Below are 288,358 nucleotides of genomic sequence, written 5' to 3' on the forward strand. Positions count from 1 at the left end.
TCAAGTTGCATTGTATTTATGCCGAAGTCTAGCTCCACTTCTCCAGTATCTTTCCATCCCAAATACATTTTAGAATAACATTATCAACACATTCAAAAGGGTATAAAAACTGAGGAAACACCAGTTCTCTTTGTAAAAGAGCTCAGCTTCCCAAAATAACTTTGGAGCTGCTCATGGTGTAATTGCCTTCACTCAACCCGACTGCCACAATATCATAGTTAGGGATAGAGAGCTTTTCAGCAAGTCTATCTGCACATGACACAGAGTTAGACTAGGAAAAGAGATGTCTGCATAGGAGTTTTAAAAACAGTGTGTTCTTCAAGAGGGTGCCGTGTGTTATTGTAGTTCCTACCCTCTACAGGCCAAACATCAACACTTCATAGACATTAGAAAGACAGAAGATTCAAGTTCACATTGACATTATTCAAATGCCATAGAGTAAATCTCCAACAGACTGTTTCTAAAGACTCTTATCTGAGTAGAAAAAGCAAGAGAGCGCTATCAAAACAGGAAAATAAAGAAAAAAAAACCCCAACCCCAAACCAAAAAACCCCGCATAAAAGGCACTGGCAGCTCCTGACAGGAGACGACGAGAACACAGTTAAGGGCACTGAGTACCAAATACTGTGCTGTAGGTATTGACACTGCCATATTGTCACAACAAATTCACAGAGATCATGTTCACCAAACATGGGTTAACTCACCTAGCTAAAAGAGTCAGACTATTCCTATTCCATATTTTTCAGTTATGAGAGAAAACAGAACAGGCATTTTGTGGAGAAACAGGGTATCACTAGTGGTCACCGCACATCCTTTGACTTGTAAGGGAGTAACATCTTTATTCTGGAACATGCCTATATTTTGAAGGTCTTTGCAGCCTGGTAAACTAAAGGGTCAATTAGGATGAGTTTCTACCTTGTTCTGTGCTAGCATGAAGCAGGGCCCCTAGCAATTGCAGAAGGGACAGAAACCTCACCAGCACCAGCAGAATATGTGAAAAATACTCTTCAAGAACTGGGCATTTTACAGTATTAATGCTGAACAAGAGGCAGCATTTCTCTATAAATACAACTTTATTTCAGATTATATAGCTTCCTATTTACTTAATGTTCTTCTCCATTTCTACAGCACAGTAGCTGCCAGCATCAACGCTTTAGCAACTGTTACCTTTGAAGACTTGGTCAAGAAAGGTTTCCCAAACCTCTCCGAGAAGATGAGCACATGGATCAGCAAAGGCTTATGTAGGTACCTCAGACGGGATGATTTATTTAACAGCAAAGTTGTCCATCCCCCCAGCTGCTATTACTACAGGAGAAAATAGGGCAGGATTTTATATACTCAGATCCTTGAGAATCTCAGACTCTCAATTGACTCCAAGAGCAATTCTGTGAGTAGTGAAGAGCACTGTCTAGGGACACTACTTCAGAAACACACTTGTGCTTCGGAAACCTCCACAGGAGCATAACCCTCTATAAACTCCCAGGATGAATGTCAGCATGATGCTTCAGTAAAATTAAGCATGTGCACTATATGGTGCATGACTCAAAATCCTTTGAAAAGTTTTGTCTACTGAAAATACTGGGGAACACTCTGAGATCTTCTTTACAACACAGAAAGAATATCAATGTAGTTATTACCACATTACTCTATAGTAGTATTGCTAAGTATTGTTCTTTTATAGTAGTACAAGAAGACATTTCTATTCAAACTTAGAGTATTGCATAAGCAGGCTGTTCAGTTTTTTTAAAGAAAAATAAAATTGTAAAAGAGACAAATGAAAAACAGACAGTCAAAATATCAAGCGTCCAAAATGCTTTGAATTTTTAAGATACTTTTTACAAGTATTGCAGTAATAGCATAACCCTTTTATAAGTATTGTAATAATATCATAACCATTTGTTGATGTTGGCAACGATCACAGAAGAGCCAAACCAAGACTGTCTCTGTAACTGTCTCCAACCTTCTCTGTTCCTGCTTTTCCACTTACTACTTAATTTTTGCACTCACGACCCAGAAAGATCAATTTTACCTCTGAAACCAAGGTGTGCTAGCACAGAAGATGAGTTTTGGTTGGCTTTCCTCAAGTCTACTACATACAGAGTTTTGTCTTCCACAAAGTTAAAACTGGTGTCAAAGGAAGAAAGCCATGTTGCTTATCATTGTTCAATTCATTCACTAGATTATTTTTAAAATGTCATTTAAATGCAGCAGAAACGGAAACATTTCTACATGAGGCATAACTTCAAAATTAATTTCATTGCTAAGTTCTGCTTCATAAGAAAAACCAACCAACCAAAAACCCAACAAGACTTCCCGCAAAACGCTGCTGGGTGCTTAATGGTCCGCTTTAAACATCAAAGCCCAAAGTGCAAATTCCTCCGTGCTGCCTGGTCACTTGGGACACTAGATGAATTAGAAATTGTCCACGCTATTAACCAGCACTGACAACCTCCCTGCCTGATCTTTTCCAGGTATATTATATGGCGTCCTGTGCACTTCAATGGCTGCAGCAGCATCGCTGCTGGGAGGAGTTGTGCAGGTATCTCGTGCTTCAGAAATGCAGTGAACCGAACGTGAAGGAACAGAAATGTAATGAACTGAATAATTCTGACATCCTTGGGGACTGCTAGATTACCTGAACAATTTCTGTGGACACTCTGCTGAGAGGAATAACTAGGAAAAAAACCCCCCAAAACAACAAAACCATAAATCCCTCAACTCCTTCACTGTTTACTCACTGCGGGGAAACAATACTGAGTGTGATTCTTCCTCTAATTGTGCACTGAAATCACTGTTGGTCCCTCCTACCCCACCATTTCCCACTGAAAATTATAGACCGAAACCAGCACTGCGCGTGCTCCCTCCAGCTGCTGCACTAAGTCCTGTCTCTTCTCTGCATCCACAGGCTTCCCTCTCCATCCACGGCATGTGTGGGGGGCCCATGCTGGGATTATTTACCCTGGGAATTGTGTTTCCTTGTGCTAACTGGAAGGTAAGGGGAAAAAAAAGTCCTTATCTAAAAGAAAATCTCTTGGCGGTGTATGGTTAAAACTCCATCTTGAAAATTGCTTGGGTTGTTTAGATTTAGTCTCTGGGCTGATTTTCAGATTTAGAGCCTGAGGAGTCCAAGATCTGTTTAGAGGTCCCTTTTCACTGTCTGAATTTATCCCATTTGAATTTAACTCTACCCAGCTGTGGAATAATTGGTGATTAGATTCACATGAAGGTTTTTTTAAAAAATTATTTTTATTTCTGAGTTTCTTCCCTTTCATTAAAAAGAAAAAAAAATATTCAATATTTGCCCCAGCCTATATTCACCTTGGGATGCACAGAATGATTTCAATTGCTCTGCCTTTGCTAACTCAGGGAAAACACAGTATGAGCTCATTTCATATTGCCCCATGAGCAGTCCCATCATGTTTACCCAGAAGTAAGACTAAACTCTCTATTGCAGTTTTGATCATCACAGTTTTGCTTCAACTCTTACTCCTAGAGGGCAATAAATCACCGTGTTTTATACCTTGGTCGAGAGAGAACAGAATTGATTCACACTGACAGAGACTGTAACCAGTCATCCCTGACTCCTGCCTAATTCACGCTCGCAGAGAAGCACTTCCCATGCATCACCTTTAACAGTATCTTTCTATGCCTGCCAAGGGTGCTATCGGAGGCCTCTTAACTGGGATCACCTTAGCTTTCTGGGCTGGTACTGGCTCTTTCATTTACCCTGCACCACCGATAAAGTCCATTCCTCTGCAACTGTCGACTTTCAACTGCACGCTGGCTAACAGCACTGAGGCGCTGACAACGGCGGCTCCCACGGCGGCTCCAGAAAGGTATTTTCCCTGTCGTTACCACTTAAGCCTGCGTTTTGGCGCAGCGTGCAGCCCGAGCCTGCAGCCTGCCTCTGGGGTGCAGCCGGTAACCGCCAAGCGGGCTGGGAGCACGGAGCACCGCCGGGTCATACAGTGACTGCAGCGGGAGCTGTATTTTGCTGGCACAGTCAAGAGACAATATAAACATACCTCGTGGTCATCACTAGCTGCTTCTTTCCCTTTTGTCACCTCTTCACAGGCCTTTGCTGGCAGATACCTGGTACTCCCTGTCCTACCTGTACTTCAGTGCTGTTGGCTGTCTAGGCTGTGCCATCACAGGGCTGTTGATAAGCTTTATAACAGGTTGGTGTTGTATACATATATATATATATATATAAATGCTTTTGCATAAGAATCTGACTCAGCTGTTAAAAGAGCTTTCAAAAAATCCACCAAGTGGCTTGTGAGACACAGACTCAGGACAGGGCAGTGAGCTCTGATCCTGCTCCCCCCCACCTCATGCTCTGAGGCTACCAAGACTCACACCTGGCTTTTCATAGACCCGGGTATCATTACTTTCTCCTTTCAGGACCCAGTAAAGGAGAGAATATCCCACCGGTGTTAATTAAACCAGTCTGCAACCTGTTTTGCTTTTGGTCCGAAAGACTCAAAACTTCCCTCTGGTGCGGCGTGCGGCACGACAGCCAGGAGGTGAGTACCCGAACCCATCAGCTCAGCCCCGCCGCGGCCCGGGAGCGACGGGTGTACGTACACATATGTACGCGAAGGCATGTGCTACGCAGAGAGCAGACTAGCTTTCAGCAATCACTTTTTGCAGTTATGCAAGGGATGCTGCGTAGGCACTGCAGACTGGAAATGAGATCAGCCAAACCCTTCTACTCAGCGTTAGTCAGTTATAAGTTACCTATTCTCCCTGTTTATGCAGCACACGGGGACTCGGGGTCTCTGGAGACAAACAGCCCTCGGGACGGCCAGCAGCCCATGACATGGGGGCTGACCTCCCTCTCCCTGCCCTCCCCACTCCAACAGCTGAGCGGGGCCAAAACCGCACTTTACACCCCAGAGAGGAGTTCACCGAGCTACTGCCTCCTCCCACCAAGCAGAGACAGAAAGACTTTAGCACTCACACGTCCACGAAGCTCTCCTGCTGCTGCCATCCTCACCTTCAGACCCTCCAGGGCTTCTCTCCTCCAGGGCAGCGCTGCCGGCCCATCAGGCAGAGCTGCAACCACCAGCACCTGGGCTGCTCCTGCCCACCACCTCCTCCATGGAAACAGGACCAGCTTTTCCCCAGGTGTCTCAGGGCTTCATAGCTCGTTAAGAAGCCATAAAGAATGAGCACCTCCTTTTCTTGCACTATTGTAACAGTTTGCAGAGAAACAACATTGCTCCATCTGAGGAGAATCTGCGAGGTTTACAAAAGGGACATAAAGCAATATATATGTTTTCAGCTCCTTTAGAGTACTCTACAGGTACCTTTAAATCTTGAAAGTAATCTTTCAGCTGCAAGGCTCAGTATTCAGCGATAACGTAGAAGCTGTCCTTCCACCCAGCTTGCATTAAACTTGACATTAAAGTTAATGATCTAATTTGGAGAGCAGCTGTGGCTCTAGATTTGCTTCAGCTGTTTCATTTGGCTTTTAGGTGCTCAACACAGCCTTCAGCTAGAACTTCTCAGGAGAAAAAAAAATCATCTCAATGAAAGCAGTAAAAAAGAAATCACATATTCATTTATCCCCTTGTATTTGCCTAAAATGTAGAATAACACCATCAATCACGTAGTTGCAGTGTGAAACCACCGAGGCAAGCGTAGGCCAGACAAAAACCCAATCCACTAAAATGTAGATAAATATGCAAATGAAAAACTAAATCTAAGTGATGGGGAACGCACTGAGGGCACATTTCAAGACTTTTACGTGAAGAAAGGAGTTTGAGAAGTTGCTTTTGTTGCTTTTGCCAAAGGCTTTCCATGGGGGAATGAGAAAATCAGTGGTTGTGTATGGAGGAGACACACACTGAACTGTGCCTGTGGGTCTGAGTCACTGCACGCAGCAAAGGAACTCCTCAGATTTATAAGAAAGGATGTCAAAATTTCAAAATGCAACAAGATAGTCTTTAAGCAAAGGAAAAAAGCAGTGAATACAGGCTTCAAGCTACTAGGGTATTTTCTTTCTTTTTTCAGGTGGACTTTGAAAAAAATCTGCCTAAAGTTGTTGCAAATAAAACTGGAACAGATGACACCTTCAAGAATAATACCAACAAAGAAAACAAATGCCAGTTCCCTGGTTACAATCCTGAGGAAAATTCCTACACTAACATGAGCAGAGAATCTCGCCTCTAGAAGCTGAGGGACAAGGGACATTTAATCAAACTTTATTTCTCCAGCTTCAGAAATGAAGAGCTCTTTTTATCGCATTTACCAGCTTGTAGATGACCAAGATGGAACAGTTGCCCTCTATAGCAATAAAGGCCAGATTTTTATTTATTAATTTCATGACAGACCTGGGAAATCGTCAGACAAGGGGGTTTTGGAAGCACTGCTATTTCAGAAGAAATGTTTCATGAATCTTGTCATGGAAGCTCCTGCTCGGAAGTAGCTGCAACACGTCTCTTATCACATACTCTGTTCAGTAACTAGTCATTGAAGGCCAACGTGCAAAGGTGAACTTGAGATAAAGCAAGACTTCGGAGAAGTTTCTGAGGTCTCTCACTAAGGTGAGACTGTGAACTGCCCTCTGATGGAGGGAGCCCCGGGGAGAGGAGGGAGGTCAGGCTGAGCTAGTCTCTGCCTATTTTTAGGTACGGCAAAAAGCCTCCTCACAGGAACGTTGTATAGACCAGACTGGTCTTTTAGTGACTGAGTTAATCGTGTTTGCTTCCTCTGTGGAACTAAGGTTTCTTTATAATGTCTTATTGTAAAAGCTATAGGAGAGCGTAACAAATTTTACTTCGAATTCAGGATAGTTCTTTATCCGTTAGTCTTGGAAAGACATCCTTTCAGCTCGAAAAGATCCACCTACTACCTTTATGCAATAAAGAAAATAAAATGACATTTGGTGATGATGCCTCCTAATAGATAATCCATGCTGAATTTTGGAAAAAGGCATGTGATTAGGCAAAATAATCTGTCTGGTAGAAGGTACCTAGTCCACTAAGTGCTCTGTTTCAGTGAAACATATTTCCTCTAAAATTTGCCTAATGTAAATGAAACTCAATAGACCACACCTCACCTTCATAAACTTCTAGATGTAGTTTTTTAGATGAATGTATTTGTTTTTAAACAAAACTCACGACCAAATGAAACCAACTGAATGAAAATACCAAAGATGACTCGGACAGTTATGGACCCAGCTGATATTTAGCTCATGTTGCTCCAAAGAACCCAGCTGTTGCTTTTGCTTTAACAGGACCGTCTTTATGATGTGGATCTAGGTCAGCCTGGTCCTTGAGGTTACCTCCTATGTCTGTGTTCACGCCCAACCTCTGGGAATGGTCCCAGGATATTCAGAGAACAGAAAGAGCAGTCTGTAAATGACACTGCCTTGCTTGCACAGGACAGTTTGTCAACAAACTGAGAGCTAAGTCAATATTTGTGTTAATCCCTTTTACACCACTTTTATAATCTCATAAAAGCTTACAGCTGAGTCTGGCTGGCAGCCTGTTGTCTCACATGGTATGCTTTCTGTCATGCTTCCATACTCGATACGGATATCAAGGCAGAGACAGAAACTCAGTAAATGCTACTATTGTATAATTTATATCTCATGGCCACACATATTATCACTTAGGTTATACTAAGAGAGCCGAACTATCCTGCTTATGGATGTAAAATAATTCTGGAGTGAAAATGGTTCAAAACACATAGCTACATGAAGCTATGTAGCTACGTGAAGCTACAGTTAGACATTGGATGAAAAACCTCTCTACTGGTAGTTAGAGGATATCTGATTCAAAGACATCTAACAGTGAAAACAACCAAGTCTGCTCTGAGTATTTCCTGAGACGCTTACTCATTGCAATATTCTTATGCTCTGCATGCTGGAAGATGCGTAGTTTGCATTTTTCAGTATTTTTTCACAAGTTTAGCAACACCTTTACATTGGATTTGCTACAGGCTTAGTATCTTTCAAAGTCCTTTGCCACAAAAGAGAATCTTAATTTGTCCATTTAATGTCAAAAAAAGTGAGTTAGGTTGGCTAGAACTGCATTCTCTCAAAATGTCTTTGAAGAAATATCCTGAAGAATGTCTCTTTAACTTCTTATTTCTGGACTAGTTTTGTTTCAACTAAAGCTGCTCATTGAGCCCAAGTGTTTTCTGTATTTGTAAAGGAGCCAGGCATTCCACAAGGTTTTACCAAATCCAACATGTGGACTTACATACAATCGCTAAAATCATTAACCGGTAGTTCATTATTCAGTCTTCTACCAAGATTTAAGGATGTGGCCTAGCAAACCTGGAATTCAGAGGAATCACGGTTCTGATTAAATATTGAGGTCAGTGTCGTTTACAGTTATCATCTTATCTTCTCGTTCACTTTACATCCCAAGCCATTGATCCTTCCAGAGAAGAGCTAGCCTGTGCATTTGAGTTGAGAAAATGAGATTAAGAAACTAGGAAAATATAAATTCTAAAACAAGAGCTTAAATTTAAGAAATTGTTAGTCTCTAGTGAAAACAGTAGACCATAAATGATTGAAAATTTGAAAAGTGAGTCTATATGAGCCTTGGGACCACAGTAAGTTGAGTATTTAATTGTTGAAAGTTAAACAAGTATCTGAGACAAGTTTAACCCTTAAATCACTTTCTTACAATACTATGGTTTGAAGGCACATGAGCACTCACTTTTCAAGTGTACAATTTTTTTTTAAATTAACTTTGAATATTTGGAATAATGAAGCTCAAAGTCTCTTTCAAAGATATCCAAGTTTATTACTGAAAAAATGCAATATTCAAATGTGTATGATACAGTAAGTAGTTGCATTTGTACATGTAAACCTTGATAAAGTAAACAGCATCTCAAAGACAAATTTATGCCAAAAGTGTCTTACAATAGTTAATCGGATCAACAGCTTTTTCCTCAGTGAATTTTTTTAGTTCTGGGGTACATATCGGCTTGTAAAAGTAATCTTAAAACACAAAAGAAACCTAAAGCTGACAGGCCAGAGGAACTTCTAGCTTGTAGTGCATAAAGTCAATTTCTCTGAAACGCTCTGTGGTACTGTAATCTATATTTTAAATATTACTTACAAAGTGTGGATTTATGAATAGAAAAAATAGTTGAAATTTTATTCTCATTCCTTACTTAGAAACCAAGTTGTATTTAAATATTACATAAATTTCAAATATATACACATTTTAAGAAATCTCTTACGATCATGATATTGCAAGTTAGCCAGGACTATCAGAGTAAAAAATGACTGAACTATGTTATTCAGTTAGATTTTACACGAGATTATTTCAAAGAACTGAAATTTCAGTGATACTACTCTAGGTAAAAAGTAGAGCCAACAGTTTGGAAGATTTTTCAATACAAAACTCCGAGTCATCTAAATAGAACACAAAATAAAAAGGTGATCTGAATTTTTTTTTCACTATGAACAGAAAAACCGTCGTGTTCTCAGTGTTTAGAATCTCATTAGCTTTAGGCTGCATTGAGTTTAATCCTAATTTCTCACCCAGTAGCATCCTAACAACTAGCTCACGGCAATAAGAATGCAAACTACAGAGAACATATAACATCATCGAGGTTATGGCAAAAAATTAGAACGAGGCAACAGTACTAACACAAGGTAATTTCCAGTGCAGTAAGGAGGGAATATACCATTAACATTTCAAGACTAAATCCCAGTCCTGGATTAAAAAGGTTCCTGTATAACATGGAATAGCAAAGTGATTTCTCGACAGTTCCTTGTTGTGCCGTTAGAACTTTGTGCTGTTGTGGTAACATTGTGCTATCATGACTATGCCAAAATCATGCCAATACAAATTTCTGGTAAATGTGGTTGCAATGTCAGTATTAGACAAAAATTGTCAATATGAGTCTATTATATGAATTTAAAAATGCTAGGATTGCGTAGGGTATTTAGGACACCTGTGTGCATGTAGGGAGGGACATAAAGGAGTGCGAAATGTAGTGCTCGGGAAAGTAGCTGAAGGGAGAGATCCAGAAAGGGATGGCCTAATGGCACACGCAGATGCACCCCGTGCTTCCTCGCACCGCTCCGTCCAATGCATACCAACTTGTAAAAAGCACCAGACAAACTAGTATTTGTGCACCTTCTGCTTTGGCTTCTCAGTTACAGACATGCAAAAAGAGCCTGCAAAAATTCCTGCAGTTACAGAATTGCCCTCGAAATTGGACTATCGGCAAGAAGGCATCATTTAATAAAACACTGAGGATAAGTAAAGAATGAGCCAGAGGAGAAAAGGAAAAGGATCAGGAGGGCTGTCACCATGCTCCAGCTTCAATCCCTTGATTTGCAGAACCTTTCAGGGTTCTGGAGAAAAACTTGCTGAACTGAAGAGGAGCCCTTTGCTTCCTCTGCTCTTCCCCAGCCTCAACATGCCAGCTTGCTGCATTTTACCCCAGTAAAACATGGGCTTTGCAAGCATGACGTTGAGTACAAAAAGACTTAGGGATCTTTTAAAGCTGCTAAATTTTCCACCACAGGAATTTATATTTGCAAGTCACTTAAACGCTTTCAAAAAGTGTCACTGCATGCATTTTAGTCAAACAAAGTATGCATTGGAACTCACAAAATAACAAGTCTGTCTAAATGTGGAATTCTGTTTCAATTCCAGTGTCAGCCTTAACACCAAATAAACATTATTACGAAAGGCTGGCTGTATATTTGTTTCAACCTTTACCCCCAAATAAGCAACATTAGTAGTTTATGAGGACTGAAAAAAATAAAATGCTTCTGGAAGTACTACTGCACTGTAAGTGATTGTTGATAGCACTATTTTTATCTCTGTCCCTTTTCTCCTATGTAACACCTAATAGAAAATGTGATTGCTTGATTTCCCATTAATTTTATTGCCTTCAAATTTAGCTGTTTGTATAAAAATGAGTTTTATTGATATGGCCATTGCCCAGTGTACATAAAAAAGTCTAGTTTATAAGAGTTTTAATGAAGATTTGTGACACTTTTAAGTTAACTATGTAAGAGCTGTTCCTTTTTGTTTTATGGACAAGGATAATTTTCAGTTAATCAAAATGATATGATGCTTCTAAATATGTCTGTACTAATTTGTCCCCGAACGAACTGTGACATAATGCAAAAGATTAAAAAATCCCATGATGCCACATGGGCCTTTGCAGGTAATGCCATTGGATCCCACGGCTCCAGAACTGGCAGCACTCCCATTTGGAGTCTGCAGTGGAAAAAGCCACAGCAAGGAAACTGCAGATGTGCATTACTTATGTTAAACTGATCATCTTAATGGCACATTAAGAATAAAATATCACCGAAGTTCTTGCCTTTCCCCATATTAACACTCACCCTAAAGCTGTGTTTCCCAAGATATTTTTCCTTCTGCAGAACTTTTCATGAAGGAAACCTCAGGAGATTTATGGATTTATGCATTAAGGTATGTACCTATTAACCTATTTTCACTAGGCCCTCCAGACATTTTTCTTTTGGGCTTTCAACAGGACACAATTGAGCCTAACTGATCCTCAGAACACAATTTAAGACAAGTTACTGTTGGAAAAGGGCATAGCAACTGTGTTTTGTAAAAATGTGTTTTGTAGTAATGAAGATATGTACTTCTAAAGAAGCATCTAACAAAAACCACTTATTGTCCATCGTCACTATGGAAATTTTAGCCTTGTCATCATCAATATTAACTTCGATGTTCATCTCAATTTTCCCTATAAATCCTTTAACAAAAAAAAAAAAAGTATGAAAAAAATAGTCATCGTGTGGTTTGCCTGGTTTCCAAATGCCCGCTCACTATGTTGTCTGTCTGGTAAGGAAACTGAATTACAGCATAACAGAGAGCCTGTGCTCAATCTTCAGGGATTTGGGGGGATGGACTAAATGACCTTTAAAGGTCCCTTCCATCCCAAAGCATTCTATGATTCCGTGAACTCTAAGTGCTCAGCTGTGAATACTGAGCTCTTAATACACCCCTCTACATGGAGGCAGACTTTGAGCTCTAAGGAGGAACCTCTCATTAGGATGGTTAATGAAGCAGAACTCCTTTTTCCTCTTTTAGTCACCAGAATTCAGATCTCACACATTAGGCACAAATTTAGAATGATAAGTCATTAGAAATGTGTATAATGCACGTGGAGTTTCTGCTATTTCTGAAATGGAAATTTCTTTTGTCTGAATCAAGACACGGAATTTGGCTAGGAATAATTAAGACATTTTGGACTAATCCTTTGTATTTAAAAATACCTAGTTGCTCATGCAGTCTCTCTAAGGGCGCATGCATAGAGCAAAGTTGTCATAGATTAGATCTGCAATGATCTAAAGCATTTTTGCACAAATTGAAGTTCTAAAGCTTTGTCAGATTTCACAAACGCAGCTTGCATGCACAGTCTATTCATACTGGTCATTTGTTTGGAAAGACAATATTTAGAATATGAAAAGATCATTCACCATTCATAAAATACATTATTCCTGAGGACAGTGTGTGCCTTATACTTTAGTAAAATAACGTGCAGTCAATGCAAACAGCACACTAAACGAAGTCTAGCAAAAAGTTTTCTCAGCTTAAGCAAATGGCTAGATAGTGGCAAAACCTTTAGACATTGTTGATGTCCTCCAAAAACAAAGGAACACACACAGTGTTTTTCCAAAACTTCTTGTGCTTTTCCAGTGCATAAAATGCACCACGTCAGATCTACATACTTGCCTTTGATATACTCCTATACACCAGTGCTGAAAATCATTAATAATATATATATCTAAATCTCAAATACAAAAAGGTTTTCTATGTGTTTTTTAAGTCCAATTGGAATTTGCCTAAGTATGTATTGACATGTGCTAATATCCACAGCAGAAACAGGAAAGTATAAAACAATCAATCAATATTTCTGATTTTTGCCTAATTTTATCCTGTATCTTTATACCTTGGGCCAGCCAAGGCATTTTGTTTTTAGAGAAAACATTAAAAAGAGAGCTCATCTGTGACCTTCTGAAGAACTGAAGTACTATCACTACGTGACAGGAGTACTATCACTACTACAGAAGCTGTGACACACGGTTAATGCTGTCAAATGGTGCTTGATATTCCACAGAATAAAATAGAGAGACAATAAATTAAATCAAACGGTGTGATTTTATAAGCACTGAGGAGAGTGCTTTAATTATTTCTGATAAGGACTCCTTGAGGAACTTAACGCACAACCTAGGATATGAAGGAACAAAACAGCCTTTCCGAAATACGGGAAGCTGAGTTCCACCAGCCCTTTATGACAGAACTAGTGGGTAATATCTCTGATTAGACCATACCTTCCAATTTCCTTCCTCCTTTGTGCAATACTGTAGATACTCCTATAGTTGCCTTGTCTGGTCACAGAGAGCTGGAATTAACCAAGAAATCTCATGAATATGGTGAAACAACTAAAGAACTTACAGTCTGATGCTAGGCCCCCCGGATACAATAGATCATATTCATCCACTTTGATGGGCTCTTGACTCTTAAAATTAATTTTATATGGCATAATAAAATAAAACAATTATGCTAATACCTGCAAGTCAATACTGGAATCACACTTTTTAGTTCAATAGGGTATTGTAAGTAGTAAAAATGCAGGTCTTTTCATACCTGTCAGCAGTGATTTCACTGCAGCTTTATCCCTAAAAATAATGCTAAAATTTGCAGCCTTTATAGTTACTGTGCTTTGTTGACTCTTTGTTTTTTAAATTTTTCTCATCCAATATAGAGAAGCGTTATTTAAAATTGTACAAGAGAAACAGAATGATTGTAACTCTTTCTCCACTCCCTTCTCTGCAAGTGAACCCTGCACACTTGTTTAAATTAAGCGCTTATCTTTTCCCACATTATGAAATGTTAGTAATAGACAAATTTCATCACCAAAATGTGACTATAACCATAAGTAACACTGCTGTATGCACATAAAACCTGAAATTTGATTCTTTACATGAACATCTACCTTTTATAGTGATTTTATCCAAAAAGCCCCCCAAAACTGTACGAAGGCATACAAATAATAATAAAAAAATCTAAAAGTAACCACTGTGTGTGTGTGCATTTATATACAATCTGTATACATATCTGCCTGTATCTAAATCCCATGCTTTGACTTATTTAGGCCAATAAAAGAAGTGCACATTACTGGAACATTTACTATTACAATAAGAAGAGCATTGTTATAAAGTGCTCTGCTTCTCCTTCCCTGAACAAGCAAGTCACGATGTTATATTGTATGTCTGATATATATCTGCATAAGCTTGCATACTATAAAGAGTTACTTGTATATTCAGGATGAAGTCACTGTATGAGAATATTTCAAGTTAGCATTCTGTGAAGTCATGGAATCATCGCCCAGACAGGTCAAAGGGAACAGTAACACAGTTAGACATCTGCATGCTACATCAGAGCATGAAAATGACAGTTCTTTCATCCTGGAAGTGTGTGGAGGCGGCCTTTCCGCACGCGGAAGTGGAAAGACAACTCAACAGCCATGTCTTTTTCAAATATAGCTGCAATGTGGGCAATGAGATGTGTTCTCATAGTGCTGCTGTTTTCTCTTTGAATTTAGAATTTTTGGTTTTCAACTAGAAGGATAATTTAATGACACTGATGTGCAAATCTTAAACTGCATAGTATATATTAAGCAGCCATAGACCCCTTTTTTAGGGTAGGACCACATCCACAATCTCAACAAGAGACTAGGACAAACCTGACAAAACAGTAAGCCTGAAAGATCATTTATATCAAGTTATGGCCACAAAGGCAACAATTGCTCTTTTCTTCAGAGGCATTACAGATGGAGCTGAGCAATCAGAAGCTGTAGAAGTAGTGGATATCATGTAAGTTGGTTTTAGTCATGCCCTTACTGTATAAGTTCACAGGTAATTTTTTGTTTTCATTACGCTGTTAGTATCTTCATGAACAGCAGGAAAATTCATTGCCTTTTTTAAAACTGTGTCCAAATTTTTGATCTGTCTGCACATTCCTGAGTGCCAATTCTCCTTGGTGCTCACCACAGACCAGTGACAGGTAAGGCTTTTCATTTTCTTCATTGGAAGCATCTATTTCCCAGTTCCCACCAAAGCCTGCAACTGTACTGCCCAGCAAGAATATATATACACCACGGATCTCACGCACTGATGCCAGACTCTGACTTCACTTTGTAACTGCACTCTTCAATTTCCAAACAGTGTTTTTGTTGCAGCATGGTAGTGACTAAGGCCATTCATGGTGATACTGTTTCCCATTCTTTTTCCTTTCTCTCTGCAAATGCTCCAGTTCAGCCTCATACATCATTTCCTGGACTAAGTATTTCTCTCTCCTCATTCTGTCACACAAGTCTTTGGGCATGTCTGGAATCAGGTACGCAATGAAAGACTTTATTCCAAAAACAAGGTGCTGAAAAGAAGAACAAAATTAATTGATTCAAAGATGCATAAATATTCATTTCTAGGATGACATTTTAGGGCCTAAAAGTCTGTTGCAAAACTGGAACTGAGATTCAGTTCATGACTGAGAAGCAACTCCTTTGTTTTTTTAATATATACACACACATATATGGGAGGAAATGAGCGGTCTATCAGAAATGTGAAAATGCTGAAGTCTTCTGAAAAGTAAAACTAAGGGTATAGCTAGTGACCTAAATGAAGATGTGACTGCAGGATACGCTAGTTTGAATAACAACAGCAAACTACCTACAAGCAGGCTTTGTTAAGAGCTTGCAACCAAAGTAAGTAACCAGGTTTCTGGGCAATATATAATACGTTCTTCAAAGTTAGTACACACATTTCTACTTTTATATTAGGCTACGATCATGTATCATTTTCCTGACACAGATTTTAACTTGTAATAACTGTGCTTAATGTACACATAAGTTGCATTTCTTTTTTTTTCAATAAAACATGAAAGATTTGGTTGGGAACCAACATGATGTATATGATGACTTGTTAAGAAAATACGATTTTGGAGGGACTCTCAAATCTGTGCATGCTCTGTCAATTCAGCTTGAAGCGGCTGATTGACAACAGTTTGGGGAAGGCAATTATTTTTTTTTCTCTCTCTTGACTGTATGAACAAGCAGTTGATGATACTGACAATTTATTTATGGGACTACAGTAAAAAATCAACTCAGACTTTAAAGAAGTAGAAAGGAATTGTTCTTTTCCATGACTAACCTCAAATACTATGATGAAGGCCAGCCGCGCTGCCAGGACATGCCAGAACTGCAAAGTGAATTCATATGGAGTTGAACTCCATGGTGGGGCTCTGTAATCTCTATACCTGTAAAGCAAAGAAAAACCCAGTAAGTTAGCCTGTGCTCAAAATCCTGAACATGGTGAAGAGCTTTCTAGTTTATCCCAGACCTGGCTAAATGGAGAGAAACTGAAGTGAAAGCATACTTTAAGAGAAATGAAACAGAAAAGGAGAGTAGTCCACAATGCAGGCAATTAAATAAGGTGGCTTATAAGATGGCATCTTTTGCTTCCAAAAATCCAGGGCAAACAATTCCTTTTGTTGTTACAAAGCTGACACCTTGGAGTGTTAAGTTCAAGCGTGTTGACTCTAAATTGGTTCTTGTCTTTGCTTATGAGCTTTTGAGATTCTCCAGACAAAGTCTGCATAAATGTAACACGATTCTGTAACTTCTTAGTCAATTAAAGCTAACTGTCACTGTAAAACTAAATCTAAAACCAGAATGACTGCTCTCATGCAATGTCATATTTAATTTTTATACTGAATTTCTTGTATTTATCTTGCATAACTGGAATCTCGACCTGGGTTAGAGCCACAACAAAAATTTGAATTGTATGTTTTAATGAATAGACCTCAGAATGCTTAACAAAACTGAAATGAGAATTTTTACCCTTCTTGGCAGCTGGGGAAACTTCAAAATGAAATAAATTCATAGAGGCATGAAAGACACGGCTTGCAAGAGCCCTAGAAAAACTCAGAACACAGGTTTCCAGGGTGTCAGTATTGCATCCTACCACACAGTGTTTGCACCTGAGGCTTCCATGTTGAACAAACTTGAACTCCAATGCTTTTACAAGCAAAAAAGAAACTATTCTGCCAGTAATTTAAGCACTGACTTTCAATTTAATGTCTATATTAACATCTAGGCCTGTATTACAAGAAGGGAGAACATCGAAACATACCGGCAGTATCCTGAGTATCCCATCCCAAGTTCACTCAAATCAAATACTGATAAACTGCTGTTGACATATCCTTTTAAGCATCTGAAAGGAAAAGACATAGGGTCAGGACTTTCTTCATAAGGTGGTTATATAGCATAGATCCTCTATGTAAACATATTCTGCTATCACATCTTGTGAGCATACTATTTTATTTGCTTATCAGGACAAAAGCAATTCTAAAATTTTAAGCAGAGAAGCAAAGTTTTACTGGAAAGAAACAAATAACATCTGTTTCAGGGATAAGACTGTTTAAAAATCTATTTTCAGCACTTTTAATGGTTTTGCTTCTTATCTACCAGCAGGTATAAACCAAAAATTGTTGCTACAGTGTTCTTCACTGTCTCCTAAAATTACTGAACTTAGAAGGATGGGTAGAGAGGCAGAGAGGAGAATAATTTAACATCCTTGCAGAATCTGCCACTAATCATGCAGCATATGCCAAAAAATGACAGGTTTTATGAGTTGAATCAAAGAAGAATTTTCACCAGCAGTAAAATGAACAGTGCATATATATCAAACAGCCATATTACAGGCAACAATTTATTAGTATTAATGACAGAAATCACATAAATACACTGAATTATGACTCTAGGAGTGAAATTTTTCTCTGTTCCTGAAAAACCACAGACACGTAAGACATCCCATCTTCTTGCAAATCTGTCCTGTAATTTAACAAAGGGCCTTCTGAAAAGCAACGAACATTTAAACAGAGACGCATCAGGGATCCTATTATACCTCCTGAACCTTCAGGTTTGCTGTGACACCTCAAATCATTACTGGCAAAAGAAGAAATAGAATTACATATTTCTCCATTAAATGGGGAGTGCACATTAAGCACTAACGCTTTTCAGCTATTGTCTCTTGTCATCCTATCCTGCCTCATTCTTTTTGTCCTTAAATTCTCTCTTCCTGTGACAGCACGGTAAGAGTAAATCTCTATTTTGAATCACTAGAGATGGAGCAACAAGGGAAGGAAGGACAGACCCCTGCGATTTGAGCTGAGGCACAGTCTGTGAATGCAGCGGTACTGGCTTGCTGGACAAGCCTTGATGCTTTGACTCTTATCCTTCCTCCTATGCAATAAAGAAGATAAGTTGTGCCTGTGAGATGTGCTATAGTATTAGCAAAGTGATGCTTCCTTTTCTTGAGGTAACCCTGATTCCCGTATTAAAAAGAAAAACCAAAAAATCCCTCCAAAACCAACCCCCAAAAACACCTGTAAGGCACTGCTCTCCAAACAAAAGAGAGGATGCGCTTGACTACTGTGATCTGTTTAGATCATCTAAAAGGTCATGATAGACAGTGGGAAATGCAGAGAGAGCATGGTGGGCCCACAGTTCAGAGACATTGGTAAGTGTCTGGAGAGAAGTGCAAGAAACCGGCCTGGTGGTGCAAAGATAGGCAAGATACCTTGCTTGAACCTAAGATACACTATATATGGAGTTAGGCTAAATAGTGCCAAGGCCAATCTTGCTGGAGCTTGGCTGCAAGCATTTCTGAAGTGAAACAGGCAGGGAAGTTTGAGGGTGAACGAAGTTTAGGATAAAAGAGGGTTTAGGAACATATATATGTGTGTGTGGGAGTGTAGTGGGAGAAGACTGTCCAGAACTATTGCAGAAAAGAAGAAAAGCTTATCTAGAGAAAGCCTGAAAACTGCTACGATGTATACTGAACTCTGTTGTTTGCATTCAGAAGGGAAGGCATGATTTTCCACTTATATAACTGTGGAGTTAGCTTGCAAACTCTCTGGAATGGCTGAGTTACTTGCACTTAACATCTGTGAAAGTTTGCACAGATGTAAAAGGTAAAATGTTACTGATATATGTTAAGTATGTTAACACAGAAAGACAGCAGCAAAAGTGTGCTTCCACTGAAATATACATGTATATATAAAGAATATCTTAATTACTTTTCTTGTCTGTACCCTTGATCTGTACAGGGACCATATTTGTATGCATAGACAAAACGTGGAATGTAATCGGAAGTAATGGCAATAACAAAGGCATTGGTGATGACAGCCAGAACTCCAATTCCTTCCAGAATCCCATACCAGATACCTAGAAACAAGCGAAATGACAATGAAGTCATTAGTTTTTTATAGTCATATTAAGTCATATAAAGTCATACTAGTGATATTGAAGTCATTATTAGTCATACAGTTTTCCTTTCTTATTGAGAAAGAATTATTCGCTCGTTAAGATTAAACCATGTCCCCACATTCCTGCCACCACTGGCTCTACCTGAATGAAGTCTTACAGTAGGGCACACCCTGCTGAGTAGAAATAGCTAAGCAACAAAGGTATAACCATAATCTTTGGTTATAAAGGCCAAATAGAAGATTTTTGAAAGACTTTTCTTATTTTTATTTAATTCAGTTTTAAACCAAAAGTGAATTTAGTTCTTATATTTAATTTTTAAATAATTAATTTTGGATAGCATTTTAGACCTAGAGTTCCACAAATCAGAAGGCTAAAATACTATTTAGCCTGTTTTCAAAATTCCAACTATTATGATACCTTATTGGAAATGGAAAATAAATTTGAGGAGACCTCTTAGCTAATCAGCTGAGTATCCCTTTCTTGCTTAACAGGAGAGTTGTCACTGAGATCTGTAGGTTACATTATCAATTTCACTCTTGATACACGAAATATTTCAAGGGTTAAGCTGCATTAAAGAAGAAAACACAAAGAGATGGTACCTGACAGTGACCGTCATTAGGTTCTCACCTATATCTGTTGCTCTTGCAGGCATAGGTCTTCGCCACTGAGTGACAAACTTGTACGCATCTAACCTTATTTCTATGATATTGTTAAGCAATGCCAGGAGAGGTGCCAGTGGGAAGGCAGCAACGAAGATGGTGGTAAAGCCAAACTGTAAAACTAGACAGGCATTTCTATGGTTAGAAGTTAGAAATGCAAAAGACCTTTTACCGTGCAACATAGTTCCAGTTTCCTAAGAAAACTGACGCCTCCCTAAATTTGCTCACCCATCTCTAAATATTCGTCCATTAAACCATGGAGATTCATAGGCTGCAGATTCCAATCTTTTTCCCACTGAGGTAGAGAAATTTTATGCTCCATTAATTGTCCTCCTCTCTTCATTTTGCGCCGTGACCACCAATTCTGTAATAAACTTTATCACATAAACACAGCATTACTGACTGTACTTGCTCAATAATTTACAATACTTGCTGGTATTGTTTTGAAGTAAGTGGGCCTATTTCAAATAGCACCTGAATGTCTACTTAAGTATTTTCTGGAAGTATTTACAATATCATATAAGATACAATTCAAAGAACTTCCAAAAGTTTTCAAAATTCTGCATTAAAATTTTAATTATGTCTTTAATGTAGCACGTTAGGCATTGTACAAATAAGCTTTTCAGAATATGAAATTTACTTGCATAGACTTTTTTGGTAGGATTTACCTGCATGCCTAACTAAAAAAAGAACAGGAAAAAAAATGCATAGTGAGAGCATTAAAAAAGTAAACAATGCTTTATTTTTAATCCTGTGAAAGACAAACCAAATAAGTGGACCTCAGTAAGAACTCCGTGATACTAGAATATATTGAATAGTAAAATATATCTAACTATTTTTGAACAAACGTAAAGATCTAGATGTTCTAAAGAATATTTTTTTCTTGAAGCAGGAGAAAGTGTTTAAAAAAGTGTTGCTGTTCTAAAGGGTTATAAAGCTGCGCAGAGGTCTTTTCACAAAGTAGTTATTAAGTAGGTAATAGTCTCACAAATTAAAGTGTTATAAAAATGAAATATATCATCCAGTACTGACACGTGGCAGTTAAATGTTTGTTTCTAGATATTACTGAAAAGAGACTGAAGATGGGAAATAATTTTCTTATAAGTATTTTTATTAAGAGGCTGCTATTTTTTCTCAATCTAATTCAGTGCTTAGCTCTTGATCTCTTGTTACTGAAAAAGCAACTGTTGCCTCAGTTACAAACAATGGTTTTGTCAAAACAAAACACTGCTTTCCATAAAGGAATATAAGCATGTTCTAAAATAAATTCTAGACAGTTAAGATGCTGCTGGGCTGAGAAGACAGGAAGCCTGACACTTCAAGTAGGTTTCTTCTTTTCAGAAATCCACATCACATAACAATACAGTACACGGCCCCTCATTTGCAGAATGATTGCACATTGTGAGCATAACCCTTTCTGATGTATTTTCAAGGTTGAGACTTTGGTTAAAGTGATATTTGATGAGCAACCTTTTACTGAAAACATATTCTTCCAGTTTCAGGAGAACTGTAAGACTCTTAGCCCATTACTCTCTTCAGTAGCTGAACAGCTGTTTGTATTATGGAAAATGAAATCACAATAAACAATTTAGATAGTTAACATATTCCCAGAAGCTTTATCTTAGAGCAGCAGTTAATGCTTTCCTTGGAAGTAAAGTTACAGTATGTGAGATGCAAAAAGCGAAAATATTCTCCGAACATAAAAATATTTTTCCCCATCACTGAATCACACTAATGTGTAATCACTATTTGTAAAACAAATTTTAACATCTGAACTTACGGATAGCCTAGTTCCATGAAGTTGTTCCACATTTGTTTTAAAACCATAATAACTCCCATTTGCAAACACAGATCTATCAAGCAGCCACTCGGATGACACTGAAATGAAATGGAAAAAGATCAATAGCTAAAATCAGAGAATTCTTTTCATTTTATTTGTACAGAGGGTGAATGAAAAATATTCTGTTTGGTGAAAAACATTAACCTCCAGCAACAGAAATATTAAAAGAAATATTAATAACAGAAATATTAAGACAGACTTTAGTTGAATAACCTTTAGATATATTATTTCTTGGAGAACTAGATCGTATTACCTAAGCTATGAGTATGCATGCTAGATATATGATAAATGATATAGTCCATTTCTTTTAGACCAATACATACGTATTCATTTCAAAAGAATAGAGCAATGTTTCTTTTGTGATATCCTAAGTCCAAACAGAGACTTAGAAGCTGAATCTCTGGTATCAGTATCTTAACTATATAAATTGCCATATTAAAATGTTTAGTAATTACAGAAACTTTTTTTAAACCACGGACTACAAAGTTATGGTATTTTACTCTGTGGCTACCAAGGTTCAATATAAGAATCCTGTTTTTCAGAGAGAGGAGATAACTTCAGCATGCTAGTGATATCCAGGGAGGTGCAATTCTAACACATTTTCAAGCTAAAATTTGAAAATACTATTTTTCTTCTTTTAAATCACAGAATCATAGAATGGTTTGGGTTGGAAGGGACCTCCAAAGATCATCTAGTCCAACCCCTCTGCAATAAGCAGGGACATCTTTAACTAGACCAGGTTGCTCAGAGCCCCGTCCAACCTGACCTCGAATGTTTCCAGGGATGGGCCATCTACCACCTCTCTGGGCAACCTGTTCCAGTGTTTCACCACCCTCATCGTACAAAATTTCTTCCTTACATCTAGTCTAAATCTACCCTCTTTTAGTTTAAAACCATCAGCCCTTGTCCTATTGCAACAGGCCCTGCTAAACAGTTTGCCCCCATCTTTCTTATAAGCCCCCTTTAAGTATTGAAAGGCCACAATAAGGTCTCCCCTGGAGCCTTCTCTTCTCCAGGCTGAACAACCCCAGCTCTTTCAGCCAGTCCTCATAGGAGAGGTGTTCCAGCCCTCTGATCATTTTTGTGGCCCTCCTCTGGACCTGCTGCGACGGGTCCATGTCTTTCCTGTGTCGGCAGAAACTTAAGCTGATAAAAAAGCTGATGGCGTTATATTTATGTCCTCCATCGAAAAATTCCACATACCCAGGAGATTCCAATCGTATAGGACTTAGTAGTGCCTGTGAGGTATGGGAAAACCACACAGTGATAGTCCCTAAGACACAGACAGAAAGAACTACGTGTCTTGGGCAGAGTCACTCAGCACAGTGGAGAACGCAGAAAGAAAAACACATCTCCTGTTTCCTATCCTTTGCTATAAATAAGAGTTTACTCTTCACTGCACTTACATGGAATAATAAATCTTTCAAACTGGACATATTTCATGTCCTTCAGCTATTTCCTTTTTACTCATGGAAATTTCACAGGAACACAAAATAGGATTGCTTACCTCTTCCAGTCTCCATCTGTTAAAAAGCTTGTTGTACTTTCCTGGGCGGCCTGCGAATCTGAAAAATAAGATTTCTGTTTCTCAGTGGACATTCCAAGAACACCCTGTATCAGTAGTTATTTCACAACATCCACTGAGCAAACTCATGAAATATAAACAGATTAAATCACACAGGCTTAAATCTGGTATCTGTAGGATATGGAAGTTTCAGAACACAAATAAGGACCTTGTTTCTGCAAGCGATCCTAAGCTTTTACTATGTCCAGAACAAAAATCGTAGCTTCAGATGTTTTAGATGTTCAATAGTCAGACTCTCTAATCTACTTCTCAGAAGATAAGTCATTGCAATACATAGGAATTTACTGCAGCGCAGGGATCTGTTTGCCCACGTGAAGTGTGCACTGGATTGCACTCTCAGACATACAAGCATAAAATCACTTCCAAACCCATCATAACTAAATGCTTTTTACAGATCTAACAGATTCTTGTATAACGAATTGAATCAAAATTCTTAATGACGTCAGTGAAAGTCATAAATGAGAGAGAAAAAAAACCATGCCTGGTCCTACTAGACACAGGAGATAGCAAGATACAAAGTAGTTTAGAAACTGTATGGGAAATGCACCACTGCACGTAACAAGCAGATATTGCCAACAGTCTTTGATATTACCAACAGAGGTTTTGTTTTTGGCTTTGGTTTTGGTTTTTTTTTTTCCAAACAATCTTGAACTGAAATTATATTATAAAACTTTATAGAAGGTACTCTGAAATACTCTGTAGGTTCTGCAAGAATGATAAGTCTGATCATAACAAAATGGAAGTGAAGATGAAGCACGGTTAGACCCGACAAGTATCTCATGCTCTGAACTAAAGATACACACAAAAATTGGAGCCAGAATTTCTGCCTCCTACTCTTGTATAAGACCTGCCAGACAATATTTACTATTTATAGAAATGGATCCTGGGAAATGTAACCAAAAGGGAATAAACAAGAGAAAAAATGAATAAAGCCTATTAGCGCAGAACTAAACACAGACCCACATTTAGGAAGTGGCTGTATTTTCAAAGGTTCTGAATTCTCATTTAGTAGGAAAGTCACGTACGTAGATCCACTTACTGTCTAGTAAGTGAGTAAAGATTTTACTCGCTAGTAAAACCTGTCTAGCTTCATGAGTAAACATTTCAAGGGTCCAATCTTCACATACAGTTAAAAACATTAATTTAGCGTTATTAATTATCCTTAGACACTGACTCACATCTAAATCTTACAGTTCGAACTATCAGCGTTTTTTCTTCAAAGCTATAAAATGACCAAGGATTATGACTTCTGTGCAAGTTTTCCTTTAAGAGCAGTCAGCAAAGATAACTTACCTGCCAAGAAAAAAAGCAATGTAAAAGATGGAGCTGTTCAAGTTGACAAACTGGAAGAGGAACATTTTCAAGGCAAAGCTGTTTTCCCATTCAGATTCTGTTCTAGGGTGCTCTGCAGAAAGACACATTATATATTTATACACATTTATAATTATATAAACAGAAATAAAATCGAGTTATGCCTAACTGTGCTTACAGATCAATCAATGCTAACAAAACAAGTCATGATTTCAAGTCATGGCGCCCCATCAGGTTGCAATCAATTTTTTTCTTCTCAGAGTGTTCAGTCTGCAGGTCATAAAACCATTGCCCCAGCTCAGACTATGCTGGTTCTATGCGGAAACAGGAGATACAAGCCCCTCAGTACAGAATAGGTCACAACTCTATGGGAAGATACCTGTTCCATTTCCATGAAAAAGTTCTGAATTCAGTGTGAATCTTTAAGACTACAGGTATCTTGATTAAAAAAACAAACACAACAACAACAAAAAAAGGCCAAACCAAAAGCAAAAGCACTCGGCATCAGCGGAGCACTAGACAGGGGCTGCCAAGGAAAGCAGAGGGGAAAGAGACAACCAAGAGCCAGTTGGTTTCTCACCCAAGCATCTCGCCTTCTAAATACTTCGGTAAGACCACTGCTTCATCCTCAAGACTTCCCTCTCATAATGCTTGTGAAGTGCTAAACAGTTTATAATTCAATGAGGAAAGGATGGAGGTCCTTCTTTGTTTTCCTTTTTTTGAAGGAAATGTAGAAATGTGTAGTAAGGCTACAAGTATTCTGTGTGGGTCTGCGCTGCCTTGGATGTTCTTCCTTGTGGTTTGTAGAACATTATTTATGTCTGAATTAGAACTTGGTGATCATAATTAAAATTAAATTTTTTTGGGTAAAATTTTCCCATTTCTTTGATGGATGTATCAAAACTTGGAATATAGTATTTTGATAAAAGTTTTAACGCACACACATGAGCTGGAAGTCTAAACTGCCTGGATTTTTCAGTTAAAATTTGTACTACTTAATTACTTCGGTCCAACGATGACTAAATTAGGATACAAATGTACAGGATACTAACTTTACATATGGACACTTGTTCCCAGAAGTTAAGATGTCCTCCTTTTCTTTGACGTAAAACACCTTAGGAAGTGAAGTGAACTATCTAGCTCAAACACCTGATGCTCTATCATGCTTAATTCAAGAAGCCTTGTTTTATCTTTTTTTTTTTTTAAATTCTTTCATATATTTTGGGAAAAATCAGCTGTATACTTCAATGAAATCATTATTTTCTTTCCCGTTCCCTAGTCTGTACACAATATAATATATTTAAAAAGTTAAGTAGGAATACAAGTTCGTGTGATCTGAAAAAATATTTTAAAATATTTTAATAATTTGAATAAGTTGACTATACATTCTGAATCTTTCTAACCTGTTCAACTGCCTGTTATCTGAAACACTATGAAGTTTTGAGCATCTTGTTTAATGCTTGCTCTTCAATATTTTAACCAGAAGAGGGAGATGTTAAATTTAAGCAGCGAGCTTGCTTTTAAACTATGACAAGATCAACTGCATATTTCGACACGGGCTAAAAGAGAGCATGTAAGAACAAACACTAAAAGGTAACATTCACATAGCAGGAGATCTTAAATGCTGTCTTTGCTTTCTTGTTTCCTATAAGCTAGAAACCTTTACCTCTATGACTGAATCACAACTAGAGGCTTCAGTATAAATTTTTAATATGACAGAATTAGAGCTACTTTAAAATTTATGACTTAACATTTTTATCTTGGACAATGTAATTTTATCTTAACCCATTTTTTCCATACAAAAGTTCAAATTAAAAAAAATGTAACAAAAAATAACCAAGCATTTGGGAAAAATGGAAAAAAATCTGTTTTAGCATTCTAAGAAAGAATGTGTTTTGACTTTTGTTCTGTTTTAAGATGACAGTTTTTCAAATTTATACTATAAAACATAAAAAAGTAGAAGTATAAGAATAAATTCCTTTCTTGTCTATTATTTCCTCAGTGAAATAATCATATAATTTCTTTCTCTGATATTTCTCACTGGCTTGGGGAAACGCCAGAATTGTACTATGCATAGATGAAGTTTTCAAAACCTTATTTTATGGAAATACACAGGTATATGCCACAGCTAGCAAGAACCATATCACTAGTAAAGACCTACATACCTAAGTCTGTCAGGAGATAGGCAACCTTTTCATATACCTAAAACAGAAATAAGAGATGCTATAAGTATAAAAGCATAGGTGTTTTGTTGCCCTACAGCATCAAGGTATCTGGACAGAGAAGGGAGGGCGATGTCGTAGCTACATGTGGATGTATAGTTTCCTATAAAGACTTCATTGAACTATGTTAGTCCTGTTCTCTTTATCTGTGTAAACACATGTATGTAAGTATATACATTAAATAAAGAATTAAGATAAATCAAGAGCCAATAGATCAAGAGAAGCGTTCAGACACCAACGGTTCTCTTAATGAACAGTTAGATGCTTATCCTCTAACTTCAGGAACAAACCTGTGTGATCTGAAAGTAGGCAAAAGCCTTCACACAATATAATTCTGCTTTGCATGACTATGCATACGGGTGAGGATATCAGCCTCCTACTGATATCTATACCTCCAGCCTTTATTTTATGTAACGCTTAGCCCAAGGTAGTTACCAACTCTGAAAAATATTTCCTTGAGTATCTACTAGTAATAGCAAGTTATTTTCAATAGCTTTGGTATGCCTGTTCACTTGAAATGTACTTTTTATGACTTAGAATTATCATATATAATAACAGAAATAAATACATCAGTCTGTTTTGAAGAATGCTTTTTTATTGCAGTGAGTGCACAATCTCCTTAGTAGAATCAAAAGCCATTGTTTGCTGTGCTATTATTCCTTTTTACCTGTTTGTGTCTGCACAATGATAAATTATATTGCAGTTGAAGGAATAGCGTTTATATCACTGTACATTGTGCTACCACAGCAAATGATTAAACCTGTGCTGTTACACGCCAGGGAAAGCTTAAAGCGAAATCATGTATCACAGTGATTCTAGGACTGTGCAACACTGATATCACAGCTGCATTTTAAATAAGAAAGGGAAGAATTCAAAGTTAGCAATTAAAAAAAGAGAAAGAAAATTGTCAGCCAAGAAAATAATTTGGTTCCATTTAGAGATGTATTGTAAAAGGTAATGTAAAAACCAAAAATGCAAACGTAGAAAGCAGTAGTCTGTACCACTGTGACTTGGTGACATAAGCAAAGATGTGTAGTGACAAATTAAGTAGGCATTAGAGAAAAACATTGACAAACCTAGTATTAGAAAAGGAAAGACCCCTGAAAGCTTCAGGCACTGCTATATGAATAAGCAAGAACATGTATATATCTGATATACAGTAAACTCAGGTAGCTTGTAAAAATTACTCTTTTAAATTAATCCCTCCTTTAAAAGAACAGAAGACTTACAACATTGAGTGACATGATGATCATAAAATTGATGCAGACTCCAGTGCCAGATGTTGCAAACTGCCAATACTTCTTGATGAAATACCACTTGAAAGAAGCAAACTGTTCCATGGCTACCAGACGATACACCACAACTGCAAACACTGCAGTCAGGACCAGTGAAATCTACAGATAAGTATTTATGAAGAGATATTAAAACAAAATAAACCATATCTGAAATAATTTCCACTGAATTAATAAATCAACAAGTGTTTTAAAGATTGCCATTTGTTTTGGTGAGCAGATTTTGAGAGAACAAAAATACTAGATTGATGACTTAAAACATTTCTTTACCGTTCTTTTACAATATAACTATATTACATCTTTTAAAAGATCGATAAACAAGCAGTAAGACTGAGACAATCAGTTTTGCCTATATTATGTAAATCCACTAATCTTAATGAATGCACTCATGACTTGCATTACTATTTACATCAGAGTAAGATTAAAGGCTACAATAATTCCAATATTATTAAACATTACCATGAAGAATATTCCTGAGACAGACACCATCAGTCGACTGAGCTTATCAGGGAAAGGCTGAAAAGGTTCAGGTTTTCCTGTAATGGGATTTACTCTTTCCACTTGGGAATATTTAGCTTCAAACTGGGGGCGCAGCTCTTCCTAGAATGACAGGGTAGATTCCATTTGTTGTACTACTGATTTCACTGAAGTATCAAAAATCAGACATATATGTGCTATAAAGTAGGAAACTTATACTGATATAAATTCTTTTTTATAATGCTCTGACTCAAATATCCAAATAATTTGCTCTTTTGAAAATCCTTGGAAGCAGTGCCAGAGACCAACAAAGAACAGAAACCGTAAGAGCCTTCCCCACTATGTGAGGGTATTAAAAGGATTGTGGGTCATAATACTGACCTAAACACTAGTTTCCTCTGCAGAAATTGATAAGAAAATTATAAATTAATGCCACTTATGATGGCGCTTTTTATGATATGAAACCATTTATTAAAAGCCATCAGCTTGTATCTACACATCTATGGAAAGCTATAAAACAAGTAATGGTAAAGTCTCTACTGACTTAGACTGCAGTTAAATCACCAATATAGTTAAATTACAGCTATGTTCACTAGTGATTTATGAAGTAAAGTAATAAAATCATTTTATTATTGCTGATGCTGATAGCAGAATGTTAAAGGATAAGTTATGCCTCTCAGAAGGATATAAAATCTAGTTTCTGTCCCTTTGCTTGTCTTGGTCCCATTTTTAGGCAGGATTAGGAATTTCCAGTACAAGAAACCATAGAATTGAAAGGCATCTGTGCTGACATCAGCAGTAGCTCCTGTCCTCTGCACGAGCAGTATTTCCACTCAATTTTTCAAAGGATAGTTTTAATAAATGTAGAATTATATTTGGAATTATAATGCTAGTTGCAGAAGGCAAAATATCCTTGTATAGTCTCAAGTATACTTGTTTATTCTGCAACCAGTGTTATAAATACAAATATAATCTGAATGACAAATCCAAATTACTGGCATACAATATATATTGATATTTACACTTAAATCATGCTGACAGCAAGATTTACAGGTTTACTTCTGTTTAGTCTTACCTCTTCATCTTCCCAGTCTATGAGGTCCCAGTCATAGGTTAATACAGCTCTCCGTCTTTTCCAAAACTCTAGGAAGACTGTAGCTGTGGAAATCATCAACTGCATTTTAATTATGGAAAAGAAAGAGAAAAGGCCATGCAGATCTCAAGGAAAATCAGCAATACATAACATGATAACTGTCATTAGCCACTTTCTGGCTGTTTTCCCCATAGAATTTGAAAACTGTAACTTCAGGACAATCACTGTTAAAATTGGAACACTATTTTACAATGTTCATCTCAGAATCATTTTTTTTTTGCTGTCTACTATATCTGTACAGAGATAGGTACCTGTCAATATGAGACACTGCCATCCCTTTTAGATCACCATTTTGCTTTTAATTTTATTCAAAACATACATGGTTTAAAATCTTGCCTTGAAGAAACAAGGACATGCATACACAATGGTATCTACTGATAAAGAGCTAAATTATGACCTCATTTTATTCAGTTCAAGTCAAGACACCTCATCTCTTTCCCAGCTATACCGGCTTTATACTAGAGTAGCTTTACTACTAAAATATTTCTTTAAACTATTATTTCTAATCTATGTGTGAGATCATAATCAGATTCTCCATGTATTTAGTGTTTTTGGTAGGTCCTATAAAAATAATTATAACCAATAAATAACTCCAAGTTTCCCAAACACTGTAGTTTGCCACTGAGGGTAAGACACCTCATTTTGGTGGGATTCCTGACAAAATGTGGGATTGTCCAATTGTTCCCTGGAAAACAGCGATTTCAAATAGTGAGAAAATTTGCTTCCTTCTGGCAAGCCAGCTGCTCAGAAGGAGGATTTCCAACTCAAACTGAATAGGATGGTCTCATATTCCTACTTTTTTCTATATTTCTGTGTTATGTTTAACATCTCATTGGGTTTATATATACATATATATTATATCTAGCTATCATCAATTTAAAAATATATATATATATATATGTTTTATCCATATATTATATTAAAGCACAATGACTAGAAGCTAGCAGAAGTTCACCATACAACTACCCATAAATAACGGACGGCTGAATGAAAGGGACTTGTCCTTGAATATTATTTTTGGGTAGTACATTCTTTTATACTTCCAAGCAAGGATCTCTTCTTCACCACAGATTTCATTTGAGTTTCAGATGCTCCTGACAAGAACAGCACACAGCTCTCCTATTTAAGCAGCTGTGGGGTTTGCACTTGAGCAATCTGAGGGTGAAACAACCTTTTTTCACTGTCACTGGAAGTGCTATCGCGACCAGTGCAGCGCAAGACTCAGAAATATTACACCTTGCAAAAGAAATCCCTTCCCAACATGCGAGGACTCAGGAGCAACGTAAGCCCGTCCTATACACAAAACAAAAAATACTTTTCCTATGTGACCAAAGAGGTAGGAGAAATACAACACATTCTGCAAAACACGGTGTTGGGTGTTCCTCTGCATGTCAGGCTGTGCTAGGAAGCACGCCCAAGATATCCACTAGCCCTGTGCCAAAGGTGGTACGTCTGTAATGGCACAAACGAAATAATTTACTTAGTTACACTCAAAGGTAACAGAAATTAAGGAAGTGGCCCAGTTATCAGGAATAAAATAATGAATTTTAAATCCCACTGACTTAAAATACCTGAGTCAGAGAAACTGAAACCAAGCAATTGAATTAGTGGCTTTTTTTCCCCCCGGTGCCATTACTGAAGAAAAGAATGAGGAAGGGTGGACTATTGAAGTAGATGCAACTTTTTTAGACTGGGAAGTATTTTAGCTTGTGTAAATATCCGTTGAAGGTTTGGAAATAAAATGAGGCAGTTGTGGTCTAGAAGTAATGCTAGACTGTGGACAAACGGTGTCCTCAGTTGAATATACACTAATCTTACAATGCGATTTATTTCATTCTGTCTGTCCCCTAAGACTTGGGATAACTTGCTTATTCTTTAAATCAAGATCTGTCTCCAAGTTAGAGTTTTCAGGCTCTGGTACAGCATGAATAATAGGTTCTAATATTATAATAATAACAATAACAATAAATTTGTCTTTTATGCTACTTATGCACACGAAGCATTTGCTAATGCAATGATCAAGAAAATTACCCATCTAGATGAAGCAGGTGAGGCCCAATCACTAACTATACCTGCCAACTAAAGCACCTTTTCCAGACTCACCCGAGCTCTTAAAAAATGCTGCAATACTCTCTTTCACACAGTAGAATAGAATTCATGGTAATTTTGCTGTGCTATCAGGCTACTGAGAAAATAGTGCCAAAAGCTTTAAGTATATTAAAAAAAAAAAAAAAAAAAAGCACATTGGAAAGAAAGAATTCACAAAACTTCTCTTGTGGTGTAAACATCTAGTTTAAATGACAGCGAAAAAACATCAGAATTTTGAAATTCAAGAATTTGTCCAGTTCTACAGAAAGCCTGGATCCTCCCTGGCCTGCCTTTATTTTACTCTCTCACGCTGCTAACACCACCCCTCTCTTGATTGCTCTCCGTGCAAGCAAGCCCCTCCAGTCCCAGTTGCTAGGCACTTCTTACTGACTCATCTCTTAGCCTGATCTCCCAGCTCTGAAAATGCTAAGCCTTGACTTTTATCAATTACTTGTGTAGAAAAACAAGACACACAATAGATGACTAATCCAACCGTTTGAACACCAAGATGAGAACATTCATGTTCTAACATTGCTTTGACCTGGCAGAGTTTCTTTCTGCCTAATCCTGCTGCTCAAGAGTTCTGGATAATGTACAGTTTAGAGGGTCACACACAAGCCTCTGGCTTCCTACAGAAAACACTCTTTGGTGCCTCCCTTGCTTTTTCCAGGGCATGTTGCTTCCCAATTTATAGCTCCAATTGCCGTTCTGAATTTTAAATCCCACAATATATGGTGTACTTCCTTTTTTTGCCCAGCGTTTTGGTACAGACCCACTCATTTAGGGGTTTGCTAGTCAGTGCTCTGCCATACAGTCTGCAGTTCTGCCCACTGTACACCTCCAAAAGTTTCTTTCAATTCTTATTTAAGTTACCTTATGTTTACTGCCCTTACACTGCCAGTACTCATACTGATGAAGAACTAAAATCTCTAGGCATGTGCTTCACACAGTTCTTAACCTTTCATAAGACAAGTAGGGTGATGTTTGATGGTTAAGACAGACAGGAAAGATTAGTTGTGTGTTGATACAATTTTAAGTATGACAAAAGTTTGACATTGTCAAGAAGAAGAAATGATGAATGGTTGCTGTTAAATGCTATGGAAGGAAAGAAGAGAGCAGAGAAAGAAAGAAACCCGAACAAAACCAAGAACCCAGAGAACCCAAGACTATTACGTGAGCACATCTTCTGATGTTTCATAAGAGTCACTGTGTCAAAATGAACGGTGAGTTTATTTCCCTAAAAAAATATTGCAAAGTAGATTTTCAGTAAGGAGCTAGGGGACTGTCTCCACTGCCTCTCTGCGGAGTTTGGTCATGGCCAGCCGGGCTCCTTTTGAATATGCTGCTCAATTACTTCTTCACTTTTATTCAGTCAGACTCCTTTACAGCACACCTATGCAATAAAACCGGTCCTACAGATCTGGCACCACACCTACTAGTGAGACACACACTTCAGAATTGAAACTGCTGCTTCATAAATACAGGGTATACCTGAATGACAGCTCAGTCTCATCTCCCACTCCTGGAGTACTCTGAACCACCTTACCTCCATGTGGCCACAGCTCCGAATCTGTTCACGCTCGGGCTCACTGCTGGAGGTTTTGCCTCCCAGGAACAGCGAGCTGGCGCTCAGCGCCAGCATCCTGGCACCACGCCGCGGGTGCGCGACACTTGGCTAAGAACTGAGCCGCAAACAGAGCATCTTCCATTAGGCATTAAGTCACTCAGGTAAACAGTTTTTACTTTTCCTAACAGATGAATGAAACTCCGAATAAATAAAAGAGAGAGAGCATGCACCTTCCCAAGCCCCACGCTGAGGCCGAGGGCAGCACTAGAGTGGTATGACTTTCATACCACTGTAATAGATACACTTTAACAGAATCGCAGCCTATATATTTAAGGTCTTGCTATTTTCAAATATTATGTATCTATTCAAATAACCTTTCTTCATCAAAAAAAACTATCAGAAAGGCTGCTCAGCACCATAATGTGTGCATGCTGGTGTGAAGTATACTGTTGACCCTAGTATATCGCTTATCATTTGGTTAATGCTGCATAAGATCCAACTTTGGACACAAATTAGCAGTGCTTGTTTTCAGCTCTCGTGGTCGATCTGTTAGATGCATGTCCACCCAGACACAGCAATAAATACGAGCTGGAAGCTTGTTGATACACACTGCAGCAAATGCTAGATTGCAAAGAAAACCAAGCCCATAGCATCAGACTCTCCTCCCTCCTCTCACAGAACGCCCCACCTCACACCACACAAATAATTTTCTTTCCTAAAAGCGATATTAGAACGGGTAGAACTTGATCCATTTCACAGAAAACCTTCCACTTGTCCACTGCAGTATTTTCAAGAAAACACCACTAATTGCTCCCATAGAAACACCTCCTGTATATGCCATATCCTCAACACTTATCTGGAGGATAAGTTATGAAATAATATTTGCACCTGATTCCATAAAAATTTAAAGTGGGAACAGGTAACATCATCATAGCATTCCACTCAAACAATCACGCAATACTGAAACATTTCTGAATCGCTCTTCACCACATACCAGCCTAGAATAAACATACATACAGAATTAAAGAATAAAAAAAAAAAAACAAACCACCGGTTGACTATATCAGCATATTAAAAGTTATCTATGATATGCCTGACTTCCTCATTCTTACTTTAAGCCAGTATTGTTTACATAAAACCTAAAGTGAGGAGTAAGAGCTGTAACATTCAGATCCCTAGCTGGTTATGTATTCCAAAGTAAAAAATAGTGACAACTGATAAATCCCGAAAATTTTGATTTAGATTGTTATATTAAATTATTGCAATTGCGAACATATTTGGAGATAGGATCAGACCCATTTCTAGCAGCATGTTTTTCCTAACTCATTTTGCTGCTTTATTTCCTAGAAGACACGCCTTTTCCAGTTTTCATCTCACAAAGTGTACCGTAGGAAACCCCGCGATAATAAAAAGCTATCTTTTGTTAAATTAATAGTTGCACAGTACACGGAACAATAGTTTCTATAGTTTACAGAAAACAGTCGCCCTTCTGAAATACCGGTTCAAAGCCTTCCAAAGGATTAGGCAATAAGCACTACCTACCCACTTTACCATAAATACTGCAATTTCTGCAGACTCTGTAATGACAGAGCTCGACCACGACAGCAGTGAGTCGGTCCGGCGGGTTCCCAGACGCGCGGCTGCGCCCCGCGAAGGGCTGCCCCACCTCACCTCGCCTGTACAGCACGTTCCTGGCCGGTGTCACGCTGCCCCATGTATTTTACCTGCGCTCCCCTCTTCCCGCCAGACTAATTGCAGTCTGGGCCAGAGCAGTATTTCAACAGGTTCTTGCATATCTTGTAGAGCTCAAAGGTAAGTCTGAGGTGTTTTTAATGCTTATTAGTGGATCTGATTAATAACTGCTGTACTGTTTTATATAGTGGTCAGGAAGGCAATCAGTGCTGTTGTAGCCAAATTCGACTTAGAGTGTATTTCTGAGAAAATAATTGGAAAAAAAAAAAAAATCCACCGCATCCTGTGATTCAAACATTAAAGCAGACAAGTATGCTTCCATAAACAATGACAGTATTTCACTCAAATTCATACTTTTCTTTAATGGTTATTTATGGTCCTTATTTATATTCCTCTTTATAATTCACTGAAAATTTACAAATTATTTTCTCAGTACAAAAAATAAAATACACTTAAGCTTGAAAATTTAATGTTCATTGCTCATTAAATTTAGAAGTATCACGTCCTTGGAGAGCAATCTGAATTTCAAAGCAAAGACCCACAGGAGCAAAAAGCCAATACATTTGTGGGACCATAATTTGCTATTATTTCTTTCTGAATTCTGGAAGATAAACTCTCTATATCTTGCTTTATATTTGTTCCATCTATTTTTGGATCACTGATGTAAAGGTAAAAATAATCTGCTTTATGAGGCTTAAAAAGCATAGTAAGTATGAAAGCTCGGCAAATATGAACATGTTACTCCAGACCACAAGAAGTGAAGAAGTACCATTAATAATTTGCTCGTCATGCCACTGTTACCACATAAATTACTTTCTAACCACTACTGTAAGGCAGGGAAATGGTGTAAGGTTCAATTTATTGACATGCAAAAGAATGTCCTTTGAATTTATAGTTCTGCAGATTGTATTATCTACCCATAAGAAGCTGAAATGATTATTTTCTGGACAGTTGCAGAGGTTTTGCAGACATTACACCTACCGCTGGCAGGTGCTAGGTTGTGTTCAGGAAATACATGTTGTAATTACTTTATCATGCCAAAAATCTATTTTTAAATACTTAATATACCTCTGGATATACATTTATATGAAAATTGCCATATAAGAATTTATTATGAAATTTTTTTCTCTGTGTTGCACCAATATTCAGCACAAATCTGAGCAGTTTGAGTAAAACACAAAGCTAGATGCAATATCAATGCAACCTTCACGGTGAAGTCCACAGACCCAGGGGAGGTTGACTTGAATGGGACAAGGGCTTCACCCAGAGTGCAGGTGTGCAGATGTATGTGTATGTACACTAGTAGCTTCATATTGAATACTGTCTGCTGTAAAGCAACTTTAATCTTTATTCATAACAGAACGACAAGGATTTTTGTAGCCTTTTTTTAATATACTTCCATTAAAATAGAGAAGTCTGTATGATATAGAACCACAGCCTCCTCAACATGGCCGTGCCTACATTAGCATTTTAGTCCACATCAAGAGCGTGCTTTTAAAGTCTCCTGATCATCCCCGCTTGTTGCCCTTTTCCTTACACCCCTGGGCACTCCTGTCAGTAAGCTAAGTGATGCGCACCAGGAGTAGCCTAACATAGGCCAGCTCTTAACAGCTGCTCAGGCAAAGGGAAGAGATTGTGGCAAGTTCAGAACAAAACCCTTCCAGAAATGTGTGAAGAGTGGGTATCAAGTCCTCAGCACCTCCACAGATCTCTTGCAACTGGGCTATACATTTTCCAGTATAGATACAATCAGCGTATACTCAGGTTCACACTGGAAGGCCATTTTTAAGGGAAACTGCATTCACAACTTGGTGAATTCCTCGAATGGGGGCCGCTACATCTCTTCATAAAGCCATACACTGAAGGAGAAATTTTAGCTTTCTCCTTTTTGGAGTTTTCTACCCAGCTGTGATAGGTCTCAGATGAAATTTGACTCCAGCAGCGCAGAAACAAATGCAGAGTGCAAAATCCACTGAAAAAATGTCGTGGTGACCATCCTATGTAAAAACCTCATTCTTCATGCTAAAAAAAGGTAGAGCTAATCTAGGTAACTGAACTGCAGCCTAATCCCATACCAATGTTGTTTCTACTCACTTCAGGCTATGCCTACTGCACTGATTTCCACTAAGCTGGTACTGAGTAACGTGAATACCAGCAAATCAAAAAGCGAGACTTTTTTTTTCATTCATAATCTGTTCACAGCTTCCTTGAACACTTACTTGACCAGCTAATTTGAGGTTTGGGCTCTTCTGCAAGTTTTGGCTAATCTACAGCACTGCTGGTTTACTGCAATAGCACTATTTGCATATTAAGCTCTAGAGGCAACGAGTATCTTTGAAGATCTTCAATGTTTTTCTAAACTGTATGACCATTAATGTTGCACTAGAAAAAGAAGAGTTAATTATTACACACAAAAGGATTTCCAGGAAGCAGTTCATCACAGCCTGAGAAGGACAGTACACAACCTTCAAAGCAAGGCAGTTTCTTCTCTATGGTCCCCCATGAAGGAGATTACAGAAGTAAGCCCATGAGAAAAAACGACAAGGAATTTGTTCAGCAAGGATATTGACTCCTTTGTTGCAAAGGAAAATTACAGTTCAAGGGAATTGAGCATAATTTTCCTACGTAGTTCAGTTACAGTGAAGGGATAATAAGCGATATGACCAAATCCACTTTTTTCACTAATACGACTACTAATACAAGGAAGGAAAGACCATGCCACTGAATTAAAACAATAATACCGTTAAAATGAAAGCATGTGTTTGAAAAGTTCTTAAAATAAAAGTTTTTTTATCTTCACCTTTTTGCAGCTATTATTAGTACTACCAAATCAAACTCTAATATTCAGATTGCACAGCATTTCACAGTCATCTGAAGGCCTATAATTAAAATTGTAAACATAACTGGAGCTGATAATTGAATTCCAAAGGGGTTTTCTTTGGCTTGCTTGTTTGGGGTCAGAGTGGTTATCCTTGGTTTGACTGATCCTCAAGCAGAAGTTTCAGCTTTTCTTTTTTGCTAAGTATGTTACAATTTTTTTCAGAGCATAGCTCCTTCCTGCTGTATAACTGACCTTAACTTGGGAAATAAGCACTGCGAAGTGGAACGTATGTTAATAAGCAGATTAAATGGCATTTTATAAATACACATGTGCTTCAAGTAACGGTACCACCTTCTAGCCACTAAACACAGAAAACACTAAGAACAGACCATAAAAGAAATAAGAATAAAGCCAAAATGCGATACAATGTCATGATATTTAATTATCACCTACCCATTGATAAAACGTTACCCATAGCTGACTGCTATCTACTGTTACTGTACGTGCACTTTCCATTGCTCTGATGGTGTTACATACAAAGAAGCTAACCTGGGGAAAATGCACAATTAGATGATAAAAAAAAATAACAAAAGAACAAAACCAAGCCAAAACAAAACCAACCCCCAAAAAACCCACCCGTAGGAAAAAGCACAAGACAATAGGAGGCGAGGCTGAATATGAAAGAAATAGTTACTTTTTTTCAGTTGTACATCTCCTTCAGATGGTAAAGTACCCATGTACATGGACACCTAGTTAACTAACAATGCTGAAGATGTAGCTTACCTATACTTTTTGTTGTGCTGTCACATGAGAGGTTATGGGTGGGAGTTGAAAACTGCATGATCTCAGCCTGTCTCATACTTAGAAAAACACACGCCCCCGTCAAAACCCGATGGATATACTGAACAGCATACCTGCTACGATCAAGTGACTTCAAGATGAGTTTTTCTCATCTTTCTCCATCTAACATTTGAAAAATTAATGCATAATATACAGCTTCCAGTTTCCTATCGGAAAAGAAGCTTCCACAAAAATTCAGCATCATCCATAATGCCTACACTGATTTAGTTTTCAATTTGCTCCTGGCAGCATTCATATGACACTCATTGCTCAGGGTCACAAAACATTATCCATCAACTTTCAGGGCTAATTGTAACAATTCTATTTCTTCATAATGGAGCATAACTCTTTAGTATGCTCTTGGAGCTGCTCCCTGCCCAGAAAACATTGCCTTCAGCGTGCCATCCAAGTAGGTATCATTACCTCATTCTATAGCAAAGTGGTTTTGAATTATTCCCTTCTGAGTATGAGGCCTGTTCATAGAAACATGGAATTTTCTTGTGCAAAAACCTTTTGTTGATCATCAGTATTGTATTAGGTCGTTCTCTAAGTCATTAACACTCAGGAATGTAAAGTTTTCAGCACCAGCATGTGGTAAACTACTGAGACTTCTAGAGCACAATACCAGCTTTTTTTACCAGCTTATTCAGTCTTAACTGAGTAGCTTTGTTTTGCAAAAAGGAATAATAGACAAAAGTGAATTTCTTGCAGGTTCTCTATGTAACAAAACAAACTTTGAAGTCAACACCATGCAACCCTCCTGTGGAATGATTTTCATTTTTCTGCTTGTAAGGCTGCAATGGAACAAAAGCAATACTGAGGGCAAAAAAGTAAATGAAACAATTAAAGGAAATAGCTCAATTAGAGATAACCATCAGTCTACAGTGCAACCAACTTCACACAGATCCGTTCTGCCTGTGACTGCTGCCATAAATCCTACCGTCAGCCATGCTGCACCAACAACTGCCAATGCCAAACAAAATGTAACGAAAGGAACAGAGATGAGCACTTGGCCAAACAGCACGCTCCCGAGGCCCACTGATGGCACCACTTTATCTTCAAATGCCACTATGGTATCAAAAGGTGGAATAAATAACTCTCCCACAAACTTCACCAGAATCCCAGTGTCTTTAGCAACACCTACAACAACGGGTGACTTTTCTGGAGTGACCAAAAGTGCTGCAGCTACTTCTACTTCCACAGTGACACCAGGTAACTCCACAGTCACTTACAGTGCCCCTCCGGCTGCAGTGCTCCCCTGTGATAACTCTTCAATCAACCCCATCGCGTTGTTCCCCACCGGCATCGCTCTGACATCACCCATGGCGAAGCATGACAGTCCTACGCCAAACTTCAACCCCATGCAGCAGACAACAGAGCAGAATCATAATGTTAGCAACCCTTCTACTGCATCATCTAATGCAAAAGATGCCAATGAAGGTAAGTATCTAACTAAAGTCCAACTGGATTTAATAAAATTATAATGCTGAAATCAAACTTTTTTTCATTGAACAGGAGGCTTCATAAGATGTGTGAATTAATAGGTGACCTAGTGCAGACTAAAACTAAAACTCACCCAAAATAAAAAATATTTTAAAAAAATTATTTGCTGTTTGCTTAACACTTTCAAGCCTGGGGGAACCCAATGACAGGTACCTCCCATTCACAGTGCAGGGCACCTATAAAGCAGATGTGTAGAAATAACATTTAAAGTGTGTAACACATCAACTTATTTAAGTTCAGAAACTTTTGTGACCAAAGATGACTTCTTAGAAATACTTCCAAAGGAATTACTCATTGTGCATTTAATTAGCAAGTTGAATATGCGTGGGGAAACAATGGAGCATAAAACTGTCATGGTACTTTTCTATCCTGCTGCTCTGAATCAGGTCTTCAGGAAAAGAAAAGATTAGAAGACAGTAATTTTTTGCCATTACTTAGCTTTCAAGCTTTTAAGACAGGACTGAAAGGCTTATCCCTCATATGCAGCAGAGTACAGTTTGTACTAAGAACTGAAGGAGCATCAGACCTTCATGTTTCCCATCCTAGTTCTAATAATTACAATGTACCCGATTTTTAGATAACACGACTGAAAAGGAAAGGGGGTGGGAGAGCAAGTTCAGTTCCAAGAAAAACAGCCTGCAAAGTGTTTCAGATCCTTGCTGAAGTCTCACTCCCCAAAGCCCTCAGCTGCTACAAAGCGAGAGTGAAGTATCTGATCTTACAGATTTATTATTATCGTTCAGCTGTCTCTTCCTTCTTTCTTTCTCTCCTAGAGAAAACCAACAAAGGAGGAGTAATAGTTGGTGTCACTGTAGGAGCCATTCTGGGATCTATATTAATTGGTCTGATTGGATATTTTATATGTGGTAAGAAAAGGTCTGAGTCATTTTCCCACAGACGGCTTTATGACGATACAAGGAGTGACCCCGGTAAGGAATAGCACAAGTGTTTTGCATAAGAACATTTTTTATTTCTGCACAGAGCCATTTAAATAGTCTGGTCTTATTGAATTATTAGGAATTATATCATCAACTCCAGCCAAACTAGTTTTCAATTGACAGTACTTCATTATTTTTAAATTTTAGCTTAATCAATACTCCCCTTAACTCTATGTCTCCTCCTTACAAGTTATTTTTTAATCTCTGAAATATCAGGAACTATTGTATCTAGTATGAGTGAATCTGTTCACAGAATTGCGAGCATGTTCAAAACTATAGTTCAAAAACTCTCCCAAACTTTGATTAACTGAAAAAGGCTAGACTCCTTACTCATCCAACTTCAATTACACAATGAGGGATGAAGCTATATCTCTTTTTAGGAGTAAAAATATTTTTAAAAGGTTTAAAAAAAGATTGCTTTTGTCTTTTCCATGAATATGTATAAACTTGTATAAGTGTAATCACAGTGTCTCCAAACATTTATATCGCATTCCTGGACTTTATTTTGAAATGTTTAAATAAAGACTGAGAGGCTAAACACACTTTTTTCTCATATAAAATCAAATCAAAATAAAACTCTGGCAATACGCCTTTTCTGGCTTAAATGCAAGAGCCGAAAGCTGCCAGAACATCAGATTAGGGACTAGCTTTGAAAGTTGACCACCCATGTAGTCCTGAACAGGCATTACCAGGAGGACCCATGTTATCCTCATAAGATTGTAAATCAGGGCCGTTATCGTTTGCTCCCCAATATGTAAGAAGGACATTAACTGGATTTAGCTGCGATGGATTGCCTAACTAAACTGTGAGGTACCCGTCATATGGAGATAAGAATCTTTTAAATAATATATAAGAAATAATTACATTATCCTTTCAGTTCTCCACTTAGACAACTCACTTGGACCATATGATACGAGTTTTGGACGTGCGTCAGATGACAAAGCAGCAGACAAGGCAGAGAAAGACAACGCAGGGTGCCCATCCGATGGCATTCCTATGGCTGACATGACACCATCCCACCCTTCACCGTAATGTTGGCTTCAGATTATACTCCCGCTTGTTATCTACACATTTTCATTTTTTCCAAAATGACCTGGCAGCTGTTATCTTACAGCCATTACCATGTAAACAACGTTTTGGAAAGCAAGGGGAAAATCACAAGGTACGTTGATACGCAACAGGCAGGGCCCAGTAGCAGACCATCACTTTTCTACTTTATAATTTAATTATCAATTTACGGTTTTCCTGGAAGGATATTATACTTGCTTTCTTGGGAATAACAGACAAATAGCACCCAGATAAAATTATGCCTTGTGTAACTTTGGTCAAGAATGCAGACATTATAACAGAGTAAAATTTGACCAGGGTTGCGCTGATATGTTAGCATCAATGCAAAAAAATCTGAAGTTTAACTACCTTGAGGTGAAACTCTTCTGTCCAAATATAATTTCTATCTGATAAATGACTCGGGGCAGTTTTTTCCCCACTGTACATTTGTAGTTTCCTCAGTGAATATGACAAAAAGTATTAGATCTACTTGGATTACTCAGAGGTTGAAGTTTGCTGGGGAGAATGGAACTACTGAGTAATGCAGACTACATTTAACCTTTGACTATGATGACAGAGGTAAAATTACTATCGAAGGGAAAAAAAAGATGACAAGCTTCTGTTCCTCTGTCAAACCGATCTGTTGTTTGCATCGCAGGCTAGATCCATAGAAATTATGTAAAAGGTTTTGGTACAGGTTAGATAGAAGAAATACTTATCTTAACTTGAAATGACAAGGAAAGGTCTCTGCCTTGTATACAGATATCCTAAAAAGCATGCTCCTGTTTTGTCCAGCTAAAGAGTAAAATTATGGCAGTATAATGCAAACAATTGCATAGTTTATCTGTTTGCAATTACCAGAAATGTCTAAATAGAAAGAAAGAACATGAAAAAGACATAGCTGTAAAGGCACAGAATAAACAAAATAAAGTGCAGAGAAAATAACTACTCACATGGGACACATGCTTGTTACTATGACCCTGTTAAAATGCTTTATTTAGTGCGGAGACTGTGGATCACGTGGATGTAGTTATCTCCCTAACTGGCTGTGAATATTGCAATGAGTATATATGCGAGTAAATGACACGCATGCACACACCAGAGACAGAAACAATGGCAGTCACACTGCAGATGAGTAAAACAGGTATTTGTTTCAAAGTTAAAGAATTGAGTGCCTATGGGCAGCGTTGTCATTCCTACAGGGGTCAGTCATGAAAGCAGCACACTTCCCATCAAAACCAGAACCTGATTTCTAACACCGTATCCAGCATGTTGGATAGCAGACTGAAAACCTGAGACATGTTCGCCTGTGCTAGGTGACAGTATCACTTTGCTGCTTGAAATTAAGAAAAATGTAATGTTTAGCTTTCATCTTCCGTAGCACATATTACGCCATCTTTCCTGATAATGGTAAACCAGTATCACACAGGCAAAATTCCTTCTTACACTTGAACCTTGGTTTCAGCTGCAAATTGAAAGAGCTCTCTCTAAGGAGAACTGGAAGATAGAGAGGAAGAGATGATAAGAAACTGCCAGCACTGCCTAAACTGATAACCATATAACCAAGTGCAATGTATTTTAGGAATTTATGAAACTAATTATTAGCAATTGCAAGGCTGTAACAGCAAGATTAGGAGCCAATGAAGAAATATTACTGAGGCAAGCAATCAAAGCATGCCGTTAGGTTATATCGTCTTAATTTTTAACAATCTAATTATGATTTTTGTACATATGTGCATGTGCTTATGTTGCCTATGTATCTCTTTGGTGTTTTCCTGTAGTTTGTGTATGGTTTTTGGTTTACCAGGCCAGCCTCCAAAATTTGTGACATTTGTTCATCCTTCACTTTAAGTTAGAATCATTAATGCTTATTCATACATATTATGTAAATAAAGCTGTTGTGTGCCATTTGACTCTGTTTAAAATTATAAAACTCTGGCTTGCATTCAGACAGTTGTATGCATGTGAACTGGTGTTGTTTTCTCAGGGTTTACACAGACAAACATTTACATTGGTAAAATTAATTATCTCTTGTCCTAATACCAGTCTTTCCCTACTTTCCAGCAGCAAAATACTATGAGCTTCAGTGAAAGCTAATTCCATTAAGCATTTCATGCTGGAGCCATGACATCTGTCTTGTATGGCATTATTACACTGACCTTCAAAGAGAGGGAAGACTGTTCTAGGTAACTTCTGTTCTACAGTGGCCCCTGTGGATATCACCCTGCTTGGCTTTGTACCCCATGACATGATGCGTGTTATGTCAGAGTGAACATGATTAGATATTCAGACTGAGAATTTGAATATAAATACTTAAATTGCTGTAAGCACTTAACATCAAATCTTTCCTATACTTCCCTCTAAATAGCTCCCACAAAAACATTCTCATTTATTCTATAAGAATTCTCTGTAAGACGTGATTTTTATATTGACCCCAGATCAGTAAATTAACCTACATGTTTGCCTCTGAAAACACTTCTGCCTGCATGATATAAAATTCAGGCTTAAAGACAGTTAAGACGCTAAAGACAGTCATTACATTAATGATAAAAGATATTATTTTCACCCACTACTAGCACAGAAATTGAAGTTGATGAAAACAGGAAAAAAAAAACCGTTTGTGTGACAAAATCATAATCCTTCTTTAAATTTTATCAAGAGCTATAATCTCCCTTTACCCACTAATCATATAAAAGGGTCAGGTGAACTTAAAGTACAAAACAAATAAAAATGTACTTACCCCAAATTGCCATGAAAATAGCAAAGAAGACAGTCCCCCCGTTATCAAACAAATGTGTAACCTGAATAGAGAATAAATACATCAGGAACAAATAATATTGCCACCTCATCTTTTGCCCCAAAGAATCCCAGAGTACAGAACTGGTGGCAGAAACTAAAAGCTAAGCATTCTAATAAGAAGTCCTACTTGCATGTTTCTCCTACCAAGGTTTGTCCCGTTCTGTCTTTCTGTATAACCCGAACTCTGGTTTTGCAGGGTGTCACTTCATGTATCTCCAGTCAATTTGTTTCACAGACACTAAGAGCTGCTCTGTCAGGCTAAAAATTCCTCCAGACTTCTCATATGCTGGGTCAAATTTAACCTCAACATTTTCTATTTTAAGGTTTTTATAAGCTTAAATAACTTCTTCCTTTTCACTTTTCTTCCTCTGTATATTACTTAGTTAATGTCTCTTTTGATTCCATTTTCTCCCAAGCTATCTTGCAATTCTTCTGCAGGTAAGAATAGTATATATTCCTTGTTATCCAGACATCTCAGCCTCTCAAATTGTTGACATATTCTCCTTCTTAAAAGGCTAGCGCCCCTAAACTCCAACAAGCATTAAATAAATTCTAAATACGACCCCCACAAAACATAATTCTAAATTGTGCACTTAATTTTTCCTCATGAATGCTCTCCTTTTTGTTGGATTTATCCCTTGTCTTACTTTTTGTCATAAGATTTTTTGGGCAGAACAGATATTCTGCTGCAAAGTCCAAGGCTCACCAATAGAAAATAAGTAAGAATTAGTGTTTGCATGCCTGTGGATCACTCTAAGCATCTGAGTGAGTGAATTTGATATCTCACTTATTATGAAAACATCACAATTTACATTACAAATATCCAGAATTTCCAATAGTCAAGCCATAATATGAAACAGTATTTAGGAAGTTGAAATTAAGATCAATGTACTTTCAAATAGATTTAAGGTTGCCAATTTATAGCAATGTAATTTATCCAGGGATAATGGGCCTACATTTCTTCTAATGAGAGGCGATTTAAGATGTTGCTGAGCATTAGCAAGCAAAGCACAGGCTTCAAATTCCTATTCTAAAAAAAAAAGCAGAAATCATTATAAAATAATAGAGCAAACCAACCTATCATCAACAGGCATATAATAGAAAGAGAATCTGAAGAGAGAAGAAAAAGAAATGAAAAAGTGCTGCAAACGACTTTGACATGTATCGTCCTAAACCATGCAGAAAATTCATGGTGATTTCCCACTCTTTCAAATAAAAAGAGAATGTCTTGAAATAGAATATTCTTGAAAAGTCTTTACTTTCATTGGTGTTGATGCTGTCGCTGACTTAAGGACCGATTTTTAAGCTTTTGTCATGAAAAGAAACCCATCCTTATGCCAATGGAAGGGTGCAGGTAACCAGATTCAGTTGAACAAAAGCAGTACAATGAACCTGATGAACATATTCAGTTTTGAATGTAGATCTGTGTGAGGATGTGGTTTTGGATATTCTGCTCAGTAAAGAGTGCATCTTTCCAAAGAAATACAAAATGAACCAAGCAACCAACCAAACCTAACCCAAGCAGAATGAATGTTGCTAAAAGCAGAAAATACGTATCTGGCTCTTGATCTAGCTTTGTCTTTATAAAAAGTGTTTGGGCTAAAGTCTTTCAGCACCACACTCGGAATTCAGATTTGACTGTCTCAAAGGCTAAATGCGCAGTCTGAGAGTCCGTGTTGACCAGAGGCCTCTAGGCAGAACTGAAATACTGTAGGACTGGGTGCTAGTCCATCAGCATACCTGACTGATGTTGTCATCATCGTACAAGACTTCAGGCACTTCAAATCCACCCTGAATCAACACCCTGCCCTGGGGCCAAGGGCAAGGTACGCTGGGCACAGAACCAGCCCAGAGAGCCCTAGCGCACCACACTAATCACCCACGGATCAAAGGGTCCATTTAATGCGGATGAGAACGACAGCCTGGGCATTCAGCAATTCAGATTACAACTCAGGTACTACATGCCTTTCCCTTAAATTATAAACTTCACTTCAGTGTGGCATTTTTAAATGGAAAAGAGGGAGGGGATGAAAAAAAAGAGCAGTAACAAGAAGGAAAAAGGCATCTATTGTATTTTGTCTCCAGCTTTACAAAAAACTTGGCAGAAAAAAATATTTGAAGTATATGATTTTTCCGGCATTAGTTTGTTCTGTCTGAAGAGCCCCTCTAAAGGGAAACTTGGCAGATATTTAATGAAAGAAACCTTGACCGAAGTTTTAATAATGTGAAATGTGAGCACAAGGCCTTATATAAATGAGGCAGGTCCCACGACATAAGCAGGTCTGGGGACATAAACTTCACTTAAAGGAATTCACTTTTGCTAATTAACTCAATGCTTGTGTACTCGTATACAATGAGCTATTTGAAGGAATAACGATTAAAACACTTATTCCAGAATAAGGGTGCCGGTGCCCAGAACGAATCAGGAACAGCTTCCCTTGTAGATCAGCTCTTTGGCTGTGTGCAAGGAAGACAGAGAAATGGGTTATGTTCCCACAACAACAAAACCAGAGGGCAATGCTGACCAGCTCCATCTCAGGAACAAGAAAGCAAGGAGGAAATGGCATTCTTTTCCCAGAGAGCAGATCTGATGCTTTTTTACATAGATTAGTTCCACTTACTTATATTACTAACAGTGCTTCAGAAAGTACAAAGGAACATTTGATTTGAAATCAGACTGTAGTTTTCTAACATTACAGATTGTTTTCATTCACTGATTTCAGTGCAGACACAGTGGAAGTGCTGGCACATGTTTGGGTACGTGCTGCTCAACTGAAGCAACACGATGGCACCCAGCAGGATCACAACCCCTGCTGGAAACCAGACGTCTCCTAGCAAGAGGGTAACAAGTGAAGCTGCAGTGAACTCTTCTTTAAAGACAACATGGTGAGTGAAGGCATTACAGTTATAACCTCAGAGTTATAAAAAGCCTCATTGAGGTTTTTTTTTTCCCCCCTCCTTTTTCATTGCCATTTGAACAGCCAGATGGTAATCCTATTCCTTCCCAAAGAGACGTCTCTCTCTTCCCCCACTTGGGGGAGATCCAGAACAGACAAATCCTGAAAGGAGAGAATTTTTGGTCGTTTTCTGTGTGGCAATCTAAGGTTGATCAGTTTTTCAGAGCAAAAGCATTGGGAGGAAAAGTTGGGAGCTTACATGAATTTCCGTAATATTTGCAGACATCAGAAAAGGGTGCCTGCGAAGATGGGATACGAGCGGTTACTGCATGTCTTCCCCGGTTGTCACCTGATTTTGTTTCAAGGGGACTGGTTTAAAAAATATGTGAAAGTATGGATGGACTGCCACATTTTTTCTGCCGCAACAAATTATTCACAATGTGACATTAGATGTGAAATTTGCATGATTTAAGCAAAGGATGTCAGTGTAAATATCAGTGAGAGACAAAACCTGCTTCTTATTAACTGGGACTGTTAAAGTAACAGGACCTAAAGTTGAAGGGATGCCACAATGCTAAATGTATTAATTTCCTGTTAAACTGCAGTGGACTACTGAAGGGGTACTTCTCATCTTCTAAAGAGAGGCATTTCTCGGATGGGTTGTATAGTTTGCATAATGTTATTTCAGTTAAGAACGCTCTTATCTTCAGTACACATTTTAAAAACATAAGAAATTAGTAAAAAAAAAGTTATTAAAAAAATCTCATGGAGCCATTTTATGCTATAAAGTTATAGCATCGCATTTAAAAACAAAAACCGGTTTTGCCTTAAGCATGACATTTTCAACAGTATTTATTGCTGTTGTTACAGAACAACTTTTTCATTTCTTATTTTGGCATTACAAAATAGAAAATTCAATTTGTAAAATCAAAATATAAACCACCTTTATAAATGTCAAATATTTTTAGAATTTTCCTTCACAGATAGATTTGAAATGTTGAATTTTACGCAAAAAAGGTTGAGTTTTACTTAACATTGGTCCTATCTATACCAAATTTCAAAATCTAACACAAAATTGACTTTCGCTTTCACATTGCTGCAGTGTTGTTGTAATGCCATGGCCCAGAGACAATCACAACCAGATTTTATAAATATAGGCTTCTGAGCAGGATTTATCTTATGGGCTAAAGAATTCCAAGGAAAACACCAAGGCTGCTTTTCCAGTATTATGAACATACCACACATCAAAATATATCGTTCACTTGAAAACACTGCACATATACAGAAGTGCTTGTGATTATTTAAGTTTAAAGGACAGTTTCTTGTAGCAAAATACTTAGTTGTGTAAAATCTTTGCCTTTGACAAAAAAGCACATCACAGGCACATTATACTAGAGCATTCCTTTAGGAGGAGCAGAAATTCAATTACAAAGTAAGCAAGGGAAACAGAGTAAGAAGTCAATAATAGGGGAAAGTAGGAAAAACCTTCCAAGGAAAGTTTTGTTACTCAGGGGACATTATAAATTGATGAAAAAAATAAGAATTTAGGAAGGAAATGCTCACAGAAAGTAAATCAAATTTTAGAACGATCTCTGATCGTTTCAGAGCATTCCCTTATCAGAAACATGAATTACAAAGGCTGGAAAAAACCTGCGTAGAGAAACAACATGTTTTGCAGGAATCTTTGCTGAAACAAGGGCAGCCATTACACAATGAGAGTGGATCTTTAGACAAAAATTATCTTGATAGCAATAAGACAATAATTACCTTGGCGTATATGCAGCTTTCATTGAGTTTTTGTAGCGTGCAATTGCGTTCACACATAGGGCACATGATGGTTTCATTTGCCTCGCAGATCTCTTTGCTTTAGTATAAGACAGGAAAATAAAGGTTATAAAAAGCCTTTTAGCATTCTTAAGATTTTCTGAGATTATGCCATTTGTGGTCTCTATTTGTTAACAGTATGCCTACACCACAAAACTGGCTCAATAAAACAAATTAAAAGTGAATGTTTGGCATGAAAAGCCTAATCCCAAATCAGTAACCCTAAAACTATGGGCCCTAGAATTGTATGCAATATTTTCAGGCATCATGCCACACTTCTTACACTTGTGAATATCCCATTCTCTCCCAAATATCACAAACAGAAGAACAAAACATTGTTCACTACCTGCCAACCCATTTACTGAACATTTATCTAAGCAACGTAGAAGATACCAAACGTTAAGAGTACGGACATCACTGGTATAACCACATTGATTTCAGTCAACTTATCCCAGTTTACATCAGCTGAAGGTTTGTTCCACAGGATGATCGAATGTACACTTAGATCAGTTGCTCACTGGGTAAAAACCCACTGACAGGGCTTTATGGCGGTAGTATTTCAAGTTTTTCCATTTTTATTTCCTACAGAAGAACTTATGTATAGGGCTAATAAAAAAAACACTTTAATATCCTAACTTTGGGGAAAAATATCTTCAAATCACATTCTACTGCTTACGGATCCTAAGATTCAGGAAGATGAAGTCACGGCCTTCGTTGGGACCATTCATGTTCCAAATGTACATAAGTGTCTTGACAAAGGCACAACAGAATTAACAGAAGTGCAAAAATTAATTTTAAGGCAAATTTTAACTGCATTGCCTAAGCTTCCCAAAGAACCTCACCAATCGCATTTCCCTATCCTTTAGCAATGTTGACATGCCTGAAATGATCCTAGGAAAGCAGCAATATAAACAAATGCCAGGAAATCTCTACTGATTTGTTTTAACAAACATTGCACTTTCACTCTCCTCAAAGCTGAATTTACAGTTCTAATGCTGTATGGACGATTATGCTTATTTCCAAACGAGTGCATCCATTAAATCCTGTCTGACATAACAGTAAACAGAAATAAAAGATTCTGGTTGCCTAGATGTCACTTTTATAATCTTTGGTCATACTTCACATAACATCAGAATCACTAATTCACTGAAATCCTACAACATAATGTCGACCTGATAAAGAAGTTGTCCTAAGTAATCCTTAAGCCAGAATGAGCACAGCCAGTCATTTCAGAGTTGCAGAGTAACAGATATCTTATAGCGTGTCACATCAGAGAACTTTCTTGCTTGCATTTGCATTTAAATGATCAAGCACAGAAAATGATATTTCAACAATTTGTTAAAATGGTTTGGCAATAATACAAACTGTTGTCAAATATAAGGCCAAATTGTACTGTGCTTTGAATTTAAATTCAACATTATAAATGTTAGATTTTCTGTATTCTATACCTTGAGTTAAAATCTTGGTTTGTTTTTAATAACGTATGAAGTTTCACAAAATTATCCTGACAGTGATAGGTCACATGCTTTAGCACTACTCTGCAAATGCAATAACATTTGTTACACAAGCGTTCGTGACAGGTGCTATGTTAACTGTTACTGCAATTCAAATCTTCAGCATAACAGAGCAAAATAAGCTTCTTTGTACTGTCCTCACTTATTTATCTGAAATTTGACTACAGCACATGGTGCAAAGACACCTCAAACTATGCTGTGTTCGTGCTTGGCCTTTCTGTTTGACTGACAGGAAAGGGACAACTTACAACAGTGATAATTAATGATATGCATAAACCCATCAAAACCAAACTCTTTAAAACCATCAGATGTATTTTTATATGGACTAATCGACATGTAATAGCTTAACATCTAACTTGAGAATAAAGATAGGTAGTAGATATGGCATGCAATTTGTTGAAAGAAAAGAATCCAGATGAAGGCACTTCTAAAGGACTATTTAAGCCCTCCCATATGACACCACTTCACGTTTCCCCCAGTTTAGCTCAGGAAGGGCAAATGGATCAAAATATATTTAAAAGTGTACGAAAACAAGAAATACAAAGTCATGTTCTCCATTTTTGTTTCTGCATGTCTGAGCCCTACGAATATAATCCAAGTACTCTGGACACTACTATGGAGTTTCTTCAACAGAGATTCTCTGGATTTTTCTCTTGGTTACCTTCACCTCACAACTGAATCCTGCAACGAGCTGCCGACACCATAATCTCAGTGCCCCGGGGGACCTCAGTGCCGGCTCCTGACAACCACAGTATTACCAAGCTTTATTGGAAGCCCATGCAAGAAAAAGAACATCCTCCATTCCAACGTCTTTCAGTAACACTGCCCATCTTATGCGCTTGTTTTGTGGTAGGAAAGAAAAATGTCCCTAACCGTGTAGAATGGAGAAACTTCTGTTTCTAAACATGGGACATATATGCATATTTGCTTATAATAGTCTCTAGTCCCTGATACCACAGTGTGTATGCAGGGTTTTTGTCTTCCCATCTTATTTCACCTTCTTCCTCCCTGTACAATACACTTTAATCATCAAATGATTCAATCAGACCTGAAAGTTTATTGTTTCCCTAAAACTGTAACTGAGGAAAGGAGAGAGAGAGACTATGACAAGGAGCAAAACGCAGCGTGAGGGACGCTTGCCCTGGGAAAGAAGAAAGGGTACCACCAAAAGGGAGCAAATGTGCACCATTTCCAACTTGCCTGTGGCAGCCACGGGTGAACTACGCAGAGCATCTTTCCTTTACACAGGGGGCAGGGACTGACAGCCCCATGCCGGGCTGAGATGGGGTCCTGGCACAGGCTGAGATATATACGTAATATTTTATATGTATATAAAAAGAGCCACTTGGTATCTTGACAGACCCCGAGCACGGAGCAGAGGCAGGCACTTGCACAGGTTGTAAACAAGACAAACTAGTTCTTAGGTGTGACATCGTTCTGCATAACCCTCAAATTATTGCTGCGCAAAACCTATGGCTGGCATCACAAGCAACGTTTGGTTCTATGGGAATGCATGCTTGTGTATTTGCTTATTCCTTCTCCGCTGAAACTGCACTGGACCTCGGTGGAAAAAGAAGAAAACGATCGTTTTCTGCCTGCAGCCACTAGAGGGGGGCTCACGGCAGCTCCTGCGCCGGAGAGGTGAAGGGACATCACCGAGGAAAGCACGCTTCTGCAAAAAATAACTTGATCAGTCGGTTAAGTTCAAATTTTGTGGTACACAAGATAGATGAAAAATAGGGGGTTTTGACAGAATTTATTACACTGTAAATCAACACTTCCTAACACCCACCGATTCCTAATAACAGGCGTAAATAGGGTGAAACCTGTTTCACGTGAAGTAGTATTACACTGAATAACACTGAATCTGGGGCAACGTGGCAGTTATGACATTGCCATAATGCCCTGGCACAAGATTTAAATTCCTAATTGCCACTGGGTTTCCTGAGTCTAGGTTTTGTCAGAATAACGTATCCAACTCTGCTTCTTCCTGACGACTGCTGAACGTTGCATTTGCATACTGCGGTAGCTGCAGCACTCAAAATCAAATGACATATTTTAAAACTGTTATGGATGTTTATCTAGCAGTTTTCTTTAAATGACTGCAGAAACACTAGATAAATAATCTCACAGTCTCAGAATATGGCAAGAAGAACATCATTCAGGTTGTACAGTCTGTCCTGTTGTACAGGACTCCTATCTGCTCTAGGAGGTTTCTGTCTAACCCTCGCTAACCCCTTCCAGGCTAAGTAAGCAAATATGGCAAGGAGCAGCACCTGTTATCACTGGCCTTTAGAATTTCCTAAGTGCACAAGGTGATAGAGAAAACATCTACATGCATTTTATCAGGCCAGTCACAATCAGCTTGAGTTAATTAAGTTCTGTTCCTGAATCCGCATGTCACAGCAGGTCTTGCTAACTTGGTCATAGCAAGCATGGGTAACCAGAGGGACTCCACAGATTCACACCATCAAAGGCAGAGAGGACCTTCTGCCCAGAATGAACACATCCAGATTACAGATGTGGGGCTGCCACGGAGCACACTGCTAGGGCTTCCGCATTAACCCACCCTCTGTCAGTATTTTGAAATGAACGCTGGCTAATGTTAGCTGTAATAAATATATAAATACTCCCCTCTCCTTGCAGGCATCTAGGGCTTATATGGTGGATCACCTGGCTTTCAGGTTCTTGCTTCTGCAACAGAGCCCGGATCCCCTGAAGGGCACCCTGGCGCTCTGTGCAGCACAGCGTGGCACTGAGGCACCTCAGGATGGGACCCAACACAACCAGCCTCCACGGGGAGCAAACTAAAATCTCTATGTTCTGTCTGCAGCTGCTCAACAGCAGCCAAGGGGGAAAACTTAGGACATGAAAACATGAAAGCTAGCCTACCTCTGCGCTCCTGCAATTTCCACTCTGCAGCCTTCAGCAAGCAAGATAACTGTCTCTCTCTACTAAAAGAGCTAAGCAGGAGTCGTATCTCCAAGTCTTCTCCGGAGAAGTGTATGATACATATACAAGCACAAAATAGCTTACAGTTTGAAAAAATTAAATTATTAGAAATTCTGTTCTTTCTCTTGGGAAGTGTCCATGCCAAATCTTCCTCGTCCACAAGGAGTGCCTAAAATGTTAAGCTATACCCTGATAACAGTAGATTATGGCCTTTTGTTCCCCCCTTGCTGAAACTGTGCATTGTACATGTGAAGAATACAAGCTTCCCAGTTCAACAGTCCTAGTCCCTGTGCTCTAAGAAGAGGCTGATCCTCTACTTTACATTACATCCATTGTATTTTATGGACATTTATTGTGCAAAAGAATCCTAATACAGACAACAATATCCTAAAGACAGCATAGTTTCCTGGCTGATAGATTTATTGTATTTAATGCAGTTTGAAGTTGTAAAGTCTCTCAGGAGTTTGTTGTACAAAAGCAAGCCTAAAAAAGCCTTAATTACAGCACTGTAGACTATAATAACTCCCTGTGAAACAGAAGATAAAGGCAATTCCATAAAGAAAACGTTTAATAGTCCTGCTCAAAGCCCAAGAATCAACACTTCCTATGAAATCTGACTCCAAGTATACTTACAGCCTAAGCATCCAAACTGCTTGGAGCAACACTTGCAATTGTAAGGGCACCGATACTGTTGTGTCTGATGACACCTAATGGAAAACTTTGTAATAAGGGTGCATCCTCTGAAACAGTTCCTAAAAATACAGTCAGCACTTAACTCGAGCACCCTCATCGCTATTTCTAAATGACATAAACCCTCTCAGAGAAAGATCACAACAGTGGTAAACTTGAAAACTAGTTTCATTTCGTGTGCTTGTTATCTCCCTGAAGCTGGGTTTCCTGGCTGCAGTTTACATTGACATAGTTAAGAATTTTGTTACACTCAAAGTTTGCCACTATTACCACTGGGAGAAAAAAAAAAAGGCATAGACAAAATTAAGTTGACGTTTAGCAACTGTACTACACTCTGAAAGTTATAGACAAGGTGGAGGTAAAGAGGGAGTATGTTTGACTGTTTTTTTATCCATTAGCCTTGACTAGAATGACAACCATTGCAGTACCTACGGCATTAGAATTGGTACTTGCTGTTTTTCATTACAGACAGAATGGGAATCACTGCAGTGTAGTGGTAAGGGCACTTGCCGTGAATGGTACGCACGCAGCTTGATGCAAAACAGATACACAAAGTGGATACGCTTGACTGAAGAACCCAGTGTTCTATTTGGTTATTTTTACATGATTACCGTATCTGGAAAGCATTTATAAGTATAATAATGATCTAAGTTGTGCCAGGCTGTTCTTAATTTTCAACAGGCTATTATGTTTTTAAATGGGATTTTACCTTACTTGGCTGGAATCCATTGTAAATAATCCATAGAGGAAAACAAAGAGCCCAACCAGGGCAGCAGGAATAAGCATTCCAGTATACCACCCCAACCAGGCAAAATACAGTCCAATTTTTTCACCAAAATATCGCCTACATGAAAAGGAAACACATACATTGTTTAAAGTTAAAATTTATGGTGACCTCTATCTATCTTCACAGTAGCAGAATAATTCTAATGAGAAACTACCATTACAAGTTTACGCTAAAACTACTGTCAGTTTACCAAAATGTTTTATTTCAGGCTAGCGTAACAGTCTACTGACATTAATTGCAGACTTACCAGAACGTATATTTTCTAAGGATATCACTGAAGTACTCTATAATTTTCATGTCCTTGCAATGACTAAGTAGATGTACTACTTTCAACATTACTAAATGTAGGACATTTTATTTGCACACAGATATATATATCTCTATATTTATACACACACAAAAAAAATTTCTGGAAAGGGATAAAGTAAGTTGGTATGACCTAAGTATTCCATTATAAAAAGCATTTATGATAGATAATCATGTAATATGACATATTTCAAACTATAATTAGAGAAAAAAAATGAATTGAAACCACAAGTTGAAGATTGACCTTTAATTCTTCAAAACTTGGGTATCAGTTCCTAGAAGAGATGAAATAGTGGTGATCAGAAAGTCAGTGATGCGTGATACTATTTGATCAGCACAGAATTGTCCCATGGCGCATGCTTAGCTTCACAGCCTTCAGTGGAACAATACTGGGCACAATGATTGGATGTGACTGTCAGATCAGGAATAAAAACTGACAGCAAGGAAGAATGAATTATTGGTATTCAATGTCACAGATGAGGGAAGTATGAAACCTGAACACCACAATTACTTAACTTCAATTACATATATTTCCCTGTGTTACATTTGGTAATCTATGATATTAATTATAAGATATATAAACAGAAGTTTATTTAAACCCATGCAGAAATGTAACAATTAGGGTGCATTTTCCCTCCACTGAATCTAGTAATTCTTGACTGTCCATGTGGGTAACAGTGTTCGCTTTCAAAGGTGCTCTCATGAGGGAGAGTGTCTCTGATCAGCAGACCACTTCACGGGTTTGTATTTTAAGTTTCATGATGCAAATTGTCAAGCAGCTGGATCTACGTGTCTTTTGTGCAGCCTCATTTGAAATTAACAGCCCTGCACAAAGACCACCCAAAAGAAGCAACTTAAAGAATTTCAGTCTTACCTAATAATACCGAATAGCTAGATTTTACAGGAAAGCATACGGACAAGGAATTTACCAGTGTGGTTAATGTACTGTTACCAGGTTGGTTGTATCACAGAAACAAGCTACTCTTCAAAGTACTAATACCTGATTAAATCGAGAGGCTGGTATTTGTACCACATTCCCCACCGTGCCCACCGCTCATATAAGAGGTGTCTGTGATTCTGAGCTCCGTGTGTTTTGATGGGATGTCTGCTCTTGTGGCTTCCCTGAAATACAGCAAAATAAAAGTATATTACTAGGTGCTATGGAAAATATATAATTTTTTTAGGTATTTGAATATAATTTTAAATGAGGTGTTCACTATTTTTAATAAATAGGTCTCATATTATGGGCACCTCTAGGACATCACTTGGAGCAAACACGTAAGCCTGACAGAGGAGATATGGCTACATATGCTTCTAAAATGGCCAGTTTCTCTAATGATAGAACCATACTAGTCCAAGACTATAAAGAACTACTCAACTCTTTACATGACTTCAAGTACAGTGTTTCTATTTCACTAATATATACTTATTTGTATGGTTTCACCCATTTCAATTTTTCAAAGTTTTTCATGAGATGTTTGCAGTATCTTTTTTTCCTCTTCTATAAAATTTTAGAAATTTCTGGTATGTCAGCTCGGTTCTCCTCTTCTAGACATTTTCTATGACTTTAACTCCTGTTTAAAAATATAGAAAACCACAGTCTTTCTGTGGTACATATTTTCTAAGATGACGGAAACAACAGAACTGGCATTATTTTGAAGCTACACAGGACTCTCAGAGGCATTAGAAGCAAAACAGAGAGTCAGTCTGACCCAAAAGGAGTCCTTCCAGGCCATGCCTGACATATACGGACGCCTGACAGCCTGAAAGAATAGCCTCATGCTCAGCAGTTGAAAGGTAACACACAGATGCACTAGAGCCATCCTAAGTAGAATCTATTGCATTTGTAACTTTACTCCAATTCTGAAGCAAGACATCTCTTTTAGTTGAACTTTTCCCCCAAAAAGACCCCACCACTCGGTTATGGTGAAGAAAATCTTTCATCCAATAACTGCAAGTGAGCCAAATAATTTCTTGGGAGGAGAGCAGAATTCCCCAGAACAGTACTTCAGAGTTAGCAATCAGACAGATTCTTGACCCTGGTAGATGCATGTAATTTAGCCATTTAGTTTTTTATGATTTATTTGAAATCTTGAGCATTCCCTGCAATTGAAAGAGCCCTATTGACTTGTTGCAATCTGCTGACCCTCTGGTTTTAGAATGAGTTAAAACCAAAGCTAAACATAGCAAAGAGTCCAATTTTACTCATTTCTCATTAGAGTCAGCAAAGAAGCATACAAAAAATGTCAACACAGAGTGTGACCTTTGCAATGTCTAGGAACACCTGAGAACAGAACATCAACTTATTCTCACAGTCACCTGGATGAACGACTGCAATGCATAAAGCATTACCCAGTATTGCACATTTTTAAATCTTCTCCCCCTCCCCGCTTCTTTCTGCGCTGTTTATCCATAACAGAGTTCAAGTCTCAGCATTCCCACTGTGACTGAATTTTCATTCTCATTTCCTCGCATGATGAAGAAAAAATAAAAATTAAAAAAAAAAATAAAAAATTGAGTGTTCAACCACCAACCCTTAGCACCAGTCAAGCAGCAATTAAGGTAAGAGTGGCTTAAAAATATGACTTCATTAAACTTAACTGAAACTTTGAAACAGTAGCTTATGCCATAGCAAAGGAACATACACATAAAATGGATATGACAGCATGGTTTTGACAGCCAGAGAAAGCTTCACAGGTTTTTCTGGTAGTATGGCCAGCTTTTCCCTGAAGTCAGTAATGCACAGCTGAAGCGTTAACAATGATGTTTAATTATTTATCTGAAATACTCCTTCTGTATATTCCCAGTATTTAATTATTAATACCATATAAAAAATTACTTTCAGCAATTTGTAAAGCACAGGTCAGTCCTTTGAAACACAAGATCAAGTCAGAATATTCAGCCCGAGCAACCACAGAGTTCACAGCTGCAATTACCAAGCTACTGATTGGCATTTAAAATGACTGAAGATGTGTGGCTTGCTTCTTTCTTTTCAATACACAGACTGTCTGAAAACTCTCTGAAGGCAAACACAAGTTTTTCATTTACTTCACAGGTTTACAGTCTTCAGTAGACTTTAACCTACTGAAGAAGATATCGTCAAGTAGAAGTTATCCAGAACTATTCAGAAAAGACTAAATGGGAAATAATTAACCAGCCTCCCTAACCGTGATCAAGCGCACAAGCTTTAGAAAAGCAGAGCATTTTGTAGTAGGTGGCAGGCAAAAATAATTTATCACAACTAATTGGAACAATTTGGAAAAATTGACGTTCCCATTAAGAACTCCACAGGCAATGTTCAGTTCATAAAAATAAAAAAAAACAAACCAGATTAGAATATTCTAGTTCAGTAAGAAAATGCTCCAGGAAGTTATTATTATAACACATTATATAAGAAAAATTTAAGAAGCCAATATTAAAGTAAGAGCTATAAATAAAAAAAAGTCTCAACAGATTACATAGTGAAACTAAAAGTTTGCAGGACAAAATTAAAAATAAAGTAGGATCTCAAAACATTAATGCAAGCTTTACTCTAAAGATAAAGACAAATACAAAATTAACCAGGTTACCTCATGTGGTGGAAATGCTGCTTCATATGTTCCATTATTTAGTAACCTATTAATACCTAAAAAGAAAAAAAGCATTAGTTCTGATATCAGTTTTTTATACACATTTAATTTCAAGCAGTGCCAATTTTCAAGTTACATATTGAGAATGTAACTTAATATTAGATGCTCAGGATGCTGCTAAACATGACAATAATCAATACTCCCACCAACTCTTTGTGCAGGTTGTGCTGATCCCTCGAGATTTCTGTCTCTGTCAAACTACAGCAACTTTCTGAGGGGCAACGCCTGCAACTTTTCTCTCAGGGTCGGCTGCTCGTGCCAGATCAAGTGTGAGAAGATTGTTACATTCATGTCGTATTCATCAGAGCATATGATACAGATTTTATGGGTGACCAGATGATCTGACATACACAGAGAGTGGTATGGACAGACAATCCTCAAGGTAGCAAAACTCCTGCAGGGCCAAAAGCTAACCTGTTGTTATTTTTAAATATAAGTCAGCTGAAGGCATTTGTATCAGAGCAGTGCTCTGCACCATACTGGCTACAGCGTTTTGGATCAGTTCCTGGAGTCTTCCTAAAAACAGATTTGTTGTACTATCAAAGCACATTATAAAAAATAAATAACAAATAACCATTAATAGTTATCATAAAAAGATTCAGTAGCCTGTAAGAGCACACCCATAGCCAACAGCTTCCCCAAGAAATAAGTACTTGTGATGGATTTCAGATTTGTCCACTCAAATATACAAATTATGCTAAACTAATCTCGTAATGAAATTTGCCATCATCAACTTCAAAGTCATTAGATTTGAACTCTTGTTTTCTATGTTTTTCTTACTACTGCTTTTCTTCAGAAATTCAAGCAACAACTTTCTGTAATTTCTATCATCTTCATAAGTATAAGGTTTTAAGTGTGTCTATATATATTTAATTCCTAATTTAATTCCTTCAAAGAAAATAGGAAATAATACATACATCCCCTGTTCATTACAAATGAAAATGAATAGTTACACCTTCTAAAAAATAATACTGTAATAGGAGAGGTGATATAAACTGAATTTAGTCTTCAGGTCAACTGTCTCCGAGATGCATGGAGACCTCAAATAAGTTAAGTGTAGCTCACCTTGCTTCTGCTGGACTGGAACTGCTGGGTAGTAGCAGAACTACTAGGGCCACTCCTAGAAAACACTCCACAGTTTTCTGAGGTGTATGTTATCTTTATTGTGGCTCTTGATCACATAAAGTTATCATAATCTCTCCAATTTATTTTAAAGAATGATTAATTAGGTGAAAAATATTGCCAATTTAGACTGCGTTATATAAGAAAATAATTGATGTGACATTCCTTCAACTCTGTTACTGAGCAAATAAAAAGATTTCAAGGAATGGCAAAATTACTGAGTTTACTCAAATGATACTTTTCCAGGCAAGTAATGATATAAATTTTTTATGGCTTTGGGTTAGGAAAAAAATACAGCATTCTCACCCATTTTGGATTTTCCATCTTCATACTTAGTTCTCTGTAGCATGTGATGTACAATTCTACTTCTTGTGGAATTGCTGAAGAAGCTGTCTTTGTTGTTTATCGTAAAACTATTAAAATAATGAATGTCTTTTAATATTCAAACAATGCACAGGTGTTGAAACATAGCTGCTCAAGTGTTTTCTTCTTACAGTGATTTATTGGATCTTTACCCTCCTTGGTTACTGCACAAGATACAAGATTTTACATCCCTAGAGCATCTTCTCAGGTCCAATAAATTTATCATCATCACAGATTATTGTTTGGAAAACAGAGCAACTAAAACTAAATTCTAAAATATCCTACTATCTGGTAATGTCTGTTCTGGATATAATTATTTAAAAAAGACCTTCAGAAGCAGTGGTTGTTCTCAAATTCAAGTTACTTACGAGTTGGCAGATGTCTGTGGCATGGAACTACCAGAACTACTATTTAGGAAAAAAAAAAAAAAAAAAAAAAAAAATTATCTCCATGCACTGGACACTGAAGCAGCAGCTCCACAACCACTTTCCCTTAGAGAACCCTAGGATGGAGCCAAATAAAGCATCCTTTCCCAGATGGCTCTGGTTTCTGGATGCCAGAAATCTGACATGCAGGAGCTTTTGCCTACTCAGGCGTGCCAAAAGGGATGCTATTACGGTTGATAATGTCAGCTGAGCTGATTGAGAAATAACCACAAAAACAGGTGATTGATCCAATGCAATAGAGTGAACTACTGAAAAAAAAAAAAAGTTGAGATTGTAATGCAATTACTCTTATCTTTCCAGGGTAAAGTCAGTCCACTAGCATGTAGCTTCTTTACTGAGAAGAAAAAATTCCTATTTAGCCTAATTTATACTTCTACTTTAAATGAACTTTTCTCTCCTAAAAGAATTATCACAAAACACTTTTAAAATGAAGAAACAGCCAGAACTTTCAAGTCATACTTTTTGGGTTCTGAGAAAAACTATAGCACAGTTAAACTACATCCTCACCAACATGCTGATTTGAACACATACAGTTTTTATTTGGTGTATATATATTTATACTTTCAGACACAAAAGCATTTTTGAAATGCAAATCTGATAAGAGAGAAAATCATCACTGGTTGTAGCTTGCCTCCAGGTGTTCCCAACTTCAACAGCTGTCTCAGGTTTTGCCTAAGTAAAATACGTAATTAAGCAAAGTAAACTTGAGCAAGTATTTGCATTTTGTAATGTAATGGAAAGAAAAACTCCTAAATCAAAAATGCAGTGTTCATTTTTCGGTCAAATTTTTGCCTATACTACTGAGTGACTGTCAAATAGCAAGTAATAGAGAGTAGATTTTGGCTTTAAGAGAAAACCCATAGAAAATATCAAATATGATACTGGGTATTTGCCAGTGACCATCTGTTAATGGCTGCCTCTATGGCACTTGCTTAGAAGAAGTGAGAAAATAAAAAATCCTTGTGGTCTCTGGTGTTCCAGCACTTACTGGTGTATGCGTGCACGGCTAAAGGGTGCTGTGTAGCAATCTGTTTCTTCCAGATCAGGTAGGGCCTCCTTATCAAGCTTCATTGGATTTCTGGGCAACCAACTTTTCAGCTCTCTCATATTCCTCTGCAAACTGAGATAATAAGAAATCAGATTTACATGCTCTCACCTGCTTGTTATTTCTAGCTCCAGCATTGCCTATTTAGTGACATCATACTAGAAATGAAATGAAAGCAGGACATTTCTGCATTAAGTAACTAAAAGAAAATAAGGAGTTAAGAGTAAAATTAGCAGTATTTATTTGTGACCTGTCTTGCACACTTTACTCAAGTACAACTCATTCTGAAATTTGTGGGATTATGGTTTGAGATGGGACTGCAGTATTGAGTCTGGGGAAAATGATTTTCCGAGGTAGTTCATCTGGCAGAACTGTGGATGCTTATGCCTCACTCAAGAATATATCTAATTACTTTCTCTAGCCCCACCGGACAGGGCAAGTGTAACTCCTCCTCCCTCCCTTGCCTGGCAACTCGGACACTAAAATTCGTAAAATTTTAAAGTAAATACAAGGTTGCTCAGGATCAAATGTTTATGGTTTTATGATTTCAATAAAGCCTTCCCCCTGCAAAATTTTCATCAAAATCCAAGGGCTGATATTGTCTTACAAAACAGTACCAAATAAAGTAAAGGATACATTATACAGAAATGCTTATACAGTCTTTATACAAAAAACCTAGGTATTGCTTCACGCGGTTTCCTAAAAATTGGCATTATGTAACACAAACAGAACACAATTTTTGTATCCTTCATTAGATTATATCCTGGTAACAAAAAGGGCTTTCTTCCGCTGGCAACTTGCATAAATAGTATCTCAGGACATGGTTTATACAGAGGAAAATCTAGTGAAGTGCAGTTAATTTTCAAGCAAATGCTAGAAGTTACCTCCTTATTACTTCCATTTTGCACTCCTTGCTGACCTGTATTTTTTTCATATTCAACTGCACTGAAATATGGGTATTTAAGGAGTAGGTCTCATATTACACGAGTGCTACATTATGACACCATGAGCATATCAGAGATCCAGAAAAATTCTGAATTTTAGAAACACATAACCCTAAAAAATATTTTTTTCAGCGGGATTTGGGCCTTACTCAATGAATATGTATGCATGATATATAAGGCACATATATCTCATATCCACAAAAAGTTTAAAACTAAGCATCAGGCTTTTTTAATCTGAGATGAATACTTAATTGCCTGTGCTAAGCAGAAGCACAGCTACCCATTTCATAATTAAGAGCAATAAGTGATGACACAGTAAGTTGCTCTCAGGCAGCAAAGCCACCTTTGTGAAAACGTACATCTTATTATCAACATCAGCAAAAAAAAGTTCTACCCCATTTGACACAGTGTCAGACAGAAATCTGAGCCAAATGTGGGATCAGAATTTTACACTGACATTTAAAATTCTCAGAATTTTCTTCTTGCTATATATTGCCAAGGCACTGGTGCACACCCTGTATGTAACTGGTACTGCACTTGAGGGACACCGCTCTGTTTGACACTAAGCAGTACGGGCCAAACAACATAATTATGTTCATAAAGCTGAAACACAGAATACAGTTCCCAGGCAGGTGCATCCCTTCAGTGTCTCCTTTACTCAAATAATACCTTACTGTGAGAGTTGATTATCTTATTGGTTCCAGTGGAAGTTCTCTCGGTACAAAGTAATACATAGTGTATATAAGTACAGTTTTCCCTCTATTTTCTTCATCCTTTTTTCTGCTGTACACATGCTGATTTTTTTAAGAGTCAAACCCCAGGCTTTTCTTTAATGAGGAAAACATGCAGATGCATCAGGAAGAACAGAAAAACAATGCATCTGATTTCAGATTTTTCATTATGAAAAGCTTTTAGAACTGGTTACATAAAAAGCCTTGATCATTTTCCCCCTTCAAAAATCAAAAACACTAGTAGATAATTTTTATCTTAAAGAAATGAGCTCTTTTTTAAAATTCATGTCTGCTCCTTTTAACATGCAAAGTAATGAAGAACAGCATTGGAATAAATTAAGAATTATGTCCACATTACATTTCCAATTTCTCTTCTGAAGCAAAAAGTTTTTTCATCTAAGGTGTGATTGCTTTTTCATTACATCGCTTATGGTTGATCACTCCAAAGCTTAGTGCCTTCAGATGGCATAGAATATTTCAACTGAAAAGCACATCTCCCCTGTACAAAAATAATCCAGGAAGACCTCTTTTCTTGGCTTACGTTATTTTACAATTAAAGAAGAAACTGAAGTTTTATGGAGCTTTCATTCAAAGAGAGAATAAATTTCAGACAAATTTTGGCTAAAACATAGGACTGAGTATTAGCATTCTTACTCAGAGTGGCTTTCTAGGTCAAAAGTAGCAATTCAAATGGATTCTTGACTTAATCTATTCAGTGTAGCCTAGTTAATAAGAGTAAAAGCAGACAGAGCTGGTCTGGTGAAGTCACTCATGAAGGCAGGAGTTCATGCAATGAGATCAGAAATGCCCCAGTGGAACAGTGCTCCACAGATGTGGGCAGCACTTCAGGTACGCTCTTATTGAAACTGCTCCAGCTGGTGCTACTGTAAATTTATGCACCTTGGACTATGGGATATTATTCTTAAACACATATATTCTCATATATAAAAATTAATATTCTATGAAGATGCCTGTAATTTCAGCTTTGCTCTACTTTCATGCTCAACTGTACTGTTACATTTTATTTGGTTGGTTGTTCTATTTTGCAGAACTAGTTTAGTCCAAAAGTCCTTGCAGATTACGTTTACTCAGCAGACTGCAATGCAAAGAAACAAAGTATAGGTGAATTTGGAATCATCTGATCAGACCCATGGAACGAGATGACCAGTGGCAGTTGCTTAATTCAGGTATGTTAGGTATTTTTGACAGCAATCACCACCCAGTATTTTGCTTGGTGTTTGCGCCTCTCATATACTGACAAAAATACACAAGACTGGTCAGAATTGTCAACTGTACGCCACCGCATTACTGAGCATGGTACTACGTTTTGTAATGGGAAACATGTTATGGTTGACAGATTCAATACATGGACACAATCGTCACCAAAAAAGGAAAAAAATACTGTATTTGTTTGATGGAAGGATATTAACAATTTCACTTCAGTGTGCAGACTGAAATCCAAAAGGTTTTAAAAAGCCTTTTGCAAAGCAGGCTTATTGCAGCTCAGTTGCTAAACAAAGTCATTTTTGGTTCTCTATCCTTAGAAGTATAAATTTGTTTCAACATTTCAGTGGACAGAGTGAAGCTGCATACGAAGGCAACTGTCTTTTAATTTTCTTTTCCTCAATGTCATTCTTAACCAGCATGAAATCGGTGTGTCTGATATGGCAGATACAAGACTGATTCATTATTCAGTCTTAAATCTGAGAGTTCAGACAATTTTTGATACCTACATTATTTACTTGCATGTCCCACTTCTAGCAACTTCCTTCCCTTTGAAAAGATTTCTTGAAGGCTTTTCAAATATTGCTCTTAAGGACTATGATAAAATTATTTCTGTAGTGTGGCCCTATGAATAGAATTCAAGTTTCATAGAATTAAGTACAATGTTAATGTGTTTTGGTTTTTTTTTTAAGGTACATAAATAAAGGAATAGAGAGATACCACACAGCTATCACATATAAGAAGATAGTATACTAGTAAGCATTACATTTATGTTCTGTTCATTCATTCATGCTCCTAATAATCTTTTGCAGCCTTTTTAAAAGCTGGGTCTAATATACTAGTGTTAACCTCATATTCGTAAATTATAGAAACTCTATAGCCTTAAAATTTTACCTTTGATATACAAAGATTATAATATAGTTCTTTATATTATAGCTCTTGTAAACTCCACTTAATAACTTATAAATATTAATAAGAGATTTGATAAATTACAGAGAAGCAGTTAAGTTTGAAAAGTAAGATGCAAAGAAACAATGACAGTAGCAGAAGTTAAAATGGTGAGATGCGTATGACAGCGATTTTAGAGTTAGCTTTCATTTTTAAGGATAGCTTCTTTTTTTTCTTCACACTATTCCCTTGTGCACTGGATTGTATAAAGTGGCAGAGAAATATTCATAAAAGTATTCACCCCCAAATTCTCACAAGTAGAAACATTTGTCTCAAATGAAACATCAATCTAGCATGAAAATTGTTTATTACTTGGTTCACAGGTATTGTGCAACTTCAGTTGCGTATTTCAGACATCTGTCCTTCTAAATAAAGAAAATAAATTTATTTAATATCTAGGACTCGCCAGACAGATTACAGATGAAATGAGACAATTTTGCAGTAAAGCTTGTTGATTTTGCCTTTGCGTTACAAAGTACATCACTTACATTTTTCATAATGCACACTAAAATGGAGCAAGCATGTGAATGACTGGGAAGAGGAAAATCGCAGTTGTAAATTTATGTTATAGATTGTTTTATTTCAATATATTTTATCTGCTTATGTATTTAAAGTTTTCTCACTTTACCATTCAACAGTGCTTTGTCTATTTTTGTTAGCTGATCATCTTGCAAACTGATATCATGAGACTACTTAAGTTGTTCCTGAGAAATAATGAGAGCTCTTCATCATCTAAAGTAACAACAGGAGAACCTAAATCAAATGTAATCTCATCTCAAAAATCCATCTTGAGAAAACCCACGATAGAAAACTGCTTCAGGAGATTTCCCTCATGTAAAAATTTTCATATCTTTTCCGTAGGTCATTAGGATTTACAAGACATCATTACGTCCCACTAGAGCAATGGGGACGCAGCTCACGGTGTCCCCTGTTCTCGCTCCCCAGCTCCCCCAGGCTCCTTTCGCCCACTGCGATGTCCTCTGGTACCCTTCTCCTGGCTGACAGAAGCAGCAACAACAGCAGCAGCCGCAGGGAAGGCCTGCATGTGTCTGCCTCCCAGAAAGTTAAACAGCTTTTACTGCAGTGCACGAGTTATTCTGTCAGCTATCAAATAAAGATTCAAAACAGCCTTTGGTCTGTGGTGTTGATTTAGTCCTGATCACCAGGACACACAAGGGAGAAGTTGTGTTTGCATGTCTAAGGAACTGGCTGACTACCATAATCTGAGACATACACTCGAAAATATCTTCCATGCTAAAGAAACACACGCCTCGGTAACAGCAGACATAACTGTAGAGATGGCTCCAGTATTAAATCTTTGCTGCCAGGATAAGGCCTTTTTTTTTCCCTGGCATAAACACTTTTGCATTTCTAAAATGAGAACTGGCAAAGCTTTAAAGTACTGCATCTTGTTACAGAAGAATATTTTAACACTTTGAGCTAACATATTTTGAGTTTTCAGGAAAATAATCTAATTTTCCAAGTTTCCTGGATAAATTTACAACTGCGAATGGATTTTCTTTAGCAGGGTGACTATCTGACAAAATTAGAAGCTACACATCACCCACCAACCTGCCCATGGTTTTGCTCCTCCAGTCAGTGTAATAACATTTTTTCCTGAAAGAACAGCAAAAATCAGCTGAGAATAATCAAGTAGGAGACAGTGGAAAAGGACATATACATTTTAAAAGAACACTGGACATTTTAGAACATGCATTTTCATAGGTAGAAAGGTGAACAACACTTAAAAAAGGTAACCGAAATAGAATAAATCATTAAAATGCTATCATTTCATATATTTTCAAGGTCAAAATTTGTTCCCAAGTCAAAATTAAATATTAGATTTGTAGCCAATAATAATAGCTAATCAGTAATTAATTCATAAGATACCCATCAGACAGGGTTCAATGGTGTCATGCTAGTATTCATTTAATGTGGTCTTTCTTAGCTTTTATTTTATGAAACTCATTTTATAAGAATTAACAGGCTATTAAATTCCTTATGTACTCTATGCATTGAATACCATAAGCACTTAATGCCATTAGATACTATCTTCATTCTCTGAAGTGGTATACCATCATCTTCCCTTGACATTTTGCATCCAACTGAAGAACAATACACGGCCCTAAAAAAATCTAAGGGTACTAACTGCAACAAACAACTTCTATGTTAACCTTCTTTTCTCTCCACCCTTCACCTGTCACAGCAACTTAGAGAAAGAAGACCAGAAATTCCCAGTAAAGGCTTCTGAGAACAGCAATTTCAAAACTATGTAGAAATATATTTGCTGAAAAGTAGTATTTTACACACCTAGTTTTTTCATTTTTTTCACTTTTTTTTCTGGTCTTCTCCTATCATTTCATGTCACATTTCAACAACACAAAGGCCTCGATCTTGCAGATTCCTCGGGGTATCTGTATCTTTACTATGGCACTCATCTGGGGACACTGAAGTTCAGCACCAGGGGCTTTGCTCCTCACTTAGTTCATCTTCTACTTAAAATTTGCCTAAATCCTTTCTACTACAAGGTTTATTTTTAGGAGGAATTAGCACAAGCTTATTTGGACACATTAATATAAAAGTTTAACATTATTTTCAGTTGATATTTTACCCCCTCCCCATTCCAACACACACAAAAGTGGTACTTTCACTCGGGATACTTCTGCATCACTTCTTAGCCTAGAACCATACATAGTTAACAAGATCTGCAACTGCCCACCTGCGCAGTATTTGACATTGATTAAAGAATATTACCTACATTAAAGTAACAATGAAATGAATACATTAAAAGGATTGGGAAGGAAATGTTGCCTAGAAAATATGTGGCCATTGGAAAACTATGTATCTACCAATCCGCAGGCTGTTGGCAGCCTGACACTTGGTACTACTATGCAGAATTGTAAACAAAGCAATGAAGAGTTATTAAAACATGTAATGTCTGAAAATCCTTTAACAACACCTTTCCTTCATTCCCTTTAATTGCCGTTAGCTGTTTTGCACAGATGGAGTCCAGGCGAGTTACAGATACAAATAATTTATTCATTACACACAATAATAATTATGTGTCACAAGAGATACTTGTAGACACAGGTAAAATAAACCTTTTGTCTGAGTTTCAGAAATATATAACAAAGCTTCATTTCTACTGACAGACCACACACTTAACAAAAATATCCTTCAATTGTTAAAAAAGGTATAATTCAGTCATGATCTAACCTTGGTACTAACATAAATCCTGTTTCAAACCATACACAAGACAACAGTGATTACTACAGAGTCTTTCGAAATGCTAGAAAAATTTCCTTTTGTAACTGAAACACTGAGATAACATCTATACGACATATATGATATATACTACATATCTGCCAACACATTTAGGTATAATGCCATGCTGAAACAGTTCTAGGATGCTGGGTGGTCCCTTGGGTCAGAAAAAGGCATTTTTACTTTTCAGCAACAGAGAGAAACACTTTTTAACCTATCTAATAAGTCTATTGATTTTGTTTAGATACCTGGATTGAGCAAAATGAACCTAAAAAGTGTGAGTTTAATTCTTCCTGTATTATTCATATATAATACCTACATATGGTACATTTTAGTGACCATAACTGAAAGCCAAAATTTTGCAAGACTGCAAGAGAACAAGGGTGTACTGCATCAAAGTACTGCAGGGAAGGTTAGCTCTCTTCTTCAATTAGGTATTACAAATGGACAGTCAGAAGCCACTGATAAATCGGATAAATGCTAAGAGAAATAATGTGTTCTTAGAATCACAGAATATCTCAAGTTGGAAGATACTCATAAGGATCATCAAGTCCCACTCCATGCTCCTTGCAGGACTACCTAAATCTGCCTAAGGACTACCAAAAACTTCTTGGGAGAGATGACTTTGGCTCATTGTAGTTGTGGGAGAATTGTATGATTTGAGCTTTCTCTGTCCATTGAATGGAGAAAATAGTTACCTCAAGAAAACAACATACGCCATCCAGTTAAGAAAAGTTTGATTTAAATAAGCAAGCTCAAGACTTGAAACAAACAAAAGTGCCTTTGACAGAACATGTAATTAAATTACAAAATGTGTGGTCACAGGATGTTGTTACGGAAGCGTAGATGGCTATTTTTGCATCCATGAAAAGCCATCGGGGCTAATATAAATAAGCAAAGATGAAGACATGAACTCTGCCTCAGAAAGTCTCTAAACCACAGCCTTCTGGAAAGACAGAAGGCTTCTTGAAACACTGTTCTAGATTTGCTCAGCCTCTGTATTGGACACTTTTGACTGGCTACCGGCAGAGCAAAACAGACCTTGTTCTATTCTGCTATGTCCACTTGTGTTCACAATAAAACTGTGTTCACTTTTATTTTTTAAAAAGTACAGAAATTAAAGAAATAGCCTATTTGAAATATTCACACAAGTCTTAGATTGCAATTTCATTTAAATTCCTATTAAAATCTTTTTTAAGGAGAAATGAAATGGTGATCAATTTACTATTTCTCACAATTCTATTATGGAGGTAGAGGTGGACAGTGGGCTTTTTTCTTACCAAATAAATGTGTTTCATTCTACAGCAAAACTGCCAACAAGGTGAAGTGCCAAAATTTAGCATTTTATGTACTTTTGGTGTACTGAACTGAGCGGGATAAAAGGAAGCTAAAGCAACAGCCCAAAACCAAAGAAACATGGATCTTTTTTCCCCCACTTCAGGGACGCGGGGGGGAACAAAACAAAAAACAGCAAAGAAGAGAATATATTTACATGTCAGTTCATAATATAAACAACGAACATGACTTTGAACGCCTTCCAAGTACAGTAGTATTGGAAAAGTCAGTGCTTTTTTTTTTTTCCAAAGAGCGCTACTGATCTGTAAAGTTACTAAAATGATGAAGAATTCAAACCATTCCTAAATCCTAACTTAATTTTGTGACTTCAAGTATCAAAGGCAAGAAAGAACTATTTTAGAATTGGAATTTAGATTGTTTATGTGTGTGTACACATATGCAAACACTTCTATATTTAAAATGTTGACAAGTATTCAAACTAGAGAAGCTCAGATGGCACTAGAATAATATTCTCAAACAGAATAATATTCTCAAACAGAAGATGACTGTTACAGAAAATGTGTTTTTTTGGTTTTTTTTGGTTTGTTTTTTTTTTTTATGGAAAGGACTTTGAAGGCTTGATGGGATGATGTGGAAACTCAGTATAGAACTGGCTATTTGAAGAGAGTTTTGAGCAAAGGATGCTTCACGATGACTGTTTCTGGCTTAGGACCAGTGCAAGAGAGCCACATTGTGATAGCTGAAATCAGCAGGGACATGAAAGATAGAGCACTTGGCCATTCAAGTGAGAAAGGAGTGCTATAAGGCTATTTTTCCGTGAGTCACACAGCTTTGGTATCTGATTACCATTTTAACTCCTGATGAGGTTTACAGCACACTACATGCTCTTCTCTCTCTGGAAGAACATTATTAATCGATTTGCAAAGGGACATTTTTTCCTTTAAAAAATTCTTTATTATTGCAGAAGATATCAACTTGTTCTACAAATAAATAACAAATATTTATTGCAAAAATGTATGATAAAATTTGTTTAGCACATAGAGAAGGAACTCAGTTCAGTTCATTATTCTGCCAAAGGAAAGCTAGAGGACCAAGAAACAAAAGGTATCTCATTTTATTCAAAGTATGCCAATATGCGTTATATTGGAGGCACGGAAGACACCAGCTACTTCTGTCATTTCACTTGCCTTTGCCTAAGACTTCAGAAATACCCTAAAAGCATGGAGGCTACTTGAGCTCAGACAGAGAATATCTGAAACTCCGCCAAGGACATCCAAAACAATGTGTGAACTACTAACAGGATTTTCTAAAGATATACGTTCAATTTGACTTGGAAGTTAAGTTTGAAAACAAGTGCCACAGGTAAATTTGAAAAGAATGGTGGCTACTATTTGTTTCTCCTCTCCTCCCTCCCTATCACCTCACTGAATTAAATATAACCACGCCTAGCCACAATGCAGCAAAGACTGCATTTTAGCCTTAAGGTAAGTAATGAACTTTTAATATTAAGCAGTTTACTAAATTACAGGTTTCTTAAAATAGTTTCCACAATACCTGAAAGGCATCCTGATGTTCATTCTTTCCGCGTATTTGCACAACGTCTCCCACGGACAGTGAATTTTAACAAACATGATATCACTGTTTGTCACAGCTGGCTGTAAAGAGTGGTAACAAACAAATACATATTAATAATTCAAACCTCTATGGCATTCACCTTTCTAAAAACATTCTTCAGGGTCAAATTCTGCTTTCAGGCCTGAAGTGGCCATGCAAGTCTGAAGACACTGTAAGAACTCTGAGCTAGACAAAGGAGAATTAATAACTTCTTTTTTCTCCCAAACGCTGTAATATGAGTAAACTAGTAACTGTCAAATGGAATCTGTAGGACAGATCTTTGCTCATGAACACAGCAGAAGTAGAGAAAAGCTTTATGCAGCATTTTTTGACATGGAATAAATGAATTAATTTTAAATCCCCTCAAAAATCATCTTAGATGAGCAGCTTGAAGACCATTCTGTGTGTTTCCCATTTAAGGAGAATAGTGCTCAGCTGCTAGAGACATAAGAACAGCTGAGACAAGGCTGCAGGTCCCACTCTGCCAAGATGGCAACTCCAGGGAATGGTTTAAGTAATTGCAGTATCTGCTATGAACTTATAAATGTGATCTCTGTATGAACTGAGATTTTTTGTAAAATTATAAGGAATATTCTACACAAATATTTTTCATCACTAATTAATTTGTACATAGAACAAGAGTTTCAGCATTATAGCTTCCTATATTTATCTTTTCTTATGAACACTTCAGTTCCACACCCTTCTCCCAGATGTATTTGCTTTAGGTTTTATAAGTCAATATTTTGACAGAGTTGAGTCTGATTAAAGCCTCCCAAAAACTCAAGTAATGCAAGATTTGCTAAGTAAAGGTAAAAGAAAATTTAGTTAAAGGGTTAACAAAATTTAAAATGTTCACAATTCTACCTACCTGATCCATAAAGTCATATCACAGTTCAATAATACTACTTCTAGGATTTTCTTTTTCTCTCAAAAGATGTGGATAAAAGAATACTACTAGAAGACAATTTAAAACACTTGATATCTAGAATTATGATCTTATAAAAACACATTTTTTCTGAAGTGTCGATACTTCCGCATTGACTCCAGCTGAGCTTGTTCTGATTTCAATAAATATCCCCAAATCCGATAATTTTCTCTACTAGGCTCCAAACAATTTTTAAAAGCCTTAAAAACAAATTTTAAACTACTGTCGGGATGGTTATTTATGAATATCCCACATGCTACACTGTCAGCTAGAACTTGCAAGGACTTCAAAACAGTTAAAAGCTCATTGCTTTAACACAGAACACGTAAGCTACTTCTCTTAAATTGAAAAGTATAGATCAGGATGAAAGACACATGAAGTATAGGAGCTTACTTTAGCATAGACTAAATATATGCCTGTTTTATAAGTAATTAATGAAAACAGCAAAAATCCGAGGCAGGATTTCCTGGCTTTGTTTTCCTTCCTTTTTATATTAATACTGTCATTACTGATATTCCAATCACAATAACAACAATTTAACATGTTTGTGAAATCGTTCTAGATGGACAAATAAAGGCATTTGCCCATCATTTCACAGAAGGAAACTGAAAATTCCTGAATATCCGCCACACTCCACTACCACACAGCAGGGAAGGAAAAAATAAAATGCAAGCAAAACCACAATTCTCTATAATTTATTTTTTGATAATGCAAAGAACACCTTGTTTTTACTATTTATTTAGAAGATTAATTATGAGCACCTATATACAAACACTAATTAATCTCTATGGTACCAGTAACTGTATGAGAAACCTTGAAGAGATATTAACTTGGAATTTTGGGAAAACGAACTATAACAGATTGGAGTCAAGATGACAAAATTACACTGATGTAACTAAAAAAAAAATAAATCAAATCCCTTCTAATACTCAAAGTTTTTAAAAGTTTCAATATTTAAAAAAAAGGGAAGAGGGATTTGACAGTGAAATGTTGCACTCTGCATAAAATATGAATTTCCTTTTTAATACTATTAGAATAGCAGAATGTATTCAAGAAAATTCATAAGCCTGAACAGTAGCACTTAAATTGTAAACTAGTCTAGCTTAAAGAACCCAATGCAGATTAAGCTATGTAAACTAGAGATGGATTACCTTGACACTGAAAATCTTTACCTCTTTAAAAAGAGAGAGATTTACTATCATGCATTCTGCTGAAAGACACAGAGGTTATATATTAAAGCAACAAGAGTTACTGAAGCTTCTTCTGTTTTGCAAGCATAAGGAGCTGAAAGTTTTCCCTCTATACTGCACTACACCTGCTCCAGTTTAGAAGTGATTATACTTTGGGGGGTACATGTGTGTGTGGATATCCGTAGAAGCATGCATCCCCAAAACATGTTAAACACACACTATCAAACAATTTTTATTATTAATTTAATAGCATTAAACAAAGCCTGACTGGAAAAGCATGTAAGATTGTCAGGAATCATGCATAAATCCAATAAAGTATGACAGTATTAGAAAGGGTTTTTTTATACCACATAAGCTACAAGACTCACCTCTCGTTCTAACATCAACCCTTCTGCTCTCAAATTCTTCTCGAACGTGCTTCTTTTTTCCACCTGTGGACTTGACTTTTTGTAGACCAAGATGTAATCAATGCGTTTTTTGCCATCTTTGAAGAAGAGGCCTGATGATGCCATGGCATCAGTCTGGAGAAGATAAAATAAAAATACACTAAATGTGGCACTCAAAGATGAAGAGCCCCATCATGAGTTCCATGTAATACAGCATTTCCTAAAGCATGGAAATGTCCACATATCCACAGGATGAATACATAAAGAACAAGTCTCAAGAACGGGCAGCTCATATGCATCAGTTGCTCAGGAGTTCAAATTAATTAGAACAAAACAAAATAAAATAGCTCCACAAACCCCATATTCTAGCTACTTCTTTCAGCTGTGGAAAAACCTTAGAATTATTGTATGGTATATATATAGATATAAACTTCTGCTAATCCTTACTTTCCAGTAGGAATTGATAAAATTTAAAGACAAGTAAATTAAACCAAGTTTCCCAGCTTTGTACCTGGGCAAATTTTATAGAACCAACATGCTTGTATTTTGTCCAAAAGAGAAATAAATCTAAAAAATTGAAAAAGAAGTACTATTGATTGGAATGTTTTCCTGGATATTCCCGTTGAAGGGCTTTTTCAACGTCATGTTTGCAGTGTTTAAATCTTGTCTAGTTCCTTCCCACCATGCTTGCAAACACCAGGGATTCTCTGACCTTGATATGGAAAACCCTGCTTTACATGCCGCTGCTGAGAGCTATTTTTGCATTCTGTGTTTTGCATGATTCAGAATAGACAGTGACTGTATCAACTGGTGTCAGACTATGAAGACTCTGCAATCTGAAAAGGTAAACTGAGAAACTATCATCATCTTCTGGAGAATGCAGCACTCATTTTAACACAAACTGTCCAGAAGAAGTACGTTACTTTGAAGTAAGATACATTACACCCATATATTTGGGACCAGAAGTCTATGACTACTGCAGCTTTTAGCCCATAGGATGCTAGTCTTAGAAATTCATCCTATTTGGATTGTCTAATATGAAATTTATAATACTCAAGAGTTATATCCAGTAGTTACACTCTCTATTGATAAACAGAACCATCTGTTAGTGAGCAATATCAGCAGTATAAATACTGGATACCGGCTCACTTGTTTCTACATGAAAGGTTTTTCTTACTCCCACATACCTTACTGCCAACTTTCTACATATTTAGTGCTTCTGAGAACTTTTCAGTCTGCAAAAACTAAAGTTTTCTAATGAGATGCTTTCTCTGCTTTTTTAACTCCCAAAGCAAAAACCAAGGAACGGTCATTCTCAGCCTACCTAGTGTTACAAAAAAAAGCACATCATCACGCATCTGGGAACATTATTTAAGTACATTAAGCTTCAATTTAAGTACAAATAAGCTTCTTTTTCCCCTCAGCAGCTGGTGATGGCATCAATTGTCTGTCTTTTCCAGATGACACTTTTCAAAACTAATCATAAAAGCATTGTTACCTGCTCCAAGGTACACACCTGCTTATTTATTTTATTAAAAAGTCTGTAAATGCAAAGTGAGTGTCAGAAATCTCAGCTTCGTCACCCTTGGCTAGAGTTATGCTGTCACTTCTACTCTGCTTCAGGTGCAACCATGCAGATGTGGAAGCAATTTCAGCCTTTGGAACATAGGAGAGGTGAATTCAAATCCCTCCAGGCTAAGCTGAAACTAACCTGAGTCTTCTGCTACCTGGGTAAAGCTCTTCATTTCTAAGCATAAAAGGTGGTATCCTTTACTTTCCTCTTTGAACTGGCATTTGTCTTCTTCAGAAGTTTCTATTTGCTTCATGTGCAAGTAGCTGTGAGATGTGTAACTTAACTCAGGGCTACAGGGAGCAGTGCAGAGATCAGGCGCTGGGGCTTTTGCTGTACGAGCGCTGGTTGACCCCCACCACGCTCGTCTCCTCCTGTACGCCCAGGCCACTGCTGCCTTTCCTCCATCGCAAAATAACGGATAGCATAGAATTCAGAAACCTTTGAATACCTGCCCTTAGCCTAACTGAGGGGAAATGCTAATTTAAGATAGGTGAAGAAACAGGCCAAATCACAGAAAAAGTAACACGAACCAAAGTAACTAATACATTATAGAATGAGATTAACCTGAATGTAAGAATCTATCTAGAGTCAATTATACAGATCACCTACGTGCAAAAAAACCCTAAAAACTAAAAAAACAACCTCAAACAAACCCAAACTACTAAATCTAGAGAAAAGAGGAACAAAGGCAGAGAAGACAAGATGTCCAATGTAACCAAGAGAAACAATATGGAAACTGGAAAATAATTAGGAGAAATGGCTAGACATAGCAAGAACGATTTTCCAATCCTAAATTATTTTGGAAGTTTGTTAAGAACAGGAAATATCCTTTCCTTCTGCTTGGCTTTTGACTTCAGATTTTCCTTTTTTATTCCCATGAGAAATTAAGTTAAATATACCAGAAAAAATAAGGAAAATAATTTATCAATATATTGATCAAATATTTGTGGAAGAATAGCATACCCTGTACTGTGTTTTTTTTTTATATACTTTCTCTTATTTCTATTTATCTCAAGATATTCAGATAAATAGTATCTGAAGTCCAAAGTAAAGTAGTCAAGAGTGTTAACCAAGATTATTAGTGCACTGAATTTATATTCAGAGGTCTGTCACCTCTTCTAAGAATTCTGAATGGGGATAGTAGCAAAAACATTAATTCTAATTCTTTTTTTAAATGTCATAGATGTAATGATCTAAAGATATGAGACACAGTGGTTTGAAGGCGAGGCAATAGACGACAGATTTGAAAGTGCGAGTTTCAATATGCAAGTTTTTGAATAACCAAACTTTTTTCAGGTTCAAGACACAAGCAATGCACCTGCTCTTCAACAATAAAGAATTCCAGCATAAATATTTCACAAAACCAGGCGAGAGCAGGCTTTTGTGGTCCACAAAGCAGGCAAAATCACATATAAAAAGCCTGGCCAAAATTCACCCAAAGGGGAGATCTGGAACTTCTCTTATACAATTTCTGCTCATGCCACTACTGTACAGACATTATGCAACTTCAATCTACCCTTTTGTAATCTACTTCCACCTTCTTGGGATTATTATTTCTAGCCTTTCTTTCCTCATTTCTAAACATCTGTTTTTCTTCAGTCTTGGAAAAACATGTTTTCTTTCTCAGATTAACAACAGTATGCAAATATGCCCTCAGATTCATCTGCACCAATTTGGGGGTGATGTTCAATAAATAATGAGCTGCGCGGACAGTAAAGAGAAATTTTCCATCTTCTCATCTCAGACCACTTTCAGAGGAGTACAGCCACGGGTTAAGATGTGCGATACTGAAGCCACTTAGCACAATCGTGCATTGAACCCAGCCTATACTCCATTGATTTCAGGACTGATTCACTTTAATGCTACTTGCACCTTGCTAGTTTCACTTCAGCGTAGTTCTCAAGCAACACTGTCCACCTATATTAGCAGGAATACCTGTGCCAGTAAAAAGAATTTATCTGGTGATTGAGGTGTTTTTTCAGTTGATCTGAAGGAGCTCCATAATGTCTAAGCAGAAGAGGGAGCAGTAATTTCAATTAAACATATGAGTCAAGGCATATTGGCCACCATCTACACCTAGCACAGTGAATCAGTCTTTTAAGACAATGGGCATTCAAGGAAAAGCATATTTATTATTTATATGCTGTTTTGGACCAATAAATCTCTGATTCTTTCTTTTACCTTTTTCTTGATGCAGTGGAGGAGCAAAGCATCAGCAGAAATATTGTGCAATTTTGGAAAACGTGTATAAAAAGGACTGATCAATGTTTGGTTTTCTCTCTAATCCTCCTCATCCTCCCTACCCTCTTAGTTTTCCAGATTTTCTGAAACAGTATCCACCTGATCAGCTTTCCTACATTTACCCACATATGAAAACTTATTTAAGTTTGATTAGAGAAATTCCTTTTAGAGTATTGCTATATAGTTCAGCTGGCAAACCCAAGTTTTAACTTCACCTTGTTCTTCCCAAGTCTTTAAATACAAGAACTTTAAATCTTATCTATTTGTGTACTGAGGCTGTGAAGCGCTTCCTCACTCAACAGTAAACTTGTTCATAATGCAGATTCGTAATACCCTGGTTTGCATCAGAGTAAAATTTTAGCTAAGGCTTTGCCACAACATCAGTTCCTTGGCTTTCTTTACTATTTGCCATCATTTTTGGTCGATTCATAGCTTGTGATTATTGTAACAAATAACATGACACAGTGCATCGAAGTCTGAAACAGTGTAAATTTCAAAATGCTGACATTATTCTTCAACTGAAGTTTCCAGTTTACACAAGACAAAACAAACTGAATAATTTAATCTAGAAAAAGAAGCTTTCACTCAAACAAAAAAAAAGAGAAACAAAAGTATAATGCAAATATTTAGCAAAGTTATAAAATAAGAAGAGTTTAAATTTCTATTCAAATCTGGCACAAGAATTTCCTTGGATTTAGCCAACATGGAGGGATTTTTCAAGAAACTATTTTTCAGATTCTAATTAGTAAGCAATGCCCTTTTTACAAAGCGGGAACAGCTGTTGCACAGGCTCTTTCTCTCCCCAATTAGTTTAAATAGCACAATTCACAGAAATTATAACTATTTCAACTCCACTGAATTCAGTCTCCTGTTCTGTAGATTAAACTTTTGCCAATTTTTCACCCCATATATAGAAACAAATATTCTAGAAGAGTGAGTTGGAACCATTCCCAAAACAGTAAGGAAATTTTAGATTCATGTAAGAGTAAATGACATGGTACGGTGAGCTTCGGGTTTGCAGTATTTTATTAATAGTAAAACCATTAGCAAATTTTGAAACTTACTGAAAATTAGTGAAAAATACACTGTAACATAATATATCAGTATACTTTTTTTTTCCACTTTATACCAGTGAAAAGTTTAAGTTAATGAATAATATGTACTACCTAGGTAAATTCAGAAGTTAACCAGAACCAAATGTAGATACAACATATCTGTTGTTCCTTTCACCTTCACTCAACCACTGACAAGCCTCAACAAGGCTAACATAACAGCAAGTGCTTAAAGGCTGACAAAATCTCTATAGGTCACAAACAGGTGTGATCATGAGGTGTCTAAGTGCAGAGAGAGCCTGGTGGGGCTGTGGATACTCCCTCTATTCCTCGCTTACAATTCCCCGTCCTCTGGTTCACATGGGGATGGTGCTCCAAAATTCTTCCTCTCTATCCCTTTCCAAAGCTCTTTTATTCTGTGTTGCAGCTTTATCTGCTAATTGCAATTCCATTTCCATAAATACATCGCTGAACTTTGTTATGCTGGGCATAACAGTGACAAAACCCTGCTTTTTTTATCAGCAAATTCCCATTGACTCGTCCAAATATTTACACCTTATGTTGTGCAACAGCAAAACTTCAAGTACATTCAAACCACTATGAAAGGTTCTCTCAGAAACAGGTTCTCAGGTTCTCCCAGAAACCTGTCTGGGAGAAAGCATGTACTGGGAAGCACACGTGATATCTCCCTCTACCACTAGCCCAGTGTTCAGCCAATTTCAGCTCAGGTTTCTATGTATTTGGTAACTTTCCATGGAATTCCTCTTCCATAACTTTTTCCAACTGCCCCCAAATCCATGTAATCTTTCAGATTCCACAATACCTTTTATAAGGATTTCCACAGCTCATTTTTGGGAGAGCCATCTCCTTTTCTTGGTCTGAACTTGGGTCAAGTTAGCTTTATTTGATGCTTCACGGCTATAATTCTACAAATAAATATATGTGGTTTCTTAAGCTATGTATGACCTTATCATTACTTTAATACAATTAACAAAACTATTTGATTTAAATATCCCCTCAAAATTAACTATACCCCTAACGTACACTAAATAAATGAAAAATCACTTTTTTTTAAAGCAATCACTATTCTTCTTTGGCCAAACATGTACAGTCCTCCTCTTATAACAGACTTTCTTACTAAACTTCACAATTGTCTACAGTCAGACATGACCTATTAATAGAAAATATTAATGTAGAGGAAATATTAACATGTTAATGATAAATATATTAACATCTTATTATGCATATGCTATATATTGCAATAGTATATTATAGTATTTGTGTTATATTAATAATATAAAATATTGACTATTTTGTAGACTAAAGTTAGATTTTAATATTCAGCCACACTTAACATTAACACTTAACTTAACAGCATTCAAGCCAAGGCAAGAAGCTAACCCCTTATAACATTCACCTTCACAATACAAAGGGACCCCTTCAGTGGAGTTCCATGTTCTCATCTTAAGCTTGCAACTTCAACCACTACTCATCTGACCACTGACCAATTTTGGCAAATACCCTTTAGCAGTGTGTTAATTATTCAAGCATTTTAATTAAAAAGACACCTGAGGACTCTTAAATTATGTTGGCATTGTTTTATGCAACAATATAGTACAGACAACTGAGATCCCAAACTGTGAAGCCTAACTTCAACCTATTTGATTCATCAACTTGATGTCTACTTAAATGCATGTCATTATTGACTTTGGTTGGAATAATGACAAACAATTTTTATTCAGGAAAAAATTCAAAGTACTTCAGTCTGAATTTAGCCTAGGAAAAGCTGCATTATTAGATTCTGCATGTGTTAATTTTAATAAATGAATTTATTCTAGCTTACTATTAACATCCAGTAAATCAAGTCTGATAGGAAAGAAATTGTCTTACTCGTTGGTTTCATGTAGAAGATTTTCATTACATATAAATGTTAAATGAAAATCAGGGAACAAGACCTTTAATATTTTATGATTTGCTTCACAGTTTCCTGAAATTCGCCAGCAACGTCAATGAAAATGAGTACGATTTCTACCTATTTTATACATATATACACATAAACACAGAGGCTGACAACTCGTTATTTTAACATCATCTAGTAGTAGTTTGCTGCTGATGTACTTCATAAGTTGCTTTAGAATATATCTAAAAAATAGTTTCATCTACTACCCTCACAATCAATAGTTATAAATAAAACGTCAATAAAAGCATGTAAGCGCTAGTCTGGCAGCGTGCGCAGAGCACATTGGACTCAGCCCAGAGCAGGTTCTCCTGACCCAGGGTACCCATACAGGGAGAAACAACTTTTAAATTGGGGTATAGCTCAGGCAGTGAACAGCCTGTGTTTCAACTTCTGACTTCAAGGACTGTCATTTACTTAATAAAAAGAATATAAGGAAGTTTCATATTTATATGAACATATAGAGAACATCAATTCTCAGCCATAATCAACAACAGGAGCATTCACTTATGTAAGCACCGACTGATACAGTACCCAAGAATCAAGCCCCCACAGCGTGATATGTTTATTTTGCCTCTACAGTAGACAGGATGAAGTTCAACTTTCATCCATGTGGGTGGTGTAATTTTACAAATCTAAATCCAAATTATGTAAAGGAAAGTAAATATACCAACAGACTAGTATCTGGGATCCAAAAGACAGATGGATGTGCACAGCTGGGCCTCAGGATTCTTCTTTTACAATTTGGACCCCAAATTTACTAAATTTCTTTCCCCAAAATCTTTTTATTTTAAGGTGATGATGTTTAGAATAAAATTCGTTTCCCCCCTAAGACAGCTTGTGAATTCTGGGAGCTAAAAGTGCTAGAGAAAAATAATTTTAATAAACTCTTACCAATAATGAAGCAACATATTAAAGAGAGACTTACTCAAATGTCTTGGGTTTTTTTCCCAGGGAAACTATAAGAGAAGGGAAGAATCCACCGGTAGAAAGTGATGCTACTACTGGAAATGGAAGCACTGAGCCCCAGCATCACCGCTCCATAATAGCACCACCTCCCTAGTAGCATTCTTTTTTGAGACAAAGATGTAGGGAAAAATTGTAGAACCAGAAAACATTTGAGGAAGAATGAAAGACAAGTAAACAGACTTTGAAATGTATTTGCTTCCTCATGGAAACAACATGTTCACTGACCTACTGCTGCCACATAAAACTTCTGTAAACACCACCATAAAGTTTGTTAGCACAGAGTCTTACAGCCCGAACAAGACTGTAGAGAATGTCCCACAATATATAACATCACTTTGTACACTTGCAAAGAAAATCAGCTTGGAATGGAGGAGTAAGAGGAGGAGAATGAAGCTCACAATGCAAAACACACTGGTTAGTAAAGGTAGGGCAAGGAAAAGCGGTTTTCTGTACCTCTTCATGTCTTGGTTTTTAAGAGATATTTCAGAGATAGTAATGGATGAGTTCAGGGTTATTAAATCATGTATAAGACAGAAGTAGCCATGGAAACAATTTGAGGAACGAGGGCAGGAATTTTGACAGGCGTAAAGTCTGAAGTGTGAAATTCTTGGGCATGGTAACTACTTAAATCTGCAAAATCTACATGAAGAGCTTTCCTGTTCTGACTCCGAGTAGAATGGTTATTTCTCATACAGGAAAACTTTCTTCCAATATAATTTATTATTGTTCTTAGAACTTCATAAGATGCTATTAAGTAGAGTGATTACTGATTGATTCATGAAAACCACCTTGTTTATTTTGATTACTAATTCTCCCTAATACTGTTACCATGAACTTTGATTAACATCTTCAGTAATACTCACACTGAAGGATGTCACAATTTCAGTGGTCAGTGCCTACATTCAGAGCTTATGACTCACCTCTTACCTTTAAGTATTTTCTGGAAATTAATACATTTCTGGTGCTAACTGCTATGGGCTTATTTCCATGAACAGAAGTGAGATTCCTAATTAATGCTTGCTTTGTTTCAGGACGTTTTGAAAATCCAAGCTGGGACCCCAATAAGGTTACAAACTTCTTAAATTACATGGAAGTAGCTGTGAAAATATTTTAAAAGATTTTAAAATAGTACTAGACTCAATTTTTACATTTTTAAAAATCATACTCTGATTAAGAATACTCTAAGGTGTGCTTTGTGAAAAATTTTCTAAGCACACGACTAAGTTGGCAATCATCTTTTTGTGTTTGAAGGGTTTTGGAATGGATAAGCCAGAAATGGATTTATTCTATTCATCCTTTCAATTACGTAATTCCAAAAATATAGATTGATTGATTTTAAGTGGATACTGGTTTTTTTATTTTGCAAATAACCGTAAGCATAATAAGCGAAGAAAGAAAATTGGGGACATATTTGCATATGCAAAGATATCCAAACTATCTTGGGCATCAGAGACAACACAGCCTGGTTAACATGACAGGCTGCCATAATTACCCATGCTAATGTATTTCTGTGTATACTACACTGTACTGTGCAGAACCTGGCTGTTTGCTGAACAGAGAGGATGACTTCCAGAAATATCTTACCTTCCTAATAAAACTGCAGTTCAGCTTTTTAGGTGTAAACTAAAGAATCAGTAATTATTTTAGCTTCTTCACAGAGGACGCTTTTTTCCATTTTCGTTCTATTCAGACTTACAGAGTAAGCATGAAAAATACACTTGTATATAATATGAAAAATACATTTTGCTTCAGGAAAGGAGCAGGTTTAGGTGATCTTATGCAAAATTTTGAAAGGAAGTCTGTTCAATGTCACTGTATCAGGAAGCAGCAATGGAGGATGTTTGGAGACAGGAGGAGGTTTCCCATTTTTAATACTTAACCACTTCTATTTTCTCTCTAAGTCTAATAGGAAGGCCTTAATAAGAAGCATACTGACATGACCACTGAAAATTTTTCTTTACATGTTTATTTTTTAAAACTTTCAACTTTATGAAAAAATTACTACTTTCCCTGCATTTCCTGAAATATTTTGAGTTTTTTGTTTTTTAAACAAAACCTCACAGCAGATGAGAGCCAGGCACTAGAAGCATAAACATGAAGTTAACTTTTGTTGCACTTTACCATGTCATTCTATTCTGGGATAATGATTTTATCTGTTAGCATTCCTTTTAAACTGTATTTACTTTTGTGTTATTAGACTGCATTTGTGGTCTACTTCTTATCTACCAGGCCCCCTTTGCTATTCTCCTTTCCAGTACACCCTTTTCAGCTGACAACATCTTGTTCTTTATACACTAAAACATTTTTATTGCCAAACCTTCTCTTTCAGCACACATGCCTGACTTCCACTGAACACAGAAGCAGGATTATGAGTGAAATAATATATGTGAAACTAGTGATAAATTGACAGCATTAGAACATACAGCACAAATCTGTGCGACTCTGAGTCATGGACTTAAAACGGGAAAAAATGAAAACAGAAAATAATTCCTGCAAAAGTGTGGAAAATAAAATATAAAGATTGAAGAACATTTTTATTCTGCAGATATTACATTTAATTTATTCCATTTTTCAAAACAACCTACACAAAATTCTGTAAGCAAAAATATTTGTTTTGCAGGACAGAGAGGAATAGATACGTTCAAAATCACAAAGGATCCAATAAAATGCCTAAACAATGTATTTCAGGTTTTCACGGGTAGATTTATCCTTTAATAATCACTGTAATAATCTACACTGAACATAATGAGTTTTGCTAAACATATAATGAATTTTCAGCAGTATGTCCAGCTGATTAGATATAATTCTCCATATGTTTTGGCCAATTGCTTATTTAAGATCTTACTTAAAATTCCTTAGAAGTAATGTAACATTTCTGAAGACTGAAAGAGAAATCGTTTCAGATCCTATCCAACACAAGGCTAGTCTGGACATGTAGTATTATAGTGGATACCAGTGGATACCAGAAAAAGGCAGTAAACTAGGCTACTGTATAGGCAGCATTTCTTTATAGTTCCTGAACCCATAGTGATAATACGTGAACTTTGTTCTAAATATCCTTTCTTTACCTTGCCAGATAGCAAAATACACTACCTAGATAAAAAAAATCCCTCTGATATACATATCATCAGATCAAAGAGATAACAGTAATGTAGTGAATGAAAGGAAATGGAAGTGTAATTTCTGAAATATTCCTATCTTGCCACTATACACATGATAGTAATCAGTACAGAAGAGAATTCACTGCTACTGACTTCGCTGCTACTCTGGACAAATGTTGCCTTCCATTCAAGCGATAAAGACTGTCTAGCATGCTTTCCTTTCTTAGTGAAACTAGAACATTTCAAATATCAATTTCCAGTCAGGGACCTTCTCATTTCCTACATTTCCCTTGCAATAGCAGATACTACTCATTCCACACTTTGCTCAGCAGCCACTTGTTGGCATCATTCCTCTGCATGACATACCTTGGCAGAATCACATACCTGAAGTTATACTTTCTACACAATCTCAATAGCAGTTGGTGATGAAAAGATGGCAGAGATGGATAATGAAGATAGCTTTTAATGGGTCTGAATGACTCACAATTTTTCGTTACGAAATCTGTGGATTCTGAAATGATATCAACCTACACTGAAGGAGATTATAAGTTATAATCAAGGAAACGAGAAAAGTAGATGACTATCAACATGAATGTTGGCATCCAGATGCTGTATCAAAATTATCTGATGTTTCTAAAGATTTAAAACTGCAGCAATACAAATCAGATCTACGGAAAGTGCTGCATCATCTATGTGATCTGAAACACTAAACAATTCCTGAAAAAAATGTGTATTGGCTTTCATCATGTCAGCAAGACAAGTTCATTATTGCTGAAGTATTCAAGCAGCTCATCACTGAGACAGATAATAGTACCAAGCATTAAGTGCAAATAACTTTTTAGCAATTTTTCCCTGAGTCTCTCAGGTGTAAAACAACCCTTCGAAAACAAGCCTAAATTAGAATCATTAACAAGCAGAGAATAAGTATAAGCTTTTATCCTTGTACGCTTTGCCAATGCAGTGTTTCTCATTTTCATTCTCCAGTCAGACTGAGGAGACGTTTTTAATCATGATAGACCAGTTTATTTTCCAAATATATGAGAGTACTTACCAGCTGTAAAGCTGTCTTCTTTTCTTTCAACAGTCTCAAAAAGAATTAGAAGCCTCCTTTTGCTAGTTTTATATCCGTTTTGGGAAGAAGTTTCCCTTAGACATCTTCCACTAATTGCCACAAAGACTTGTACAATAATCCAAAGCCAAAATAGTAACCTTCTTTTCTAATATAAGAACAGTCTAAATCCCCTCTGCCTTTTTCCTGTGGAGGGAGGCAAACAGTAAACAGGAGGAGAATCCTGCTTGGTTGCCTCATTTGCAAAACCAGTATAAATGCAGAAGGAAGTTTCCAAAGTAATTGCTGTGACAAAAGGGGTTGTCAAGGCTAAAAGCCAGATGTAGCTTCAGAAGACTGTTTTTAAACTCCGAAGCACTTTGTTCAGTAGGTCAGGACATAAAAAGTGCATTTTTGTTTAAACTTAATACAAATATAAGGCTCCTCTTTGAACTTTGAAAGAAAGTTAGCTTACTGGCTGCCTATAAACTTTATATCAGTCCTGAATACAGGACTTGCAGAAAACACAGCTAGCGGTCATTTTATATTTCACATGAAAATACAAAAAATATTTTGGTTTAGCACAATGAAATGCCTGTTACTAGATAGACATTATCTGTTACTAGATTTTTTTGGTAGTGGCCTCACCTGTTATTAAAAATACTTAGTTCTCTATAACATAGTCTAAATTCTGCAGATTCTGCATTATTTTTTCTGCCTTTTAGGACGCATTAAACATAAAAGGCTTTGTCTACCTAATCAACAAATTCAAACAAGAACATCCATTATTATTTCTGTCTTAATTCAGCTAGCCTTGCAGAAATAGATAAAAAAAAAAAAATCTGTGAACACAAAAAGTTCTCATTGCAATGTTTTGGATTAAAATATAACCCTTCTCTGTCATTACCAAAGTTTCATTTTCACGTCAGAGATTTCCGATCTGTAAATACGATTACCTGTAAACCTATCTCAAAGTTATTAGATAGTTATTATTATAAAAGCTTTTTTTCTAAAAGCATCCCATGAAATTAAGTCTCAGAGATCACATCAGCCTGCTACCTGCGTTCCAGAATCCTATAGTAACGATGATCAGTGTGACTGAGAGAACAAGACTTACAACAGTTACACGACTCTTGTGAAACATGCATTCAATCCTAAAATCACAAAGTTGTGATTATAGAACCTTAAAGCAATTTAAGCATTTCTAGATTTGTGGCACGGGATTATTCATGTTTTATACAGCAAAAATCAGAGAATTGCTGGTAAAAACTGTTCCACAGAAAACACTACGTCTAGCTCTTGAAGAAGAAAATAATTCAGAACTTATTGAGGTTAGGTCATTTGTCATACATTTAAAAGCAATTATGCTAATGGACAGGAGAATTAAGGGTCTCCCAGTCCAGAGTGAGAACAACAACAACAACAAAAAAGGCATGTTTTGAACTAAAAAATGAGTCATAATTCTTTGGCATTATAGTGGATGAACTGTTGTAGAAAATGCATTGAGATGAATACTGTGATTAGGTAATTACTAAGCAAGATAATATGTCAATTTTATCTGGTGAGATGGCTTTCCCAGTGCTTTAGTTGAGGACCCTGAAAATACACCTACACTCTCCTATACATAAGTGAATTTTATTTTTCAATGTGTCTAGCTATCATTTGGATTTTGCTTAGAAGGAGAATCCTACACCTTAGGTCACTCTCAACTGATCATTTGCTACATGAACTTAGTTCTTCTAAACTCTCCTTATTTCTTGAGGCCTCCCAGCTGACAGGAATTTCACTCCATGCTGGGAACCCTATGTCCTAAATTCTGTGCAATATAGTTTTTTTGAAAGAAAGCTACTGCTTCTTAGATGAGTCAATAGGAATCATTAGAATCCTTGATTTTATATAATTTTGGTCACTTTTGGTACAGAGACTTCCATTCATTGATTCTGTAGGTCAAATTATAATATGAGAGCCACCTAAATTTCTTACCATGAGATGCCTATTTATTTAAGCGGCAATTTATCTAATCCCTTAAAAATCATATTTTAAAAGTACTTAAGCACGTTCTGACAATTGATACAATTTAATAAAAGAGTTTTGTGTCCATTACCTTTAAAGATGATTTAGTCCGAGGTTCTGTTTTCTGTCTGGTAAGCTTGTTTTGAATAAGCAATGACTGATCTGTACGAGCATCATAATTTCCATGTTCTGAATCATCTGTGTATGTGTCTTTGTCCTTTCCTATGTCTGAAGGAAAAACAGAAGAAAACACTGGGCTCATTTTAGGTTGTAGTGGAGAGAAACTAACAGTATTGTTACAGCCACAGATGAATATTCTTTTTAAGTATCCACTTTCCAATAACTTATATTCTATCCTTTCCTGCAAGTTTTTTACTTGAAACGTTATCATGTTTGTCTTAAACTAGAAGTGACTTCTATTTTTAATAGAAGGCCTATAGAAACTTTTTTATATTACCATTCAAATCAAAAAAAGCCCACAACATTCTTCGCAGTAGTTTAAAAAACCCACAAAGCGATATAAAGCAAATACTCAAATGCTTTTGTGCTTGACTCACAATTGTCGAGACTCAAAGTGTGTTATTAAATAGGCAGGTGCATCCTGGAAACCAGAGTAACATCTCATGTTTTAAATTTAAACAAGCAATCGAAATGCCCGATTCCCCTACACACGTGCTGCTCATCATTAGATATAGTATTTGAAAATTTGCATATTAAGATATTGCAGTGGCCACTTCAGAACACATTTTAAGAGGTGTACCTGATGGTGGTAGAAGATAGTTGACACCATGAAGAAAGTGCTTTCCTTTTTCATTGGATTTGTTTTTAGTTGCTCAACAAAAGTTTTTATAAAAACTTAGATGAGTACCCTAAGATAGCTGCAGGTGACTGAAGAACTTAAAGCTTGCTAAGAGTCACTCTCACAGATTAAATTTACTCCTGCATCATCACTGCAGGCAAGTTAGAAGGACTTAAGTCTCCGAGTCACGCTACATCCTCTATCAGAAGGAAGACTTTTTTCCAGACATTTAATTTCCTTGCACATTCTCCATCAAAAAATCATGACAATACTTACCATATATACCCAGCAGGAGTAAAATGAGGGGCAATGCCTGTACAACATTGGACCATGTAAGTTTTAATGAATGTTGGAAAATGGTTAGTCTTGAACAAAATATTTTAAGGATGAAAACGATGGAATAATTATTCCCATACAACTATATCTTGGACAAATTGGAAATAGAAACATATTCAGATAAAAAAGTTACCCACAAATTCTGAGCCAAGTTCTCATCTCAGCTTTCACATCAACATGGGAAAAGTCAGGGGAACTGGGAACAGCATTTAGCCCAGTAATTCTAAACCCTAAATAGAAGCCAAAAAACAAGTCATGGTTGCTGTGGGAACCACAATCTTGAATTTCCTGAACTTTATATTCATAAAAGCTCATCTGCAACAACAAGGTATTTTTCATTAAGTTGTTCAGTTAAATTCTCCGCAGTAAGTCGTACGGAAAAAAAATAACCACAATTATCTCATGTAGCCTACATATTTCTGAGATGGAATATTAAACTAGAACATTTACCAAGAGCTGTTTTTCCTGCAATTTAGCTGCTTACATAATGATTACAGAAAATGAGCCCTCGGTAATTTCCGATACTGATATTAACCTCAGTAAATCTGTGAAGGGATTTCTTCATGTATGAAATAGCCCCTTTTAATTGTCAGAGCACCACTCAGATTTTATTTATTTTAAACAATGTTTTAACCTAATATACAGGTTACTCTGTGTAAGGTAGTGAATGTAGTAAAAAGACTGTGAAGAAGGTTTCAAGTAGCAGGTATACGAAGTAGGAAACAGGATACTTAAGCAACTTTGCAGATTTGACTCACGCCCAGATGTGATGAGCTTTACTAAAGATTGAGGTCCTCTAATAGAAGCCAGTAAAATGAAAAGAAGAGACAGGCCTATGACGCCTAAATTTTTGCATCTAGATAGGCCATTTAAGCTGAAAGAAAGACTCTACTTATATTAAAACATCTATTTTTATGAGGGAAGCTTTAGAGTATTAGACATTATGAGTACACCTAATACTCCCAAAAAACCTTTGCAAAAGTACATAATGTTTTATTTAAACAATTTAAAGTTATGAAATGAGTTTTCCCTTAGTGCTTAAAATACTTTTTTTTCCCCTTAAACATTTTTGTGTTTTCAAGGACACAGCTTTTAAATTGTAGCATGTATTTTCTGCTAAAAACAAACAAACAAACAAAAAACCTTCCATTTAGAAATGCCTGCTATTTGTCTGAAATGTAGTCAAAAAAGGTTTTAGCAACCAAAAAACCCCATAAAAATAAAGAAATTTAGAATTAAAAAGGTACATTTCTTAAATTAAATTTAACGATACTTGCTATTGTACCTTTCAGCAGTTGACTTATTTTATGCACCTAAAGCACTGTCCTACAAAGTAATGGTATCAATACAATGAAAAGGGGAGGAATGAAGATTAAAACATAACATTTATACATTGCACTTGAATAAGCATTTGTTACATCTGTCTGAAAAAATGTCAGACTGAGAGACGTAGCATACAATCCATATTTTAAAGGTATATTCAAAAGTGTGCATTTTTCTTAACATTCATGTAGTTTTAGACATTGTCAACAAAACACCTAAAGTATGCTTTGCAGATACTTTGAATAGACCAGGAGTCCCATGTACCTCTTCTGAAGCACATAATAAAACAAAATCTTTAAGATAAATAATTACACTCAAAGAAAAAGTTCAATCGATTGCATCGTATTTCTATACCAGAACAGGTTAGAAAGAACAGCTGCAATGTGTGTGTGTTTTGGGAGGCGCATTTTGTTTCTTAAGTTGAACTTTTTGTAAATTTCTTTTGATTAGTTTTAAAATTTTTAAAGAATAGAGAATGAAATATGTTGGGTTTAGAAAAAGATCTTCAGAGAAGATGACAGAAATTAATCTTTGCCACTAATAGCATTGACTATGTTTTTGTATTCTTCTATGACGAGGTGCTTTTTCTGCAATAACATACCCACCGCTTTTATGAAAAGAGAAAGTCTCTCTTCTGTAATTTTCCCACCCACCAAGCCAAAATTACATTCCCTTCAAGATAAACTTACAAGACCTAAATTAAGTTGAGCTTGATCATTCCTCGTGTCACCAATGCGTAGTACGATACACAGTGATTTAACTCCTTAAGTCTTTCTTCAATAACTGCAGCTTCTAAACTTCCATGACATTTTTATATAATGTTTGTCTATAAATTAACGCTATTTTCTGCCATCCTTTCCTCCACATTCTCTATTATTTGGGTTTACATTTTGACTACTATTTGGGATTGCCACAAGCCAAACCAAGATAGCATCCCAGAATGTCGTGGCTGGGGTTGTGCTGCCCAAGGATGTTTTTAATGTAACGTACCCCCAAAGCAATGATACGGACTAACAGTCTTTCTATTTGACTTGCATTATAAGTATCCATCTTTAAATTTAAACACAGACTCTTTATTTGGCTGCAGCTCCACAAAACGTCACGAGAAAAGCTTGGCTGCCTCAAGCTCTTTCCCTCTGCACTATGCGAAAGCTACTGTTTACTTCATTTTTCATTTCCTATCATGCCTTCCCTGGCCTACGACAATGCATTTGGTTATTATTGTCAAGAACAACTGCCAGCTCTCCCTGCTCTTGTAGTTCTTGGATGGGCTCTAATGGACTCTAACCACCACAACCAGCCTGCTTGACTTTGGGAGGGGGAGGGTGGAGGCAAGAAGCCACAGGAGATTAAAAAAAAGAAATCCAGAAAATCAGGCTTTTACACCAATTCACAGACAGATGGCTCCTTAACTTGCCTCAGATCACTGCTCGCCTCCCCAAGCGTATGTTGTCTTCTCCACTGTTAGGAAGTGCTGTCCCACCTTTGCTTTACTGGGCACATCTAAAAGACATGAGCCAGGAGTCCCATTCCTATATGCCAGGGGCCTTCCAAGTGCTTGTGATTATTTTATTAAACATGTTTTGGTTTTTGTTTTTTATTTTTTCCTTTTTTCTGAGCTAAAAAAGATTGATCAGATTCTCATCTGTGTAGAATATTTTCACTAAAATACTGCTCTGCAATGGCCAATGATCAATGTTTATATGTTGAAATATATCAGATGAGCATATATAGTGTATTTAGCTTTCAGTTCATCTACACTGCAGGTATTAATTCAGTAAGGTACCAGAGTGAACAGTAATTTCCAGAAATGTCTAAAAAAACTTTCGTTAATGTAAAAAGATGGCAAGGATGGCAAAGAGCATAATAATTGTTTATGAAACATTTTTCCATTTCTCCTTTACTGCAGGATCAAATTAAAAAAAAAAACAAAACAAAACATAAAAAAATTTCTGTCCTGCTGGGGAGACACTTGGCTAAAAGTAGCGCTCCTACATTCATGTTAAAGTAAATGGTAGATCTAGAGTTACCTGAAAAACTTTGAAACTCTGCAAAACCTTAAGAGATGTAAAGAAAAGAGAAAAAAAGGATGGGGGGAAAAAAGCATGATTGGTGTAAAAAAGAAAAAGGTCTCCTGCAGTGGGAGGACTGCAAATGGGAGGATGGGAATGGTGTATGCTCATGTCCATGTCCTCAAAGTGACAAGGACATCTAAAGGACATCTGCTTTCATTCTTAAGCCCTCTCTTTTTTTGTTTTTGAGCTCCTGGTAGGATTATTTTTTTTCCAGGGTTTTTCAGGTCAAATATTATTGCTAATACAAACAGAATGTGCATGACCCTTTACATGACCTCCTTATACGAGTCTTCAGAGTACCTACTAAAAGGAGGAGAAAGATTTAAATATTAATCCTACAAAATCTTAAATTTAAAAGACTATGTGCTTGCAGAACTGAGTAAACAATTACACAAAGTAACCATAATGCATTTTTAAGCAATTAGTATAGCCAATAACAATATCTTGCTGATGTATTTCACTTATTAAATTATGTTAATTAAAACATGTGTGGTAGTTAAGAGCTTTTTGAACTGTTGTCACATAAAAAGCTTTATTTAAAAAATCATTAAAGTTATATATACAATTTACAAGCCCAAAGTGACGTGTTACAAAAAGGAAAATTAATACGCTATTATGACTTCAAGTCAGGAAAAGGAAAGTTTCTGAATTAAACTGTTTAGCTTTCCCTAACACCGCAAAAATAAGACAGAAAAAAAAAGGCTGAATTATAAATAAATATGAGAATATTAAATCAGAGAAAAGGGCGACAGCTTGTAATTCTAGACACAGAAACCAAATCATATTGCAATGAAGTCAATGGGAATTTCACTATTCAATTCAGTAACTCAAGGACTTCTCCTTAATTAGGTACATACTTAAATTTAATTAGGTATATACTTATAATTGTTAGCATACCTGAACATATAACTAAGTAATGTGTACTGTCAGCTTGGATCCACACTCAAGTATAAAGTGATTTTAAAAAGATTCAACCATTAATCAAGCGGATAACAGATATCTTCATCTTAGTAGTTGCTTTGTTTTGCTGTGTTGAAATACAGAGCCATGATAAGTAACTTCAGTCTTCATACATCACAAAAACCTATCTACACTTCCTGACATATAGTTTTGCTATGCTTGATGCATGACAGTAAGGGCACTTACAGGATAAAATGTTGGAGGGACTTTCATTTCTGGGAGTCTTTTACCTAACAACGCAGACGCATTTAGTTTACAAATTGATTTCTAGGTCCATGCTTTTCATCTTCATTTTTGGGCCTTGTTAACTGCTTGGCTACCTTTCTTTCTATCATATTTTTCTGAAGGGCCAAGAGCGCACTTTAATTTTATGACCGTCAGAGGATAAAAAGCACTTGTCTCGATTTCTCTGTAACACGCAATCCACTAATATATTTTAGATAACCGTAGTGTAGGACAGCAAACGTTTTTCAATTGAAGTGTGGCATAGTTATGGAAAGGAAAATTAATATAAAAATTACTCCTAAAGAGTTTCGGTTTCGCAGGCATTGATATGATGACTCTTGACTCAGTCCTTTGAGCCTTTACACATTTAGGGATAGGCCTTGTAAAGCTTTAGTAAGAATGAGATTATTGGTCAAGAAATTAATCCCCTTTTGTCCTAATTTTAGTCCTAGAAAAAACAAATAACCTGGAGAAGGATATCACTAGACACCTGGATAAGTGGCATTGCGATAGATTTAGGTGGTCTTATTTTATTCTGCTGTGTACCTGGAATACTATATTGTATACGTAACATAGAAGGTTTTTCAGCTACCTGTGTATGTGTATTTATATACCAAAAACTACCATAACAGACAAAGCGCAGGCTTTTCTTAATGCACAGCTTCTCATGAGCATTCAGACAGTGGTAACCATTACACAGAATATTTCTCATTTTTAAATAGGGAGTAAGGCAGGTATTACTGCTGTTTGGAGGAGTTCAAGATGGTGTACAGAATTGGTACTGGCACATTAAATGCCTAAAGCATTTCGATATTTTGAACCTCAATATTAAGCTCTCCGAAGACTAATCCTTATTACATTTCAGCGAGTGCTATGCTCACAACGGACCACACAGCTTCATCCACGCTGCCAGCTCTCCAGGCGTGAACCAGCTCCAATATGGGAGCCGGACAATTCCCTCACACACCAGGTATAAGGAGAACTGTCCTAATGCAGCTTTTCAGCCATCTCACAACACAGAATAGATGTGACAGCCCTTACCTATGCAGGCATTGCCTAAGGGCCACAAGTATCTGAAAAAATTATTCTTAAAGTCACAATGGAAACATCACATTTCTGTTGAAGCAGAAACTGAAACCGGTTTTCTTGAGTCATATCCTCCATGACCTTTCAAACCCTCCTTTCATGTAAACATTGTATGCATTGCACATGTTATTCTGTCCATTTTGGTTTATCATAACATCAGTTAATCAAAATTTACTTACAAGCACTTCTGTAATCGAGCACTGAAAAAAGTTTTTATCATGCAGTTATTACGATACTTTGTTGGACTGTTAATTTTGGTTCAGGTCTTCATTTCTCAGTTCACTACACTGCAGCACGGCACATAAATAAGGCAGGTTCTTATAGACAAGCTTTGTAGTAATTGGATTCAGGATATATTCAGAATACAAGGTAACTGTTACGGCAAAATTATGAACTACCTCATTCATGACCAAGGTCCTATCTAGGAACGATGTCATGTCATGCTAAGGAAGATGAGTTACTATGCATAAATCCCTCATAATTAACCTAATTTAGAAAGAAAAAACAGAATTGAAAAGAGAATAAATAGATTAGTGTTGTTTTACTTGCTAACGAGTATTGGCTTTATTTGCCAAATAACTTAAAATTTGATACTCATTATATCTAAATCCTGAATACCAATTTCTATTGATTATATTATCCATTACTCATTTTTTTACATCTTATTTGAAATGAAATATTTCAGGCTGACAGCGGAGGGCAGATTCTCTCATGATCCTCTGCCATTTCTGACTGTAGGATCTGCAGAAAGCTAGCCATATGATTATTTGTGCTAGAATGAGCAAATTGGATTTTTAAGTTAACAAGCAGACTATCAGATTCACAAGTCTTTCCCCTAGTCTAACTGGATTTCCAATACGGCCTGACTACTGAAAATCTTGATGCCTCAGATATATATGTGATAAAATGGATTTTTAAAGGCATTAATCTGTAGCGTAATAAGAAATCCCTTTTGTAAATCTGGCTCACAGTGTTTGGAAGTGAATGTAAAAAAAAAAAGGAAGTGAAACCTGGCAACACTGATGACAGTAATTTTAACAAAGGAAAGGGGATCTAGCAAATGGAAGAACAAGTCACCTATCAGTCCCAATACTGCCACTGTCCTTCTATTCCTTTTGCTAAACCCACAGAACGATTTGAGAAAAGATCAGACCATTCAGTGGAATATTATTTCCTGGTTTTGTGAGCCTTTGCACCTTACACAGTTCTTTTCCACCTGTACCATGCATTAGAAGAGAGCGTTTACCTCAGTTACGTCAAGAAAAAAATTATGCTTCTCAGAAAAAGGGAGTTATTACTGAAATAAAGTAAAATGAATTCTCCTGCAAATCATGTACATTCCCTTCATCTTAACTCAAGAGTACTTTTCAGTTTAACAATAAAGAACTGCTAACTTCTCTTAAATTCAGTCAATTAATTACTAAAGCACACTCAAAACTCCAAAAGGTATGTAGTAACCACCTCCTATAATTTTAACAGAGATTCCTGAAGAGGATTTTTCAACTGTTCATGGAGATAGAATTCTAGTGCAAATAACCTTAATCAAAATTGTTTACATTCAGATTTCTTTTAGAAAAGACGGCCAGCCAAATCTGTGATCGTTCAAAGATAAGGTTCATTCCTGTTATGCATATGATGCCCTTTAAGGAAAAAGAAAAGTATTATTTTAAAAATTTACCAATTACCGTTTCTTTATACGTGCATGTGCACACAGACACCCCCACACCAGTGGAGAAGCTCCTGGATTAACTACCTCATTAGATAACCTTTATGTGGCTGCAATTCTGTCATGTTTCTAGAACTTAAAAAAAAAGTTCTAGAGGAAAACAAATTTTTATTAATGTGACTTTCTGTATGTAGTTACTATATAGCTACTAGGAACTAACTATTCCCCACTTATTTCTTCCAGCTCCAACTAAAGCCACAAGCTATTATTAGTAGATGCGGTAAAGCCAGAAATTCAGTAATTGAAGGTAAAGCTATGTCATTTAAATCCAGCTGGCACAATCAAAGTAATTACTGAACATGTCTTTCAGAAGAAAAACAAAGCACAGTAAAACAGAATTGAATATGAATATAAATATACACTACATTTTTAAGCAAGTATCCACAGACAGAAGACTTTGGAAAAAAAAGTATAATGTGGAATTCCCTTTGAGAGAATTAATATCATATGTCTGAGTATCACTGGTGTGACTTTCAAATGTATTAAAAAACGAATGACACCGGAATTATATTGTTACAGCAATGAGTTGACTTTAACATCCAAGTTCTTGTGTAACACAAATTGACATGTATCTACAAATACAATACCAATATTTTCATTTTTTCTTGTATTTACCTCTTATAAGATCCTGACACTTAATTCTAAAAAAGTATGAAAAAGATTTTTCCTGTTTTGCTAAATCTATACCTTTTAGGTATTTGTGACTACTGCATCAACATGAGAGAGCAGTCCAGGTAAGTCCTGTATCACAGGTATACTGTTCTTGTTACCTGAAATACCACACTGAGACTTAGCCTGACTGTCTCTGTCATCTCACATAAGCATCTCTCCTGTGTCTGGCATCAACGATTATATATCTAGGCAGTAAATACTTCTACTGCCTCTGTAAAAGCTGCTCCAAAGTCTTCCCATTTCGTACTAGAATGAAGACTTGAGGCATCTTTCAGGAAAAATTTCAACTATTACCTCAAGACAGTTGTAACAATGTTACGAAGTTGGTCCTTCCTGTACTATTCAGTACCTGGAACCTCAGTCTTCCACTTCCCTGACACACAGCTTTGGCAGCAGGGTACCAGTTGCTCTGTGGTGGTCTCCCCCATGGTGACAAATCCTACCCTCTAACCTTGCATAAATATTTCTGAAGTAGTCTTGACAAATTGGAATGTTCTCATCAAAGAGCTTATTCAGAAAATTCCCCCATGTGTGTGGTTATAGGATTTGGTTAGCTACTTGCAGCTAAATAGAGTTGACAAAACCAAATATGTCTTGTTGTTGAGAATAAATCCACTGTAATTAGTTTTTCGCTAACTACATTATATTGGTTAGCCAGCAAAAAGCAGGAATCTTTTACTCATTTGATGAGTAAAAATCTTAAAAGAAGCTGCAATGGAGCGGTGAACTGTGAACTCAAGTCCTAAGTGACAAAAGTCACTTAAATCAGAACTTTATATTCTTCTATAATGCAAACATATAGGAAAAGAAAATGCTTTCTCAAGGAAGTAGGAGCAATAACATGATTTTGCTCTGGACTGAACACCAAATTCTACAACAATGCTTTGAGAAATGCAAGGCGTAACGTTTTACTTAATGTCCAGATCCAAGCAATAGGTGATTTCCACCTATGTAAGATCCAAAAACCCTGATCATAAACTTCACTGGGTGGGAATTTCCACGAAGCTTTGGCTAAGCACTGAGCATTCCAGCACGTCTGAAACCTCATAGTTCATGACATATGTTACAGAAGCTCAATGTCTATTACTTTGCTTGAATCTATGGATTCCTTAAATTAAAAACACTACTCACCACCTAAAACTGACAGAGGAAAAAGAACGTAAATCCATAATGTCCTTGATGCTGTTTGTCTGTGTTAGCAGTAACAAAGGTGTAATACCTTATCTTTTTGCTTTATACATCCAGCGATGTCACTAACTAAACAAGTCCAACAGATCTATGGCTTCATCCATAGCCAACCGAAATAAAAGAGAACCTTTCCACTGAAGTCTTTTATCTGACGCCTGTTAATTCCCTTCTTACAAGAATGATAGTTTGTCTATGGACACAATTCTGGAAGGAGAAAGCCATTTGGCCTATTTTATGTACAGTTCCATGATGCTGCCTAATTAAAAATTCACCACATTCACTTAATTCAGCATTCTTTCATGTTCTCAGGAGAGCAATCTGAAAAGGTTCACTAAGAAGATGATACCCATTAATCAGCCTATTTTGCAAACTCCATCAACGTGCCAGAGTACCGACTAAAGCATGCAGCAGTGCTGCATTGTTTTCACCTATTGTTTTCACCTATTTGGTGATCAAAGTTCAAGCAGCAATATTCCTTCCCCCCCCAATTCAGGATAAAATCAAAAATTTTAGTCTTGGAGCCATCAAGCGCAAAGAAACTGTATTTTGAAGGCTTACAGAAAGGCCATTTTTTTAAATGCACTTTTAACTGTCCCCGATTTCTCTTTGTGAGCCTAACTGATAATGCTGATTTTTATCTAAGACAATTCTTACTACTGACTCCTGGGATTTATTTAGAGATACTGTTTCCTTTCTTGCTTGCAGCTGAACATCCTAACCAATTACTCTTCTGTAAATAAAGAATAACTTCATAGATTTCAGTGATCTGATTTGGGATTGACTCAATTAACACAGGCAAATTAATGAATCAAGTTAGCAAAGGGCTACTATCTAAATATTTCTTCTGTCCCTTCAAAGAGCATAGTTGTAGTCAGAAAAGGAGAAACATCCATACCAAAGTTTAATACAATTTTGAGCTGATGCGACTCAATCTATCTTTTCCTCAATCACTGAGCCCTCCATGTTTCTTTTCAGGTTAAAACTAGGTGGTGTGAATGAAAAACAGCACATCACTTACTATGAGAAAGAATTGCTGCTGCCATACATAAATATGCAATAATATCAGCATGTGTATGTGTAAGCAAATAGTAAAAAATATAACAGGATATTTAAAAAAAAAAAAAATGACGCTAATTGTAACAGTACCCATATCTTATAGTACCCGTGCTTGCCTTGCTTCAACTGGAATCTTACAGAGACACGTGATTTTCTTATACAATCTTCATGCCAAATTTTTGGTCTGTGTCATGACTTTGGAACATTTTGATTTTGTTTTGGAGGAAGTATCAATTTCACTCACATTTCCAGTAGCTACCTCTTTAGAAGACCTTGAAGAGCCTCTTATCTATCATATATTTTGGGCATCAAGAAAAATCAATGCTAAAACATATGAGAGGTGAGCAGAAATAGCTTTCTGAAAGCAGCGCTCTCTCCTTCAGCATGAAGATACGATTTCTAGTTTGATGCTACATTGACTGTGAGCAAAAAGATCTTTCACAGCAGTTGTGCAAGGTGCAGCAATATCTGTGTGTACTTCAGATGGGTAATATACGGCCAGGGAATTTAAAATTTAATTAATTTTGGAACTTGCAAATTACTACTTGTGTGTGTATATACAGACTCATTTTGCAGTTGCAAGGATGGGATTATTCTAAGAATAACTCCTTTCCTACTTTCTTTGACTTTAATTAAAGTATCCAAATGACATTAATGCAAGTACCAATATGCCCCAATTACAGCTATTTTTCTGCGTTACTTTTTTTTTTCCCCCAGATTGGAACACTTTTTATACGTGAATATCTAAAGCAAAAACAACAACGTAACAACTGCAGCTGTGACAATACTGAATAACATGACTACACAGGAATAATAATAACTATTTCAAAGGAATTTCAAATACATCCATCCAAGTGATTGTATTATGAAGGATTGTTATGGGAAAAGGTTACACTGAATGTATGAAGAAGTTACTTCTCTGTCTTTAGTCTCTATTTACTGTTAGTCTAAAAGGTGAGAAAGTGTCAGGAAATTTATGACAGCACGTATTTCTTAAGTCACATTTAGTCTCCTCTTTCAAAAAACCTGGCAGTTCTGCCTTTCCGCACTTAAATACTGCAAGTGTAATTGAAGAATCATTAATTTATTATTATTTCAGTTGGGACACAAACTTACCTAAAAATGGATCACTGTATTCTGTATTAGACAGCTTAAGCAAGTTGTTTTCCAAAGTCTCCATCACTTTAGCTGGAATAAATGCAATATTCATATCAGCATTCGCATGTATTTTGTAAATAAAAGATACACTTTTTAAAGCTGTCAGTGACTCAAATGAAAAATTTTAGGCTGAAATTGCAAAGAGCTCTTTCCATTGGTGGAAAAAACAATAAGATTGCTTTAATAAAGACTTTCACTCTATTCCTGAGAGAAGTTTAACTTGGTGAAAGAACTTACTAGAGTAATAATTACTGCCTATCAACATTAAGGAAGGACTTATCAAAATTTAGTAGCAGAAGCCAGCGAGTTAATTTATTCTATAAAGGTTCACACACAGTTGGCAATAGTGTACGGCAACAGCTGGCAACAGGTGACACACACAGTGACTGGGATCTCCAACTGGACTAGTCTCTCTGTTAAGGCATGTTTATCTGTTAAAATAGAAATCCTAAAATAAAAGTAGCTCCTTTTTCCAACACAAGCTAAAATTCATAGGGATTTTCTCCCTTTTCTCTTATTCTCTCCATACCACTCTTCCCTGATCCTGCTATTCATGAATGAATGCATCTGTTCCTACACGTTCATACTTAAAGACATTTCTTGCAAAAAGCCTAATATTAATTTTTTTCTCTCTCTCTCCTAAGAGAGACTACAGAAACCTTCATGTTCTTCCCCAGCATACAGGAGCACTTTCTTGTCTTGTTTTCTGTGAGAAGGAAATAATCTTGTAATTCAGAAAAATAAAATAAGAATTAGTTTAAGCCTCACTTCAAACATTATAGAGATTCACTCAAGAACTCGGTACCATGGTTCTTCTAGCCGTTCTGTGCAAAAACATCTCTCCAACAAACCGTAGATATCTAAACAAATCAAAGCTTATCAGATGTCCCTATAATTTAATGAAAGATGCTAAAAAATTATATCTAAGACACCACAGAACTTCAAATGATATTCCCACAGATCCCTTCCATTCCCAGTGGTGGAACAAGCTCCTGAAAGAGAAAAACCTCCTACCTCGTTCTGACACTGCATCCACTGTAGCTGTAGATGTCCCTGCACTTAGAGGCTGAGGCCGGGGCTGTGGCTGCACACGATTTGGCTGCAGAAATGACGAATGCTTGCTCAGACTCTGAGGATGGGTTTGGCTCTGGGCTAGGCATGGCATAGATCTTCTAGAGGGCTTTAATGGATGCTCTTTCACTGTCTCACTCTTGCTTGTATTCATACCTGAAAAAGCCAAAAGAAAAAGAACATAAGCTCTGCCATATTAGGCAATGACAAAGAAAGACGGCCAATTATGAAAACTCAAGGTGATTCATCCACTTAATAAGCAACTCTCCAACTAAACAAAAATGTTTAAAATATTTAAAGTTCAAAGAATTATATGAATTTGGGAACAAAATCCAGGAATTGTTCACCTACCCTTCCATCAACATCTCACAATTCGAATTCACAATATTCTAAACCTGATGATTCTGTGGTACGTATGCCATACGGTCATTTGGAAGCAAACGACAGCACCTAGTGTCATCTACATCACGACTGCTAAACAAAATTTTAATTCAGTGGTAGAAATGAATAAAACCCTTCACACAAGTAAACAAACAAAAAAATGAAATACAAGCAAAAGATGTTCACAAGCTTCCTGAAGGATTCACGAACACCTTCTCCTTTGAAATGCAGTGGTTTGTGAATTCTGATGAATCTATTAGCTGTTTCTAGTTTTCCTTCTGGGACACATGCCAGTCTTGAGTTTTCACGTGTGTTGCTTGGCTTTAGGTTCAGTTGCCTACATACAGACAGGCACCAGTCAACTGTGTGGTATCAGTGAAAACGTTTGAAAAATCAGACTGTTAATTTAAGTGACAAATGTGATTTGGGGATCCCTGTTTTCAGTGCACCATTTTAAAAATGACACAAAATTCTTTCTCTGTTCTGAGTTTCTCCCATCTTAACATTACAACTCCGTGTTTCCAAAATATATCTCACAATTTTTTTATAATTAGCATGGTCTCTATTGTATCTCCTTGTTGGTGACGGAACAAACTTAATGTAATAACTGCTTATATTGCCTGTCCACAAACAAGAGATTGGCTACATTTCCTAAACTTGTGCTTACAGTATCAGGCATTAAGAATTAAGACTGCTCTATTAATATACTGAGCAGCTATCCCAGCTGCGTCCCCTCCCAGCCTCCTGCCCACCCCAGCCCGCTCGCTGCAGGGCAGAGCGGGAAAAAGAGGCAGCCGTGATGCTGCGCAAGCCCTGCTCAGCAATAATCAAAACACTGGGGTGTTTTCAACGCTGTTTTAGTCACAGAACCAAAACACAGCACCATACAGGCAGCTACGAAGAAAACTAACTCTATCCCAGCCAGACCCAGTAGACACATTCAGAAGTTAATGCCAGAAATTTTTGCTACTGTCTTGTTCAAACGCCTCAGGTTGTTCCGCAAAGAACGTGACCTCTGCAAGCCTGCTGCCTTTCCTGCCCAAGTGAACTCTATGCAAACGCGCCACAGAAGAAAAATACAGTCCCCAAAATATCTGGGAAATCTTTATGTCCAAGGATGGTCACATAAATGAAGATTACAAATATACGTTAATATTCACCTCTAGCAAGAATATAAGGCAGAGGAAAAAAAACCTCAAAATATCTATAGTTTCAATGCCAAGGAAAATTAAATACATGGGTTCTGCTACGAAGAGCGCTAAAGCCTCCTGTCTCTACAGGATCAGCAGCTCTGTGATTGCTGTACACAGTGTCAAATATCCTGCGAAGATTAGCGTAGAGAGTCTGTTTTACTACTCTATTTCTCTGCTTGACAGCACAATTTACTCTGCAGCACGTTCTTATAAATCGTAGTCTTTTAGCGATGTATATTACCTCTCTCCAACTGTGCTAGAAAGAAATACGTAACCTAAACATTTCTGCTGCTTGGAGCACCACGAACTTCCAAGGAATTTTCCTCATCAAAATGTGTGCCACTTGGAGAAGGATGTCACACTCAGCAAGTCTCTCTCAGCTAGGTCTCAGCATAGGAGTCCACAAAGATGGTCCTTTCATTAGCAGGAAACTCCCCATATGGAAATCTAACAGCTAAGGTTTAAAAGGGTCCTTCATTTAAAAACTTCCCCGAGCTCACAGAACATGCTTTGCTTCAATGTAAGCGTTGCTCTATCAAGAAATGCAGACCTTCATTAGTCCACCGAGGACAGTTCTTCCAGATCTGCAGCACAGCATAACTGCTCTTGGTCAGACAGATTAAGTATTGATGTAATATGAGGCTAAGGTAGACAGAAGTAAGCTTCTGCTGCCTCAGAAGGTGCCGCAGGTCTTTAAATAGGTATGAGCAGAAAAGGCTCTGCTTCTCAATGATTCTGAAATGGATCCCCTGTGCCAGCCGAGTACGCAGAGGCACTGGGCTGTGGCACCAACAATACCGTATTCAGAACACAGCAATGCTACATAATATGTCTACCATGCTACTTGCAAGTAGTATTCTTTGTAGCTCTTCCTAAATGGAGCGTTTATTAGACCAAAGTCTACAGCAGTTAGAGATGGCAATGGGTTATATAGAATAATATATAAGAAGATGTATTTTATAATTGTTCTGGATGGCTTTAGCGATCGATTTCTTAAGCAGTGATATGCTGTCAGTAATTATGGACCCACCACATTATTATTACTGTTGTCAAAAAAGACTGTTTCTTGCATCTGTATTGGAGTCACTGTGCGTAGCATGATGAATCACTTTATTACCAAAGAAATTTACGGTAATGCAAATAACACACACTGTCATTCAATTTTAACAACAATTTAAGTGATACATATAAAAAAAGAGTATAATTCTTTTATGAGGCAGTGCCTCAATTTAAAAGAAAATGACTCCCTTTTGCTCTCTCTCACTATATATTCCTCTGTGACATTTCAAACAGATTCCTTAATACCACGCTGCTTCTGCTTGGAGAGAAAGAATCGCAGCAAAGCAACCTCAGAGCACATTTGCTGTTACGCTAGTAGCATGATCTACTTTCATGATTCAAATTTAAGAAGTTAATTCATTCTCTGCTAGTATGTCAGAGTCCAGTACTACAATGTCCTAGTTTTGGTGGCATTTGCTGTTGCATGCCGATGCTTACCCAGCTCTGGCACACAAACAACGGCTGGCTGACATCACCAACAGAGTCACTAAACTGATTTACTGAAATTATTTTTATTCCTTCTTCTCTTCTCCATAGGGGTGTTTTCTGTACCTTTCCAACTAGAACTTTGCTACACAGACCTTGCTTGTTCAGGGATATTTGGATCTGCAATAAAAGACATGTATACACTTGGCAAAAAAAGAATACCCTTGTTTTTCTATTCAAACTGCATTTATTGGTTCTTTCCCTACAAAATATTCCTGTCGGTTAGCACGCGTATGGACATGAGTATAGAAATTTCTCACATTGGAGAAAAAGGTGGTTAAAGTTTATGGTTTAATCAGATCCTGCCTTTTATTTTAGCAGTTCTGCCTTGGAGAGTGTTCTTTCCGAGGGAAAGCTGGGGATTCCTGTTATGTAGGCAAATCCCTACGTGGCTCAAAGCCAGAATAGCCAGCTGTACTACATCTTCTCATAGCTTCCTGGCAGAGCAGGCAGGAAAGATGGAGCTAGAGTAGGATGAGCTTTTCTGATCGTTAAATCAGTCTGCACAATTTAATGCATGTTCAACATTATGCCAATCTAGAAAGACTCTAAATGAAGCCAGCTCTCAGATGCCTCCAGATTTTGGGCATTAGAAACACAAAGTAAAAATTCTCCTCATTCTGTGAAACACAGAAACAGTCGATCATTTCTTTACTATTAAGAGGGGAAAAAAAATTGCATTTCATTTTCTCCTAATTTTAGATGAGGAAAGTTTGACAGCTAGTCCGTATGTATTGTTAACCCAATGCTCAAAGCGCCCTTAGTAAGGCTGGACCTGTGCTAATTTCAAGAAGAACAGGACAGTAACTATTGCCCATTTAATCCAGCATAAACCTTAGCATAAAACAGGAGTAGCTACTATACAAGTCAAATCAATAGCATCAGCTTTATAGAGATATGCTATATAATAATGTCCACGATCAATATCAACAACATGCAGGTCTTACCAACTACTCATGTCATCATAAGTTGTCATCATAAGTTTCCTTGATAAAAATACCGTCTTAATTGTAAAAAAACTTCTGTAAAGCCTTTGGCTTCACATACCATACATCACTAATTAAAACGAAACGTCATTCATAAAACACATTACACGGACCAAAAACCTGATAAATCTAAAATGTTTCTGTCAACGGCATCAACATAATTAGAATCTTTAATCACATAAAATATGAAGAAAAGCTTGCAATGGTATTCATGACATTTAAGTTTAATGTGAAAACATATTTCTACAGTATGAAGTATAAAACAGCTTACTTTTGAAAAGCATTTAGTTTTCAGTACTCAATGGATGTAACAGGTACTTACTGCTAAATAAGCAGCTTACTCTGGCAGCTGCAATCTACAAAAGAAGACTTAATGTAGGATAATTACTCTATTGAATTCTGAGAAACCATAACCAAAAGATATTTAATAATGGAGAAATCATAAATTATTTCAGTAACAGCAGTTTTCTTATCTATCCGTAATACCTCAACAAACACAAAGGGTGTTCAGTTTCACATATTAGACCTGTATTTGAGTAAGTCAGAAACGTACCCATACTTTCTTTTTTTATATAAAAGGTAGAATCAAACTGGGTAACATCTGACTTCATTTTATATTGTTACAGAAAAAAAAATACCCAGCATCAAGTATTCTTATTATATTAACAAACACACTTAAAAAGCCTCATAAAAACTGGAGAAAACTAACCAATTAAAAAGCCTCATAAAAACTGGAGAAAACTAACCAATCCTTTCCTTGAGAAGGAAAAAAAACACCAAACCCAAGACACACTAAACATGGGAGAAAACAGCCTTCAAGGATGAACCCTGTTTCTCTTCAATAGTATCAGTATATCCTGAAAGCTTATGAATCCCAGTTTTCTAAAGGCATTCTGTCAGATCACCTTAACTGCCTTTTCCATTATGAAGTGAACAGGTCAACATAGAATCATTTAAGATGGAAAAGACCTTTAAGATCATTGAGTTCAATCATAGATCGGAGTCCAACATTACTCCTATTAAATGTTTCAAGTGTACCCACTTGAGTGTGTATAATTCCTAGGCTAGACAACAAATGCATCCTGAATGATAGTAAGTCATTGTGATGGGATTTTTCCATTTCATCCCACTACACAAATAACATTGATTTATGAAGATGTTTATGAAAAATAAGAGGTTTAATGAGATCATCAATCATGCCTTTGAAGACTGCTTCCATTAAAAATACCATGATTTTACTTCAACCTTTTGCAATTGTAAATATTGTGAAAAGAGGAACATAAACAATTAAGCAAATTGTAAATGCCTATACTCATGCTAGCTTTTTTTTCTCTCAAGTTAGACATGTGAGAAATAACCTTCAATCCAGAAGCATAGCTAATGAGAGGGAAAGGAACTGGTGGGATTATCTGAAAGTTCTCCAAGAAAACACACACAACAGGACTTAGAAAATATGTGGTTAGTTCAATCAGTGATTATTTAAAAAACACCGAATCCTGGTATCCTGGTTTAATCCCAGTCGGCAACTGAACACCACACAGCCACTTGCTCACCCTCCTCCCCGCCCCCGGTGGGATGGGGGAGAGAATCGGGGAAAAAAAAGTAAAACCCATGGGTTAAGATAAAGACAGTTTATAGGACAGCAGAGGAAGAGAGGAAAAAAAAAAAAAATATAGATACAAGTGATGCACAATGCAATTGCTCACCACCTGCAGACCAACGCCCAGCCTGTCCCTGAGCAGCAATCACTGCCCCCTCAGCCAACTCCCCCAGTTTCTATACTGGGCATGACGTTGGTATGGCATAGCCCTTGGGCCGGTCTGGGTCAGCTGTCCTGGCTGTGCCCCCTCCCAGCTTCTTGTGCACCGGGCCGAGCATGGGAAGCTGGGAAGTCCTTGACTGGTGTAAGCACTACTTAGCAACAACTAAACCATCAGTGTGTTATCAACATTATTCTCATCCTAAATCCAAAACACAGCACTATACTGGCTACTCGGAAGAACATTAACTCTGTCCCAGCCGAAACCAGGACACCTGGTACGAGTTTTCAGAAATGGTGAATTTTTCCCCATAGATCTTGTAAATAGTATCAATGTTTTGCGCAAGCTTCAGTTTCTAATTTTTTATTTTATAGTACTTCATCCATTAGCTTAAGAAATAGAAAGCTATTACTTTACTTATTTAGATAGCCATAGATTTTGATGCTAGATCACCTTTTTTTTTTTTATTTTATTTTGTGTTTCTGTTGAGCTATTTAGAACGAACTACTTCAGTATAACGCTACAAGGAAGGCTTAATGGAACCCTATCAATATCTCAGCTTTTCTTGACTTGACAATAGAGCAGCACTCAACTTTCCAATAGCACTATAACAACAGTAAACACAAAGGCTTAAAAGTCATATTAGCCCTTTTGGCTATAGGCCCTCCATGGACAGTGATTTTCTTTTATAAATAGCTGCCCCTTACAAAAATAAAAAACCCTTTCTGAGACACTGTTTCCCAGGAAAAGTCTCCAGCCTCTGTACTGAAATGCTTATTGTTGGCCAGCACTCAATTTAGTAAGAGATTCAGTCCTCGTGACCTCTGCACGCTAATGCAGTGATGATTTTACATATGCTTCCAGGTCACTACTAAAAATACCAGCTAGGGTTAAAAACAATCCCTAGAGGACGCCACTGGAAAAGAAAACTCGTGAATAACTGGTTTACTATTTTTAAGTTCTATATTCGTGTTTGGGTTGGCATTTGATATCCCCATTAACATGGAACTCTCTTTACTCCCTAGCAACATCATCTTCACCTACACATTTTCCCTTTGTGCCAGTGGAAGCAAACCAATAATGCAACAAAACTAAAGGATGTAAAGAATGCTGAAGACATTCCTCCCATTTCAGTTACGTTTGCAAATAGGATTCTCTTGTTTCTGTAACTCTGCTTGCAAACTCTTTTCAAATAGTCATGGCCTTATTTTTCTCATAACTATACCAAAACCAGAGTAAATAAACAAAAAAAGCCCAAGCACAGACCTACTACAGTGCTTTCCTGGAGAATAAGAAATTGTGTTTCTTCCATTATACACCTCTCATGCTCAGGCCAGTGAAGCAAATACCTATTTCTCTGTGGAAGCAGCAGGAAATCCAACTGCCGGAATTAAAGAATTGCTTGCAAGCTGCACAAACCTCTCCTCCTAAATATAGCAGGAGGTTGGCCTTGCTCCCACATGGCGCCTATCAGGATAATTCCTGTAATGATCAGCTGTAAAATCAAAATGAGGTCTATTACTTTAAACAGCTTTACCTTGATAAAAATTACGCAATTACATCACAAAATGAGAGCAATAATAATAATAAAAAAGAGTATAGACATGCTTTCATTTGTGATTTGGAAGTATATATCTACAAAATGCAGAAAAGTTGTCCCAAATTGAAAGATTTGTAGAAAACCCCAATAAAGTGCCAATACTTAAGGGTGGCTGTATTGAAACATTAGAAATCTGTTTTGGGGAAAATTAAGACATTTATCTCATGAAACCTCTAAGCAGTCCTATTATACCATATGCTCACGGAATTAGGAAAAAATGAAGGCTCCTATTACAGATAACCATGTGTTGGCCCCAATAGCTCTTACTTGAAGTCTTTTAGGACCCTGTATGGTATGAATTGCCATGTATACACATAAAAACTGGTTGTATTGCCACCTAAATACAACTGCATTACCTACTTTGGAATCAATATGATTCAGCCAACTTTTGGATGTTTTCTCACATCCTCATGCTTAACTTCTTCACCCTGTTTTCTTGATTATCTAACACAGGCCCCCAATCTATCCTTTCTGCGTATCTGCTAGAGAACTGCTTTAAGACTTCATTTTCTCATCTTCACCACAAAGAAATAACTTTTAATGAAAGGGATTTTAGTTGATGGATTTTGAAGAGCACCAAAATGGAAAGGTAAAGTTGATTTTTTTTGCCTACAAAAATTGTATTCAAGTTAAATACAAATTTGGATGTTGTTTTCAGTACTGCATCAGTAAAGCAGCACTCATACCAAATTTAACACGTTACAGAATACTGTTCATTTTGTACAAAACTTTGAGACTGTCTCATGATTACTGTTACAAACAAGATTATACGCTTTCCTGACATTACCCATGCTAGAGAGATGTACTCTAAGCATTTTTAAGTTTCTGATTTGCAGGTAACAGCATCCAGTCTTACCTAATTTAAACTTTAATTTTAACAGGATGAAATTGGTGCCTGACTAGTCAATAATACTTGCATGCAAATAAAGCAAAATATTTTTGTATTTAATTGAACATGGGAATTAAAAGGCTTCAGAAGGCTGTTGACTAGTCTGGAAGATCTCCAAAGTTGTTATAAACATATCTGCCAGAAAACATTAGAAATCCAACAAAATATTCTGTTTTCTCCCCAAACCCAATAACATAGTAAATCTCTTGAAGGCTGTATGTCCTCATCAAAGTCGCCTATTCCCTGGGCCTCATTCTTGGAATTCTTCAGAAAATGCTTTTTCACAGCAGCCTCAGGAGACTGGCGCTGGTACAACCGAGTTGATTTAGCAACATAATGAGGCTACAGAAAGGAACAAAGTGCATTATTGCCTTTTAATAGAGCAAGACAGGGCTTAAGTGCACCAAGCACAAAATGAACAGATATCAAGAGGTTTGAGCCAGGTTATAATATTTATTTGCTAGCCAAACAAAACAGCAAACAACTGGAGCAAACAGCCCAAGAAGGCATAAAACTCAAGAAGCTGGTGCTTTTTCTCACTTGCATATTCAAGTGGTTCCACTCCCTCTTCACCTTAGGAGAGGAAAGGACTGATAGCAACCAGCTCCTTTACAAGCAAGATGAATTGTGAAATGTCTTTATTCACCTTCTGTATTCTGTCACTGTTGGTCAGATTAGAAGCCAACAAGTTATAAGGAGGGTCCTATGACCTAATTCAGATTATAACTGATGCAACAATAAGGGTGTTCAGGGAAGATAAAAGGCACAGTATATCACCAAGCCATGTTATTTTGTGTGCTTAACTAAAAAATCAATAGGAATATGATTACAAAGTTCTAGTTTTGCTCAGCTTTCTGCATATATCTTTGCAGAACAATATATAAAAACCTGCAGGAGATCTGCCTTTGGTAAAAAGGATAACATGTTGTGCAGAGCAAATCAGAGTTAAAAAGAGCTGCTCAGTCGGTAGAGTATTAATATCCCAATATTTCTCAGACTTCGGCACAAATCTATCTGCAATTTAGTTCTGTAAGAGACTTGGACAACAAACAAACAAACCTGCATATTACTTCAACTTGTATTTCAATTCCAGAAATTGATCCAAAATTAGGAATGGCTGGTTACCTACATATACATCAGGTCCATGGTGCTGCTTCAGGTCTTGCCCTGAACAGCGCTCAGGCATTTACCAACTTACGAAAGAAGATGTCGCTTCTTTTGGCCATCGTATTTTCAGTCATAAGCAATACTGCTCTATGTATTTTCAGTCAGATCTGGAAAAACTTCCCCCCGCCCCCAGATTTCATTTACAGAGACAGACCTAGTTGCAGTTTATAACAAATGCCAAGCTCTCAGTCCTACGATTCCAATTCAAAGGAGACCTGTGAGTAGGTTGATTATAGTCAGCTGAAAAACTGATGCCTGCAAAACTTCAGCTGAGAACTGCAGTTAGGCAGAAGGTACTCAGGACAACGGCTTGAGTGAGGCTTACAGTATTTGCATTGGAAAAGTGGTGCAACGAAACTGATTAAAAAACTGAATTCATGCCAGCAGAGATTTGTTTGGGGGTAATATTCTGCTATGGATTATACCTGAGTGTACTGGAGAAACACCATAAAACTAGTATACTCAGAGAAAAACCCAAATATTTTTTGAGGAGTATTAGTATATACTTGGCAGATGGATTGGTGCAACGGAAGAGATGGTGGAAAAATACAAATATTATAAACTTTGAAAATAAATGAGTTAAAAAAAAGTAATCAAGTTTAACTTTTTTTTGGTGCCAAATTAAAAAAAAGCAGCTCTGGGAGCATTTTCACATTTTTCAAAAATGTTAAGATGAAGAGAGATCAAAGCAGACGGTAATTGACAGTTTTGCATAGATGGACAATATAGCAGACGTTAAAAGCATTGTACGTTGCTAAAGATGGACTTTTGTGCACTGTGCAGAACGGAAAGCGGAGTCCTGTAACAGGCACTTTAAAAGCTGAGCATGGTAGTGTTTCTTCTGGCCAGGCAGGTTACAGAATACGCAAGACACTGAGGATAAAGCACTGCAGTGTAAAATAATCTATTTTTAAATGCAAGTATAAACACAGCCTGAATGGTTGCAAATAATAAAATACATATAAATATTTACTGAAGGAAAGATGAAATTTGGTGTAAGATAGCCCTATATCATAACAGGTGTATTTAATGTGAAAAAAAAAAAGCATTCTCAGTTTTATGGATGTAGGTCTTTCATTAAAGAGGCATGAAATGGCCCAAAATAAAGATACAACCTAAAGAGCAGTATCAAAGTAAAGGAACTAAGATGAGATAGTCAGAAGAAAACATCTAAGAGCATTAATACGCTGTTTAGATTGAGGTAGTTTAAAAAAAAATTAGCAAAAGTAAGACAAACAGTACTGAGGAAATAATTTGGAGAGGTATCTGCCTTTCTTCCTTCTCCAAGGGAGCCGTTCCATCACAGTGGAACTCCTCATCAAAAAAATTCAGTCAGGTTTAAAAAAAAAACAAAACAAAAAAAATGTACACAGAAAAGAATAAATCCATATGACTGAGAAAAATCTCCAAGCCAGTATGGCAATGTGTTACTGAAAAGTATAACAAAGAGTATAAATACAAGGTAAAAGAGAATATAAGTAATCAATTCCAAAGTTCATAGGTTTGATGGAACCTGTCATACAATTGTGTAATTAGTCACTTTTTCCTGTTGAATTCTCAAAGCCTCACCCTTTTAATTCTTTCTTCATCCTGGTTTTTTTACTTCTGTTTCTAATTCCAGAAATAATTCTAAACTTAACCTATAGCTATTACCTCAGTTATAAACTAGTTATTACCATTTCAACTACTCTTTCCACTGATCTATTCTTCTGTCAGCAAATGGGAGAAAGGCTACATTATTTCTTATTATAAGGAAAAAAAACATGGGAATTTTAATTTTTGCAAGGGATAATGAAAGAACATACACACTCTTATTTTCTAGATCGTGTCCTGCAGTACAGGTGCTTGTCAATAGAACTGTACAAGTATCTATAATATAATAGGTATGTGTTGCAGTTTAAAAAAAAAAAAATTGCATACACAGTTACTGCTTCTAATTTCATCCCTGTGGTCATACTATGGCAATAGAATTGCTAAGATATAGTTAAATCTAATTACAAGTTCAATCAAGGTCACAAGTTCAAGTTCAATAAACACACTGTTTAAATAGATATTTCTAAAAGACAGTAACACAGGCAGGTATTCTTGAACAAAAGGTTAACCTAGTGAGCATGAACAAGGACATTACAAGTTATTTTTAAAGACACTGAAAGTAAAAATCTGTTATTTGAACACTATACTAATACAGTAACGAGGGTTCACACTTTTCCACTCTTGTATATTCATTACTGCATCACTTTTCTAAATCACTTTTTTTTTTTTTTTTTTTTTTTATAACTTGTATTTTTTCTGGTCATCTGTCTGATAAGGGGAAAAGATAAGCAACTCCGCTAGCACCTTCATACTGATTTGCGATTTATACTGTGTAGACAAATGAAAGGGTCTATGTGTTTTCTGCAGGGTGCATTGACCTAATAACTAGTTACCAGCGCAAAGGTGATGTACGTAATCCATCTCTCCTCACATGTGCAGGGATCTGGCCACCATGGCAGGAACGCTGCTCACAGAACGCGACCCTGCAAAGAACTCAGCCACGTGATTCGATTTAAGCACATCACTACTCAGTTATAAACATTTTGAAATTGTAGGAACGAAGTAAGCATATACTTGTGCTGCGCAACCATGTGTGTAGTTATGGTGCAAGTGCTTTTCTTAGTCAAGACTTCAGGGCCAGAACCTAAGTACAGAAACTGAAAGATGCTCACCAACATCGAGCAACAAAACACAACCAGGTTTTAAATGCATTACTTCTATACTGAAAATAAGATGGATATTCTTTGCTAAGTAGGACCTTACAGGCCCCTCCAAGAAACTAAGCTTTACTGTAACAGCAAGTGGAACCTGAAGGTCACAAAATGTTTTCTGAGCTGGTGCTAGATCATCCCACACCACTTGCATCTCTGGCCTGTCTTACAGAAAGCACTGACAACTCTGGGTGAGAGCTGTGCTACTGAATGCCGCAGGAGGGAGAACATTACTTCTAATATAGACCTCTTCGTCCTCCTTGCATTATTATGTAGGTGTTTCTCATAGCTTGCAGCAAATAGCAGCAATGGTATGTACATTTTTCCAAAATATTAAGAAATTACAAAATACGCCAATACAAAATAAATCGATGCCTAAAATCTCCTATAGTTTAAGAGCCAAGAATTTCTATTTTTAAGTTTCATCAAATTTTGACTAACTCCATCCATTTTGACAGCAGGCATATGCCCCAGTTTGTGGTTTTTTTTCCTTTTTGCCAGTTTCAACTAAAAAAAAAAAAAAAAAAAGGTGCTTTAGCTGTTTCAAAAATATTGGAAAAAATATATTTGCTAATGCTGCAAAGAATTCTGACATTTTCACTGAATAGCTATCTTGCCCACATGTTTTAGAATGGGATATATGAATTTGCAAAAGCCTTGCTTTTTAAATGTGCAGAAAAATACACCCACATTTGGTCAAAGTATAAACTCCAAAAAATCTCTACTATATGTTAGATAATTCATTCCAAAGCCATGTGCTTCATCCACTCCACCCTCCAATTTTTTAAACTTGCACACTACTAATTCAAGCATGTTGTAGCCCTTTTGCCCAGCTTTATTGATACATGCGGTAGGGAATTCTGTGCTAAGATGCTGAAAGCACGCTGCTGGCATCCAGGAAGGATGCAGGGGAAAATAAAAAAAGGTACAAGTGCAGCCATATGAAATGGACTGAAAAAGAAATCCTGGTTAAAATACCCTGGAAATATCACAAACACCATGAATACAAACACCGGTCACAAAGAGAAGATAATTCTCTGAGAGAAGGCTTGCTTTCATTAATTATTTTTCATAGCCTCTTCAGATGGCAGGGATCTGGAGATGGCTGGTTGCGTACTGCTGGCTAGAAGGAACACAAACAAGACAAGTAGACACCAGTATGTATTTCCCAGAGAAAAATCTGATCATACTACCCCTATTTCTTTCTAAAATAGAATAACAGGCCTCATGGACAGAGAGGAGCATATTGTATATCCTCTACCATGATTTACTAAGGCTTTTGATTATACTTTATATGGAATTCTGATTTCAGAGACTATGCAAAATTGTCATAGCATGGATTCAAAAGCAGTTGGCCCCTACTCTGAAGAAAGGTTAAAAAAATAGCCTTTTTTCATTAAAACAGTTTGACACAATAAATATATTGAAATACTTAGCATTTCATTTTAGAAAGGAAAAATGGATCACTTAGTCTACAAAGGAGCATATGGGATGGAATGACAGTTAGCACACATCTGATGAAGAGGCATTGAACAAACTGGGGTTGTTTAGTCAAGAGAAGAATGAAGAAAGTCATGGTAGTAGTCTTCAAATACATAAACAGTTATGTATTTGAGAAAGAAGCCAATCGTTCTCCCTGTCCAGAGCAATTGGGGAAAACAGCAATGAGCTCAAGTCACAAGAAAACCAACTGTGTTACACCCTTGGAAAAACTTCTTAACAGATAAGGCTAGCCGTAAAATAGAGTACATAACAGCATTTTTTTAAGAACTCCTTTTTTTCTTGTTTAGAAAAGGTAAAAAAAAAAAAAAATCTGTCAGAAATAATATAGCAATCCTAACGTGTGGATGAGGAATGGCCTAGTGATCTCAAAAGGACCTTTTCAGCCCTATGCTATGAGAGCCCCACTCAGGAGATGCTGCAGTCCTGTTAAGAGGCTTGGGGCTTCTCTGCTTAGGGGGGCTGGCAGTGGCTCAGACTTCGGCATCCTTCAGGAGTGTTGGCATCAAGCTCCTCTGAGTTTGCAGGTTCTTTTGCAGCAAACCGCAAGAGAGCTGATTAAATCCAACAGGATGTGTTATACGATATCTGCAATTAAGGTTGCAGAAGCCATTTATGTTCTGCCTTTTCTGAACTGATTAGCACCGTACAGTCTACAAAAAAATAATAGTAATGGCATATGAAAGGAATTCCAGTAACAACTGAATCAATTAGAGTTAACACAGCATTATATTAAATATAATATGAAAAATATCAGCTATTTACAATTTATGTTCATAGTCATTTCCCTATCAACTTTTATAACCTTTTAAGAGCTGTTCTGAGTTAAGGCCACGAACTGTTTGGTTTCAATTCAACACACTGAGATCACATCTTCTAGTTTCCCTTTACCTTGCACATTAAGCTAAAATGATGATATTATTTTTAAGTTGCCTTGAACAGATGACTTGGGAAAGTTCTTCTCCAGCCTCTGGTACTCAAAACTACAAAAAATACATTAGTCAATACGATTTGGAGAAATACAAAAGACTGGAGAAACCGAAGGAACCCATCCCTGCAGATGTGCTCACGTGGTGCTTTTAAGGGTTTGACGTAAGCCAAGTCATTCCTGCCGATGGCCTAGTTTTTACAATAGTTCCATTACTATTTGCAGCCTCGAAGGCTTTATCTCAGCAACCAAAACTCTCCTAGAGGCTTTAACTCTTTCATAAAGAAGCTGTGGACCAACCTCTCAGAAGAACTTTAAGACATGACAGAAATTAAGTGTCTGGAGGGGTTTGTTCTTTCTTTATTTTCTTGTGTGCTTCCAGAGCCAAGGATCATCCAGTCTTCCTGTTTGCTTAGCTTAGTAGTTCTCTTTTACTTTCAAAGACAAATGAGTTTGCTGCTAAACTCTGTGATAAGCTAATCCATAATCACCAAAAATTTCATACTACATTTCACATGAGGATTTAATGGCTCAACATATGAGGCAGTCAAATAATCCCTGGATTTAAGAATCCCTAAGTACTTATCTACAAAAGTGACACTAATGGCTTCAAAGCTCTTTGTGCAGACTTTAATATGTATTTATATGGTCATACGCATTTCAAAATGCATCTAAATATTGTTATGATAATGAACACATAATAAAAGTACATAAAATGTATATAGGGTTGAGACCAGGAATCACCATGATTTATTTGCTGATGCAAGAAAAACTTCTCAAGTGTTTGAAGAGTAAACTCAATTAAAGGAAATAAATTCAAATCTGTTAAAGGAGAAGAAAAGCAGTGAATCATATTGAAATCACTCTTAATATTTTAAATGAACACATAAGCTGAAATTATATTGCCCATTACTTATGTACAGATATGTAAAGAGTTCAGGATCAGAAAAACTAGGTTTCTTGCAGGCCTGTCACTGGCTTGATTGACAATCTCCGATGAATAGAGAAACATTACAGTCCTCCTGCATGAAAAATTGATTCAAAGTCTACACACACTGAGAAATATTTACTGGGGAAAAATAAGCGTCACCGGGAATTTGGTTCTGTGCTCACTGACATAAGGATTAAACCTTCACTCACCCTATACTATTTTCTCTGTGTATAGGAGGGCTTAGCTCATTGTTTGAAAACCAGCCGTGATCCAAGTAGATAGCACTAGTGAAATACTACAATCCTACTCCCACATTCATATAATACGTCTTTTTTGTTGTTTAAGGCACATATACTTAAAGCTGTCAATTTTGCCTTCAGAAATTATGATTAAGGTTATCTTAACAGACAATGTTTGAATTTAGTTCTCATTGGAATTAGAAATCTTCAAACCTAGATACACAATAAGAGATTTATCATAAGATAATTTAGAATCTAAAGGCCGTGCAGGAGGAAGGCAATCTGCAATGTCTCTTATAAAATATTTAGAGGTAAAACCTGTTAAAGATGACTAGAGCATACACTTAGCAACATAGTTCACATTAAGGGAAAAAAAAAAAAACAACAGAGAAAACTGCTGGATTTTTTTGCTCTTCATCTCCCCACAATTGTTATTACTTGTGCTGTCCTTTTAAATTGCATTAAAAGCTAAATGAGCAGTTTTAGAAATGGATGATACATGGTACACGTAAAGCTTAATTCACCCTGCACTGAGAAGATCAAATAGTTTAATACCTAAGCGTGCCTTTCCAAACCGAAGTGAAACCAGCCGCCTCACTTTCAAAAGCCTCTCTTCCCCCCTTCTGCCCTGCCCCTCTGCTGAGGGCTGCTCGCCCCACTGCAAAGACTGAACCATGGCAGCACCAGCCCAATTCACGACAAAACCCAGTGTGTGCTCCCTGGCCCACCTTCATCCTCTGCCCCACTAAAACCACTTGGCTGTGTACTGAAGCAGCCATAGAAATGCAAATATGCTCTTGCTTTTGACTCTCCTGAGATTTTAACCTCCAGCAGTCACTTTTACCCTCCCAAAGCAAGACTGTCCATAAGCCATCACCCTGAGACACATTTCTGCTCCCTTGGACTGTGAATCAGTTGATGGCACAGACCAAGACAATAAATGCCTTCTGAAAAATACTTACGTGTGTGCAAAATTTATGTGTCCATTTGAGCATGACTTCTACACTATCAGAGCTTTCAACGTGGTGAGAGAAATATTGAGGCCTATAGTACTAAAGATAATGTTGTAATATAGCATTTAAAAAAAAAAAAAGTGTTTTGTTACACAGGGGCAGGCTATTCTAGCAAAATCTGAGTAGGGACAGGAAAGCAAGATCTCTTATCAGAAATTGGCTGTATTTTTCTGGACCACTTAGACTACTCAATCAACATTGTGGACCATCAAGACAGATTCCAAATAATTTTTTACAAAAAAGAATATTTACATGCTCCAGAAAGCTATGAACTTTCACAATTTCAGTTCTGCTCATTTTTCTGAAATTTTCTGCAACTCAAAAGTGAAGTGCCAGATACTGGTTATATTTGCAGTCCAGTTCCACCGTTGCTCTGCTCAGTCAAATGCATGCTGAAGGCACAACAGCATTAATCCATGAGTGTGCAGTCAGAAAAGGACCGGGAAAAGGAATCCAAAAATCTGAGGCAGTCTCAGCATACACCTGTCTCCAGATATTAGCACAGAGGGAGCATCATAGAATCGTTTAGATTGGAAAAGACCTTTAAGATCATCAAGTCCAGCCATCAGCCAAGAAACACTGCCAGGGATGGGGACTCAACCACTTCCCTGGGCAGCCTGTTCCAATGCCTGACTACCATGTCAGTGAAGAAGTTTTTCCTAATATCCAACCTAAACCTCCCCTGGTGCAGCTTGAGGCTGTTCCCTCTCGTCCTATCGCTTGTTACTTGGGAGAAGAGACCGACCCCCACCTCGCTACAGCCTCCTTTCAGGTAGTTGCAGAAAGCGATAAGGTCTCACCTCAGCCTCCTCTTCTCCAGACTAAACAACCCCAGCTCCCTCAGCTGCTCCTCATAAGACTTGTTCTCTAGACCCTTCACCAGCTTCGTTGCCCTCCTCTGGCCACGCTCCAGCACCTCGATGTCCTTCTGGTAGTGAGGGGCCCAAAACTGAACACAGGACTCGAGGTGCAGCCTCACCAGTGCCCAGCACAGGGGCACTATCACCTCCCTGGTCCTGCTGGCCACACTATTCCTGATACAAGCCAGGATGCCATTGGCCCTCTTGGCCACCTGGGCACACTGCTGGCTCATGTTCAGCTGGCTGTCGACCAACACCTCCAAGTCCTTTTCTTCCAGGCAGCTCTCCAGCCGCTCCTCCCCCAGCCTGTAGCATTGCATGGGGTTGTTGTAACCCAAGTGCAGGACCCGGCACTGAGCCTTGTTGAATCTCATGCAGTTGGCCTTGGCCCAATGATCCAGCCTGTCCAGGTCCCTCTGCAGGGCCTTCCTACCCTCCAGCAGATCGACACTTCCACCCAACTTGGTGTCATCTGCAAACTTACTAAGGGTGCACTCAGTCCCCTCATCCAGATCATCAATGAAAATATTGAACAGGACCAGCCCCAACACTGAGCCCTGGGGAACACCACTTGTGACCGGCCACCAACTGGATTTGACTCCATTCACCACCACTCTCTGGGCTCGGCCGTCCAGCCAGTTTTTAACCCAGTGCAGAGTGCGCTTATCCAAGCCACGACCAGCCAGCTTCTCCAGGAGAATGCTGTGGGAGACAGTGTCAAAGGCCTTACTAAAGTCTAGCTAGACAACATCCACAGCCTTCCCCTCATCCACTAAGCAGGCCACCTTGTCATAGAAGAAGATCAGGTCAGTCAAGCAGGACCTCCCTTTCATAAACCCATGCTGTCTGGGCCTGATCCCCTGGCTGTCCCATACATGCTGCATGATGGCACTCAGGATGATCTGCTCCATAACCTTCCCCAGCACTGAGGTCAGGCTGACAGGCCTGGAAGACTACATTATAATGGGGTGTTCACTGGGAGAAAACACAATCACAAGTGAAGCCAACACAGAGATGTTTAAGCAATCATTCCTTATTATTCATGAATGTCCAGGTCCAGTGAGTTCGAGTATTTTTATTTTTATCATTGCTGAAGTGATAGGAGGAGGAAGAGTATGCCCAGAGGAATACTAGGAAAGGAGAAATGCCTGGGTTAAATTTGAAAGGCTGGATGTATCCTTTCATCCCATTTACTCTCTGACATCTCCATTTCCACGTGGAAAGGAAATATATTCTGGATGGTTTTTAAAATCAATTATGCATGCACTTTTAAAATTCTCTTGTTTGGAAGACAGGTCAGTGCCCATGCTTTTGAGCACTTTTTTGGCACTCCACCAGACTATCTTTAAAGTCTGTTCTTACTCTTGTAAACATTAATATCACCCCTGAGGAGACTTCTCCTTTACTCTGACTTATAGTCACTATTATGTAACTCATTCTCCTCTTGCATTTTCCTATAGCTTAGAGTGAAGCAGTTCTGTTCAGATTCCTTAGTACCTGTACAAATAATTATACTTGCTCTCCTATGTAACTCTCTTATGCGCTTAGATTTAAAGCGGTGACAGACTGCTGCCTGATGTCTGGGAAGGAATACTTTGTATGCTAGGCACACTTCTGAGTAAGTAAGATACATCTGCTTCAGCCGTGGTATTGGACAGCGCTCAGAACTAAATCATTGACACTTCCTACTTTGCTGGTACATTGTTTTTGCAAGAAATTGGATGAAATATGTAATGGATAGGATGTGTAATGAGGTATTCTAAATGATTGCTATTAATATTATCTGGTTAGGGGATACAGTACTTGAACATTTCATTAAACATCATCTAGGTTGGAATGAGAATTTTAAAAGAAATGTATTTCAATGACTGCAACCTGCATTTGGTGTCTTATACGGCACAGACACATTGATCTTGCAGTGTTTTGAGCCAGCGATAAGTCTCAGCCATCGTTTAAATTTGTTTTAAGAAGGTCCTCTTAAATCAGTCAGAAAGTCCCCTGTATTGCATGGGGGGGCAGGGTGTCAATAAAAAACTATTGACACTATCCCTTTTTTGAAAGTAATTTATGACACTGACTAGATAACATAACCTGCATGTCCATCGACAAGTCAGGAGACCAGAGCACCAGCCAGACACTCCTGAGCTCGCAGCAGGCACTGCGGTGCATCTGCTGTGCATGTTGCAAGGAGTACAAACAGGCAGACAGCTTACGCATCCTGACAAGGTCTCAACACTTATAAGAAACCAACTGCAAGCAAGAACTCACCACTTTTGCTCATAGTTCAGAATTCTACAGCTTTTCTGTTATCATTTTAAACATGCCATGTAAGGTAGTACTCTGGTAGTGAACCTAAGGCCCACGTGAAGATCGCTGTCTGGTTGTGCTCGCCCAGAAGGAAGGAAAAGCTGCAGAACAGCAGCAGTGACTTCAAAATACTATGAGGCAGTGGAGAAATGTGGAAGCTTACTCATATATTTGCAAGGAACAGTCACACTCTCTCACATCCAGCATACAGAAAAGAGCCACGATGCCTGCAGCATGACCATAGCATCTCTCGTTTTGAAATTCACTCTCTGCATGCAGGAGGCTGTGATAATCATTCATACCATAAAATAACAAAGCAAGAAACAAACAGAGCACTGTTTGTGTGCTGTGTACAGCACCCTTCCCTGAGCTAGCAACTAACACCCACGGTACAGCCCTTCTGCATGACAGGATCAGTACTGTTCGATTTCACAAGCATTTCAACCAGGGGAATAGTGGACTACTAAATGTTAGTTTTTAATAGAATACTATGTTTGGACACTGGATTGCTGATATTTATGTAGCATGGGCATTCCTGAATGCTCAAAATCATTAATAGCTTTACAAATTCTAGAAAAAAGTTATAATCTTTGGCATTTCAGGAAGATAATTAAGTTTCTGACTCCAGTTCCCATGTCTTATGTGCAATACCTATTCTTCTTCTAAATTTTAGGTACACGTTCAGTAATTAATGTTATTTTATTTACTTAAGACTTTACTGTGGTCTTTATTAATAATCAGCTATATATCTGGAAAACTCTTCAGTGAAAACTGAAGAATAATCCAAACCAAAATGAAGCCTGCCATTTATTCTTAATAGTACTTCCCTAGATTAGCTACACAGTACGTGTAGCACAATATTGCCAAAGCTCTTCAAGTCTTCAAACTTTAAAAAATATGCTTTGCTCTTCAGACAGGTATCTGTTGACTCAGGGTATAGCAAAGTTCAAATATAAGAAATTCTGTCTGGAGAGTTCTTTCCTAAGGCTGAGTCTGTTTGAGATTGATGCAATAGAGCACAGTGCAATGGTAAACATTACCTACATATTTTAATTATGGCAAGCAGGTAGAAATATACATGTTACTGCACTGGTTTTTTTGCCTTATTTTAAAGTCCTGTGAAGTTCATTAAGATGAGGTGAACTATGTATGAATGATAAATCAAAATATCTGTCTACACATTTAAAATACCCATCTTCTGTTCTGTAAAACTACCATAGAAAAGAAGACAATGTTGCTTCGAAAGGTGGAATGCAAAGGAGGTGCGTACAGAGGGTACTGGGAAGACCAGCAGCACTTAGAACACGAGAAGACTCAAGCACCTCTGTGCAGAGACCAATCCAGAAAAGCTATTAGGCAGAGGTGATTAGTACATCTGGCCTCTCCCACTATGAAAGTACAATTTCAAAAGACTGAAATCACATAGTCTAAGCCACTACACTGCGCAAGTTCCTGAATCTTACTCCCTTAGGTTAGGTTGAGCCCCAAAGTATGGTATAACCAAAGGTGCCCATTCTCAAAACATTTCTTATACATGCCACCAAGCCAAAGCAGACCATGTTCCAATCAGCACCTGTGGCACCCACCAGCAGTGCTTCATTAAGTAGAGTGTTTCCAAGTATCCTGTCAGAAAATCCATTCTCCATAATACAGGAAAAATTCAAAAAAATAAGAAAAAAAATAAAAAAAGACAGCACAAGAGTAGAGGTCACCTTATTTACAACTGAGGCAATTAGTTGCTGCCACGTACTCCAAACATACCCTTCCCAGCTCCCGAACTCATTGTACAGAAGCAAAATTAATTCCAGCATTTATTTAGATGTATATTTAAATCCATCCCTTGGTCATGCTAATATTTTTTTCTTCCCACCAAACACAGATCTCAAGCTCAGACAGTTATTTTCACTAAGTCCTTCTCCAAACAGCATTTCCCATGACTGCCTGCATGACCACACCACCAAGCGCAACGTGCCGTACCGCCAAGCACGCTAACTCAGGCGCAGGACACGGCCTAGCCTGGGCAGCACAAGACCCGCCAAAGCCTGGGCTGCCCTAACTCTTGGCAGTGCAAATCAGGACTACGATACACCACCAGACGCAGGCAGGCAGCCTCTACTGCAAAAACCAACACATTCTTTCGGCAGCATAACGCATAGGCCAAAGCATTAAGCACTGCCAAAGGCAAGGCGCAGGCTCACCTCAACCGTATCTGTCTAGCTTTCAGACTGGAGCTGGTTTGCATCCCATTGCTCGAGACCCAAGATAAAGCCAATGTGCAAATATTTGCCCTCATTGCCTAGAGTCTAAATTGATCAAGTTAATTGGTCCAAATTAAGTCTTGAGGCTAAATTAACCAAGCTAGCTGATTTAAAAATATTCTGACAGCTCTCTAACATCACCCTTTGTTACAAAAGTTAAACTTTCTGTTCCTTGCACAGAATCACATAAGTGGATGTATGATTTCTGCTTCATTCCAAATACAGAAATATTTTGACTTCTATTTTGACTATTTTGACTTCTATAGCCTTTCATGATCTCAGTCTGTAAGAAATATGGGAGCATTTTGTTCACTTTTTATTTAATTTGTAATAAATAATAATTTTATTTAATTTGTAATAGATTTTTTAATGTAATAGATTTGTAATAGATTTTTTTAATGCTGCCTTTAAACCCTACTGACCATCGGTATTACATTAGCTTCCTTACTAGCCATTTGCATTTTACACCTGGACCTTATTTTCATTGCTCTTTACTTCCCCTTTTAATGCAGTCCATGTGTGTTTCAGTGCTGCTCCCACGGTTCCCTTTTACTCCAATGGGGTTTCGCTCAAAGCAATTCACTTTGCATTACTGGAATTATGACTTTATGCACAGCCGGCAGAATGACCTCAAACAATTCCAGTTTTTATCAATACTTCCCCATATAAATGTAATGTTTTAGTTGATTAAGTCAGCAAATACTTCAAGCTTTCAATGGGCCATTTTACAAGGTTTTAATAGCTTGTTGATGCTATCCTCTATTTGCACAAAATCACTGTCTTTGGCACCTAGATGCAGGATAATATTATAGACATTTTTTTAATCCTCAAGAGGGGGCCCAAAACTATATTTATCTGTTACTGGCTAAGAAATAAAAGTCATTTTTAAGTCTTAATTCTACTATAAGATGTGACCAGGAAAGGACTGTCAGGTTCAGTGATTCCAGTTACTTGCCATATTTTTCTTCCCATATGAACAGGAAATAATTTTTATGTCCTTTCCTACCTGCCTCTACCGTGCTTCCTATCTGCATCTAGCAGACAGGATAAAAGCAAAACTGTTTTTAATTATTTCTTGAGCTGTACCATATACTCATCAGTGATCCGTTTACTTTAAGTATTTAGAAGTTTAATTTCTAAACATTTCAGATCCTCTGGTTCCAAATAATTTCTGTCTCAAGACTGTGTATTGCATCAAAGATACCACTCAACCATTTATTTAATATAAAAGTAACAATTTTGCTTCACTAACTCGCTGATTTCTATTAGTATCCAATTTTTCTGACTAAAAAAATAAAAAGATGCACCAGACAGACTGAGTTGCAACACCCGGTCACATGCATAATTAGTACAGATTCCCCAGAATGATGTCCTTCAGACTGCAGAGTGCATGTGCTGGTAGGTAGCTGAAACTACTGCTATGTATGCAGCACCTACACTGTAGATAAATAACCAAGTTAAGTCTTGAGGGAATTCAACCCAACTTATTTATTTGTTTAAGTACTCTGTATATTGGCAGTTTGTTTTTCAGCTGCTATGGTGATATTTTTTCTGTCACAGGGTCATCTGAAATGCTTAGGTTGTATTTTTGAGTCTTACAAAGTTTTTGAGGAAAAAGTATATGTATTTTACTGCTTCTTTAAAAATGCTGCCTGTAAGGCTAATATCAAGGATCTGAAGCCCTAAAGGGACCTTAACATCTGGCATTACTAATGGCTATACCAATTAACTGCCTCATGAAAACATTCATTTCTCCTAATTAATCACGTCTGTAATGAAAAAAGACATCTTTTTCACAGTCATCTCATTACTGAAAAACACGGTACACAAGAATAATGTTAGAAAAGCTTACTGCGCATGCAAGTTCTCCTAAGGAGCCTCAGCCAGACCAGACTTCCATTTTTCTGAACCAAAGATGTCAGTATCCTCCATTTAGTGTGGGCAATGCTACTCTTTGAAAAAACCAAGGAACAGAAATTCCTAAACATTGCTAAACACACTATGGTTATGTTCCCTTAGATAGACTGTAGCTCCATCTGGACCAAGATAAAGATTTAGATTGCTCTTAAACTTTACATGATGAAGCAAGCTCAGAAGCCCTTCTAAGACTATTTTTTAATTTGCTTATTAAATAGGTCTACTTTCCACTGTGAAAATCTAGTATAACTCCCGAGCTTTTTAAAACAGAAGCTTTGTAAATGGAAACATTTGTTGCATAAAGTCAACACTGGTGACAAAACCAAACCCGAGTATCACATAACTATTTAGAAGCACAACTACATAGATTTCTCTCCCAAATGCTTTTGGATAAGATACAGAAATGGATGACTTCATGTCTGGGATTACACACAGACACACAAGAGGCACGCAGTATGCTGATATGAGACCCAGAAGCACCAATGAGTTGTGACACCTTCAAGAACAGAAGATTCTCCTTAATCCCAGCTGCCAGTTGGCCCCTATGAAAGTGAAATTCAGTTTTTGTTCTCACACATTTGTTTGCACACACTGAAACAAACTGAGATGCAATTTTGTTGCTCATAGGCCATATAGGAAATCCATATTCATCATGTGTTGGCAGTTCACCGCTGTGCAATTATTGCTCGCCTGAGAATTTGTCTGCAGATCACTACAGCTGGTGATGCTGAAAAACTGAGTGATTTTTTTCTCTGCAACTGCCAACAGGGTGTAGCTCCCTGTTAGCTTTCAGTGCCTGATGCAATTTAGCATGTGACAAAGATTCCTTAGAGCAAGGTACAATGAAAAGTCTCTTAATTGGATGGCTTTCTTTAGCCTCCTTCAGCAACCTTGGTACCAAACTCAAGTCAGCTACCTGAACATTAGGCCCACGTAGACAGCTCAATGTGTCTTGAGACATGCTGTGGAGGTGTGCAGAGCTATTTTAAAAATCTGTAATTTTATAATTTTCCTAAATTACAGGGGAAAAGTTGAGATCATTACTAAAGCACTTAAAAACTCTAAAGGTTAAATATCTGAAAAAAAATTACCAGTGCTCTTTTAAAGCCTATGATTTAAAGAGAAAATGATATCCTTTCAACAAACACAATTAAGCAAAATGTACAGAACTATGCAACTCTTCTATATTCATCTTTGCACCTGATTTAGATTTCAATATTACTGCAAGATATTTTTTCTTTTCATGAATAATGTCTTTCAACACATCAAGAATAATGTCTTTTATTAATGTTTTATAACTTTATGAAATTACAGAATTGCTCATATAGAACATAATTTTTATTTCTCTGTTTCAAACCCAAATGCAAATACACTTTAACCATTATTTTGTCACTTCTCATATCCACCGCATCTCCTCTCATAGAAAGTTGGAACATCCAAACACCTGTCCAACCAATGTTATTCCCTCAGTGCCTGCGGTAGAAAAAGATGTAATTTGCAACAGGTCCAGGAGAGGCTGCAGAACTGTGCATCCTGCAGGATACCTGTCTTAGCGTGTGTACACACACGCACGCGCGAGAAGTTAGAGTAACAAAAGGTCTTTCCTGATAATGCCCTTCCACTGAACACACAGATGTAACAGGTACAAAGACTGATCTGATCTTATCTTTGTACCATATGGTAACCACAACTGAAGCATCCTCCTGAACCTATCAAGCCTATTACTCTGTCATTTAAGAGTAAGACACAGATTGTACATTCTTTCTTAGAAAAGGCCATAGTCTGGCCTCCCACTTAGCACAGATCATATAACCTTTCACATAAATTAATTCCACCCTTCCTGGGTAGCAAGGAAGCTGGACAGCAAGAAGCTGCAGGACCATCCTAAAAGACAGAGCTGATAGTGACTATGGTCTACTGGGAGGCAAAGCTGGTTTTAAGTGTTACTGCCACAAGCTCAGCTATTATAGGTAGGAGGACTGAAAATGTCTCATAAAACATGTTTTCCACAATCGCTACAGGCTGAAGAGTATTAGCTTCACTGATTTTGCATAACATAAAATAAAATTATGGCCATTGCGAAGTATAAATTTCAAATAAGCATGCAGTTTCTCTTATTAAAATTAATGTTTAAATAAGGAATTGTCTTGCTATCTAACTTAAAATACCTGGAGAACTTGCAATTTTTTTTTTAACTTGGAGGTACAAGTTAATCAGGTTAATCATAGATATATTTTTTAAGTAGATTGCAGGATCTCACAAGAATGAGTATCACTGATTGTGTTTAATCATCTTATTAATACAGAATCATACACCAACTGGGGACCAGGAAAGCACTCAAAATATTGTAAAAGTTCTGTATTTTTAGCATTCTGCAAAAAATAATTTAACAGCACAGGATCAGGGTAGCTTCATGGTCTGAAGCCTGTGGATAGCGATGACATTAGAAAGCCCAAGAAAATACATTTGACTCCAGAAAGAATGTGGAGTGCAGTCTAAAAATAAAAGCTTACGTTCCTCTCCTTGCTTGGCATTTTTTTTTAATTCAACACATTTTTATACAGTATATTGCTGTCACATCAAATGGTGTTAGTTTATAACAAGATGAGAGCACAGCAAAATGGCTGGAATGTCACACCATGTCAAATGCCTGAGGAAATATGCCTTTTTATTTTTTTTTGTGGCTGTACAGTTACCTAACATTAAAAGAAAAAATTAATCACAGTTAATGCTACTGTTCTGTTTATCTATTAGTTAGAATATTCAATAACAGAAAATGCATTAATTTACAAAAGGTGAAGATGATGATAAGGCAGAGGGGGAAAAAAATTGCATTTAACAGAAGAAAGAGAAGTTGCCTGTGGAGAACATCCTGCAGTACAGGATAGGCAGAACAATTCACAGATATTAAATTCAAATATGCATCGAAAAGTAGTTTCTGAGTACTGCTCAAGGAACAGCTCTCAGCAGACACTGCAGTTGGAATTACATAAAATTCAAGGGAAGGTATTCTGAAAGCGAAATATACTTTGAAACCACTTAAATTTTAAGTCAATACTTATACTAACCCACACCTGCTGGATTTCATACCTAGAAATGGAGACAGGCAACCTGAAAAAGTTTCAGCCTAACTTTTATGTTAGCATTTATCACAGTGACTACTACAGTACAATGTACATAGCATCAATTTAATAACATGTAGTCCTATGTAGTATTTGAGAGGACTAACCGTGTGCTCAAAGTTAAGAGATATTCAAAAGGTATTCAATATTGTGTAAATTATGTTCATTAACATCAAACTTTCTTATAATAAAACAAGCGTGCGTGCATAGCTTTGTAATATAGCATAAAATTCTATTTCTAACCACAGTGGAATAAGAGTTATCAAATACCAAGAAGCCCCTGATTAATTTAAAATTCAATTACATCAATTAGACCATCTGAAAGACAAGGTAGTGGACCCTGTTTAATAGAGATTATTAATATCACAACAATTTCTTAATTTACATTTGAAGTTTACAGCTTTTATTTCAGATTTACAAAAAGTTCTTACATCCTTAGAAGCTTGTCTAACTTTTCTAATTATGCTAGCTAATAAAAGATGTTATCTCTACCACTGCAAAACTTGCCTCACTTTTGCTCTTAGAGCATTGCCTTTAGAATTATTAATTTTATTATGTATTCTGTGTAATTGAACGTAGAGGAGTTATACCCAACACAAAATGAGAGTGTAAGTTAAATCCATGGAAAGCTTTTCTATAGGTAATTATTGGCCTTTTTAAAATTACTACTACCATTTTAGGATTTGGAAACTATTTCTATATATCTTAGTGCAAAAAAGGGGGAAAAGAAAAATGCTTTAATTTTTAAGGGAGTGTAAAAAGGTGAATAGTACGAGCAGCTGGCACTAGTGAGATTGCAAAATTCACATTTTGCAATTAGCCCATTTCATTCAACATGAAGACTCAAATACCTACTTATTTTTTCAATTTTTCATACTTTTATTAAAGATAGACTTAGAAATAAGTGATGCGATGGTATCATAAGCAATGACATTTGTTTAATATAATACTCTCCTTGCAGCTCAGACCTGCAAGGAAGAATCATTCTGAGCCTTTCCAGAAAAGCACGCAACGTGCTCCCAGCAAACAATCCAGCAACTTCATTGTCAGACATGCAGCGATGGATCATTTCACAAGATTTGGATTCTTGCAGTGAAAGGGTAACTGACTGATACGATATTCAAGATTTTCCAAATTTATCAGCATTAGCATAAGTCAATTTGGGTACCATCCAGTCTGGCTGAAGCAGAGTTCAGAAGAGTGAAACTTGACTAAAAAGCCCATTCTAACTACCCAGCTCAGTGTGTGGACCAGGGACCAAAATCAAAATATGAAGAGGTGCGAGAATTACACTGACTTGGGAAAATACTAATTAAACAGCAGACTACCACTTAATGAACACATATACCAAGGTTTTAATACAGAGTAGATGGATCAGCCATATTGGGACATCACAAATAAGGATGCTTCAGTCCTTGAGATTTGCTAGCCTAAAGTCTGTTTGGTTTTGGGTTTGGGTTTTTTTGTTGTTGTTTTTTTGGTTGTTTGGGGTTTTTTTTCTTCTGAATTCTGGTCCTCAGCCATAATACTCTACTTCATATGTATGTACTTCTAGCCATCGCAGCCAACACGCTCTCTTCCTGACAGCTATCCCTAATAAGGGGCCATGCTGAAGAAGACACGACGAGACCAGTTGCTAATAGGACTATTTCTCACTGTCCACTCTTTTCTTCATCCCATCATATAAGCAAATCATTACATCAAACTGACTACCAACATCTGCCTTTCTATCACAACTTTCTAAGACAACAAAAATGGGTCCAAAATTTTATCTGGTGCTAAGACAAAATTTTATAGCACTCCTCTGAATTTATATTGCTTACGGCCCCAGCTAGGCTAAATATTGATAGCTCTTGCTGATGTCAGCCATAAAAAATTAGTACCTTGGTTAAAGATAATGGGGCTGAACACCTCTAAAGTTAAGTATCTTTTGGCAGAAATACCTTCACAAAACCTTATGTAAAACATGAAATTAATTTTTTTATATATATATATATACACACACATGCAAAATATACTTGGCATTTGAGGTTCACTTAAAAAAAAACTCTTGTTTTTTTAGAGGTTATAACATATTGTTTACAGTTAAACATGTAAAGAACGGTAATTAATATGAAATTAGCCTAAGTAGAAAGACCATGTCCCAGTGCCTCCTCTTTCTGTGCAATCTTGTTTCTAGCCACAAATAATAGATTAGTGTAAAATAAAGAAAATAGGCAGAACAGGAACAGAACTTCTAAATAAATTGTCAGGGCTGATAACGTATTTGAAAGAAACATATCCCTAAACAGAGAAAAAGAGTGAAAATGTACAAAGACTCTTCAAGTACACTTCAACAAAAAGCCTAATGATATATTAATTCTAAAGACAGCAATGTTCAGCTGCCAACCATTTCTAAGCAACAGAATACAATGCAATGACAAACCGTGATTTACAAAACCTGAAAATTATTTTCTAATAACTTATATTTATAGATGTCTCCTTTCGCTTCACGAGCTATGCAGAACACGTCAAATGTAGGAAAGTAAGTGTCTTCCAAATAAAACGACAAAGCCGCCTTCAATTTTTTTTTCATAGTTGGGAGGGTTTTTTTAATTATTTGTAATGACGCCGTCCTGGCTAGGCTGCCAAGAACACAGCTATGGACCCTCCTCCTTCTCCTGTCCTCCTACCCACAGAAGCAGCAGGCTGCCTTTTCAACAGCCTTAAACATCCCATTCTGACCAGTGAGAGATTGTTCCAGTCAGGTCATTACAGAAGACACCAAGCCCACATGCTTCCAAGGCCATTCACAGAGGGTAGAGGTATTTTCAGGGAGAGGAAGGCAAAAGGAAGACTAATGAGAAGGCGGCTGCAAAGCTGGGTCTTTTCATGAGTTATAGAGCTTCCAAGGCTGTCTAAAGGACCATGTGGGAGCCTCCAACCACAGGGCTGACCAGGATTCCAGTGAAGTAAAAGCAGTTTAGAGATGACAGCTAATTTGCACACTCTGCTTCTGTATTAGGAGAAAGTTAAATGCCTTGGACATTATGAAAGAGCATAAAACTTCTTGGTTCATATTATAAGCCTCAACACCTAGAAAACTGCCGCTGCCTGAGAGAAACAGGTAGGGAAGAGCTTCCTAATCTCACCAGAAGAAAAGAAATTTTAGAACAGAATAGAATAGCTCAGTTGGAAGGGACCAACAACAATCATCTAGTCCAACTGCCTGACCAATTCAGGGCTCACCAAAAGTTAAAGCGTGTTATTAAGGGCATTGTCCAAATGCCCCCTAAACACTGACAAGCTTAGGGTGTTGACCACCTCTCTAGGAAGCCTGTTCCAGTGTTTCACCACCCTCTTGGTAAAGAAATTTGTCATCCTCCTGTTTTGACCCAAAAAATTTAAGATGGACATTCCTAATGATGACACTTATTTAAGGTATATCAAATGAAACATTAACATTACACTTATAAAATTGTATAATCACCCATAATTCTGAATGTTTCTCTTAAACAAAAAAAAAAAAATTAGAGGAAGGTATAGAAGAGTCATGTTACTTACTGTGGTTTAGGCATGGCACATAGATTTCATTATTGGGGCAAAGCACAGCTTCACCTTTAAGAAAATTAAACCCTTCATTTCTCTGCGAGGCATCTTTGTAAAATCATAGAATCATAGAATTGTTAAGGTTGGAAAAGACCCTTAAGATCATCGAGTCCAACCGTTAACCTAGCACTACCAAGTCCACCACTAAACCATGTCCCTAAGCACCACATCTACCCGTCTTTTAAATACCTCCAGGAACAGGGACTCACCGCTTCCCTGGGCAGCCTGTTCCAATGCCTGACCACCCTTTCAGTGAAGAAGTTTTTCCTAATATCCAACCCAAACTTCCCCTGGCTCAACTTGAGGCCATTTCCTCTCATCCTATCGCTTGTTACTTGGGAGAAGAGACCGACCCCCACCTCGCTACAGCCTCCTTTCAGGTAGTTGCAGAGAGCAATAAGGTCTCCCCTCAGCCTCCTCTTCTCCAGACTAAACAACCCCAGCTCCCTCAGCCGCTCCTCATAAGACTTCTGCTCTAGACCCTTCACCAGCTTCGTTGCCCTTCTCTGGACACGCTCCAGCACCTCGATGTCCTTCTTGTAGTGAGGGGCCCAAAACTGAACACAGGACTCGAGGTGCGGCCTCACCAGTGCCGAGTACAGGGGCACTATCACCTCCCTGGTCCTGCTGGCTACACTATTCCTGATATGAGCCAGGATGCCATTGGCCTTCTTGGTCATCTGAGCACACTGCTGGCTCATGTTCAGCCGGCTGTCAGCCAACACCCCCAGGTCCTTTTCTTCCAGGCAGCTTTCTGGCCACTCTGCCCCAAGCCTGTAGCGTTGCATGGGGTTGTTGTGCCCCAAGTGCAGGACCCAGCACTTAGCCTTATTGAATCTCATACAGTTGGCCTTGGCCCAATGATCCAGCCTGTCTAGGTCCTTCTGTAGGGCCTTCCTACCCTCCCCAGCAGATCGACACTTCCACCCAACTTGGTGTCATCTGCAAACTGACTGAGGGTGCACTCGATCCCCTCATCCAGATCATCAATGAAAATATTGAACAGGACCAGCCCCAACACTGAGACCTGGGGAACACCACTCGTGACCGGCCGCCAACTGGATTTGACTCCATTCACCACCTCTCTCTGGGCTCAGCCATCCAGCCAGTTTTTAACCCAGCGCAGAGTGTGCTTATCCAAGCCATGACCAGCCAGCTTCTCCAGGAGAATGCTGTGGGAGACAGTGTCAAAGGCCTTACTAAAGTCCAAGTAGACAACATCCACAGCCTTCCCCTCATCCACTAAGCAGGCCACCTTGTCATAGAAGAAGATCAGGTCAGTCAAGCAGGACCTCCCTTTTAGAAACCCATCCTGGCTGAGCCTGACGCCCCAGTCGTCCTGCACATGCCGCATGATGGCACTCAGGATGATCTGCTCCATGACCTTCCCCAGCACCGAGGTCAGGCTGACAGGCCTGTAGTTCCCCAGATCCTCCTTCCAACCCTTCTTGTAGATGGGTGTCACATTTGCTAACTTCCCATCATCTGGTATCTTCCCGGTTAACCAGGGCTGCTGATAGATGATGGAAAGTGGCTTGGCAAGCTCTTCTGCCAGCTCCCTCAGTATTCTCGGTCGGATTCCGTCTGGCCCCATAGACTTGTGGGTGTTCAAGTGGAGGAGCAGGTTGGTGACTGCCACCTCTTTGACAACTGGGGCTTCATTCTGCATCCTATCTCCATCTCCCAGCTCAGGGGCCTGAAAACCCCGAGGATGACCAGTCTGACTATTAAAGACTGAGGCAAAGAAGGCATTAAGTACCTCAGCCTTCTCATCCTTTGCGGCAATGTTTCCCTCCGCATCCAACAAAGGATGGAGATTCTCCTTGGTCCTCCTTTTCTCACTGATATATTTGTAAAAACATTTTTTTGTTATCTTTGACTGCAGTGGCCAGTTTAAATTCTAGCTGGGCCTTCGCCTTTCTCATCTTCTCCCTGCATAACCTCACAACATCCTTGTAGTCCTTCTGAGTTGCCTACCCCTTCTTCCAAAGGTGGTAAGCTCTCCTTTTTTTCCTGAATTCCAGCCAAAGCTCTCTGTTCAGCCAGCCCGGTCTTCTCCCCCGCCTGCTCGACTTGCGGCACATGGGGACAGCCTGCTCCTGTGCCTTTGAGACTTCCTTCTTGAATAACATCCAGCCTTCCTGGACTCCTTTGCCCTTCAGGACTGCCTCCCAAGGGACTCTGTTAACCAGACTCCTAAACAATCCAAAGTCTGCCCTTCTAAAGTTCAGGGTAGCGGTCTTGCTGACCCCCTTCCTTACCTCTCCTAGAATAGAGAACTCTATCATTTCACGGTCGCTGTTGTGCTATTTCAATATAAGTAAGTTAATGTGGAAGCCAAAAAGCACATATGGGGATAGCATAATCAGGATATCAGGTTAAGCAAAGGCATGCTTTTTCCTTGGTATGCGTAAGTATAAAAAGGGAACTACTTGGGTGAAGAATGGCGACTTTTATATTCTATAACCTATAAAGAGAATTTCACTAGAAAGGAGTGTCCGTGAATTTAGGCATCTTTATGAAATTGTTTAGTGTTTCCGATAATGAAAGTGTCGGACAAGAAAGCAGCTCCCTTTCATAACCAAACTAAAAATCTTAATCTGCTTAGAATTTTCTTTCTTTTTGACACACTTTGTCCAGAACTAATATTTTGAACTATATTCATAAAATTTGGCAAGAGTGCGAGGAAATGTGAGACAACAAATCCTTTTTTCTATGTATTTGCTTTAACAAAAACATGCTATAAACTAGTGCGAACAAAATCCTCTTGCACTTGAAATGGTATTAAATGACTTGCTAAACACAAATGGCATACAACTTCTCCAAACATGGCCGACTTGACTCTACTTCCAAATGGTGAAGGAAGAGACACAGATATATAATGATGATTTCAAGGTTTGAATTGGAAGAGATAGTTTCAATTAATTTATACTGCTTGAATAAAAGGATGCAAAGGATGGCAGGGAAATCCTTATCATAAAGGATAAGGAGAGCTACATACCAATAAGCCAAAAATCAAATGGCAACCAATTAAAAATCAATCAGCAATTGGTTTTAAGGAATGATTATTTTTTTTATGCCTAAGGCATTTGGGTAAGCTTTCCTTGCCTAAAAGACAACAGGGGCGGGGCGGGGGGGAGATGTTATTATATGAGGGACAGACAAAAGGAAGACAGGAGTTTGGGGAATAACTTTTATGAATTCACTGTTTTAAAAACTGTTTTGGAGTTCGACTGCCATAAGTAAGGGGGAAATCAACTTCTTATAAACATGTTTGTTGTGAAGCAATTCAGTAGAACATTCCTTTGAAACAGTAACACTTCTGTATTCTTCCTTGACTTCAGCTGAAAGCTCTGCAGCTGTACCCACTATTCTGCTTTTATATTCCTTCAGGTAAAAGAGCAAAAGAAGTAAGAAAAATTCTAGAAAAGAAAAAGTGGAATCTCAACACTATTCTTTCTCTCACTTTTTTGCTTTTACATAAGAGCAATTATTTTGCCTTATTATATGAAATTTGGCCAGCGCTTATAGAAGTAAAGCTGGCTTCCAATGAGAACTACATTTTACTTCCACCATAAAAAGAAATCCAAAACTTCCCAAAGGAACCAAATTCACCAAATGGATTTTCAGCCCTGCTGCTGAATTAATACCATAATACTACATCTGACCAACTGCTTAGATTCAATTTCAGATAACATAAAAAATAATCTTACTCGGTATTTGCAGGGAAGGCAAAAGATTAAACATTTTCTGCTATAGTGATTCCAGCTGTCTGTCTCCCCAGTCTTTCAGCCTTTGATTGCAAAAGTTGTTTCCAGATACTAAAGAAAATACATTTTGCTGATAGAAAACCTTTGCACATTATCATTAGAAATACTTCATCACTATAGCTGTTCATTTTGATTATGTTCTTGCTGGACTAGTTACTGAAGCACAAAGATATATTGATGACAACGGAAATACATATTGCCTATTTTATCTGAAAAATAAAACTTAAAGGCATATCTTCTTAAAACAAAGTAAAAGCACCATGATTTCCTATAATATTCACACAAAATTTTAGTGAGGCAGTTGCAAAAGATCAGCCTTCTGTTCTAAAGCTCTGATAATGCCATATAGAACTAGCTTCCGCATAATGGTAAAGATGTTACATACAGGGTATGTAAGTAACTAGCTTAAAAAAAAAAGGTTTACATAACTCTTTCAGTTCATTTAAAGTCTGCTTTTTCTGATACACTTGAAAGATGAAAATAATTCATTTTTGTCTCAAAAACATTTTATTTAAATAGTGTCCTGGTTTCAGCTGGGATAGAGTTAATTTTCTTCTTAGTAGCTGGTAGAGTGCTGTGTTTTGGATTTAGGATGAGAATAATGTTGATAAGACACTGATGTTTTGGTTCTTGCTGAGTAGAGTTTACACTAGTCAAGGACTTTTTAGCTTCTTGTGCTCTGCCAGGTGCATAAGAAGCTGGGAGGGAGCATAGCTAGGACAGCTGACCCAGACTGGCCAAGGGGCTATTCCATACCATATGACATCATGCTCAGTATATAAGCTGGGGGAAGAAGAAGGAGGGAGGGGGACATTGGGCGTGATGGCGTTTGTCTTCCCAAGTAACCGTTACGCGTGATGGAGCCCTGCTTTCCTGGAGATGGCTGAACACCTGCCCGCCGATGGGAAGTAGTGAATGAATTCCTTGCTTTGCTTTACTTGTGCGTGTGGCTTTTGCTTTACCTATTAAACTGTCTTTATCTCAACCCATGAGTTTTCTCACTTTTACTCTTCCGATTCTCTCCCCCATCCCACCGGGGGGGAGTGAGCGAGCGGCTGTGTGGTACTTAGTTGCTGGCTGGGGTTAAACCACGACAAATAGAAAAAAATCCTATGTTTATATTTTTAAGTTAAAGACAAAGAACTTCCAAAGTGAAAACTTCAGAAAAAAGGTCTTCGGTCTTCTGCTACTCTAAAATTTAAACTTCTTCAAAGCTTTTCTTTTTTTGCTAGAAAAAAAAAAAAATGGTTGAATGAAAAATTGCTTGCACTTCCCTATCTTTTAAAATTGTCAAACAAGATTGGAAGAAGCAGTGCCAACAAAGCTCACACATAAAGAACAGGAATTTTCTTTGAGATCTTCAATCAGGTGTGGAGGACAGAATGATCACTGAACTCAGATTAGCAAATTAACTTTTGAATGCTTATTAAATGAAACTTCAAACTAGATGTAAAAAATTCCCTGCCTTCACTGAATCACTGTTATAACAATGGACGTTACTTACGTGATTTGAAAGGTCATTCCATACATTAAATGTTGGATTTATTAAAAAAAACCTTCGGCTGGGGCTGCACGGCTAGAAGGCGCGTCCCCTGGGTGGTGGATAGGGGATCCCTCTCTGGAGGGTGCACCGGATAAAATTGAAGAAGGTGCCGCGAACCAACGCAGCCTAAGGGAAGGCCACCCTGACAGAAAAACCACTGGCCCTCCAAGGCATGGGGGTTGGGCAGGAGGCCAACTACCTCCTCCCGGAAAAAAAAAATAACAAGTTACAGAAACGACGAGCATCAACTCGGAGATGGAGAAAATCAGTAATGAAGTGAGGAGGAGGAGATGGAACTGGATCGGTCATGTCTTGAGGAAAAAACCAACAGAAGACTGCGCTGTGGCCCTTGGGACTCCAGAGCACGCAGCCGCAGGCCGATCGAAGTGGAAGAACGATGTTTGCGCCTTGGGTGCCTCCTGGCACTGAGAGAATTCAGATTCAGATCAGATTATTAAAAAAAAAAAGTGTCAAATGGAAATGTCTTAAAAATTCTGATCTGACTGAAAAATAAATGTGATCTCACATTAATCTTTATAATTAAAATTCTTGTAAAAGTCCATTAAAGCTATGTCTATTCAATAGAGCCAGTGCTAACATTAATCAGCAAAACCCGTTTGGGTGCAAAGTTTTCCTCTTCTTTCAAACAGAGTTAATAAAAGGATAATTATAGCTTTGGGTTTAGCCAGTAAATATTTTCATAAGTGATTTCAATCCTAGGTGTGATCAATAGACACTAATGCTGTAAAGCTTTTTTTTTTAAAAGTTTACCAGTGCTGTAAAGCTTTTAATTAATTTTTTAAAAATAAATTTTTTTTAAAAACAAAACATGACAAATAGAAAGATTTTTCAAAAAAATAAGCCCAGATTTCTTGCTGGAAAGTTGTAGCAAGTAATACTGCCTTGCACCAAAAGTCACCTGTATCCTCCTGGTTTGCACAACAAGGTAAAATGATAACGGTTACAGATACCTATCTTGCACCTCTTCAGGCTCATCAGCTGCTTCTGTTAGATGTGACTACTTCTCTTTAGTGCATTCAATTGCCTTCAACTTTTTCCAAAGCTCTATCTGTAAACTGTGCACTTCTATCTTTCACTCCAGGAGGGTGGACCGCTTTCCCCAAGAACTGTTTTCTTAAGTACTCAAATCACTGCTAGAGTCTTATTTCTGATTAGCAAATTGACAAACTGATGGAAGTCTCCCATTAGTGTTTTTTTCCCCACCCCACTCACAAAAAAAGCTCTGAAGGGTTGGTTTGAGGATGCTCTTTTGTGTTGCTACTGGTAGGATGCATGACTTGATTATAGTTATTTTTTTGATGGCAGCTTTTAAGGCCCTGTTCATTCAGTGTGTTGGGTTAAAAATAAATAAAAATAGCAGAGGTCATCTATAGTTGGTGATCTGCCCCTCCATGAGTCGTCTATGCCTGTGAGAACTTCCAATTACTGTCAGGACTTCAAATTAGAAGGCATTCAGTATTTGGAGCCTTGAAATCGGAGTTCCCTATATGCCCTGTTACCTACCCAAATACTTTACAAGCTTCTGCTTCTCGAGACAAACATTAGCCACTCCAGCAGCCAAATCATTCATCATTCACATCAAGTGATAGACGTGTGCATACTTCTTTTGAACAGTTCCCCACTCACTTTGTTGGTGAAAGCCTTAATGCTAGTTGAAACCAACAAAACAATTTCATTTAGAAATTCATGGCGATGGCTGGTGGCTGTAACAATTGACGGTGCACCTCTCAGAGCGTTGACTCCCAGTGGAGTCAGCAGCAAGCCCTGGCAGAAATGAAGGCTGATTCCTTGTTGAGCTGCTTTGACAACTGTGAAGCCAAGAGGTCAAGGGAAGAGGATTATTCCTCTCTAGTTGACCCTCCTGCGGCCACATCTTGAACAGTGCCCAGTTTTGGGACCTCCTGTGGTGGTGTGCTTCCCCCCACACACACACTTGAGCTTTTCCCATAACGCTGCTCAAGCGATAATCACCAGCGGCAGTCACAATGGATGCATCCAACTCAAAGCGGATTCAGAGGAGACAGATAACAATAGCCAAGGGCTAATACATGGCAATGTGTCCACCTAACCATAGTGCTGGTCAATGTCTGACTCAAGCCAAATTTGGAAGAAACTAACATATGCAGTCAGTATGTAAATATGACTATAAGTTCATCATCTTACCCCCATAAATAGTGAGGAGCCCAAGGGCCCTTTGAGCTCTTCTGCATGGCAGCGGGCTGAGGATCTCCCCTTGAGTAGGGACACCTCTCAAGGTTACTCCTTGAGGCTGAGAGACTCCTTGCCACAACAGATCCTCAGTAAGTGACTAATAGCATGCTAAACTTCGAAATCTTAGCTAAGTGATATAAAGGATTGATTGTGCATATATAATCCTTTAGACATAAACCATTGACCAAGTCTGGGACCAGGACCGGATCCAGCCACACTTAGACTCCTCTCTGAGAAGGACTTCAGAAAGCAAGGGGTCCTTTCTGAACCTAATGACTCAACAGGAGGGTCTCCCCGACAGTTTTGTCTGACTCCGTCCTCTATGCAGTAAATAATCAAGTGTACCTTGCCATCGAATCTCGTTAAACCACTGTCACATTTACCATTGAACTTTGTTAACTCACTCGTTTCTATCAATAAAGTTTATATTTTTTGTTTCTCTCTTAGGAGTGAAGTGCACTCTCGCTCCCTCCATGACACCTCCCTGTACAGGAGACCCCGACATGCTGGAGGCAGCCCAATGGAGGGCTACTAAGACAGTTAAGAAGCTGGAGCACATGACACAGAAGAGCAGCTGGTGAAACAACGCTGCACCGAAGAAGCCCAAGGGACAACTTAACTGCACATCCAGGCCACTATCGGCAGATAACTCCACTTCCTAAAAAGGGGAGTTACAGAGAGAAGAGAGACATAGATGCTCAGCAAAAAGGCAAGAGAGAGCAGTCACAAGATGCAATGTGGAAAATTTCAATTGGTCATAAGGAAACAATTCATCCCAGTGAGAGTGGTGAAGCACGGGGACGAAGGCGGCTGTGGAACGAGAGGTTTTCAAAACCTGGCTAGATAAGGCTCTGAGCAACCTGACCTAGCTTTGAAGTTGGGCTGCTTGGAGCATAGTTTTAGACTAGATGCCTCCAGAGACACCTTCTGACCTAATTTCTTATACAGTTCTGGAAGTTCTTCCTCGGGGCGGGGGGGGGGGAAGCCTGCAGAAAGAGTTAAGCTAATAGAGCAACTACAGCAGAATGAAGACAAAAGATTTTTATATATACTTCTTTTTTTTTTTTTTTTAAGTGAAACTGATGAAGGTTCAAAATATGGTAACAGAAGGGGCAATGAGAAGCCAAGAACTGTCGATTAAGAATAATCTCCTGAGTTCTGCAAACTAACAGAGAAAGGAAATAAAAAGACACAAAGGAGTAGAGATGTCTTTTGACATGATCATACACACTTTTAGAGAGTTTTCTGAAAGAAACTTACCTTTGCTAGTCAGATGTCCAGCAAATTCAAGACAGCTGTTATTGGAAGTTACACATATCAAAAAACAAAGCTTTACCTTCTGTAAGATTAATACCGCCAGTTGATATGACAGATGATCCCATGGAACTACATCTCTTTTTATGTTCATGACATTTGTAAGGAGTATCTCAGTCTTGAGTTTTGTAGTATTTTTGCAAATTTATTTTAAAGATAAGTATGCAATTATTACTGTGTGATAGTTTAGGGATAGTTTCTTATTTTAAAGTACTGCCAAAAATGTTTTGTAAAACTCAAGAAATGGAAATTGAGTCCTTTCTCTACAATCTTAGGTTTACCTAAGTGATCTATTGAGAAGTGCTGTTTTTCCTGCACTTTTTTATTAAAAATATGGATGTCCGTTTTGGAGAACTTAGCAATAGACAAAGTTGCCTCAACTCTGCAGTTACAGGAGCACGCAATACTCCAGCTGCAACTATCCTCAGTGAAACAATGGCTTCCAAATAGAGCAAGATGACAACTCTCTGCAAAACGCATCTGCTTACCAAGAAAGAGAGACTACGCTGCATTTACAACCATCAGTTTCCCACTATTACAGATTGAGTTTTTGCATGAACTTCCTGCATTGGAAAAAATGATATTTGTGGAAAATTGACTTCACATCATATATTCATTCAGCACCTACAATTATGAGACTGTGAAACAGCTCTATTCCCTAAGCAGTTGTCACACATTTCCTGGTACCATCCTCAAGAACCCCTTTTTCATGAAGTAAAATTCATGCAAAACCTAACCCCCGGCAGTTTTATAAAAGGTTTACAAAGTAGATTTGCATTAAACTGAGAGAAATTCATGAGAGAAAAATAGGAAGAGAAGATCGTGGTTCAATAATTGCTTGATTAGAATAACTTCTTATAAGGCATTTATTAAAAAGTGTCATTTCCTATTCTGACAAGTATTTTTTATTCCTGTATTGGGAAAAATTATTCCCATAGATATAACTAGCAGGGTTAGGATCTTCTCCCTTTCTCGGTCTCTCTCCTCACCCTGCTTTTCTCGCTCTCAGTGCAGACTCTTGGATGGGAACCATCAGTATTTCATCCTCCGCCTGCTTCCATAATGCAGTGTGATAGAATATTTACCTATTGGATGCCCAGATTACTTGATTATTTAAAAAGAAAACACACACAACAAAAAAACCAGATTAATCAGTACCTTCAGATTTTTTCTTGGCCGTTATCAATGAATGATTTGTAATTTTTGGTCAGGTTCTTAGCTATCTATGTTTTCTTGTGAAAAAAAAAAAAATAAAAGCATATTTTACAGATCTGAAGAGAACTGGACCATCAGTGCTGTGTCATTTTATAACTCAGACAATCTGCAGACAAAACATCAGGCAATCTGCTATCAGTACACTAGAGCTATACTGTGCTGTTGATAGATGCTGAAGTAGTTCTCATCCAATGTATTATTTTGGCTCACTTCTTAGCATACAAGGACCTCATATGCAGTTGTAACCTTATTAGCATCCATGATGCCAGTTCTTAAGAAAAAAGAAAAAAAAAGTGAAGTCTTATTAGCAACATATAATGAATTACTCACTTACATCTAGAAGCTCACGTGTCCAGCAACATCCAGAATTACTCGCGAGAAAGCTTGCAATAGTAATGCAGATTTGCATCTGCTACTTGACTAGTTTTAGTAAGTATTAAAAAAGAAAAAAAAAATAATCACAAAATTGTTAACAATTATTGTGTAGCAAAAAAATATACCTTCATCCAATAGTTATAGTCAATTTTTAGGCTAGAGTTTTTTTTACAGTGACTTCAGCACTCAAGTATTTAGCAAGTATAAAATGAAATTTCAAACAGAATCAGTGAGGAAAACCTTGCATTTACAAAAGATAGATCATTACAAGGAAAATTAACACATGAAATGAAAAGCAAAATAGCACAGAAAAGAAAGCACATAACCAAAACCACATTAATACACACTTTCTAGGGGAAACTGTATTAAATAATCATCAAACAAACACAAGGAGTAAAAATGAATGAAAGAACTAACAAAAACAAAATGTGCTAAAGGAGTGTTGCTCCTCTCCCCGCTAGCCCTGCACCTCCTGAAAACCATTAATTTCGAATGAAGAGAGGAAAAAAGAAGAGGAAAATACCCTAATGAAGCTAAAAGCGGCTAAAGTAAACTAAAAGGCTAAAATCTAAACTAAAATGTATTTTCTGTAAGTGTATAAATTTTGAGTATGTTCTTGATGAAATCTATGAAACATTCTGGACAAAGCTGCCGTTGGTTTGAATTCAGCTGTCATCATTTGCTTCTTCACGGTGTATTAACACTCACATAATTAATGTAAGAATGATGGTTTAAGAAGCTAGCATCTTTTCACGGATAGCTACTTCCTTTCTCTGAGGTATGGACATATACACCGGACATATAAAATATAAATGTACATTTGGCAGCTTAACAAGAGTGCTGGAAATGAACTATAATCTCATAACCATGTAGAAATGGGCTATTTCAAGGCCCCAGTGTCACTCAAGGATCCCCAGATGAATGCAGAGGAAGGAATAGCTTCACATATTCAACAGTGAGAGATGGCTACCAAAGCTTCAACCTTCTTTCCAGCCACTTATTCTCTCCCTGTCTCTCTAGAAGTCATGAAAGGGCTCTGAGAAGCGCAAAGTAACAGATACCTCTCATACGTGCTTCCTAATAGCATAGTCTTCTATGCAAAGTACTGGAAAGTTGAAAGGGAAACTGGAAAGCCTTTTGCCCTCCACTCTCTGAAAGCTGGGATGGGAAGGGAGGAAGGGCGTAGCTTGACCTCTTACAAAAGAATAAATTATATAAACATATTCGTCACAAAGTATGACCTAATTACGAAAAATACAAAACCAGGTATTTGCACTGTAGGGAAATCTAGCGATGAAGTCCTGTCCTTGGTGCAGTGGTGGAGCACACTGTCACTTCCGTCACTTCAAACACCTATCATTTCAGGCATCAATAGAGAAAACAGAATAAACCCACTAATTTTCTCTGGGTTCTTCTCTGTATATTCTATCTGGTGTTATCTGTTATTTTTCTCACCACCTCCAAGGTTACAAGATTAGATTATCTGAGCATTCAGAGAGCAAAAGGGAGAGAATCTATCTTAAGCCTTCAATTTATAAGATACTTTCTTCACAGCATTTTCCAGTTGACCAGACACCAAGTGAGGTATCTTTGCAATCCTTCTATAACTTTACTCTTTTTAGCTACCTAGTCATGAGTTGGTAACACCACCAACAGAAGCGGTCAGAAATACTCAAAACGGTGACTCTACAGCAGTAAGTCCAAATTCTCACGGGATGAGAATTTTCTTGAAATTTGATCAGCTCTTCCAACTGGTCACACTAAGGCAGCTTTCAAAACAGCCTATTAAAATTCCAGTAGAAAGAAAGTGAGTGGCAGTAGAAACAAGTGATTAATTATCAAAACCAGAAAGAAAATTAAAATCAATGATATCCTCATTATTCCACCTCTGCATAGCACTTTGAGTTGATATCTTAAAATTCATTTCTCCTGGGAGCCTCTGTGTGAACAAGGAAAGTGTTCACAGTTAAAAGTTGGAAAATAAGAAAAGTGTTATTTCTTCTTAATTTTTTCTACGGTAGATTTGAAAAAAGCCACAGCTTCAGAGTTTGGGGAGGCAGGGGGGAGTTTTTCCCATTGATGTACTCTAAACTACAAAACCCATCTTTTTTTTTTTTTTCCTTAATTCATGGACAAGCATCACATTACTATTTCTTCTATTACCTTTTTTACCTAAGGATTTTGGTATTTTTGAACTAATTGTTCTACAGGCTAAACAAAGAAGGACTCTGAAGAACATTCCCAGTGCTCTTTTTTTATGGTTGAATTTTGAAACTGATGCAGCATGCAGGAATGCCTGCCTCTAAACAATAGAGAACTGAACAAAAGATAACAGTCACATACAAAATATTCATTGTTTTGAAAAAATATTGTCTATGCTGCTCGGTGTATTATAAAGAAGACCGTCCATTTTAATAAGACACAGTCAACATATATTAATAATGTGAAATCTGGTAAGCAGAGAGCACAAACTAGTTTTAATATTAATCTTAAAAAACATCCAGTTTCCAGGTGTTTCTCTCTCTCTTCTTTTTCCTTATATTATAAGGTTTTCTTTTTTTTTTTTTTTTTGAGAGTAACCTGAGCTGCAAAATTTAAAACAACGGCAGGATGGGAGTGGTGATTGTTAACCTCAGACAGAATTTAGCACTAGTAAAAATGCTTTTCTAAGTTAAAGACTTGTTTTGAAGGCATTTATCTCTCTTTCCCTTGTTAAGGGGAAAAAATTGCTGAATAGCTAGTTTAATCAATTTCTTGATTCCTTGCCATACCTTGTTTTCACTCCAGCCTGTCAAGAAACTTGGATTCCTTCTGCCTAGGTAAAAAGTTTGACAGCAAATACTGATGGATAGCCATAGGTATGAAATCGATTATTTCTAAAAGATTATATATTAACTAGATGATGGTGCTAGTAGGTAACAAGCCCAGCTTCCTTCTTCACGTTTATTGTGACCATGAGAACATGCGACTTGTGCCCAGATCCTCCAAGAGCTAGCAGTTCATTCCTGGTAATAATACAGAAGCGATGCAAGACGTGAAGGAGGCTCTTTACCTGACCAACTAACACACTTGTGAAAAACATAACAGCAACAGAAAGCTGTAGGGAAGTCCCATGTGATCTGAAGGGAAGCTTTAATTTCCAAATCTCACCAAACTGAATCATGAAGTCTAATAAAAGGCAAAACGGTAAAAGATAGTTTATATCACTAAATAATCACAACAACTACAGTACTACTACTATTGGATGCTAGGCACTAGACCTCAGTACAAACAAATCCTGAACACCCTAGAAACCAAATCTGTGGCCCCTCAGATAACTCACTCCACAACCAATGCACCAGAACTGGACATAAACTTCCATGTGGTGACCAAGATGGAAAACAGCCCAGTCTGACTGACAACAGAGAGATCTAAAGCCTAGTCATTAGAATATGAAGCATCATTTTTCCTTCTGAAGAAAAATCTTTCCATTAAAGTACAAGCACTTATGAATGCAAATTTCAAAACACTTTGTTTATTGCTCAGACTGAATACAAGTCACTCTCATGTTTATTTCTGTATTTCCTCCAATATAAAATTATAGCAAGTTGGAGATGCTCCTTTCCTACAGTACAAAATGATAGAAACTTGGGATTGATCCCTAAAAATGCATTCTATCTACTTCAGAGTAATAGTCTAAAAAGTAGTTGTTTCATGCCTCAGCTGTGGAAAAACCTCTGACAGTCCAGGAGATAAAGATCAGGGAACTTTTCTTTACAAGGGGCCAAAATTTGAAGTATTGTTCTCACCTCATTAGCCTGTTATCCTTATCATTTTGGAGTGTGGCTAATATAATCTTTTTAATTCCACTTCATCCACTACTTACATTTGATAATTATATACAGGACGAATAATTTCTTACTCATAGCTAAACCCCATAAAAGCAAATCCAATTAAAATCTCAGGTACATTCACTGAAATCCCATTGTTATCACTGAGTATGCAGGGCTTCTGTGCGGACTACGGCCATAAAATCTTTATGGCAAAGTTATATTTATGTTCAAGTATGCTCAAGATAATTACCGAATCAATCATCATGAAATACCTTTGAGTCCAACCACGTTTCAGGAAGGACAGCAGTAATAAATGCTTTCTTACGACAGGCTGTTTTTCCATTTTATTTAGATGCTGGATTTCTAAAACAGCAACTTCAAAGTCCTGCGTTTCTGAAAAGTGTGAATTATTAATAGCAACGTGGTTAAGCTCCTGTGCATTATTCATTTCTTCCTACCAACTATATGTGCTTCTGAAAATCCTTCTCCTCCTTTTTTACTGAAGCCCATATGCCAAGGCACTTCACAATAGCGAGAGCAATGCACTGGTTGCTGCCGAATAGACAGCAGCACCTGCTTATAATATTGTAACGTAAGCAAACCGCAGTGCAAAACATTTTATCTGAAAAATCCTTGCTTTGGCATTAGATAAAGGTTTTGTAGTGATTGTAAAATGTCGATCCCAAAGCACATTGATTCCTCTTTCCCTGATTTCGTTCCTCCCCTAACAAGTCTTGTACAGTCCTCAAACGCTCTCCCCCGCACCCCGCAATGTCTCCCGTAGCCCTAGGCAAGGCCTCCTCAGTCTGTGATGTGCTGCAGAGAGCTGACGGCAGGGACCCATAGCTTTTATATCTTCTTTAGTTTGCAATTACTTCAATGATATACGCACACTAGCTACCAATTACGCTCAGGAGGCTAGAAGATTTATGATGAAGCCTGCAGCCTGCCTAAGTCAGAATTGTGGGCTAACTCTCGGTGTAGCCATAACTACACCATAACAAATGCATCTATAAAAGAGGTAACCAGGAATAGAACATAGACTTGTTTAAAAAAACGTTCTACATATTTAGGGTCAGCTTTCTAAAGTATTGGAGTGCACTGAATTCCAACACCTTGCAAAGAGCACTAGGTGCATAACTCCTAACAATTACTGCATTGTTAGATATCCAAGCGCTATTAAAAACCCTGACAGAGTACCTGCCTGCATCTTCAAAAAATCTTAAAAAAATCTGATTGCGAGTGGTTCAAAGTCCCTCAGGTGTGACAGCATTCAGTGGAATTTCACCTAAATAGCTTTGAAATGACAACTTTCCTCTGCAAAGGATCAGCCTTCAGAAATGTACAAGTGTTTATTGAATGCTTATTATATATAAAAAGTAAATTTCTAAAATATATAAAAACATAAATATGTATATCTCATATCTATCTTTAAATGTATCAACAAAATGGAAGTTTTCTGCACAAGAGGAATTTAGGCCCCCAGGCCTCTCCACGGAGACTATTCAAAATCCAGCAATACGTTTTACCACATTTCAATTTTAGGTATGATGCCAGTACAAATCAGAAACATTTTACATGAGGGTAAATCATCATGCATAGGTCTTGCATTTTTCTCTCAGCTGAAAGGTCCAGCCTCTGCAGAGTATTCAGACATACAGATTTTGCATTCAGGTGATACCTGTTTCTCTCTGAAGTGTTTGGCTCTATGCACACTTACATTCATTATCTTTCACACACTCATAGTGCCACCTTCTTTGAAATTTGAATACCGTGTGTCTCTACAAGTTACTTTGTCCTCTTTCTTTTAGCAAATGACTTTGAAATCAATACTCAGTGCTGAAGCTGGTGCTGCTGACATGGCTTTATGTGGAGAGGCTTCTGTTGAGATATCTGCAAATCCCCAGTGTACAGTCCTACTTCAGCAGAACCAGCTAAGGAGCACTGCTTACACATAGAAAATTGTTCAATATGTTCACTTTCACTACCTGGTATCGTTTTATCTATCTATCTATCCATCCATCCATTCACCCACCTACCATTTTTGCATCTCTGCATCGTTACACAGCTTTCTATATTCTTTTTATGCTGTAAAAATTCTGCCCTATAATCTCTTACCTCATTCATAAATTTTGGAAATTCTTAGGATTGCCTGTTTCTCCTAGTATTTTCCCTGTTTAATCCCCTTTGCTCTTTTGTTGCTATTTTCTCATACTATTAAGATACTTTTAGAACAACCACACAGAAAAGAAAGCTAATGGATTGCCGCAAAATAGCCCGAAGATAAAAGGGACTTCCCCCCTGCAAAAAAAAATTTGATTAACAGTTCAGGAAAATTAATTCATTAAAAGTACTAACTCCACCAGTTTAACGAAGCAGAAAGATAACAGAATGCAAATATTATATACGTCAGACCTCCTGGCTTAGAAAGGCATACTATTTAGGAAGTTACTAAACAAACAAACAGTAAGGAGTAAGGAATTTTTTGAGCAAGAGTAATTCTACTGAATCAGACAAGCAGTGAAGAGAATATGACATTTCAAACGTTTTCTAACTCCAAAGCTTGCCATCATCACAGTAGTTATCTGGAGCATACGTGACTAGCTACAGCTCTTCAGTAACTGTGATGTACTTATGAATTTTTCAACGCAGATTTGAGAGCTCTAGTTTCCTTTGTGTATCCTTCTTGAGCTACCAGTGCTACACAGAAATCCAGTAAGAATCACAGCCAAGAAGCAAGAAAACCCATGCGTCTTCTTGTCCTACGTTGTTACTAAAGAAACAAACGAACCCCGTACGAACAGTGGCATTCCGTTGTTCAAAAGGGATTTCTGCAGATACTCTTCATATGGGATGCTCTTCAAACGACACTTCCTTTTCCTGAATTGCAGAGACGGAATCTTTCATGTGTTTCTTTTGGTTTTGTTTTTGTTTTTTTTTTTCCTCAAGAGATCCTACCTTTAAGCAGATCAAATAGTTACATCATAAATGTTAATATTTTCCTGAAGTGTGTATATTGGAGGTGACCCAAAAGGATACCTAAGATACCAGCTTCTTCAAAATGCCATTTAAAAATAGTCAAATGGATCATGAATTAAACTGTGACCTCACCAGTCAGACAATTGAACAAGTCCTCACTTAAGGAACTGCGCTGGCTTGCAGCCCTCACAAGCCAGATGATAACCCAAATTGAGGCAGACTCAGAATCTCATTCTGAGGAAAGAGTGATGAATTTGCATTCATTGAGGCTCAGAGTTGTTAAAACATATTGCTGTACGCTGTAGCTTAGTTTTGAGTTACACTTGTCTCTGATAAATAATCTACCGTAACATATGCTTTAGGATATATAGAACTGAACTAATTCTAGAACAAGCTTGGTAAAGGGAATTTAAGATTCACAACCCGAGTAACCCCATGCATGATGCTTTTGGAAAACCCCATTGCGTGTCTGACTCAAGACAACACAGACACTCTCTTCAGCTTAGACAGGCCCAAGCAGAAAACAAGACATCTTCATGTTGCTCAGCAAGCCTTTGACTCTAGCATAGTTAATTTCTGCTATTACAGTACGTCTAAAATACGAGTGGCTATTTTTTTTCCTCACTTTTCAGTGGAAAAAAAAAAGCATCATTACTTTTCCACTTGCTATCTAGCTGCCTGCATCGCTCGGAACGCAGGGCTCTTGGTACTCTTAGTTAAGACGATGTTTCAATTTCTCGTGGTTGTTGGAGCTGTAAAATACCCTAACCATAAAATATGTTGACTATTGCTAATTTTGTTGCAAAACTTTTTAACAAAATCTGATATATTAAAACTACTATTACAACTACTCAACAGAATTTACACTGGCAGAGTTGTTTCATTTATCATCCTCATTTAGCAGATTTTAAAAATGACAAAAAGCAGAATAAACCAACCAAAATATGAAGGCAGAACTGGAACTTGCAATTTTGTGGTGATACTCAATGAAATATAAATGGTAAAATGAGAGTTCTAAAGCAAATCAGCGTTGGCGGGGGTTGTCTATTTTAACGGATCCTTACTGAAGAAGTTTTGAAAAGCTTTGGAATGGGTACAAGGCTTTTCCACAGATACTACTATATCAAGCTATACTTAAATCAGAACATAGGAAGCTAATGCCCAGACATCTTACCACAGCATCGTCTGTAGTCAGATAGCAGAGTTATGCGACAAACCAAAAATTTCCGATTTCCTTAGCTTTCGCATTTAAAATATTCATTCAGTGAATAAAAAATAGAAACAATATTTAACTTATTTCTACAGCACTCATGTACCTGCACAATATAAGGTTTAATATGTCATGTTTAATGATTGTTTTCAGTGAAGCTCTGTATTTTATTGAGGTTACAACCCACAACAGTATAAGACATATTATTGGCCCTTCTAAGGTGTCTGATTGAAAAAGGTAAAGCACATCTTAGGTTGAGCAGCTGCACCAGGCAACAAAAATAAGTACAAATATAGCCAGGTAAATCTTGTTAAAAATTGGGCCTTGCTTTCCACCCCCCCGGAAGAGCATTATAAATGGCACTATTCGAATACGGTATCATTTTAAGGGAGTATATTAATATCTGTGTTGCTCTAATCTTTCAGAGTCAAGATGAGGATAGCTTTGAAATTTTCTGTACATGTTAGTGCTCCTTGGAATGCAAATGAAAGAGCTGAGCACTAAAAACTCCTTTACTCACACTGACATGGAAACCTGACCTTTCTGCTCTGGAGAACAACAGCTAAGAGTTACAATCTCTCATAAATTTTTGTATGACAGAATTGCATCTTCTAGTAATTTCAGCAGTCTCTGGATTACTACGCTTACTAGGTCCACTGGTGCCACTGAAGTATCAAACATCCTTGGAGAATTCTCCGTGAGAATCTTAATTACAAGTCCAAGTTTATGAATACTGAAAACTCTGGAGCAATATAAAAAATACGGTCTTTACAAACCCTCATTTAAATTTACAACTTAAATGCAAATTAAATTCACAAGTTGTTTTACAAAGACTGCAGGTCATTAAGATCTTAAAATTAGATTAAAACAACAATAACAAAAAAGCTCTACTCTACAACAGTAGTGTTCCTCTAAGTAGCTCAAAGCAGTTTAACAAGACCAGTTCACGAAGTAACAAGTGTCTCCACGAAGGGAGAATGACTGCAGCTTTTTAGAGATTTTCAGCCCAACCCTCAATCCATCTAAACCATGCTGCAACTTCAGGTGGCTAACATATAAAACTAAACAAAATATTCGGCATTGATCAGAAGTTCAGATCTAGGAATATGTCTTTTATGGAAATACCTGATTTGTTCAGAAGTCAGGTAATTTCAAGATAAATCCCTTGGGAAGCTAAATCAGCACTCTCATTAAAGACATAACAAGTATCAAAGTTGCTGAGCTCCCTCCTGTCCTGTTACACACCTCGAAAAGGAAGCATGAAAAGTACCCCAAGGCTGCCACTGGATTTTCATCTGCAGTTCACAGTCCTAAAACTCTTACACCATGCTAAAAGCAACTCAATTTAAGGCACGAACATCTTTTCTTTTTTCCCCGCCCTTGGAACTATTTCATTAAAAAGATTTGATAGGGGTACTAAAAAGAATAACAACAGTCAATAAAAGCACCCAGCAGGGTATACAGGAAATTGCAGTCTGTGTAGCAGGACTAAAGTCCTAGATATTTAAAATTTTAATCATATAATTGCCTGGACCTGTACCCTAAACCCAGGTTTTACCTTCTGTCAGGCCAGAAACATTCAAACCCACTCACCATCAAGTATCTGTTAAAAGCTTCTTACAAATTAGATTGCCTTTCCTTCCGAAGGACATAATTTTTCAATAGAGCTTCCTAATAAAACAAGCAATTGCTTTGCACCAGTCCCATACCCATTACAGAAAACACAAAGTCTAATGTAAGTCTACCATATACTTTTACATCCTGCATTTAAAAGGTTGTTATTCAATTGTGATTGAGATCAGATACCAAATCCTACAAGCTGTCTTTCCTTGGAATTATTAAGCTACAAATTATCTACGGAGATAATCTTTGTCCTCATCAACATTATCTTATTATTTCTCCTTCCTGAATAACTATTTATTATTTAGTGGTTTTAAGCAAAACTGTATATTAATGCCTGAGGATGGAGATTTTTGTTTTCTAAAGGATGGTTTGGAAATAACTAGGAAATAAGAAACATTTCATCCTTTTTCCTCTAACATAATGCTTCAGAGGCCATAGCTTGTGTCACCTTTTGAAGGGGTAAAAAGTATAAGGGTATTTTATATATATATATATAATATAAATATATTAAATAATAAAATTTTTATCCTTGAGAATATTACCGAAGAAAGTAATTTCAGAAAAAGCAGTTTCTGCCACAGCAGAGGTTAAAAATAGCCACAAGATACTATACAGATGGCTCAACAGATCTAACACACTACTGTGCAGAGACACAAATTAGTCTACCTTTAGGACATTGCTCTTTTTGGTAGGCATACCTTTGGATACAAGTAGAGCAACAAAAATTGTGGGGGTGAAGAAGAATGCGATTCTTTTTTTCAAAACTCTCCATGTCTTTTTATAACACTACGTTGAGCTCTTCTGCAGCTTTTGAAAACTGCGGGTTTCACTCTGCATACACAATCTGAACAAAGAGCAAGACAAAACCATGGCAGCCCATTGTAACAGCAGCCTCCTACTGTGAGCACCTCATCACTCTGTCAAGAAGGAAAAACGAAAGGAAAAAAAACCCAAAACCCACTAACCAGAGACAAATCCTTGGGATATAAATGTGTTTTTTCCACTTTTCTTCTCCCTATTGAAGATTCCTAGACATGCAAGAGACTGGAGAACCTGGTCCTATTCTTTCAAGCCTTGTAAAGACAGCTTTGGTACCTAAACCACTGCTTGTCTTCTCAGCTAGAACAAAGTGCTCAGAGTAGATAAGGAAAGAAAATGCTCTCTATCCCATTCTCTCTCCCACCTTAAAAGTAACCGCTCTACAGCAAGTAAGTTTTAATATTATGTTACCTGGCAATATGTACAGGCTCTGTTTCTAAAAAGCTTAAAATTAATTTCTGTTTGTTTTCAGAAGCTATTATCTCGTTGATTTATATCTTTCCAATGTGACGGAGAATCCACATAAAAATAATGCCCTTTCAATCCCCCCAAAGAAATGAAGCTTGGTCTTAATACAAGTGAAGCATACAGGGCACAGCTGTGATGGGCAGTTGGCCATTTCGTGAGGATTACCACTGACTCCGTAAAAAAGGGAATTTAGGCCACTGTTTTGTGAGCAGCTAGAAAACAAACAGTCCATTCAGTCAAAATCTCAGCTACAGTAGGTTAGAAATGACAGTAACTGAAATCTTAAAGTAGGAGAATGATATAAAATACCAAATTCAAAAAAACTACACAAAATAACGTGATGCTCTCTGCTGCTGAGAGATCAGTGCCTATGAACTTCAGAGTACCGGATTCTCAGCTTCTTTTAAATACCTCATGATTAGATGATGAGTTCTTGATTATGATTCATGTTTGCTTAGTTTCTCTGTACCCTTTTACCCAAGATTTCATGCTGTCCTCCCCCATCCCTAAAAGCTGTAGGTTGAAAAACCAAGACCGAACTCATTCAGGTGGATTTAGCACACATCACACTGCATATGAGACGTTCAGGCACACAACACACATACTAGCCAATGCTGTACCGGCTCCATAGCTCCGTCAGAGCATCCTGTCTTTTCCAAAGCCTTATGACTGGCAAGGCACCTTAATCAGGATTTCTTCAGGAATAAGGAGAGAACAACCACCTACTTCTCAATAATTAATTGGTAAAAGCTACTAAGTTATTATGAAGCGTTATGACTACTGCAAACATACAATTTCATAAATCACATGGTGTAGCTTGGTTTCAAGCAACTAAATTTCACCCCTGAACTTAAACATAATAAAGGTTTTTTGTTTGTTTGTTTTTTAAAGATTATTACAGAACAGCTGAATAGCTCCTAAAGGGCCTTGACAGGGACTCTGGAGCTTGCTAATCATCGCTGTAGTATAAGAAATATTTTCTTATAAAAAACTAAGGATTACCACTGGGGCTCTAGGTTACCTGATGCTTTTATAAACACATCTATGACAGTTGAAAAAAAAGATTTTTTTAATACTAATTAACTTCAAACCTGACTAAATCAGACATTTTACAATTTGAAACAGCACCACTTGTTACTGTGCACAAGATAGGCATTAAATGCAAAACCTCTACAGCAAGGAACTAAATTTATTATGGAATTACCAGAGTGGAATAAGTGCTTTGAATTATTTATTTTCCACCATTCAAAGAGAAGAACTTGAATGAGGCAAAATCCAATAAGTGAACCCATGATTTATGTATGAAGCATACCATATTAAATCATAATTTATGGCATACTGTACTCTAAGAAAAAAAGAGTTTGTTAACAACTAAAACAATGGGAAGAGTGCAAAGGGATGCTCATAATGAAAGAAATCTTGGTTTCATCTTTTCTGTCAAAGTTGAATTAGAGAGAAAAAAAAAATATACTAAAAATAGCAGTTCCAGGATCAGGAAAAAAATAAACGAAGTTTCTTGTGGGAATTATCTTTTTTCCATCACGAGCCCAATGAAGGTTTTATAGCCATTGTAATCGCAACTGAAATTTACCTTTGTATTTGTTGACCAGCAAAAGCTTGTGTTTCACAATTAAAACCCCAAACAAACAAACAACCAGATAGAAGGACTGACCCGAAGTAGTGTTTGCACCTGTAAAGCCAGTGCTCCCCCCCCAATTACAGCTATTATTCCTCTCAGGATTTATACTTAGATAATAGCATGATACGAAGACTAAAACCAGAAACAAGAGCAGCAAACTCCAGCGGGTGAACGACCTGTCCACATCACGCGTACGGGCATCACCAACATCACCTGTACAACCGAAAATAAAAAAGCAGCACCGTTTCTCAGGGGGAGAAAACTTTCCCGCCGAGGGAGCGGCCGGGGGAGGCCGGGCCGGGCCCGGGGCTGGGCCCCCCGCCGCTGGGGCGCGGGAGGGCGGCTCGCCCCGCCGGGCGCCCTCCCGCTGCGCTGCAGCCTCAGGACTCCAAAACCCGCAAAATACCCGAGAGCATCCGCACGCCGCCGGAGCACAACCCAGGCTGTCAGCCCGCATGCGGGCACGCACCGGCACGTCTGCAGGCACGCACATACGATGCACCTGGCACCCCCCGGGGCGTTACTTGCAGGGAAACCGCAGCGGGGACCCGCACCCGCTGCAGGCGGGGTGTGTGTGTGTCCCCTCCCCGGGCACCTGCGCGGCGGGCAGCGGCGCCGGGGCCGCCCCGATGACAGAGGGGGACAGAGGGGTTTCTACTGACCTTTCTGCTGCCTAAAGGACTGGATGGAGCCCGAATGGTGAACCATCTTGGCGGACGGCAGCCTGCCAGCTGCCAGCCCGCCGGCTGCGGGGCGGCGGCAGCGGGCGGGAACCCAGCGGCGCGGCCTGGCCCGCCCCGGCCCAGCTCCGCCCGCCCCGGCCCGGCCCGCAGCCCCCTGGCGCCGCCGTTGCTTTGGCAACGGGCGGAGCGGAGCGGCCCGCCCCGGCCCGGCCCGGCCCGCCGCGCAGCGGAGGCCGAGGGAATGACGCCGGCAGCAGCCTGGCGCGGAGAGGCGGTAACGCGGGGCCCCGGGGTGGCGAGGGGCGGGCTCGAAGCCGGCGGCTTCCCCAACTCCCCGGTGAGGGCGAATTCAGTCGGCTCCGGCCGCCCTCGCTGCTGCGGCGTAGCGGGGACCGGCGGGGTCAGCGTCCGCCCGCTGGGCGGCAAAGTCTGTGAGGCCCCCCTCTGAGGGGCAGCGCCGGCCCGAGCCCCGGCATCGCCCGAAAATCCGCCATCGGGCTGGTTTTATTATTCCTGTGCCCTTCCTGTAACCCTTGTCTCTCTTTAAAAGACATCAGGTGTTACTGGTGAGTTAAAGGGAAGCTAAGCATAAATTGCACCTCCTTTACATAGCAATAGATGCATTTACATCTAGGCGGTGTGAGTTAAGTTTGCATTTCAGCCCCTCCACCCCCGTCGTCGCACTATAAACCTGTATTGCATCACCAGCTTTTTTTTTTTCATATATGTTATAAAACTTACAGTCTTAATCTTCCTGGAGATAGCTTTTCACAAAAAGACACTAAAATGCACATTCAAGGCCTGATGTGGCCCATTTTTATGATATTTGTGTTATAACTATCCTTTTCTCCACAGTGTATGCCAAGAAGCTCATTCCAGATGATAAAAGATTCAAATTTATAAAGCTTTAATTTCTTTCCCCATCTCCTTCTGTTCACATTATTCTCTCTGGATTCTGAGTAAGTTTCACGATAGTATCATTCAACTCCCGTAGAATGTTTTGGTTTTAATTTTTCTACCACAATAATATTTTTTTCCAATCCTCCTAAGATCAGTCAGTCAAATATTCCAGCCTGCATCTATCAGTAGCTATCTCCTCTTCTCCATTTAGGGATACACACATTATTTACTCAACAGAAGTTAATTAAATCACCTATTGTAACCTGTGCAGCTAGTGGCAAAATCTGTATCATTCCTTCAAAGTTTGTGGCTCCATTTGTATGCTAGAAGATGTACTAGAGGTTTCCTCTGACAGTAAAGCAAAGCTAGAACTTTCCCATAGTTGACTGGGGTTTGTAGTATACCATCTGCTTAAAAAATTACACGATTGCCACCCCTTACTACAGGCCAGTCTGTACTATAAAGTCGTACTACTTTGTCTATATCAGTTTAGTTAAACAACCAGGATGGATACACTCTTTTTTTTTAGTATAGGGATGTTTTTCCACTATGAAAAAATACTAAACAGCCACGTGTAAAGCAATACATCCATACAAGGGCTCTTGTAGGTAGATAGGTAAAATAAAAATTGCATGCTAACTGGGGAGGTATTCTCCAGCACTTTTTTCTAGAGTATGTCAGACATCGCTCTTGCGTAACGTGCAGCTGACACATCCAACTGTTACCATAAGGAAAAAAAAATAACCTTACCTCCTCAGGAAAGCTGACCAAATTTTGGTTTTGTTTGGAATATTTGCAGAAGGTTTGTTGTCAGTTAGTTTAGGAAAAGATGCAGAAGCTATGGTGCTGTGAAAACATTATCCTACTCATTTGTCAGTCTCCGGTGGCTTTCGGCACACTGAAGTTAACAGATGAGGCATTCTTCTTCACTCCTGCAATTTCAGGAAAACTGCTGGGAACAGCTTTTTCCTGCTGAGAGACAGCACTATAGATGTTGCATGGCAGAATAAGGCAAGTGGAGACCAGCCAGGCTGGCTCTTGTTGATCAACAAATGCTGGAAAACCAGGAGCGAGCCAAAAGAAGAGGTAGAATCAAGTTCTTGTTGTTTACATTCAAGCTTTAATGTAGACGTTAGAATGGATAAGTAGGGATTAAAAAAAAAAATCTATACCCAGAAGCTGAGAGTCACCAGGGAAAAAAAAATAAGTATAATACAAACTATAAACTTAGTAGTTAATAATCATATGTAGTGTGCAAACAGCAAGTATAGTTCTTTCACTGTAATGGTCTGAACCTTTGTCAGGTTCTAGGCCAGAGCTATTTCTCCGGGAGAGCTTGGCTGACCCCTTTGACTTGCAGGTGAAGTAGAAGAGCAGTGTACATTCTGCTCCTTTTCTTACCAGAGGAAAACAAGAGAGGACCATTATCTGCTCTCTTATGATAATAATCTACAAAATGCAGAGGGGAAGAAAAGGTGCTGATAAGTAAAATTACAGCGTAAAGAGTTATCTCACACACTCTTGGAAAAGAGGCTGTCAGCTGCCTGGTACTCAGGGCCATCCATCTAATTTCTGGTCCACAGTCCTCCATGGAGAGTTAAAGAAATGAATTCAAATGGATTTATCCGACCCTATTAGTGCACAGAACAGTGAGGAGAGAAAGCTAGGCTAAGGCAATGCTCAGAAACCCAGCAGAAGATTTAAATTCTGAGGACAGAAATGAGTTGGTTTTCTATTTGTTTCTTAATAATAAAGCTCTATTTTTAGCAGGAGATAGCACGTACGCGTGAAACTACAGATACGACAGCTGGGGGGTAAGGTCTGCAAAGAGAAGAAAAAAATATCTCTGCAAAGGTGTTTTAAATTAAATCCTTCACACTGTCAACTGACTAAGCTTGATAATTGTAAAATATGATAATATGAGAATCTGGAAAGATAATTCTTTGGTACATAAGGAGAGATTGGTCCAGTGTAACAGTATTTTTAGAGCACAGACAACAGAACAATTACGAATTGATGGCTAAGATACGTAGGAAATGTATGCATTCTTAAGCTTCGTAAGCACAAGCTACATTGGCTCTGAAGCTTATTAAAATAAAAATCTATGCTCACACTCACTGTCTAATGAATACTCAATCTTTTGAAATTGTTAGTTATATTAAGCTAAGTCTCACATTATCTCTCTGTAATATTTTATAAAGCTCTTCTAAAATATATCAAAACTCTGGATTTAGTGAAGAGATCAGGATCAAACAGAACTAGACTTAAACTTTCTATCTCTACAAGTCAACAGAACCAAAATCATGACTCAAAAGCTTAAGGCTGATGAACCCACACATCTGGCTGAGTTTTTGCTCAGGTTTGAGGTACGCAGTTTTGACATTAAGATTAACTCTTTTTCACAGATAGACATGCCTTTTTCATGAGATAGAGTCTTTGTCAGGAGAGACTAGAAAGTAAGATTTGCTATTTTGGTTTTGCTTCATCATAATATGTGTAGCTCTATGCATATCTGCATTACTTGGGATCTGTAAAAATTTTGCCTGATAAGAACAGAAGGACCAAGTCTCCAGATTTACTTTCTATCAGGAAGTTGTCTTGCCAGTAAAACAGGCTATGAGACAGATATGTTTAAAATTAAGTTTTGTACTTCCATAGTGCTTTTCAGAAAGTCACAGGAAATAGAACCTTAAATTAAAACCTAATTAGCCTAGGACAAGTAGCATAGATCAATTATTTCCTTGAGAAATATAGCCATCTCAAAAGTTAATTATAGCCAGCTGTTAACTATTGCCCACAAAGAAAACTAAACTTACTTCTAAAGAAACTCATGAGGTTCAGCAAGCGCAAAATTCTGCACCTGGAAAAAACCCATACATCAATTCAGGCTGAGGAGCAGCTCTGATGGGAAGGACCTGAAGGTTATGGGAAGCAGCAGCCTGAATACCAGCCAACTGTGCACTTGCATCACAAATAAGGCAGACCTTAGGAGAAACGTAGCCAGCAGATCAAAGGGTTGTTATTCCTCTTTACTTGGCATGGCTGTAGCTGCACCTGCAATTTTGTGTCTAGCTTTCCCGCTTCACATCCTCTCAATTCAGGAAAGGTGTTGGAAAACTGGAGAAGGCCCATAAAAGGGCTACCCAAGATGGTCAGGGGTCTACCATATATAAACTGCGAGAAGCTGAAGAAACTGAGTTTATTTAATCTGAAAAATAAACTAAGGAGTCCCAGGAGCCTACAACTACTTGAAAGTCACTTACAAAGATGACAGTACCAAACTCTTTTTAGTGCTAAATGATCTGATTAGTGACAACAGCCACATATTACGGCATGTGAGGTTCAGACTGAACACTAGGAATAAGTTTTTACAGCATTGGTAATGCACTGTCAGAACAGGTTACCCACAAAGTAATGAAATATCTGTCCTTGAAGGTTTTCAAAATTTGCCTTGACCAAGCTATGTCTGACCCAGTTTGGTGATGGCAATGGTAAAGCTTCAGAACAGGAGGTTGGATTAGGTGACCTTCAATGGTTACAATAGAAGGTGTAATAAACAGCAAATGCAAAGGAATTGGAACCAGACTAATTCAAACCAGGAGGTAGACACACAATTTTGAATTGTTATTAAAACAAACTATAAAGTTACGTTATTTTTTCATATCTGTAATGAAGGATTTTGTTGAATATATGCTTATGCAGCTCGTCAAAGCACAAAATAGCAAGATGATATTAAATGGCCTATAATATAAATTCAGAATGAAATATCCCTTTTCAAACATACCAATTTCTAAAATTCTCGCAAAGTACAATTTCTAAACAATTTGCAAGAAGATCTTTGAGATCAGGGTGATTCCTTAGTCTAAAATGTTGTCGAATTAGGGCAGTAGATGTTTACAGCAGCACCCAAAATTATTGATTTTCTATCAATTTTTATGTAATACATGACACATTTAAATAGTATGAAAAATTAATGTTTACAGAATTGTTGAGTCCATCTCTTTCAAGGAGGGCAGTTCTGTACTATTTAAAGCTCTTCAATGAAAAATTCATCTTGTTCAATATTTCCAGTAAAATTGTTTGCAAGTGTTCTGATCTTACTGAAAACAACGGGAATTTTGCCATAGACACTAGCATGGTGAGGACGTCCTTCATTAGCTCTGGTAAAGCTGTCAGTCACTATGGAGAAGGTCTAGAAAGCAGATTATGGAGCATGCTAAAGTGTGTAGTAGATGAATTAAAGAACTGAACATCTCTATAAAGATTTTACTTTGTGTTGCTAAGACACTAACCCTTGAAATCTCACTGATTTCTATATTTTAATATTTCATTTCTATGGTAATTTAGGAGACCTTTTCTCTCTGACTAGATAGAATTTTCTTATACCCATTGAATTGTCTGTGTTTTCTGACTGATTAAAGTGTTTGGGCCTTGATTCTGTAGCTTGTAATGTAGTAATTGCATGCTTGTTTCATAGAATCATAGAATCGTTAAGGTTGGAAAAGACCCTTAAGATCATTGAGTCCAACCGTTAATCTATCACTGCCAAAAGCAGTTTTTAAGCTTGTGGTTTATAGATTCATGTTTACATCCTAATAATTTCTTTGAATAAAGTTACTTTTCCACTTTTGGCTATAACCTATTCAGCTAACACAAGAAACAGAAAGAAACTTACAGTTCATATGTTTAGGAAAAATTAATTTCCCTTATCAAAGAAGCTCATTTTTTTTCTAAAATATTTGGGTCAAAAGGCCAAACTAGAATTCTAAGGAGTTCAGCATTCTCATGACTGGTATACACTGGAATCCTTGGAACAGAGCTATACAAAAGTGAAAAGATGGTGAAATGTTGGTTCGCTGAAAAGTCCTTCTATAATAATGCAAAGAGATTATAAAGAAAGCACTAACGTCAAGAAAAAGGTGAAGAGGGGCAAACAGAATTAGAATAGCAGCATCCAATATATACGCCTATCCAAATTTCCCAGGGAGGCAACCTTCTACATAGTCATATTTTTCTTTTCTATTATACATCTCAGTTTTCTTATTTCACATTTATCTGAGGCAAACAGCAAGAAAGATTATTGTTATCTGGCTCTGCAGTACCAGCTACCAAACTGCTACAATATAATTCTGTTTCTGATTAGCAGCCTAATTTGTCAAGTAAAGAAGAAAATAATCAGATAGACTAAAAAAAAATCACTATTAATGATGAAGTTATCTGTCATTTATTTTATCTTTCCACTGTATAGACCTATTCTGCAAATGTATGCATCTTTTCTTTAGTACCGTGTTCTCAGCACAGAAGCCTCAGGAGTGACAGTAGTAGAAACTTTTAGAAACAAGACGTTAACATAGTCCTTAGCTGTATAGTCTAAATTTACAGCAAAAAAAAAAAAAGAATTGTCATTTAAGTATTTGATCCTAGATTTGCTATTGATTTACTATCAGCTCCTTGGTTTAGATATTAACCCCCTATTACTGCTTAGTGCATTTCTGACAGCCAAGTCTTTCATCACCTCCAAGCTAACTCTGTTCAGAACCTGTTAGTTCTTACTATTTGGATTCCTTTGGCCATATACCTGCTCTTTTCCGCAACTGCAATTTTTTACCCCCTCTTTCCCCCCCAAAAAATGCCAAGAAAAAGCACCTTATAAACTGTTAAAAGGAGCAGCAAGAAAAGGCAAAACGGGGGAGGAATGAACACAGTTTATGAGCATGGCCAGCCACTTACTATGTAAAACCTCTACCTGCATGTCATTTGGCTATTTCCACTCACATCGAGATGGAAACAGCATGGCAACAGCATGTGAGCTTGACATGTTACCTGTACATGATGGAGAAGTGAAATTAATTGATACGGTTCATTCAGGAAAGACAGTCTTTCCTGCCATACGTTTCTTTACAGAGCTCAGAACATCAAAGTCCAAGTCCACAGCTGAAAGTCCTAGGATTACAGTAATACAAACAAAATAGTTCAACAAAAACATTAGGATATCCTCTTGGCAGCAGCTAGCACAGTAATGTCATGTCACTGCCTAGCAATATCAGACTTTTCCTTTCCAACTTGTGTAAAATACTGAAGTTCAGATACGGTAATTTTACTTTTAAATTTATCTCACAGCATGCCTGCATTCCTTGTTGGCCAACCTGCCATCTTCCAAAGCAAAAGGAATTACTGAGAATTTCTTCAAAGATGCCTATTTCTTCATTGCAGCATCATCAATGAAATCATAGAAGGGTGTTTCAATTAGCATCTTCACGGAAATTTCTTTCTTCAGCATCATGCTCACATGCAGCTTTGGCCTTACATCCTGTTGCATGACTAGGCTCCTTCATGGCTGCATAACCCTATGCCGGGTACCGTGGCCTCATTGCAGCTCTCCGCTAGAAGTATGGCATGTATTTTCTCTGACAGCAGCATCTGAGAGCGGATCGATGCCAAACATGTGAGCTGCAAGCCCACACGCATATTTACCATGCATCAATCACCTCCCCATCATTTTGGAAGAAACATACTGAGGTGGGTTATCCCATCCCACAGACTTCTGCATTCCACCACCACAGATCTTGCCTGCTTGGCTATACCAGGTGAACTCCCACAAGACTCGTGCCTCCCAGCATTAATGCTATAGACAATGTTTTGCAGAGACATAGCATGGTGCCATCTGGCCTAGCGATCCTGTACTCTGGCCTGGGAGGAACTATACTATTGCACAACAAGAAGACAAGCAATAGTTATGTTGCAGATGCTTTTTTATAAAATTGATCTCTCTAAGTATCCTTAACATCACATCCAATTACAATAATGTGGGCTTTTTTTTAAAAAAAGAAAAAAAAAGGCTTTTTTTCTTTTTATTATAGGGCAAAAGTACGGCACTTTGTTCCATAACTGAGTATTATATGCAGATTTTCAAAGTACCTAAGACTGATGAAAAAGTGGGGTAAGATTTTCAAGCATAATATATTTATGATCACGAATTGCTTTTAATTTGGTCATGATTTATCAATGTCTCTGAAAATTTCAAATAATGAAAAAAGCTTATGCATTTCTATTTTAAATAGTCAGGGAGAAAAAATGTTTCAGAATTTAAATACTGTCTTGTTGAATTTGCAACCCAGAAAGTCAAAGTAATGCAGTAGTGCATGATACCTGAGGAAAAATTAGACATCAGGAAGTGGATGATGGGAGAGGAGCACTTTCCTTGTCTACAGACACCACACTAATTTAATGGCACTGTCATAGGCTCCGTATGAGCTAAAAGGACTCGAGTCAAATCAGCTGTGAATGTTCCCAAGGATTTATTTTAAAAGATATCTAGATTACACTTTGTTCCTATGCACACACAGACAGTCTATTAGTCTGTAAAAACATGGCTTACCCTCAGAAGATATATTTATTTCTACGCCTCTTACATCAGCCAAGTGAACTCACTGCAGACAGGATATTTGCACATTACTCGTGTCCTGGACAAATAGCAATTACATGCCAAATGCTGTAAAAAGAATAATCTCTTGGAACACATAGTATGGACTGTTAAAGAATAATAAACAAGAGTATGAATACTGGGGCTTGTGGACTACTCACCAGAATTATATTGTTACTATATCATTTTGTAGTTGTTACTATATTGTTTTGTAGTTACTAGTTTTTGCAGTGGGATTGGGCTGGTGGAGAAGTGTAAGAGTGTCTAAGAGGTTTGGAGTTCAAGGTTAGGGTGAAAGTTCATAAGGCTTTTGTCTTTTCTTCATTAGGAACATTTCATTTAACACAAATGACTGTATTAGAATGATAGACGTAAATAGCGCTACTGAATAACTGAATCTATCATCTGATTAAATTCAGGCCAAGTTTTCCATCTTGCTTCATCCCACTGGCTACATTCATTTATGCTGCCTTGCAGGCCTGAATTAACAGAAAGCTGGAAGCACTGTACATGATACCTTCAATTTAAGTATAACAGGTTATTTACCTTAAAGCTGGTAGGATAATTTAGGACTCTGTATTTCCAAATCCATTTTTAAAAGGCTTTCATGTGAAACAAATTTAATAGCTCTCCAATACCTGATTCTAAACAACCTGAAAAAAGGCTGACTATTTTTAGTCAAAGTGGAGCTGCACACTATAGAACTGCATTTATTTTACTTAATAAGGTGGTTGTAAATTAAGGTAATAATAGTGTATGCACAGACACAGCTTTCCAAGTCTACTTTTTCTGTTTGTATTAGGGAGGTTTCTAGGCATTGAAAATATTTAGAAATAAGAATGTTTTTGTACTGTAAATATTTATGATGATTGTGTTAATATGGAATTATACTGATTAATTACACAATGCTTCATTGTTTTTAGCAAGTTATCCATGCTAGTTACTCTGAAAATGTATTCTTGTAAATCAGAAACTTTTTTTAAATGCTCATCTGTAAGACAGTAGCAGTTTTGATCTCTCAATTTATTTGCATGCATTTTATTTATTGAAAAACATATATTTTGCAGTGCCTGAAGAGACATTAGTAATCAATTCTATTTCCATGATCATCACAAAAAGAAAATAGAATAAAAAATCAGTACGTACCTACTTCTTGCTCGTTTACAGCGTTTTGATTTCACATGCTCTAAACCGCTACGTCTCAACAGCCTGTTCAGTGGTGTTCAGCGGTTTGTACTGCTCTTTAAGCGAGTGTTGTTCCTGACTATTCCTGCTGCAGAAGTAACGCGAACTGACTGACTGTACTGTATCTTATTTCAGCATCATTTAGAACTATACAGATGAAGTAAGCTGTCAAGAGCAGAAAAATATTTGTCAGTCTCAATGCACCCAAGGCAAAATCCGCAAATTGTTTTCGCGTACTCATTTTAACTTCTTGTTTTTAAAATACATACAAAAGCTTTGCACTTGACATCAAATAGATACCATTTCCCTCTACGAATCGAAAAGAAGAGATATGTAGTACTTTTGTATGTCGTTGTCCAAATCGGAGGACAGCAGCTTCTCAAGACAAAAATGCCAGTTCACCTCAGTCTGTCACCTGCTTCTTGTTTCACTGTTTATCTCAAAAGCACATACTGTCAGTGCTGCAGAAGTGCTTGATGGCTTTATGATGTGCACTCGGAGGGTTAAGAACAGTGGCAAAACATTTATTTACAATGATTATTGAAGCATTCTTCTCTCCTTTATTCCTTTAGACGTATAAAGAAATCATATTCCAGTAAGACTGTGTAAGTTGCACAGTTGCAAGTGTGCACTGTCACTTGAACCAGATCCTTCAGTTCCCCAAACCAGTATAGCACAGTACTCAAGGATAGGTCCCCAATACAGCACGCATAGGAAAATAGAGTAACCTGGCAAATGTACCACTTCCCCCCAGCCTGCGTGCGCACTGGAAAAGCCAGCAGGTAGGTAGGTAGGTTTCAGCCGTCCTACCACCTATTTTTGACTACTTCAGGAAAATGTTTTGCCAGATCACTGGCAAAACCTGAATTTCTAGCTCAATTAAGGTATGTAAACTAGTGTGACTGAAGCAAGACGTTCTGCAACCTAAGAAGACAAATGGTGAGATGGAGAGGAAGCATGATCGCTACAAATTGAGCATTTTAAGGGAGGCAGGGCATGCTATTAGCGGTTTTAGCTTTAAACAAATACTATCCCAAATGAAAAGCCTCACGTTTTTCTGTGTTTCTGCTGTTAACTGTCTTATGAGTCAAACAAAGCTCAATTCAACTTCAGGTGAGAATTTTACCTGAGAAACTTCATGGCTGCAAAAGCCACAATCAATAACAGCCTCGAGGAATCCATGGGGTTCCAAAAACCATCAGCTCGGCTTGGAGAGCGCAGGCTGCCTCTGCAAATTGTCAGCAAGTTGAGCTCTGTGTGTCTGTACATATACGTATACCTGTATTTACACCAATATATACATACAAATATACATATGCATATTTCTTACTACTTTCTCCAGGAAAAGTATCACGCTAACACAGCAGGCTTTAGCATACCGTGCTATGGAGTGCTGCAGCGGATTGTGCAGGGAGTGAAGGTTCTTCTGGGAAAGGCAGGTGGAGGTGGAGGAAGAAGAAAGGTGAAAAAGAGTCTTTAGAGCCCTCTGAAAATCATGCTTTTTTTTCTGACCACTCTGCCAGTTCTGCATCTCCAAGTATAATGCTTTTTGAGTGGTAGTTGAGCCAAAAATATACTTTTATATATATGTGTGTCTGTGTGTGTGTGTGTATATAAAAATTGTGTGTGTGTGTATGAGAGATTTGTCATCACTCCAAGCAATCATTCTGTTCATACTAACTGGTGTTGTAATGGCAATGAACAATGAAAACCACAAATTTTGTGATAGTAGTACATCGGCAAAAAAGATGGCAAGAAAACATGCGAGCCTGGTACCCCATGTTGTTTCTGCCTTTTAGCACGCTGCATCCTAACCAACAAACTTGTTGCCCAGTACTTATGGAATAAAGTTTGTAACAGCATCCAATGCCGTATTTTCCAAATGTAAATGTAGCTTCTGAATAAAAGATGGTTCCCATCGCGTGACTAGATGTATGCGACAACAGTGCTTCCAGTGACGTCGCGATGACGGAGCTATGAGGAGAAGCTCGCCAGAGCTGCTGCCTCAGCCACAGCCTGCTTCCACCGTGCGCCTGGCGGCCCAGAGCAGCAGGATGCGGGTGATGCCGGCACCGGAGGTCTGCACACCGGACAGAGGCAGTAATCCCATCCCAACCAATAGTTGGAATAGGTTAATTGCCTGCATTTTTTTCTCATTCTTAAATTTAATGAATCACAGCAATAACGGCTTATTAAGAAACATGAGCCTTATTTTTTTGGTAATTAATTGGTATCACTATTCAAAGTTATCCATGGCTATTTTTAGTTATATTTGCATTGTAACAGTGACATCCACTGGCCAATATAAATAGCGCCACGTTCTTTTCCACTGAATACGACTTCGTTATTAAACCGATACGGACTTTAAATGCCTAAACAGATTTATTTAGGATTAAAGTAAATAAAATTGTTCAATGTCCAGTAAAACATGGAATATTTTAGAGATTATGGTACTGTACTACCAAACATTTTACTTTAAGCCTAGTCTCCTTTAGGTAAGGAGATTAAAATAAATTAAAAAGTAAAACTAAATCAAACATAGCAGCCAAAGAAAACTAGTCTGAAAAGAAATAGTAATGATGAGCAGATATTTATTTATTCTGAGGATATCCACTTTTCAGTCATTCGGTCTCCAAGAAAATAATAATGTAGAACTTCTTGGCGTGTTAGAATTGAGCTCAATTCTGGATATTGCAAAAAAGAGATTCCCTTTTTATGAGGGCAAATTTATACCAGTGATAAAGATAGTACTGTAACAATATAATAATCCTAGCACGATAAGCAACAGCAAGAACAAATCATGTATCTGTAGTAGAGAGGGTGAGGAGCAGAGGAAATACACCCTGCTAAAGATCAGCTGATGCTTTAAGCTTAGGAGGTTGCAAGATAACCACCCTTCAAGAAAGTCGGAAGTACATTGTATGAGAAATCAGGTAAAAGTAAAATTTAGAGAAAAGAAAGATTATAAATCTATTTCCTGTTTGCTGATGGCTCATGGAAGAATTAAATGGAAAAGGAGCAAAAAAAAAAGAAAATGTGCATAAAACCAGTATACAGATGTATTCATGTAATGAACAAAATGCTGCAAAAACTGAATAAGCCTAAGAGAACTAATCTAATTTCACAACTAGCATTGTCAAGAATGTTTAAATCGAGTTAAAGTTTTTCACTGGTCCTTTAAAAATTATGGCTCTGGCATCTTTTTTTTTTTCCTTCCCCCCCCCCCCCCCAAGAAAAATCACAGCATACTCTCTGTAAACTGTCTATCCTGTTAGGAATGTACACAAATAAAGATAATCCCTATTGCTACAAACATTGCGTATCTGGACCTCTTCCCTGGACTTAAAAGGGAGGACCACCCTGGTGACATGTGGCAAGAAAAATGGTAATAACATAAATCAGCTAATCTTGGTGTTGATGAATTGTTCTGCAGGAAAGGAATTGCAACAGGGAAACTGTTTATGCTGTGAAAAGGAGCCTGTGTTCACAGAAAAGAGCAGCAGGCCAGAACAGGAGGTTCCATGAGGAATGTGGACTTGGAGAGTTGAACTTTGTTCTGACTTTCATAGAATCATAGAATCATTAAGGTTGGAAAAGACCCTTAAGATCATCGAGTCCAACTGTTAACCTAGCACTGCCAAGTCCACCACTAAACCATGTCCTCAAGCACCACGTATACCCTTCTTTTAAATACCTCCAGGGATGGAGACTCAACCACTGCCCTGGGCAGCCTGTTCCAATGCCTGACTGCCCTTTCCAGTGAAGAAGTTTTTCCTAATATCCAACCTAAACTCCCCCTGGTGCAGCTTGAGGCCGTTTCCTCTCGTCCTGTCGCTTCTTACCTGGGAGAAGAGACCGACCCCCACCTCGCTACAGCCTCCTTCCAGGTAGCTGTAGAGAGCAATAAGGTCTGCCCTCAGCCTCCTCTTCTCCAGACTAAACAACCCCAGCTCCCTCAGCCGCTCCTCATAAGACTTGTGCTCCAGACCCTTCACCAGCTTTGTTGCCCTTCTCTGGACACGCTCCAGCACCTCAATGTCCTTCTTGTAGTGAGGGGCCCAAATCTGAACACAGGACTCGAGGTGCGGCCTCACCAGTGCCCAGTACAGGGGCACCATCACCTCCCTGGTCCTGCTGGCCACACTATTCCTGATATGAGCCAGGATGCCATTGGCCTTCTTGGTCATCTGAGCACACTGCTGGCTCATGTTCAGGTGGCTGTCAGCCAGCACCCCCAGGTCCTTTTCTGCCAGGCAGCTCTCCAGCCACTCTTCCCCAAGCCTGTAGTGTTCATGGGGTTGTTGTGACCCAAGTGCAGGACCCGGCACTGAGCCTTGTTGAATCTCATGCAGTTGGCCTTGGCCCAATGATCCAGCCTGTCCAGGTCCCTCTGTAGGGCCTTCCTACCCTCCAGCAGATCGACACTTCCACCCAACTTGGTGTCATCTGCAAACTTACTGAGGGTGCACTCAGTCCCCTCATCCAGATCATCAATGAAGATGTTGAACAGGACCGGCCCCAGTACCGAGCCCTGGGGAACACCACTCGTGACCGGCCGCCAACTGGATTTGACTCCATTCACCACCACTCTCTGGGCCCGGCCGTCCAGCCAGTTTTTAACCCAGCGGACAACGCACTTATCCAAGCCGTGTACACTTATCCAAGCCATGGACTGGATAATCCGTTTCTGTCCGTCTGTCAGTACTGGAGAAATAAAATGTTCAAAACAATGTTCAAGTACGGTGGGAGGAAAATGGTCACTGATATCTCCCTGCAAGAGCTGTTTGTCTGAATATAAGGCGCTTGTCATTTTTATGCCACTGCTTTTGTCTGGGATGCAGATTTCAGGAGAGGCATCAGGAAGAGGAAGCACGCTGCAGCTTCCTGGAGAGTTATTAGAGTTATTTCAGATAAATCAGTTATTTGTCTGAGTTATTTGTGCCATGGGGTCCTCCTTTCAGTATAAACAGACTCAAGCATGAGTAATAAAAATAAAAAAATTAGCCTGTTCAGAGAACAGCTGTCAGCTACTGCTCTTCCTCCTTTGCAGGGCATAGCTCATGCTGCCTCTGTGCTCATGCAGCCTTATCAACCTAGCACCTACAGCATTATATGCACAGAAATGGATTTCTTCTCAAAACCAGGTAAGACGTAGAACTTGAAGCAGCCCATGAAGTACATTGATGTAGCTTCCCTTACAAGCCTGGAAGGAGAGGACTACACAGATACCACAGAGGTAGCATGACAATAACATGGAGGCAGATTTTCCCTTTGCTAGGTGGGCTGGAAGTAGACCCTTGCTTGCAGAAGGCAGGGGCTGGTAGGAACTATTCCACCCTCCACAAAGGAGTCCTGCTTCTGTTTCCTTATCTGACCTCATTTAAAAAATACCAGACCATTCACTGTTATTGGTTCTTGTTTTTCAACCACAGCTTTGTATTTTGAAAGTGGTACCAGTAGGTGAAAATCTCAGCTTTTTTTTTTTTTTTTTTTGAAACAGAAGCTGCTGAAACCTGAAATCACAACCCAGAGTGATGGAAATAGTCCAGTTACAAGTAATTGCAAGGAACAACTTAAAAAACACATACCGTCATGATCCATTAGTTTTTCCTCTAGGGATCAACAGTGCTAAGGTTATCCCTATTTTAACAAGCAGTGGAGTGAGGAAGAGACAAGATATTAAGGATATTATAAATTTCAAAGAAACTCAAATGTTTCATTTCTATGCCTTCCTTGCCCTGGACCTGCCTGTCTGCACCCTACCCACACCTGGGCATTCAGTCCTAGGGTTTCCTCCTCTTTTCCCTGGTTATTAATGGAGCTGCATCTACCAGCACCAAACAGCCATGAGTCTCATGATTAATGTTCTTCTAGAAAGTATAAGAAATAATTCAAATCTCTGCTCTCCTCAAGCCCATTTCACACCAATTAAATATTTATGTGACCACAGGAGAAGGTATTTGGTGGCATGTGATTTCAGCTGGGTGAAAATTACTGCTATGATAAATACTTAATAATTTAGATGAACCAGTGCCTCCTAGAACAGCTTCAGTAAGAGAAAAAGGAAACATCTGGTAGATAGGAGACACCTGGAATCTGGGCAGTTTACACTCCGCTATATGCTCTGAGACACAGCACTCAATGAATCTTTTAACATATTTTAACGGTGTTGTCCCCCTCATGCCACAGACAGCTACGACAGCTTCTACGTTTTTCCTTTCCTGGCCCGTGACCTACCCAGCTGCTTTGCTGAAGTGGGAATGCTGGTACGTACATGCTAAATGCACGAAAAAAGTTTCCCGAGGAGCTGTGCTCGGTGTGAGTTACGTTCAGCTGAGGGGCTGTGTAAACATGCTGACAGCACCAGGCTCCAGCGGTAAAATAGGCTTGGGGGTGCCCACTATGCAGGGCCGGGGTTGAGCTGGGTATGTCTGCTCACAGAAATGGAAACTGGGGCAAGAACTCGGCTGGGCTCAGGCCATACGTGGCACTAAGAAGATCAGCGAAGTCTGGAAGGAGGTTAACTTCAATTTCAATCGAATTATCTGCAATATCTTTGCAAAAATCTCCCTTGCATCTGTCCAATACCATTTTTCCTGTAAGCATCTACCAAAAGAAAGACATATTTGGAAAGCAAAATAAAGGTAAACGCCTGAATATAATTTATAATTACTAGCAAAAGTTGATTACACATTCACCAACACACAAACATGTACAAGCCCCTTATGTCTTGTAAATCTAAGGAGTTGAGGCAGATTCCACATACACAGGTTGTGATTTACAACGCTGAAAGAAAAAAAGATAGGAAGCAGAAACTATACGCCATTAAATATAAAGATGTCTGAAGAAGAAACTAAATACTTAGGAAAATAAATTTGAAAGCAAAATGTTTATACATATATATATATATATATATATGAAAGGCAGGAAAGATGTTTTTATAGACTTTACTGCCCTCTATATGCTTCTTAGTATTTTGAATAATTGGAAAACATAGTGTAATCTGACTCTTGAAACAAAGCCTTTGGCAAGCAGCCTTAATGAAGACTGCATTAAGTTTAAACTCTCTTGAAAGATTAGAGCAATAAAAAAAGAAAAAAGAGTTTTCATAAATTGTGGTTTCATAAACTCAAACCTAACTTATAAGGAGGACAATCAGGTAAAATTAGAGTAGGGGCAAATGTTAGCACTGAGGTTATATGTAACTGCTTGAGCATCTACAATGCCAGTATCTAGAGAAAAAAAAAATTGTCAGACCTACCTCAACTAAAAAAATATTATATACAATTTAATTAGTGAAAATCACTGGTAGCAGAGAACTGGAATCATATTCTTAGGCCTGATCTTCTCTAGAGCTGAGTTGGGATTGTACAGTAACAAAGATTTGTCTTCCTTTTATTTCACTGAAGAAATTGATGAACAGTAATGGAAGTGGGAGAAAGTAAAAGGATATTAGGGGTCTAAAAACTAATTGTATAAATACATACGGTACTGCAAAATACCCCTCTTTTCCCTTACAAGTTTTCTGTGATGTTAAGTCAGTCATTTAAATCAACCTTCTGTACAGTTCCTAAAACTAATATAAGATCTAACTCTATTTTCCAGTTTCCAAAATTAAATATTTAATTTTTATCACAGCATAGATACTTTCTAATACAGTAGCTTTCCTCCACTCCAGGTTCCCTCATCCAGAAAAAAACAGGCAATTCTTTTAAAAGCTAGCAATTCCAGAGATTTCTTTTCTTGATATGTTCTGGTATGCAACCGTGCCATCTCTAAATCCTTAAAAGGTCATGAAATTTATAGAACCAGTGCATAAAGATGATAAAAAGATGTAACATTTAAATTGCCCCGTTTGGTTTCTGCCCATCCTATTTTTCACATGTTCTAAAATGGGTATTTCTACAGCTGTTCCCAAACACTGGATCTTTCAGACTGTCATTAGTTGGATGAAGACATTGTTGGGAAATATAAAAACAGTTCAGTGTCCACTAGGAACTCTTAAAAATTAACCACCTCAAAAGCATTTAATTTTTGAGAGACTTCTGAAGGTGTATCAAATTACAAAACATCCTCCGCAGATTTTTTTTTTCCCTTGTTCCCCTACTCTTGAGTACACAAAACTGTTCAAAAAGGAGAAACAAAAGCCCCAATCTTGTAATCATGGCGTATGGATTGACTCACTGCATAGATCAATCCACTGAAAAGTCAGCTGAAAGGAAAAAGGACAAACAGATGGCTATCTATAATAAATACAGACATTTACATAGAGAGCATTTAAGGGTTTTTTTTTTTAACCTTTTCCACATAAAGATTACGCTTGTACAAAATTATTTAAAAAGGGGTTTCAAATAACAGAGTCTTTTAGAGATATTTCGCAATAATTTACTCCAAGAACAATTAATATCCTGGTTTATACTATCAGTGTGAACAGTCAGAAACAAGACTGAGTAATCCCCAGATATCACCAATGGAAATTTTTTAGGACTGTATACGTATGTACGCGTGTGTGCACAGCATATATATTTACACACCTAACATTGGAAAAATGTTGGGAAAGTCACAAATTAAACCTACTCCTAATATTGAGAATCCTGCCCAGTGGCCCAAGGGACGCCAGGCCCTCTCCTCCCCTCTCCCTCGGGGCTCGGTGCAGAGGAGATGGCACCTCCCCAGGCTCCAGGGGCAGGGCCGGGGAAGAAGGGCCCACGCAACACTTGGCACTCAGCAATTCTTTTATGGAGTGCTGGGAGGCCTTGCGCAGGCCGGCTGCGCCTCCCTTTCCCGCCGGCGGGATGTCTGGAAGCTTTGCCCCCTCTCAGCCACTGTCGGGCATGGGGGCTGCGCCACTTGCAGGGAGTGGGTCGGTGGGGGGTCACCGAGGACCCCCGACCCTCCTGCAACACCCTTGCCACCATCTTGTCCAGGGGAGCCCAGGCACGGGCTGAGGAGGGGGCTGGAGCCCAGGCACACGAGGGGAGGTGGAGGGCAGTCCCTGCATCCAAGGGGAAGCAGATGGGTACAGGAGAGCGATCCCCAGGAAAGGGGCCCTCAGACCCTCCTCCTTCTCCCACATGAGGCCATCTTTCAGGCCACAGGCCCCCCACATCCCAGAACAGCCGTATATGGCCACGTACTTTGCCATCACACTGGCCTCCTGATGTCACGAGCTACCTTGCAGATCTTTGTTCTAGACCCTATAAATACAGGGACCCTGGCAGCTGGCCCACAATTTCCTGAGCTTCGAGGCCCTCAGATTCCAAGAGTGAGTGGAAGAAAGGGGTCCCACAGCAGCCAGGCACATGGCTGCCCACATTTGCGTGGGAAGGCAGACAGGCGGCTGCAGGAGAGGCAGAGGAGGCAGCATCAAAGGTGGGGCACCATCAGCCGCATGGTAGCGATGGCTGTCGCTCATGTGGCTGATGGTGTGGAGCCCATGGAGGTGGACCCACCAGAAGATCAAGAATAACCAATAGAAGCAGATCCACATCCAGCATGGCTCCCCTGGCACCACTACACTGTGCCAAGGCTCCCCTCTGTGACACCATCAACATGGCGTCGCAGGAGAGCCCAGCTAGTGCCCTACCATCGGCCTACACTCTGCACCTGGCATTAGCTGGGAGGCCCAGCCTCCGTGCCTGGCCATCCTGCGGGCTCACCCATTCCATCTGCTGGCATCAGCAATTATTGTGTTGATTTCCCCGAGTGGTGCGAGACCTTCTTTCCCACCCCCCACGCCTCCTGAAGGGGTGCCATCTCCTCCGCTCTGAGCCCCAAGAAAAGGGGATGAGACAACCTGGCTTCTGCCAGGCTGCTGCACCAGGGCAGCAGGAGTTGTCCCTCAGAGGGCCGCTGAGGTCTCTGGGGCCTGGAGGTGGGGTTTCTTCAGTCTGCAGCCAAGAAGGTTGCCCGACGGGTGGTTGAAGATGAAGCCAGACCCTCCACAGCTATGCACAAAGAATAGCAACAGATTAAGCAAAGAAATTAGAGAGACAGCTGTTCCTTTGGAGAAGCAGAAGACCAGTTCTGCCAGGAAGAAGTGCTGGCTTTCAGCGTTAAGGTCCCTTCTATCTGCTTCATTAGGAGTTCTTTTCAAGGTTGGGTAATAAACAATTTTAAAAACCCCAAAACAATAAACCAAGAAAATAACTGTAAAAATGCTTTCCTCCTCTCTTATTTGGTCTCTTCTCTTAATAGGGCCTGTAGTGATAGGACAAGGAGTAATGGTTTTAAACTGAAAGAGGGTAGATGTAGATTAGATACAAGGAAGAAATTCTTCACTATGAGGGTGGTGAGGCACTGGAACGGGTTGCCCAGAGAGGTGGTAGACGCCACATTCCTGGAAACATTCAAGGTCAGGTTGGATGGGGCTCTAGTTGAAGATGTCCCTGCTCATTGCAGGAGGGCTGGACTAGATGACCTTTAAAGGTCCCTTCCAACCCAAACCATTCTATCATTCTGTGATTAGCCCTGGAACTTGGAAAGTACCGGAAGTATATTGAACAGCTCATTTGAATCCATGCATATCTTCTGCTTAACAACATCTATGTGTAACCACTATGGACCAGCTGTATTCCTGGATCACCAGGGTGTATCTTGAATGTGTTTGAAAAAAAAGAGCACCTTGCCCTACACACTCAGATCGGGCTTGTTGTTCAATGGGTGTCTGCCTTTGAGAGATCTCTTTGCATTTTGTTTTGGCTAGTTGTTTTTCCAGGGTATAACTATATATAGCCTGATGTTTACAATGCTTACGTTATTTACAAAGAATTCCTACTGCAAAAAGTAATTCATAGTAAAGGAAGAGAGAAAATATTTTTTCTACATACATATTGAAATGAAATTCATTTCATATTGAAATGAAAACATATTGAATACTTACTCTGTTTTATTAGGAGTGTATTTAGTTTTGAATCATTTTGTAGGCCAACATTTATTTTGGTTTTGCTTCAACACATTCTAGACTCTCTCAACACAGTCTTTCTCTTTTAACCATGTCAGTAGTTTGACTTCTTTCTATGAGCAGGGCTAGTGTTTTCGTCACTCGGAGTCCCGGCTGCACCTCTACAACACCTGGGAAGCTGATACGCAGCATTTCTGTGTACCACATTTTATTTAGAGAATATGTTAATACCAAAGACAGCTGTTAAAGGACTGCCTTCATTCCACCGCAAGTAACATGATCTGTCCATCCCTCTGTCCCCGGAACAACGCGCTCTCTGTTTAAACACTCCTAAAAGCCACATATGAGTGGCAAGACTGAGTGCAAACGATGGGACAAGGGACAGTTCTGGTTCTTCTGTAGAAATAGTCAGGCTGGACAGACAGATACAGCTCCATGACTTGCCAAGCATACAGCCCTGACTTGTTACTTGCCAGTGGTCTATGATAGCCATATACCATGGCTGCTGTGGATATAGCAGTAGTCCAACCCATTGCCATGAAAAATGAGGATGCCATCTCAGGTCTACTGCAGCCGACAGAAATGCGGACTCACAGAATTTTACCTGTCTATACAAATACGTGCTTATGATGTACTTCAAATTCCTCCTGTTTATAAAGGTATGTGAAATTTAAAGAGTTCACTGTTTTCATTTGCCTTTGGCAAATTTGTGCATTTGATTTTGTGCAAGACATTGTAAACGCATGAAAAAGTGGCGTTATTCATAAAGTACAAGGTAGAGTTTTTAAACAGCTATTTTCATACATTAAGCAGCTAAAATGGTTGTGAATAACCAAGTCCATGCTCCAAAGTGCGATAATCTTAAAACTACTACAGACTGCATCTGCCTCATCTTGTTGCTAAGGTCAGCTCAACTCACGACAATACCCAGCGAGTCGCTATTTGTGCACGTTGTACTCACACCCACAAACATGGGATACAGATGAATGTTCCTGTTGGCCTTTCAATGGTCAGTGTTGTTGTACTGAGTAGCTTGGCCAGGCCTTGATACAGCCCTGAATATGAAGACACACACAAATTTTATTGTTTGATAAAGGCAGCCTGCTGTATTAATGTGGACCCTCACTGGAGTCATGGGAGGCATTAGTTAATCTGTTGGGCCGACACAGTCCCCACAGACACACCAAGCACACACACTACACTGGAGTGTGAGACAAGAAATAATTCTATCACAGCACTAATGAAAATACAAAACAAAATGAAAAACCAGTGAGTTTTCTCCTGCTAACACAGAGACCGGTTTTTAGGAGTCCTTTTAATACCTGTGGCAGAGCTAAAGGCTTCGTATTTCTTTGCAGCACCAACAGGAGAAAATGATACTGGTGCAGATTGTGTGGTGTCAAAGAGTCCCAACAGCTCAGTCCTGAGGTCCAGATCACCTCGGCAGCCCCCCCCAGGCACCAGTAAGTGCTCTCTGAATGTAGCCGGCCATACCTCCTTGTACAGCAGCTTACCAGCAGCCTTCGAACTCATATTCCTCCTGTTTATATGACACCTCTTCCTCTCCCTTTGCTTCAGCTTTCCCCCCTCTGAAACAGAAATGCCTATTTAGATAAGCATTACAGAAAAGGATCATCTCACAGGTGTGTCCAGCATTCATCATTATTAATTGTTCACTTTTGGCAGAAAGCATTCATAACTTAAAGAAGAGAATATCTGAATAAAATCAGGATTCTCAAAGAACTTAACTTCTATTAAATAAGTAAATCAAAATCATAGGGCAGAACATCAGCAAAACATCAGGAATTTGGAAAAAATTGTAGAAGCTCAAGTGGACTCCCAGTGGAAATAGTCAGGCTTATTAAAAGCACATGCTTCTTTACATGCTTCAAGATTTATGAAACGCTTTGTCATCCTAGGATGATAAAAGCTAGAATCAAAGATACTACCTTAGCATACTTTGTTAAAGCAAATAGTAAATCTCCAATGGATGAAATTTTGGTTCCTTTAGAAATGGCATGTTCCCCTTGAATAGTTCTGTAAATAATATCAACAGGAAAATAATTTCTGGAGTGTTACTATAAAGATCACCAAACTTAAATAATTCTGTCTGGGGGAAAGTAACAGCAATGGGGCTGCTGGCATCCTGGCAAACCAGAAAGCCTGTGACATGAAGTAAAATACAAAACTATGATATGCTAAATCCCATGAGATTCCTTTCAGCCATAAAAGTTTAACTTCTGTGTATGAATCTGCAGAGTTTTGAGGATGTGCCCAGGTGATATGGTCAAAAGCGATGATGTGAACAAACAGAAAAGGATGTTGTTTACTATCATATGTACCATTCTTGATCTGGATACGTTGCACTTTAGTTTTCCGTAAATCTTCCCATATGTTCATTTGGATATTTTTTAGAAGCATAGAAACTAATTGAAGAGATTGATAATATCCATTATCACAATTACAACTTAAATCTAAAAGTAGACACCCAAAAGGATAATTGAATCTATTCTCCACATGTAGACTAATGGTATGAAAATGAAGAAGCATGAAACACTGTTCTATTGAAAGAAAAAGGATTTAAGTAAAATGGGAATATAATGGTTATTTCAGAATGAATTTCCAGGGAACAGTGTAAGTTTTAAAACTGGCTCACTCAAGCCAGTAATCGTTAGAAATGAACAAGACTGGCTTGAACAGCTGAATTATTACTATTTGAGAGTTATCTTGCCTCAAGGCCAAGTGATTTCTACTGCTCTCCTATCAGCTAGATGGAAAATTGTGAGACTCTAGCTTCGGGGGGAATTAATGGCTCTTTAGCATGCTCTTGTGTTTTTCTCATGTCTATTATCACTTCAACAGTATCAACTTAAATGGTCTCCTTACTTTATTAATTGGAAATAGATGCACATTTTTATTTTACTTTATGCACAAGTTCAATTGCACTTAAAGACAAATGTTGATCTTCTGTACTGTGTACGTGTTCTTTTTTGATTGCACAGTTATCTGATCAGAGTTCTACTAGCCTTTGATTTATTTAGCCAATGCACACATAAGGAAAGTTTTAGACCAACTTTCTGTCACAGAATTTATGGCAGCAAATCAAAACGTCAAAAGAAATTAACAGTTCTACCCTCACTGGTGCTAATGGAAAGCGTCAGGTCCTCTTCATGGTGTTGTGTTACCATGGGTAAAATTGCTGCCTCTGATTAGCAGGATATTTGGCTCAGTAACAACAATATTTTTCCTCGTGGTACCATATGTAGAAAGCAAAAAGTCTTAATTTCAATAATTTTAATTTGAATTCTCAGGAGTCAAAAGATTAACTCCATCATCGTAAAATGTACAAAAGCATCACTCCAGATGTAAGCAACAAACATCACCTTTGTGTATTTTCTAATTCTTATTTCAACATTAGGTAAACTGATCTATTTTACCCAAAATAGTCCAAAGGCTAGTCTCTTGGGAAATCTGCCAAAAAGCTGTTTTTGTGCAGAAGTTTACTGAAAGACATTTTATTACTTTAGATGTATTAAAATAGCTTGCAAAACTACCTTTAAACCTTTCTAGCATCTTTTTACCTCCCTAAGTAACACGCTATTGTTCCATTATCCAAGAGAGAGCATTATAACATGAAAGAAAACTGCTGAGAATATTTTTCCCAAAATTTCTCTAAATTTCTTCTATTTAAATACCAGAGGTTTATTTATTCCTCATTCAATAAATTTAAAAAGTAGCTTGCAGCAGCACAATTCCTACAGATTCTTTGGATAGGACACCAAAATAGTAGTCAGAAATGGGAACATTTAAATGTCGTGACCTTATAGAAACAGTCTTCAGAGGGACTTTTGGGAAGAAATCACTAGGAAAAGGTCCTGACAGCTATTCCCAATACAATTGTTTATTTCCCCAGTCTGCACCAGTTCTTCACAGAGTTCTTTACTAACAGCATTTGGGAAATGCCCACTAAAAAAGATTTCATCTCAAACTCTCATGCAAGAAACAACCTTAAAAATTAACTTAAGATAAAGAATGTAAGTCAAAGGCCAGGTTTCATTACAAGTGCTCTATAATTCCTATGGAAAACATATCATAAACCCATCAACTTCACAGATGTTCTTCCAAGAGTATATGCAGACTAAGAAAGAAAAAAGAAGGAGCCTATAAAGCATCACATACTGAAGCCTAAATAATGTTCAATCAGTCAGATATATCTCCTGATCAAGTAGGGAACAAATGAGTGCCAACATCTTCCTGAAGATATCCAAACCAAAATTCCCTAAAAGAAAGAATCTGGTACTGCAATGCATCTAGCAGAAACAGCTGCTGGAAATCATATTTCCATTTCTCTGACAAAGATATGGTGGGGTCAAAGATCAATGCGGCTGAGCTGCACTGGTCTGCTTATCCTGCAGAGATGCGATACAATTAGGGAGTCATATAAATCAGTTCAAGTTGAAATGACTCTTTGAAAGCATCAGTGAATAACACAGTCAATGCAGACTAGCTTCATGAGGCTAACTAGGGGTAGATAACTTAAGAGAGAACATCCTGTAGAGGAGAAATTAACGTACCACTTTTTTTAAAAAAAATCTTATAGAAAAAAACCAGAATCTCTTCCTGATACCTTGTGTCCTCCTTAAACAGTTAATTTAGTACAGGCACTCAGTCAATCCAAACTTTTTTGGTATTTCATTTTAAAAGTGAACTCTAGAAGGCGTTTGCTTATACAGTTTCAGTGATGAATGGCATTTACTAGCTGCAATTAAATTCTGAACTTTCCTAACAAAGTCTGAACTGAGGTTTTTGAGTAGGAGAAGCAAGCTTAATGAATGCCAGCATGATCAAAGCCTGCGGTCAGGACAGCCAGAAATAAGCTTGTCTGGATTTAGCCTTAAGCTGAGGCTACAAATTGTTGGCACCATAAAAACTGAAGAATGCCTATGAGCAGAGAGGGGCATCTAAGTCAGATGCAGTCAACAGACATCTTGATTCATCTGTTTCTGAGGCAGGAAAACAAGAGTCCCGTAGACTTTTAAACACACAGACAGAGGACTGTACCCAAATGGAGATACTCTTCCTCCCAATAAGTTTTATTATTTCAGGCAAGGAAGCTCAGGGGTAGGTAGAGTGAGCCCGTATGTCCACCTCTACCCAACAGCGAGGACAAAACCCTTGATTCCTTTATGGAAGTAGTACCAACTTTTTTCCTATCAAATGGGATAATACCACTTTCCTTTCTCCTAGGTCTTATCTGTATTATATTTAGCTCACGATGACTTTGGAGCACTGGTTATTTCTCATACAAAATGTACAAGCCTTTCCTATTATAGTGAGTGCCTGATTTTGTTTGGGCTCTCTGGGCATTGACAGAGTCAAAAAAATGACTAGATATAGGCAGACCGGATACTGCTTCCCCCTAAGTGACTTGGGACAGATCTGATTTGGGCCTAAAATAGAGTTTATTTATATCAACTGACAATCTGAGCCTTCTCTTCCTCACCGTTTCTCAAAACAAAGCCAAAATTAACATAATCGAAGGACTCCTTGACAATTCTTCATCTTCACAGTTGTCAATGCTTCTTCATATTCCTACTGAAATCAAGCTTTGGAGCACCAAAATATCACAGGAAAGGCATTTCACACGCTAATGGCTGGGAGCAGGAAGTAATGGAAAACTCTTGAGAAAACACATCTGGCAAGTGTACAGGCTCAAATCATTGAGATACTGTACTTCAGAAGAGTAAAAAAAAAAAAAATGCTTATGATTCCCAAGCTGAACCTGAACTATGGAACTCATTTATAAATAGTCCATGAAAGTAGTCAAAGCGAAAAGAAACAGTGAGACACGGTGACTGGAAATCAGTTACAACATTTTGGGGGTGAGAAACGGGGAACTGCAGAGGAAATGTTCCCACATTTTTGCACCTCCTACATGATTTAAATTAATTATCCATATTTGTTTAATGATTTTTGCTTGATGGACTAATGTTTTTACTTTAAAACTCACTAGCTCAGAGAAAAAAACATATCATTGTACTTTGAAATCTCACTAGAGGGAGCTCTGAGTTTGTTTATAACTAGGAAAGCAAGCATGTATGGGACCTCATAATTTGTTTTGGTACAGTTTTGCCAGCTTTAATGAATATTTTCCTCTTTATCCAATTACTTTACTAAGCAAATCAAATGGAAAAAAAACCAACCAACCACACAAAAAAACCAAAGCAACCCACAGATTCACTCCAGTATTCAAGGGATGTAGTGAAACGTTACAAGGATCTTGCTATTTCTCTGGATAGTTTATTCTTTTTTTCCCCTCCCCATAATTCAAAGACAAGGCCCCTCGTTTCATTTTTACATTGCCACAGCCAGAAGACATGACATTTTATCGCCACCGTAAGACAGAACTTTGCTGTGGGAGAGTATCCCAGATTTGCCAAAGAAATCTCATAGGGACTCACAAAAATACAGTATGTCATGGGATTATGTATTTAATTATTCCTGATGGATTTTTTTTATACCATGTCACCTATTAAGTTTAAATATTCACAAAAAGCTAAGTAATCAAATAATCTGAATTCCGATGAATTAATATTTTGAGTATTACACAGATTTTCTAACATCATCTGCAAAATGTAATAGGAAGTCGCATAAGACCAATACTTGTTCCCCAGTTCTACCAAACACATCTTTGTCATGATTTTTTACACAACACTTTTTTCTTTGTTACACTTTGAGTTTCAGGTGTTACAGAAGACATGATTTACGGGAAAAGAGAGACCAATGTAGCTTTAAGCTCATCCTTGATGTGTTCAGAGCAGCCCCAGGGCTTCCCTGGGGACAGATATTCAGACTTCCTAAAATTCCCTAAACTAAAAGAGGCTTGCACAACCTCTTACAGTGCAAAAGCTGCTGCTTCTTTCCAAATGCTATCTTTCCATCAGAGGTATTTCTTCAATTTGCAGAGAGACAAGAAAGAAAAAAAAAAAAAATCACTTATCTCAGTGGTAGGCTGCTCTGTAGCTAAGCTGCTTTAGCAGGGCCTGTCCCTGCATTCCTGTGTATGGTCCCGAGTTCCCAAGCAGTGCTCTGGCAGAGCGGCTCTGCTCTAGCTGGGAAACATTGCTGGAGCAATGCAACACGGTCTTGGAAAAAAACCTCCATCCACAGGCTCACTGCAGCAGCAGTTTGCAGAAAGAGCAGATAGCTAATGAAAGAGAGCACAGGGCAGAGCTGCCTGAACAGCTCCTGGACTGAGGATCATCTTTCCAGAATACACACCAAAAGACTCTGCACCTTGTCATCTTCAGGTGATAGCACAAGACTTGCCTGAGTTCTCGAGCGGTCTGTGCTGCTGACAGGTAGAGGGAATCCCTGTAGAACACTTAGGCAGAGGATGCTAGGGATGAAAGGCTGTAGCATCTCTGAAAAAATCCCACTGATTAACATTTAAAGAAACTAAAAAGGAATAAATTGCTGCTTCTTATATCACCTAGAGCAGGTACTTCAGAGAAATAGCAGTCTATGTGGAAAGATTCAGAGGTAAGGAAGTACTGTAATTCTAACTATGGAAATCTATATATTTTTGATAAACTAGATTAATTTGAATGAAGTTTAGGCTTTAAAATTTTGTATTAAGGATTGATGATGAACACATTTGTAGAAGAGTTGTCCATCAGTCAATAAAAAACTGTCCATCTTCATCCTCATTTCTGGAAAAAGCAGATTTTTCCTCTGACAAACAGAGCCCAAAAGAAATGCTCATATGGTCTAATAGATGCTGAATGTACAAAGATCACTTCACTTACCATCTCATCAGAGCTTGCGCTCCCCATCATGTGATACTGAATTGACAGAAATTTCTAGCCCTTGAAATCTGTTAGGAGAGCCTTGCTGGCATAGACCGAACACCGCTCTGAAATACAAGCCTCTGTTTAGATTACCTGGCCTCAAGAGAAATTTAACTGTGCCATTTGCAGGAGGTGAACCCACACGGCCACATATGTGACCATAGACATTTGTGATTATGGCTTTCATACTTTCATATCTATGTTACTTTTTTTTTTTTTTTCATTATGCATATATAGGAGAAAGACTGAAGCCAGAAAACAAAACACACACACACAAAATATACGTGCTAACCAGGAAAGAGCCCTCGCTGAATAGGAGCGTTTCTCCCCCAGGAAAGGGTGAGGCACAGTGGCTGTTTCCCAGTGATAGCATCTGAGCGCTGTTCTTTGAAGACTCAGAAACATGACATTTCAACTATAAAAGGATCAATTTATTTTTTAAAGCACCTCAATCTCTTATTCTCATGTATTAATAAATAGCTACAGGATTGTGACCAGACTGCAAAATCCACACTCTAGGATACTTCAGGAAAAAAACCCATATCGAACTGATTTTGAAGTAAGGTTAAGATGACTGGTTTTCCTTTGACATCACATACGAATTTCATCACAGACAATAATATACTGTCTCATAGAATGTTTTTAACATCTCAAACTGAATATCTTTGAATGTATTACACAAACCATTTTCCCTATTGACTAACTAAATCCAGCTTAAAGAAATCCTAGTTCTACTTTCCCCTGTAGCGCAAAGGTTTTAAGTCCTTCAGCACTTGTAAACTAAGGATTGGAGAACATCGAAATGACCCACCAAGTGCATTTGCTATAATTTTTTTCTTTTTTCTAGCCATAAGCTCTGCTAACATTCAATTTTTCAGTTCTGTACTGAAAGACAGTCTTACCAGCAGACCTGTAGATTAAGCTAAAAATTGAACTTTGACCTGTGTTGCAGCTCAATTGCTGCTACTGATAAGACCTACAATTATTTTTATGTCCTCTAGTGACAATACCATCTGACCACCTAAAAGCGGAGCAAATTAACAGGAAACTCAATGGCCCTCTGGAACGCTAAAGATAAAAATATAGGAAAAAAGTGAAAGCCATAAATGCTGAATTTCCCCACAGCTCATTTTCTCATCATTTCCTTCCCTTCTGTTTCTTAGCAGTAGGCTCTGACAGCATGATCCTACTTCACCGCATAGCTTCAACAGTTCCCGTTATATTTGTCACATCAACTTAAAAACTGAAAAGAGAGAATCTTTCAACACAGTAGCGGTAAAGGCTTACAGTCCTTCTAGGAATTTCTGAAGCTGAAAAATAAAGAAAAATAATTTCAAATGTGACAGATATATAGATAAATAGAGAGATAGACAGAACAACCCAAATTCAGCTCTAGAGTGGTCCTTGACCACATCTCAGATTAAAAAATCAAAAATGCAGCAGTTCCTGAGTTATTTTCCCATCCTAAATGAATAAAAGTGTTGAAATGAAGTACCACAAGAAGCAGCAGATACTCCAGTACTTCTGAACCCTTGATGCATTTTCGGAATATACCTACATTAGTCTTTTTGATTATTTTTACAGTCTGTTTGAGCAGTTTGCCTTCATGAGGTCTCACAAAATTTAGAGTTGCACATGCTTATTATACAACCTACACTTCTCACAGTACTGAGATCCTGAAATACATTTCAGGTAGCTGATAAAAATTAGTATTAGTACTGTATTTGACACATACCTTCAATTTAAAAAAGAAAAAATTCACAAAAAACTTTACTGAACAACTTCGCTGTACTTGGGAACTCAAGTACCTGAAAAGCTTGGGAATGGAAACTTTAGAGCTACTTGTAGAATCTGAATTAGCATCTTCTGCATCTGTTATGATGCAATCTGCAATTACATAGCGCATACATCTTCACCCATGTAGGGCAAAAACTTGCCTTGTATGCAATTAAGATTCATCTCACAGAGAAGAATGTTTTTTCATAGTCAACTTTAAAAGCACAATTTCTTAAATTTTGGGCACTTTCATTTTGCAAAATTATTTTAACATAAGCTTTTAAATTTATCTTTTTAATTCGATCATGGAAAAACATATTGACTCTGTGCCTTGGTCATCGCAGTGCCATAGGCATTTGTTTCACAACAAAAGCCCTCTTCATTGAAACTAGGTTTGCCTTCACTACACACCTGCGAATTTAAGATAAGCTGGATGTATATTTTCATCCCCAACAAATCACAATAGAAATTCTTCAGAGTAAAATCTTTTATCCTGGGATAATTACTAGGAATGGCTCATGAAAATATTTTGACCCTAGAGTTCCAAAGTGACCAAATGTGGTCTTTCCTGTACTGTCATCTTTTAGAAACAGGTTTAACACATCTAAATCTATAGTTACACAAAAAAGATTTTTTTAATCAATCTATTTTTATTTCTGTGTTACATTTTTGTTCTATAGGTTTGACATTAAGCTATTCTCACATCATTTTAGTGATAACAGAATTAAATGTAAAAAATAAACCTAGTAGCTATTCTGGATTTTAATAGAAGCTCAACAGTACCCAACATGACACTAGCTTTGTTGCTGCCATGAAGAATAGTTATATTAATAATCAACTCCAATCCAAACTAGACGGTAATTTCTAGATATAAAATATGCCTAAGTACCACAAAACTAGAGTGATCAGAATGAAAGAGTCTAGATAAGATCAAACTTTTCAGCACGAAAAAAAGTCATCATTTGAGCACTCAGAGAAGAGCATCTTTAAACTCCCCTTCACAAATCGGAATTCATATTTATAGTAGTATGTTAGCTATTTTCATATGAAAATGAATAAACTATACTAGAGACTGTTCCTTCTGTTTTCCTCTCCAAGCAATGAAAAAATATGAGATACTATGAGTTGTCTTCATTATTGGTAAAACTCTGATGACCACTATGATTTTTTTTTTTTATATTGGTTTATAGGTCAAACAAAATTTATTCAGTCTGTAGGAAAGACTGAATATATATCCCAATACAGTAAACTGTAGCGATGTTAACTAATTAAATTCTCAGATAATTAATAAAATGAATACAGAGTGAAATTTTATGAATAAAGATGAGTTCTTCTCATGTATTCAACAAACACAAAATGAAGTTTAATGTAGTAATGATATCTTAAGCAGCACAACCAATGTGAAAAATGAAGGTCTGTGACCATATTTAATGTTACAACCACTGTCAGCTGATGCAGCAAAAACCAGATGTGCAGGCTGGTGCTTTAACAAATAAGGAGTCTTTCAGTTCCTCTAAAGGTCAATTATGGCATTTGTGGGGCTAGAAAGGCATGCATAAATATGATTTACAGTAAACAAAGAGAAGTTGCTTCATTCTAACAATGAAAACTCACGTGGAAGATTAAACTGATAGATGTGCTTGACATTACGTTTTATTTTCTCATAAAGAATTTTTTATAATCTTTGTTTGCATTATAAGGCAGGGACTAGTTCTACAGTAACTCTGGAAGATGGGCGGTCTGAGTTCTCCTCCTGGTTCTGCAAGGAACATGCTGCACAATAAAGCAAATTATTTAACCTCTTCCAGTCCTGTTGTTTGTGAATATGAATCATGACTCATCTCATAAAAAAGAGGACAGGCATATAACAAACATTTATACAAAGTGTCTTGAGTATTGATATAACCAAACTAAACCAGTTGATTACCAATTGATTATTTTGATTATCAGTCAAGATTTGCCATATCTGGTTCAAGATCTGTGCTTAGTGTTTACATTGGTTTAATATGAGCATGTACCTTACGATAAAGGCTAGCCTGATAAGAACTATACACTACTGTTTAAGTGGGTAGCCTCTTTTTACTTCCTATCACATGTAAAAGACAGAAAATGAAGAGAAATGCTGTAGGAGGACTTCCTGTGGTTCTATAAGACAAGCATAAACATCAGAAGATTGGGTAAGCAACAACATAAGCCAGAAAGCTCACTTGGGCCAAGCCCACTTAGCTTCTCCAAAGGAAGATTTTTTCCCATGGGAAATGCAGATTCTCAGTCCTTCAAATTGCAAATGTCAGTGATGTCAATTGAAATTAACTGATGGCTTCAGAGATGTCTCCATCTCATTTGTACAGTCAAACCCAGAACGGGGATTTATTAGAGTTATACTCTCAGATGATTTCCAGTAGCATTGTATAAGCTCATTTCTTCTAAAAAGAGTAATATCAAATAAAAGCATAAAGAGCTGGTACAAAACCTCTGAAATATGACTGATTAATTTTTATATGCGTTATTAATGATATCAAAACACCTTTGAAAAAGAATCCTTCCTTATGTATGGAAGATGTCTGGGGGATTGTCTCGACTCCCAGTTGCTGGTGTCTGTCTCCTGTATGACACACGAGTTTAGGATGTAGAGGTGTTGACTCTAGCTAAAGCTTGTTTAAATTCATGTCATTTTTTGCATTGATTTCAAGAAAGCTTTGGGCAAGACCTTTAAGTCCAGTCATCTGTCATAGTTGTAAGCAAAAACCCCATGTTCTGTTATTCTGAATCTATGCTTTCCTTTGTCCTGCTAGTGAGAAGAAAACCCAGAAACTGTTGGTGGAGCTGCTCAGGATCAGCCCTGAAGAACACTGTCCTAGTGAAAATGATGCAGAGAAAGGCATGCAGCTTAAGATGTACAAGTTGCCCCCCTTTTCAGGCATGTTTTCTCACTCATTCTGAATTTCCTGAGGTGCAAACGCAGAGCTCCATCACACCATTTTTCTCACAAATACCTCATAGTGAGGAACAGTTGACCGATCTTTCCTGTCCTCTGCAGCAGAGCAATGGGGCATCCTGGCTATGCTGCGGCCGAAGAGCAAAACTCCCATAAACATCGCAGACCTCACTGTGGGGGAGTGCCTTTGCTAACATTTTATCTTAACCTGCCGTAAGTGTGATTTAAGATAAAAAGCACTCCTCATTTAAGCATGGTATGTCTCCAAGCCAAGCACCCAGGACACCTTAATAAATGCTATCATCATCTGTCCTGCATTGTATATAGAAGATAATGGTGTGGACTCTCATTTCGCCTAGATCAGCCTATCGGGAACTGGTCACACGGAAGCAATGGGGCAACCAAGTGTCTTCCAATGACCACTGGTGGCACTGAAGGCTTTTGGGCAGGCAGGAAGATACTGGGGAACAGGAGACTTACAAAAACAGCCATTGCCTGGCTGACCTACCATAGCATAAATCCTCACCTGGTTAGCTAGGGCACACTGGCTCTTGAAAATGCCTATGTACCCTACTACTATGTTTCTGAGGGATATCAGTATAGGGTTACCAGAAAAAGAGCGTGAGGGAAAAGGTCGGATGGAGACTGATTATTCCACTAGCAAGGCCTGCCAGCTTCTCATGGTGCGTGGCCTGCAGAGCTCCAACATCAGAGCCAGATTTTCTGTTACCCCAACACATCCTCCTTGTTTGTCTAACCCCCTTTCAAATCTCTTGAACTCTACAACACGTAGTATCAAGGCAAAGCGTGTCCTTCTCTGTTTCATTTTGCCTTATTTCTGCTCGTCTGATCCTGTCATGGACTATCTTCCAATCCCTGGGCTATACAAAAGAGTAAATAATGGATCCCTGCTTACCATCTTCTTTCTAGTCTTAGTTTGATGGATCCTTTCCTAGTCCGACCACTTTTAGCCATTTGCTTTCTCCCTGGGACAGAGGCCATGCTCCGGCACTTTCCTGGGTACTTCTAGCTCTGCTGTGTTGTATTTCAAGTGAGGTATCCAGGACCATACAGCACACTGAGGATGCTGTACATAGTGATGTATGTTATGACTTAGTTATGCTTTCCGTTTGGTTCTCAATTTTTTTTCCTGCAATAAATCTCATTTTGTTTTCTGGACATGACTTTGGTTTGAGAAATAAGGTTTCTGGTGATAACAGAAAATATGAAGTTCCTCACTGTATTTAGGCTGTATTTGCTTTTCCCCCTGGCACTGCTTTGCTTTTTATCAAGTGATGGGTTCATAGATGAATGTTAAGCAGTCAGACTGCTAGCACCCCACTGAGCAAACTAATCTGTATGTTGCTCCAGAAAGCTTATGCTATCATTTTTGTCCCATGGTATTCATCAACATTTTAAAAGATGCTCAGTTACAGATAAATTTCAAATCATAGTACCAATAAAATCAGTAGCTACAAACAAATGAATTCAAACATGCAGCACTTAATAAACACAAATTGTTTTTTTTTAATAGCCATATGTCAGCTCAATTTTTAGTCTCAACTCTCACTGATGAGATCAACATCAAAAATGATAGCTAGTTAAAGTAGAATATTTCTTTTAGTCTAATCTTTGATATTTCTTTTTCCATATCTTAAATAAGTTTAGCTTATTTTTTTGGCTTATTAGCTTTAGGTGTTTTCACCTTCCATATACATAAACTTTTTTATACCACCAAACATTATCTTAATAATCTCTTCTCATTTCAGTCTTCTTATTTCTTTGATCACCTTCCCTAGCAGTGGCAAGAGATGTCCCACACCCTCAGTAGTACTCTAGATTTCACTGCACTTTATAAATATGGGAAGACAATGAATAATGGCATTTTAGGATACGGAGCCAAAGTTACAGCTTCAGAGATTTATCTGACAAATCTGAAGGACACAACAAATCCTTTTTCTCCTGTTGAATCATGTATTTAAAAATTTAGCCTTTTGTTCTTCAGAGCCTGTGAATTCTAAACTACATCAGAAAGAAACATTGAACAACAGAAAACGACCAAGATAATCCTCAGCTGATTTAAAAATTGGCAGAGTTCCACTGGCACGTTAACAATAGCATAAGATTGGTCAATCATTTTTCATGTCATTCAGAAATTTACCTATTATAAAAGGAAGATTCTGTCAGCTAGCTGCTAGTAAATAACTCTAACTTCGTAGGTCTTAACCACACATAAATACGACCCACCAGATCTGTATGTTGCTCCAGATCTGTCAGAGGTGTTCAGATGAAAAAAAAACAAACAACAAAAACAAAACCAAAAAAAACCCGACTTGATTTTTGTGGGGATTTTCCAAAATATCCCCACCTTTTAAGCCTTGTAATTAGGATTTTAGTTGTCCCTACCAAAAATTTAGTTCTAATTTACAAAGTTACTGGGTAGAGGACATTAATTTTTAATTTTAGCATGAAACTCTCTGTATGGACAACACGTGTTCGGGGTGGCTTGTGTGTTTCCATAATCTGAGATAACCAGCGATAAAAACTTGAAGTCCTGATCCCATGTGCTGCTCATTTGTATTTCACATTTAACTTATTTTTTGTACTGCTACAGATACATTTCATAACCCAGAAAGAATCATAGAATCATTAAGGTTGGAAAAGACCCTTAAGATCATCGAGTCCAACCGTTAACCTAGCACTGCCAAGTCCACCACTAAACCATGTCCTCAAGCACCACATCTACCCGTCTTTTAAATACCTCCAGGGATGGGGACTCAACCACTTCCCTGGGCAGCCTGTGCCAGTGCCTGACTACCCTTTCCAGTGAAGAAGTTTTTCCTAATATCCAAACTAAACCTCCTCTGGTTCAGCTTGAGGCTGTTTCCTCTCGTCCTATCGCTTGTTACCTGGGAGAAAAGACCGACCCCCACCTCGCTACAGCCTCCTTTCAGGTAGTTGTAGAGAGCAGTAAGGTCTCCCCTCAGCCTCCTCTTCTCCAGACTAAACAACCCCAGCTCCCTCAGCCGCTCCTCATAAGACTTGTGCTCCAGACCCTTCACCAGCCTCATTGCCCTTCTCTGGCCACGCTCCAGCACCTCGATGTCCTTCTGGTAGTGAGGGGCCCAAAACTGAACACAGGACTCGAGGTGCGGCCTCACCAGTGCCGAGTACAGGGGCACCATCACCTCCCTGGTCCTGCTGGCCACACTATTCCTGATACAAGCCAGGATGCCATTGGCCTTCTTGGCCACCTGGGCACACTGCTGGCTCATGTTCAGGCAGCTGTCAACTAACACCCCCCAGGTCCTTTTCTGCCAGGCAGCTCTCCAGCCACTCTTCCCCAAGCCTGTAGTGTTCATGGGGTTGTTGTGACCCAAGTGCAGGACCCAGCACTGAGCCTTGTTGAACCTCATACAGTTGGCCTTGGCCCAATGATCCAGCCTGTCCAGGTCCCTCTGTAGGGCCTTAACATTATGTTTCACTGTCCTCGGTGAACTGAAGTGACATTTGATCCACACTTTGCAAGGAACATTGTGCCAGGACAACAGCAGAATACAGAGCACACAGCCTTTCACTTGCACTGTCCGCCTGCTGCTTACAAAATTAACTCCCCTACGGCTCTAATTGTACTGTGGTACACAGGGTTTTCTGTAGAATTGCGAAGATTCAAAGATTTGTGTGTTTTAAAAGGGAAAAATCACTCTCTCGTAAAGAGAAAAACACAATCCGTTTTTTTATGGGGTATGTGACCATTCTGTATAAATACAATTGACAAAAAAGCAGAACTCTCCCCTGCATGCCAGAATTGTTTAGAAATCTGATTCTCTGAAAGTTGTCTGTTTTTTGAAACAATATTCATTTGACCAAATACTTTTCCAATTGGTAACAGGAGTCTACACAGGAAAAATTTCAGAGCAACATAAAGGATAGCTTTTAACAAAATACCAAACTGAAGTTCCCCGCTAAGTCAGGATGCTAAGCAGATTTTAGTCTCAGAGTACTTCAAGTCCTGTACAGCTCTTCAGTTCATATTTTGAGGAGGCAGATAACCCATGATGCACAGGTTATGCCATAAAACCACTGGAAGGGTGGAGAAGGTGCCAACCTTATTTGGCATATGATGTGCATATATCAAAATTCATATGCAAAAAGTGCACAGACATATCTCCAAAGACACTCATTATTGCACTGAATTTGAATTATTTGCATGCTTCAAATGAAGTAGTGCCTTACAGTCTTATTTTTTATTGTACTAATAACACAAAATATAAATAATAAAAATTAATAGTAAAAAGTAAGCCTGTATTTCTAAGCCTTTGATATATTCAATGAAACAGAGCTAAGAGTACTGGTCAGGAACAGAGCTATTTGAAACATCAAAATAATTGCAACTTTAAAAAACCCAAATATATATTCTGATGATAATTTGTTTTGTAAAAAAATCACTAATAGAATTGCATATTCTGTGAGTTTTGTTTTACATAAAGGTAAATAAGAAATTGTAGGATTACTTGCAGTGGTTTATCCTATCACTTGAAATGGCCAACATACAAGAGGTATGAAGAGACCAAAGGTGACTGCTATTTAAACACATCTGCCTGGTACACCCTGGAAATACGAAGCAATAGGTATCAATTCCTAGCTAGATACATTACCAATAATGAGACTTCATAGATATATAGATAATTAAAAACAAAACCCATGGTTCTCAAGCACAGAAATCACGTCTCATAGAGCTACTAGAAGCAGACAAGCATATGACCAAGAACGATGCACCTGGTATAGCGCATGGTTGTTTCCAAAAAACCTTTCAACAATTTATCTCACCAAAGTTTCTTAAACCTCCCCAACAACTAAGGTGGCATAACATAAAACGATTGGTTTTTTTTTAAAATAGATTAACACTTATATAAAAGATAAGAACAAAATAAATGGATAGATTTCATAATGAATTATTAGTGGATAACATACTAGGACCTAAGCTGCTCAAAATATTTGTACATGAGGAGTAAAAAAAGTGAAGTAATAACATTTATTGCTGATAATAAATGGAATTTAGGGTCAAAGAAGGAAGAACTGCAGAATGATCTCATGTTACTGAGTCACTGGGTAAAAAATGTGAGCTGAAATTCAACATTGAATTTCCACTTTGATACAAACAATGCATTATGACACGGAAAAGATTTTCCTCCCTCCACCTAGTTCTCAAAGTTAGGTTTAAACCAAGCAAAACCATTTTCATACAAAGCCTAATTAAACTGTGAAACTGGTTGCCACAACTCTATCATTACAAAGTGAACTTCTCTCATGTACTTTCTGCAAGTGAGGTTCTGGGAAGGAGTTAGGTAGATACTGTTTTGGGGACTCTTCTAATGTATGGATTAAAGCCTGTAAGACTTGTGATGTGAGGCAATTGCTGTGCTCCTGACAGGGTCTAAAGAGTGCAGCAAAGAAGTTACCAAAATAATTTCTGGACAATAGAAAATAGAGATAGGTGTGAACAAAAAAATAATACAGTTAATTTGGCAGACAAGTAAGAATTCCCTTTTTCTTAAGAAAATTAAAAATATCCAGCAACACAAAACAACGATAGCTAAAGTTATCCAAAGTAAAGCTAACTCAACTATCCTTTATAATTAGATTACGGAATTCTTATTTTTAAAGTGTTCACCATGGCAGATAAGCAATTCAGCACCGTCATAAGAAACTTAACTTTTCTTTATCGCAACGACTACAATTTCCATTATAGTTGAAGTAAAAGACAAATAATTAGCTAAAATCTTCAAGTGCTCAGTTACATTGCAAAGCAATAACAGTTAGAACAAAATGGCAATGAGCAATTCTACCCAAGGAAGCTTTATACGGCGTAGTGGATGATGTCATAGGCCCAAGGCTACTAAGGCGTACTAAACACCATTAAACCAGACGAAAGGTTTCCTTATATGGTAAACTCTTAAATATTGGTCAGCAGGAAGCCCTTTATTCACCAGGTAAATTAGTCACTTCAGAAAGTGCAACCAACTTCATCTTACCTTGAACAACATGATGAAAAAAATACTATTCGGCGCATGCACAGCTAAATATAGGAGGTATAGGCGATATAGAGAAACAGTAAAGCTTGCACCCGCTGTTTGGTACTGTCAATTGTGCGATACTTCTGGAAATACTCAAGTCCACCTCACCTTCCTTTATTTCCAACTCACTTCAACCCATGCATGTATTGTACCGTAAAGCTGCAGGATTCCATTGATTTCTTTTCTGGCAGACTTTAGCTTTTTTATCTGAAGTCCTGTATTTCATCTGGACAGTTCAAAGCAAGAGGTATTATTCCCCAGAAAATTCATTGGCTTTAAAAGGACATGAAAAGCTCTGGTAAGCTATGCGAATTCAAGGAAAAAAAAAGGGCATTTCAGCAACCAAAATTCTAACTCCTTTTTCTTTCCAGTAGAAGCATATTCTAGCTGTAGAATAAACATATTTTTAGATCTCAGCATCTAAAGCAGATTAAATCTCTTAAAGGATTTAGATGCCTACAATAAAACTTCATGTAGCTTCAAACTGCTAGCTATTTTTTGCTAGGGATAAAAGCATTTTTTCATTACAAATGTGCATTTGATAATGTATTTATGCTGACCTTCAATTTTTATCAGAGCGCGTGAATTTGAAATACTGGTCAAATTTAGCTGTTTTAAATTTTCTTTCACTTCAATATATACACGATTATTACTTCAGTTTTCTGTTTTGTTCTTGGCAATAAATTCCAAATAAAAGAGACTGAAAATGATACATTGATCAATACAAATGCATGTACAAATACATGTCAAATGACGCAAATGGTTGGAGTCCGTCCGGTACAAAATCCAAGCTGTCCACATGTCTGACCATTATCCACATGTGGAGCTGGTCAAGCCATACTTGCACAATAGTTTTAAGACTAAGTTTAAGTAACCAAATAATCTGATTTGTACACAGTAACAATCAATAGTTATGTCAGTCAGGCTGACTCTCACTTTCTTTAATATACTTTTAATGAAGACCTAAATATTGTCCATAATCTGTTCAGGCAGCAAAGCAAAATACAAAATAACTGCTATTACTTTTCAGATTTCATATAAAATGAAGACAAAAATACCCTGGAAAATATTCATGCAGATTTTAGGGTGTAAAAATTCATAAACTTTACATCTCAGAGTATACTTTGAAACAATTTAAGATATGAAATTAAGTAATGAAAGCTTTAAAAAAAAAGTCACAATACAATACCATAAGGAATACGTGGCATACTATGTTTTCAAGATACCACTCAAAGCTTTCTACATTTTCAGTATTTAACCAAATGCATGGCCTGAAACCACACAGAGAACATAGCATCGTACGGAAGATACTTTTTTCCACAGGAATTGCATAATATGGGTGGGCACAGTTTATCACCATAGAATTTGAAGTAGTTTGAGGTAATCCATTAGGTAATCCAATAGTTTTTGCTATTCCGCTGTTGTGTTGAACAGCAACAACACTGCATAAACACTATTAGAAATTAACAGCTACAAAGTAGGTGCATGGCAAGTACGTACCAAAAATCAGGAAAGTTTTACTAAAGAAAACACTGATTGCAGGAATTTTATTGGACCAGCACGCCAGACGGCTGGAGCACATACCCTGTGAGCTGGGCTTCAGGAGAAGCGGGCTTGCTCAGCCTGGAGAAAAGATGGCTTTGGAGACACATAACAGCAGTCCTGGGCACCTACGGGGAGGTTACTGAGAAGATGGAGCCAGGCTTTTTGTGGAGGTGTGTGGAAGTAGGACAAAAGACAAGCTTCAAATGAGAGAGTTTAGGCTGAGTATAAGAAGAAACGTTTTCCCCGTGAGGACACTCAGGTGGTGGCTCAGGTTGCCCAAAGGGGCTTTTGTCCTTGGGGGGTTTCAGGACAAGCCAGGCTTGTCCCAGCAGCCAGCCCCACTGGCAGCACCAGCTTGGGCCAGAGACCTCCCCAGAGCCTAGCCAGCCTGCATTACTCAGGCTCCAAGCGTGTGTAATAATGTCCTTAATTAACATATTCAAAATTGATGGATGACAGTCCAATGTAATTTGAATGAAAATAATCCAGATGCAAGGATTTAAGACTAATGTCAGCACATGTTTAAAAAAAATGCTCACTGGCACCATCTCTACTCAGGGAGCAGATGAATAACACTGAGTTTGCCAGCGTAAGTTGGACTAAGCTCTCAAGAGATTTTATGGACATTGCTATTGTTTGGTTAGGAGAACTTGCTTTAAACGTCCTGTCAGAAAAGTGGGGGTTCAACAAATATTACATCCTCTCACCATTCCTGAGAGTTTCAGTCTTTACAATAAACTGCTGTGAACTAGTAAATCACAGGGCTGAAGGAAAATATTAATGCTCTACAAATGGGTAGTTTAACATTTGCAAAAATATTCACACAAAAAGCACGTATCTCCTGTAGAATGAAGGACAGAAAAATACTAGCAATATCTTTTCACAAAGAGGTACATATCATGTTTTAAAATTGCAAACTGGAAATAGAATATCTTTTAGTGGTGATCAAGCCGGCAATTTTACTCACTTTGCTACGTTGTGAAAGATTTGAGAAGTCTGAAAAACCTAAAGGTTGAAGAAGTGAGTATCTTTATGTATTGCCTGATCCAAAATTCTGCAAGGACAGTGGACGTTCCCCTAGATTAAGCTGTTTGACGTTTCCTAATTCAGCACAAATGGAATAAAATCTCAGCTTTCCCACTCGTATAGAGCAAGTGTGGCAGTTTGTAAGGAAGAGAAGCACAAAGCAAATAGATGTCACCAGAACATTTTCTGCATCCTAGATTTTCTGCATCCTAGATTAGTTCTTAGTCTCTGTGCTTGGAGGTATTGACAATAAAAGTTCACAGTGATGGTGAGCGTTTTGTTAATGGTCAAAGCATAGGAGGATAACAGCTCCCTCTTCTTTCAGACTATCAGGGAGAAAATACTTTTAACACGACCTGAGGTATGAAGAAACACTGAGTAAGAAACTTTTACGTAGTACTAGATTCAGTTTACAACAAACTGGATTTACATGTTACTGGACTCACCCTTGGCTTGTGCAAGGGTAACAAGAAAACATGTTTTGAAGTGCCATTAAAGTCTAAAAGAGATAAAAGGGTAACAGAAAAATGTGGCCAACTGCTCTGTTACAGTTTGCCCCATAAATCAGCATATTGTAAAAATTATTTTTTTTTAGGTGCAGTTCTAATAAAAACTATGACTTTGTCATATGAGCTCACACATTTCTATGAAGAAACTTCCATCCCTGCTGTTGTGTCTTTCAGATTCTGCAGCTCCTTGCGAGTCACACCTGATTAACCCATGTTTATGGAAAGAGAGAGCAAAAAGGGGCCAAGTATAGCCCAACGCTCAAGCAATTATCTAGCCTGCCATTTATGTAGAAAATTCTTAAGAAGTGAAAATAGCTCTAAATCCAATGGAGTAGAAAAAGACAAGAAATGTTTAATGGTCGGGAATATTTTTAATGTTTGTCATGCAGTCATCCACAAGTCTCTCAAAAGCAGAGAGAACAATAGAGCCCACACTGCAAACATTCCGGCTTCCACAGGCAGATCTGGGAGCGCTCAAATATGCACAGGCTGACCACCCACTTGAAATTATGTTCAGCAGGGTTTCCTCTGGAGATTGTGGATGGTATGAAGAAAGTGGGAGAAAAGTGCCTTTGTGTATGGACAAAGGATTATTAAATAAGCTCTATAATACCTGCATCATCATTTTACTTAATGGTCACACTAGAAAGACAAAAAAAAAAGCAAATAAGGGAGACAAAATGAAAGAAAGAAGGAAAAACATTCTTTGCAAACTTAAGGAGAGAGACTCCAAAATCTGTCAACACTGACATCTGCCACAAAATGAGAAACTGCCGACTGGAAGAGAACAAGCTATATACAGTTCTGGCAGCACTAAGTCATTCCAGCTGGTCACAAAAGCATCTTGCTTCTGCACCCCACCAAACTTGCTCCCCCCTCCTCCAGCCACACGCTCTTGCCTGTTGCCTTGCTCTCGCTCTGGCATCCATCAAATCCCTCCCCAGGCTGTTTCAGTTAGCTAACATAACAGAAAATTAAATCCTCAGGAAAAAAAAAAAGGGTTGTCTGCAGGGTTTGCAAGTTGAAGCAGCTCACCAAAGAGCTGGTGCGTACCGTGTGCTGTGGGTGGGAGCAAGCACGGGGAGCAGGAGGGAAGGGCAGTGAGGATACCTCTCTGCTGTGGCTGGGCTGCTGCGCACATCAGTGATACGCATCAGAATCACAAAGTCACAAGTCCTATGGACATGTCATCTCTTAACACTGGTGTCATTGTAAAATCCATACTCCCGATGTATTAAATCGGAGAACAAAAAATACCCCATACAACGCCAGAAAAATACTGAAAGAAAATATATTTGCAAAAGCAAAATTATATTGTATGGCTTGCTAGGCTTTTCAGATGCAGTTTAACTTTTGCTGAGTAGCTCCAAATAACATCAATAGTTTTTCATTTCAACAATAAAAGCCAAACATATTTCATGACAGTGAATTCTGCTATACCCCTTGAAATGGGCTAACATATACTTATATAGAATGACAATAAACTTCCAAAAATTATAAGGTCAACACCAGTTTTACTGGTGCAAAGAGAAGTATAATAAATAGCTATTAACTATTTTTTTCTAGATAGCCCTATAGTTTCTCTTGATTTGGACCTTCAGTTCTGTGCCACTGGCAGTTAGTACCATATTTCATTCATTGTCTAAATTATCTGTAATTGCAATTACAGTTTGTGTTATTTTCTGATACTGACTGTCCATTTTTATAATTTGATTCCCTCTCTCATTTTTTTGAGCATACTGATAATTAACAATAATAGCAATATACAAATATACAGTAATTAAATTTTTAGCTTTAATAGCAGGAGGCATATAGCAACCTTAGACCACAGGTGTTAAAGCAGTTTTATGAATGAGTAAACCGAGCTTCAAAAAGCTCAGCTGATTTACTCAAAGCCACCCAAGCAAGACTGTAGAAGAGTTGAAAAGAGAATCGAGAAACCCCAATGCCCTGGTCTAATCAGTAGACCACATGCCTTCCTCTCATAATGTGCCATTATACTCAAAGCCATCAACACAGCTATAATTCAACAAGCTTGCACAACCTTCTTGCATCAGTGTTTACCAATTTTCATAAAATAATTCTGGTGCCACAAACTCTCACTACATTTGCTTCTGAAAACTTAGCTATAGCAGAGACAGCATATGAGTTACTCAAATAAGCAAAAGACCCAACAAACACTGAAAAATTGAGTCATTAACTCCTATTTCAAATCCCCTACCTTCTTTAATGACTTAAATCAGCATAGTACATAAAACTGATATAGCTAAGCAGATCAGAGAGAGGACACTAACATTCATTTAAACATCAGAATTTACCCCAGGAAAAGACATGATTCTCTTTAAAAAATATTGGAGAACTTAATGTAAACTAAGAAGTAGCCTTGAAAAAATGAACATTCATCATGGAAATGGGGCTTGCATCCATCTCTTATCTACCCATTTCCATTCAGCTTGCAAACTGTTGTGTTGGGAACAGTGCTGAGCTTCCATGACAGTGAGCCTGTGTCACCTTGGGCAGGAGAATTGGAATTTGCTAAGCAAAAAGAAAATCAAGTCATCTGAAACAGTACCTTATGGTGACAGATTAGGATGTGAATATGACAGGAAATCCAAAATACTACAAGTATAAAAAAAAAAAAAAACCCAAGGTGTCATACATTCAAAGTCAGAATTGTATAAGCAAAAAGGGACCGACCTGGGTGTTCCCCCCTTGCCACAGCCCTGTGTCTCTCTCATTTTGAGGAAGCAGAATGTGACAAGTCAGCAAGAGAGTCTCGGATGACCCAGCAGAGGGACCTGGCAGATACCCTGCCAGCTGTTCCTCAAGCTATGGAAGAATAACGGTAAAGGAAGTGTACGCCTTTATGTGTTCAAAGACAGAGATGGGTATTTATGGATATCATGAGAGTAAAAGTCCTGAAGGTTTGAACTCCCTTCAAATACCAAGAGATGGTAGATATTTTCAAGCTAACATACCTTTTCTGTACCATTTGTGGTTTGGTTTTGTTTGTTTTAAATACGTGCTTATTTTTAAAAAGCCATTAGACAGCATATAGCCCACTACAGGATACAGCATGAAATGAGGCCTGAACTTAGGAGCAGACCATTTGCCATGGAAATACCTTGTCTGCATCAATTATGTTTTTGCTAATAGGGTGTTTCTTTACATTAAGATTTTGTGTGAGTTAATGGGAAAGTTTGCTTTGAAATACATGCTTTAGTTGAATAGTGAGAAAAAACTTTCACAAAGAGAACAGGTAGATTTTTCTACCTGGTAGCTTTGCAATGTCTTAGAAGTATTCCAAATACTTTCTATGGTATTTCTGTGTGCATCAAAGGTTTTTGGAGATATTCTCTCTGACTCAAACTACATGATTTCCCAGTATCTTCATCTAGGCATCTGAAACAGCACTGCAGTTTGACTCAGCAATCTAAAAAGTCCCAAAGGACAGGGCACTGCAAAGCATTAAATGAGGTTATAAAGAGAGGGAAATATAATTGAGCTACATATATTATTCTAGTGATGTTATTTTAAAATGATAAAAGTAAATCTAAACCCTTCATGTTGGAAAATCAGGCCCGGCATATTTAACAAGATACAGCACAATTGTTCTTCTCTATAAAGGCATTGGCATCTTGCCCGATGAATGAATACTGAGCTTTCATTAATTTTACATTTTTATTAATATTGCTACTATTAAAACTGAATGAATTGAGCAATCAAAAGAGTAGAGTTGTCCTTATCATCATCATCTTATTCTGTGATGTTATGCAAAATCCTAGCTCTGTATTCAGTTAACCACTATTAGCCAGGTGCAGTGCAAGGCTCAATTTGACTAACATTTCTAATATTCTTTGAGATGCTTCAGGCACTTTATGCTTGAATGAAGGATGCAGAGTGTTACTACTCCTTATCCGAGGAAATCTTTCTGTTTTATCGGTGTCTTCATTCCAAAGCAATTGCTTAAAGAGGTATCGTATTTTCACACATAATCTAAAAAATAATAATAAAATAAATCCTACTATGCAGGATTTTACAGTGTTGTTTCTACTCCTTTTCATAGTAAATGTACCTGAAACATCTGACTTGCTAAATTAAAGAGTAACATGAAGCAGGCAGAACACTGGGGTAGCTGGTAAAAGGGAAAAAAAAAAAAAAAAATAATTCATTTCTATCATTGCTTATAACATTTTCAGACATTGCTTAGATGGTTTTCAAATAAACTATGCAGCTTTCACTTCTAATAGTCACTATGTAGATGAAAGGAATGCTTTGCTGTATTGAAAAGCATTTGGAATGAATTTTAGTCTGGATAGCTTACATAATACTACTGGTTTTAGTTTTCCTTTGTTTCCCTTATACGGGATTGAAAAGAAATGGGAATAGTTGTAGTTACATTATTATGAGGTCATAATATTCTTAGAGGAAATACCAAGTTTAGAGGCTTCATTGCTTCCAAGCACAATTAAAATCACTAAAGGTTTTTTACACTGCTATTTGCAATAGCCATCTTTAAGCTCCCATAAAGTTTGTTTCGTTTCCAATAAATCTGTTGAATCACAAATACCAGCAGATTATTATGAGAGGACATATTGTACCATTTTCCCTACATATCTCTGGATCATCTGAGTTGATGTGTCAAAGTGCTTGACTTTCTTTCCAAGACTACAAGAGTTCACCTAAAAACGCTAATAAGGAGATAGGACAGCTGTGTGAACACAGTGGTCATAAAAGAGTTGAACATACCAAGAGCTTGGTGTTGAGGAATTTGGGTTTTTGGGGGATTTTGTTTGTTCATGGTTTTTTTGGGGTTTTTTTTGTTGGTTTGTTTTTTAAGTGAACCCTTATCATAAAGTCAGTTCTCAAAAAGAGAAATTTTGACCATGCAAACCCTAAAAATTAAAGCAAATATTCCTGTACAGTCACATTCCAGTCATCTTACATAGTACAATTAGTGACAAACATAATTGAACGCAGATTAACCCAAAGGCTTCACAAAATGTTTCAAAGAGCACAAATCACCACTAATACTACTGCACATACAATTCAAGCACACAGACACTATAAGATGCTATACTTCATCAGTTACTAAAAGAAATGCCATATAGAATGAATTACTCAATTCTGCAGAAACGTTGTGCACAACCACTTTTGAAAAGTGAAAATAGACTATCACTGCCATGAAAATATTAAGTACACATTTCTGCAATTAAAAAAAAAAAAATCACACTATTTTTATTGACCTAAACATTCATAACTAACCCCATGTCCTTTGATTTTTTTTTTTTTTTTTTCTGAAAGAAAAACTATATTCTACCCAGCTTGACAATACCAGGGGCTGTGTTAAAGTTACAGCTGTGGTATAGAGCCACGAAGGGGACTGTTTTTCCCCAATTCATAACTGACAGCATAACCAGCTGTAAACAGGTACATGAACACATGCATATGAACACCAATGCAGAGTTCCATTCCTATCGAATAATGAAAAATGCCAAGTTCAAAATCAATGCAAAACAAACAGACCTCCCATATTTCATTGCCTACTTCGTTGTAATTGCTTCATTTTGCATACACTAGAGGTTATTTTCCTGGGAAACTTGCTATCATGAACTTGAGACACTGAACAGCACATTCAATCTGTTTTTGGTACACTGGGTAGAACTGTTTTCACAAAATTTAATTGGTGTTCTTAAAAGTATTTCACTGCCATCTACACATGCAAAATAGTCTGAATTCAACTACTGTTCATGTATGACAGACATCATTCATCAGGTGGTTTTGGTAAAGATGTAATTTAAACCTCTAGTTTGGCCTACCTGTACCATGCATTTTACCTCTCCTTGAAAGTGCTTCGTTGAGGAAAACGCATCTGCAACATAAATTGTATGTACTTTCAAAGCATGTAGCATGGTGAAATGATTAAAAGTTGTTTGCTACTGAACTTGGCACTTGGTATTTGTCAGGTAGGTTTGATACAAATTGTATTAGTCACATTAACTGTTTCACACCATACGTCTGTGCTACAATAATGAGCATTTTAAGCCTGCTGTCAGTAGTAATGAAACCACTCAATTTATGAAGTAATTCTGACTTTAGAAACTGTCATGTTATTCTGAATTTGAAATCCCTCTGTATGCATGAGTCTTCTGCTATAAACACTGAGACAAAAGACTAAGCATTAAGCAGCAATCGATCATCATAAAATCAGATTTTGGAAATATGTTTTCCGTCTGATTCAGAGATCTTTCTGTTTATTTTATGATTTTATCAATTAGTAAATTCATAATAAAGGCTCACACAATTAAAAAAAAAAAAGACCTGCACCCTGGCCTATAAAACTCAATCTCTTACCCTTGGGTTGCTCCATGCTATAAACAGTTACGCTTGGATTAGCCAGAGAGATTACAGAATTTTTTTTGTTAACTCAGAATGGCACTTGCTGAAAGTGTATTAATATTAATTGAAATTGATGAATCTCATTTGGAAGATAGCACTAACCAGTACTACATTCCCAAATATTGTCAGCAGTTAACTGTCAAAGCTGTAATAGTTAATAGATAATAGCTACAGGTTACTTCAAATCAAAGTAGAGCTTGCTTTCTTTTTCTCTGCACATAACTGGTCTTGGTCAGATCATTGTTGCACCCTTCCTCCCAAATGTATTTACATCTTTTAATGATAATGGCAAAGACCAATATTTACACCTATTCTCAAAGGCAGCATGTACAGGAATCTGCAAGACATCATGCCAACAAACTATCAACAATACCAGATGGCAGGGGATTTCTTTAATGTTTTCCAACCCATCATCAATCATTTCTGGCTGCGTTATGTATGTACGTTGGGTCCCATCCAAAATCCATTGAAGAGTTTGAATTCACTTGGGCATTGTTTGTAGCAGACCATACTTTCACCCCAAGCCTTCTAACGCTACCAAGAGCGTGCAGAAGGGAAGCTCTAGCCCAGCAAAGGAGTCTGTCCCTGGGACAGGGTGCTGCTGGAAACCGAACGGTGCTGGGACAGCGACTTCGACAAGCAGGTGGAGGTCCTGCATGTTTGCAGCTGCAGAAGAGCTCGGTTTGGTGAGCTCAGGCTTCAAGCATGCAAGAAAAGAAGAACAGCTCCCCTTAGAAAATTATCTCTCTGCATTCTACATACTGTGAAAGAAAGCAGATAATTTTATTGAGAAATTTTCTAAACTGTTTAAAGTCTGCAAACCTTAGGTTTAAAAGGTTAATGTGTGGTTTACATAATGCATAAACTGTTAATTGTATTCAATTCTTCCCTTCAAGAGCTAAACACAGAAGAGTTTCTGTTTATTTTAAAGGCAGAGACAGCATTTTATCAGCCCTTGACAGGCTCGGGCTTTTGAAGCATGACATCTATCAAGCCAAGTTCAGTTATACCCTAGCAAGAAACTCTTAGTTATTTCATTCTGGCATCTGGGTCAGGAAGAACTTGAGGAGGACATTTTTTTTAAGCAGTTCCACCATTTGTTCCTTCGGGGCACCGTCACATTGACTCCAGGGGCCTGAAAATAGCCAAAGGCTGGTGACGTCTCGTGAAGACCTCTCCTGGGGTAAGGACTAAGAGCAGGGGCAGTAGAAAAACATCAGGTCAGTCCTGCGGTAGCTGAGGTGACATCCAGCCAGCCTTGTGAACTCTGTCCATCCTCTCTTAGGCCACTTTCATGTTTCCAGAGCAACATGAGAGAGAGAGCCACATGAACAGTCTCAAGGGAGTCAATCAATGTAACAGTCTTCAACCCTACGTCCCTTAGTCATGAACTCCTCTTTCAAAAAATGAACAATATTATAAAAAAAAGAAGGCAACTAGAAATAAATCATGATAATTCATACTATGTGCAGGAAATACAGAATGTAAAAGCACAGGTTCAAAAGAATACTCACTAACTGCCTTGTGCCTCACTGGAATAAAAAAAAAACAAAAACAAAAACAAACTTAAGTTTGTGCTATTAAAGATAGTGAAAAATGCTTTTCTAACACCAAAATATTTCCAAAGAAAATCTAGATTTCAATCAAGAAAATTAGTCCTGCACAACAAAAAGTTTTCAAATACCTTTTAAAATTTTGAAAATATCCTTCATGAGAATTACTTGTATCAAATATAATTTAGTTGCAAAGATATTCATAAAATTATAGCTTTGAAATCCCTCTGCTGAGAAAGGTTGCTGCTAAAGAAACAATGAATGAAATTTACTTCCATATCACAATGGAATATTAAATGTTGCAGAACTGTACAGTGCAGAAAAATAACGTGAAAATACTTTACAAAATATAATAAAGGCCAGGTTTTAAAATTGAAACTTGTTCTGAACAATAAAACTGAGTCATCTTGATGCACAGGCATCCTAAAATACCATACTTGTCACTAAGATGGCATTTTGGAAGATAAAAGATAACATTTTAAAATCAATTTACGTGAACCGGGAAACCAATTTGCATTACAGAAATGACTTGATAAAGCATTCTCTTGTCCTTGTTAGAAACCTAACTGTTTGATCCCAGACAAACTTGAGCCAAGCAGAGCACTACAGATGAGAGACCATTTTCTGCAAAAGTGCCATGTGCTAATCAACCACAGTTCAGTTTAATGCTGGCTTAATCTGCTGATTAGTCAAGGAATACCAGAACTGTAGCACACAGACAAACGTGGGCTACACAAAAGAAAGCCAATCACTTACAAAAAACCACCACAATGGGTAAGTCTAGAACTACATAATTTTTTAACCATAAGAAAAAAAAAAAAATCCTATTGTGTTGTGAAGAAAGGTCCATTTAGATGGGACTTAAATATATAACCATATTCTGACTTTCTCTCAGAAGTCTTACTGGAAAACAAAAACTATCAACATGGAACATGTTAATAAATCATAGAATCATTTAGGTTGGAAAGACCCTTAAGATCATCAAGTCCAACCGTTAACCTAACACTTCCAAGCCCCCCAGTAAACCACGTCCATAAGCACCACGTCTATCCGTCTTTTAAACACCTCCAGGGATGGAGACTTAAGCACCTCCCTGGGCAGCCTGTTCCAATGCATGACCACCCTTTCGGTGAAGAACTTTCTCCCTAATTTCCAACCTTAACCTCCCCTGGTGCAACTTGAGGTCATTTCCTCTTGTCCTATCACTTGTTACCTGGGAAGAGAGACCGATCCCCACCTGCCTACAACCTCCTTTCAGGTAGCTGTAGAGACCAATAAGTTCTTTCCTGAGCCTCCTTGCTCCAGACTAAACAACCCCAGTTCCCTCAGCTGCTCTTCATAAGACTTGTGCTCCAGACACTTCACCAGCTTCGTTGCCCTTCTTTGGATGCAGTAGGGCAACCTTTTCTGCCAAAAACTATCATTGTAGTTTTGTTCTGTTTCACCTTCAAAACAAAAGATAGAAAAATCTCCTCTAAGAAAGAGCTGGAGTGTTTTTGTCTTGTTGTTGTTGTTGTTGTTGTGTTTTTTTCTCTCCTCCAGACAAATGGCTCGTACATTTTATTCCAAGTTGCCACAGGAAGAATATTCAAGTTTTCAAAACTAGTATGGGTTTATCACCACAAAAGGAAAGACTGCCCTCCTCTTCAGTTCTCATTTGTGCATATCAAAATGCTGGAAGCCACCATTTAGCACCATTAGACACAAAACTGTTAAAACTTGACTAAAATCAGATTTTAGCCAATACTTAATATCTAATACTATAAATGAAATTGATTAATACAACACAGTCAAGGCTGATGGAGATCCTGCAGTGAAAATTATTGCTCTCTGGCATCAATAGGGAGCCAGAAAAATTCTCTGTGAGAAGGATGTCTCTGCGACTTAAAGAGCTGCAGGCCAAATCGAAGTCGATGAAAAATTTACGTTAATTATACAGTCAAATATATATGATCAAGTATATTCATATTTGAACCAGCACTTCTTGGACCAGTGTCCCTCCAGCATCTTAATTCTTGGCACCACTTTATTTGTCTTTGCCAGTAATGTTTTTATGGGCCATGATAAGGGCGTCCAGGGACCAATGATCAAGATCCACTGATAGTAAGCTAGACAAAACACATTATAGAATGTGTTTTCCTTAATACAGGGACTGTCACTAGCCACTCACAGAGTATAGTCATATATATCTGGAGGCAATAGCACAGTCAAGAACAGACATACATGCTTCAAATAAACACATTAGCCTGGGAACAGGACTAATGTATGATAAAAAATAATAAAATGAAGTGCTGTCAAAGTGGTTGTATTTGTACTCATTCATTTCAGTTGGGAATACAAATATGTGAGAGAGAAGAACTGAGGGTTTTTGCTCTGTGAAGTAGCTGTACTACATAGATTCAATAAAAGCCTTTCCATTTACTAACAGGCTTCCCATCTTCCTCTTTTATTATTTAAAATTTTATAGAAAATGTGTAATTTTCCTTCTTAGAGAAAAAATTCATTAAAACCTTTTCACATTAAGAAGTACTTTGGATTTTTTTGGAGCACTTTAAAAAAATAAAGAAAAAGTAAACAGTCCCTTTTTTCTTGTTTTCCAAACATTGGCAAGCCTAAATGTGAGGCTTCTTCATTACTTTTCTGCAGGTTGCTTAAGTTCAACGGAAAGTATGCCATAATGTATACCTGCAACAGTACATACCATTTTGGCAACATTCATTCTTTCTAACCATATCTTAATGTTTACAAGTCTTCTACTAAATGGGATTGCCTGTCTCATTTAAGTACTAATTTCCGAGGTTGGTTCACACTGTGTTTTAATTAAAACCAAGAAATTTGTTTTAAACAGCAGAAGTTAAGAGTTCCGCCTGATACAATGTACTTTTCTGAAACCATGCTTTGCATTTAATTCTTCATCTACCTCTAAGCCCTCAGTTTTCTGTTTATCAAGATTTACTCCAAAATTTTGTATAATATTTGTAACAGATAATTTGTTTGCATTTTGCAGTATTTTGTATTTGATTCTCTTTGGAAGTCTTCCTCAAATATATATACATTTTGATACCTATTCTCAAAGTGATGAATTAATAAAAAAATTCTTGTTCCTATACCTTCATATCATATGTGTGTTTCATATTATTGTGATAGAAATAAGCTCCCTCCTCCACAGGTTTGTTTTTATTGCCTATTCTTCTTGATTGTGTTTTTTACTTACCCTAGTGCTCGTTTTGATGTGTCAGTCAGTGGCGGAAAAAAAAAATAATCTATTCGATATAATGTTTACAATTAATCAATCCTCACATAATTAGCAGTATTTATTCCCTATTCTATATCCAAGCAGTTAAAATTTCCATAATAACAATTGCCATCTTTACTGAATTCTTTAACATGATTTCAGACATTTCTTCCTATATCCAAATGACAAGAAAATGTTCTTATAGGATTTACTTGTCCGATTTTCTTTTTTAAGACCAGAGTACGCTACAACTTATTATTTTGTCAGGATTAATTTATATCAACTCAATCAAATGAAACATATTGAATACTACTATGAAGCTATGAACTATGAGTTTATATATCTAGTCTGTTTGATAACGTAAGTGCATAAATTTTGTCCAATCTTCCTTGTGTTGTCTGATCAAAATATACCAACACCAAAGATGGGTGAAGATGGGCAGAACTAATGAAAAAACTATCCCAATATAATGAACATATTAACTTAGGATAGCCATTTTAATTTGTTGATTAATTATGGCCAATGAAATGTATTAATATCTTTAAAAAGGACTGATTCAGAAAAGGTTAAGGCTTACGAAATCTATTTAGACTTTTTTTTTGAGGGGGAGGGATTTGGGGATTTACCAACTGGGGACCCACTTCAAGTAGACATAAGCTACTTCATAGTATGCTTTCATCTTTATAGGTAATTTTACCAGAAGACTCGAACTTGCATGAAAGTAGTGTGCAATCATTTTAAATCAAGCCAAAAGCTGACTTTTAAAGAAGGAAATAAGCCAAGTTTAAGACTGTAAAAACAAATAATTTCTATGCACCAGACACCTGAGACTACTTAGGCTAATATTCATACTATCAAATAATTACATAGTTTCAAAATCAAACAAAAGTCGCTCCACACAAACCAAAGAAACAAGAAAAATCCTTCTGCAGAGCATTTAAATGATAAAAATAAATCTTTCTCCAAAACATTAATCTTCAAGTTTTCAAAAAGAAATTATTCCGATTTCCTGCTCAAATCAAGAGCTAGAGGCAGAAATCGGGGATGGTTTTTTTGAAACTTTTTGGCGTTAAGAAAAAAATCAATATGAGAAACATTGAGAAAACAGTGTAGTGCAGAGCAGTGGTAACTGCTCATGTCCACATTCAGATCACAAACATGATGATTAATTTTCAGCTATAGTGCAGAGGAAGAACGTGCAGATAAGCAGCTAACAGAACAAATAAACAGTATAGAGCCACCCTGTGCTTTACCTGAAACAATTAATAGTGCAACTACATCTTTAACCACAAGAGTGAGATTAACTCAAGTTATTCAGGTCCCTAAAATGAGCACAAGTGGAATAAACAAAACACTTAAATATTCAATCCCCATTGAACTAGTGGGTTTACATTTTTACCCTTCAACAGATTCTACCTTCAACTTAAACAAGCAAGTCTATCAGTTTGTGGAGTGGGAACTCTCAGATCCCTTTAAACAAAGACTGGGACAGTAGTGAGAAAACAAGCAAATCCACTTTAATCTGAAAAAGATTATTTGAACAAAAGTTCTAACTCAATCCCTCTGGTATCTGACCCATTGTGAAGCAGGAATGTATTAACACAAACATTAGATCCAAAATCCTGGAAATGAAAAGGCTAACCTTACCCAGATGCTATGGAACCATGCCTAAGCAAGACTTTAGTATAAGACAAACATAACATTACTCAGTAAGAATTGGGGTTTAGCAGTCAAACTTCCTGGACTTTTTAAGCACTTGGCTTAAGAGGACGGGGAAGAGGAAGAAGCAGTTAATCCTCCAGGAAGCAATCCCATCTGGCAATTTCTGGGGGAACAGATCTGGCATGAAAAGTACAGTTTCAAGATCTGTTTCTCCAAGGTCTTGTTGTTTTGTCATAAATGCAGTAGATAAACCGTAAGTATGTGTATCTTATGAAAAGTAGTTATTACCTTAAAAAAAATACCTCCTCCCTCCCCCTGCAAACTATTAGGTGGTAAAAAATGGGTGTTTAACACATGAGAGAAAACATGCAAAGTTTCATTAGCAACCTTTCAGAGTTCAAAACCCAGTTGCTGTAATTGCTTTCTCTATCGTTTCTAGACTAGGAACTCAACAAGAAAGAATACTTGTCAATGGCATTTTAGCTGAATGAGCATACTTTCTTGAACATGCCGAGGTTCTGAGGCCATGTCTCTACCATCAAATTAAACAATTGTGGGCAGAAGCCTGTGATGGTCTTTGCTATGATGTTGTTAACAACGTGGAACATAGTAAGTTGTTAGAACAGTCTCTGGCACGCTGAATGGCCGACACAGTACTCCCAAGCAAATCCCTTGCATGATTCAGAAATTAACGTGGGCCAGTGATTACTAAGCATGAATTTCAGTACCACACCTCTGGTGTACTCCTAGGTTGGTCCTTCAGCACTGTTCCAGGAGATGCCTAACTATCAAGTCATGACCAAACACATTTGTGGCATCACCCTATAAAAACTCTGCTCCTGAAATCTGTGAAGAAGCCTTCTCGTTATTTTTCTCTGGCTTCAGGACGACATTGATGATTGTGGAGGCAGAACACAAAAAAGCAATGTGGGACAGAGAAAAGGCACATTAGAAGAGGTGGGTCTACCTTATTGCCTTACCTCCCAAAACAGCAGAACAGTTACATTTTGAATCAGTTATACATTTCAAGCCACTATAATTTAGGCTGAAAATTAATATCAGCCTAATGGATGATTGTTGTGGGTCACGCAGATTAAATAAGTTCAAAACAAAGGAGTAAACAAATCATATTTGTATATCTTTAGAGAACTTGTCTCTTATTGACAATGATATACAAAGATTATATGCAACTCCAGATTTAGAATTGATCCAACAGTAATTTTTGCTAGAAAATAAATTTACCCTTGGAAGAATGAGTATTTCTTTTCATTCTTCATGTTAAAAAGGGCATGTCAGGCCAGTTATCTATTTCAAATTCTCTCTAAGGAGGGTGAGAATCACAACAGAAGAGTTGGAATATCAACACTAAGGATGAGAATAATATTAATAGGAGAAAACATTAAAAAAGCAGCTTTAAGTTACTGCATCCATTTGGTGGAGGCAGCTTCCCCAGGTTTCTCTAGGCTAAGTTTAAGGCAGGGGAGAAGAAAAAAAAAAAAAAAAAAAAAAAAAAAAAGAAAAAACCCCTAAGGTAGAATTAGCCCTTTATCCTTTAATAAAGGTAAGGAAACCACAGGACTCCAAAGAAGCCTGGGACCACTCCACTCCAAACAGCTGGGACCACTAATGCGCCACTTAATACAAAAATCTGTAGTCTCTCTCTCTCTGAGCAAGGACACCAGTTTCATTTCTCCCTCTTAGACTCTGCTTGGCTTGGACATTGCATAGCTAGCTAGTCCAAACTTGGCCTGCTGGAAAATGTTTGTATTACAGATAAGCTGAGTATGAAACTCACTGTTCCAAGATTTCAAGGAAGCAAGGGCCAAGCTTTTGTTTCTTGTAACAACACTCTTTTCATACAAAGAAATGAATCAATGATACCGCAAACACAGAAATAAAAACAAGCAAAGCACATTTTACCCAGTACTTATTGATCTGTATTTTCATATTTCAAGGTACAAATCTTCCATCATGTTAATTAAGTAGAAAGGGAGTCAGAAAGTTTATTGATAGAGGAATATGCAAGATGAAAAGAAATTAGCCATGAAGTTGTACCTACATTGATCATTTTTATGTTCTGCAGAAGCACTGCGTGATAAGAACAGAGACTGAATGTCTCAGAACCACCATATTAGCACAGTCATTTCTGGTAAACTAAATCAAAGAGGACTTCCAGCATCTAAAAAACAGAAGAGGAATTTATGGCAATATATTTCATTAGCTAAGTGACACAGTGCTGATTTATTTCTAATGATCGATTCCAGAGCCTATCAGTGACATACACATCACAGGCTCATTTCTTTATGGAGACTGTGGATTCATGTTTTCAGTGTTGAAGATGTGCTTCCTTGCCATCAATAGACAGTAGCTTTCTCACCACTCCGGCTTTTGTCCTAAAAAGTCCACGCTGAGCTACCAGATTCAGCCAGGGGAAAATTCTGCATTCTGCCTGAGTAATTTTGCCAGAGTTTGGTAAGAAAAAAGAAAAGAAAGAAGGAAAGAATGAAAGAAAAAGTTAATCTGAGTCTTATTTTTAACAATACAGAGACCACCTTTGTAACTTCATCTATAGTGCAACTGTAAGACCACTATTTCCATGTTAAGATAATACTGGAAACCCTAGTCTCAATACCAGTCACTTCTGATAATTTGATTAGTAGGAATTGTGCAAACAATACTGGCTTTGTACACCATCCCAAACACTACCAATTACTCTGCCTGTCTGATTTTAGGAAGTAAAATCATGCCAGAGGACACGCAGCAAGAAACCAACTTGTGATACCTCGGTGCCTACAGGTAAAGCAGCAAACCTTGAAGACATCAACATAAAATAAAGGGAATTTCAGCATTTCAAATGTTGAGAAAGGATTGCAAACTGAATGCAATGCCTCCACAATCATGTTCTTCCTGTTATGTATGTGAAAATAGTAACAAATGTAGAGCTTATCAGTAACCCAGAAACAGCACGAAAGAGGCCAAACGGGAAAGGTTGAAGAGTAAACAAGGAACTCCAAACTTAAGGTCCAGTTGTTTCCTAGCCTAAGTTGGCACAAAGTCTCCCAGTTTCTGTGGAAGCTCTCTTATTTGAATGCTGTATCAAATTTAATCATCATTAAAAAAAGCTACAGTCACATCTACCAATGGTTTCTAAGTAATGTGAGAATATAGAAATAACAGTACTATCACAGCAGCCTTGATTCAGTGCACTATGTAAAAGGAAAGCTGTGCTCACACAGAGCCCTAGTCATTTCAGAATATGGTTGCAGAAGTAATAAATCCTCCAATTTCACCTATTTTTTAGCTAAGCCAACTCCAGACCAAGTTGTCAGCTTCTACATATTACAGCTGGTTCTCCAGTGTTCTTCAAAAGCAAAGTTAGGTATAGAAGGGCATAACCTTCTAATGTAGTAGTTTTTAACACACATTGTGTAAATAACTATGCTATGTGTCAAACCAGGTACTATGAAAAATAGCTTTCCCAAATGAATATGATTTTAAAAATACCTTTTAAGGTTTAATTGGTTGATACTCTTACATCAACACTCAAGTCTGATGATTTTCCTTATAAATACTAACTTGTGCCCAAGATAAATAAATGTATTAAACAGTCCAGAAGTAGCAGAGTGAAGAAATACCGTGTCACATCTTAGTCACTAATTCTGTTCTTTGTATGCAGTGTCCAATTTCTGTGGTAAATGCCATCTGAGTGAACTCTGTGGAGCAGAAAGACCTTTGTTTTGCTATATTATTGAATTTCTAAGTTTTTTTTCAAAGATTTGCTAAGATATACTGCAGCATTACCACATAGTTCCTGCACATTCAGGATCCTGATACTGTGATACTAGGAAACACTCCTCATTAACGCAGATGCAAAGACAAAAAATCCAAAGCCCACATTACTCGCTGTAAAAGTGTCATTGAATCTGATAACATTTAAGATAAGTTCTGAAATGCAACATGTACATCACAGAAGTGATTTATATCGAGGTTTCTTATTTAAGTAAAAGCTACAATTGTATGTTCAATCTGCAAAAGGCTGGTAAAATAATTAAAAAATGCCATTGTCTTAAAAGGTATTTTGCAAATCCTCATCCTTTTTCTAGGCTAGAATTGCAAAGGCATTTATATAATGAAAAAAGTGTCAAGAACCACAAAAATTCGATTAACACACTGCTGGTGAAAGTCCTTGTTAACTGTGATTGTTAACCCGTTCTCTTCCCTGAAAACCCATTAACTACTGGTTTTCTAACAGAGGGGGTTTTTTTATACTTTTGGAAAAAAAAGAAAAAAAAAAAGAAAAGCTTTAATCAGGAAATGTCCATATTCTGTCATTAAAGGATGTAATTTTCACTGTTTGTTTTCATACAACAAAACTTCCATGAAAGAAGTGGACAAACTTCTTGAGATGCCTAAGCTTACAGTTCTTCTTGCTACACCTTGTGACGTTTAATTTTAGCTACACACCTCAAAACACTGATATCAGACTTTAGCCTAAGCATATGCTGCAAGAACACGGCCAAGTTAAAATTCACCTTCAGAATTTCTTGATAATTTAATCTCTTTGACATCTTGCGCAACTACCCATATTTAAAGACTAAGTTCCGATAATTCCTTGTTGTGTGACTCCGCATAAGGTTTGACTGTCATTTTTTATTGGAATTAAAGTTTCAGGAACGAATAATCAACAAAGGAACTTTAAATTCAAGGTGTGGTGTATTTGTAGTATACCAATGCTGTGCAACTACTATCTACTGAAGAATGTTTTGAGCATTAACTGACGTTCGAGTCAATAGGACTACAGTTTCAACTTACGTTTTACCCCCATGTGGTGCTGCAGCTACCCAAGGCTGGCACTGAGGAATACAGATCGAGGCCCTGGCTTTCTTAAACAAGCAGCCTCCGAGCCAGTGTTGGTGCGTGCCAGTGCAGAGAGGGGAAACAAAGAACTTTGTGCAGTCAGGCTGCTCAGTATCCCTTTCATAGGAAAATTTAGATACACAACACAGCGCCAAAGAAAAGTGCAAGAGCTTTAGACAGCACGGGGTACTACTCTGTGGTGTTAGCAATGTGCTGCCCAAGATGACTACTTACAAAACAGCAATTTCAGGAGCCAAATCTTCTCCCATGACATGCAAATATCAATAGGAGTTATTTATACTCCTGCTTGGAGTTTCGGTCCTTTGGAGAATTTTTTTGAAGTTATGAAACATGTCAAAATGTAATTCATACTGTAATGGCAAGAGGAAAATATGAGACAATAGTAGGATTCCGCTTTGGGGAAAAAAATTATCAGCTTGACTCTGAACACTCAAACCCCTGTTTTGTTGTAAACAGTTCTTCCAAAACCTGTTTGGATTTCTTAAGAGAGCTCCGCGCAGTAGCTTTTGTTCACATCTGATCATCACCTTCAGTGTGAGGAATGAAAGCACATTTGGAGCTGATTTGGACACTGGGAGATTTGTTAGAGAATAGAGGAAAGGAGTTGGCTTGTTGATAGTTGCTTTGTATGGAAAAATATACTGTTGGATGGAAAATACTTAAAAACTTTGCAGCCTCGTATCAGGTTCATGACAGTTATTTCAAGTTTTTAAACATTACTGGGATCACATTTCCTAATATTAATCGTACCTGTAATGAAAGCAAACTTCTGGTCAAGGCTCTGCTTGGGTAGTCTGACGGCAAGTAGCTGGTCTAACTTGTTATGAAAAATCCCAGTGCTTACTAATAAAAGCTGGTGTAGCAGAACAAGCCTGCATAACCTTTACTAATTAGCTAACAAGATGGTGTGTTCTTTCCTGTGTTCGAACAGCATATTTAGGGCTATTTCTCCTACTTTAGAAAAAAAGATGAATAAGAGAAAACTTTTGCCCTGCTGCCCTGCACAGCAGCAGAGAGAAATAGCCCCATGGCATCTTTAAACTTGTGGCATTATCATCAGAACTATTTTTGGAGGACAGTTTGAACAAAGCTAACAAGCCAACTTGGAACGTGTGGTAGCTTCATATTTGTAACGTTCATCTGGTTTTTATATCCCTTATTTTTAAATATCTTCTCAAAAAGGCGAGAGGGAACATTCGGGCATGTGATTATGTCTCACTTGCCGTTACAAATCCAAGCCTGGATTGCACCCACACCTTTGTTTCACTCGCACATGGCACGCGCGGCAGCGAACAAAAGAGTGCTGACAGCGCCAAGTGGTCGGCCTTCCCAATCTGTTCTCGAAGAAGTCAACATATGTATATATGCACTGTGAGTTGTTCCAGGTTTTAACAAGATCTCAAATCACCACATAAAATGCTTCAAAAAGCACATTGCCACGAGCTTGGCACATCCAAGAGATTCCTTGGTTCTCTCCCTCATCTTTTCAGGAGAAACAGCTAAAACGTTTTTTCACTCCAAGCCGTTAGTTACAAATTAATTTCTGCAGAGCTATCTGCAAGCATTACTCCAAACAAATCAATTTGCATTTCTATTAAAAAAACCCATAAAGTAAAAATCTTTCTTTGAAACTCATTTAAACTGTTCCTTCACAATAGCTAAAGTTACTTTAGGATTTTTTTTAACAGAGAGATTAATTCTTAAAATATAGCAATATGAGTAAATGACCAATTCATTGCACCAAAAGCTTTCTCTAATGAAGGAAAAACAATGGAATTGTCTGTACATGTCCTCACTTCCTCCAAATGACTTCTCACAAGAGTTTCAGTATGATTCAGATGACAATTTTTATGCTCACAGTTGAACCTCCCTGTGGTGATATACTACAGGATTAAAAATGACGTATGTCTGCATTACAAGTTTGAGGTAAATCCCCCAGCTGAAGCAAACAGGTGTAATTCTGTGAATGAATGGCTGTTCTCAGCTTTACAGCAGCAGAAAACTTTGCCCTTACTGTGCTTACTTTTAAAATTGGAAAGATAAAGGATAATACGCTTATCGCTTGGACATCAAAATGGCACTCAAACTGCAATACTGGCCTTCTCTTTGGATTTAACAGAGCATATCCTGATTCCATGTACGTTTTTGCCATTTTATGAAAAGAGATTACTGATACCTTAAAAATATCTTTCCTGTCTAGAAGTAGAAAGTGTTATATTTTATTATTGCTGAAGTACATCCAGTAAGCTTTATGAGGCATGCCAAATTAATAACATAATTGGGAAAATTTCAAAAAAATATATTCACTATTTATTTATTACTTTTAAAAACCCACAGGCAGCTCTATAGAGTTTATGGCTCACCAGCTCCTTCATGGTCTTGGGCACATCAGTCAGGACCTATTTTTCCAGAAATGCTAAGTGGACTCATAGCTGTGCAAAATGAGAAGGAGCTTTAGTGTTTGATTCTTTTTTTCTTTAATTGAGGCTCCTCAATCTCTTCATACCTCACTTTTCAAAAAATTGCCTAAATAATAGCAGAGAAAATTCCTTATTACTGGAGACATTCACATTTACATAGATGGCGTACATCTTATCAGATCTTGTGCAGTTTTGTCAACTGCACTTGCAAAAAATGCCTAGAAATATCAACTTCAAACTATCAACTTCAAACTCCCCTCCTTATTTTAGTTCTCTTCTTCACAGAAAGTATATATTAAAAATACAATTTTGTAGACTTTTAAAAAAAGGAGAGAATAACGGTTTCTTTTTTTTTTTTTTGAAAGAAAATTAAGATAGGAAAGGAAAGCATGAAAGAAATGAAAATAATTAACGTCAATAGGATCATGCCATTGGCACCAGCAGAGAAAGTCACAAAGCATTAAGGTACTGAAAGTACCTGAAAGTTAAACAATTGGTTTTAAGAAAAGAACTGAAGATGGATTTTTAAAGTGTGTGATATACTTGGAAAAAGTTATCACTCCAAAAGTGAGAGATGTAAAGGAATGAGTGAGAAAACAGATGCTAAAAATAAAAAATAGACATGCAATGTGAAGTGAAAAGTCACAAGTGAGATTAAACCAAATCAAAAACCTTGATGGACAGATGAGAAAAGTTACCTTTGTGCAAAGGTCAGGAAAAAAGTTAGGAATTTGAGCACAGAGGAAGACTGTTTCAAGTGCTCTATATTGAGTAAATCAAAAGGGAAAGGAGAGTACGTTCTGGTTGTGAAGAAGAATAAGAGTAACAGACCTTGTGAAACTCTGAAAAATATGAGGTATGTAGAAAAAAGGAATCAACGTTGGTGCCAAAATGTGAATACAAGATTACGAGTCAAATTCCTAATGTTAGTTATGAGGATTTTCAGTGAAAATCGTAAGATGATCAGTTCTAAAGGATTTTTTTTTTTTCTTTTTTTTTTCAGACACATTTAAGCACACTTTACCCCAGTTTTGAACTAGCTAAAAGCAGTGGTTTGGGAGCTTCTGTCTCAAGAGACTAAACTCTGCATTCATGAAACTGAAGACGGATTTTTCTCAAGCTGAGTACCATACCTCCTGCAGGACTTCAGTGCTGTTTAGTCAGATCAAGTGGTAGGATATCCTTGAGGAGGTACTGGAAACATGGCCAACAAGATGCTTTCCTGTTCTCCTTTCCTCTGAAACAGCAGATACTGATTACTGCCAGAAATAGGACACCAAACAAGGTAGACCTGATCCTGTATGGGAATTCCTATAAGTCCTATGAAGGACAGAAAAGCATAACAGTTCCTGCCAGAGTTCCCAAATCTTCTGAGCTTTGCTTTTCCCAGCAAAGCAAAGATCAGAAGGCAAGCATATGAAGATCAAAATTATAACATTAGGAAACAAGGTTTCTAAAAATAAAAGTAATATTTATCACATATAAGTCTACTGTAACAGATACTATGAAGAGAAAGGGTAAAACATAGAAAAAATGCATTGTATTAAAGTTTGTGAATTTTGAGGATGATAAAATGTCTATAAACAGGATACCTATTTGTACTTCTTTGAACGGCCCTCATTATTTCCTTCCTGAGGTAAGTGAACAAGCAAGTAGTATTTCCTGTGTGAAAAGTATGTACAAAACGGTGTTCTTCCAGGAATGAAGAAAAAAGATATAACCCCCCCGCATTTGTTACATCATTTAGTTAAATTAGTCAGAGAACAAGGCCTAGTCACTCTCAAGAAAAATAAGATGTCAACATTTGGAATAAACTTCATTCAACTTAGTTTTGATCATCCTTGAATTCTGAAGATTTATGTTCTCCTTGGGTTTTTATAAACAAAAATAGAAAGGGCACATAAATATACACAGAGTTCCTTAATCCTGAATGACTCAATCTTTTGTCTTTTTTTTGACAGAAAAAAAATATATCAGTACTACCAAGATTACACTTGCTATTTTTACTACTGCTTTTTCTCTAAAATAACATTAAGTTTAGTCAATAGAAGTGAGCGGTGACAATCGGCACCTCATACTAGGCGTTCCACAGAGCCACAATGAGCAGCCAACTCAAGCGTCGTAGCAAAACTAGGCTTCTCTTTCTGCAGTCCTTTGTTTTCTCAGAGACAACTTCCAGAGTCCGTGCATTTTTCGAGACAGTTGTTTTAAGAAACCCACAGATGAATATAATTATCTTCTTGATTGATGTACATCAGAAATTGCCTTTCCGAAAGACTGGCCGTAATCTAGTCTTCAGTCTGCCAAAATGCCACTGAATAAAAAAAGCCGTTTTGGCTTGGCAAGGCCTACAGGGCAAGATCCTCTATTTGTTAATATTTGCCTCTTGAAAGCTGCATTAATGGAGCTTGCCTTAGCGAGGATCCTGGAAGAGAAACCTTACAGGCCTTGTATGTCTCGTCCTTTAGCAAAATCAAATCAGACAGCAGGAATCTGGAGCATAAACCTATGACATAGCAACATGAGATTTTGCTGGTGGTTCGCTTAGTTCATTATCTTCCTTGTTCAGGTTCTGCAGAATGTTGTTGGGGTGAAGGAAAGATTGAGTAAATGAATACCCCTACAAGAGTGTTTCCCTTGAATATTTTATAATCTTTTCTTGCAGAACTGAAAAGTGAATACAAAAATACGTGGGAGCAGCTTTGGAGTGTCAAAATCAAAATATTTGAAATGTAAAAGGCAAAAATATACCAAGATGAAATGAGAAAAAGCTTGCACTATGGACTGACTCAAGTCATTTTAGTGACTTCATGGAATTCTTATATTTTGTCCTTTCTCAATATCTAGGTAGGGAAAGCAGAAATCAGTTTTAACCTCTTATTCACAGACCCAGTGCCATGCACAGTATGATAACTGCCAGCAAACTTTGTATCCATAATGACTAACAATGAATTGACATGTTATTCTTTATCCTGCAAAGAAAAGAATAGGAGAAAACAAAAAAAAATAAGGAAAAGAGTATTTAAAGCAGAAGAAAACCGTGCTGATAAAAGTAAGAGAGAATTTCCTTCCTAAAGGGAGTACAAGAAAATTCTTTGTAGAAATTAGCTTGCACTTTAGGACTCAGGTAAGACTGATACAGTTCATCTTCAACGTACATCATTCTGTTCTTTCAAATGAAATTCACTGAACCTTTTACTACCTTTCTTGTTAGCGACATTCTGAAATAATTAATATTAGTAGCTGACTACAATGTGAATTTTCATAAAGCACACTGCATTACAGAGCAAAACAGACGTACAGCAGCAAAATAAGGAATGCTATAGCCTACTTAAAAGATTTATGATACATAATATAATTTAGGATGCTGTTTTGAAGTGCTATTTCATCTTGATACAGAAAAGAACATATGTATTTTAGAAATAGTCACCTTAAATGTTCAAAGCATTAAAACAGAAACCTGAGGCTAATACTATTTACAAAATGTATACAGCCAGAGAGGTTTAGCATAATTACCCTGGCTCAAGAGATTGGTGTGTTTGGATCTAAGTGACTTCACCATGCCCCCCTGCCCCAAAGACAGGAGCACAAAGACGATCAACATCTAAATAATTACTAATACTTTTGCATATATAAATGCATAATACCTAAAGATACCATCTCAATTTATTATTTTACCAGCAAACCAGCACATTTTAGGATTGAGACTAATAGGCAGCCAAATTCTTTCTTACCATGTGCTTTTAGAAAAACACACTTGTCTCTTCCAGCACCACTCAAAACTCTATTTATAACATTCAGCTGCCTGCACAGATAACTCTGTGTATAATTCTCTCTCTCCCATGATGTCTCTTCTAAATATTACTAAACTTGTGTTTTCAGGAAGTGGTGGTGTTTTTTTTCTAAATCAGATTAACTTAGGTCATATTACAATACTCATATAAATATCACAAAGGTCTAGAAAATCTGCTAAAGTTTCTACACATTCATGACAGTGTAACAGAAACCCAAATATGGGTTGTTTCATTAATATAAAAGAAAGAAACTATTGTAAGCAATAACTTATAGACCACATACTAAATTACATCATTTGTTTCCTCATTGTATACTGTCTAGACACAGCCATCAGACCTTATAGTAAAGTCTGCCTTCAAATACGGAATACAAATGTATTCTGCATTACCAGAGGAGCATCCTTCTTTACTTACTAACAGTTATCGATACGTGGCCATTAGTCCACTCTATTTATAACACTCACAACCTTCAGACTTCTTGTTTAAAAACATGTTGTTGTAATGCATATAGAGACATATCCCCAGAGTTAAATTTTTAAGAAACCTTAAATAACTCGGTGACCTCCCCATCCACACTGAGTCACCTTGCATCCTATATTATACTGGAGACCTGCTTGTTAATTTATGCTCGTTATTCAAGGAGAAAAGACTTAAGCATACAGACTCACTTCTTCTAACAACTAAAACACAAGAGTTTCATAGCTGTATTCAGGCTTTGCAGGTGTAAGATATACTGTGCTATAGGAAGGCTGTTCAGACTTGACTCTTGGTCCCATTTTTTGACCTTTGTTATCAAGTCTGCACTGATCTGTTTTGTAAGTATTGACTTCACCTTTCAAATCAAGGAAAGTTTTAGTAATATCTGTAAGGGCAACATATTCTTTGTGTAGACATACTTCATCTATTGCTACTGAGGGAATTTGGGAAATAAAATCCACAATTATAAATCATTAGAGTGTCTTCACTCAGAGTTAGTTGACCTACCCCACTCTTGAATTGAAAGTAAATAGCTCCTTAGAGGAAGGAAGAGCACAGAAAAGAAACAATGCCTCTGGGAAAAATTAAATTTCTATATACAGCTTAGTTTCCATTTATTGTAGCCATCTGAGGATGGAAGTCATGACCCCCGGGGGCAGAGGTGAATGCCTCAGTACATTAGGCCTCTCTGCAATCTCTGAATTATTCATTAGCTACAGGCTTATTTTGTGTACTATTAATGAAATTTTGTTACAGAGGTGTGCTGGTTTTGGCTGGGATAGAGTTAATTTTCTTCAGAGTAGCTAGCATGGGGCTGTGTTTTGGATTTGTGCTGAAAACAGCATTGATAATACAGAGATATTTTCATTACTGCTGAGCAGTGCTTACATAGAGCCAAGGCCTTTTCTGCTTCTCACCCCACCCCACCAGCGAGCAGGCTGGGGGTGCACAAGGAGCTGGGAGGGAGCACGGCCAGGACAGCTGACCCCAACTGACCCAAGGGATAGCCCACGCCATATGATGTCATGCTCAGCATATAAAGCTGGGGGAAGGAGGAAGGAAGGGGCGAGGGGGGACAGGACATTCAGGGTTATAGCATTTCGTCTTCCCAAGTAACCATTACACATGATGGGGCCCTGCTTTCCTGAGAATGGCTGAACACCTGCCTGCCAATGGGAAGCAGTGAATGAATTCCTTGTTTTGCTTTGCTTGCATGGCTTTTGCTTTACCTATTAAACTGTCTTTATCTCAACTCACAAGTTTTCTCATTTTCACTCTTCCAATTATCTATCCCACCTGGGGGAAGTGAGCATGGCTGTGTGGTGCTTAGTTGCCAGTGGGGGTTAAACTATGACAAGAGGGTAGCACTAAAAAGAGAAAGATTTTCCAGTTGTAGCTCGTAGTACAGCTTTAGACTGAAGAGCAAAAAGACTGACTCTCGCTAGTACTAAGCTCTCAGCTCGACTAAAGACATACTACGTAACTTTGAGTCCCAGCCTCCACACGCGTATGAACAAACACTCTTTCTCCCCCCCTTTTCCTCCACCTGCAATCACCACACAAGACACCCACTTAATTTTCAAAATTGGCAGCATTTTACTTATGGTGATTTGGACATAGAGAAGTCTGCCTCCAAGGTAAAGTTAGAATTAAAAATAATGTTATCCATCAGAAATAATGAAATACATTCTGCGGCACTGAGGTTAGGAGACTACTAATAACTTATATTGCTGCTCTACTGCTGAATTAATTATGTTTCTTGGTGGCTTTCAACTATGTTGACTTGACATGACATAACAAGTAGAAAGATTATTTCTGAATATTGATCTTCCTGACAGGAGTCTCTCAATTGCTTCTTAAAATGACATAAAAACGCATTTCTTGACCTTTTGTTCTTTTAAGATAAAATGGAAGAGAAAAATAGAAAAATAGCACTTAATCTTTGTGCAAAGATTACTTTGTTAGGTTTGTTCACTTCAAGTAAAGACACAGTTTAAAAAAATTACTTTAGCGTAGGTGTTTCAAGTCCTGATTCTGCATTGCACTGCAGCTTCCTACAGAGCTTACCTGAGCACAGGGACTTCAGTTGGATTGTAACCATTAGACATAATTTCCTCTTTATGGCGTCTGCCCCCTTCTTGTTTTTATTATATAATCCTAGTGTGAGTAATTAAGGCAAATTGGTGGTGTAGTACAATGCACAAAGCTACAATTCATTTATTCCATTCCCTGGGCATTGTGATGCAACCATGATCGAAGCACTTCTCAAAATTTAAATAAAGAGAAAATTCCATTCAGCAATTAAATTACCTTCTAAAGTTTATAAATACGAAACACTGGTTTAGCAGATTTTCAGTAAGCAGAAGCATTTTGATATTTCAAGAATGATGGAAATATATTCAGTTAAGGGATATTCATATAGGGCTTTGCAATAAAAAAAAATTCAAGTAAAAGCTGTAGATTATTTTGGATTTTCTCCCCAGTAAAATTCCTTTTAAATATTTCCATTTCAAGAAAGGAAATGCTCTTTTTTGAAGGCAGTGCTCCACCGCTTTGCATTCTAGTTTCATCTGATATCACAAAGTACATAATTTTATTCCTCTGCGATGCAACACTCCCATAAAGCTCTCATATGTGCATTGTGAAAAGTTTCTCGGAGGGGGTGATGTAGCAAGATGTCTAGACAGGTTGCTGAGAGGGATAACAGCAAGCACTCAGAGCTCAGTCTGCTGCCGCCTCTCTTATAACCATCTTGGAAAGGAAAAGAGGGGCAGAATGCTGTAGGGAAATTTGCTAAATTATTGCCCTTTTCATCATATTTGTTCTGGTGGCAAATGAGGACAAGCTTTGCTCATCCTTTCTTCTTAATCCTCACACATTCTGATGTCTAGAAAGGGACTTCATTTTATGTTGGTGAAACTCAAACCACCCCCTCTGCTCTTCTAACTCCCCAAGGCTCTTCTATCACTCAAGGTCTGCTAAAATGTAAAAATACAGTTATTACCTCTCTATATTACACCTATTACATTGATGGTCTTGAGCACAAAATATTAAACACCTGAAAGTATTTACTCCGTTACATTATCTCTGCCCAATAACTCCCATTTTCCTCTCTCTGAGCACCCTGTTAGCCTGTGTTGTTTGTGCCACGTGGATCAAAGAATTTTGCAGGAATACGTCCCTAATTTTTTAACCCTTTTTAATTGCTACAAGTTTAGTACTTCATTTTGTTCCTTTTATACCCTCATACAGCATATGAGTGATTTCTAATACATAAATAGACCAGCAGTAAAAATAACTTCTGAAACATAGCAACTATTCTCTGGAAAATAACTTTCACATCCCTTCCCCTAAAATCTCATCAAAAGAGCCACAAAAAAAGCAGAAAAAAAAAATGTTTCTCTTGCCTTGTACCATTCTACAAAAGTCAGAGAGTCAAATCTACGTGATTTAATGCATGTCTCATTTCAGGAGAGTTCAAGTGCTGTACTCTGACCCTACCACTACCAGTTATGCTACTAAGACCTCACTTATGGCTCATGCCTTCTTTTTCAATATATATTTTTAAGAATTTTCTTTAATATTGATCAAGAATTATTTGGACAAAACCATCTCTAGGAACATATTAGGGAATTTATGTGGAGAAATGTTTCTGAGTATGATTTGTCTTATAGTTGTAAAACAAAGATTAGGAGATAAAGGCCATTATTGTAGGTTGAATGTTTTCAGTCATTTCCAGGCTAATAAGAGATGAAGCAGAACAGCATCTATCAGGGATAATAAGGTTTAAATCTGCACAAATGTTTACTGCTGGAATATTCAGATTAGCTTTGCTTCCTGTGAGAAGTCTGAACTGCAAATACACCAGGCCCTGGACAAAATTATACCCTGGCAAATACAACAGAGATCTGGTCTTGTATTTCTATATCATGAATAGCCTTCTGTCGCCCATTGGTGAAGACAAATTGCTGTAGCTATGACGCTGGCATTCATATTATCATACTGTATTAAAAATTATTCTTTGCAGCATAAGTAGCATATAAATCAAAATAAGCTTTATTTTCTTAAAGATAGCTTGGCATCTCTAAAAACCCATCAACCCCACATTATCCGCTGTGTCTGCAAGTGTCACTGCTCCATTCAAGCTTTCACCTGGAGTCCAGGTAACCGAGTGCTGTGAAGACCAACATTGGTCATCGACCTGTTCATGGAGCATTCATCAACTGAGCTTGGTCATGTGTTTCAGGATTTCGTCTTTTGAAACAATGTCTCAATATTACACTGCAAGTGATATACTCCCAAAGATTTCAATAATGCTTGGCATGGAAAAAGTCTGTACTCTATACGTATTGTAAATTTAACAATACCGTTGTTCTTATTCTAGTGTTATTACTCTCTGCAATATATTCTGACATATCTGCAGATCCCAAATAAATATGCCTCAGGATTGGTTCTTGCATCAGAATTGAAAATGGAGTGGCATAGAGATGTTAAGCTTATTTATAACAACATTCTTTCTCATTTAATGAGAGGTGTAGGAAAGTTATTTAACATTTACATCCTATTGCAATGGGTTTGGTTAAAGCAGGAACAAAATAAAAATTTGGTTAATATTTTTCTGTCCCAGCAATGTTTCCATTTTCCATTCCAAGAACATCAGACTATTTCAGGACGCCACTTTGTCAGTGTATTCACTTTTCTGTATTTGCACTGTTAGGTGTTATGTTTAAAATTAACACATCTGTACTACAAGAAGAAAAGTTTTTCTTAAGTGATAATCTTTCTATATTGAATTCTCTGCTTTATATACTAAGTATCATAGTGCAAGCACAGCATAATAAATTTTGAAAAAGAAACCTCATAACACAACTAAGTATGTGGACAGCAGATTGAACAGAAGAAAAAGGACACGTTCTTCTCTGTTGCTGCTTTTTTGTAGATTCACACTGAGTAGTTATATTTTCATAGCTTATGTATCTTATGCTTCCACTTGTTAGTGATTTGAATGACTTTAGAGGAGACCTCTTAAAATTCTCTTTAAAAAACATTGGAAATCTAAAAACCGTTAAGCCTAAAGATAAGATTCCCAAGGCTGCAACTGTAAGGGGTGGAGTCCTGTGGGGCAGAGGAGCCAACACTGGCAAACCTCAGTGCAGCACCTTGATGTGGGATGTTGATTCCATTGAAGATTTTCATACTCTTATTGCTATCTGAAAAAACTAAATACTGAGAGCAAAATTTCAATTACTTCCCATAGCTCAAAGTTTTCATTTTGCCTATGAAACATCATTGTTGGGAAATAGTCTACTCGTGAAGAAATAAGGTCCATCATTTTAGTATAAGCAAAAGCTGTTTATTTTTATCAATAGCCATGGCTGAGCAAGTAGAAGTTCCTTTTAGGAAATGACATGTGGAAGCCAAATAGGACTTGTTTACACTGTTTTACATTCAGACTTCAGCCAACCCAATGCACCACTGGAAACTACAAAGGGCTTGCTTACTTTAAACACTAGTAAAATAAATATACTAAGGAAAATTTTAGAAGGCAAAAGATGAGATTGCATTTGCTTTAAGTCTTCATCTTCGAACTCTATCAATACATTTGTCAAAGATGCTTGCTAGGACCGTTCCTGCTTTAGGAGTAGCAAACAGTGCTTGCAACAAATATTTGCAAGACATAATTCTTTTAAAAAGAAATTAATTATTTTTCCAAATGGAAGAATCCCAACAAGGAGATTTGATATTTTAATCTCTCTTTCCTGCAGAACTCCGAATGCTATAGTTCCACAAACAATATGCTGCTCATGCTAAAAGTTCCTTTTACTCTTGATCAACTGAGTAGGCTAGAACAGATTACTCTGATGTTTAGGGAACATAGCAAAGTATATCAGCTAGCACAGGCATAAATTCCCTGGTGACACTTCTTTGGGGTAGGAGAGGTAATTTTGAAGTTATGTTATAGGATCCCAGGGGAACAGACAGACACCTGATTCCTGACCTTGAAAAACCTACTAACTTCCAAGACAAACTTTCAAAAGTGAGAAAACTCTGTTTTACAAAAGTTAGTGAAGGCTTTACAGGAAGTAAAATTAGAAAATTTCTGTTAGGGAAAGTACAAGCTATCTCATTTTCCTACAAAAGAATAGATAGCATGACATCCCAACCATTTGACCATTTTAATGTGTAAGAACTGAATTTAAGTAAAAAAAAAAAAGGTTCAAAAAGTTTGTTACGGTGTTAAAAATAAAGTTCTATTTACATATTCACCTACTTTAGCCAAGTGAAAGTTACAGTCTTCCACTGCAGGTTGGTTGTCCTGTCACGGGATAAAGTGTCACTTACATTCAGATATTCTCCATTTCTCATTTGTGCTTTGTTCCAAGGGTCATAAGCAAGTGAAAACACAATCAAAATCAAGTTATCCATTGGGAGCAGTGCAAGTCAAAATACATATGTAGTCTACAAGAAATCAGAGTAGTCATTCATAAAAGGTATTGCGCCTAGATGAATGACCATCCAATACTTTAGATGGCTTTAAGGGCATAAGTGAGATTACATTGATTAACTGCAGATGGTTCCCCTTGGTTATACTGGACAATCCAAGGCAGCTACATTCTGTATTTTTCATGACTATGAATTTTCAGAGAAATTAAAGTTTCATGATGCTTATTTAGTTGACATTTTTGGGGACCTATTCTAGATATATGTAACACCTGTCACAAAATAAAAACAAATGAGCCACACTAGTCATGGAAGAAAAAAAAAACAAAACAAAACAAACCAAAAACAAACAACCAAAACCTTACAGCATATGCAGTTCCCTCTTTACAAGCCCTGATGGGATAAAAAAAATACCAGAGGAAAGCAGAAGAGAAGCCACAGTGCTCGAGAGCACAGGTTATATACACACCTTGCAAAGCCTAATACCAGAGCAGCTGCTGAGGCTGCTCTAACTTACACAAACACCATGTCATCTGCCACGGAAAGCTCATCTTCCAGGTAAAGCAAAGGTAGCAATGTCCTGGGCTCTTCTTCCAGCAGCACCCCATGAGCTAGAGTGTTCAGGAGATGCTGAATTTTTTTTAAACAGACATACGTTCTACCCTTTATCGAAAGTAAAAATGACTTTATATATTGCATGCATGTGACAGCAACGAATCCTGTGTTTTTGTTATTGGGTCTTGCAGTTTACTTGCAACATGTTACATGAGTAAACAGACACAGATTTGAGGAAATAGTTTATATAAATGCATGCTTACCAGCTGGTGCAGAATGCGAGCAGTGAAGTTGAAAACTGTGATAATCGGCACACGATTCACTGAATTTGCCTTCCTTAAAATCTGACTTGGAATCCTTTCTGCTCTCAATCACATCTGAAGAAAGCTTATCCAGTTCAATTATCACAGCTGACATTGTAAGATAGTCTCAGTATAACTCAAAATAAAAACAAAGCTGAACAAAAGCAGCAGCCACTTTAAGTTCAGCTTCCCCAAACTTGCAGTCCAGGGAAAAATAACTTCCTATCACCAAAAAAAAAAAAAAAAAAAAGAATTATTTCCCCAAACCGTAATAGTGCAAAATGTTTTTAAGTCAATGACTGAGAAACTGTATTTCCATGAAGCTATTCTTCCAGCTCTGCAGCATTTGCTAAATATTGCAGCTCTTCCCTAAGGTAGAAAAGTACTACTTTAAAAAGTTCTTCTGTTCTTGTAGTGACAACAATATTATGGCATTTCTGTATAGCTGCTACAAAAATAGCAAGGATAAGTGGAGACATCTGTATGTCTGCTAAGTTGTGGACTTACTAACTTTGTTTTAAGAGTCTAATTCACATTTTGTTACCCACTGGTCCAACAGGGAGGGGCTAAGCAATACCAATGGAAACAAGTGCATCCCGCACGCCAGCCCAGCGGCGAGCCTGGCAGCTGCCCAGTGCAAGCTCCTTGTGCCATGGTCCTGCTTCCTCGGCGAACACTCGGGTCTTTGTCTGGGATGTGTGCAGCAAGATAAATGACCACAGGCTACATCGTTCCTTGAAAACAAGTAAGGAATGGTTCTCGGTTCTTTCGTTTATTGTTTTAGAGCCTTGATTCTAAAGAGTTTCTTTCTAGGGAAAACAATTTTAGTACTATTAGGGAAACTGGTTTAATCCTTTCAGCTTTTTTGTTTTTAATTTTCTTTTCCTTAAATGCAGAACTCGAGAAAAGAAAATGATCCGTTTCTTTCCAGCCTCTGTCCCACCAGCCAGCCAGCGAGTACCATAAGCAGTGCCAAGGGAGTCACCCACTGGCGATGGTGGGAAACGACACGGCCGCGAAACGGCGAGGGGAGGCGGGCAGGGGCCGGGGATGCTCGGGGGGGCACCCCGGGCTGGGAGGCCTCTAAGGGCACCGCCAGCCTGAACGGCCCTTTCGGACAGCAGAGCTGATAAAGCAGGAATTGTCATTTATGAAAACGTATTGCATGAGCTTTTAGTAGGAAAATGGCCAAGCCTTAGCTAGAGAAAAGGTGATATGGTGATGCGTCAGCTGGCACCTCCCTATCGATTTCCTAGCTTCTCTTTGCTCAGGAGGAAAGAGGAGTAAATAATGCAGGAAAAATCTACACAGCCATGCAGCTTTTACTAGGGCTTTTACATTCTTCCAATGTTCAGTGTCCTAAGAACTTTACACTATCCTTAACTGGGTTTTTGTAACTTTTCCTGGATACGTGAGCAATTTCATCTCCTGTACAAATCCTTTTCTAAAGGTTTAGGTTTCTCCAATGACATTAATCTCAATGTGATTTAATTTAAAAATTAATTATCTCATTACTATTGCTGCTGTTAAGTTTCCCATGTAACTCTGAATATGTAAATCAGTCAAGGGCATATTAAGTCTTTAGCAGGCTGTGAGTATTTCTTCATTTGTACAAGGTTGTTTTTTTTTTTTTTTTCCCTCCTTGATTTTATGCATTTACACATGACAAAAGAGAGGGTACTGTTCCTTGACAGTTTAGACAACCCCCAAACTGTTCTATTCTCTATACGCGTTATGTAGTGTGAACCCTGAAATGCCAACCAGCTCTGCTGAAGGGTAAGGATCATCCTTTAAGATGGAGAAGATGTATTGTAAAGAATTTCTCCTTTAAGATGGAGAAGATGTATTGTAAAGAATTGCATTTTTTTTTTATTTATTTTTACTTTCTAACTCTGTGGAAAGCAATTCCCTAGTAGTGATATATAATAATCCATACTTTTATTAGTGGTCAGTGGAAGACCTGAAAGGCCTGTAGACCTTTCCCTCATGCTAAAGCAAACCAGAGGTGCAGGGCCTAACACCCCATCTGCTTTGACCTTGCAGAGCTAAGCCAACCTGGGAGCAGCTGAAGCCCTGTTTCATTTGGAACCCTGCCTTTTCTTTCTGTGTCCTTATGCCTCTTCTCAAACAGATGTCAAAACTGGGAACCTGAGCTATTTTGTGGTTTTAATACCTTTTTATTTGTCAAGCAGTTTTGAGTCCTTCTATTTCTTCCTCCCTGCTCTATGAAAGACTGTCACTTTTGGCAAGTTATTTGAACAATATTTGTCTAAGTATCATGGGAACACAAGATATTTTCAGAACTTTATTTAGGTACCTAATGACACACGTATAGGTACCTAACCAAACCAAAGGCACCAGAACCTGCTCTTCCCCCAAACTCTGTCTAAACTCTGTCTAAACTACTTGACAACTGTTATAAAGCCTCTCTGTAAACAGTAATTACTTTTAATAAATCTGGTCATTAGACACTTCTGTACATTTTAAAAGTAATTTTCAGTTCTCTCATGCTTCTAAATATCTGCCATATTTGAATATATGTCTGTGTCCCCAAAGCATCAATATTTACATGTTGTGAAATGTACCTAAAAGTAGCATTTATACCACTGACAATTTTTTCAGAGAGAAGAAATTTAAAGATTCTAAACCGTTCAGCTTTTATGATGCCAAACTAAATTAAATTTATTTCATAGAGTCCACTTATAAATACTTTTTCCTCAAAAAGAAAAAAAAAAAAGATCTTGACATCAAACTGAATTTTCCAACTCGTATGAAAAAGTAGAATCTCATTTTCAGGGTTTTTGGGGGGTTTTGTGGATTGTTTTGTTTAATACAAGAGAAGTGATGTTTATACTGTAAGAAGTGTTAATATTTTCCCTTTCTCCAACACATCAGTGTTTAGGAATTCATGTAATGGAAGACCCAAGCTTAATGACCTCCTCTGCTTGGACTGAGTTGTGCCCATTCCCAGTGATTTCTCTAAAATATTATAGTCTTGTTGGGGAATGGATGTGGTGATCAACCTCTCTTGTCATAACCATTTGAACTACAGGTAAATGTTAATGATTAATGTTGAGCACCTTCCCAGAAAAGGGCTGAAATTAACACAGAATTAAATTTATTCTCTTTTGCTGTGATCCAATTAATATTTGCTTATGTTACAAAGTGGAAATGTTCCAACCGTTAAGAATATGGGAAAAAGCCTACAGATTTTGTTACATGGCATCTGCTCAGAAGCGCAGTATCTTCATTTGAATATATATTCACCACCAGGGAGGAAGCAAATATAAATGTAGGATGTCTCACCTCTCATATAACTGTTAATCATAAATGACTATTTTTCAGCACACAAACTCTACTCAAACCGCAAACTTACAAGGCCTTAGCAGTGAGGACAAACCTGATTAAGGTCAACCGACAAAAGAGCAGAGGCTTCAGCGCACTGAAAGGTAAGAATTGGATCTGGCTGCATGTTTTCAGGAAGGAAGAAATGCGGTGTGCAAGAGAATCATTAAGACATGCATTTATTCATAAGTTCCATGAATTTCTATCTCATTCCTAGACGTGGCTGTTGACACAACCTGGAACAGCGAGAAGGAGAGAAGAAAAAAATTTTTGAACTCCTATCAAAATAATCTAAATAGATGAAGTATAAAAAAAAGTCAAGACCTTGTTCCTAGTTTAAGTATCTATCATCATCATCAACAGTTTCAGTCACACAGACAATAATGACCCACCGCCTCAAGGGTCAGATTGAATTTATGGATCCACTCTACACAAGAGAAAAAGAGCTGACACAAAATGTCTTTGCCTAGTGGTCTCCTTCCCAGAGCTCTTGCTAAGAACTTCAAGAGAGGCAGAAAGCTGAATGAAAATACGTAAGGGAGACACAGAAATAGTTGGCCTACATACCTACTGTAGAAACTGTATATCCACCCAGGGTGAACCTAAGTGGACTTTACAAAGTCTGTCAGCTTTGTGTGAATAGGTTCCCCACACGGTAGACAAGATTTCACGCGTAGCAAAGGTTATGCAAGAGTTTTTCCAGGGTAGTTTTTTCATAGCAGTTAGCACAAAGCCAGGTATTACTGGTGGGCCACCTAAATCAGGATTTTCCTGAACACCCAGCTACCCAATAGGGCTTGAATAGTAATTAGAGTGTTTATCCTTTCTTACTCAATAAAACAGTGACAGTTTCAAAAAAGTATAGGTCAAAGGGTATTTCCTTCTTTCATACAGAGACATCTACCCATCACATTGATTTATTTTACTCTCCACATCTAATTAGCATATATCCATTTACAAAGGCTGTCTAAATAACACGGTTACCATATAAAAATGTAGGCTTTCCTTGCTCCACAGCAAAACACTGGGTCTTTAGAGCAAAACCTAAGGCACATCTGAACATCTGTGATTTCAAAAACAATCGGTATTATTCTGCAAGCAAGAAGTAAAAACCGTACTGAGGACAGCTTTGATGGATACAGAAGGAATCGGATTTACACACAAGAAATGAACAATTCCTGTCTTACCTAATAGAAAAAGAGAGACCATAAAGACGTTATGCTGTAATAAACCAAGACAGTTTTTAAATAGCAAAAAATGTGTATACTTTAGCAAACTTTCTGATGGTGTCTTTTATATTAATTGAAGAGTTACCCATTTAGATTTCAGCAGAAGCAGTTATTTGTGTTATACAAAGAGGTAGGGAAGAAAATGCCATCTGTCTTCTGTAAGCAAGCCTGGAACACCTCAGACTGTCTGCTAAATCAATGCAAGCACAACTGGAATTTGATTATTTTACTATATAATCTCTATCATTTTTGAGCTGGCAGAAAAGTGAGGCAATTTTGGCCACATTCTGCTGATAAATTAACACATTGAGTATGTTTTGCAAATAGCATTCCCAGCAATATTGAATAATCAATCTTGAAAACATAGTTTTATACCTTTCATTTTCTTATTTAGTGTTGTTGGGAAGAAATAACAATTTTTAATTTTGAATTAACTGTCCCATAACAATTTAGAATTCCCTTTAGAATTTACTGCAAATTGTTCCCCTTTTTAACATTACTTGCAGGATTCAATAAAGTTCTATCCTAAAATAAGACATAGTGACAATCATTCTCTCTGGGGAAGAACAAAACCAAAAAAATGAAGTAACCAGTCAACACACTCCATCACCAAACTTCACCAAGTGCAACAGGAAAATAATTTGGGACATACCATTAATAAAGGCAGATTTAATGAGCTGCAGTCCAAAAAGCTCAAAGCTGTTTAATCTCTAGACTTCCTCATTGTATGAATACATCATCTAAAGATAGTTTAAACCAATATAACTTTTCTATATAGGTGTCTTACCAATGTATACACACACACACACACACAAAATTAATCCAGAACATGCTCTGTCATTACAGTGCGAAGAAACTTAATTTATATTCCTCAGTCTTTAAAACATCTGTTTTGGCTTAGGAATCCACTACTGCCATTTATTTTGTCCCCAAGTAACACCTATACTTCTCAAATTGATTTTTATTTTTAGTGTGCTGAATCGATCCAGCAAAATGGATTAGCAGTTTGTTAATAAGAGTGAGATTTAACATTAGGTACTTGACATTACAGAATTACCAATAAGAAAGTAACCACTCCATATTATTATTTTATTCAGAAGAAATACATTCAATTAATTTTTTTTTTTTTCCAGACAGGCAAGAGGGCACCACTACTTCAGGCCTACTGACATTGGAAAGATAATGTATGCACAGAACATCTTTTACACCAGCAATATTTGTCTGATAGCTATTTTTCAGAGCTGTATGAAAAAACGTTTCCCAAAACCAGGAACATGACAAAGCAAGCCCATAATCACCAGCTCTCCCTGTATGTATACGAGGAATTTACTGTGGTATTAGATACTTGCACAGTTAAGAGACTGTTTCCCTAATGCACTGGAAAGCTTCCGCTTTGTTAGGCATAAAGTCCATTTGCAGTTACTAACATATAACAAAATCTTGACGTGGCTAAAGCAATGTGCGGTTTCTGCCAATAAAATGTTGCTTGTACCCTAAACTAAAGGCTAGAAAGCCAATATTAAAGACAAAAGGTCTTGCCCAATTAAGGAAGACAGTTCCTCTTCCAGTCATTCCCTAACCATCTAACAAGATGATTTTTGAACTTTATGGCATGTTACAGCAGCTTTCTCTGGATACCTGTGATCAGCCTTACTTAGAGATCAAGAAATGGACAAGATTAATCCCAAGGAAACCAGTGGCAAAGTCCAAGACCAAAATGCATCTTAGTTACAAGGCAATGACTTCTCTCAAATTTCCTCTACAATGCTTGACAATCTAAGTCCTTGGAGACTTAACGCATGTGCATTTTTTTCTGGTAATGAGCTACTTCAACATAGATTCTAGTAAAAACAAGTTTAAACCCAATGCATTATTATAGTTATTAAGTTCAGCTAAAACTTTGTAAAATGCAGATTTAGAATTTAAACACCATTAAAGATATTGACGTGTACAATGAGTTGCTTTGGAGTCTGAAGTTGGGTAACTTGTTCATGAAACATGATAAAGTGAATTTTTACTTGAAGCCTTTTTCTTTCATGAAAAGAAGTGTCATAATACAACCACATAAGAACTTCACCTGAGTTTTTTTGAGATTGTACACAAGAATTTTCCTTTGATTCAGTAAATGACCTCCTCACAAGCAAAGCAGAGCATCAGGAATAGTATTATTTCTATAATCTCATCTATAATAGAAAGATACTTCCTCATCATAATTCTTATTTTATGTATGCAAGATGCTGTATTTGAGAAAATATACAGGTGCCTAGATTCATTAAACAAATTCTAGAAAGACCACCTGTTAAGGAATTTGACATGTAGAAGTATAACATACTAAATACTCCCTAGGCAACAGGAAATTAAGCAAAATCCTCAAACCTTCAAATATTGGTTACTTCTAAAAAGCAAGATATCACACTTTGTAAGATGCAATACTTTTTCCTTACAGACAACTACGGTAAATATTACTCAAAACACTAACAGTCATACAACTTTTATTGTAAATCAAGATATTCTTGCAAGATTCAGATTTGTATTTACTATCAGATTACTAGAAGTCACTTTTAATCCTTTAAAAATTCAGATGTAAAATCTTTTAGATGCACAGTATTTCCTCAGTGCTAAACAACTGTGAGCATGTTAAGTGTATGAATTATAGACTCAGTGAATTAATTTGAACTAGACACTAGGTGTCTGACTCGCTTCATGATAGGATACGCTTGCTGCTAAACAGAAAGGAAATTGGAACGATTAGAGAGCAAACTACTCCAAAAGAAAACAGGATGTCTTATGTATATAAAAACATACATCATGTGGCTTTATTTCTTAGTAACAGCAAAGCCTGCAGTACATGTGTCAACCCTTTTGGGCAGCACTAAGGAGGTGGGGAAAGAAACCATGCAATTTTGTGGCTCAGCTCTTTTCAACACTGGTCATAGCTGTCCCTCTGCGGAGAACTTAGTGCTAGCCAAAAGTAAATGTCAGAGTCAGGCCTGGCATTTCAGGGATGTTCTCAGAAGTCCCAAAGCATAGGAATAGCTTTAGGAATTTGTTTGTAACCCTTACAGACCTGTGAGTCCATGTGTGTTGCCTGCCTGCAGCTCACTCCTGTGAGTACTGGTACTTGCCCCTGGGAAGCAGGCACAGGCAGGGGCTGGGGAACATCACTGGAGCATGCATGGACACAGGAGACAGGTCTAGGCAGCACCTCCAGCGCCCACAGCAGAGCTGCAACTGTAGAACCAATTTCCATCTTGAAAAGAGATGGCAGGACCTGCGTGTCCCATGGTTTCCCTGGGCCTGGTGCTGCTTTCCCTTTCTCTCCGCATGAAATGATGCTGTAGCAGCCACTTTGGACAAGTGCCTAGGGCTCAATAGTTTCATGTACAGGTGAGAGGGAAAGATCAAAAGCCTCAGAACAACTACCAGATTTAATCACCATTATTTCCTCCTCCCCACTCATACTTTTTTTTAATACTAACCTCAAGAATTACAATAATAGTAAGATTCTTTTGACATTAAAAGGAGAAAATGATCAGACTAACGCATTTTCAACAGCACCATAGTACCATGCACTGATTTTCTGAAGTCTGGTCAAAAAACCCTCACTTTGCCCTTATACTATAGTCCCTATAGTTTTGATGAACAATCCTTTGAATAGAGCACAGATCCCATGCTGCAAAGAAAATAAGGCCAGATTCCTCCATTCTCACTCATATTCAACAGAATATTAGGGGATATTAAAAATTAATTACAGAAGAAAATTGAGCCAACAATTGAGAATGTGCTTCTATCAGGAAATCACCATCTTGATTGCTCCCTACATACAATGTGTTTTGCTCTCATAAGGGAGAAAAATTATCTGATCTTAGAAGAAAAGAGATGCCTTGGGTACAAGCAAAATCAAACAGTAAGACACACAGCTTTAGAAGTTCAGTGTACCTGATATCTTTATTAAGCAAAGGAAATACAAGATAAATTTTAATGACGTACAGGTCTTCAGAAAAGAAGAGAAAAAGGTAAGCATTTCAGGAAGGAGAAAGACACCTACAAGTAATGTCAGCCCTCATTGTCAAAGGTAGTGAAGGGAATAGAACTTTTTTTCATGAAGAAGACAGAACTGTAGAGGAAGAGAAGGTTATAAAGCAAAAAAAAAGTATTATGTGCTGAAGTTAGGGTTATTAATTTGCATGAGAAAGAAAAAAGCTTTCAGGAACACAAAACTGAATAGCTTGGGAGGGAAAGAATCAAAACAAACCTAACTGCTATGAATCATGTCATTTATTAAAAACTGCCCAAGGCTTTTCGTATATGCTTAGCTAACCTAGCTGACTCCCATTCAGTGATAACAGCCTCCAAGGCAGTCACAGACTTGAAATAGAAAGACTTCAAAAACCTATCCAATGCCTAAGGAACTTAAGTTTCAGTTTTTGAAACTTAGGTGGCTAAGTTGCCTCCCAAGAGAATCATTGCTACTGTTGAAAACTGTTTCAGAGCTACATCGTTATCTCTGCAGCCAAGGGAATGGAAAGTGGAGTTTGACAGGTTAGTGTCAGCAAACAGGGATGTTACAAACCACCCAAGTCATGAAGTCTAATCCCCTATGGTCACGGGCAGACATTCAATTCCCAGTTTTCAAAGAAAGGCAGGGTGAAATAATAATTGAGGAACCATATATTATATCACGTATCAAAGGATAATAAGCCTTTCTTGACACCTATGAGTCAAGAGATAACCATAAGATTACATGGTGCAAGCAAGCGCAGCCTGATCCTTTCACAACCTTTTGAACGTATCAGGGAATCAGTCAAATTTAATTTTCTCCAGAAGTTCACCTATTCTGTTTTTTCCATGAAGTTACCTAGCTCTTTCTCTACATAACTTGCACTCTGCCCCCAGTTGCAGCTAAAATATATTATTCAGCTACTTGAAAATTTAGAAGACTTCTAAATGGTATGATGACTAACTTTAGAGTATTTACTCTTCTGGCACTAGTCTTCCTTAGCATAAGGAGAAAGAAGAATTACTTATAGTATGCATATTCTTGATTAGCTTGCAAAGCATTCTTCAAGATAAATAGTTAACTACTTTGATTTTATGTGTTCCAATCCCTCACATCAGTAGTTTCAGTTTGCATACAATTATTTTTGAAAAATTTTAACTAGTCTGTACACAGTATTTCAAAGCAGATCCTGCATATTCTCAAAAAGCAGCACTAACACTTCCCTCTTTTCAACAGAAATGCCCTGCCTGATATCCGTTAAAATCACATTAGTGTTTTTTTCACAGGTCCATCACATTAGCAGCTGAAAGTTATCCTTTGATTAGCTTCATTCCAATTCCTATTAGTCTGGTGACAAAGTCACACAATGGGAGATGATTAGTTCCTCCTCAGCACTATAAATATTCCCAACATGTATTTTGTCTACAGGTGTCACATGCACATACCCTTTTCCTGCTCTCAGGTCACTAATGAACATTCCCATTCCCAGTATGAAGTAGGAAAGAATATCACTGATTATTTCTCTCAAGGTTTTAATGTAACCTGTTATAGTTTCCTGTCCATATCTTTATTCTCTTGATATTAATCCCCATTATTTCCACTTTGAACAATAATTTTCTATAGGGAATGGCATCAAATTTTCTTGAATCACAACACTGCATTTCTTGTGTATGAGAACGGGGATATAAAACCCCCAAGTAGTCACTGTTTTCTTTTTAATAAAATTGAGCTATAGTTTAATCCCACTTTCTGTTCATTTCCACATGTGTAATGATTCTTTGCTTCAAAGTGTGTTCTAATTCTCACATTGAAGTGGATTGCCTCTCCCTTCTCTTCCCTGTTCTTGGAACATGGCTACAAGGCTATATATTATCCAGTCAGAGTACTGAGTCCAATTCTACAGATTTACTAGAAATCTTCTCTTTTGGATTTGTGACACTATAATTTTTTATTCTTAGAGAATTAATAAGACCTCCTGATATTGTCACAGTATGATTACTATGCCCCATACGGCTAAGCTGTAACTGCAGACCGACATTGTGCTTGTAAGAATTAAGTTGCCAAAACCAAATTACCTGCTTCTGCTGGGCCAGGTAGGTGGTGAAGCCAGGCCACCCTGTAGCTGCTGCCCTGAGAGGTCTGGGCCCTCCTCTAACCCTCTGCTCTGGGTGAGCATCCGCCCAAGGGACAGGGAGCAGAAGGACCAGCAGCACAACTACTAAGAAATTATAGATTATCATGGAACTGCAGTGATACATACCTCTGCTTGCTTATGGTAGCCTTTAGTCTGACACTACCTGTGGACTCACATAAGCTTATTGCCACAGTAAGCACAGAAAATACAAGCAAGGTTTTGGGAGGACAGAGCTGCGTGCCACCAAGCCCTCACCATTTTCCTCCTCTCTGTAGGAAGACTGTTTTCCTCCAAGGCAGAACAGGACAGAGAAGGACTAAGGATGCGTGCTGGAAAACTAGGAACCATACTTTAACTGCTTATTTAAATAACAAGAGCTGCCTTAGTGATCTGGGGAACCATCTACTGAGTGACAGAATTTTTTAATTTTTTTTTTGAGAATCTATAAAAAAGCCACAGATTTGTTTTTTTCCAAAGCTGAGTTTAATAGGAGAAATATCACAATGTTAGATCAAGAGGGACAAATACAGAAGAAAAGAAAAATGAAAGCAAAAGCAGTTATATGGATAGATCTACCCCAACTACATTTAATGCAAGTTTTGCCTTACTTTTTCTAGTATCAAGTCAGCAAAATCCCATTTGTTCAATCTGCTGAAGGTCATATAGTTGCTGCAATCCAAGAGTTAACATTCAATCTGTTTTCCCTTCCTTAATAAATAACAAAAAGAACAGTGATAGGAAAGAATCTTCTACTACTATCTTGTCCCTTCCACCCACCCTAGAAAAGTCAATAACAACAATAAAAGGTTATAGGGGTGGTGGGGTGGTGATGGTGGTTTCTTTTCTTTACAATAAGGTGGAAGTCTAGCTTTTAGTAACAGAACTCTAAGCTAGTCATCATTAAATTTTGGCACAGTTTCTGGGACTTCATAAATTTTGAACATGTGAAAGATGACAGGCATGATTTCCCTCTGAAAGGAAAAAAAAATATAATACTAAAGAATTCAAGGAATTTGACTTATTCCTGATCTGTAAAGTCTTTAAATAGATAGTTGTATTCAAATATGCAGTAGTGTTAAACATATGCTTAAGCATTTTTCTAGTTTCCCTCTAACTGTAATGAAAGGGAAAAAAACCAGCCAGATTTGTACATTTGAAGGCAGAAGAGAGAACAACTTCAGGAACATGTTTGTGACTCAAGAATACTACTCTACTGTATTTCTCTAAAAAATTCTGCTAAACAATATGTTGGGTTATGGTGTCTATTTTTGCTACATGCTACATTCTTGTTTAAGGAGGCTGTTGAGCTTCTCAGTGACTGCGTTGGCTTAGGTAGCAGCCTCCAGTGCAAAGCAACACACTGAACCATTGGCAAAGAAATTTGAGAATTCCATACTGTTTAGTCCTTAAAAGAATGAAAGATGAAGTCAGCCTGAAAATTTTTCACAAGCAACCATCATTGCTGGAGATATACAAACCACATGGAAAAATCAGTAAGGTAGGTCTTAGTCCAAAGTTAGTCTTGTTTTATCTGGTCATTTAAGCAATCAAAGCATACTATCATGCTGCTGCTTCTCCCTTTTTTTAATTTTCCACTTCATAGATATTTTTGGTTCTTTTTTTTTTTTTGTCCCCTCTTTTGAAGGTTAAATTGCACATCTTTAATCGTTTACTTTACAAATATCTGTCTCCATTATTTGCCATTTTCAGTAAGTCTGAGGTGTTTCACATAGAAAACAGAGGGCATAGCAACGCCATTTTCTAAATCTGAACTTAAAAATGGTTAATACTTCAAAAACATTTTGAATATCTTGTCATTTGTGACTCATCTGAATCTATAAAACAGCCATGATTTTATGCTAGGATTATAAATGTGGTGTTTCTAATAGCAGTGCAGAAAAAAAAAAATCATCCTGATTCATCCAAATCATCCTGACTCATCCTAACGGACAATGACTACTTGTATCAAAAATATAGGAGTTAATGGCTATGCAGCCATTAACATTTACTACTACTGATCACTGTTAACACACCGATTATAAGCCCAGAAGTTTGTCTGTAGTATTTGGTGGGTGCATTCTTTTTTTTGTTTCTAAAGTCAATCCTTAGGTTACTTAGTTCACAGCATACAAAAACCTTATTATTATTTCCTCATTAATGATTAGCTTACTTTTTTCGAAGCTGTAGAGTTAAATTTTTACACTGAAAGTGTATACCAAAAGAGACAGAATGAACACATACATGCACATACTATGCTCTTTCTACAAGGACAGTAGAAAAAACAAACCCATAAATATTAAAGATTCTTCAAATCCCCTAATGTTGCTTTAGTATTTTAACTTGCTCTGAATTCTGGTCAAAACTGAATACGTCAATTATTCTGACTCTTAAAATTCAAGAGTAAGAAACATCGAGGACCGAGACCTGGGTTTTTTTAATAATCAAAATTACTTGTACATTGTGCAAGCTAATAAGAAAAGGTAGAAAATCCATTTCACTTTTTCTCCTCATTTTGTTTATGAGCAACACCAATTGCAGCAAAGTCTACGATTGCGTTCTGTTCCCCTTCCTACTAAATCTTTTCTTTCCTTCAACGCTTGATAGAGTCAATCCATTGCTACCAGTCTGTGCTACATACTAAGGATCAGTAGATTCTGCAACTTCCTCTGCAGTTAAGTGTCATCATGTAAACCTGCATTTCATTAAAATCTTATCTTTCCTGAAGAATGATTTAAATTAAGGCACTTGATGATATAATGTCAAATTAGTAACCTAAAAAAATGAATCAAATCCTGAGGAATGCCCAATTTCTGGCTCCCTATGATGGCTGCATCACTGAAACTGCCACATTTTGACTGGGAAGTACACAGGAGCGAATTGAAGATGCCCTTGGTTACAATTTTCAAAAGTTAAGTAAAAGTGATAAGCGAATGTCTCGAGCTGTTTCAGTTCACTTTGATATCTATATTCAAAGTATACTCAGATTAAGATACTACTTAGAAAGAAAACTGAAACCAATTTCCACTGGTTTCCATTTCTCTGCAGATGGGATGATTTTTCCCTCTAAACAATTTCATTTTGCCTGCATCATTTCCTGGTACAATATAAGCACAGAAAATCGCAGGAGAAAAATGTCTTCTAATTTACATTACACATTCTTTAATTTGTACTTGTTTGAAGTGTACAGAGAGGGTATGTTTAGCGTACTGATATGCCTAGACTTCATGCCTCGCTCATTCCACACACCAGTTTACACAATTTAGCATATTCTATTTTTGTCAGTAGTATCCATCTCAGCACAATTACCTCAGACTACAGATTTTTCTTACACAGTGCAATCCCTCCATGAAAAGAGGCTTGCATCCATCTTTAGGAATATTCAAGGCATATTCTCCTTCACAACACCTCTTAAAGTAACATTAAACAACCCAGCATGATATCATCTTCATTTAAACAGGCTTGCTGCTACTTTGGTCTCCACTCTGACTGACATACTTCAGTTCTCTCTCATCTTAACTGCTATCAAAAGTATTCAGTAAAGACTTAACAAGGTTCTCACCCCCACCTCTCTTGCTCACCCTGACTCTGTTTTTTCATAGCCTCTCTCTTATAATCCCTTTGTCATTATCATCGTAGTCTTGTCATAAAATCTTATTTACAGTTCTTTTATTAGCAAGTAATTTTACTTTGGAATGCAATTTTTTTTCCTTTGTTAGACATTCAATGAAAATAAATCTGATACATTCACAAGTATTTCTGGAGGTTCTGTTAGCTCAAAATGATGCACGAGACAACCCATTCTTTAGAAAGCCTGTCAATCATTTTGTATTAATCATCACCATGGTATCTAAAGGCTTCCTTTTACACACCAACTGTAAACATTATAGATGTACCAAGGGACCAAGAGGTATCATTGAAATTGTTTTGACAGAAAAATTAATACTGAAGCTCAACAATTTTTTACCACAAAGACTTTATTTTGTGAAAACACTCCATCAATATTTCCTGAAAAAGGAAATTTTTTTGCAAGTGCTATTTATCAGTCTTAGTTCAGTGTATTAAAGTCCCTGTCATCCTCCTAGGGTCAGATTCCCCATGCAAAATATGTACTTTTTTGTGAAATAGGGCTTGAGAGTCCCATGCAAAGATATAGTAGTGCAGTCCAAGACAAACTAAACACTTGATTCTTACTAGGAAGAAAATAGTAGTTTCAGCAAGAACATAGATACCTACTTTTTAGAGAGTACTTAGCAAAATGATGGCTCTCAATTATATTTGAAGTTATAATTAAACTCCAAGTCCTAATAGACCTCTCATGAGATTTGACAACAGATTCCACCGGGAGAATCCAGAGTACAGTTCTCAGTAAAGTCACTAAGACAAGACGATGCTGTTTCATAATTCTGGTAGACACATTATCTTATATGCTGTTACTTAACCTGTATCACATCTTTCAAATTATGAAAATGATTGATTCATGTAATGAAAATCATGGTCATTTCTTGATAAGTCATTAGCTGGTGGCACTGTTTTCTCTCCCAAGATGGTCACGCAACTGTGTCTCAAGGGACACCTAAATCCTTAGAAGAGTAGGCCCATATCAAAGGGAGGTCTCTTAGAAGACATACATACATAAGAATTGAGGTACCTGTCTTTCAGGTGCCTTTAACCCTCTCCACTGCCCCACAGCCTATAGTATTTCTCCTATTTGTTTTAATTATTTTAGAAAATAATGAGAACAGACAATCAAAAAAATCCCAGGAACCCTGATTTAGACTGTTGCTCTGAATTCAATACACGAAAGCAATTAAGTGTCTCAGATTCAATACCCTAGACCCAATTCAATAGTCTAGTGTTGAATATTCCGCATGAAGTTATGTACCTACGTCTTCTTTCAAAAACTTTTTTTTTTTTTTTGGGAGGTGGTGGGGTGGGTAGGTGTCAAACTAAGAAAGAACTGGATAAAGGTTACACCCTTTTTTCTCTTTTTACATCGTTGCCTAAAGGGAGTACAAATGTCACCACGTAGTTTGACATAACCAGGCAGCTATACCTTTTCTATCACAACAGTTTATGGTGGTGCATAGGAGTGGGTTTAGTCTTGCGACAGGGTATAGGATGCTGGTGCTGCACTGAATGCCCAAGCCCCACATCCCGCTTCTTCTCCCTATCCCCATCAATCAGCTGGGAGAGGGTCTACAGCAGAGTCCTGTGCCCTGCTGCCAGCACATCCCGCTTCTCCCAGATGCTGTCCAGCACCAAGGGACAGCCGCAGCACTGGTGTTACCTTATCCCCATTTTGCACTCAGGGGGACAAAATGGCTCAAGGAAATCTCTTCCCTACCCCAAACTGCCAGCCTTCAGCTGTCAGTTTGGGATACTTTGCTTTTACTGAATCACAGAATGGTTGAGGCTGGAAGGTACCTCTGGAGGTCACCTGCTCCAACCTCCCCGCTCAGGCACGGCCACCAAGAGCTGGTTGCCCAGCACTATGTCCAAATAGCTTTTAAATATCTCCAAGGATGAAGAATCCACAACCACTCCGGGTAAATCTGTTTAACTCCCTTTGTGCTGCCATTTCTGCCATGCCACAATGATCCAGCTGTAGACAAAACAATATCAACTATTCATGAACTGAGTAAATAAGCTAGGGATTTGTGAGTAATTGCACAACCTTTTTATGGTCTGGTCAAAAATGTGATACAAAAAAACATACTACCTTAGATAGCAAGCACTCTGTGCATGGGACTGCTAGACTGCAACAAAACAAAGTTATTCGAGCCATGGGAGCAATTTATTGCTTTGCACACTCAAAGCTGAATATAATTATCTCATAAATAACTAAAATGAACCAAGCAGCAGTGACGGGCCTGAGAGCAAGATTTGTGTTGCTCAAAATGTTGGCATTGAATGCAGAACTTAAAGAAATTTCCTTTCTTTTGGCACATTAGTTCATCCTAGCGGCATTTTGCACGCTTCACTGCGGACCTCCTGCCCAGGCCCACTCTCCTTTTAAAAAGAAATTCTGCATTGTAACCAGAGAAGACTTCTGGCTTATGGAAATGATGTCTTCTTTCAGGTTTGCTTTAGAAGTGCTCATGTATGCTTTATTAGCTGTAATGTGTTTCACATGAGACAGTTCATAATGTTCGTGAGTGTGTATATTTGCTACAGTATTTATAATGCTTCATAATACAGAGTCTCTACATTTTAATTTCTTTCAAAAAGCAGTAAACTAACAGCTACACAAACCCATGGCTTTGTTTTTGCAGTACTTTCTTTTTAATCTGCCCTACACTAGACATGTCTGGAGGAAAATATGCAAGTAAAACCACAAATAGTCATATTGCTAATTCATCTTACTGCTCTCTGTTCCTAACTAGTACTGAATTCACATAACTACTGTCAGGTCCAAGATTCTTACTTTGTTTCCATACAAATACACCAGATATTAAAATTGAGAATTTTAGACAAAAACCCCCACAAAACAAGGAAATTAAAATGAATTCACAGGGACAGATGATATCGGTTCTATCACAGCAGCAATGTTTGACTGCTTTTCCAGGTATGGTGTTTAACAGATGAGCAGAAAAACCATCAAGACAGAACTGCAGCAACCAAACTACAGCTTTGCTTCTGAATTTCAGAGAATTAAGGTCCCCTAAACCATGCAAAAGAAACATGTGAACTATGAGCATTTTTCTCATTTTGCTCCATCTTAAAACAAATTAAAGAGCAAATTTTCACAAATGCAAGATGTGCAGCAGCTATCACTAAACTGTGATTGCCAGATAAATATTTAAGTGAAAAGGTTAGGTGGCCAGATGGGAGCAGGAGCAATTTTGAAAATCTGGTTCAAATATTAGATAATGACTCCTATAGAATATCTGTTCCGCAAATGAAGCTCTAGATGACAGTATACAGGTTTTAATTCAATGCAATTATTTGCTGGTACCAGTGGGAGAAGAGTGAGTCTTGCAAGTAACAGTTAACAAGATCAAGATGAAAAATGTTCAAAGGGGTAAGGAAAAGGGTGGAAAAAAGAACGTGTTTAGGAGTTGAAGGGAGAGGAGGGAGAATACTGCAGCAGCCAATATCAATCTTCATTTGAATGAAAACATTGGGGTAAAATCAGTACTGGCAGTAGTTGTAACAGCTTGTCCCATCATGCACTTTGTGTAGACACTCATTTACAACCAGTTTAAGATATTATCTCAATATTTAGAATATCTTTGTATCTTTCTGTCAGATTAATCTTCCTTGAAAGTATTAAAAAAATGAGAAAAGCCAAGTATTAGCAATAGTAATAAAAGCCAGATACGAATGCAGCAGTTCCTCATTTTTTCAGAAGCTTTCTTAACATTAGGATTCTCTGGATTTTGCCTGTTGCACAGATGCTGAGAACAAGGCTCTCAGTTTTCATACAATTGCTTAGTATTGTAGCCATCGGGTTCAGCACCCTGGCCTGTACCTTTCTCCTCTGAGGTACAGTGCTTAGCTACACCAGCATAAGGGAAAATATTTTTCCTTTTTTTTTTTTTTTTTCCTCTCCATTATCAACAGCAGAAATAAAACATTAAATAGTAATGCAATAAAGTTTGTTGAACTGTTTCTCTCCGAAACATTTAAGGTTTTTATATTATAACCCACCAACAACTTAAAACATCTATTATATAAAACCAATATTGAAAGTGATTTTATAGCTAGTTTTATTGTTTCCTCTGTAGGCAAGCATTCATCTGTGCATTACTCAATCTCTATACTTAGTGCAACAGTCAACATACAATCAACAATTCATTTATACCTTGTCTTTTTTATGCACTGAAGAAACTAGGAGATGCTATTACAATACAAATCTTAAATCACTTCTGCTGTTTAAACACCTATCCAATATCCTCAGAAGCCTGTTGAAAATCTTCCCTTTAAAACTTCAATTACTCTAGCAAACTCAGAATAACAATTTTGCTTGAGTAAGGACTGGGCAGATAATTAGGAATAACATCCAAATGCCCACATACAAACTGTTACATCTGTTTTCTTAGACAACAAAATATGAATTTCACAATAGAATTACATAACATAAGCTTACACTATTTTTGCAGTAAAATTGCTTAAGACTCAATCTTGTTTCTAGTAAAAAAGTGTAGCTCCCACTGATTTAAGTGATTTCAGAATTAGTCTTACAGTGATTTCACACTTCCACCAGCATTTTTTGGAGTGAGTTTTTCATTTTCTTTCCAAGCAAGCTGTCATCCCACTTATCCATAGCTAATATATGCTTGGAGTTTCTTAACAGCTTTCTTACTTCTTTCTTAATAGCTGTCTTATGTTTTTTGGTTTTGGTTTTTTTTTTTTTCCCCTATTTTTGTTTATTTGTTTGTTTTAAAATGCCCTTAGAAGTACACAGTACTTGAGCCAGGAAGGCAGGTAAGACAACCGCGCCTGGCACAGTCAGACAGAAGCTATGCAGATCAGTGGGTCTGGCTGTGCATTCTGCACTGCAGCTCTCCCTCTCCACTGAGTGGATGGATGTTAGCATGCTATTTGTTTGAAAAAAAGAACATTGGTACTTTATTTCAGGCTATTCCTTGATCTGCAACTCCTTCCTGAAGCATAACCAATTGCGCTTTGTATCTGTTTTGCACAGAAATGAAATTTTAATTTGAGTCAAGAAGTTTTAGATACAGGTTCTAGTGAGAAAATGGGATTGCAGTCAGATTTCTGTGGCTTCCCTCAGTACCAGTGCAAGCATACAGATAATCTTGTGACAACAGTTTTTAAAAAAATTTTAGCACGTGGCATCCTGCAGTAAATTATAAAAGTGAAGAAAGGGAGCTATTCTTTCACTAAATCTTCAACATTTCCATTATTTACTCCCCTCCCTGTGTATTATTATGCAAGCAGAGATGAAATCACAGAGAAAAAAGTTGCATAACCTGAATACTACTTTTTCAAACTCCCATAGACCTGATCTTACAGAGGCTCTACTCCTCTTGCTTGTTTCACCATTTTCCTACAAGCTTATTCAACACAAAATATTTGTTGTCTGACTCTTCCTCAACACCTGAGCAGCACCAAGCTCCTGATCAGCACTCACTCATAATTTGGTCTGAAACCTTATAAAGAATCAATGATGATGCAAACTCATTGGCATGTCTGACTTGTAGATATTTGAACCAAACGTAAAATAGAAGTAACTTCAGACAGGTTTTTTTTCAGTATGTATTCACGAAAAAACCCACAGCAAGGTGTGTATCTGTAACATCAGTTGACATATGTGAACCACGTGTCAGGTCATTTCCACTTACCATAAACAATTTCCTATAAGCTACATTACCCCTCTCATCTCCTCCTTTCTTTTATTGCTAGTACTGAAAAAAAAAACCCAACAGATTGTGCGTACTCTATTTTTGCTGTAGCACTTTATGAATATTCTTAAAATTAATAAAACATAAGTAGTACAACTGGGATAAACATGTGGCAAGCTATTTATTCGTTGGAGGTAAAAAAACATTTCTAAAGCAGCCAAAGCTATTAGTGGATTCGTGTTGCATTTGCCAAATAGTTTTACACCTGGGAAAAAAAAAAACAACAACATTTTAAAGTTTTATTTGCTTAAAAAAACCCAAACCTGTGACAGTGATCTGTTTCCTTTAGAATCCAAATTTGCACATGCAGTTGAGAGCAAATGCGATTCAAGCATGATGATAGGAAATGATCTTGTCCAGACTTGTCACCTTGTCTTGTCCAGGTACCTATAAAACCCTGTGTTCATAGCCAGAGAAAAAGCAAAGACAGTCGGAGCATGCTGCCTGTTTGCCCAAACAGGCAGAACCCAATTTCCCTGGTTATTACAGGTAGGAAGTACTGAAGCCTCAGACCGACAAAAAAGGGACCAATAAAGGCCCATTCCCAGATTCCTATATTTGAGAAGGCTGATAACTCCTGGGTACAATGCTATTTAGTTTCTGTTTTGAACTAGATACACACCTTAACAGCCATTGTGACTTTTTGACTTGAAGGCAGAATTAAGACACTTCTCAGATCTCGACCACATATATGAATGAGCTGGATTCTGCCCAGGTACTTCCTGAGCATTGGAACAAGTAGGTCCAAACCCCAATAAATAGTTGGGTATTCTGAAGGAAGACTGTTTTGAGACATACAGCGAAGGCAAATATGCTGTCCTTTCATGTGTTCCATTGGTACAAAAAAAAAAAAACAAAACAAGTTTACTAAAGAAAAACATTCAACTCTCCAATAAAATAACTTCAAGAGTGAATGAAGGAATAAACACAATAGTCTTTGGCTAATTGAAGTTAAATACGCAGCCCTTATGTCTCATAAAAATTTGAGAGCCAAAGCTTGCCAAGGGCTTGGACAGAACAGGTGGATACCTTCCAGAAAATACAGGGATAATACAATGAATACTTGCAGATGCTATGAGCGTAGACCTCTATGCTCTGCACAGAGCCAAGTCCAGGCTTGAGCACAACCCTTTAGGGATGCTGAGGTGATTCCCTTATACTGTCCCAAACACCAAATCCCCTCTGCTTTAGGGAGAGGCATAGCTATGGCCTCGGCTCTTGCCCTGTGGCTCTGGCAAACATGACTCTGAACATGCATGGTTAATATGTTAGTTTTGCTAAAACTTTTCTAGTTTTGAGGAATTCAACAAAATCTTAACAAGTGAAAAAAGTAAGCCAGGGAAAAAGACAGACAACTTACCCGCAACACCAAGCAATTTATTGCATGAGCACAAATGGGAACAACCTAATGACAGGTGACAGATCACATCAGTAGCAAGCATATTATCACATCAGAGGATGGCAGTAAGTGAACAGCAGCATTGGAAAACAGAGGTTTGAGACAGCAGGGTAGGCTTTTCTGGTTCTAAAAAAATGTATTTCTCTTTCACCATTTCCCATAGGTCATTCACATATGGGAAGCGTTTGTGTATCTGCTTATGTGGGAGCAAAGTTTAAAGGAAGTTGTAGAAAGCGAGTTCATGCAAAACCCTAGAGATCTGGAAAAGCATCAACTGTTTTGTGAATGTTTATACTAAGTTTGAAATTTGATGTTAAGTCATTTGAGTGTGCTTGACAAAGCAAAATCAATTTACCATGACTAATAATGATATTACATCTTGGCTGAAATTACTTTATAGCCAAACACAATGAAAAATAAAGGTGCTTAGCAATATAAAATATTCAAACTTCATTGTAAGTGCTCAACTCCTAGAGCATAAGTGTGCCTTTAATGCAAGTAAATTAGACTCCAAGCAACTGTTTAAGTTTTTTTTTTTTTTTTTTTCTTGGACCACTGTTGCATTAAGACACAAAAGGATGAAATCTTGAGATTTATAGTTCTTACAGAAAAAGCAGACCAGGATCTTACAGAAGAGGTCCAGAGGGTACACACAACTAGTTCAGCAGCTCATGGATCCCACTCCCAAAGGAGTGCACATTATTAGCTGGTGACATCTCAACCAGGTAATGACCAGGAATCATTTCCGGTTTCAACAGGAATGACCGTTTCAGAAGGCCTATCAGAGGACCAGAATGCCTCTGGGGGCATCGCATCTCAGCTCAGCCAAAGCCCCAAAAGCAGTCTGGGGAGGAACTGGACTGAAGATAAGAACCCACAGGGGAAAAAAAGCAAAGATCAGAATACTTCTGAACACCTATTAAATTGTAAATACCTTTGGGAAACAATTGATTTGAAATATCTGCCTGGACTCACTGTTGCATATATATGCAGTGTTATTACACATTGCCCTTAGAAATGAAATTTTGAAGTGCTCCCTTACAAAAACTTCAGCTAGCTTCAAAAATACTGAGGAGTTAGACCACTGGACACTAACAATACTTGTGTCAGACCTCCTGGCTAGAACAGAAATCCTGTTTTGAAGCCTTCTGAAAAAAAGCAAGCTAGGAATGTCAAAGGTCCTAAAGGCTTTGAATATATCAGTGTTTAAATACTTGTTTTCCTCCTGTATGGTATGGTTATGGGAATTAGGTACTGGAGAATTCATGTTCAAAAAAGAATTGTATTGATATTGTTGTCACTGTTTATAAACTTTCATATAAGTTTATGCATTACAGCAAAGGTCTAATTGATAGGTGAATAGCTGCTAATTACAGGGTAGTATTATGAGTCGCACGTGCAACTCAGAGAGGCTAAAGGAAGATAAAATAACAATATTTAAGGAAATTGAGAAAGGCCATTACACATAGTATAAGATGAACAAAACAACCCTCCAGCAGTAGGGGGGTGAGCAGAGCATCCAGCTGGCTGCGGACTTGGCATCTCAGGCTGCTCATTTCACCCCATCAATTACCACCACACTGACTGAGGGAAGCCATTAGCTGTGTATCAGCTTGTCCATCACCCTTTTTACCTGAGGTAGGATCACCAGCTCAGAACTGCAGGCATAGACTGCAAGCTCATTGTAAAAAAAATCAGCAAAATGAGTAGACTGGAGAGTACAGGGCTCTGTGCCACCAAAATCTAACACAGAGAGGAACAGAAAGTGGAGTGGAGAAGAAAGGGTAGAAAAAGCAAAAGGTAGAGTAAACAATACTGGGCAAAAATCAGCTGGGTAACAAGTATCTGGATTATAAAATTAAGAAATAATTCATAGGCATCAGAAAGAAGGAGCATTACATAAAGTCTACAAGAATGTGCTAAAGCCACCTGCCCACCACGTTTTTTTCAACAGCCAATATTATAGAGCTCAAATCACCTTAACAATCCTTTTACCCTGTGTCTTGGTTTTGGCTGGGATAGAGTTAACGTTCTTCCCAGTAACCGGTCTAGTGCTGTGTTTAGATTTAGTATGAGATAATGTTGATAAGATACTGATGGTTTAGTTGTTGCTAAGTAGTGCTTACACTGGTCAAGGGCTTCTCAGCTTCCCATGCTCGGCCCGGTGCACAAGCAGCTGGGAGGGGGCACAGCCAGGACAGCTGACCCAGACCGGCCCAAGGGCTATGCCATACCGTATGGCGTCATGCCCAGTATAGAAACTGGGGGGAGTTGGCCAGGGGCGAGGGGGCAGCAATCACTGCTCAGGGACAGGCTGGGCATCAGTTGGTGGGTGGTGAGCAATTGCATCATGCATCATTTGCTTTGTGTATTATTACTACTACAACTACTTTACTTTATTTCAATGATTAAACTGTTCTTATCTCAACCCATGAGTTTTCTCACTTTTACTCTTCCAATTCTGTCCCCCCTCCCACCAGGGAGGGGCGAGCGAGTGAGCAGCTGTGTGGTGCTGATTTGCTGGCTGGGGTTAAACCACAACACCCCACTGAGAGCTGCTGTTTCCATTTTGCAGTTTTGTTTTTAATGAGAGCAGAATCAATGGTATCAAATTTAATAACAGAAATTACCTTTAAATACCTAATAGATATCATATGTTATCATTTACCTACAATTGACTAACTAATGAGAACATTTTTTAATCAGTTTATAACTCTTCAAATACAGCACCATCTGACAGCAAAAAAATCATTAAAGAAGGATAAATTGCCTTCCTCTAAGGTGAGTACAACACAGTAGTGTTCCTTCTATTACAATAACAAGTAACATAAGCAATTTCGTTGTTTGGACATAGCTTTATAATTTGAATATTAATATTTGATGTTTCTGCTCCCTCCAGAAACTGGGCTTCCTTGTTTTATTTAAGATTTAGAAAAGGGAATGGAATAGTGGATAAAGATTAAAAAGGAGAAAGCAACAGACTAGGAAAAGAGAGGGAACAAGAGCAAGACAAGTCTGCCAAAAGGGATGTACAGCACACAGTGTCTTCATATAACCAGCACTTACAGAAAGCCACTCCTCTCTCTCTCTCTCACTTTGGATGTACCTGCAGTTGTATTGCTCATGCTTCATTAGCCCCCCAGCAGTTGAGTACAATTCCTCTGAAACACATTGAACCAGACTAAGATAGAAGGTAAAAAGCATGTTAAAATTTTTTTGACAACAAATTGGACCACAACTGCTGTAAAGCCTGTAACACTGGAAGTACAATGTCAATTCAGCCAAGGCCCCAGTGCTGACATTAACCATTTTATGCATACAGAGTTGATTGTGAGAAGAATAACGATTTTAAACTTTCCAGTATGAAACAAACAGAGTCATTAATTGCAAGAGTCATTTGGCAGTCTGCACCTTCATTATCTACAACCGCCCCACACAATACACTTATCCTTGGAAGTCAGCTAGATCTTTTGAGAAGCATTAGTTAAGAATTCCTCTCGATTCTTTCAACTGACAAAAAGTAGTCATTGGGTAGTAAACAAGATACAGCAAGTGTTAATATTTAATGTTTTATCCTGGAGTTAATATACCTGGGCAGTATAGGCACAATCATAATTAATAATAAAAAACTTCTGCTGCTCTTGCAACAGTAAGGAAGAGAAGAATTTGAATCTTCAATTGTCTTTAGCTCTCACAGTCTATTTTGTAGTTTATCTCCTCCACTGTAGCATCAATACATTATGGAAGAGATGCTATATTTTTTCTTTAATCTTTACTGTTTCTCCAGGCTTTCTAGCACTCTTATCAGTGCACTGCAATACATACAGAATACAGTTTCCCTGATGTTTTAATAAAACTTTCAGTTTCATATCTAAGCATCACACATTCAATTGGACATAAATTCATTTTCTTTACAAAGCGAGACCTGAAAACATTGTGTTAATTATTCTAATCCTTAAAGATATTGCAAATAGGGCTGACAAATCAAACTTTTAAGTCAATGACCACATTGCAAGCAAATTTTTTGCCCCCCCCCCGAAGCAGCTGTAAAATGATTGAGTTTAAAACCATCAAGCTCAGCTCTTGTTCCAAGTGAAACATCTCTCATTCTTCACCTTTCTTATATCAACACCAAAACAGAGAACAGTATATCTTAAAATACCCAGTTGTGAGTAATAACCATGAGTAGCCTGTGCATCAGTACAGAAGAAAGTGACAAAATCGCTTGGAGAACAAAACACTAACTTTGTGGAAGAGAAGCTTAACTACAGACTGCCCGTTCAATCTGATATTCACAGCCTTGAATCTGCACTTAAGTGCTTCAGTGGATCTTTCACTCGAGACCTAAGGTCCTGTCTTCCTTTTCAGATGCAGTTAGAGGATGAAAGGCTGGTCATCTCTCTTATCTGCTCGTTCAGTAGTCAAGTGCCTGTCAAGAGAGCAGCTGATTTGGGATTTATGTGTTTTCAGCCTGAAAAAAAGAAATCAGAACTACCCAGGCTGAAAGAAAAATGAGACACACTGCTCCTTCCAACGCAGCCAGGCCAAAACCAAACGGTCAGCAATGAAATTAAGCTGCACTCAGAGAAAGCACAACTGTGGGAATGATACTAAAGAACTCATTTAGGGTGAAGTGAGGCTTAGATCTCACTTACACACACACAAAATGTACAAATACTCCTAAAAACCTTAAGTCTTTGAGTGTCAGGACTTACAGAGGGTTAAGGACAGAGTGAGCAAAGAGCAGCTAGTGAAACTCATCACAAATGAGTCTAAACACAAGCTGGTTTTTTTGCCTTTTCTACACTCCATTGGCAAGTACAGCAACAAAATATCATTTCAGGAATAGACGGACAACCATTTGTCAGTAAGAATTAGATGACATGGTAGCACCTGGAACCAGGCACTAGCCATACACCACAATTCAAAAACCACCTGCTGAACACAGAGGTGGTTTTCTTTGACATAATATTTAGTTTATGTTGTTTTGAACAAGCACTCTTGTTTTTCCTTCTTTTGTATTTAAGAGATGATGCTGAGGTTTATACAAAGCATGTGTACAACCACAAAATTTTAACTGGGGAAAAAGGCTCAAAAGTGCTGAAATTTAAGATGCCCAACAGAAAAAAAAACTTAGATCACTTAATGTTGAATTTTTCACCAATGGTGTTTCAGTTTGACTTTGTAGATTTTTTGATTACAAACATTATTCACACTGCCCCAAAATGAATTTAAAATGGGGACTACTCTGTTAACAGATCCTGTATGTCACAGACATATAACCTTACTGCATGAACTACAGAAAATGAATACATCACATATGGATTTGATTGAACTGTGACAGTTGACACAATATGACAGCCAAGACAGTACCCCACTAAAGAGAACCCCAGGACAGTGCTCTGTATATACTAATAAACAAGACCAATGTAAGACAAAGTGAGAGGAATTTGTATCATTGACAGTGGAGAAAGCCCCATTGATCTTCATCCCTATATATCACATCAAAAGGATTACTACAGCGCATGACGATTCAGGGAGAGTTAGTGTACGAGAGATTTATGTGTTTCACTGTTTCACCTGCAAAGTGCAAGTGCTCATCTGAAGAGATTTTAAAGGAAAGAATTTTTTTGTTATGATCAATTTATTGCCTAAGTTCATTATTGTCATTTTTAGGTAGAACTCTCAGAGTCCTACTTATTATAACAGAAACCATAAGACTAATTTCACTTTCAAAGATGAAAACCGAGAAAAGAAAGGATTCTAGAGTAAGACGGTTGAATCAGCCTAAATTCCCAAGTGAACTAGTACTGATTTTCCCAGTTTGCAGATACAGCTGAAGGTTCTTCAAATGAATTATGATCTCTCAAAATAAAGAGCTAAGATCAAGCAGAACTGCTATCTCAATACATCTACTAATTTCATACAGACTAGAACAGTAAGTACAAAGCACACATTGTTGAAAAGGGAACAACTTCTTATCTACACCAAAGGCTGTTGTAGTTCCAACTCACCAGTTAGACCCATCTCCCCTCTGTTACTGAAAAAATTCTCAGCTTCTGTACTGCTGCATCAATATTAACACAACAGATAATGCTCCTAGAAGGATGCTTTACACCATTTGTACTGGACTTTCCCCTTCCATCATTTATTTCTTTACTGTACATATGTTACCTCCCACTGAAGTCTCTTTTCTTGTTTTCTCCAGGAGGATTTACTTTACCCACTCGGAGTTTTCTCCCCCACAATTATCAGTGCCTCATGCTGGCATGACATTCAGGCTTTCAGCAATTGCTCTTAATGAGAGAGATTAAATTGCAGTTCATTAAGTAAGTTCATTTTATTCTACTTGTGCATTTGTCTAATCAGCATGCATCTTGATGAGACTTATGTATACATGTGTGTACACAAGCCATCACACCTATATAGAACGTTTTCTTTCACATGTTCCTTAAGTCCACAAGAACCTAAGTCACTCTGTTAGAAAAGTATTAAAATATTTTAAAAGTGTCTCCTTTCTAAGTGTGGTGTGGTGTTCCCCTCCCCCCCCCCCCCCCCCCCCCCTTCTGTTAAGACCACAGTGATTTCTGTTCAGGTTTTTCTAAAAACTCAGTAGTTATATGCAAAAAAAGAATATTTGGTTCAGTTTCCTAAACAGCATCAATTCTAATAAGCCAAGACAGGTTTCATTAATACAGCTGCTCACAGGGAAGCAAGAAAAACCGTTCTAGGCAGAAATAAGTTGCATTTCAATCACACAACTTTTTATGTCTGAAAAATATACCCATTAGAATACACCTATCAATAGATAATTGTTGTGGCACAGCAATTTTTTTTTTCCCAGAAGACAGATGGTAAGAAATCAGTGAAAGTATTTGGTGCTTAGCTAGAATTACAATATTTTGTGGCAATGTACTACGATATCTTTACTATTTATTTTCCCAATAACTAAATAGTTTTGGTGTGTCTTATGTTAGCTCTTATGAATAGAAAGTAATGTTGTGTGGGTTGCATCAAGATGATAGAGGGCTTGTTCTTTTAAATTCTTAATTAAAAATAGGTTTCTTTGGTAGGAAGTACAAGAAATAGTAAAAAATTAAAAACTTGAACTTTATTATCTCATTACCTAAAAGGAAAAATCAAGAAGTTTAAGATTAAAACCTATTTTATCACACTCCTTTTCTTTCTCCCTGATCTGACTGTTATCCATATGTCCCTGTTAACTCTAACTCATATTATACACCTTTTAGATTTTTCCCTTTAATCTGTCCAGCAATTACCATTTGGCATTGCAAGTGAGGAACACCTAGGAAATACATATTCATTCTCAATATCCCCAAATGCCTGGAAAGTGGAAGCAGCCAAAACCTGCTCAGGTTAGTTACAGTCTGTACTTTGATTACAAGTATCTGATTTGTATTTCTAGATTAAAAGGAAAATTTCGTTATTGCTTGTTTAGGGTAAGCCCTCATCTTACAGGGGCAAAACATATCAGAAAAAAAATCAATTTAACATATAAATACTGATGTCATAAAGTAACATCAAAATAACTTGGGTAAATTGATCACCGAAGTAAACAACAACTTGATGTTTTCCAGAGGTATATATTTTATCTGTGACCTGAAGAAACACCTTAAAAAGAAAAATATAAAGCTTTATAGTCTCAAAAATCTGGAGAGTCTTCAAATAAAGTTTGGAATTAGTATAGAGGGGGAGGGGTTCTCCCCCCCACCCAGTTTTCACATTATTTTAATCCATGTCTGGTATACAAGCTCAATACTGTTTCCTCACTGGGAACTGGACTCTGACTGAGCTTATTTTGTGTGTTACGCTAGTGCCATCTGACAGAACTTGTGGTAGCTGCATTTTAGGAAGCGCTTTATTGCACTGATGAAAAAGTGAAAATATTTTCATTATATATATAAACTCGCACAATTTTTCAGTACTATAAAGGTTCTAATATAAAAAATGCAAATGACTGGATTTGTATACCTAAGATATTTATGGCAATAATGAAGCTCATAAGCACCCTACACTGTATGGGTAGAAAACAACTCTGTAGGAGTAGCACTTAATCATCTTCCGAGGCATTATCTTGCTTGAAAACAACCTAGAGTTTAAACAAATGGGCTAAAGTTTGAATAACAACCCAGTATCTCCTCTCACATTTCCCATTAGTCTAGTATCTAAACCCAGAACTCATTACATTCATATTTATTAGACAGTTTGTCACGCTCCAATTTTCCCCAAAATATCATTAATGAAGCACAAATTTCCATTCACATTAATTGTTAATTAACTCTTTTAAAGCAGTTTCAAGACTACCCAGATACATTTTGTGCAAAGCATGGTACTCTGGTAGTACTGTTTCCACTCCTCTGAAGAGTCCATAACCTTACACTGACTTAAGAGTTTAAGAATACAATTTACTAGGTTAGTTATTTTCTGCCCATTCAACCCAAAGACACTAGCATGAATGAAGTTCTTAAAAGGCCTGCTAAGCATTTAATCTCACTTCTTTCCTTCTCACCCCAATGAGCAGAATTGCTTTTCTTTTCATTTATTCTAAGTATTTTACAAAATACATTAGTATACTTTTTCTGCAAGACTTCAGTCTGAGGAAATATATTGTTGCAGTGCCAGTGTTGCAGTAATTTCTCCATATTAAAAACATGGGCCTTCTTTCAGTTCTGTTATTAAGAAGTCATTCTTTATAGCTTAAAGAAAGCATTCACCACTTCCAATCTGCACTTGCTTTTTAGATTGTTTTGCAGGTACCACTGGAACCTGTTCTCGGTACAAAACGAGTAGTATCTTGCAGTTCTCCATTTTAAATGGCCTTAAAATTATCTATAATGCCCTGTCCCTCATTTTTAAGATAGTTTTCAATGTTGTGAAGCTTCTCATTTTGTGTTGCCTGTGCACTCCACAGGCAAACTCCTGGCCCTTCCCCCATTTCACCCATTAACATTAACGTTCAACAGAAGCAGGTCTAGGACAGATCGCTGCAGAACACCATTCTTACTCGAAGGTGACCCACATCACAAATACTCTCTGCACCAGGAAGGCAGCTGTTTTGTCAGTCATGCTGTCACCAGGTTCATTAGCACCACGTTATCCCCTTGCTGTTGGGGCTTAGCTTAGAAGAATCGTCACAGAAATAAGAGTTTCTCCAGAGGGAAAGCTTAAGATCCACTCTCCTGCATGAGTGAAGTTTATGTATTTTTGTAAAGCTAGACCTCATCTTTCTGGTGAAGAAATACATGGATAAATATTTGTAGCAAAGGACAGAGGAAGACCTTTAAGAAACTGATACAGCCACAACCCCCTCCAATTACTTGTTCACAACAGGGCCTTATTTTTGTTTTTGCAACCAATAACAAAACTATTTTAATAAATTGAGAAAGTTTTTTTCAAGTAGTCAGAGCTTATATACTTAGCTTTTACTTGCCATCTTTGGTACTGGTTTCAAATACAGTAACACGATTAAAGCACTTACACAGGATAACAATCTAAGTGCTCTACAAATCAACGTTAGAGAAAAGGAAAACTTGCGTGAAGCTTTGTCTACCAAAATTGCTGCTGCACAAAAATATTTCTCTCACAGGTTTTTAAAGATGCTTCCAGATTTAGACGAAACAAACCACAATATAGATAATCTAATTTCTGTAGTACTCGATCTCCTACTGAGAAAAAGAAAGAAATATTTTGGCAAATATTCATTTAGCAGTTACCCGCAGGAGAAGAAAGTGAACCAAATTCTTAACACCAGGACAGTCACTTTGACACAGGTCCTGTGAAATCAGAGTAATAGGGCTGATTTGGGGGGAAAGGGGCAATGTGTGTGTTGAAAAATTATGAGAGAAGTAAAATAATTCAGGCCCCCAAATTCCTCAAAACTCTGCTTTGTGTTTGTAAGGGAACTATACCACAGGGTTCTGACAGTCAGGTACACTTTAGGCAGATTACTCAAACTTAATATTCACAGTCCTCACTTCTCTCAAATGTTTTATGAGGCTAGAGTAAAAGCATCTTATATCCCTAGTCCAGAGCATGCAATATTTATGATGTGCTTAGGGTAATGAAATGGGATTTGATGGACCTTCTGAATGCATATATAAAGCAAGGTCTGTGTTGAGGCAGGCAGAAGCTTTCACGTATCAGCTTGGTCACCAGAATAACAATAGTGTGGTCCTCCCTTTCCAGAACAAATGAAGAAATGGCAAGGTAGTTCACTCCACTTTTTCCCTCCTAAGATGGGACAAAGTTCCTTCTTTCTACTCCAAAGAGCTTCTTCACTCCTAAATATTTACGTCTTGTCCTCTGCATCTACTGCCCAGGCATTCTTTAAAAGCATAAAACTCACAGGGTTATAGAGCCAGAGAACAGCTCCTCAAGTAAAATATTGTTTCAGTATGAACTTTTTCCAGGAGCAGAATAGCACAACAGAATTTTTTTTTTTTTTTTAAACAGTTTTCATAAAACTCAATCCGTCAACATCCATTTCTACCACCTCTCAGACACTTCATTCTTGGAGTATTCACAATCTGAATTGCTAAATCCAAGTTCCCCGTCCATAATGAATAACAACATACTGCAGTACAATTGGATTTATCTTAAACACACTTAGAATAAAAGCACTGCTTGTGCACACATTTTTAGTGATTTTTTTTAAAGAAACTACAGTGCTTCAGAAGAGATTCTCCTCTCAGAACGATGATTAACACTAAATGTTTGTAGTAGTTCTATAGCTGTTTAATGACTTGTCAAAACACCAACCTATATATATTTAAGACAATAAAAACAAGCTTTTCAGTTGTTGTCCATTTATGAATCCAGGTTGGAAAGAGCAAGGAACATACTAGGTACTGAGTTGCTCAGCTGTATCTTGCAAAATTAGGCTTTAAGAAATATTTTTATTAGTAAGTGATACAAAACAATGAATGACCACATTGTGCAATATCAGGAAGTTTTCCTTAAATCATGTTGGCTCTCATACTAAAGTGATGATGAAGCACCATAACTAACTGAGGAAATTTTAGAGCTTATTTTTCAGGTCTTTAGGGGTGCTTCACACCATAGATGAATATAAAAGCAAGGAAAGAGCTTTCAGGAGAGATTACATGAAAACGTACTTAAAACTGGTCTTTTCTCAAATGTTCCTTTAGTCTCAAAGAATCCACTATGAATAGCAATAGATCTTTTCTTGAAATGATTTTCAACAAAAATGGATTTTTCAACTTCTAGTGAACAAAAAACGAGTTTTAAAAAGAAAACACTGAAACTATTGAAGTGTGAGTGTTGTTTTTTCTTTCAAACTGCTTAGAAAATAATGAAAAAAATCAAAAAAAATTTAATTCTCAGAATATTTACATTATAGGGAGCCCTAAATTGGTGCTTCAAAGCACCATACTTCTTGTCAACATTGTAATTTTCCACTGCAAACCAAAATCCAATTTCTAGCAACAACTACCCATTAAGTTACAGATATCAGTTAAAGCTCTCTAAAATTCATTTTGACAAATACAAACAGGATTTCCCCAAGACACTTTAGAAAATATATACTTCTCTATACCATAATTGCAAAGCAGACATGCATTTTATAAACTCATTTGAAAAGAAAGGAGAATATGTTCTACATGTCAGTCCCACATCAAAAATATAAAGGAATAAATGGCTTTCACTTTTATAGTTGGTCCAAACTTTGTGGATACAAAATAAAGAATTAGCCCAGAGGCCGATCAAAATCCAAGGGTATTTCTTCTCCCACACAGTTCCAGCTACAAAGCAGGATCTCAAGTCTGAAATAAAATCCAAACTAGACATTGTTTTTTCTTTACTGCAGAGTAGTGAATTGAGAAAGAAAAGCCACTGTCAAGTAACATTTTCCCCCTCAGAAGTTTAGTGTTTGAATTTTAAAATTCAACACAAGAAATACAACCTGAGTGTTGAGGTTAGTAATGCTCACATTTCTGTAGGCAAAGAACAATTTCCTATTAACTTCCCTGTAAAAAAAGAAGGAAGAAAATCAGTATTCATAGGTGTTAGGGATCATCTCTGATTTTTTTTTTTATTTATTCTAGACTACAAGATCATTTATGTTGGAAAGTATCCTTAGATGTCACTTCTCGTGTGACATCCAGCACTTGTTCAAGCAGTTTTGAATAACTCCAAGGATAGTGTTTTTCAGTCTCTCTGGGCAGCCTGTTCTGGTGTTTCATCACCCTCATAGTTGAGAAAAGCTTATACCTCACAGCAATTTCCCATTTTCTAAATTGTATTCTTGTCCCTCATCGCATCACAGTGCATTAGACAATGCTAAGGTCACTCCTTACACTTCTCTTCCCGAGGCTGAAGCCGCCTGGCGCTCTCAGCCTCTCCTCATGTGTAACTTGCTCCAGACCCTTGCACATCTTGATGGCCCACCACTGAACTTGCTCCAATATGTCAGTCTCTCACTGGGGAGACCAAAACTGGGCACAATACTCCAGGTGCTGTTTCACAAGTGCTGAACATAGGGCAAGAATTACATCCCTGCCATCTACCCTGGCTAGTAAGCGCAATAGGCAACCAGCCTTCCTCCCCGCAACAGTGCATGGTTGACTCCTGTTTGACTTCTTCACCATGACTCCCAACTCCTTTTCTACAGCAAAACTGCTTCCTACCCAGACAGGACACTGCTTGCTGTGACATCGGGTTATATCACTCCACATGGACCAACCTTTGTTGAACTTCATGAGATTCATGTCAGCCCATTTCTTCAACCTGCTAGGTTTCCTCTGACCAGCAGACCTCATTTTGACTAGCAGACATGAACTTTGACAACCCTCCCTTTGTTCACTGTCTACAAACTTGCTGTTTTTAAGGCCACTGAACAACTTTGACCCCAGTACAGGTACCAGAAAAATGGCACTAGTAACCAGTCACTACTTGGACTTTCTACCACTGATGACAACCCCTTGGAGCCTGACTGTCAAGCCAACTTACTATCCATCCTATAGTCAGCCTATCCAGCCTGTATCTCACCACTCTGGCTATTAGGATTCTGTAGGAAACCCCATCAAAGGCATTGCAAAGGCAAGGTGAACAACATTCACAGGTCTCCCCAGTTCATATCAGACTGGGCAGGTACAATTTGCCCTCAGTAAATCCAAGGGCAACTCTCCAACAGCCTTTTTTCCCAGTTAACGTACCTCCCATTCCTGAGATTGAAATGGCCTCTGGTAACATTTTCTGGCTAGAGACAATATGAAACCTAAGCCCCAAGAAATGCAAGGGTCATCTCAGTCCTTTCTGTATAGCACGAGAGAGGACTAGTGTTAAATAAAATTGACACTTTAGGGAAATTAAGTTAACATATAGCTTTGATACGCCTTCACAAGGTAAGGAGAATAATCATTCAATAAACTGGTAGAAAATAAATTAATACATCTCCTAATATATTTAAGCAGTTCCTTTCCTGAATGTGAAGTAGGGTACGAAGAACTACAGATGACTAACAAACAGTGAAAGATAAGGATGTCCTAGGAAGAAAAATTGAAGCTACAGACACAAGTGAAAATAATATATCAAATAGATAGACAAGAAAGATCCCTACAGAAGAAATGTACTATTTCTGATTTTACAATGTAAGTGTTTACCTCTAATAAATTAGGATTTTAGAGATCTGAACCTTGAATACCTTAAACAATCTTCATCCTTGGGAATGGGACAACACATCACAATTGCTTTATTTAATAGTTTAGTTCATTATACATTGCTGCAGATTCTGTCCTATTAAAAGGATAAGTGGAAAACAAAGGCAGATGTAAAATGTGTTCAGTCTGTTGTCTAGTGTTCACTAAAACCACCTGGAGGAAAACTGAGCAGTGCATTACTTCATCTGTGAGAACTACTGAGAATTCAGGTACTGAAAAACCTCTGCTAAAAACAAGGTGGCAGGGAACCTGTATCACAACTGGATATTAAATAGCTGAAAATACAGTAGTTTTTGTACTTTTACATTAGAGAAAGCATAAAAATTAAGAGCAGAATTGGTCAGATGTTTTCCACAGGAATTATTACACAGCAAAAATAAAGATTTTTTTTTAATTGTCACTGTAGATGAACAAAATCACAATCTATAATTTTGCTTAGGCTTATTTGCAAAGATTAATTTAGTTCAACTTGAGAAACATTTAATTTTGTAACTTTCATTGTAATATTAACCTGCTGTCTTGCACAAGCTGCAGTCCCAGTCCCTATGCATCTCTTGTGAGACAGGCTCTTCCATTCTCTCTTCCTGAGCAAATTGCAGATTTCCATCTTCCTGATAAGTGCACTTCATTATAGACTTATCATGAAGACAATCTAACCCTACAGAAGAATGAAAAACATTGGATTCTCTAACTCCACCATAACAATGTACAGTTGAACACTTAAGTGACTTGATGTCTTGTGTCTATTCAATGAAACATCGTTTGGCTTTCAATCCAAAATTATAAAGAAGATTTTACACTTTTGATTATATTTATTGGTGGAAGGCCACCCGAGACCAGGCTTAACTTTAGTTCAGATAGTAATGCTACCTTCAATGCAATTGGTATGCAAGTTAATTAATTCTCACCCACTCCCTAATTAACCTGTCTGGGTAAGCTTTTGATTTGTCTATCTCTGATATAAAAACAGGGATTTGAAAAATACCAAGATAAAAATGTTCTTTCACAAGACATCCACTAATTCCTATTTTGAGTTGGGATGCAAGTCTGAAATAGTTTTTCCCCCCTTGTGCCGCCCCAGACTGATAGTATGTCTTTATGAGACTTAGGAAATAAAAATTCACTATACTTTTATAAATGTAAACATTTAATACTGATAGGAGACTTCTGAGCACAGAGTGGTTTTACTTATTGCCAGTATGACCCAAATAGAATTCAGAAGTTGTGACTCTACATATTTAGTAGTATATTGTCAATAAAACTGAAACAATCCTGACTGCATTTAAAGAAACAAGGTGAAAAGTGGAGCTATAGAAAAAAAGGATAAATCAACCAGCTAGTTTAGTTCACCTATACACACAGCAACACAAGTGAAGACTAATATCCTCTTTCATACAAAATAAAGTTACAGACATTAGTGTGTGGACACCTTCTGAAAAGTAGCACAAATACCACTCATGAATGGACAACCACTGACCCTCTCCAAAACTCAGACCCACTGGGAGATGTTGCTGCTTGACAAAGCCATTGTGTGCACTACTAAGAGCGAGCACAAAGTATTACATGATCAGAAACAAGCTCCATGATGTATCAGAAATAAATCAACTTTACAAAAGGTAATGAGATTCATCCACAGCTTCTGCTCCAGGCGCTTTGCAAATTACAGTGAAAATGCGTTAAGATCTCTAATACAAATCCTCTTATCGTCCCCCTCTGAACATTAAAAAGAACTGGAAATACTGTTTATTTGGTGATTTCAGATAGTCAGTTTACAAGAAATGAGGAAAATACTCCAATAGCACAAGAGCTGCATCAAAATTTGCTAACAGGTGTGTTTAAAGCTTCTGGGTGCTATAATGACAGAGACCTGGCACCCAGAACAGTCAAGGTTATAAAATTAAAGTTTTGCACAGCAATGTTCACGTTTGCCAGCAAAGGCAAATACTCCCCTAGAGTAAGAGTAAACTTGGAGCTGATCAAAGTGTGGTTTGGTTTGGTTTTTTTGTTGGGTATTTTTTTGTTTTTGTTTTAATAGAACAAAGGAATTATTCCGATACTCACTAGATAGGACTCATAACCACTAAGAATTCACTCTGGACTAGGAGAATGTACTTGTAGCCTGAAAACACACACTTGTTTAGATGAATATCACCCTTTTCCACCTGCTGTTTGGATACAGTCTGTCAGTCACATACCCAGTCCTGCAATAAAACATCCCAGGCCACCTGCCTGCGATGATACTCATTCTAATTCAGTATAGACAGCATTTCCTATCCCAAAAGCATTTCATGCTATTACAGTTTTAATTGCAACACTTAATAAATGTAAAAACACTCTTCTAGATTCTGTTGTTGTATATAAAATGCTGCTGCCCATTATAAGATAGCAGCTGAGGTATTTTAAATGTAATATCTTGATTGGCAGGCACTAGCAGAGAAGCACAGCTAAATTTATGCAGCAATCACTACTAGAAATCCACACAAATTTTCAAGATAACACAGAATGAGGCAAAATGATTTTAAAGAGGAAATCAAACAGAAAACATTCATTCAGCTAATGCAAATTAAATACCTCTGCTTTCTATTCTTGGAAGATAAGGAATGTAAAAGGCTATCCATACAAAGTTTTGAAGGATAAGGCAAATATATACTTTCTGCATGACATCTTGCATTGGGTTTGCCTGGCAAGGTTTTCGTAGCGGGGGGGGCCTACAGGAGTGGCTTCTGTGAGAAGATGTCAGAAGCTTCCCCCACATCAGACAGAGCCAACATCAGCCGGCTCCAAGAGGGACCTGCCACTCACCAAGGCTGAGCCCATCAGCAACAGTGGTAACTCCTCTGAGAAAACATACTTAAGAAGAGGGGAAAAAACCCCAAAACTGCACAATTGCAGCCAAAAAGAAGAGTGAGAATATGTGAGAGGAACAACCCTGCAGACACCAAGGTCAGTGAAGAAGGAGGGGGAGGAGGTGCTCCAGGCACCGGAGCAGAGATTCCCCTGCAGCCCCTGGGGAAGACCATGGTGAGGCAGGCTGTCCCCCTGCAGCCCATGCAGGTTAATGCTGGAGCAGAGATCCACCTGCAGCCCGTGGAGGACCCCACACCAGAGCAGGGGGATTCGCAAAGGAGGCTGTGACCCCGTGGGAAGCCCACGCTGGAGCAGGCTCCTGGCAGGACCTGTGGACCCATGGAGAGAGGAGCCCACGCTGGAGCAGGTTTGCTGGCAGGACTCATGTTGTAAGAAGTTCATACAGGACTGTGTGCCATAGGAGAGACCCCACACTGGAGCAGGGGAAGAGCGTGAGGAGTCCTTCCCTGAGGAGGAAGGAGCGGCAGAGACAGCGTGTGATGAACTGACCGCAACCCCCATTCCTCATCCCCCTGCATCACTGGTGGGAAGGAGGTAGAGAAAATTGGGAGTAAAGTTAAGCCTGGGAAGAAGGGAGGGGTGGGGGGAAGTGTTTTAAGATTTAGTTTTTATTTTCTCATTACCCTACTCTGATTTGATTGGTAATAAATTAAACTAGTTTCCCCACGTTGAGCCTGTTTTGCCCATGATGGTAATTGGCGAGTGATCTCTCCCTGTCCTTATCTCGACCCGCAAATGTTTTGTTATATTTTCTCTCCCCTGTCCAGCTGAAGAGGCGAAGTGATAGTGCAGCTTTGCTGGTGGGCACCTGGCATCCAGCCAGGGTCAACCCACCACGCATCTACAGAGCGTCTTTCTTCAAAATATAACTTTGTTTCACAACGTGTTTGCTTTTCATGTTAATCAAGTTTCACCATCTCTGCTATCACAACTACCAGTTAGTTAAAAAAACAGAGGGGAAAAAAACCCCATATGTTTAGGAAAGGTGTTGCAGCAGAGCCTGCTCTCAGGTACCAGACCCACTCACCACAGACATCTATGATAGTCTGCGGTCCGTTCATTACCATTTCCACATCTGCATTTTGAATGCTGTTGAACAAGCTCCACATCCATTACTATAGACATAGAACACCCTGATTTTCCAGCCTCTGTAGCGCAAGTCTTTTTTTCTCTAGAGATTTTTACTACCTACCTATCCATCTACTAACTTGAAGTCTTTTTTTAACCAAAAAGGGTTAAGGGGAGGGGAGGGGAGAAAGAGTGGTCTCTCCCTCCCTTCCTTTGTCCACCTACCAGAAAAGCAATTTATTCACTACAAGATTTTCCTCAAACAAGTGAAGCTCGCATATCAATAGCGAGGAGACCTGCGGGAAGTCAGCAGAGGAACATAGCAAAAAGAACACATAAAGCCAGGCACCAGGGACATTAAGGAGAACAAGGCAAGCCAGGCTCTGCACAACTAGCAGACGGGAATTGGACACAACTGAACTAACAGAAAGCAGCAAAGGCCCCCAGAAAACAGGAAAACCAACTTCTCTCCAGGACAAAGGGAACAACAACACAGTTTTACAATAGCTGAAATGCTAAAAACACCTCCATTACCATCACCAGGCTTAGTTTAGCGTACCTGTTTGTAGATGAGCAGCCAAAACAAGCCTTTGCAGAAGCATGATCCCCATCAGTCCAGTACAAAGAAAACCTGAAAACACCAAGCTCAAAAAGTCACTTATGAAAGCAGAGAGAAAACTACAGACTCCCAGCAGAGCCTCCCCAGCCAAACTAGAGCTGTGCCCCAGCCTCTGGCTTTCATGGGCAGAGGGCAACACAGGTGGTGGCACTTTGCATCAGGGGTGGCAGCAGGGAGCATTGCACCCACCTGGATAGCACAGCTCCAGGTGATAATCAGCATGCACACACCCTGATTTTATGCTGCTTAAGAAGATGAAAAAGTAAAAATATAAGAACTTAAGAAATGCTCCCCAAGTCCATCTAGGCTTGTGTTTTGTCCCCAGCACAGGAGATAACTGGCGGTGCTCAGGTGTTTATGCAGCACACATGGATGTGGCCCCTCTGCCATCCCTTTTCCCCCTGTACCTACACAGTCCCTGATCACTGTACAGGGACACCCCAATGTCCCTCTTCAATATCTCTGAATAACCTCTTTTTTGACACTGCTGACACTGCCTACCTCCACAGCAGCCTCCCAGGGCAAAGAATTACTGAAGTTCGTTAAACACCGTGTACTTCCTTTCACTTGTTTTAAACTGAGCCACTGTGATTTGGTCAATATCAGTGCCACGTTCACCATCTCCGTTGCCACCAGGGTTTTATGAACTCAGGCACCCCCCCTTAACCTTCCCCACTCCTCACCAGGACTCCCGACCTTTCAAGCTTCCTTCCCAAGGCAGCTGCTCTGTCCCTGAGATCACATCACTGTCCCTTTTCTGGCTCCACAGGGACCTTCCTGAGGTGAGAAGACCAGAGCTGCTCACGGTGTCCGAGTCACGAGCACATCAAAGCTTTATACAGCAGCAAAATGATAACTTCTCCCTCATTTTTCATACCCTTTCTGCTGGCATCCAACATCTTGATAAGTAATCAAATATTGTCTTGCGGGTGTGGGACAGTTAATATTTCTTGGTTTTTGACTGAAAATGTGTGGTTTGCACATCATTCTGCTCTGCTCCCTCACATGCAGTGTGACTGACTTGTGCAGAGCTGTGCAGCACAAAAGTATTCAGGTGCTGCTTTATTGGTTTATAAGATAAATTTCTGGTACCCCAAATGATTAGAAATAATTTTTTCCCATATGTTAACCTGTTAACATAAATATTGTAATTTTTAATATTGACCTAAACTCTAACTAGTTTCTAAAATAAGACTACGCATGACAGAAACTTCTAACCTTTTGAAGAGCAAAACAGAAGACACAGCTGGAGAGCCAGTTCAGCCTGGCGCAGCATACAGAGTATTCCTCTGAAGTGGGAGAGAAGGGATTCAAGGCAATATTCTGTCCTGGCCAGAACAGGAGGCTGAATCCAGATCCTCTTATCTCAATCCCAGAGCTCCCATATCTTTGGGCCATAACACACACCTTTCTTTAAATCAGGGGTCATGTATTCCAGCAGAAGAGATAGAAAAAATAAATACAATTTGTACAGCGAGCCTGCTTATGTCATACAACCAGTGAGACTGGTACAGTACAACATGAGTGCCTGAACCTTCTCAGAAAAATCCAGGTTGTCATAAAGAATTAATTGTCAGGATGTGGTATGGAGCCTCGGATGCAAGTGACTCCAAGCAATAAACCAGTTAAACCAAAATACTAAAGAGAAGGACTTTGCTAACTAGTAACCAGTACATACTGTTTACTTGCAGAGAAATGAATAAGAATACATTGATTTAAATTCCTGTATGGTTCGTGGGAGCAGGCACTTACAGAATGCCTTTTTCCAGGCTGTGTGCCAGAACACATAAACCATATAGAAGTTTTGCTCACTTGTGATCACAAACAGACAAAAAACTCTAGCCCCACTGCAATTTGTGCTTTCTGATGCGTTTACGCTGTGTATTAATTCATTTGATGCAATGCCCAAAAGTCTTCTCTTTCTTACCTGTTGTGTAAGACCAGTGCATGGTGTAATTAAGAAAAACAGAACAGGTGGCTCTTTTCTTTTTTGTTTTTCTTTTTTTTTTCCTTTGGTTTGCATTCATATGTTTAGTTTTCAATATTTTTCTACATTTTAATAAGCCCAGTAGTTTTAAGATTTTAAGATTTTTAAGGCTCGTACTGGCAGGAAAAACATCAGAAAGATGTGAGTCCATTTTCATGAGCTAGCCACTTATGACAAAATTACATGTATGATGCCACATCTGAGGATGACATCCCCAGCTAAATATCTATTAGATTACTATATTGGGCCAATACAGTATATATTTCTTTTAAACGTACTGAGACTAAGAAAAAAACACTGTGGTTAAGGTTTCCTGGCAGTCTTTCAGAATGTCAGTCTTTTAGCTTTCTACGAGCTGAAAATCTCACAGTGTAAACACCAAGTCATTACTTGGCTCCTTCAGATCTTCCCAGAGCTTGTATTTCATAGTCCCTAGGAACCGTGAGTCTTTGTATCATGATCACATATATATTTTTAAAACAATCTGTCCCATTTTATCTTAGCTATACCTTTGAACTTCCTACTCCTAAAAGAGAGTTTTCGCATCCTGAAGTTGCTATGAAATCTTTTCAGAAATAAACTGCATGGAGGTGGGGTTTTTTTTAGTCTTTTAAATAACTGTTATAAGTCAAAGTTAATAATTTAATATTAACCTACAAAGCTGATAAGAACTTCATTGCTTTTCAGGGATCTCTTGGTTTGAAAAGTGCTATACTATGCTGTGTTTTATTTCTTCCCTCCCTTCTCAAGAGTTTATTCTAATTCACCAAGTGGTAAACATAATTAAAACGTACTTGCAGAAGAAACAAGCTTTAGAGAGGAGATCTATGATGAATTTTTCATAGTAGAACTTTGCTTGAGCCTTGATGCCTTCTCAGCTGCTTATGAGTAAAAAAAGGAAAGCACAGTTCCATTTCTTTTGTCTGTTAAGATGTCAGTATTTTTAAAATGATGTGATTATCAGCCATGAAAGGCTGGAATCAGCATCACTAAGGCCTGACAGGTTCTGAATAAAACTACAAATGGCAATGAAATCCCAATTAAGCTTAATGACATATTGTGTAAAATTGTATCTTAAACTAGCCTGGCTTTTTCACTGAAAAGTATTTTTTTTTTGTCAAATATTGTGAAATAAAGGAGGAAAAAAGCTATAGATTTGTTCTTTCTGCTGAGAGCAGGTTTCTCATTCTGATAAACCTTTCCTTAGGATTTTTTTTTCAGCGTCTCTCTTACTTAAGGGTTAATGCTGTACAAATACTCACAGATAATGACTCTCAAATGTAACTGATTTTTTTGACAAATTTAAAGTGGTAAGTGAAAAGTGGAGGAATTATAAAACACTTTGAGAATAATGTTTGTCCTTTCTGGGATGGCCACAATGGACAAGAATTAGAGCAGCGCTCTCCTCTAAATGGAGAAGGTAGTCCCTGAAATCCCCTGGAAAATCCATATACGTGTAACCGCCTTCAAAAATTGAGATAATAACACTTGTCTAGTTGGTCCACACTAATCTCACATTACAGTAACTCAGGTGTTTTCTATTCTAACTCTTTTCTATTCGTATACTTACTTTGCCTAAAAATATTCTTGAAGGAATACGTGTCCTTGTGTAATGGATGTATAACAATTCCTGCAGTTTTAATGTAATGAAATAATTACTCTTTCTGTGGAATCACTGTTTTTTTAGTCACTGGAGATTCAGATTCTGCAAAGAAGACACTTCCCAAGAAAAAAATAGTGGATAAACTAGCATGGTTATAGAAGAGATTGTTAGTGAAAACATCACTATGTGCATTTGGCAGAGGTAAGTAGGTTTCGACAGCACTATCCAATTCACCACTAAAGGAAAATTAAATAAACTTCCCCTAGGTTCCGATGTCACTCACTGAAAGGACATGTTCATAAATAAACAGAGATTTATTATGCTTTTCTATCTCATGGTATGTTTTTAGGATGTGTCAAAACCACAGTTTGGAAGAGAAATATTATGACATAGTCCTTCACCAAGAAAAAAGATATTGCTTGTCAAAACGCTTGTTATATCTTAAAAAAAAATCTTAAATTTTTAAACAGAGAGTGAAAAATATATGTATGAAGTTCTCCTATAATTTTGAAATCCACAATCTATGAAAAGAATCTATGAAAAGAAAAAATCAAAAAATAACCTTAAGACATTGTTTAGGCGTTCTGGTTCTTGAATTATTCAGTTTACCACACATATAATTCATAGAAATTGACTCTACATTGTTAAATTAGACCATAAATGTGCTAAGGCAGATATATTAAATCATAATAAACTCTCAGACAGAAGTGCTGAAATTTATTAGGTTACTAAAATAACCAGATGGATTTACAGATTTTCACTTTCATAGATTTCCATCCACTGCTATTGTGGGTATTTTCTAGCTTAGGTTAAATTACATTTCAGTTCTAACTCCTTTTTTAACCAGGTTATTAAAGTGTATTTTACTCCTCTCTGGATCACATTTTAATATGTTTTTATATTAATTAAGTGTGGTTTCACAAGCATCCATGCTATTTTAAATAAAACAAGTTCATGTAAAGTTAGCATACATTCTTCCAGTTTTTCTAATGGACATGTGTAAGTAAACAGCTTAAAAGAAATAGCTACAACCGTTTTTGAATGTGTATCAAACATGGCTTATTTTATACAATTGTGGTATCTAAGCCATTTGCAGAATTAAGATACAAAGAGCCTCAAGACAAAAAAACCCACAATTTTCATTTTGCTGTGTTCCATGGGTAATGAGCTGCTTTCTTCTTCAGAGGTAATTTCTGCTCTGAAATGCAACAGGCTTGCAAACAACATCAACTGTAGTGACAAAGTATATAGCTAAAGAAGAAGCAAAATACTATAGTCACACTGCAAGGCAAAAGGAAGAACCATCAATGCAATTTTTGTTAACTAACATTACAATAATGCTCTACAGTAGAGTACATGGGTTCTCATTAGAGTGATAAAAGCTTGTCTGCAGAATATAAATTCACAGGTACATCTGTAACTTAGCCATAACTGTAAATCTGGCTGCACCCCACCATCGGCTATAACCTCCTGCCAGCTGTTCCCTCTCACAGAATACAATTTTATGGTCCAATAAAAAGTGAGGTCTCCTTACTTCTTCACCAGCTCCCTTTTCTCCATCCTTAGCAGCTGCCCTGAGCACAGGCTGGTAGTATGCAAAGGAGTTGCAGTGGGATGGGTAGCAGCACCAACGAGGAACTTTTTCCCTCCTCACTGCACCTACAGTCATGGACCAGCCAGCCTTGGCTGTGCTCCAAGTCCAAGTCTGTCCCAAGGGGATCCACACTTTTTTTCTGGGTCCATTGCCACCAACATACTTCCCTTCCACAGCAGAGAAGCTACTCACTCCCATGCTTGGCAAACTGTGAAAAGAACTTTTAAGAGAACTGAAGCATCAGCAAACTTATTTTAGCCACAGAATTTATTTTGGCCTACACACTATATCCAAATTTCATTTCGTTTATAGGTACAGCAGAATTTGAGTTGGAAGAATCACTGCAAGAAGTCCTTCAGAAGCCAGAGCAATGGATTTGGAAACCAAAGAACATTCATGAATTTGAAGAAGGTGAAGATATAGAAAGAAAACTGCAGGACATAACATGCCAAAAAAAAAACCCAACTCTCTGAGCGAATTAAAATTGATTCAGCCAATGGCATTGTCAACCTAGCATGTAAAGAACAAAAAGACCATGTGGCTCTAGTCATGGCAACAAAATAGTTGTAAGAGCTCTGTAGACCTAATTTCTGTACTAACGTGAAACCAATCTGAAATCGGTGTTAAGTGCTGTCACTGGTAGAACGGGAACCAATTAATTGAAGTGTGGGTTTTTTTAATGTGATGCTCTGGGAAAATGCAAAGTGTTATATATTATATATTGAACACACATGGAAAAAAAAATATGAGGCAATGGTTAGAAGTCACAGCAAGGGATGTTCCAGTTAGGAAAGGGAAAAATAAAATCCGCAAAATGACAAGGTTTCCTCAAGTGCTAAGACAGGTTTCCCTGGGACGAATTTCTCTCTTGTGTGATCTCCATTTTGGAAACTCAAAATTTAACTGGACAATGCCTTGAGCAACCTGAGCAGCTTTCCTGTTGGCCCAGCTTTGCAGATCGGGCAGGACCAGGTGACCTCTAATGGGCCCTTCAAGCCTAAATTTTCCAAGATTCCTTGAAAATATGCTGGACTACTGCTCACTTATATTTGAAACTAAGGTCACTCTTGCATGTACATGCAATTCCTAGAATTCTTATAAAAATCTCTCTATGTATATTGGGTCCAGCATGAATTGCCAAAGAAGATAATGTAGATAATTAAAAGGTATGCTTCTCAGTTTAAGCTGCATCCACAGCTGCTTGCAATTTGATTATTACAGATGAGTTTTATGGCTCATACCAAAGCTGTTGCATTCATAGCACTGCCTTGCAATATCAATAAATAAAACCAAAATACTATATATTCTCAAGTGGATGTACTTTGGTGCTTCAAGGTAAAATTAATGAGAAATACATGTATTTCTTCTGTTATGAATAACTTAATCAGCATATCGAATCACTTTAAAACTTATTTATGTGTCAGGAACAAAATTGCTTTCCGTCTCCTGTTGACTGTAACCTTAATTGGGACTGGAGATGGAGTAGAAATAGTTTATTAAATATCCTATCATATAGAAAATTACAGTTTAGTGTTGTATTTGATGTGTAAAGCCCTAGTTGATGTGTCTTGTTTAAGCACTAGTGAATTATAAACACATTGTAGACTGCAGCTGGTATTACTACTTTATTTAAAGAACTACTGACGTAAACATTTTGTTCTCAGCTTCTTTTTTCTGTATTCTGCTGGCACTTGCTGAGCCAGTGCCAATAACAAGTTTTAGAAACCAACACTGCTCCATACTTCCCAGAAAAAAAAAAAATCTTCATATTTTATTTCTTAATTTAATAAATGAGCCACTACACTTTCTTGCTGGCTTGGTTACTTTTGTGTGCATTTCACACCTTGCCTGTGTGCTTAGTGTGATGGATACCAAAGGAAAACCCCTGCAGACTGAAATCTAGTGTTTATACACAGAACAGTTAGAACACAATCCATCTCCTTTATATCCTTATTTTTATTATGTCTAGGAAAAATAAGATCCATAAGAGGGAGGAAATACTGTAAGTGTTTTTGTTCGGTACAACTTCAGGGAGCAGGGGAGTCATGGGCACCCTGAACTGCGAGCGGGCCAGGCTCGTGTTGCTCAAGGGAGATGTCCTACTACAAGGAATTGAGAATCTCGCTCTCTCCACATAAAATAAGGTAAGTATCAGTAAAACAAATTACTCCCATGCCTAATTTCTGTTCACTTTGCCCACTTGTACCTCAGTGTAGAGACGTCAGGCAGTTGTGACTTTGCTTTGAAGTCTTGACTATTTTGGATATTTAAGATGAACACTCATCTTGGATATTTTGGAAATTAGACTTACATTGCTTCCTTGAAACGTGATTTTGGAAGTTGCTACCAGACTGTTTTCCTAGAGGAGGCAGTTTTTTACTCCAGGATTTACTCAGCCACCTGAAGCTGGAGCCCTGGCTGGAGGCTGCTGCCAGCACGGCCCAGCGCAGGAGGGCAGCGCACAGGAGCACAAGGCTGTGTCCACCCTAACCCTTGTCCTGTGTCCTCAGCAGCTGTTGGGGCCAGGATGCTGTGGGAAATGGCAGTTTTCAGGACAGAGGTTTTGCTTATGAGACATCATAAGTAAACATCATCTAGTTGGCCTGTGTACAGCCCCAAGGTTATCCTTTATGAGCATGCATGCGTGCAGCATGCTCAGCCTGTGCTGGCAGAAGACTTCTCGGGGCTGGAGTTCAGCAAGGATTTTGTTCATTAAGAAATGATTTTTTTTCTCCAATGTTCCTCAAGGACCAAAGGATTCATTTATAGGAGCATATTTTCCATGTTTATTATGAAAACTTCTTTTTAATCCCCACATTGAAATGTAAATTCTTTATACAGAAAATGAATCTGTGGGAGGTTTGACTGATAAAAGAAATGGTCCCAGATGACCCGTGAGACACATGACAATTACATCTAGTGTGATTTAAGGAGGTTTTCGGGATTATATTCTGAGACCTGAGATCTTTAAAAAGGAGTTTTCGTATTCGTCTGCTCTTGCAGTACCTGATCTTCCTGTCCCTGCTTCTTCTCCAGTTTAGTAGAGGTGTCACCCTCCAGAATTGATCACACTCTGCTGGTGGCTTATTGTTCTGCCTTTTACTTGTGTGTCTAGATTCCATCTTGAATAGCTTGACTTCATCCTGTCCCAACCCATATTGTGGGGCAAACGCCCTCTAAGGGAGGTGGGGCTATGTCCCCCTCCCACCGTCCATTGGGCGTGTGCGACCACGTGCTTTTACCAAAAGCAGCTCCTCAAAGATTTTCTTCTTCAGCCAACGGAGCTGCTCCTGACTGCATTAGCTTTAGCTGTTTGCAGAGAAGAAGAGGAGAAAAACAAGCACAGACATCTCACAGCCTTGACTGCAAAACACCCTACCTGCCATGCCTGACCAGGACACAAAGCTGCTGAATCCCAGAAGTCCCAAAACTTTCCTGTCATCGGTGGAGGGGGCTAGTGCCCTAGCAGCAAAACTGGGTGTCTCAACCACTCTCTATTAGCTTCTTCACTCAAGAATATTCTCTTTCCCCTACCTTGAGTACAGCAACTACCTGCATGCCCCTTCTGGAAGTTTCTTTTCTGCCTTTTCTTTTTTTCGTGCCCTCCAGTCCATCACTGGAAGAGAAATTGCTAAGCAAACACTTCTGCCTAATCATTTCCAGCTTTTCTAAGTAAATATCAAACAAATAGTGCTAACACATTCTTTAACGTACTTTCTCCGGTTCCGAACAGTCATCTCGGCAAAGCCCCAAGTCATTTTTGTCTCTCCATGAGAAGCCTCCCCAATAATACTAGCTCTGTTGTTAGTCTCGACTGGCACCTTCCCTCCTCCTAATCAGGTCACCTGGGACAAACATGGTTCTTTATGGGCTGGTTAGCTCAGGTAATAAACGCACAACTGATGTAAATTGTGAAACCAATTAAAACTGTAGTGATTTACAGCATTCAGGTTTCCAATGCAGTGAACCCAAGCATAAGTCTGGATGATGATTTCCAAATGCAATAAAAGTCTCTGCTAGAGAAAAGTGTTTGCCAAAGAACAGCAGTGTTGACAGCAGAAGGAGGTCACGCTTCACCACCTCTCCACCAGTCTGATTACCTTCTTGTAAAACCTGTCTCTGGCCTTTCGCTTATTGACTGTTTGCATTATCTCAATTAAACCTAAGCTTTCTGGGTCAGGAGGATGGGTCCTAATTCCAAACTTATAAATGTCACTATAGCAGCAGGTGCAGTATAATATGAAAAGTACCAACAGCGATAGGAGAAATGACAGAGAGAAACATTCCTTCTCCAAGGGTATTCATCCTTTGATCCTGCGTACCCAAACACTCATCGGTTGCCTCTCTTTTATATATTTAACACCACATACTGAAAATCTGGCTGAGGTTGCTGTGCTCTTTTTAATATTAGCTTTTTTTGCACAGCTTTCAGGGTAGGATCTGCAAGGTTCAGACACGTACGCGGCGTGTCTCTCAGGTCTGATGCTGGCTCATGTCTGGCATCCCAGACAATTTTGCTTAAATCAACGGAGCATCCTGTGAACAGAATTTTCACACCCAACCTAGCAAAAGCTGGCACTTAGGTGAGAGAGTATCAGTCACAGCGTGCATAGTGCCAGCCTAAGCACAGCCAGATAGAAACAGAAAACATAAATGATGCTAAAATAAAGACAGAAACAATGACTTTAGTATTTTGGGGATGATTCTGAGGCAATCATGTCTCTGCAGGCAGTTCCTCCTGCTGTTATTTCACTTCTGCATGCAGATGTTCTCACCGGGACAAAAACTACTCCATCGTGTCACAGGCACAGCTCTTCCTCAGGAAGAGTATGCAGAAAATTATTTACACTCATGCACAGGGTGAGATTGTGTCAAGAGAACAATATCTGTTTCCTCTGAAAAACGTTTCTGTCTGTGTTGGTACTGTCAGGGACGTTGGACGGGGAACACGGTTCATATGCTTATCAGTAACAGGTGTTACAGCCACACTTTCGGAGTCTAATCCCAAATCCAGTGAAATCCATGAGGATTTCCATGGGTGTAAATCAACAAAAATAAGCTGAGCGTATATATGTATGTGTTTTGGAAGGTTAAACTAACAATGCAAATCTTTTATTCTGATGAGTTTATGTATTCAAGCATGCATGTAAATAGACATAAAGCAACATGCAACAACTCCTTGGATAAACATTATATTCTTATTTTAAGTCTGTTAAATGCTTTTTTTTCTTCATTAATAAGACATAAGAACACAAAAGTTAGATAAAATTTACATCCTTCTATTCTATCCTAATAAATCGCCTTGTCTTTTAGTCACTCATCCCTTTGATGACACCATTGACTTCTTAAACACATAAATATGCTGTAAGAACAACTGGGGTTTGGACAACACGTTGCCTGAGATGTTTTTTTATCACCACTGTCACCTATGAGAGAGTCAAAAGAAAAAAAAGGAGATAAACTGACAGTGAGGACAACGTGACATCGCTTTATCATGTTTATAGATTTTGTCTCTGACAGATTCACAGTCTCCACTGTGATTACAGTAATTGATATTGGGCGTACACTGCAGAATAAACAACAGGGACTCATAAAAAGTAACCTGGCCACAAAGCACAGTTCTGTTACCTTTTCTCTTTTTCCTGCTTTGCAGTTTCCACTCTCAAGCAGAAAAATTTTCAGTAGTGATACATAAACTTCAATACCTTAAGGCCTAAGCAACTGCCCAAGACTCTGCAAAACAATTCTGAAAAGCAGAAAAAACAGCACTGATCACACAAATCTTTTATCTGTGGTATCTTTCTGCTGCTCAGCCCCCAACTGCCCGTTTACACAGAAGATGAATTGCCATCTGTTATTCTTGTCCTTTTGACATCAGTGTAATACAAAGCAGACTACACCATATATTCAGACTTCAACAGCAACCTGTTAGAGAGCATGGAATTACACATTTATATTACATGCTTCTTAACATTACTGAGGTACACATGGACCCATGACACATGGATAAAGCCCTCGTTTTGTGTTGTGCTGCACAGAGCTGGGACGTGGCCACAAGCACCCTCTGATGCTGCTGCCCTTTTTGGCCAGTACAGCTGCATGGATGGTGAACACTGGTGATGGGCAGCCAAGAGCAGTGGCCTCCTGCATGGTTGCAGGCGGCTGTGGAGGAGGGCACCCGTCCATCCTCTCAATGGCAGCGTGATCAGTTAAGTTATAACGGAGGAGGAAGAGAAAACAAAATTGGATACTTATATTGAACATGGTGAACAATAGACTTTTGTCTGACATGTAGAGTGATTCCCTTCAACACAAAATCACTGAGAAATACGAGAAAGGCCTTTCTAAATTGCTTTTTTTGCTATTTGTAGGTACTTGCACTGGTCAAAAGTCCATCTTTGTCAAGGAAAAGACTTTTGCTTTCATCTGTTGCCTTCAGAAATAACTTCCTCTAGCATGAATAAATGATGTGTTTTCCAGGAGCTGAAACATTTTGTGGTCTGTTTAGCACACAAAGAACAGTGCTCTGCTGCGGGATACGTGCTGACAAGACACTCAGTTATCTGACCCATCCTTAAATGGAGGACCTTCATTATGCATCCTATCAACAGCTCTGTGCAAAAGCAAGACCTTTACACTAGATATAAGGATGATTAAGTCATCTTCAAGAATAGTAATAGATCAAAGTGACGTACCAACGTTTAGGGTTTGAGCATCATTTAGAGAGAACAATAATAGGTATGATATTGGGGAAAGGTCAAGAAGCAGTTTAGTTTTAAGATTTAATGAAAACCCATTCATGTTCCACAGAAGGCTATAAGCTGTATTATTTTCTGGAACTCAAAAGTAATATCAGTCAGTTGGCCTTTTGCAAATCAGGGGTTATGAAGTACTATATAAACCAGCTGAGACCTCCTTTTAAATGTCATACTGAAATCCGCATGTGATCAGCACGGTAGGAGTAAAATTAAGAGTACAGTAGGTAAAATTAGATGTTAACAGCTGTTTGCATAATAGTCTGCTGATTTAAAGGCATCTGTTCTTCTGCAGCCCATCATCTACCACTAATACCCCCTATATTAGAAATCAAGCCTCCTTTGTATACACAGTTTGTGTGTCCCTCGTTTTCGTTGCTTATTTCAGTGTTGCTATCTGATGTACTAGAGAAAACACATTGAAATTCTGATCACATATACTGGAACAACATGAAGCAACGACCATTTTTCACTTTCCGATCAGTGGAGTCTAATGTGTCTTTGCATCTAAATAAACTATTTGCATGATAAGCAGACATCTGTATGAAATCGTTAGCATCCAGTTAGCTAATATCCTTCTTCTGTGGTATTTCAAATGCTGAATCTCCTATTTCATTTTAGAAAGACCAAGCTGGTGCAATAGATCTGTTAAAAATGGATTTTTATGAATATTCACCCTATTTGGACAAACAAAGGAAAAAAAAAAAAACCCTGAATGGAAAAGTGCTTAGTTTGTTTTCAAAAGATTATGCAAATGCTCTCAGATCATAGTGCATATTTTTATCCGACTTTTAATTCCCTTCTCATTGCTGTCTATCTTAGAATTGTTAAACAGTTTATTGTTACATTTTTGTTTGATCATGTTCTGCTAGCTGACAGCTCCTGGTTAATTTATGGGGCTTCAGCTAGAGTTAGGGTCCCAGCTCACCAGGTGTGCGTCCTGAGCCCTTCAGGTCTTATTCTGGTGAATAAAAATCACCTGGACAAAGACTTGAATTAACAGGGAGCTGGAAAAGAGCTCCAGCCACTGACTTGTATTTAATCCTTAGAGAAAATGTGTTCCTCTCTAGCATGTCTGCATTTCAAACCTTTGCCTTCAAAACTTTAATTAACCTTGATAGGAGCTTAATGGCTGAATCTCTACACGCTGAGATTAGAGTGTAACAACAGGCAGTTGTTCCGGTTTTCTGGGGAGAGCAAACACCATAGCTTTCACTTGAAATGCAGCCCTTGAAAGCAGTGACGGCACACACTGCAAACTGCATATGCTGCAGACCCAATTTTCCATAATTTCATCTCTGAGATAACTGACGTTAAAGTCAGGACATATCAGAGAAAAAAAAGTACAATAGCCATTATTAACAATGAAAGTGCTTTTCTGCTTGTTATTCAGAGGGAAACATAATAAAATGAATAAACATATTTTCCCACTGGGGACATGGTAAAAAATAACAAACATGAGGTATAGATGCATCTTTTTTTTCCATCAACTGTTATTGCTGAAGTGTCATTTGGCTCAAGGACTTTCCCCACTGCCATTTGAAAAGCTGCCTTTCAGTGGGCAAGTGTTGGGTAGGTAAGTGGAAGGCAGCGATGTATCCTGCAGCTGGGAATTTCCAACCTCTACGGCAGTGCACAGGTATCAAATTTTGAAAAGGGGAAATTCACTAAAACCATCATGAGCATCATTTTCCTCCTTGTTTGAAGCAGTTTGCAATTGATTCTCTAACAGGTTTATACTATGTATCAAATTTTCACATTTATTCTTTCTGATCTAATGACCTTCCTTTCTTTCCTGATTTTAACCTCACTGCTGCACTGTGTTCTCCGATACAATTTAAATTAATTCGCTATCCATACATTACCTTTGAGATGAAGGCCAGAGTCTGACACTGACTTCCCTTCTCTAGGACAGGCTGATTCAACATGAAAAAGGGTGGCGAGATCTCATTGTTCCACTGAAGGCTAATCTTCCTCGTGTCCCTCACCTTGTATGCTATCCAGTTAAAATACAAAAGCAATTTACTTCTCGACAAAAGCAGACCAAATATCTGAAACATTTGATTTAAAGTTTTCCGAAGGCCAGTATCAGACATTCAGCGTCACAGATTTTACCTCCCACTGGACCTGTGGTTCTGTGTGTGAATGTCAGAAAGCAATTCCCTTTCATTCATAAATGGAGAGCTGTTATATTCTACAGAAGTTAGAGTCCAGCAGCTTATGAGAGAGGATAATTCGATTTTCCTGTTTAGTGCACATTAATCAGCAATGTCCATTGCCTCCCATACTCCAACACAACACAAATTGTGTTTTCATATATGTAAACCCAAGTTTTCTACCAAAAAAAATCTGGACAGTGTTTTGCTGAATTTGGATGATCTTCCTCTGACCACCAAGAAGGGCAGGCTGATGTTCAGAGCCTCGGTTGGGATGTGAGACAAGATTTTTTTTTTAACCTATTGAACAGCTCACTCTTTTTTTTTTTTTTTTTTTTTTCTTCCTTCAAGCACTGAATTAGTTTCACATCAGCTTCAAAAAGAAATAGTAATGCAATAATATTCTTGTTGTCCACCTTAGCACGTTTGGTGGTACTCGCTAAGGATTTCTTACATAGGTATGCAAATCAAAATTTATGAAACGGTGTCTTGTAACTCAAATGTGAAAGACTGATGCGTGGATTTATATCACAGGTAAAATCTGCTCAGTTCCTGTAGTTTCAACTAGGTCAATACTGAAGCAGTTTATTAATGACATAATTAACCAGCAACCCGCTAACTAAACATTTGCAATCCATTATCAGCAACGCAACCGATAATCCATAACGCTAGACTTTTATAAAAAGTTTATATGCAAGTTTATAGGCACCTGCCAGTTTCTCAGTGCCTCTCAGCACCTCATCTGAGAGGCTGTGCTGGCACACGCACCCCAGAGCCTGGGGGTTACCAGCAACCCCGCCAGCAGCTCTGGGTCCCTCGGGCTGCAGATGGGGGATGTGGCATTGCATGTGCCCGTCCCGTTGCCAACATCCCCCTGACCCACACCTCTCCTTTGTGTCAAACTCAGCAAATTGCAATTCCCTCATGCCCATTTAACCTGGCTGACATTCATCTTCCTCTTTTTAAAGGATCACTTTTGGGTAAATGCTTTCCCCGACAGTTGGCTGTCCCATTCACAGTCCTCTCTTAGCAACAGTTAGGACCCAGGATATTTTGCCAATGGTGGGCTGTGTGAGAACTCCTGCAGATTTACCAGGTTAGTTTTATAATATAGTTTATTTTTTTTATAATGCAGTTTATTTCTAGGCTAGTTTTACAATTTTCTTTAAATAAAGTTCAGATTAAAACATTCTTCAGCTCCTGAGCAATGCTTTGTAAAGACTGTAGGCCAGACTCTAATAGGGGAAGACTGAATCTATTCGACCGAATAAATTCATGAATAATTCCACAAGCTGTTCTCCAGAGGAAGAGTACATGAGCAAAATGCACTGGACAGTGCTGCAAAGCTGAGTACAATACATAGAGTGAAGCACCACATCTTCTGCAGTTAGGGTGTCTTCCAGAACAATTTTGCCTGGAGAGCCTCCAGCCAGTGACATGACAATTTGTCACTAACCATCGACTGCAAAGGACAGCTCTACATATTTCCTGGATTTAAGTATTCTTTGCTCTACCTAGACCTAATAAAAGTTTACGCTCTGGATCAGGCACCAAAATGAATAGCAGTGGGAGTTTTCTTTTCTTCTCTTTCCTTGTATTTCAAGCAAACGGTCTACCTCGATCTGCATAAATCTGCTTTCAAGGTATGTCTGTACAACCTTGTTCTGGTCACATCCGAGTATTTTGTCCATTCACATGGTATGTTCTTTGAAAAAGAGAGACCCTTCCCTTCCCCTTCCCCTACCTTCCCCTTCCCCTTCCCCCCCCTTCCCCTTCCCCTTCCCATTTTCAGTTAGCACTTATTTAATGAGACAGAACAAGGAGGTGGGTGTTAAGGTGCTATGTCGTTATGTCATGTATCTCTGGGCAGTGCTGGAGGCCCTACAGATGAAACGACATTTTGAGTTTTGTGCATTCATGGGAAAAGCCCAGGGGTACCCATATGATAAACAGTTTAGATTTACACCAAATTTACTTGAGAGTTTTCATCCCATGGGCAGAGGGAACAGCACATGGCAGTCAGTGGAAATTGTCAGACAGTCACTAGGGGATAAGAAATCTCCTCATTGCTTTCATAAATATATTGTGAATATCCTTTTGCCTCAATTCTCTTTTACGCCTCTGCCAAATACATATTCTTTTTCCCCAATGTCCTCTATATCTATTTTCTGCCTCTTCTCAAGCTCCTTTTTACTTCCTCTTTTTCTGTTCCCTCTCCTCCCTGACCCGAAATTTTAGTCTCACCCTATCTGCCTTTGAAGTCAGCAGCTCACAGCTCTCAACTCCTTAGACTAGCTCAGCCTAACTCACTTGGTAAAAATGCCAAGAAATAAAAGTCTGAGAATCATAAGAGGTCATAAAATAGACTGTTTCAAACCTTTGCCTGACTCTAGTAACGTAAGGCATCTTTGAAGTCTTGAAAATAACTCATCTCACCCCTTCTCTTTCTAGAATGAACATACACAACAAATATCCAGTTACTTTTAGGTCTTTAGAAACCTTTTCCCTCCTCTCCCCTCCCTCTTTTTTCAGTGAAGTAGCAGTTTCCCAGGCAAAATCTTCAAAACAAGAGTCAGCATCTCTGTGCACCAAGAGGAGTGCCGATGTGTCCCTGCCGAGGCGCTCTGCTCTGCCCCGGGAACTGGCACACTTCTCAGGTCCACGGAACCAGAATCGTCCCCTCACATTGATCATTCATGATTTTCCACCAGGATCAAAAAATTCAGTTTTGGATAGAAATTAAATAAGCATAAAGCACTGGCATTGTCAGAAACAGGGAAAAATCTGTGACTTTAATGGTGGGAAAGACTTGACTTGCCTGCAGTTCTGAGCAGTGACGTGAGATGGTTTGTTTTCCTCTGAAGTCTTCCCCCTCCACCTCTGTCTCGGGCAAACCCCTGAATGTGGCAATACTTACGTTCCTGGGAGAACCTGCCATTAACGATTACTCTTACCTCTGGCAAATGATCCAGCATTCACATAGTTTGACCACCTCTGCAGTGAGAAATACTGCACTGTACGTATACTCTTTAAATGCTGGATTAGGTTTAGACTGTTAATGTAACTAAAAAAGCTCATTTATTTCAGTGAAAATTTGGGGGGCATTACAGTTAACAAGCAAAGGGATATTTTTCATTTCTGTGTTATGGAAGAAGCACACACAGTTTTAGTGATATTTACCTTTTATGTTAAGGCTGGAGGCTGGTCCATGGAGCATGT

At 37.9% G+C, this 288,358-nt stretch overlaps 3 protein-coding genes across 5 annotated transcripts in view; 2 read left to right on the plus strand and 1 right to left on the minus strand.

Moving 5' to 3' along the window:
* Positions 1–6,177, plus strand: part of SLC5A12 (solute carrier family 5 member 12) — a gene marked incomplete at both ends in the record, with an annotated part of 16,014 nt that extends 9,837 nt beyond the window's left edge. The window contains 7 exons of the mRNA XM_082318774.1: positions 1,129–1,241; positions 2,472–2,539; positions 2,906–2,992; positions 3,658–3,836; positions 4,075–4,178; positions 4,405–4,526; positions 6,019–6,177. Of these exons, the coding sequence (XP_082174900.1) occupies positions 1,129–1,241; positions 2,472–2,539; positions 2,906–2,992; positions 3,658–3,836; positions 4,075–4,178; positions 4,405–4,526; positions 6,019–6,177 (832 nt within the window). The remainder of the gene's footprint in view (positions 1–1,128; positions 1,242–2,471; positions 2,540–2,905; positions 2,993–3,657; positions 3,837–4,074; positions 4,179–4,404; positions 4,527–6,018) is intronic.
* Positions 6,178–9,346: 3,169 nt separating this feature from the next.
* On the minus strand, positions 9,347–231,521 carry ANO3 (anoctamin 3; the record flags this gene model as incomplete). 3 transcript variants are annotated; one of them, XM_082316696.1, is made up of 27 exons in its annotated part: positions 9,347–15,404; positions 16,181–16,286; positions 17,162–17,242; positions 19,110–19,257; positions 19,927–20,079; positions 20,187–20,332; positions 21,739–21,836; positions 23,306–23,363; positions 24,677–24,788; positions 26,860–26,896; positions 28,146–28,310; positions 28,668–28,808; positions 29,761–29,843; positions 45,075–45,135; positions 49,798–49,894; positions 55,720–55,854; positions 57,104–57,225; positions 59,673–59,728; positions 61,161–61,267; positions 62,652–62,783; positions 72,670–72,770; positions 75,213–75,365; positions 89,276–89,412; positions 101,747–101,818; positions 102,803–103,015; positions 179,395–179,469; positions 231,279–231,521. In XM_082316696.1, the coding sequence occupies 27 exons, from the start codon at positions 231,430–231,432 to the stop codon at positions 15,222–15,224; spliced, it is 3,126 nt and encodes a 1,041-aa protein (XP_082172822.1). The 3 variants fall into 3 exon arrangements, with proteins under 3 accessions (XP_082172822.1, XP_082172823.1, XP_082172824.1); XM_082316697.1 differs by lacking the exon at positions 179,395–179,469; XM_082316698.1 differs by lacking the exons at positions 9,347–15,404; positions 16,181–16,286; positions 17,162–17,242; ... (19 more) ...; positions 179,395–179,469; positions 231,279–231,521 and adding exons at positions 86,008–86,115; positions 157,449–157,494.
* On the plus strand, positions 39,596–42,319 carry MUC15 (mucin 15, cell surface associated; the record flags this gene model as incomplete). Its single annotated transcript, XM_082316699.1, has 3 exons — positions 39,596–40,286; positions 41,123–41,278; positions 42,165–42,319. The coding sequence occupies 3 exons, from the start codon at positions 39,596–39,598 to the stop codon at positions 42,317–42,319; spliced, it is 1,002 nt and encodes a 333-aa protein (XP_082172825.1).
* Positions 231,522–288,358: the final 56,837 nt, after the last annotated feature.

The sequence above is a fragment of the Platalea leucorodia genome (assembly GCF_965183815.1).
Source record: "Platalea leucorodia genome assembly, chromosome: 7".
In the NCBI taxonomy this organism is placed as follows: Eukaryota; Metazoa; Chordata; class Aves; order Pelecaniformes; family Threskiornithidae; genus Platalea; species Platalea leucorodia.